The sequence below is a fragment of the Pelophylax lessonae genome, assembly GCF_965119305.1.
Source record: "Pelophylax lessonae genome assembly, chromosome: 4".
Classification (NCBI taxonomy): Eukaryota; Metazoa; Chordata; class Amphibia; order Anura; family Ranidae; genus Pelophylax; species Pelophylax lessonae.
In genome coordinates this window covers 512,112,632-512,400,989 of record NC_138771.1, presented here as the reverse complement: position 1 = coordinate 512,400,989, position 288,358 = coordinate 512,112,632, and the positions used below count along the sequence as shown (strand labels likewise).

The 288,358-nt window shown below is 43.1% G+C and overlaps 1 protein-coding gene across 1 annotated transcript; it reads right to left on the bottom strand.

The window, feature by feature from the left end:
* Positions 1–57,386: 57,386 nt before the first annotated feature.
* Positions 57,387–257,327, bottom strand: AGBL3 (AGBL carboxypeptidase 3). Its single transcript, XM_082252932.1, has 21 exons — positions 257,240–257,327; positions 232,462–232,510; positions 187,508–187,693; positions 184,708–184,815; positions 153,210–153,360; positions 137,753–138,535; positions 125,621–125,786; positions 117,068–117,194; positions 114,908–115,008; positions 106,732–106,841; positions 105,942–106,008; positions 105,540–105,629; positions 95,052–95,120; positions 73,599–73,715; positions 69,079–69,132; positions 66,509–66,563; positions 66,128–66,304; positions 64,747–64,792; positions 64,466–64,638; positions 60,486–60,711; positions 57,387–57,894 (listed from the first exon to the last, which is right to left on the bottom strand). The coding sequence occupies exons 1-21, from the start codon at positions 257,303–257,305 to the stop codon at positions 57,453–57,455; spliced, it is 3,363 nt and encodes a 1,120-aa protein (XP_082109058.1). The 5' UTR covers positions 257,306–257,327; the 3' UTR covers positions 57,387–57,452.
* Positions 257,328–288,358: the final 31,031 nt, after the last annotated feature.

The window sequence follows — 288,358 nt, the reverse complement described above, 5'->3', positions numbered from 1 at the left end:
CCATAACATAGGAGAAGGTGCTCTGCAGTCCAGCATGGGAGAACTGGGCAGGGCAGATGACAGCACTTAATGTGTTACTAAATCCAGGACCCTGTATTCACTATGGTTTATGAAACAGAAGTTTTTTCTCAGAGGAAAATTTTCTCCTCTGTCACCCTGTTTATGAAGCGGAGAACTTCACTTCTCACAGGGAGATCAGAGGAGAAGTTTTTCCTCTGAAAATGGCCAAGATTAGTGTAAAAAAAGAGTAGGCTGCCTGTAACCTCGTGGGACATTACAGTATGGGAAAAATCACTAAAACACTTTGGTGCCTGTTTATTAAGCAGTGGTAAATTACCATTGCTGAGTACACGGGCATTATGAGAGGAGACCCCCACCTAATGTTACTAAAATAATTAGTCCCCCTACACTATATATATATATATATCTATATATATCTATATACACACACACACACACACATATATATATATATATATACACACACACACACATATATATATATATATATATATATATATATATACACACACACACATATATATATATATATATATATATACACACACACACATTTTATAAATATATATATATATATATATATATACATATACACACACACACACACATAATAGTGCTGTATAGCTCACAGTGATTCCAGAGTTGGAATACTTTTACTTTAAAGTAAGTCCAAAGCCAAAACTTACTATTTTTTTTTGAAAGAGCGAGGGTTCATTTACTGCAATTGACACCCCCTTTGCAATATTTTCCCTCTATTCCTGTAACACGGGGGCGTCCAAACTTTTTTCAAAGAAGGCAGAGAAGATAAAGTGAAAATGCGTGAGGGCCAACCGTTTTGCCTTACATTTAAACCATTAAAATATATTACACACATTTTATATATATACAGTATATAAATATGGCAGGGAGACATGTTTACTGTCTTGGGGAGTCTGATCAAGGAAGAAGGAAGTCAATCTTCCTTCTTCCCCCTCAGTTCTTCTCGGAATCTGTCTTTTCTCCCCCTCTGGGCTTGTGAATCTGGGAGTGTGAATTTTGGCACAGAGTGAAGTGAAGTGCCAGTGAAGTGCGGAGATCGCAGCTTCATAAACTGTCCGTATCTGTGTCAGTCAATGACAGATTCTCCATGTGCGTGGAGATGGTCCGCGGAGAACATGTTCTCCCCTGATCATCTCTGTTTCATAAACTGATATTTATCCGAGATGAGCTGCAAACATCAGGATCGCTGCTCATCTCGGTTTCATAAACAGACACCTATGTCTGGTCTCCCACAGTACACAGAACATGGAAATGCAATAGTTTTAGTAAATATAAACGGATAAATACATTTCCTCATCAGCAGTATATAGCAGTTTTATGACTTCTACCAGTGTCCAGCAGAACACTGGTTAAAGCTTGTAGGAGGAATTTTCATTCTCCTATGATTGTCCTATGAGGCTGCGGGACTCCTGACCCTCTGTCTGCACAGTGCTGATTGGTCCTGTGCTGATCACATGCACTCGACTAAGAAAAAAAAAAACTCTCTAGCAATACGCACCAAACTGAGCATGTGCAAGCAAAGTGCCTCCAAGGCTCTGTTCTACCAGGAGATGGTTTGGGGGACTGTGGAAGAAGGGAAGGTTTAGAGAAGACAGGAACAAACAGCTTTTTTGCACAATGCAGAGGATTAACCCCTTAGGTTCCACAGTGAGTATAACAAGCATGCTTTACTGCATATACACACTGATTTTACTGATGTGGGTTTAGTAACACTAGTAAGTAGCTCAGTGGCTTTCTGTCAGAATCAATAGATGTTTTTGTCTTATTATCATACATAAACAACAAAATACTTTCTATGGTATATATAAAGGAAAAGTCTAGCTTATGCATAAAAAATAATAAATGCATCCTTTTTGGAAAAAGCTAAATTGTCAATTTGTAATTTTTATGCCTTTGAGGCTGCAAAGCATTTGGCCTGGTCCTGTGGAGTCTTTATGCAGCTCTTGGTCTGTACGGAGATACAGAGCCGGAGGAAGTGTCAACGAAGTACAAGTGTGGTGATGTCATCATACTTGTGCTATATTAAGAACTACAGTCCCTCTGATGCGGTGGAAGATGGGACTTGTAGTATTTTCATTCAGCAACTTGTAAATGAATGAAAACAGGATGCTGTAGGTAGAACACTATGATGTAAAATAAGGATGCTGTAGGTAGAACACTATGATGTAAAATGAGGATGCTGTAGGTAGAACACTATGATGTAAAATGAGGATGCTGTAGGTAGAACACTATGATGTAAAATGAGGATGCTGTAGGTAGAACACTATGATGTAAAATGAGGATGCTGTAGGTAGAACACTATGATGTAAAATGAGGAGGGGAGAAGGGGTTGCAATTTGACCGTACTTTATGTTGTACCCTAAATATGGGTGTAACATGAAACATGGTTGGAAAAGGCAGAAAATAGTAGAAGTTCATTGTTACCGTTTACATACATTAAAAAAAAAAAAAACTTAACAGAGGTTCCAACCTTTCCCATCATAAAAAAAGTTTTTACCTACATGAGATTTCCCCTCACTAAGGCTCATTCACACTAGCGACTGAGGTACGACCCTGCAGTTGAGCTGTGCTTTTACCGCTCCCCAACCACTACCACCTTGAGCTGCTGAGGCAGCAGTCAGGGGTGTACACATGCCACAGCTGCAGCAAGAATTATAGACAGGAACAAAAGGACTGACCGCACTCCAATGATGTGATGGATAAAAGATCTTTATAAGTCTTCTGCATGCTCAAATATCTTTATATTAGCTCCATTTCTTACATTACAGTTATTTCATAGTGCGATTGTATGCGATCTAAATAGATATACACTGTATACTGTTTGTTCACATATGTTTTTATCTTTTTTCATTTGTTTTTGTATGTATGCTGACAATTACCTTGTAATTGCATTTTAGGCCCCTTTAACACTGAGGGACCGATCGGGTCCGCCTGTCAGTTTTTCAGGCGGACCCGATTGGATCATCTATTGCTCTGCATGGAGAGGCGGATGTCAACAGACATGTGTCCGTTGACACCCGCCGACATCTGACCTGCTAAAAACAGGCAGATGGGGATCATCCATTCCCCATCCCTCGTGCAGATTGGATGAAAGTCAGATGGAAACAGACAGGCAATCCGTTTCCATCTGACAGACACTTAGAGAACAGCGGGCTGTGTCCGTGTCTGCTCTGCATCAGCGGAGTGGACACAGACCTGTCATCAGCCAGCTCAGTGGGGATCAGTGGACAGATTCCCCACTGAGCAGGCGGATCCGCTGTCTGAGTGTTCCCTGTGTGAAAGGGACCTTAACTCAATGTTCTCAGAGATTTGGAGCCACTAATCAGGGTAGGTTGACAGGTGAGCTTCAGTTATGAGTAAGCACATCTTGTGTGAAACGCGTTAATTGTTCTCTAGTCTGGAGCTGTGATGTTTGTACATTTCATATATTGAAGACTTCAATAAAAATCTTTTATCCTTCACATTGTGGAGTATAGTCAGCCCTTTTGTTCCTGTCTACTGTCTGCCGTAATCACAGAATGGATTGGCACCCACTGGTGTGTGGAGGGGCTGTTTGTCTGAGTGCTCACCTGGAGTGTTTCTTTTTATCTGCAGCAATAATTATACCCCCTGTTGCCTTGTGATCTATTAAAATGAACCTGTTGCTCTGCAAGCACCCCGGAACCATGCGGTTTTGGCGTTCTAGTGCATCCATCAAGGGTTTAAAAGCAGACATTGAGGAGGCAATATAACGCTTTCTCACCTCCTGTCAAATGCTCTTTGAAGAGCAATCCAAATGCAGATCACTCTTCAGACACCAAACTAAATGTGAACGAGCCTTTACTGTTCTTTTGACATTTGTTTTTTAGATATAAAGGGAGGGAATATCTCCACAGCAGGGACAGAGTAATCAAAACATGGCAGAGATTCTAACCCTCACTCACTTTATCCAGAACAAAAGCAAAAGGCTTTGGCTGGAGTTGGGCTTCAAGTTCTTTGTGCAAATTAGTGGCAAGTTTTGTGCAGAAAGGCCTTGCATATAGAATACATCCAAATACTGCGCCTTAAATACATATAAAGTCATTGAAAAAAAGAATGGGAAGTCACAACTTAACAAGAGGCAAAGATATGTCTGTCTCAACCCTTAAAATCTCACTGACGAGTTTGGTGTTGTGCCTTATGATACAGCAGAGTAGAGACATGCCACCCAATGCCACCAGCACAGCCACGAAGCCAGGGGTCACTTGGGAAATATCGAAAAGGTCCCAAGTTAGGAAGACAAAAGTGATCATTCCAAGGCTTAGTGCAGTCAGGCTTAAACCATTTAGTCCCAGAGCAAATTTCCAGAGGATCCTTTCGTAGGAACACTGAGCGAACATCATTGGTATGATTCCCATGATGACAAGAACCAATGAAGAGTAGGTCAAGATGATGGCCATGACAAGTCCAGGTTGATGGGTTCTTCTGACCAAACTCAGATCCTTCAGTTGGGTAATACATTGACAGTCCTCAATAGTTATGTTGTACAAGCAGTAATTATAGAAGCCAATTTTCTGGCAACCACTGACAACAATGTCACCACCTTCAATGATCAGAGCATAAATGAGAAGGGAACAGACCAGACTCTGCAGAAGGATAATCAAGAAACCCAACCAACGGTGGCTCCAAAACATCTTCCTTCCAAAGAAAGACCAATCTAGGAAAGTAAGAAAAATGGAGTTAATATTATTCCACTGAAAAGGGTATTATATGTTTAAAGATTCCGGGCACAGAGCTTTTAATGATTCTGTTTACTAGCCTATCCTCTTATTATGTTGATATGTTTAAAAAGTTCATGTTACCAATGTTAACTCGTTCACGTCAAAAGGCAGTTGCAAGATGATTTTGCGTTTAGGTCCCAGACCTACGACCCTTCAGTTCTGACTCCCTCGTGCAGTGAATTCTCCCCCTCTGGCCAGGAGATGTACAGGCACACAGCACTCAAGCTTGGTGGAAATACATCTGATTTGTTTATTTACAGCTCACACATTTATAGGTCATCTCGAGGGAAAAAAACTGTTTAAACTGGTGTACAATCCATGGGTCAGTTTAACAATAGAATATATCTACTAAGAAAATACATGAAAGGTTTTGTTGTCCCTAACACATTGATGTAAATGTGAGATGTCTTGTGTCTGAAGTTTCTTATTTGTGGAAGGGCCTTCCTGTCTATGCTCAGCTGTCTGATGTGTTAATATGTAAGTAGCTTATCAATATATTCAGGTGTCTTCTGTAATCTATATGTAAATTCTAATTGTTAAGTGTCCAGTAGGTATGGCTGAGATGTGTTGATACTGTCTGAGATGGTAATGAATGACTTGTTAATGTAATTTCCAGAGACCACATTCCATTGTGAGTTGGGCACTAGCTGAAATGTATGTCTCTGGTATCGGGGGATATCAATATTTTATTAAGGAACATTGATACACTCTTTCAACCAATCATAAAATTGCAAAGAAAAGTACAGAAATTCCTTGACGTTCCCTACATAATATTTTATGTAGCTGCCGGGAGTGGAGTGAAGGAGAATACTGTAAAGTTTGAATCTGAGTGACAGCTCAGTCTGCTAACACCACATCCAAGATGTAGGGCTTAGCGGCAGTCTCGGGGCTTTTGGACGTCTACACAAGGGAGGCTTTAACAGGTACAGTAAAAAAAAAAAAAGTTAAATGGACATACTGTATATTTCCTATAATACCACTACCTCTAATGATAGTGAAAAGATATTGCCACATAAGGACACGATTCAAGAGAGACAGCTATGAATTTTAAATGATTGTGATGATGACCTTAAAAGTAAACCTCTGTTTTACCCATGCAGGTATGGGGGTGACCCCCTTCTGCACTGGTGAGTGGCTGCTCAGGCACCCAGGGCTGTAACATAGGTCCAGTGCTGGGACAAGGGCATCTAGAGCCCAGGGCGAACAATGCCAAACTGTGCCCCCCCCCAAGACGTTTGAGCAAAAATCCCCCCACAAAAACACACTGCTCTAATCTGCATGCTTACCCCATAAGCATAAATTCCCCCTCCTCCCAGTACAAATCCACCCCCCTGCTGAAATCCCCCATCCTAGCAAAAATCTTTGTCCCCTTCATCTGACAAATCCCCACCAAAAAATTCACCACTCCCAGCACAAATCCTCTACCCCTAAAATTTCCCCTCCTAGTACACATCTTCCACGACCACCCACCCACTTCAAATCCCCTTTCCAGCAAAAATTCCCCCCAAATCCCCTCTCCTAGCATAAATCTTCTCCCCATCACCCCTCCCAACACAAATCCCTCTAAATCACCAATCTTAGCACCCCCCTCCCCCAAATTTTCCCTCCTAGAACAATACTTACTCTCTGTCGCCCCCCTAAATCCCCCTTCCAAAACTAATCCCCTTCCCCCAATCCCTTTGTGGTGCACCCACCTCACACAATACCACAGTGCCCAGGACAGCCGGCCCTCTTGCCCACCCCTTATCCTGCCCTACATGGGTCAGGCACAGAGTTCTCAGCCCTGTGTAACAAGTCATGACTTGAATCTTATGCAGAACTTACTTGCTTAGCTACTTGTGGCCAAATTAAGAAAAGGGGAAGAGAAATGCTTAGTGAAACTGATTATTTCAGTGGAAAGCACCTAAATAGGAACATGTCAAAGGGGTAAGCGTGTGCTCAAAGTACAAGTGTGTGCTCTGAGAATGCTTTTACCATGGTTCGATAAATCCTACAGAAGGTGGTTGGAAGGCCTTATTTGCTCCAATGTGGGGCTACACCAAGCTCATGCATGACACTCCTCAAAGGCTGCCCACTGGCAGAGTGATGGAGCGCACACGACAGTCTGACAGTGCTTTGGCTGACTGAGAGGCAACTGCTTAAGGCCCTCAGTTCTTCAGGAAAAACCAGTTGGACCCTCTGGTCTCCTCTATGGAGCTGCAGGTGTCAGTGGACGTGTGTCCGTTGGTACCTGCCGACATCCAATCTGATCATGTCCGCTAAAACTAGACAGATGAGGATCTGTTCCCTATCCTTATGAGTGATCAGATGGCAGGTCCTCCCATAGAGGGCTGTGTCATAAGCATAAGCAGAGGGGACATGGACCAGTCATATGCCTGCTCAGCAGGGATGAGCAGACAGATACCACACTGAGCAGGTGGATTCCAACGGGTCCCGCCCTATGTGTAAGGGGCCTTAGTGTTGTCATCTTGCAACAGGAAGTACTGATAATGGCAGGATCTCCAATGAAGAAAATTTGCAACAGATTCATAAAAAATGATGTGCCTAGAAAAACTACATGCAGTGTGACATGATGACAAACATACTGAAAATTGAATTTTGGGTCTACAAACCCTTTACGCTGACCATATTTACATACAGTATCCCACAAAAGTGAGTACACCCCTCACATTTTTGTACATTTTTTATTATATCTTTTCATGTGACAACACTGAATAAATGACACTTTGCTACAATGTAAAGTAGTGAGTGTACAGCTTGTATAACAGTGTAAATTTGCTGTCCCCTCAAAATAACTCAACACACAACCATTAATGTCTAAACCGCTGGCAACAAAAGTGATTACACCCCTAAGTGAAAATGTCCAAATTGGGCCCAATTAGCCATTTTCCCTCCCTGGTGTCATGTGACTCATTAGTGTTACAAGGTCTCAGGTGTGAATGGGGAGCAGGTGTATTAAATTTTTATCGCTCTCACTCTCTCATACTGGTCACTGGAAGATCAACATGACACCTCATGGCGATGAACTCTTTGAGGATCTGAAAAAAAGAATTGTTGTTCTACATAAAGGTGGCCTAGGCTTTAAGAAGATTGCCAAGACCCTGAAACCGAGCTACAGCATCGTGGCCAAGAGCATGCAGCAATTTAAAAGGACAGGTACCACTCAGAACAGGGCTCGCCATGGTCGACCAAAGAAGTTCAGTGCATGTGCTCAGCGTCATATCCAGAGGTTGTCTATGGGAAATAGACATATGAGTGCTGCCAGCATTGCTGCAGAGGTTGAAGGAGTGGGGCGGTCAGCCTCTCAGTGCTCAGACCATACGCGGCACACTGCATTAAATTGCTGTCGTCCCAGAAGGAAGCCTCTTCTAAAGATGATGCACGAGAAAGCCTGCAAACAGTTTGCTGAAGACAAGCAGACCAAGGACATGGATTACTGGAACCATGTCCTGTGGTCTGATGAGACCAAGATAAACTTATTTGGTTCAGATGGTGTCAAGCATGTGTGGCGCCCCCCAGGTGAGGAGTACAAAGACAAGTGTTTATTGCCTACAGTCAAGCATGGTGGTGGGAGTGTCATGGTCTGGGGCTGCATGAGTTCTGCCGGCACTGGGGATGTACAGTTAATTGAGGGAACCATGAATGCCAACATGTACTGTGACATACTGAAGCAGAGCATGATCCCCTCCCTTCGGAGACTGGGTCGCAGGGCAGTATTCCAACATGAGAATGACCCCAAACACACTTCCAAGACGACCACTGCCTTGCTTAAGAAGCTGAGGGTAAAGATGATGGACTGGCCAAGCATGTCTCCAGACCTAAACCCTATTGAGCATTTGTGGGGCATCCTCAAATGGAAGGTGGAGGAGCGCGAGGCCTCTAACATCCACCAGCTCCGTGATGTCATCATGGAGGAGTGGAAGAGGAATCCAGTGGCAACCTGTGAAGCTCTGGTGAACTCCATGCCCAAAAGGGTTAAGGCAGTGCTGGAAAATAATTGTGGTCACACGAAATATTGACACTTTGGTCCCAATTTTGGATATTAAGAGCGATAACACCAAATTTAACACACCTGCTCCAAATTCACACCTGAGACCTTGATACACTAATGAGTCACATGACACCGGGGTGGGAAAATGGCAAATTGGGCTCAGTTTGGACATTTTCACTTAGGGGTGTGCTCACTTTTGTTGCCAGCAGTTTAGACATTAATGGCTGTGCGTTGAATTATTTTAAGGGGACAGCAAATTGACACTGTTATACAGGCTGTACACTCACTACTTTATATTGTAGCAAAGTGTCATTTCTTCAGTGTTGTCACATGAAAAGATATAATAAAATATTTACAAAAATGTGAGGGGTGTACTCACTTTTGTGGGATACTTTATGTATAACAAAAAACAAAATACAATACACAACTTTAGAAAGTCAAAAGATTATATACAAAGGCTTGCCAAGACTACTTGTTTGTCAGCACCTAACAGACTCAAGCTCATGGAGGAGAGCCAAAACTAAAAGTGTTCATGATGTGGATTCGGGACAACAGAGCTAAAAAGAATTATAATCCCTTCTTTCTGCAACTCCGTCCACACAAAATTGCTTGGCGTAGTTTACCTTCCAAACGCCTCTGTTTACATGAATCATTCTGAAAGTTTAGTGGATGGTCACTTAGTAGTCAGGATCATGAACAGTGGTGTCTGGCTAAGCACCAGTTATGAAGTTACTCACTGCTTCATTGCTAAATTTCCCTTATCGAAAACACCAGCTGACATGGAGCTACTCATCAGGAGATCCGAGAAACACACAAATTACCTTTGGAAGCGATAGTCATGTGTTCTGTTATGATCTTTCTTCAAGGTCTACAGTCACTTTCGTGCCATGTTCTGCTGGACAAGGGAGAAAAAAAATAAAAAACACACATTAATTTAAAAGCTGAATGTTTTCCATAGATACTCCTTATCACCCCTCAGAATCAGAGATCAGAATCTGCTCGATGTTCAATACATCTCAAAATAGAGAGCATCGGTGTGGATCATGTGGTTACTTTCAATGAGCAGTATTCAGGCAGAACCAGTCCATCAATTCAATTGAAACACAGAAACAGTTTAAAAAGTGCCCTTTCATAGTGCCTATATAGTGTACACCAAAGAAAATGATAGACCAGCATGACAAAGGTAAAGGCTATAAAGCACCCAGTACCTTGATGTTCTTGTGACTACAGTTGCAAATATTTAAGTAGTTCTAAAGGCTGAAGGATTTTTTACCTACATGCTTTCTATGCATGAATGTAAAAAACTTTCTGTGTTCAGCTCCTTCCCAGCCCCACCCCCCCCCCCCCCCCACAGCCCCATTTACACCGGAGCAATTTTCTGCTTGAAGCTTCAAAGCACTTAACAAGCCAAATCCTATTCGTTTTATTGGTCTCTGTAGGCAGATTGGGCTATAAAGACTTCAATGGGAACGCCTGAAAATGTGCGACATAAGCATTTTTCAAACGCTTTGTCGCACGTTTTCTGCTTAAACAGCAGCTCTCCACCCCTAATCTCCTCCCCCTAGTGCTTTCTATTGGCTAAACAAAAATGCCTAAAGCTGTAAAATGCTTCTAATACACTTCTAATAATGCTCAAAAACTCTCAAATAAAAATGCTTGAAAATCATCCTGCTCAGGTGTGAATGCATCCTAATACTTACCTAAGCCGGATCTTGATCCAGCATTGTGCACGAGAGCAGCTGTTCTCCTGTATCTCTACCTCCTCATTGGCTCAGAGGCAATCACAGCCAGTGAGGAGGGAGTGAAGGGCAGGGCTAAGCTCCATTCTGTGTGTCAATGGACACACGGTGCATGGTTCAGAAGCGAGCAAGCACAAGTGCCCCATAGCAAACAGCTTGCTATGGGGACACTCAGCAGGATGAAGGGGCCCAGAGTGCTAGGTGACCTGAGAAGAGGAGGATTGGGGCTGCTCTGTGTAAAACCATTGCACAGAGCAGGTACGTATAACATGTTTTTGTTTTTTGTTTTTTTTCTTCAGTATCACTTTAAGGTCCATGAGAGTGTAGCCAAGCTCTCTAGGTGTGGCAAGAGGAAAATGTACTCCAGATTAAACAGAAGGATAGTGTGTAAGCTAGACAAAGAGCCAAGGAAAACTTCCAAAGAAATACAAGCTGAACTCCAAGGTGAAGGTACATCCGTGTCTAATCATCCTACATATTTTGAAGTAGTGATCGACCGATATCGTTTTTTTTATTCCCGATACCGATACTGATATTTTGGTCATCGCATATCGGTATTGGCCGATATTGGCCGATATTTTCGTACATTTACATTTTTTTTTTTGACAGGTACTCTTGTGGAGGGAACTGGGGATCTAAAAGACCCCAAACCCCTCCTCTACACCTAAAAGCATTGCTGTTTTGAATGCTGTAATTGTTTTTAATTTGGTGCAGAGTACCCGGAAGTGATGTCATGACATCACTTCTGGGTTTTTACATGGAGACCTGATCAGAGCCAAATGCGGCTTTGATCTGGTCTTCTCTTCGGCGGCTGTGCAGGCTGGATGCTTGGATCTCCTGGTGGGATGGGAGACCCGGTCGAGCCGTGGAAGGTAGCGGGAGGGGGGGGTACATCTCCTCTCGCTCCTTGTAATGACAGCCGAGTGGCTTCTCAGCCGCATCGGTTGTCATTACAAGACAGTCGACCGTTGGCTTTGGATGCCGGTACCGAGGTGATGCCTCTAACTGCAGGCACCACTCCGATACAAGCACTTTCCCGAAATATCGGCAATATCGGTAACCTAAGGGGCTGATTCCAATATATCGGGGGGAAAATGCATATCGGCCCCCGATATATCGGCTTTGCAGATAATCGGTCGATCCCTATTTTGAAGGAGAGTGGGCTCAAAGGAAGAAGACCCAGAGGGCTCCCCTGTTGTAAGGAAAACATAAAAAAGCCATACTTTAATTGCTGAAATTGAAATTGACAAGCCACAATACTTCAGGCAGAATGTCCTTTGGACGGATGAGAATAAACTGGAACTCTTTTTGGCAAACCACCTCAGCTTTATCTTCTCAGCTTTCATAGAAAAGAACACTGTACCTACTGTGAAACATAGAGGAGGCAGCTTGGTTATGTTACTTGGGTTGCATTGCTGCTCCTGGCACGGGGTTCATTGAATCTGTGCCGGGCACAATAAAATCTAAAGACTGAAGTGCCCTGATCTGAATCCCATTGAGCACCTATGGAAAGAGCTGAAACATTCAGTCTGGAGAAGGCACTCCTAAATCTGAGACAGCTGGAGCAGTTTTTTTAAATCGGATAAAAGATAAAGAGTTTTACATGGTTGAAAGAAAGCAACACTTTTTTATACCCCTTGAAACTAGTATATAGTGGAGTCACCTATATATAAAAAAACAAAAAAAGTAACATTTACTAACAGATGCTGGTAGAACTTGAATGGTAAGACATAGTGCATTGCAGCTTATGACTGTTGATGAAGAAAGGAGCAATAATAATAAAGACATATTTCAATGTATACAACTTGTATCGTCTTCGTAATATCTAAGAAGTCTACAACCAATACATCCTTTGTTTTTTTTTTTTTGCAGAATATCTCAACAGTATATCATGCATTGAACAGCTGGAGCAGTTTGGTAAAGAAAAGTTGGCCAAACTACCTGTTGGCAGGTGGAGAATTCTCATTGGGATCTACAGAAATCACTTGTTTTGATTTGTTTTAATTCAAATATTCTGTTAAACCAAAAATAAAAAGTAAAGTGTAATTTTTAATAAACATGGAACAAATAACTATAGATGCCAATTACCTTGGTCAGTTCTTTTAATAAGGAAGGGTGCCAACAAATTGGTCCACATTGTATTTACACATATGTATAGAAACTAGTCTGTCGTTTACCTTTAAATGGAACCTTGTTAACTGCTAACTAGCTGAGCTTGTAGTTACAAAACAACTGAAACGTTCGGCTGCCCTCACCTTACTCGGGATGCCTTCAACAGCCTCGGGCTCTGTTGGGATGTCGTTCTTGGCTGAGTTTATCTGACTTGTTTTTCTGCCGACTGACTTCTATTCATAGGTCAGGGCTGTCAGTGGAAAATTGCTGTGACTGCAACTTTATACTTCATCACCAATATGAATGTGCACGATCCAGCTGGGACTGACAGACAAGAATCTCTCTGTCATTTAACATACAGCCCCACCACTCTGCACAACCGGCATGAAAGGCTGGCACAAGTATTTTTTTTGTTCTTTTTTAATAGCAATGTATAATCTTTTTTAATGTGTTTTAGATCAACATGTGAAATAAACCAAATTGATTTATATTTTCTTATTGGTATCTATTCATTGTATTTCATACCTTGTTTCTGTGTATTATTTGTAGATCTATTTGTACATGGGGCAGCCATATCTGCTCATTACATATGCAGGCCCTGCTTCCAGCTTTCCAGGACTTTTATCTTTGTCCTTTCCTCATTACTTCACAGGTCATTTACCTGGAATAAGTCTGTGTGTATTACGCGTTACGACACCCGATATGCACATGCTTCCTCCAGGTCAAATACTCACTAGTTAGTGAAGGATAGAAATGACAGTCCTGGAATGCTTCCTTAATACTTACTAAAAGTTCCTTTTAAGAAGGGCGCCACATTTTCTGATATACAGGTGAGCACTACAGGGAGCACTTGCAAATAGGTGTAAAATAAATAAATAAAAAAATAAATATATATATATATATATATATATATATATATATATATATATACACACACACACACACACACACAGTATCTCACAAAAGTGAGTACACCCCTCACATTTTTGTAAATATTTTATTATATCTTTTCATGAGACGACATTGAAGAAATGACACTTTGCTACAATGTAAAGTAGTGAGTGTACAGCTTGTATAACAGTGTTAATTTGCTGTCCCCTCAAAATAACTCAACACACAGCCATTCATGTCTAAACTAATGGCAACAAAAGTGAGCACATATCGCTAAGTTAAAATGTCCAAAATGGGCCCAAAATGTCAATATTTTGTGTGGCCACCATTATTTTCCAGCACTGCCTTAACCCTCTTGGGCATGGAGTTCACCAGAGCTTCACAGGTTGCCATTGGAGTCCTTTTCCACTCCTCCAAGACGACATCACGGAGTTGGTGGATGTTAGAGACCTTGCGCTCTTCCACCTTCCGCTTGAGGATGCCCCACAGATGCTCGATAGGGTTTAGGTCTGGAGACATGCTTGGTCAGTCCATCACCTTTACCCTCAGCTTCTTTAGCAAGGTAGTGGTGTTTAGGGTAGTTATCATGTTGGAATACTGCCCTGCGACCCAGTCTTCGAGGGGAGGGGATCATGCCATGACACAGTATGACACAGTACATGTTGGCATTCATGGTTCCCTCAATGAACTGTAGCTCCCCAGTGCTGGCAGAACTCATGTAGCCCCAGACCATGACACTCCCACCACCATTTATGACTGTAGGCAAGATACACTTGTCTTTGTACTCCTCACCTGGTTGCCGCCACACACGTTTGACACATCTGAACCAAATAAGTTTATCTTGGTCTCATCAGACCACAGGACATGGTTCCGGTAATCCATGTCCTTAGTCTGCTTGTCTTCAGGAAACTGTTTGTGCGCTTTCTTGTGCATCATCTTTAGAAGAGGCTTCCTTCTGGGAAGACAGCCATGCAGACCAATTTGATGCAGTGTGTTGCGTATGGTCTGATCACTGAGAGGCTGACCCCCCACCCCTTCAACCTCTGCAGCAATGCTGTCACCATTCATACATCCATCTGGATATGATGCTGAGTATGTGCACTCAACCTCTTTGGTCGACCATGGCGAGCCTGTTCTGAGTGGAACCTGTCCTGTTAAACTGCTGTATGGTCTTGGCCACTGTGCTGCAGCTCAGTTGCAGGGTCTTGACAATCTTCTTATAGCCTAGGCCATCTTTATGTAGAGCAACATTTCTTTTTTTCAAATCCTCAAAGAGTTTTTTTGCCATGAGGTGCCATGTTGAACTTCCAGTGACCAGTATGAGAGAGTAAGAGCGATAACACCAAATTTAACACACCTGCTCCCCATTCACACCTGAGACCTTGTAACACTAATAAGTCACATGACACCGGGGTGGGAAAATGGCAAATTGGGCTCAGTTTGGACATTTTCACTTAGGGGTGTACTCACTTTTGTTGCCAGTGGTTTAAACATTAATGGCTGTGTTTAGTTATTTTGAGGGGACAGCAAATTTACACTGTTATATAAGCTGTACACTCACTACTTTATGTTGTAGAAAAGTGTAATTTCTTCAGTGTTGTCACATGAAAAGATATAATAAAATATTTCCAAAAATGTGAGGGGTGTACTCACTTTTGTGAGATATATACTGTATATAAAGTATTACCCTGGTTCAAGCTGTAGGGTGTTACAGAAATAAAATGATAACAAATAATTCAATTAAAGTACCAAAAAATAAAAATTACTGACACCAGTGGGTGAACTTCCAGGATCGCAAAGGTCACACTTGCGACCGGGCCTTGGCATTCCACCACCGTGGGGAGGCCCCAAGATGGCAGGAAGGGGGCCACTGCGGGATCGTAATAATGGGTGTAAAGTGCCCAAGGCTCAGTGGGAAGGGCCCCGGTCAGGGGTGCGGGGGGCCCTTCATGGTTTCTTGCACCGGGGCCCTGAAGGTTTTAGTTACGCCTCTGGCCAAAAGTGTCAATATTTTGTGTGGCCACCATTGTTTTCCAGCACTGTCTTAACCCTCTTGGGCATGGAGTTCACCAGAGCTTCACAGGTTGCCCCTGGAGTCCTCTTCTACTCCTCCATGATGACATCACGGAGCTGGTGGATGTTAGAGACCTTTTGCTCCTCCACCTTCCATTTGAGGATGCCCTACATATGTTCAATAGGGTTTAGGTCTGGAGACATGCTTGGCCAGTCCACAACCTTTACCCTCAGCTTCTTTAGCAAGGCAGTGATTGTCTCTGAAGTGGATTTGGGGTCGTTATCGTGTTGCAATGCTGCACTGCGTCCCAGTCTCCAAAGGAAGGGGATCATGCTCTGCTTCAGTATGTCACAGTACATGTTGGCATTTATGGTTCCCTCAATTAACTGTAGCTCCCCAGAGCTGGCAGCACTCATGCAGCCCCAGACTATGACACTCCCACCACCATGCTTGACTGTAGGCAAGACACACTTGTCTTTATACTCCTCACCTGGTTGCTGACACACGCTTGACATCATCTGAACCAAATAAGTTTATCTTGGTCTCATCAGCCCATAGGACATGGTTCCAGTAATCCATGTACTTAGTCTGCTTGGCTTTCTTGTGCATCATCTTTAGAAGTGGTTTCCTTCTGGGATGACAGCCATGCAGACCAATGTGATGCAGTGTGCGGTGTATGGTCTGAGCACTTACAGGTGGACCCCCCACCCCTTCAACCTCTGCAGCAATGCTGGCAGCGCTCATACATCCATTTCCCAAAGACAACCTCTGGATATGATGCTGAGCACATGCACTCAACTTCTTTGGTCGACCATGGCGAGGCCTGTTCTGAGTGGAACCTGTCCTGTTAAACTGCTGTATGGTCTTGGCCACTGTGCTGCAGCTCAGTTGCAGGGTCTTGACAATCTTCTTATAGCCTAGGCCATCTTTATGTAGAGCAACAGTTCTTTTTTTCAAATCCTCAAAGAGTTTTTTTGCCATGAGGTGCCATGTTGAACTTCCAGTGACCAGTATGAGAGAGTAAGAGCGATAACACCAAATTTAACACACCTGCTCCCCATTCACACCTGAGACCTTGTAACACTAATAAGTCACATGACACCGGGTTGGGAAAATGGCAAATTGGGCTCAGTTTGGACATTTTCACTTAGGGGTGTACTCACTTTTGTTGCCAGTGGTTTAAACATTAATGGCTGTGTTTAGTTATTTTGAGGGGACAGCAAATTTACACTGTTATATAAGCTGTACACTCACTACTTTATGTTGTAGAAAAGTGTAATTTCTTCAGTGTTGTCACATGAAAAGATATAATAAAATATTTCCAAAAATGTGAGGGGTGTACTCACTTTTGTGAGATATATACTGTATATAAAGTATTACCCTGGTTCAAGCATAATTCATTCCAGTAGCATGCTTGTAATCCAAAGCACTCGTATATCAAAGCGAATTTCAAAATAGGAAAAAATGGAAAATGAAATGATTTGTTCACTACCATTTATTCATATACAAATGATTACGGCAATACAAAATGCACTATAAAGTGTACTGTAAACATAAAACAAATTAACCTGCACTTTGCCGGACCCCTCCATATACCATTATGACCAGGCTCCCAATCCACAGTTCCTTTTATATAAAAAAAAAAATACAACACACTCACAATGTAAAGGAGTCTGGTGCAATTCCGAAGCCGCTGCTGTATATGTACTGTACAGTAAAGACGCTGGTGTACAGTATACAGTTCTGTATATGGCCAGAGGTCCGGGGGCACTGGTGGCTCCCAGCGCTTCCTGCAGATATCGGAGACACTTGGGAATTGTTGACGTTACGTTCGCCCCACCCAGCTGGGAGTGTCTTTGAGTGTCTCAGAGTTCTCCATGAAGCGCTGGGAGCCACCAGCGCCCCCGGACCTCGGCCATATACAGAACTGTATACTGTATACCAGCGACTTTGGAAATGCACTAGACTCCTTAGATTGTGAGTGTAATTCTTTTTTTATTTTTAACATTAAATCTACTGCTTGTATATTGCTCGCAACACAGGGCAACATTTTAAAACTTTGTTCGTTTTTCAAAACGCTTGTAGGCTGCGTTACTTTTACTGTGTGTATATATATATATATATATATATATATATATATATATGTGTGTATATATACACAATGATATAATATTATTTAAATACAATATGATAGAAATATTGTCAGCTAAACTGACTTTTAAGTGAGGGTTATAACAGCAAAATGTACGTATGTATATGTCTTCTTTTAAAGTAGACCTTGCACCAAAATGCAAAGTCCACTTATATGGCTGCCCCACCCCCTACTGACAAAGTACTGCAAATATAAAAAAAAAAAAGAAAAACTCTCCTTGGCTTCTGGTGGGCTTCCTATTTGAGGTGATGTCTGTGGGTCTTGTAAAATTCTGGGAAAGTTGAGGATCCCAAATTCCTGCAAAGTGCAGTCAGATAACTGCAATCCGAGATCCCTTTGTAGGACCCAGTGACGTCAGGGGCAGGAAGTGGCTGAAACCTTGGCCTGGTAATGTATTTTAATTTAATTTTCTTTAATTTTTTCTTTTTGTAATACAATGTTTTGTGACACAGTAGTGATGTTAGGGACGGTGGAAGGAGTTGCAATGGGGTTTAGGTATCTGACACTCCTGGAAGCTTGGGATGCAAAAGATTCTTTGGCAGGAGAGCAAAGATCGGCAGCCACTGAACTGTGTCACCTCTCTCCATTGATTCAGTGTAGTTTTAATTTGCACTGTCAGCTATTACTGATACACTGAGATATATTCTGCATACATACCATATCTGTAACTAGATAAGGTTCCCGCCTGTGTAAAGTCCTCTATGCTTTATACACAGTCCATATATCCTGAAAGATTTCACAAGGGACAGATGGGCGACCCAAATCTTAGAACATATTGTTCTTGTATATACAAGGTAGAATTTCTTTTTTTTTTTTGGAAGATTTGCTTTAAGGTTTTATCTTTTTGGGGATCATACAAGATACAAGAAATACATGGTAAACGATGAAGGCAGCTCAGCTGTCCTTTTCTGGGGAACTTTTGCAGATACAGTATCTCAGAAAAGTGAGTACACCCCTCACATGTTTGTAAATATTTTATTATATCTTTTCATGTGACAACACTGAAGAAATTACACTTTGCTACAATGTAAAGTAGTGAGTGTACAGCTTGTATAACAGTGTATATTTGCTGTCCCCTCAAAATAACTCAACACACAGCCATTAATGTCTAAACCGCTGGCAACAAAAGTGAGTACACTCCTAAGTTCCTAAGTGAAAATGTCCAATTGGGCCCAAAGTGTCAATATTTCGTGTTGCCACCATTATTTCCAGCATTCCCTTAACGCTCTTGGGCATGGAGTTCACCAAAGCTTCACAGGTTGCCACTGAAGTCCACTTTCACTCCTCCATGATGACATCACGGAGCTGGTGGATGTTAGAAACCTTGCACTCCTCCACCTTCAGTTTCAGGATGCCCCACAGATGCTCCATAGGGTTTAAGTCTGGAGACATGCTTGGCCAGTCCATCACTTTTACCCTCCAAATCTTTAGGAAGGCAGTGGTCATCTTGGAGGTGTGCTTGGGGTTGTTATGTTGGAATACTGCCTTGCAGCCCAGTCTCTGAAGGGAGGGGGTCATGCTCTGCTTCAGTATGTCACAGTACATGTTGGCATTCATGGTTCCCTCAATGAACTGTAGCTCCCCAGTACTGGCAGCACTCATGCAGCCCCAGACCATGACACTCCCACCACCATGCTTGACTGTAGGCAAGACACACTTGTCTTTATACTCCTCACCTGGTTGCCGCCACACACACTTGACACCATCTGAACCAAATAAGTTTATCTTGGTCTCATCAGACCACAGGACATGGTTCCAGTAATCCATGTCCTTAGTCTGCTTGTCTTCAGCAAACTGTTTGCGGGCTTTTTTGTGCATCGTCTTAAGAAGAAGCTTCTTTCTGGGACGACAGCCATGCAGACCATTTGATGCAGTGTGCAGCGTATGGTCTGAGCATTGACAGGCTGACCCCCCACCCCTTCAACCTCTGCAGCAATGCAATATGTCTATTTCCCAAAGACAACCTCTGGATATGATGCTGAGTACATGCACTTTGGTTGACCATAGCGATGCCTGTTCTGAGTGGAACCTATCCTGTTAAACCGCTGTATGGTCTTGGTCTTGCTGCAGCTCAGCTTTAGGTTCTTGGCAATCTTTTTATAGCCTAAACGACAATTCTTTTTTTCAGACCCTCAGAGTGTTCTTTGCAACAGGGTCATTGGAAGTAAAAGTGAAGTAAAATCTCCTCAACAGGATTACGGAGGAAAAATGATGTGAAATCTACCAAATGGGGGTCACAGACAGGAATAAGGAGATGACATCTCCCCAACAGGGGACATGGACAGCAATAAAAACAGAACCCCCCTCCCTCCAAGTCTAATCAAAACTAAAAAAAAAAAAAACAATGATTGGAGTTGGCCGTAAGTTTTACCAACATTTAAAATATGCCATTTAAAAGGACAATAGACACCAAAATGAATCATATTAATAGTAACTGAGAAAACTGTCAAAAACGGGTCATCTTGTTCTACAAACAGATTCAAAATCTTAGAGGTAGCTGTACCCATTGGATTGATTTACTCAAAAGCAGAGGCTTTGTATTTGTTAAATGTTAGAAAATAAGAGGAAGCCGAACTATCACTTTGAATATGCAATCATGTACTAGCATTAATCCTGTTTTTTTATGATTCCTCTTCTTATTCCTCTTCCAGATGGTTGAGTATTTAATATCTTTCTACTGATGTAACAAATACATGCGGCATCACAAAGGTGGTCTTTCTTCGGTGGCACTACATATGTGGCATGTTTTTGTGGTGGGAGCCCGCTCAATCTTGCATCCCCGCATGGAAACTGAGCTATCAATGACAGCTGTTGGTCTCAGACTAAAGCCTTGTACACACGCAACGATTATTGGCCGACCGATCGTCCGACTTTTGTCCAGAGTGGTGTTTTGTTGGTTGGAATGTGCCTAGACTACGCACCCCTGACTGCCCAGCTGCAAAATAACAAGGCTGGCAGGCATGCCAATACACTCCAATTGCAGCATTACAAGATTTATTAACCTGCTGCATTGGCAGGTGGTACTACCACCAAACGCAGCCCATTCAAGTGCCCATGTCCGCTTCACAAATGCAGTGCCCATGCTGCCTACCAAATGCCTCTGAAAAATGATCCACCCTGTTACAGATTACAGCCACATGTGTAAATGAGGCCTTGGTGTCAGTATTGGTGCTAGGGCCAGGGTAATTGTCAAAGTTACACCTCCTTTACATGGCTGTTTAGCTGCATACACTGGATTCTAGTGGGAAGAATCAGCGGATTCTTGCGGCTGGAACTACAGTAGCATGCGAATAGCGTCAGCTGCTCAGCCCATATAAACTAATTACAGGAAGATAGCGGTTGACTTGGACATCTGTCCCTAACAGCAGGTAACCGTTGGTGTGCAGCTACATGTGAACAGCCTGTAAGCCTGTACATAGTTTATATAGGCTGAGCAGCCACTGTTAGGGCTCTTTCACACGGCCGCTCCGTGTGTCCGCAAATCATCCTATTTTTTTTGCGGATGATTTGCGGACATAATGTAAGTCAATGGCATTGCGGATGTCAGCGGAATACCATCCGCTGACATCCGATTTTCCTCCTTTCAGTTCTGTTCCGTTTTTTGGAATGGAACAGAACCCTATTTTTCCTCCGTTCAAAAAACGGAAAGGAAGGAAAATCGGATGTCAGCGGTGTCATCCGCTGACATCCGCAATCCCCATAGACTTACATTATGTCCGCATATCATCCGCAAACGGATGGGAAGATATGCGGACTTACGGAGCGGATGACACAAATGTCATCCGCTCCGTGAAAAAAAAAAAAGTCCCGCAGCGGAGCTTTCACACGGAGCGGCCGTCTGAAAGAGCCCTTATTTGCATGCACTTTTTATTCCAGCTGCTGTAAATCTGCTGACTCTTGCCACTGCAAATCTGATGTATGTGGCTAAACAGCCATGAAGGAGACCTTAGTGCGAATTTGTTTTAGGTAGGAAAAAAAGAAAAAAGGCACACTATTGTTTCTGAATACTACTATGGGTAAAACCAACAACAAATAGTGCATACATTTATGGTATCCCCATGCACATCAGGGGTAGAGAATTTATTTTGGATTGTTTTTTTTATGATAGCTCTTTTTTTTTTTTTTACCATTTTGGGGCAGTTTTTTTGTTTGATAATGAAATCAAATCAAGAGTAATCCACAACAAAACAAATTATAATTCACCTGTATACACAAAGCAATGACATGTATGGTTTTACTAACACATGCCAAAGTTGCAAACCTACACTATATTACCAAAAGTATTGGGACAGCTGCCTTTACACGCACATGAACTTTAATGGCATCCCAGTCGCAGTCCGTAGGGTTTAATATTGAAAGGGTGGGCCTACCCTTTGCGGCTATAACAGCTTCAACTCTTCTGGGAAGGCTGTCCACAAGATTTAGGAATGTATCTATGGGAATGTTTGACCATTCTTCCAGTAGTGCATTTGTGAGGCCAGACACTGATGTTGGACGAGAAGGCCTGGCTCGCAGTCTCCGCTCTAATTCATCCAAAGGTGTTCTATCGGGCTCAGGACTCTGTGCGGGCCAGTCAAGTTCCTCCACCTCAAAATTCAGTCAACAATGTCTTTATGGACCTTGCTTTGTGCACTTGTGTGCAGTCATGTTGGAACAGGAAGGGACCACCCCCAAACTGTTCCCACAAGTTGGGAGCATGAAATTGTCCAAAATATCTTGGTATGCTGACACCTTAAGTTCCCTTCACTGGAACTAAGGGACCAGGCCAAACCCCTGAAGAACAACCCCACACCATAATCCCCCCTCCACCAAATGATTTGGATCAATGCACAAAGCAAGGTCCATAAAGACATGAATGAGCAAGTTTGGGGCAGAGGAACTTGACTGGCCTGCACAGAGTCCTGACCTCAACCCGAAAGAACACCTTTGGGATAATTAAGAAAGGAGACTGCAAGCCAGGCCTTCTCGTCCAACATCAGTGCCTGACCTCACAAATGCGCTTCTGGAACAATGGTCAAACATTCCCATAGACACACTCCTAAACCTTGTTGAAGCTGTTATAACTACAGAGAGTGGGCCAACTCAATATTAAACCCTACGGAGTAAGACTGGGATGCCATTAAAGTTCATGTGCGTGTAAAAGCAGGCGTCCTTTTTATCATTAGGGTTGAACTAAAAGCAAAACTTTTGTTTTTCCTCTTACTTTCACTTTCGATAATGTTAAACAGGACAAATAGAGAGGGTGAATTTCCCCAACGGGGGGAAACAGACGGCAATAAAAAACTGACAAGCGTTCTAATTCCTATCCACTCTATCCAAAACTAAAAAAAAAAAACTAAAAACAAAAAACTAAAAAAAAAAACTAAAAAAAAACCTTTAGTTATACGAGGGGTTAAAAAAAAATAATGTCACCTTATTTACTAACATTTGTTTTTAAAAGTAAAAGCCTCTGCTATCTTAGTAAATAAACTAGCTTTGTGTTAACCGAGTCACTCTGGGAAGGCAGTAATAAAAGGGTTAACATCTATTACAAGCTTTCAGTTCGCAACATTACATAAATATAACATGCAAATAATATTAAAGTAACTATGCATAAGAAAACATTTGATACATTACATTTTCATAGAGGTTTGAGAGCACTCACCGCCTGTATGAACACTTGCAGCTTCTCTAACCGATTTGCAGGCTGTTAATAAACTTTTCCTCTAAGTCACATGGCCTGGTCAGCTGACCATGTTTACATCGTCTGGTGTACATGTTGGTAAGCAAGTTAGTCATATGAGGTAATGAGGCAGATTGCAGTATATAGATAAGACTTTGAATTTTCCCTAAGGGCACACAGACAAATCAAAAAAACAAAACTGACAAAAGTATTTACCCTTCCCTACTCTAAAAAAAAAAAAAGTTTTGGCTTTAGTTATTCTTTAACAGATAAGTGTACTTTAATGGGAGATTTCTGGCACTCCGCTCCTACATGTAAAAATCATCCTTTTTTTGCTAGAAAATTACTCGGAACCCCCAAACATTATATATATATATATATATATATATATATATATATATATTTTTAGCAGAGACCCTAGGGAATAAAATGGCGGTCATTGCAACTTTTTATGTCACACAGAATTTTTTTTTCTTTATTAACCACTTGCCGACCAGTCACTAGGACTGTACTGTGGCAAAGTGGCTCGATTCCGTCCAGCGACATAGACCTACATCGCCGGACTCCTCCCCTTCTGGGCGGCGCTCGCGCGCCGCCGGAGGCTTGCTCCCGCGCCGCCGGAGGCTTGCTCCCACTGTGTTCAGTCACAGCGGGAGTCGGGCCAGGGGAGGAGCTGCGGTGATCATTGCCGCTCTTCCCCGATCGTCGGGGAATCGAGTCTGGAGATCCGCCCGCTTGTGTAAACAGAGCGGGCAGATCTCCTAAGTGACAAACAGTGACAGATTGTAGGGTTCAGCATAGCTGCTATCTGTCCCTGTGTCACTCAGTCACCTCCCCCCACACATGTTAGTAAGCACCAGGCATACATTAACCCCTCCCTCTCCAATAAAATTAACCCCTTCCCTGTCAGTGTCATTATTACAGTAACAGTGCATATGTATAGCACTGATTACTATAGAAATGTCACTGGTACTCCCAAAAGTGTCAAAAATGTCAGTCAAGGGTCCGATCTGTCCGCCGCAATATCGCAGTCCTGCAAAAAAAATCGCAGATCGCCGCCATTACTCGTTAAAAAAAAAAACACCAAAAATGACAGAAATCTTTCCCTTAGTTATTAAACGCAATAACTTTTGCGCAAACCAATCAAAATACGCTTATTGTGATTTTTTTTACCAAACATAGGTAGCAGAAAACAAATTGGCCAAAAATTTAAAAAAAATTAGATTTTTACATATTTTTTGGGAGGAATTTCATATAAAAAAATGTTAAAAATATTGTTATTTTTTCAAAATAAATGATCTTTTTTTGTTTATAGTGCAAAAAGTAAAAATCGCACAGGTGATCAAATACCACCAAAAAAAAGCTCTATTTGTGGGAAAAAAAGGACGTAAATTTCGTTTGGGTACGGCGTCGCACGACCGCACAATTGTCAGTTAAATTCGCACAGTGCCGAATCGCAAAAAGTGGCCTGGACGTAAGACAGCAAAATCCTCCGGTGGTAAAGTGGTTAAAGGTTTTCGACATACAAAATGTATTAACCTCCCTGGCGGTATGATTCTGTCAGGAATTCTGTTCCAAAAGCGGTACAATTCTTTTCATGGAAATTTGGCGTTATGTATTATAGGCCTACAATTCTTAGTAATTACTGACTTAAACCTGACCAAAACAAGTCTCTAGTAGACATCCCAGATGTGATAAATTTGAAACACAAACAAGTGAATTATAATCGAATCAATAATATTATTTTATTATTTAATATATAATATATATAATAAAATTATATTATTGATTAGATTATAATTCATGCGTTATATATTATATATATATGTGTGTTTATATATATATATATATATGTATATGTGTGTGTGTATATATATATATATATATGTGTGTGTGTATATATATAACGCATTAATTATAATCGAATCAATAATATAATTTTATATATATATATATGTGTGTGTGTATATAGGTATATATATATATATATATATATATATATATATATATATATATGCATATATATATATGCATATATATATATATATATATGCATATATATATATATATATACATATATATATATATATGCATATATATAATATAAAATGTGTTATGTGTTTTGTGCAACGTTTTTTTTTTTAATTTCCCTCCCTAGTTCCGGTCCCATGCAGGTAGGAAGTCCTCCTACCGACAGACGAGCGGCGGAGATCTCACTGGCGGTCACAGCAATGAGAGCTCATCGCTGGATCGCCAGGATTAGGTATGAGAAGCTCCGCTGCGCTGTCTGCACGCTCTGCCCATTCACCCCGAGCGTGACTCGGGGATACCGCTAATAGCAGAAAATTCCTACCCCGAGTCACGCTCGGGGATACCGCTAAGGCGGTTAATACAATCCCTCCGTTTAAGAAGGAGGATATAACTATATGCCTATAACAACCTCGATTTTTTCCCCATCTGCCCCCCCATTTCAGAAGTCAATATATGATCCCTTGGTTTTCCTTTTTATAATCTTGCCATACCTCCCAAATCTCAACTCTATTTTCATACTCTTGTTCTCCCCAGGGTCTTAGTAGTTCTAGTTTTCATGTTTTCTCCACCCGTAGAACCCATTTTTTATATGAAGGAGCTTCTATTTTCTTCCAGTTTATTGGTATTAAGCTTTTTGCTGAGTTTAGTAAGTGGGGAATTATTTTTATAATGTTTAATCGACATTTTCGTCCCATGAAAGAGATATGTCCATGGATCTTCTTCAACCTCTATGTTGGTAATTCTTTTAATAAGTGATAGCACCTCCTTTCAATATTTCTTAATTTTTGGACAATCCCACCATATGTGTGTCATTGTGCCCGTTACTCTACATCCTCTCCAGCAGAATCTTGAAGTCTCCAGATGGTATCTCCCCACTTTATCTGGGGTTTTATACCATCTGGAGATCAATTTTTAATTCATTTCCGCCACTGATATCTATCGCGGAATTGTGTGCAAGCCTTATGCATTTATCCCACTGGAGTCCCTCCCTTCGAGCACCCAGTTCCCTCTCCCATTTCTCCACTATTGGGAAAGCTCCCTGCTGCTCAACCGCATTCAGAATTTTATATATGTTTGAGATATTATTCTTATTTTTTTCCGATGTACATATTTGTTCGTAAGGGTTGAGATCATTTATTTCTCTTATTGGATGGGGCAGAGATGCTACAAAATGTCTAAGTTGGCGATATCTCCACTCATTTAGATTCCAATTAACTTTCTTTTTTTAAGCTCAGATAGAGTAAGTATTTTTCCCTTCTCCATTATGTCTTTTAATCTTATGTCCCCTTCTCCTAACCAATTTCCATGTTCTTTTCCTTCACCTGGTGCAAAAAATGTTGTATCCTGTAGTGGTATTAGTGGTGAATTATACTCCCATTTTCCTCTATTATATATTAAATCCCAAATTTTTAATGCTTGTCGTGTAATAGTGTGTGTATCATTTTTCAATTCTCTATATTTTGGTGGAATCCAAATGATTTTACCTAATTGTATACCACTTATTGTATTTTCAATTTTAGCCCAATTTTTCCTACTCTCTTTTTTTCCCCATTCCATCAAACGTGTAAGAATTGAAGCTTGGTAATATTTTTTAATATCCGGTAGTGCAAGTCCCCCCTCACTTTTACTTCTACTTAATATTGTGTATTTTATCCTTGGTTTTTTATTTTTCCAAACAAACTTAGTTATTAGTGCCTTTAGTGTCTTGAAAAATGCATCTGGAATGTGTATTGGTATCATTTGGAACTTGTATGAAATTTTTGGGAGGATCACCATTTTTATTACATTAATTCTACCCATCCATGATATAGCTCTTGGGATTAATCTATTTATTTTTGCTTTTATTTTTATTCAATAATGGAATGAAGTTCCTTATGTATAATTTTTCTGGGGTAGGTGTTAATTTAATTCCTAGGTATTTTAACTACTCGCTTCTCCAGACAAAAGGAAATTCAGCTTTTAGCCCAATTCTCTCTTGAGTGCTCATTTTAACACTTAACATTTCAGACTTTGTTTGGTTAATTTTTAAATTTGAGAGCTCTCCATATTGCTTAAAAATTTTAATTATATTTGGCAGGGAGATCCTTGGATTGGAGACGTAAAGCAACAGGTCATCGGCAAACGCCGCCACCTTATGCTCTACTCCCCCAGCAACCACCCCCTTAATATCCGGGCATTCTCTTATTGTTGCCAGCAGGGGTTCCAGAGAAATCACAAACAACATTGGAGACAGGGGGCAACCCTGTCCCGTCCTGTTGTACATGTCAAACGATTCGGACATTGTCCCGTTTATTTTTATTTTTGCCGATGGTTGGCTGTACAATGTACCGATCCATGCCATCATTCTAGGTCCAATACCCATTTCCTCTAAGGTTCTCAACATGAACTCCCAGTTGACCCTGTCGAAAGCTTTTTCAGCATCTATCGACAGTATCAGACTTGAGTCCCTGTTTTTTAACATTTGGTCTATCAATAAGATCGTTCTAATCCCGTTATCTTTCCCCTCTCTGCCAGGTATAAAGCCAGCCTGATGGTCATGGATCCAATCCTCCATCAGCCCTTTCATCCTTGTTGCTAGTATTTTCGTATACAACTTAGTATCGGCATTCAAAAGAGAAATGGGTCTATAACTTGAGCATAATGTTGGGTCTTTCTCTTCTTTTAAAATGACTGTAATCGAAGCTAGAAGTGCCTCTCTACTCATATCGAATTGGGAACCCGGACCATTCATATACCCCCTTAACCTTGGGATTAAAAGATCTTTATATTGTTTATAATAACTGATGGTAAAACCCAGTGGCGGCTGGTGAAGTTTTAAGATGGGGGGGAGCAAGACCCCGCCTTTCCATTTTGACCCCTCCCATTTCTCAGAAGCCACACCCCTTATAGACTCCACCCATTTTGTCCCCTTTTTTTTGCTTGCGTGAACCAATTCTCCCAATATATCACATATTAAGGGGTCCATCAGTACTAGTATATCCCATAATAGGGAACAGGGGCCCTATTATGGGATATACTGTGAGAGACATCCTATTATGGGATACATGGACTGAGAGTGGCACAAACCCCTCAAGCACAAACCCCGCACAAACAACTCAAGCACAAACCCCACAGTACAGGCCCTCTAGCATAAACCCCACAGTACAGGCCCCTAGCACAAACCCCACAGTACATTCCCCCTTCAATATAGTGACCAGTATAAATGCCCCCTTTCAATGTAGTGACCAGCATACATGTCCCCAATGCAGTGTCCAGTATACATGTCCCCAATGCAGAGCTATGCGCGCGTGCCTCCAATGCAGTGACCACCAGTGTACATGTCCCCAATGCAGAGCTATGCATGCGTGCCTCCAGTGCAGCCAGTGACCACCAGTATACATGTCCCCAATGCAGAGCTATGCGTGCGTGCCTCCAGTGACCACCAGTATACATGTCCCCCAATGCAGAGCTATGCGCGAGTGCCTCCAATGCAGTGACCACCAGTGTACATGTCCCCAATGCAGAGCTATGCATGCGTGCCTCCAGTGCAGCCAGTGACCACCAGTATACATGTCCCCAATGCAGAGCTATGCGTGCGTGCCTCCAGTGACCACCAGTATACATGTCCCCCAATGCAGAGCTATGCGTGCGTGCCTCCAGTGCAGCCAGCGACCACCAGTATACATGTCCCCAATGCAGAGCTATGCGTGCGTGCCTCCAGTGACCACCAGTATACATGTCCCCCAATGCAGAGCTATGCGTGTGTGCCTCCAGTGCAGCCAGTGACCACCAGTATACATGTCCCCAATGCAGAGCTATGCGTGTGTGCCTCCAGTGACCACCAGTATACATGTCCCCCAATGCAGAGCTATGCGTGCGTGCCTCCAGTGACCACCAGTATACATGTCCCCCAATGCAGAGCTATGCGTGCGTGCCTCCAGTGCAGCCAGTGACCACCAGTATACATGTCCCCAATGCAGAGCTAAGCGTGCGTGCCTCCAGTGACCACCAGTATACATGTCCCCCAATGCAGAGCTATGCGTGCGTGCCTCCAGTGCAGCCAGTGACCACCAGTATACATGTCCCCCAATGCAGAGCTATGCGTGCATGCCTGCAGTTCAGCCAGTGACCACCAGTATACATGTCCCCAATGCAGAGCTATGCGTGCGTGCCTCCAGTGACCACCAGTATACATGTCCCCCAATGCAGAGCTATGCATGCGTGCCTCCAGTGTAGCCAGTGACCACCAGTATACATGTCCCCCAATGCAGAGCTATGCGTGCGTGCCTCCAGTGCAGCCAGTAACCACCAGTATACATGTCCCCCAATGCAGAGCTATGCGTGCCTCCAGTGACCACCAGTATACATGTCCCCCAATGCAGAGCTATGCGTGCATGCCCGACTGAGAGCAGTGCACTTACCTGTGAGTCACGGCGGCTTCTCCCTCTCCTCTTCTTTGTTCGGCGGCGGGAAGGTGAGTGGCGCTTCTCCCTCTCAGCCTCTTCTGCGGCAGGTGACGGGCGGCGGGAAGGTGACCGGCGCCGGCTTCCTCTCCGGACTAGACTCCTCTTCAGCGGCGGGAAGCTGACCGGGTGGTGACGGTGAGTGACTGATGTACGCACCAGCACCGCCCTCATTGCGACATCAGCGGCGTCACAATCGGATGTCCTGGATGATGATTGGTCCAGGCTGGAGACTGGACCAATCACAGCCAGGATATCACGAAAGGGGGGGTGTCCTAGCGCAATGACCTACGCCCAGGTTACGCCCCCAGAAGGCAGCCAATCGGCGCCTCTTCTGGGTCGTAAACCCCACCCCCCCCCATAGCCACCACAGGCCGGCGAACGCAATTTTTTTTTTGAAAACTTTATTTGTTCTTTTTGTAATTTTCTTTCCCTTTTTTTTAGGGGGGCGGCGCCCTGGCACCCCCTATGCACCAGCCGCCACTGGTAAAACCATCAGGTCCTGGGCTTTTTCCTGCAGCAGTATATTTTATAGCCTTTTCTATTTCTTGTTCCGTGATTGATGCCTCAAGGAGTGTTATTTTTTCCTTCTCTATTTTTTTCATTCTTGCCTTTTCCAAATAGTTTTTGATCTTCTCCTCTCTGTCGGGGTTATCTTCTTGTTTACCCACCCCCCTACCGCATATTAATTACCATAATATTTTTGGAACTCCCCTGCTATCTCAGTGGAAGAGTGGACTAATTCCCCACCTCTATTTCTAATTTTATCTATAAAATTAATTGATTTTTTTTTTAAGAATTCTTGCCAGATTTTTTCCAATCTTATTACCCTCCACATATTTCTCTCTTGCTACTTTATTAAATTCTTGTCTAATTTCTTGTTCTAATAGTTCTTTTAGGTCCTCTTTTTTCCTTTCTAACAAAGGAGATAGATCTTTTTTATTTATTATTGTTATTATTTTTTTTGTTTTTGTTCTAATTCATATATATCTCTCATTAGTCTGTCTTTTTTTCCCCGATCTTTCTTTTTTCCTTTGTGCTCCTTTAGAAATTAAGATACCCCGCATGTAGGCTTTTTGAGCTTCCCATATGATGTTTTTAGGTGTTTCTTCAATATCGTTATTTTGAAAATAAAATTCCAGTTCTTTTTCTATTTCCTTTCCCCATTTTTTATCTCTAATCAGTTCCTCATTGATTTTCCAGGTAGACATTCTAGATAATTCTTTACCCATTTTTATTTTTACTGAAATGGGGGAGTGATCTGACCAGGTCCTAATCCCAACCCTTGCCTCTGATACTTTCTCGATCCATCAGTGTTCTATTAAGAAATAATCAATTCTTGAATATGTCCTATGTATATTTGAATAATAAGTGTAATCTCTCTCTTTTGGGTTAAGTATTCTCCAAATATCTGCTAGTTGGTTTTGATATAATTTTGTCCTTAGTTCCTTAATCTGATGATTCGAGCACCTTTGGTATCGTGAAGTGTTATCCATTTTTGGATCGAGGCTCAGGTTGAGGTCCCTGGCTAAGATCACCCCTCCTTTCTTAAAGTTTGTTAGCTTCTCCAGGATCTTCCCTAAGAAAGCTATTTGTCCTTCATTGGGGCTGTAGATGTTTACTAATGTAACCTCTTCTTCATTTAACGTCCCCTTCAGAAAGAGAAATCTACCCTCCGGGTCAACTAACCTGTCTTCTAAGACAAATCTAGTCCCTCTGGCTAAACCAATAGCTACACCACTTGATTTTTTTTAAATGAGTCTGCATAAAACCAAGTAGGATGGTTATGGGAGTACAATCTGATATCTGATTCATGCGTGATATGGGTCTCCTGTAAAAATATTACATCCGCTTTTAGGTACTTAATTTCCCCTAAGATTTTTTGTCTTTTTACGGGTGAATTCATTCCTCATACATTATATGATAAATAATTTACTACACTCATCTTTTATTAAATTTACCTGGGGTTATATCTCCAAGAGTATGTTCCCATGGCAAGAAATATTTGATTTTGTGAGCAGGGTACTTTCGTATTATCGTTTTTCCTACTTCCACCCTCCCCCCCTCCACCTTACCCTCCCCCATTCGCCATCCTTGTGGGACCCTAGTTCTCTCTTTCCCCTTTACTAAGGTAGTCGATTTACCTCCCCTCCATTTCAATCAACATTCTCCCAGGTTTGAGCTATGCCCTTGCTCGCCCTTCCCTTCCTTCCTTCCCATATTTGGGGATAAAGATTTCTGCCTGCTATCCCGCCATGGGGCCGTCCTTTTACATTTCTAACTACTTGCCCCTCTTACCTCCTCCCCCTCCCTCCCCATCTCCCCCCCCTCGCTCGCAACTTAATTTTTTTCTTTCGTTTTCTTGTCCTTTTTCTTCTCCTGCCACTGAATTTCTTCCTCTGATTCTTCCTCGGAGTTCCCTTGGTCTGTCCATCCTGGGACATCTATTTCTGGTATCTTTAAAGTCTGACAGAAAGTTGGAATATCTTCAGGAAACCTCAGTAGAACTGTCTTTCCTTCTCTTCGTACTCCCAGTCCCAGCGGATGGCTCCAGAAGTACTGTATATTTTGCCTCTTTAACTCTTCCACGACTGTTTTTAGGATACGTTTTCTATTAATTGTTTCCTGTGAGAGGTCTGGGAAAATTTGTAAATCTTCTCCTTCATATCTCATTATTGGTCTGTCTCTCATTTTCTCCCAGATTTGGGCTCTCACTTCATATTTATGAAATCTCGCTATCACGTCTCTTGGTTTTTCTCTCGGAGCATTTAGAGGTTTCCGTATTCTGTGAACTCTTTTGAATTCTATTTTATCTGTAATTGGATTCCCAAGAATCATATTAAATATGCTTTCGAGCATTTGTTGTAATTTTTCTTCTTTATCTTTTTCCGGTAGTCCTCTAATCCGCAAGTTCTTCCTTCTATTTCTATTCTCTTGATCCTCTATCTTGTACAACATATTCCTCTGTTCCAATTGCATTTTCTTCATCTGTTCTTTTAATTTTGATAACTTTTTCTCATGGGTATTTATCTTCGTTTCAGTTTCCTCCACTCTTGTCAGTGTATGACCCAAATATCTGTATAAAGTGGCCATTTCGGTTTTGATTGATCTATCCAGATTCAAGAACATTTCCATAATTTCTGATTTTGTCGGGGGTTGATCCTTCATCCTTAGGTCTTCTTCCTTCCCTGGATCATTGTCCCCTATTGTTTGTGTACTCTCTCTGGATAGATCTAGGCTCTCCTCTCCTGTTGCACCTGATACCTTTGTTCCTTTTATCTTTTTGTTTCCTTCACTAGTTTGTTTTGATCTTACCGCTGGTTGATTTTCAGATGTTCCATTTTGTCATTTTCCTTCCAGAGTCATGTACATTTTGATAGTCCCAGGACTAGCCGTAATTTTTGCGGGTTTCCCCGTCGCCTCCTTTGTCTGTTTATTCTTAATTTTGGACATCTTTTGTATATGGCTAGTATTTATGTCTGTGCTCTTACTTTTTCACTCAGGACTAACTTGACCCAATAGAGTCCAATGGGTTAACTCCCTTGAATTTTCTTCAAAGGGGTTAGGTCATATACCCCTCTTAACTGACAAGGGTCGTATAACTCCAGATTACTTCTTATTTTTTTTTTTTATTTATCTCTTTATTTTGTTTTCAAGGGAAATCATTACATGCACATTATATTACACAGGACAAGGTTGGTTATCTAACAAATCATAATATACTTTAGGCTTTTCTTGTCTCAGAGGACTATTCTACTCCTCTGTAAATTTCAATCTAGACATTTACTATCACTTAACCAATATTATCCCTGGGGCAAGGCAATATCAAGTTAGCAAGTCTCCTTTTTACTCCTATCCATTTTATCCTTACCTTCCTTCTTTATATTCTTATCTCAATTGTTACTTAGATCCTAAATTCATCTATAATCCCCTTATCTTCTTCACCATATCTTCCCTTTCCCTCCTTTTCCCCTAGTTCCCCTTCCCCCCTCCCCCCACCACCCACTCCTCCCCCCCTCCCACCCCTCTCATTCCTACCACTCCACACTCAACCCCATTCTTCCCCTCCAACATACTCTACTATCGTTCCCAATCAACACAGAAAGGAAAAAAAAAAAGGGGGGGGGAAAGGGGAACTCCCCCCTTTCTTTCTACCCCCTCTCCTCCAAGTCTAACATATAATTTCCTCATTCTGAGGTGGAGACCTTAACATTTGCCTCCCCTCCTCTGAGCTCACAAAAAAGTTCCAATTTCTCCATATCATTTTATATTGATCCTGTTTATGTTGTGCCGAAAGCACTAGATCTTCCATTTTATTGATATATTCTAGCTTTCTAACCCAATCAGATGCCGACGGGGCTTGTCTTTTCCTCCATAATAGTGGTATACACGCTCTTGCAGCGTTCATCATGTGAGGCAATACTGTTTTTTCATATTTCCTTACTGGCCACTCAGATATCTGCAATAGACAGAAAGCCGCATCTTCCTCAATTTTATACCCTGTTACTTTGTGAACTGTTTGTCCTGTCTCTATCCAATATTTTTTTATCTCTGGGCAGGTCCAAAATATGTGAAATAATGTGCCTTCTCCCTCTTCACACCTCCAACACCTGTCCGATTCCTGCGTGTACCATTTATGTAACTTGTCTGGTGTATTGTACCACCTAGTTAGGATCTTGTAATTTATTTCTTGAATTTTAGTACATTTTGTTGGTCTAAATATTGCCCTAAACATTCTCTGTCTTTGGATCTCTGTTATTTCTATGTTTAGTTCTTGTTTCCACTTTTCCAGCCATCCTAATCTTGGTTGATTTACAGGTGTATTCAGCATTTTATCTAGGATAGATAGAGGTCTTTCTATTCCTCCTGTTTTCTCACATAACTTTTCAAAAAATGTTAAGGGCCTCTCAAATTTTTGCGGGGCTGGTAGAGATTCAAAAAAATGTCGGAGTTGAAAAGCTTCCCATAGGCAAAGACCATATGGTCCTTCCTCCTCTATTAACTTAGATATTGGGGGCCACCTCCGCTGATTTATGTATGATTTGACACCATCCTGTCCTGTTTCCCTTATTTTTTTAAAATGTTGAATGTTTAGTCCGGGTACAAACTCCGGGTTCCTCAAAAACGGATACAGTGGGGATTCTGCTGTGGTAAGACATTGTCTCAGGGACTGTTGGTGTAACGCTCCTGCGTTTTTATTATAGGCTGGATTTGCAGCTGCAAAATCTACACTCAGTAGTCATGTAGAGATGTGTTGAATACCAGATCCAACTCTCCAGGACTCATCACCGTGGGCCTGTCAGCTTCAACATACAGATATATACACACTCAATGAGATGTTCCTGGAGTGATAGGATGTATATGATAGTATGAAGGTGATGTGCTGAAGGGACAGGTGTGAACAGTGTCAAGGATGGTAATCACTTGATAGGTTTTGTATAGGAGAGTTCAAGATGGTATTTAGGAATGCAGATAGGTTAGTATCGAGTATGCTAACAGGTGGTGAGGACAGCAGATGACAAATACAGGATAGACTAACCCAGTGCAAGGATAGATAGTAGTAGACAGGAGAGCCAGCAATCTATGCAGCAGTGCAGATGATAGATGGTAGTAGGCTGAAGAGCTAGCAATCTATGTAACAGTGCAGATGATAGGATAGTATAGATAGGTAGTAACAGTCCTTAATGTGCATAGGTAGATAGTGCAATAAGGTTATGGAGGGTTCCCCTGCGGGGTACTTATCACTTGTAATGTTAGTAGTTTAGAGAGGTCCAGTAGATGAGGAATGATCCGGTAGCGAGATACAGGGATCCGTAGCGAGGTTCCGGTCTGCTCCAGGTAAAGGGAATGGCTGGAGGTTCCGATCGAGAGACAGGCTTGAAAGCATGTGGGTAACAAGGCAGGTTGAACGAACAATGTGAGTGAGACCGCCGGCGGTTGAAATAGCCGCTCTGCGGCGCTCAGCAGTGACATCATTGTTCTTAAAGGTATATGCGTACCACCTGAAGAGAAAGGTGGGACGCATTACAGAGGAAAGTGGTGATTAAGGGTACCGGAGGTACCAGAATCTTACAGTACCCCCCCCTTAAGGCCGGCTCCGGAAGGCCTATAGGACAGGTTTCTCTGGGTGTTTCGAGTGAAAGTTCCGTATAAGTCTAGGCGCATGAATATCAGAGGTATCTAGCCAGGTCTCGTCTTGGGGTCCATAGTTCTTCCATCTTATGAGATACTGGAGTCTTCCTCTATGGATGCGAGAATCCAAAATTTCCTTGATCTCACACTCTTCTCCGCCTTCAACTTGTATTGGAGGTGGAGGCAAGATGGTAGGCCTTATTCCTTGGTTAGGAACATGGGGCTTCAGTAGCGACACATGGAAGATGGGATGGATCTTGAGATCTGCTGGTAGGGTGAGCTGTATTGCAGCTTTTCCGATAAGTTTTTTAATTGGGAAGGGTCCCAAAAATAAAAGGTCCAAGCTTCTTGCTAGGGATTTTTAATCTTAAGTTCTTTGTCGATAGCCAAACAAGGTCCCCAATAGCATACTGAGGAGAAGGTCTTCTACGAAGGTCGTAGTACTTATTTTGTTGACTGTGAGAGTGTGATATAGTGGTATTGAGTAAGCCCAAAGAGTCTTTTATTTGGGTAAGGTAATCCGAGGCTACTGGGTTACTCGATGGCAGGATGCGTGGTGGAAGAAGAGTGGGATGAAACCCATAGTTCAAGTAGAACGGACTTTGCTTCGTGGTACTGTGGGTTGCGTTGTTGTAAGCAAATTCTGCTAGAGGAAGGAGATCCACCCAATCATCCTGCAAGTATGATGTGTAGCAACGTAGATATTGCTCAATGCACTGGTTGACTCTTTCAGTCTGTCCGTTGGTCTGAGGATGGTAGGGAGAAGTAAGCTTTCGCTCAATGCGTAAAATTTGACAAAGTGCTTGCCAAAATTTAGAGATGAATTGTGAACCACTGTCGGACAAAAGAGTTTTTGGAATTACATGCAACTTAAACACATGTTTCATCAGTAGTTCTGCTGTTTGTTTAGATGAAGGTAGTCTACGGATAGCAATGAAATGTGCCATCTTTGTCAAGTGGTCCACTGACACTAGGATGGTATTAAATCCTTTAGAGGGTGGTAGTTCTACTATGAAATCTAAGGATACAACTTCCCATGGAACCTGGGGTATTGGTAGACTACAAAGTAGTCCAGATGGTTTTGTAGTGTCAATTTTGGACCTTGCACAGATGTCACATGAAGAAACAAATTTTTGTACAGACGTCTTCATATCAGGCCACCAAAACTGCCTGGTGAGCAAATTAAAGGTTTTCGTTATACCCATATGTTCTGCCATGGGCACATCATGCGATAACTCCAAAATCTTGGTGCGCATAGTAGGGGGTATGTAGAGTTTGTCATTGTAATAGAGGAAGCCTTTTGCGTCAGTACTTAGTTGTGGTGGAGGTGAATCCATTCTTATACTGTGCAAAATCTCTTCCTTCAAGGAACGGACAACACCAATAATGCGTTCATAGGGTATTATGGGAATGGAAGGGATTTTGGCGCAGTTATCTTCGGTTAATCGTGATAGCGCATCCGCTTTTTTATTTTTGTCTGCAGGCGTGTAGGTCACTAGGAAATTAAATCTTAAAAAGAATAATGACCATCGTACCTGCCGGTGGGAGAGAGTCTTGTTAGTCTGGAGGTATTGAAGGTTTTTATGATCTGTATATATGAGTATTGGTAACTGGGTACCTTCGAGCAGATGTCGCCAATTCTCCAGTGCCAGTTTTATGGCAAGCAACTCCTTTTCACCCACTGGGTAATTCACCTCTGGGCTCCTTAGTGATTTTGAAAAGAAAGCAACTGGGTGCAGTGATGAAGTGTTTGTTGGTCGTTGGGAGAGAACTGCTCCTACTGCCATATTTGACGCATCTACCTCTAGAATATATTGGAGGGATGGGTCTGGATGGCGTTGTATGGGAGCAGAAGTAAAGCTTGATTTTAACAAGCAGAAAGCTTGATTTGCTTCTTCTGACCATTTGAATGTTTTTTTTTTATACTTGTCAGTTGTGTGAGAGGTCTAACAATAGCGGAAAAGTTCTTGATGAACTTCCTATAGAAGTTCGAGAATCCAAGGAATCGCTGTAGGGCCTTATGAGTTGTTTGTATAGGCCAGTCTTGAATACAGGATATCTTACTCATATCCATCTTAATTCCAGTTTTGGATATGAAGTATCCTAGAAATAATATTTCTTCTTTATGAAATAGACATTTTTTTAATTTCACATATAGTCTGTGTGAGAGCAGTCTGGACAACACAAGTCTTACATGTTTTATGTGTTCAGGCATAGATCGAGAATAAATAAGTATATCGTCTAGGTATACTACAACACAGACATCAAGTAAGTCTCTAAAGATGTCGTTTATGAATCTTTGGAAAGCTGCGGGAGCATTACATAGCCCGAATGGCATCACAAGGTATTCAAATAGTCCGTATCTGGTTCTGAATGCTGTTTTCCACTCATCCCCGTCACGGATTCGGATTAGGTTGTATGCCCCTTTCAGGTCTAATTTGGTGAAATAAGTAGCCCCACGCACCTGTTCAATAAGTTCAGGGATGAGCGGCAAAGGATAGCGATCCTTTATTGTAATCGTGTTTAATTGCCTATAATCGATAATAGGTTGTTGTAAAAGATTCAGCGCTGAATAAATTATCAAGGACCAGCAGCTAACACTAAAAGGGTAATCCAACACCTTCACAGTAATATAGTATAAAATAGTGTAGCGCAGTCCATATATAAATAAACTCAATTGGTAATAAATAAATTAAAACCAAACAATTAAAGCGGAGTTCCACCCTAGTTATACATTTTTTTATAAAAATACCCCCGGGACAGTCAGGGCTAGCACATTCCACAATGGCTAGCCTCTGATCTGTCCCGGGTTGCACTTACCTTTCAGGAGAAAAACTTACCTTGAAATTGTCTTCTCCAGCGCTGCCATCTCGGGTGTGGGCAGCTTGAAGCCAGCGCGATCCTCTTCCGCGTCCTCTTCGGTCCTCTTCCTCCTTCTTCGGTCCCACGATGCACTGCAGCGGCCCCGACGTCACTTCCGGGTCGCGCGCGTCATCCCTCCACAGCTTCTGGGCATGCCCAGAAGCTGTTTAGAAGGGAATGACGCGCGCGCCCCGGAACTGACGTCGGGGCCGGTGCAGGCGCAATGATTCCTGGGAGCGATGACGTTCAGCTCCCAGGAATCATTGCAAAAGCCAGGAAGTGACGAATCGCCGTGGCCGCCGAGGGGAGGAAGAAGGAAGTAAGGTAAGTATATTTTCTCTAAAAGGTAAGTGAAAAAAAAAAAAAAATTGCGATTATCCATTTGTTTTTCAGGTGACCGGGAGCGAGAAGATGGAGGTAAGTATAAATTTCGGGTGGAACTCCGCTTTAATAAAAAAGGCATAATGATGAATAAAGGAGAAAGTTCATATTGGTGATATAAAAGATGATAAGATGATAAAAGAGACACAGTCCACTGGTGATCCGGTGAAAAAAATAGCAGCAAGTGTGACTTCAGTGCTCATAAAATTCCCATCACCTGGCACTATCTGCCTCTCACCTCCACAACTCGACCCCAGAGGGTCAAACAGCATGAACAATCACCACGATATTCAGCCAATGATAATCCAAAGGAAAACAGGACCACAGCCTCCAGCATAAAACCGCCTAGAAATCGATTATGGCAGAGGATACAGCTTCCCAGATCGTGCTCAAACATAAGGAAGAAAGGAACAGATCTAGTGCTCTCTGTTGCGGTTTAAACGATTTATTGCTCAAATAAAAGTATTGTACTTACATTATATTGCACATAAACGAGCATGTATTGCAGAGCCTGCAGCGTCTGCCATAATCGATTTCTAGGCGGTTTTATGCTGGAGGCTGTGGTCCTGTTTTCCTTTGGATTATCATTGGCTGAATATCGTGGTGATTGTTCATGCTGTTTGACCCTCTGGGGTCGAGTTGTGGAGGTGAGAGGCAGATAGTGCCAGGTGATGGGAATTTTATGAGCACTGAAGTCACACTTGCTGCTATTTTTTTCACCGGATCACCAGTGGACTGTGTCTCTTTTATCATCTTATCATCTTTTATATCACCAATATGAACTTTCTCCTTTATTCATCATTATGCCTTTTTTATTAATTGTTTGGTTTTAATTTATTTATTACCAATTGAGTTTATTTATATATGGACTGCGCTACACTATTTTATACTATATAATCGATAATAGGCCTGAGACTGGAATCCTTATTGCGGACAAAGAAAAGTCCTGCAGCAGTGGAAGAAGTAGAGGGTCTAATGAACCCTTTTGTCAAATTCTCATCCAAGTATTCCTTGAGATGAGAAAGTTCATCCTGTGAAAGGGGATAAACATGACCGAAAGGCAATTTGCTGTTAGGGAGTAGATCGATAGTGCAATCGTAATCCCTATGGGGAGGCAACACTTGAGAATTTTTCTCAAGGAACACTTCGGACAGATCCTGATAGCATAGTGGTGCAATTTCATCAGACACCACAGACAGAATCTTCCCATAAGATGGGAGGTTACACGTATTCTCACAATAGTGAGAAGGGAAAACCAAAGTCCGTTTTTTCCAATCTATGATTGGTTGGTGTGTGTGTAACCAGGGAAGTCCCAAAATAATAGGAAAATGTGGTGAGGATAGTATGTCAAAGGTGATGGTCTCCACATGTGATTCGTTGGTAGTGGCAAGGAGTGCCTGAGTCTGGTTGGTGATTGGACCAGAAGACAGTGGAATACCATTAATGAAACTAACAGAAACAGGCTTAGATTTTGAAATAATAGGTATTTTATTTAAAGTAACAAAGCGTGTATCAATATAGTTGATAGGAATAAGGAATAGGTGTTGAGAATCTGATCATTACTCTCAAAGAGAGAGTCTGCCCAGGCCCGTGGATCACCCGTCAGGTATGAAATAACGGTACAGACTTTTATTTGATCAGTGGGGTATGTACGAGGTTTTAACAAAAAAAGCAATTGACATGCGTTTTTGAATTCACAAAATTTTTTCCGATCACCTGTAAACACTAGAGGAGGGTTTATTTTAGGTTCAGGAGGCTGAATAGCAGTAAGCCGTGAGAGCTGGGTTACCTGCTGTGTCAGAGTCTGATTCTTTTCTTGTACGTCAGTCAGAGCAAGTATTAACGCTTTTACTTATTGTGTTAATTGTGTCACTTGAGTGGGTAATTCTGCTGAATCCATTTTTAAGGTTCGTTCAATCTGCAACGCTCCTGCGTTTTTATTATAGGCTGGATTTGCAGCTGCAAAATCTCCACTCAGTAGTCATGTAGAGATGTGTTGAATACCAGATCCAACTCTCCAGGACTCATCACCGTGGGCCTGTCAGCTTCAACATACAGATATATACACACTCAATGAGATGTTCCTGGAGTGATAGGATGTATATGATAGTATGAAGGTGATGTGCTGAAGGGACAGGTGTGAACAGTGACAAGGATGGTAATCACTTGATAGGTTTTGTATAGGAGAGTTCAAGATGGTATTTAGGAATGCAGATAGGTTAGTATCGAGTATGCTAACAGGTGGTGAGGACAGCAGATGACAAATACAGGATAGACTAACCCAGTGCAAGGATAGATAGTAGTAGACAGGAGAGCCAGCAATCTATGCAGCAGTGCAGATGATAGATGGTAGTAGGCTGAAGAGCTAGCAATCTATGTAACAGTGCAGATGATAGGATAGTATAGATAGGTAGTAACAGTCCTTAATGTGCATAGGTAGATAGTGCAATAAGGTTATGGAGGGTTCCCCTGCGGGGTACTTATCACTTGTAATGTTAGTAGTTTAGAGAGGTCCAGTAGATGAGGAATGATCCGGTAGCGAGATACAGGGATCCGTAGCGAGGTTCCGGTCTGCTCCAGGTAAAGGGAATGGCTGGAGGTTCCGATCGAGAGACAGGCTTGAAAGCATGTGGGTAACAAGGCAGGTTGAACGAACAATGTGAGTGAGACCGCCGGCGGTTGAAATAGCCGCTCTGCAGCGCTCAGCAGTGACATCATCGTTCTTAAAGGTATATGCGTACCACCTGAAGAGAAAGGTGGGACGCATTACAGAGGAAAGTGGTGATTAAGGGTACCGGAGGTACCAGAATCTTACAGTTGGTAACCTATTTTTAGCGTATTTCCTATTAAAGGATGTGTCCTCAGGGTTTTAGGAAGTGTCTTATAACACCAAATCGCCCTTTTTAATGCTACCGATGTCTGCGCTTGCTCTATTTGGACCCATCTCTTTGAGTCTACCTGATGCCACCAATCTAATATATTCGATTCAAATGAATAGCGTGGTAATATCTGCGAAGGTCAGGCACTGCTAACCCCCCCATATTTTTTGGTAATGACAGACTGTTACGGGCTATACGCGGTTTTTTACTGGCCCAAATATATCTACCAAACAATCCATTTATTATTTTGAAGAAACTATTCGGTATTTTAATTGGAAGAGCCCTCATTATATATAGGTATTTTGGTAGGATGTTCATTTTTATTAAATTTGCTCTACCAAACCAAGATTGAAGGCCCCCTCTCCATTGCTCCAATATTCATTTTGTTTCTTCCATCAGGGGGATTAAGTTTAGTTCATATAACTGGGCCAGATCTGCAGTTATATGAGTTCCTAGATATTTTATGGCCTTATCTACCCATGCAAATTTAAAATTGCTCTTTAATCTAGCTTTTTTTATGTCTGCTATTCCTATACCTAGCGCTTCAGACTTCCCATAGTTTATTTTGAAATTTGATAATTCACCATACTGTTTGAATTCTTTCAAAAGTACCGGAGTAGAAGTTTCTGGTTCTGTTAATGTGAACAATAAATCGTCCGCATATGCTGCAGTCTTGTATTGTTCTTTCCCTACCTTGATGCCTTTTATATCTGGGTTTAGTCGAATCTTATTCAGGAATGGTTCTCATATGGTTCTAATATTAATGCAAAGAGCAGGGGTGATAATGGGCACCCCTGCCTTGTACCATTTTTAATACTGAAAGGTTCTGATAATGTCCCATTTGCCTTTACCCTTGCTGTTGGATTAGAGTATACTCTAGCTATCCTTTCCCGCATCACTTCCCCTACTCCTATGTACCTGAGCACCGACTGCATAAAGGTCCACTCGACTCTGTCAAAAGCCTTTTCTGCGTCGGTGCTCAGTATAACACACGGGGTACCTGATTTAGTATCTATATGTATCAGATTTAGAACTCTAGTGGTACTATCTCTGGCTTCTCTCGATGCCATGAATCCCACCTGGTCAAGATGTATTATTTTTGCCATTACCTTTGCCAATCTGGTTGCTAGGATTTTTGTATAAATTTTTAAATCCGTATTTAGGAGTGAGATAGGCCTATAGCTGCCGCAATTCGCTGGGTCTTTTCCCTCTTTTAGTATTAATGTTAGATATGCCGTTAACGTGTCTCTTGATAGTGCCCCCTCCACTCCTATCTGGTTGAACAGTCTTTCCATGTATGGTCCCAATATGGGGGCCAATACATGGAAGTACTGTGGTGTCAGTCAATCTGGGCCTGGAGCCTTACCCTTTTTCATCTTCTTTATAGTCTGTTCTATTTCCTCCCTCGAAATATGACTCTCTAAATCTTCTCTCTCTTCTTCTGTAAGTTTTGGTATCCCGGATTGAGCTAAGTACTCTTCCCTTTCCTTTTGCGTTTTGCCTATTTCTGGTAGATTATAGAGCCTTGCATAAAAGTTCTTAAATTCTTCCGTTATTTGTTCTGGTATTACCTTTTTAATTCCTTCTGGCGACACGATCTGTGGGATATATGATCTTATTTTTTGGATAGATCTTGCCAAGGTCTTCCCACACTTGTTCCCTGATTCATAAGCTGTCTTCCTTGATATTTGTATCGCGGCCTTCGCTCTGTATTGTAATATATCTAGTATTTGTTTTCTTACTATGCTCAGCTCCCCTAGTGTTGCGTTTGCCTTTTTTTTTATGTTCTGTTTCTAATACTTTAAGTTTGTCCAATAGTATTTGCAGTTGTTTATTCCTTTCCCTATTTATTCTCGCACCATGCTTAATTAATATTCCTCTTATTACTGTCTTGTGTGCTTCCCACAGTAAGCCAATGGTGCACCCTGGTTGGTCATTTTTTTTAAAATAGTCCTTAAGCTCCCTCTGCACTTCCGTTTTTACTTCCTCTATCTGAAGCAGGCTTTCATTAAGTTTCCAGAATCTTTGTTTTCTGGACTCGGCTGAGGAGGCACTATATATCATAGTAATCATTGCGTGGTCTGACCATGAAATGCTATCTATGCCTGTATATCTGACCGCCTGCAGAGGATTACTTCTTATTAACCCCAGCCGTTCACTAGTATTGTTCCGTGGCAGAGACAAAGGGAGGTGTTATATCATATACACTTTTTATTTCTATTCTCCAGAGATAGATTATAATCGTCACTTCTTTTTTTAAGTAGATGTGGGGTAAAAAAAAAAAAAAAAAGGGGGAGAAGAGAGGCACAAAAACAAAACCAAAAAGAAGAAAAAACCATAGATATCCAAAGGGAGTTATGTTGGTAGTCCTCTTTTCTCTTCCCTTTCTCTCCCCTTCCTCCCTCCTAAAAGCAGGAAAGAAGTGGTAGTGTCATAGACTTCCCTTTGAAAGTTATGTCTGAGTATCCTCCTCCAGTCTTTAGGGAACAGCCTATGAGAGAAATCAGTCTTATAATGCAAAGGAGAGTGTACCAAGTTTATAGAGTTTATGTGGTACCAACCTCTAGGGGGTCAATCTTTAGGGGAATGTCCCGTAAGATCTTTTGTGAGGGTCTCTCCTATTTTTCTTGCAATATTTTTTCGAAGTGATCAATGTCCCAGTCCCCAAGGGGTCTATTGATCCTAGGTAAGAATCCTAGGCAGCAGCGTTTTTAGAGATCACTTTCCCTCCTAGTAGCAATAATTTGCCCCTCAGCAGTCAGCCGGTACTAGGGAAAGAATGGTTCCATCATGATACGCTTCAATCTTTCATTACTTCCCCACTTATGGCCACCTTAGCAACAGTCTCCCCCGTATAAATTTAAAAAAAAAAAAAAAAGAGGAGAAAAAGAAATAATAAACAATGATAGGGAGATTCCCTTGTTCAGTCCTCTCTTCTAGTAGTAGATTATGGCATCTCTCTCTAAGAAGAGGGGGTATTATACCCATCAGAGTGGTTCTTCAATCAGTCAGTATCTCTCTTAAAGGGTTTGATGAAGTTTTCTTTAGGCAAAATATACATTTTATACAGCTTAGAGGATAAGCAAGAAAATAACTTAGGGGGGGCTTTCGCCCTCTCACCAGACCCTTGCGACTTATGTATGGTTAATCACTCTGTTCCAATGAGGTCGGTCAGATGTCCGAGCGCTGCTGCGTTTCTCGACTGAGGGGCCGCCTAGCGCTGCTCGCTACTCTCTGATGGCAGGCGAAGCTTCTGCCTTCTCTGTCTTTGTAACGGGTATCCCCAAATCAGTGTTGCAATCGGCCGCTGCTTCCCCGGTGTTCAGCGCTGTTTGGCTGGGACCAGCGTATCCGCTGGAGTCCTCCTGGGGTCTGGCCAGTGCGAGCGAGGAGGGGTGGCGAGGCTAAGTTAGCCGATCATAGAGGCTGGAGGGACGGGAATTTCCAAACTCATTCCTCTTTCAGTTCAGCGGATGTAGCGTGGCCGCGGGAGCTCTCCGAAGGTCAGGCTGGGGCGAGTGAGGAGGGATGGTGAGGAGGCGAGGTCTCGAGCTATACGTTTGTGGGAGCCAGAGGATCAGGGTTCTCCATCGGCATTTCTCTGGACGGCGTTCCCCGGCGTTCTAGCGTGCACTCAGCTCCGGCGCCATTGACAGGCTCCTCCCCCTCCGTCGGCCATGTCACACAGTATTTGCGCAGAAGTTTTTCAAACACGTTTAAAAAAAACACTAATGTTAGCCCAATTTTTTTTACATAATGTGAAAGATGATGTTACGATGAGTAAAAAGATACCTAACATGTCACGCTTTGGAGTTGCGCACATTCGTGGAATGATACCAAACTTCAATTTAAGAAACTATATAGGCAACAATATTTGCTGGTGCCTCCATGGCAGCATACTAGTGATAGAGCTCCGCCTCAACTCTTCCCTCAGGACCAGTGAGTAGCATAAAAGAAAGGCCCAGCCCCCTGTCCAATCATTCTCTTTTTTTTCCTCATACCTTCCTGACTGGTGAAGAATAAGCAGTATGTCCATACCTCTGCCTGTTGGCAGCATTCCGCCGGGTTCAGCCTCTCCCATGTGCAGTCCCTACTCTTGGGTCGCTCAAAGCACTAATAAGGCCGGAACCCCTTCTGTGGATCTTTGGGGTATCATGTGCAGTGTTTCCTCATAGGAACGCATACTGCCACTATCTCTTTAAATCTCAGATGTTTGGATTTGCAGGATTTTGCATGAGGACCGTCTTTTTTTTTTTTTCTTTTTTCCTCTCTTTTTGCAGTTTGGGTTCCCCTTTATGTTTCCCAATACTTTTTTTTTTTCCTCCTGTCTCTTTTGGTTTTTGTTTGTTTGTTTTGTTGTTCCTTCTCCCCTCCTTTCTTCTTTGCTCCATCTTTCCCCTTCTCTTTCCCCTTCACTTCCTTCTTACCTCCTCTGTATCTGTCTCTTTAATTCGAGCCAAGCATCCAATCCTTTTTGGGTGTCTTCCAGGCCTGATATTCCCCCTGCAGCACTATTCAGCTCGAGGCCGCCCCTCTCCTGTGCTGTGTAGTGGCGTCTCTGCGGGCCTCCTCGCTAGGGCGGAGGGTAGAGCCGTCCTCGAAGAGCGTTCTGCGCATGCGCAGTTCGGTTGAGGCCATCTTGGATGTGGGAACCAGGTAGCAATTTGCCCTGAATTCCCACAGGAGGAGTTTTCCTTACTCCCTTTACTATTAAAGGGCCATTCCTCCTTCTGCCTGCACAGCATCTCTTCCCTGCTCCCTCTGACTTCCTAAAGCCCTTGGTAGGAAGCACTTTTAAAACTTTTTTTTCTTCTTCTCTCCCATTTAAACAGGTTCTGGATTTAATTTTAAAATAAAACTTTTTTTTTCCTTCCTTTTTCTCTCTTTCCCTCCTCTTTCTCCTTCCTTCCCTTCTTTCCACAGCCGGTCCTCCTGCAATGCCCTGCAATGAGCCACTAGTCACGCAACCAAGATCCTCACAATAGGTATGGGACCACCTTTCGTAAGTATTAAAGAAAGAAGAAAAAGAGTGCCGTTATGGACTAACAAATGTCCTTTATTCCAGCCCGGCTCACTCCAAGAGATCCGGAAAATCTTCAAGGCATCGCGACCATGATAGTCCAGACCGCAGATCAAGATCATCCCACTATAGATCCTCAGAGAGATCGAGGTCAAGACACCATCACTCTCCTTCTCCACCATCCAACTCCTCCAGGAAGAAGTGCTGGGGTTGTGGCGCAGTGCCTTTACCTAGAAAATTAGTCTGCCAGGACTGTTTTCGGGACTACGCGTCCAACCGCGAGCTGGAAAACCAACAAGTGGTAGATCTGCTCAAGCAGACTATGAAGGATTCCCTCTCAGAATTGACAACTCTGGTCCCTGCACAGACGGCTCCTTCTATAGCTCAGGTTCCGGACAGGGATGCTAGTGCTCCAGGCCCCTCAGGCCTAAACCCTTCTCGCTCTTCGGCTCTATTACATGGGGAGGCATCTTCAGGGCACCTCTCGGAGGAATCCTCAGAGGAGTCGGACCCTTCAGGCTTTAATTATGCCTTAATCCCACCCTTTATTCAGGCAGTCATGACGGCGATTGCCTGGGAGGATCCCGAAGAACCCATTCCAAAATCGAGGACATATTTTCCATTCCTTAAAAAGAAGCAGGTATTCTTTCCTCTAATGGGCGAGATAAGAGAGATCATTGAAGAGGAATGGAAGAAGACGGATAAAAAGTTCTCCTTAGGCCGCCTTAATAAGCTCTACCCTCTAGCCGAGGCTGAGGCGCAGTCGTTCAATTTCATGCCGGTGGTAGATGCTGCAGCCATTCGACTCGCCAAAAATGTCACACTGCCTATGGAGGATTCAGCTTCTGTTAAGGACCCGCTAGATCGAAGAATTGACCTAGACCTAAAAAGGAGCTACTTGGCTTCGGGCACAGCCTGTAAACCAGCTATTGCCCTCACATCTGTCTCCAATGCCATAAGGGCACGGACTGAAAATGTCGAGACAGCTCTACGCCAAAATGTCCCCAGAGAAGACATCATTAAGGCACTGGAGGAGCTGAAGACTTCATTGGGGAGGCCGCCATTGATACCATCCGCTGTTCTGCGCAGTCAATGCTCCACACAGTAATGGCCAAAAGGGCTCTCTGGCTAAAACCTTGGACAGCTGATCTTGCGTCCAAACAAAGTTGGTGTAGGATCCCGTTTGATGGTAAATCCCTCTTCGGAGGAACAATGAACAGACAATTTCCAGGGTAACTGGAGGCAAGTCTGGTCTCCTTCCTCAAGACAAAAAAGTCAGAAGGACAAGAGTCTATTCATCTAGATTCCGACCCTCAAATTCCAGGGATTATAGGCAATCCAGGCAGAGCAGGGATAACAGAAGACCCTGGAGAGGCACCCAGGCCTCCTTTCTGAACACGAGCAAAACCAAGGCTTTCACCGCCCCCCAAGAGGCAACGAAGCCTTTTTGACGCCAGAAGATTCCAATCCCTCCCGGCTGGAGCCAGGCTGCAGGCCTTTCTCCCAGTTTGGACTTCTCTTTGCCAGGACCCTTGGGTTCTGTCAACAATCCGTCTGGGTCACCGGTGGGTATTCTCCCATCCTCCTCCTCACGCCTCGTTTCAGGAGTCAAAATTACCAGCCTCTCCATCAAAAATTTTGGCATTATCCCAATTCCTGTCAGACCTTCAGCTTTAAGGTGCAGCCATGCCAGTTCCATTTGTGGAGTGTTACACAGGTTTCTTTTCCCCACTCTTTCTAGTTTAAAAGAAGACGGGAGGTTGGAAGCCGGTGATAGACCTCAAGAGGCTCAACCGATATATAGAGCTCGAGAGCTTCAAGATCAAGTCTTTGCAAACTATCATCCAGGTCATCCAACCTGGAGATTGGTTGATATCTCTCGATCTACAGGACGCATATCTACATATCCCAATCTTTCCAGCTTATCAGAGATTTCTGAGATTCGCTGTAGGCAAGACACACCTTCAGTTCAAGGCTCTTCCATTTGGGCTCTGCACATCTCCGCGAGTATTCACCAAAATCCTGATAACTGTTCTTGCCCCCCTCAGGGAGAGGGGGCTGAGAGTGTATCATTATCTGGACGACATTCTGCTGTTAGCAAGAAATCTGGATCAGCTCAGATCCCACAGGGAGATTCTTCTTCAAACCTTACAGGAGTTTGGTTGGCTCATAAATTTCTAAAAGAGCAACCTATCACTGACAACAGATGATTTACCTGGGGGGGGGGGGGGCATGTTCAATACCCAGGTGGGGACAGTGTCCTTACCCCTCCAAAAGATGGCTATGATCATACAGAGGATGTTCACTGTAATTCGGAGTACTCATCTGACGGCCTCTCAGTGTCTGAGTTTAGTGGGCACAATGTCCTCATGTATTCCCATGGTGCTGTGGTCCCACTGGCACTTGAGGCTCTTCCAAACAGGCTTTCTGTCACAATGGAGAAAACAACATCTTTCCCAGAAGATCCAAGTGACCACCTTAATGCGCAGAAGCCTGTTTTGGCGGACGAAGAGGGAGGATCTTGCCAACCCCCGTCACCTAGGCTCGTTCAACTGGACCATCCTTACGTCCGATGCAAGTGGACACGGATGGGGGGCCCATTGCGGGGATGTCAAGCTGCAGGGAAGATGGTCTCACTCAACCAAAGGAGTGGTAGCCAACGTGCTAGAACTAAGAGCGGCATTCATGGCTCTGATTTCCTTGGCCCCCCCCTCCTCCAGGGCCACAGAGTTCCCCTAAGATTTGACAACAAGGCGGCAGTGGCATACCTGCTAAGACAGGGAGGTACTCGCAGCAGGACCCTCCTACGAGAGGTCGAACCCATAATGCTGTGGGCAGAAAGGAACCTGCGAGATCTCAGGGCAGTTTACATTCCAGGCCAGCTAAACACAGTAGCAGACTCTCTATCCAGAAGGTTTGCAGACAACGAGTGGTCTCTACATCCCCACGTTTTTCTCCAAATCTCCAACCTCTGGTACCCTCCTCAAGTGGACATGTTTGCCACTCCGGACAAATCAAAACTCCCAAGATTCTACTCTCGCCTTCCCTACACTCAGTCGGAAGCAGTCGATGCCCTGACATGTCCATGGAATTTCTCCACGGCATATGCCTTTCCTCCTCGTCCGCTGATTCCGAAGTTTCTCCAGAGACTCCTCACAGAGTCAGTACAAATCCTAGCGATACTCTCTTTTTGGCTGAAGAGACCATGGTTCCCTCTAGCCATCCATCTCAGTGTGGAATCCCCCATCAGGATTCCTCCTTTTCCCGACCTACTATCCCAGCAGGGACTATGTCATCCGAACCCTCAGTGGTTGGATCTTCGGGTTTGGAAACTGAGAGGCGAAGGTTTCAGTCCTTAGGATGTACCCCTGGAGTCATCTCGACACTGTTGAAGGCCAGAAAACCCTCCACCAACGCGGTTTATTCAAAGATCTGGAATAAGTTCCTAGCATTTGCCGCAGGGCAGGACTTCAACCCCATCCTTCCCTCTACCTCTCAAGTTTTGGCCTTCCTGCAGACAGGATTGGATTAAGGATTGGGTCTAAACTCCCTTAAGGTGCAGGTGGAAGCGATCTCGGCTGCAACCAAGAAAAGATGGGCTGAAGATCCTCTGTAGTTACCTTTTTAAGGGGAGTGTTAAAGATCCGTCCTCCCATTGGGCTCCCTTTTCAACAGTGGGATCTTACCCTAGTCTTGGAGGCTCTATCTAACCCCCCATTTTCTCCAGTGGAACAGGCTTCTCTCTGGAATTTGTCATTACAAACCGCCTTCCTCTTAGCCATCACCTCTGGCAGATGAGTCTCCGAACTGCATCCCCTAGGAATAAGTGAAGATCACATTACCTTCTTCCCGGACAGAGTGGAACTTCGCTATATGCATGGTTTCATCCCTAAGGTCTCCTCTTCTTCTCGAACCTTGGGCTCTTCCGGTCTTCCAGAACGCAGACTCAACTCATCACGACCTAGACATCTCTAGAGTTCTTCGGGCCTATCTAGAGGCCACAAGCTCATTCAGACAGTCTGACAGTCTGTTCATCATCCCCTTCGGGAAAAACAGGGGTAAGGAGGCCACCATCTTCATGGATCATCAAGCTCATCCAGAAAACCTATAAGGTCAAGGGGCTACCTCCACCTTCCCAACTAAAAGCTCATTCAACCAGGGCAGTCTCAGCTTCCTGGGCGGCAAGGGCCAATGTTTCCTTAGAGACGGTTTGCAGGGCCGCCTCATGGTCATCACGTCATACGTTCTTCAAGCATTATCGTATCGACCCAGGGTCTCTCACAACTGTGGAGTTTGGCAGAAGGACTATCCAGTTGGCCATGTCTTTGTCCAATTAAAGAGTCACACATTCAGCATTACCCACCCATTTGTCTTTGCTAGTTATTTATCACTAGTATGCTGCCATGGAGGCACCAGGAAAACTGTATCATACTTACCGTAATTTTCCTTTCCTGGTGCCTATCCATGGCAGCATATGCTCCCACCCCTGGTATTCTATATGACAGAGAATGATGGGACAGGGAGCGGAGCTCTATCACTAGTATGCTGCCATGGATAGGCACCAAGAAAGGAAAATTATGGTAAATATGATACAATTTTCCGTTTTTACAGGTTACCAGTTTAGAGTTGGGCCCCTTTCACACATACAGTCCGTTTTTCACCCATCCGTTGACGGATGAAAAACAGACATCAATGCATCTTTATGTAAAAACTGATGACAACAGATGATCATCCGTTAACATCTGTTTTCATCTGCTTCCGTCAATGCCCTTTTTTTTGAACGGATGAATGTCCTGCTTTTCATCCATCAAAAAAAACGAATCGGACGAAAAACGGATGTAAACGGACAAACGGTCCGTTTTTTATCCGTTTTTGCATGGGTAGTTGATGTAAAAAAAACGAATGAAAAATGGATGAAAAAACGGACGAAAACTGATAAAAAAACGGATGAAAAACTGATACATTTTGACGTGACTGAACTGATGAACTGAACGGACCGTATGTGTGAAAGGGGCCTTACAGAGGCGGTCTTGGGCTAGAATTGTTGCTCTCGCTCTAACGTTCGTGGTGATACCTCACATGTATGAATTGAATGCTGTTTACATATGTGGCCGCGACTAAAGCATGTGTTTGCGTCCGCATGCAAACACACGCGCAGACGGGGCACTCTAAATTTTTATTGTTTATTTTATTTTTACACTTTCCCTTTAATTATTTTTTTTGATCACTTTTTTTCCTATTACAAGGAATGTAAAAATCCCTTTTAATAGGAAGTGAATGACAGGTCCTCCTTATGGGGAGAACTGGGGTCAATCAGACCTCAGATCCCTCCTACAGGCTGGAAAACTTCAGCCGAGATTAGTGCAAGATTGAAAACTGCCAGGCCAGGTGTGACATCATCACGTCGCACCCGGGCCTCCGAGAGTCATATAGACAGCCGGGGACCATCTGGTCCTTGCAGTCTCTATGATGTACTTCCACCAGCTGCCGATTCCTTCTCCAGCCGGGAGAAGCACCGGAGAGCGGCGGCATGTCCCCTCCTGCAGCCTGTAAGAACGATCAAGCGGCTGAACAGCCGCTATGATTGTTCTTATGGTGAAGGGAATTTACGGCTAAAAAAATGATATCTGAATGATGCCTGCAGCTTTAAGCGCTGGATGTCATACGACGCCTGGTGGTAAGAAAGTGGTTAATCACAGCACGGCCGGGTCACCGGTGGTGCACCCGTGTGCTCCCTACCTGGAAGTGCCGGATTATGTACCTAGTACATGATCTGGCACAGCAGAGCCGCCTTGGCTCTGTTGATACGTTCGGCAAGTAGTTAAAGCGTATTAAACACAATAAATTTGCCTCCTCTAGGGCAGATTTTATACATATATTTAGGGACTGTACAGCCATGCAACAGTATTAGTCAGAGGTTAAGCGATGTATTCTATCAGTTACGACAATATTTGTCTGTCCATCTATAGAAATATGTCTCTTGGGATTGGTGGACTTCTTAGCTGCTCTATTATTCTAGGAAGCATATTATTATTTTGTGGAAAAAAAACACAGTCCCTTTTGTTCCCAACTGGAAAGCACTCATTAACAGAACTTTACTATTTCATAAGGCCACATATGCTAGCAGAGGAGTGCCCACTAAGTTCCATAGGGTGTGGGGTGGATGGCTAAACAATATGTTTACAGTTTTGGACACTACTCTACAATACTCTGTTCTGATGCTCTTCAAGCCTGCAGTGCAATACAAAACAGTACCTTGACATGTGATCTGGGACAGTTCAATGAGACATTGTTAATGGGACTGCTGTTGCTCTGTTTAGGTTGGGGAGCAGATATTTCATACTATATATGTCATTTCCTTTATAAGGAGAACGGCAATAGGAAATTTTAAGACTTTTTTCACACAATCAATGATCTATAATTCTATGTTGGATATGTTCTGTATAAGCCATGGCGTTTTACTGGCTACTTAGTGCTGATGTTTTGTTCTGTTTGATTTGTGTGGCCTGGTTGTCAGGCTGTCATTGCATTTTTTAATACTCATTTTTAAAAGCAATAAAAAAAAAATTAATGTCCTAAATGCTTCCGTCCTGCCTGTCAGCAGTAATGTACACAGAGAAGTGCATTCACAGTTTAGAGTACATTTACGGCACCCGCTCTGCATTGAAGGGGGCATGTACGCTGGTCACTGCATTGAAGGGGGCATGTACGCTGGTCACTGCATTGAAGGGGGCATGCACGCTGGTCTCTGCATTGAAGGGGGCATGTACGCTGGTCACTGCATTGAAGGGGGCACGCACGCTGGTCTCTGCATTGAAGGGGGCATGTATGCTGGTCTCTGCATTGAAGAGGGCATGTATGCTGCACACTGCATTGAAGGGGGCATGTACGCTGGTCACTGCATTGAAGGGGGCATGTACGCTGGTCTCTGCATTGAAGGGGGCATGTATGCTGGTCACTGCATTGAAGGGGCATGTACGCTGGTCTCTGCATTGAAAGGGGGCATGTATGCTGGTCACTGCATTGAAAGGGGGCATGTACGCTGGTCACTGCATTGAAGGGGGCACGCACGCTGGTCTCTGCATTTAAGGGGGCACGTACGCTGGTCTCTGCATTGAAGGGGGCATGTACGCTGGTCACTGCATTGAAGGGGGCATGTACGCTGATCTCTGCATTGAAGGGGGCATGTATGCTGGTCACTGCATTGAAGGGGGCAGGTACGCTGGTCACTGTGCATTGAAGGGGGCACGCACGCTGGTCACTGTGCATTGAAAGGGGGCACGCTGGTCACTGTGCATTGAAAGGGGGCACGCTGGTCTCTCTGCATTGAAAGGGGGCACGCTGGTCCCTCTGCATTGAAAGGGGGCACGCTGGTCCCTCTGCATTGAAAGGGGGCACACTATACCTTAATTACTGAAGGCCCCTTTCACACTTTTGCGACCTCAAAGTCATGCAATTCTTTACAGCGTTTTTTGCCGCAAAGCAATGCTTATTACATTTTTCTGTTTGGGCCCCCCCCCCCCAAATTTTGAGCACCAGCCGCCACTGATTTTTAGTCTGCTCCGGTCCAGGCACTTGGACCCCTGTGTTGGCAACGGCTGTTGGAGAGACAAAGGAGCACACAACAGTGGCTGGAAATTCTGGCAATAGTGATGTCACCTATAGGCTCCCATGTTCCAGATGTTGTCAGTGCTACCTCCCCTGCAGCTGCTGCTGTCTGCCAACCAGGACAGCCGGAGCTGCAGATCACGTGACTGAATGGGAGCAGACACAAATAGTCATTATACAGATCTTTTCTACACAGGTTAGGCAGCATAGGTAGCCGAAGGGGAAAGGGAACATGTTTAAGAATAAGTAGTGTTAAGCTGGCCATAACAATACAAAAGATGGTTTTTTTTTATGTGTAAGAAAGAAAACAAACAAAGTCTCCCATCCACACATTCAAAGTGGATAGGAGAATCCTGCCCGCTACGCTACTGTATTCTGACAGCGGGAACTCCTCCGGTCAAAATACACTGAACAGCACTGCAGCCGATTGGCTGCAGTGCTTATCTAACAAAAAGTTAACGTTTCTAAACGTTTCTGTTAGTAAGAAGTCAATAAGTAGGTCAACATCTCATGAACAGGAATGACCGTAAATGGATCAAAATTTGGCCAGACCTTCGCTGAAGTAGACTAATTTTAATCCAGCTATGGCCAGGTTTAGATTGGAATTCTACTTTACACTGCAGAAATCAGTAATTTAGTGATATTCTGTAACTGCCTAAAGCAAAGCATTAAGCTTCACATCTTCAAATATGCATAGTGTAGCTTGCTGAATGCTTGTTTAAAGCTACAGTCATCCTTTGTTGCATCTCAGTGCTGTTGATCCCCGCTGTCTTTTTTGAAGAAACTTCCTGTCTACATGCACTCCATCAATGGCCACATGACATATCCCAAGATGTGTTTCCTCATGGTGACAACCGTGGACCATGCCTTTGTAGGATTTCTTAAAATATGTTTGTTAGGCCACTTGCAGTCTCTACCAGATGCTCATGTGACAGGATGACAAGAAGACAGGAGCACGATTGGGAGACAGGTACTGAGCATTGTCACTCTGTAACAGGAAGTGGCTGAACATCAGGGTCACCAGAGATTGTAATGAAAACTATTTCTGAAATTATATTAATGATAAAGACTATATGAGAACCTCACTTTGTTCCCCACCATGCCATTTACCTGTATGGGCTGAGGACTCTCTCCCTTTCTGGATGTGACAGTGCTGGGTGCCTGAACAGCCATTCACAAAGCACCAACAATGCCTGGGGGGCGTGTAAGTCACATGTTTCCATGTTTCTCTATACCCAAAGTACTTGTTGTACCAGTTCAAAGGCTCAGGCCACGAAAAGCCAAATGATCAAAATGATGATCAACTTGAGAACCAGGGAATTTGCATTTTCTGAAAGAGGTTAGCATTGGCAGCCTTACTTACAGACAGGTTTTCTTTTAGATCCAAAGCCCATATTCATATAGTTATCTAAAGCCCCAATAAAAATGATGAGTAGGATAAAGTATCCTCTTCTCTTGACAATTTGCTGATGTCCATTTGTGTTTGTCTCAGTGAGACAATCAGCCATATTCAAAACTCTACTGCAATGTTTGTTGTATAAAGGACAAGGCGGGAAGTGCTCTGAGTTATGGACAGTATAGGAATGTATATAGGGTGTCTGTAGGACACCCTCTGAAAATGTGTTATCAGCCAGTAAATCTAAAAAAAAAAAATCCCTTCCTCTCTCCCTGATGCCTTTCACACTTGCTGGTAGCTATTTTTAATGCTGGGAACTGAATGTCGTTCAATGAGTGCTGCACAGTGCAGTAATGCTCCGAGTGCAGGCTGTGTGATGTCACCAGTCTAAGGTGAAGAGGGGGTGGGTTGAATGATGCTGGCTGTCATTTTCACCTGGAAGACAGAGGGCATCTAGTGGTGAAAAGATGTAGTGCATGAAACTACTCCAGACTGAAGGTAAATGTTTTAGCAAAAGCTGTTTTTTTTTATTTTTATGATTACAGCGCTATTCATTCAAATTTGTTTAAGCTTGAGTTTAGTTTCTTTATCGTACATTTTTTTAAATAAATCCAAGTTCACTGCTGCATTGTTCAATTATCCACATCACTCAGAAGTACCACAGAAATACTGTATGTATGTATCAGCGACATATGACAAGTGGTGAATCTCTGCAGAGAGACCACAGCTTCAGCACATAGAGCAAGGGTCCTTCTCTGCAGCATGCTGGAAGGGGACAGCTTTATTACTCTGGCTGTGGCTGGTCTCTAAAGAAAACATATTAAGAATTTGCACACTTTTTGTATTGATGCACCTGGAATATATTTATTTGGTTCCAAAGGAATGTTCAATTAGGTTTTAATACTGACTACAACAAAAAATAATGTGATACTTGATATAATTTTTTACTTAACTTTTGTAAAAACAGTGGTGACAAATTACATATCTTTGTACTATATTTAGAATTTAGAGCCGGTCCACACTAGCGTGACTTGTCAGGCGACTTGTCAGCCTGACAAGTCGCGCTCCCTCGCGGTCCATTGACCGCTACAGGACCCGTTCTAATAGGAGCGACACAAGTCGCTCCGACTTAGAAAAAGGGTCCTGTACTACTTCGGGGCGACCTCGGAGCGACTTGCATAGACTTCCATTATGTGAAGTCCCTGCAAGTCGCTCCGAAGTCGTGTCGCCCCAGTGTGAACTGACTATTAAGGGTAAGTTTGTAAGTGTTTATAAACACTGTAGGAAACTTCTGAAACGACAATGGCAATGGTGCCCCATTATCTGCCTCAGGAGGCAAAACTAACTATAATTCAAGCACCATTTGGAGTCAGGGAAATTTTGGGATTGTTTTGGAAGTGGCGCTAGGCTGACCCGCTGTCCTGGTTTCCTGGACGTGTTCCCTGAATTGTCAGTCCTGTGTTTTGAGATGTCCTCTTTTGGTGGGGTAGCAACAAGTTGGTTCCTGAAGTGCAAGGAAGTACCATCTACAGGTGCCCCACCTCCACTTTGCTGTAGTCCAAATAGGACATCTTTCCAGGTGCTTTCTGGGAGCATAGGACACTGCCTTTCAGCTTGGTCCTCCTGTGAGCAGGGGCTAAACGGTCTTCTCAGCTTCTTTTTTTGTAGCAGCCCATTGGCAGATTGACCTTTTCCTTTTCTGGCGGGTGTAACACTGGTGCTGCTAAAAGACTTTGATTTTTGAGAGCGGGCTGCCATTTTTGGTAATGTATTCCGAACGTGCCTGCAGAAGACATGAAGATACAATGTAAAAGTGAAAATCTAGTGGACATCTAGTAGTAGAAAGAAACGAGTGTATGCTCTTAAGGGGAGGCAGTATTGCGGCCAGCTGCATTATTTATTTTCAGGGGCGGTACTTCCAGCATCATCCAGCAATTTCTAGTTATCTAGCCATTTCCTCCCCAGCCCTACTGTCCCTGGCCTGCCCCTTTCATTCCCTGGATTTTTAATCATGGAGGCTCAGTATTACATGTATATGTTACCACAGCTTTCTGTTTTCAGGAAGCTATGTACAGCCTCCCGTTAGCCTCTCACAGTATTTATGGTCTGATTGCATTGCATAGAGAATCACAGAAAACTATTGATATTGTCACTGGGTCTAATATTAGGTATGTAGAAAGGCAACATATAAGCATAAGGTTGGCAAAATATGAGCAGATCATACTTGAGCTTTAATACAGTTACACAAATAAAAAGTAGGCAATTAAAGTGCGGACATCAAAAATAATAATCTAAAATAAGCCAACACTAAGGCCATATTCATACGGCAGGTTACATCAGCGGATTCTTGCGGCTGGAATGACTAGGGCATGCGATTAGTAGCTGCCATTCAGCCTATTGAACTAGTTGCAGACTTTGGGCATGCTACATACTCCCAAAAAACATCATCATTATACACAGGGTATGGGTCCAGTCTCTCTGCTCTGCTTCTGGGACTCCCCCCTCCCAGTATACCATAATTTTCTGCTTTCATCAATCATAGCCAGCATTACAGTATACTCAGAGAAGAGGTCGACAGCTCTAGCTGTCAAAAAATAAATTGAAATCAGTGTTTATAAAACAACTTCTCCAGACCACAATAATACAAAAATACAACGTAACATGTTGTTACATTTTATCTTTCTGTTCATTCATCTGGGATTAACTTAGATCTGCAGATGATGTCAGTTAAAGCGGAGTTCCGGCCACGAAAATGTATTTTCAATAAAAATACCCCGGGACAGTCAGGGCTAGTACATTCCACAATGGATAGCCTCTGTACTGTCCCGGGTCGCACTTACCTTTTAGAAGAAATACTTACCATGAAAATTTCTTCTCCAGCGCTGCCATCTCGGATGTGGGCAGCTGAAGCCAGTGCGTCCTCTTCTGCATCCTCTTCCGTGTCCTCTTCTCCCAGAATGCGCCTGCACCGGCCCCGCTCGTCACTTCCGGTGCGAGCGCGTCATCCCTCCACAGCTTCTGGGCATGCCCTGAAGCTTTTTAGCAGGGAATGAGGGATCAATGCAAAGAGGAAGTGAGAGCGCGGGCCGCGGCCGCAGAGGGAGGAAGTGGAAGAAAGGTGAGTATATTTTTCTTCAATAACAAGGTAAGTAACCAAAAAAAAAAAAAATCTTAACTATCCATTTGTTTTTCTGGTGACCAAAAGCAAGCGGATGGCCCAAAATCGATTATGTCGATTTTGTGGCTGTAACTCTGCTTTAAAGCAAATTGACAAGTAAAAAATATGTTTTTTTTTAAATAAAATGTTCCTCTGTTTAACCCCTTCTTAACCCTTAGTTTACTCTAATCAGCCCTAATTAACTTCTTGGTCTCCTCTCTTCAACTATGATTTTTCTGCTGATTTTATTTTTGTTTCTATTTTATTAACTATCAATATTAAACCTTTTTTTGTTTTGTTATTATTTTTAAGTAATAACTTTGCAATGATTTGCACCAGAATCATAATTTTAGTGTCATTCTAAACAGGACAAAATACAGAAAAAAATGTGCACTTTTTATATGCAGTACCATATTTATTTTTAAACTAACACTTCTAAAAAAAAAATAAGAAAAAGTGTGTTTGGTTTAGCTGCTGTTATGAATAGATGTCCAAGCCAGGACTCAGCTGTGTCAAGGCTCAGACATCTGTTCCTAATCACATCTAGTCGCATGACCTGGTCATTCCTGCTGCAAGAATCCGCTGGTTCTTATATACCGCCATGTGAAAGAGACCTTAAAAAAATAGTTTACCTTTTGAACATGGTACAGAATCTGCATCTGTGACAGTGGGTGGGGTATCTTCTCCCTGTACCCACTGTCACAATTTAAAAACAGCGTGGTCGTGCGGGTCTCCGCCCACATGGCCACATCATTCATTCAGTGTCCTGTTAATGCATGCCTACAAGTACTGTCAGCCATTGCGGCTAACAGCTTGTAGTTCTCAATGAGCTGCAGGGTCGCTGGTGAGTGCTCTCATAGTCCATTGATCTTTCTGCTCTCCGGTTACTGCCTGCCCGTACACGGTACGAGCAGAGAGCTATGCTAAAAGTCTGCATGAGCCTGAGATTGCACCCATGATCTGCTGATGGTGGGTGCAATGTTCTACAGACTACTCAGTTAAAAATGAAATGCACATTTTTTTACCTGCAAAAGAATGTGTATTTATTATTTTTTTTTAAGGTGAATTTATCCTTTAAATAATTTAGACTTTATCTTTAAAAGCCGTTCAGCTTCATACTTTTTCAGATCAGGGTGCTAGAACTGTACCTCTTTGTATAACCATAATGTGATTCTGCTCAATATTTTATTAATAAATGATTAAAAGAAACAAGTTACCGAATCTTTGTGGCAGTGGTGGATTGGAGAAATATTTCTTCATCTGTTCCAATGACCTTGGCTTCTGAGGAGTTTGTCACAGCTGGGAGAGCGATTTCCCCTTTCATGTTTCTCATACTCGCTGTCCCTTCCTTGTCTCTTCGGCTCCCTGCACAATCTTCTCTGTCCAAATGTGCTGAAGATGTGTCCTTCTGTCTCCACTGCACATAATTCCCTTGAGTTGTTACTGAAGCAATCACATTAGTTGTAATTATGAAAAGAAAATGCAAAGAAATTGGATATATAAATCTCATTTCATATTATAGCTGTCAACAGTTCTTAATAAAGACAATTTAAAGGTTTGCTAAAGTCAAAATATTGTATTCCGGTAACTGTATGTGGTGTGCAGTACAGCAAAGCACGCTTTTACAGGCAGGGTATATGTATGGGTTTTACTTTACTTTAGGAGAGCATTATCCCCCTTTCAGCCTTACATTGCAATGAACGCAGAGGGGAAAAACTGTTCACCTATACTGCGAGAATACCAATAAGATACGTTGGGTTGATGAGGACACAACTTTGAATGATGGCGACTTTTTCACAGGTCTGTAATCACTAAAAAAATTGACTGAAATTGCTTTTAATTATGTCAGCATTTGCTGCTAGTGCATTTAGCGCAAATATCATCCAGATGATTGTACAAAGTCATTGAAGGGAAGTCATTGTTGTGGCCTGGGAATTCATTTGGGTAAGAAAAAAAAAAGGAATTTTGACCTGTAAAATGAGTTACAGTACAGTACAGGACACAGACATATCCTTAGGCAGGCCATACACGGTTTGAATCTCGGCAGGTTGTGCACGAACCGACCGAGATTCGAAACGTATATGGGCAAGTTGAATAGACCAAGTTGATTGATCGACCTGAGTACAACCAGAATGGCAGGTTTTACCTGCTGCTATAGCCCCTAGCAAAACCTAACAGGCTTCTCCTGGCGGGGATGGCTTCCCTGCCCCGCCGGGAGAAGACAATGGCCTGGCAGGAGGGATTCCCGCATCAACACTGTCTGTGTTGATGGGGGAATCAGAAAAGAAAATTTGCTCTGTGTATGGCCTGCCTTAGAATACTGGGTTATGTGTTGCTACCACTTACCTAAATGAAGCAACATAACCCAGTTGTCCAAGGGGTCCAGGGGTAGAGAATTTATTTTGGATTGTTATTTTGATGGTAGGTCATTTTTTTTTTTACTATTTTACTATTTTGGGGAAGTTTTCGTTCGATAATTAAATCAAATCAAGAGTAATCCACAACAAAACAAATTATAATTCACCTGTATACACGAAGCAATGACATGTACGATTTTACTAACACATGCCAAAGTTGCAAACCTACACTATATTATCAAAAGTATTGGTACGCCTGCCTTTACACACACATGAACTTTAATGGCATTCCAGTCTTAGTCCTTAGGGTTCAATATTGAAAGGGTGGGCCTACCCTTTGCAGCTATAGCAGCTATAACAGCTATAACTCTTCTGGGAAGGCTGCCCACAAGGTTTAGAAGTGTGTCTATGGGAATGTTTGATTATTCTTCCACAAGCGCATTTGTAAGGTCAGGCACTGATGTGGACGATAGGAAGGGCTGGTTCGCTGTCTCCGCTCTAATTCATCTCAAAGGTGTTCTATCGCGTTGAGGTCAGGACTATGTGCAGGCCAGTCAATTTCCTTCACCCCAAACTCGCTCATCCATGTCCAGACAAATCTGTTGGGGTGTAATCGTTTATGCTGAGCACTGTATATTCACTGAACAAAATTATCAACGCAACACTTTTATTTTTGCCCCCATTTTTTCATGCGCTGAACTCAAAGATCTAAGACTTTTTCTTTGTACATCAAAGGCCTATTTCTCGCAAATATTGTTCACAAATCTGTCTAAATCTGTGTTAGGGAGTACTTCTCCTTTGCCCAGATAATCCATCCACCTCACAGATGTGGCATATCAAGATGCTGACAGCATGATTATTGCACAGGTGTGTCTTAGGCTGGCCACAATAAAAGTCGGTTCACATTGATCCGACTCGAAGTCGCCCCGACTTCAGGCGACTAATGAAGTCGCCCGTGCAGCGCGACTTCGGCGCAGCTTGCAACGACTTCACATAATGGAAGTCAATGCAAGTAGCCCTGACTTTGCAAAAAAATAGTGCAGGAACCTTTTTCTAAGTCGGATCGACTTGAGTCGCTCTGATTAGAACGGTTCCATTGCACAGAATGGAACGCTACTTGTCAGGCGACCAAGTCGCCTGACAAGTCGGATCAGTGTGAACTGGCACTCTACAATGTGCAGTTTTATCACACAGCACAATGCCACAGATGTTGCAAGTTTTGAGGGAGCGTGCAATTGGCATGCTGACTGCAGGAATGTCCACCAGAGCTGTTGCCCGTGAATTGAATGTTCATTTCTCTACCATAAACCGTCTCCAAAGGCGTTTCAGAGAATTTGGCATTTCATCACAACCGCAGACCACGTGTAACCACACCAGCCTAGGACCTCCACACCCAGCATCTTCACCTCCAAGATCATCTGAGAACAGCCACCCAGACAGCTGCTGCAACAATCGGCTTGCATAACCAAGGAATTTCTGCACAAACTGTCAGAAACTGTCTCAGGGAAACTCATCTGCATGCTCGTCATCCTTATCGGGGTCTCGACCTGACTGCAGTTCGTCGTCGTAACCGACTTGAGTGGGCAAATGCTCAAATTCAATGGCATCTGGCACTTTGGAGAGGTGTTCTCTTCATGGATGAATCTCAGTTTTCACTGTACAGGGCACATGGCAGACAGTGTGTATGGTGTTGTGTTGGTGAGCGGTTTGCTGATGTCAACGTTGTGGATCAAGTGTCCCATGGTGGCGCTGGGGTTATGGTATGGGCAGGCGTATGTTATGGACAACGAACACAGGTGCATTTTATTGATAGCATTTTGAATGCACAGAGATACCGTGACGAGATCCTGAGGCCCATTGTTGTGCCATTCATCCACGACCATCACCTCATTTTGCAGCATGATAATGCACGGCCCCATGTTGAAAGGATCTGTACACAATTATTGGAAGCTGAAAACATTACAGTTCTTGCATAGCCAGCAAACTCACCAGACATGTCACCCATTGAGCATGTTTGGGTATATTCTGGATCGGCGTATATGACAGCGTGTTCCAGGTCCTGTCAATATCCAGCAACTTCGCACAGCCATTGAAGAGGAGTGGACCAACATTCCACAGGCCACAATCAACAACCTGATCAACTCTATGCGAAGGAGATGTGTTGCACTGCGTGAGGCAAATGTTGGTCACACCAGATACTGGGTGGTTTTCGGACACCCCCCCCCCATACAGAAAAACTGCACATTTTAAAGTGGCCTTTATGGTGGCCAGCCTAAGGAACAACTGTGCAATAATCAAGCTGTCTAATCAGCATCTTGATATGCCACACCTGTGAGGTTGATGGATTATCTCAGCAAAAGAGAAGTGCTCACTAACACAGATTTAGACAGAATTGTGAACAATATTTGAGAGAAATAGGCCTTTTGTGCACATAGAAAAAGCCTTAGATCCTTGAGTTCAGCTCATGAAAAATAGGGGCAAAAAAAAAAAGTGTTGCGTTCATAATTTTGGTCAGTGTATGTGTATTATATATATAATTGATTTTCTTTTTCTTACACTTTTTTATGTCCCCACTGACTCAAACCAGACCCCCCCCCCCCCCCGGAGCCTCTGTACTGACAGGAAGTGGGGTGATGCTAAGTCTGGGTGCCATTTTTAAGCAGCACTAGGGGCAATTAAAGTCCCGTCCCTTTGCTGTTTACAAATAGGGCCTGGGACTCAATCTGTAAAGTTGTATTAACAAAACACAGATCTGAATTAATTTGTGTCTTTTAAAACTGCAGTTCAACTTTAGGGAGGCTCTACTGTGTTTTGACTTGTAGTAATGATAGTTTTCTTACCAGATCCATACATATTGCTCAGATTGTCCATATTGTTGGGAGCTATAGGTGGAGCAGATCCGCTTATTCTCACAGATAGGGGAGATAGATCATGCCTTACAACTGCCCCTGCAGGCAGAGAGCTGGAAGTATCCCTTTCCAGGGGTGAGTCTCTGGCCCACAAGCTTCCTGAACTAAATAAGAGATTGTAAATCAATATATTTTTATCAAGAAAACATGTGTGTTTGTTCCACGTTCGTAGAAATTCACTAAGAAATAAGTGTATTGAATCTGTCTCTTACCTGGAAAACTTTCCATCACTGTACAAAGCTGTAAAAGGGCCTTTCACTAAAAATTCAATAAAAGTACAATGTCATCAAAAGTATCTAAATCCAGTACACAGAACAAATGGCCAATTCTGGAGAAAAGACATGTGGAAATTAAAGGGTACATGTTCAAAGTAACCAACCAGATTATCATTATCAACTGTTAAGTGCAAGTTCAAGAATGGATCCATGTATCTGACTGGTTGCTTTGATCAACCAATGTCTTTCCTGCTCCAGATTTTTGGAGTAAAATTTAGAGGGTTTAAGTTTATGTACAAGTCAAAACTCTATTTGTTTTTAGTTTTGGATGGTGTGTGGAAGGATGTCAGGTTTTACTGCTGTCTAGGGTTTCAATAGAGAGATTTCACTCCAATCCCTGTCCTACTGATAACGGTTTCACCAGACAGGATATGAGCAAAAAATCTGCAACAGAGACATAGATAAATAAAAACTTTAATAAAAAGTAATATATCTGCGCTCAGAACAAACAATAGAAGCTAAAAGCAAAGGCAGCCAGCACAAAAAGGCAAGATTACACACCAATAATAATAAATGAAAAAAAGTCCAGTTAAAAGTACAAAGTGAAAGTGAAGGTGAAGATGAAACTGCTCCGACCACCCGTGAAAGATGAGGATATAACACCAAAACACACCACGTAGAAATAAGGTAGACTCTTACCGGACAGTATTGACCCTCTGTGTTAAGAAAGGTCAATACTTGCAAGGATCCCAAATAAGGATAGACACCAGAGATGACGATGCTAGGTCTGGTTCATTTCGATGAGAGGCAATGGCTCAGACACACTGATATCCAGATATTCAATTTTATTAAAAGTATTGCACTTACAGAAGGTTAGATTTCAAACAACATATAAACATCCCAGGAATCAAAAACAGTGGTCCAATAGCGTGCTTACGTCATGCGTTCTGTCCCGCTTTATGCGTTTCGTCATTAATTGACGTGATTTAATTTGTTATTGATTCATTATTTATTTATATGCTTGCATTGGTGCTGCCCTCCTGTTTTTACATAATTAAAAACTTGACATGGGTTCTTGGCTCTCGCCTTCCCCACTTTAGTGAAGAAAGCAGTTTTTTTTTTTTACTACAAATATATAGCCGCATTGCTATTGGAGAGTTCCCCTCACTTTCTGCCTGCTAAACTGTTGTCAGTAGTACAGGAAGTAAAGGGGAAATCTAATGGAACCCTGGATAGCAGTAAACACCTAACCTTTCCCTACTTCATTCAAAGTTAAAGAAAACAATAGAGAAACGCTAACTTTATAGCAAAAGCCAAAACCTGAAATTGCCTGGTGCTTCAGGATTCTTCTTCCCATACCACAGACTCTCATACCCACCTGACTTGTGTACTCCGTCTCCAGACTCATAGCCATGCAATGAAATATTAGATGCAGGGGTGTCACTGACATCTTGCGGGATGAAGTAGTAACAGCTTGGCTCCAGGGTGCCATTTAAAGGAAATCTTTGGGGAACAAGGCTTTTAAATAATGGGAGAGGTCTATTCCAGTGGAATCCTGACAACACAAACCATATAATTAGGAGAGAACAAGCCAAAAACATCAGAATTAGCACAATATGTTCCCTCTGCACAGGGCATCAGTGACACAGAAGGCATTGAAATGCAAGGACAGCATAATAACCAAGCAACCAGCATTCAAAAAGATCTTAGCATTGTCAATCCTCTTTATTTCCCTTTTTTTTTTTATATTGCTACTCACCTTTTAAACGGCTTGTAAATTCGATTCCATTCTGTTCACTGGCATAAGGATGAGACTGGATGCATTTAAAAGAACAAATAGGATTATATAATACAAGGCTATACATAGGAGAGCACACATAATGTAAATAATACAAGCGTACAGTGTATCCTAGGTAAAACCTTGTTTTTAAGGTTTGGAGAGTGTAAGAAAGAGTTAGACCCCGGGCCAGATTTCCCAATAGACACATGCCTACAAGCGTCCTTCCTAGAGGGGTGCCTGTCTGTACATGGCCGGATCTAGGGGGGTACTGGGGCAACAGCATGTTCACATTTGGTTTTTAAAGGGATAGCACACAAGAATTCACACTTAATTATTGCATATATATAAGGCAGTGCCACCCTTACCGCCCCCATTCCATTTTTGTTCTGATCTCCCACCCAGGTGGGATTTCTGAAGGAGGCAGCAGCCCTTCACTCATTACCATAGCGCGGAATCCTTGATGGATCTATTTCACAGAAGTGCCTAGGCACCTTTACATACAAGGAAGTGCACCATTTTCTAGGGGGAATTCTCTACAAAAGAAATATTTTTTCAGGGTACTACTTAGGCACAATTAACATTTTTTAAATGTTTCCTATAACAACACACTTTTTTTTTTTTTTTAAATTCAGATCCACTTTAAGGATTTGTTCAGGGTGCTAATTTATTAAAAGGTCACAGCGCCATCTATCTTACTGCATCTTCATTTCTGATCTTAGGTCACTTGGTGTACAGTTTGGACTTCCATTTTTCACCTGGGGGCACCTCCAGCACTTGGGAACAAACATTCTGCTCCACCCATTATCTCACAGATCACCTGTCTCTTCCCTTGTATGAAGTTTCTTCTGAGCTTGATATAAGGTTAACTTTTATATTTTTATTATTTCATTGAAAGTGTCAGTTTTGGCAGTTCCATCCAATTAAGAAACTTCTTTGACCGATTTCTCTGTTCCTTTTAACAAATTTTGACAAGGTGAGAAGAACAAGTTGAATCTACAGTAAATCTAAAATCTGTTTAATAGAGAGAGTCTGCCTATCCAGAAAGACTTTCTGCACATCCTGATACTGTAAAATTCAGATACAGTATCTCACAAAAGTGAGTACAACCCTCAACATTTTTGTAAATATTTTATTATATCTTTTCATGTGACAACACTGAAGAGATGACACTTTGCTACAATGTAAAGTAGTGAGTGTACAGCTTGTATAACAGTGTACATTTGCTGTCCCCTCAAAATAACTCAGCTATTGATAACACACAGCTATTGATGTCTAAACCGCTGGCAACAAAAGTGAGTACACCCCTTTATGACAATGTCCAAACTGGGCCCGAAGTGTCAATATTTTGTGTGGCCACCATTATTTTCCAGCATTGTCTTAACCCTCCTGGGCATGGAGTTCTTGGAGATGTGTTTTTGGGTCGTTATTATGTTGGAATACTGCCCAGATCTTCCTCAGCTTCAGTATGTCACAGTACATGTTGGCATTCATGGTTCCCTCAATGAACTGTAGGTCCACAGTGCCGGCAGCACTCATGCAGTCCAAGACCATGACACTCTCACCACCATGCTTGACTGTAGAGTCACACTTGTCTTTGTTCACCTCATCTGGTTGCTGCCACACACGCTTGACACCATCTGAACCAAAAAAGTTTATCTTGGTCTCATCAGACCACAGGACATGGTTCCATTAATCCATGTCCTTAGTCTGCTTGTCTTCAGCAAACTGTTTGCGGGCTTTCTTGTGCATCATCTTTAGAAGAGGCTTCCTTCTGGGATGACAGCCATGCAGACCAATTTGATGCAGTGTGCGGTGTATGGTCTGAGCACTGACAGGCTGACCCCCACCCATTCAAACTCTGCAGCAATGTTGGCAGCACTCATACGTCTATTTCCCAAACACAACCTCTGGATCTTACGCTGATCATGTGCACTCAACTTCTTTGGTCGACCATGGCAAGGCCTGTTCTAAATGGAACATGTCCTGTTAAACCTCTGTATGGTCTTGGACACTGTGCTGCAGCTCAGTTTCAGGGTCTTGGCAATCTTCCTGTAGCCTAAGCCATCTTTATGTAGACCAACAGTTCTTTTTTCCATATCCTCAGAGAGTTCTTTGCCATGAGGTGCCATGTTGAACTTCCAGTTACCAGTATGAAAGAGTGAGAGTGATAACACCAAATTTACCACGCCTGCTCCCCATTCACACCTGAGACCTTGTAACACTAAGGAGTCACATGACACCGGGGAGGGAATATGGCCAATTTGGACAACTTCACTTAGGGGTGTACTCACTTTTGTTGCCAGTGGTTTAGACATTAATGGCTGTGTGTTGAGTTATTTTGAGGGGACAGCAAATTGACACTGTTATACAAGCTGTACATTCACTACTTTATATTGTAGCAAAGTTTCATTTCTTCAGTGTTGTCACATGAAAAATAGAATAAAATATTTATGTGAGGGGTGTACTATTTTTTTGTGAGATACTGTACATTTATGCAGGCTAATCTGTTATATGGCATTTTAGGATTTAAAACTCTTGAAATAACTTACCTTGGTGCTGATGACTTCTCCATTGGAACTGAACACCAGGTAGATAACAGACACCTTTATAGAGACACAAATAAAATACATTCTGATGAGCTGTCTATATGCACACATTTAGGGGTTGATTTTACTAAAGGCAAATAGACTGTGCATTTTGCAAAGTGCAGTTGCACTCTGCAAGAGCAGTTGCGCCAGAGCTTAGTAAATGAGCAGAAGCTCTGCTGACTTCCATCATGTGCAAGCAAAAATACATTTTTTTTTTATCTTCCTTGCACGTAATTGGGCATTCTTTGCAAAGGGGATCTTTACCTAATTTACTAAGCTTTGGATCAACTGCAGTTGCAAAGTGCACAGGCTATTTGCCTTTAGTAAATCAACCCCTTAGGGTCCATGCACACTGGGCTTAAATAAATGCTGCTTATACAATAGTTTTGCATTGTTTTTCTCCTGCCTATAAAAGCAGCTCAATGTTATCTTATGTGTCCATGCAAATTAGAGCTTTTAGAGGCATATTTCAAGAAAAGAATATAGAGGCGAAAAAAAAAAAAAAACGTTCACAAGTGTGTTTTTGAGAGGAGATTTCAAGCAGAAAAAACGCTAAACGACTAAAAATGCGCTTACACACGTTTAGGAGCGTTCAGCATTTTCAAGTGTACATCAATTATAGTGACAAATGAGCAGTGGGGAATGTTTTAGAAAAAATGCTTATAAAAGCAAATGCCCATAAACTCTCCTAAACTTTTGTGCAATACAAGCTACAAGGAGTGTGTGTGTGTGTGTGTGTGTGTGTGTGGGGGGGGGGGGGGGGAGAGGTTGTGGCTGAATTCCTGTTTTCTGAGGAAAAAAAGCGCTGCTCCCTTGTATTGAGAGTACCTATCTGATTACAAAAATTTCACAGACCAGGCAAACTGTCTGAAAATAGGGTTTGTGGTTTTGAGGTGGAGATTTAAACTGCACCTGTGCCCAGACATGTACAAAATTCTTAACAAGCAGCTTTAAGTAAATCATCCCTAACTTAGGCCCCTTTCACACGGCGACGGAGTCCATTCTGCTCAGCGGGGGATCGCTCCGCCGATCCTCACTGAGCAGGCGGATGACAGCTCCGTCTCCCCTCTGTGTGTGGAGGCGGAGCTGTCAGATCCCTGCTGTCCTCTACAGGGAGATCGGATGAGAAAGGACCGCCTGTCCATTCTCATCCGATCCTCCAGACGGATGGAAAACTGGGTTTCCATCCGTCTGGATTTCACAGACAGGATCGGAATCGGATAGCAGCGGGTGTCAGCGGAGATGTCTCTGCTGACATCCGCTGCCCCATAGAGATGCATAGAGCACCCGATCCGGTCCGTTTGAAAAACTGACAGGCGGATCGGATCGGCTGTGTGAAAGGGGCCTTATCTTGCTGTTTGTACTCTGAAATCATTTTTTGTTAAAGATCTTCAAAGATCAGTACACAGATCATAAAGTTCTGTTGGTTTCTAACAGTTTAGAAACACCCTCTGCATTTTTACATTACAGGGCTGGTAGGCTGCCAAGATTCTGCTATCATAGCAAGTAAAAGGAAAAGAGTTAGGAATTCAGTGTTTGTTGTAAACCTTAAAAATGGATTTTGTTAGTCTTTTAATACGCTTTCACTGCTTGTTCAGAATATGTAAACATTGCATAGAACACAGGTTCACTTTAAAGATAGAGCAATCACATGTTTATGTAATTATGTACTGTAAGTGGATCTTTCCCATGACATTCTTTTTATTAGGTAAACAGGAAATCTGGAAGTTCCAGATAAGGAAGCTATCTCAGCAAGCGGAGCTTCTGAGGACAGAAAAATTAAAATCTTATAAAGACAGAATATTTTAAAAAAAGAAAAGAAAAGTGAAAATCACTTTAAGGAAGCCTGTTCACTTTGAATAGGCCCTCAATGCATAAAGTTATCACATGCACTAGTTTTGGAAATACACCATGGTGCTTTCAGCATACATATGGATCTGTGTGTTGTGTTGCTCTGTGTTGCCAATGCATTGGTTTATACTATATACAGGTGCATCTCAAAAAATTAGAATATCATCAAAAAGTTAATTTATTTCAGTAATTAAATTAGAAAAAAGAGAAACTCATATATTTTATATAAATTATATTGTAGTAATAGAGTAATATATTACAAGCATTTTTTTCTTCACTGGCTTACAGCTAGTGAAAACCCAAAATTCAGTATCTCAGAAAATTAGAATATTACATAAGACCAATAAAAAAGGGCTGCGCTGACTTAGGACTTGATAAAACACAGTGGAACAACACCAGCAGGTGGCATGGCTCCTCAAATCATCACTGACTCTGGAAGATTTTGCATTTTATTTAGAAATCAAGGTCCCAGAGTGTGGAGGAAGAATGTAGAGGCATGAGGTCCAGTATGAAGTTTCCACAGTCAGTGATGATTTGGGGAGCCATGTCATCTGCTGGTGTTGGTCCACTGTGTTTTATCAAGTTCAAAGACAGCACAGCCCTCTACCAGGAAATTCTAGAGCACTTAAAGGAGTTGTAAAGTCAGAAGGTTTTTTTATCTTAATGCAATCTATGCATTAAGATAAAAAGCCTTCTGTGTACAGCAGCCTCCCCCGCACCCCCTAAAACTTACCTGAGCCCCATCTCTGTCCAGCAATGTCCAAGAGTCTTTTGGCTGTCCAGGACTCTCCCTCCTAATTGGCTGAGACACAGCAGTGGCGCCATTGGCCCCCACGGCTGTCAAAGTCAGTTAGCCAATCAGGAAAGAGAGGGGGCGGGGCCGAATGGCAGCTCAGTGTCTGAATGAACACATGGAGGTGCAGCTCGGCTCAGGTGCCCCTATAGCAAGCTGCTTGCTGTGGGGGCTCTCGACAGGAGGCAGCGGCCAGGAGCAGCAATGAGGGACCCGAGGATCCAGTGCAAAACCACTTCACAGGGCAGGTAAGTATAACATGTTTGCAACTTTAAAAAAACAAGACTTTACAGTCACTTTAAAGCTTCCCTCTGCTGACCAGCTTTATGGAGATACTGATTTCAGGACTAGCCGCGATGTGATTCTGCTGCAATTCTACTGTGATTTTACACAGTTGCCATTTCTGTTCTGATTAATTTTGTGACATAAGAAATAGGTGTATCTCGCACTGAAATTACATTGCATATTAACACCTATACGTTTTCAATGCTGTTTCTGTTAGGCCTATGGAGCTCCAAGACGCACAGCATCATATCAAAAATGCACAGGACTCTTTTGGAAATCACATCGCGTTTTGAGCGCATAGGTATGAACGACCTCCATAGAAAGTCATGCTATCTCCCTTGACATGTGAACCTTTGTATTCTGGAACACATCAGAACCGCATCTGATTTGCAACAGTGTGAACCAGGACTAAGAGGGGAATTCCTCTTTCTTTGGGAGATTTCCTCTAAGTTTCTGGGACAGGACAAAAGGAGAAATTTCCCAAGAAAGAAGAAAAAACTGGTAGGGGTTTATTCCTTCCCTACTTTTTCCAAAACGAAACAAAAAAATTGGCTAGAAGTATATTTTAAGCATGTGATTTATCATGACTTGCCTATCACGAGGCAAAGTGCGATGAGTAAATAAAAAAATCAACACTTGTCATGAGTCGCCATCTAGTGTCCAAATTCAAGACTTTTTATTTCAGGAACCAGGAACTAGGCAATAAGATGATCCCAAGCATAAAAAAAAAGTCTCAGACTGTGATGACAGGTTCTCGATAATCTGAATATCATTTGCAGTTGATTATTAAAGTGTATTTAAACCCTAAAAATTCAAGTTTTCTTATTTGCTTCTTTTTGTTCTGGTAAATAAATACATTGTTTTGTTATATCTGTTTGAAAAGTATAGAGAAAATACATATTGATCCCTCCAGAAATCCAGTGAGTAAGTTCCTTTAGTGAGCTGACAATCCTCCAGTAGTATAGTTTGAAAAAATAACTCATAATCTTTGTTGCATACTTTTCATTGCACCTTAGAAACTGATGGTGATTTCCAGTTGAACATTTATCTTGCTGATGGACGCTGATTTGATGTATTGCACATGGACTAAGATATATTTTTTATGTTACTTAAATTTCACACAGTTGCATTTTTTTTTTTTTTTTTTTAGTGCTGTATTTATATATTTATTGAATGCTCCAGTGTAATCCTAAAATCCTAATATTGACCCTGCCCAGATCACCTCTGTGGATTAGAGAACACCTCCCCCATGTCTCATGGAGATCAGATGAGGGGGGTGTTCTGTAGTCCCAACACACTTCCTTTCCTAGGGTAACAATGCTCCTCCTCCATAGATATAGCCCAGTGAATAAAGCTCAACCTATGATAGGAAGTGTGCTACAGGAGGGCACATTAGATGAAAAAAACAAAAAACGAAAACAAATGCAGCCACCCCATCTAAGGACTGATAAGCTGCATTTTATTACATTTTTTGTTCTTGGGTTTAGATACATTTTAACACTGTAATTAGTGACCCACAGGAACGCATAAACCATATGACATTGACACATACCTTCTTTGCATTCAGATCTTGCAGCAGCGGCTCACTTTGCTTTTTAGACAAGGTAGCTTTATTTTGTTTAGATCCTTTTCGAGTTTTCTTTGGCTTCTCTATAGAACTTTGTTTCATCTGGCAAAACAAAAATATATAAGCGATCAGCATATATATACACTGTGTCCCCCTGCCAGGCACATAAACAGTTCAATTAAAGCTGAACTTCAGACACAAGAACTCTTATTTCGGCTAGGTTCACACATGTCAGGCTGCGGTTTTCAGTCCAGTGCAGTTTCGTTCACCGGTTCAGGTGCAAATTTTTACTTGAACTCGCAGCTGAACCAGACCCAAAATCGCACAGGACAAAAACAGAAAACTGCCACCCCGGGGATGTGTGAACCAGCTCTATTAAAAAGCCGGTCCCGTTTACACGTTATGTGTATCGGATGCGGTTAAAAAAAACACATCCGATTTGCATATATGCGAACCGAGCCTTAAGTATATTCCTCTATAGCCAAAATGGATCTAAATGCCCTTTGTGTGCACCATATCCTTGGTAGACAAGTTATTACTATGTAAAAGTAGCAGTGCCCTCATCAATGTGCTGTACATAACGTGTGCAGACAGTGGAGCTGTGGGAGGCCAGCAGGTTCACCCACTCAAGGCTGCCTGCAGAGAACTACAGGAGGGGGCGGATACAAGACCAGTCATTCTGCAAAAAGAAAGAGAGAGGCAGTGACCGGTCTTTATTACAGGCATAGGCGTGTGCCAGGTGTGCCTCGGCACACCCTAATCACCCCATGTACATTAACATTATCACTTTTTGTGCTGGCAGGAAGATGGGAAAAAATCTCACTCTTACTGGCTCTGCCATAAGAGAAGCCTTGCCTTTCAATGTGCTGGCAGGGAGATAAATGTGCTGGGGTCATATATATATGTAGACACACACAAACATGTGTGTTTGAGCTTTGGGGTGCACACCCTAATTTAATAGGCTGTGCACACTTATGATTACAGGAAGCGTCTACAGGAGTTTTTTTATGCTGAACTACTGCACAGATCTAAATGCACAAAGGAAAGCAGGATTTAGGTAAGAATACATAAACCGATTGTATTTAGAAACATTTTTTTAGTCCGGAGTTCAGCTTTAAATCACTGCCACAATGTCCTGTTTCTTTCCCATCTATCTTCCAGCATATGTTTTAAATGTATTTTGAATTTCCCATCATTTTTTGCCCCATTGAGACAAATGGTGAGATTAAATCCACCTAGTCCAGACAAAGATGGCAACAGGAATCCAACAGAGGTCCTAGCCCTTCCCTACTCTATACTAAACTAGAAGTCTTTAACTTGCAAGCTTCAGATAAATCTAAAGACTGCTATCATAGTGTAAAAAAACATCTGAGCCCTGGTTCACACTGATGCAGTGCGAAAAACGCAGTGATTCCTGCACCACGTAGCAATCGTGTTCATGTGATTTGCTGCGGGTGTCAATTAAATGTTAATGACAACCCAAATGCAGGTCACAAAACACAGCACATTTGCCTGAACCGGATCGTGTTTAAAACCAGTGCGAACCAAAAAAGCAGCCCGCACCTTTTTCATATGGATATTGAGCCATTCAAAAATAAACAATTGCACAAAGAATCGCATGTGATTTGAAAAGGAATGCAATGTGATTCCTGTGTGAATTAAATGCAGTGTGAAGCAGGGCTGAATGTTTGCAGCAGAATAGTCAAAGAATGTATTCTGATCAGTTTGGCCCCTTTCACACTTGTGCGGCTTGTCCTGTGACTTGGGACTGCAAAGTCACATGACAAGTCGTACCCCATGATTTTCAATGAGTACCGTTTATATCTGTGTGACTTCAAGTCTCAGCAACTTCAAAGTAGTCCCTGCACTACTCTGGTCTGACTTTGATGTGACTTGAGGTCCATAGACCTCAAGATTACACAGGCATTGCTTCAAGTCCAGTCAAAGTCACGTCAAAAAATAGCGGCAAAGTCATGCAACTTTCAGGTCGCACAAGTGTGAAAGGAGCCTTAAACCCTTGTTTTTTTTTATAAAAATAATATACATGCTTATACTTAAAGTGATTGTAAACTCTCACTTTTTTTTTTATTTTTTAAAATAACAAACATGTTATACTTACCTCCTCTGTGCAGTTTATTTTGGGCATCCCAGATCCTCCTCTTCCCGGTTCCTCATTGCTGTTCCTGGCTCCTCCCTCCTATTCAGTGCCCCCATAGCAAGCAGCTTGCTATGGGGACATCTTAACTGAACTGCAGCTCCATGTGTCCAGTCAGGCATGGAGCTGCCTTTCGGCCCCACCCCCTCTCTCTCCTGACTGGCTAACTTACTTTGATTGAATGCCGCGGGAGCCAATGGCACTGCGGCTGTGTCTCAGCGAAATCAGTTTCATTTAAAGAAGTCAGCAATGGCAGCATCTAAATTTGTCTCTTTTAATAAAGGCTTTCAACTCTATTTTGCAGTCTATAACATACCACCTAAGTGACTACTAGGTGATATTTTTTATGAATTCTCAAATCAAAGACAACACTGCAAAGAAAAGGAGTAATCCCACCTGGGCCACCAACCTTCATTGTCTTAAGGAGCCATGCATTTAGCACATCTTCAGGTGTGTTGGATGTATGGTTACCCACGGGGGTCTGTGGTTCCATCCTCCGGCCCCTACCTCACTACTGTGTCTTGTAGTAACATAGGAAGAAACCACAGTATGCAGAGAGGGACAAGGTATCTGACACTCCCAAAGGTGTCCAATGCTGGAGATTTTTCAGCCAGTGTAGATCATGGAAACAACGGAGATCAAGTATTAACCCTTTTTCCTTTGGGGTGCTTTTGATTTGGGTATTTAAAAAAAGTAACAGTTATTTTTATGCCTATATTGTCTTGTTTTAAAATCTTCCATCAGTAGCACAAAGGATTCCATATATCGCACTGCAGAGAGTGTGTTGGAAAGAGCTTTATACATACTGAACAAAAGCTTTACATGCTACAATGTACTTGAGCTGCAATCCAGTGGTTCTAAGTATAGAGGCTTAAAGGAATGATTTTCATAACGCCACCTATTATCTATTCAATGGCGAATGATTTCCTTGCTCTTCGAAGCATAAGTAGCAATATGTAAATAGCCTGGGTTTCATAATGTAATCTTTGCACTAAACTTTTTCGAAATTGCTTTGCAACAGCATCAAGAAAAGGAGTTTCATTGTATATTTGAGTTGTTTGAAAAGGCATTATTAAGCTGCAAGAATAATGCAATCTATAACAAATGAATTTAAACATGACTAACGTGTATTTTTTACCCACCTGCCATGTATTATCCTCCTTACCTGGCTAGCAAGCATTAAAATAAAAAAATAAAATCAGATTCCATACTTGGCTGCCTTAAACAATTCTTAAAAGAAGGTAAAAAATTCTTACAGTACTTTACATAATACAGCAAAAACAGCCGTTGTTATTACATAGAGGAGGTGTAAATAAATATGGAGATCAATAAACAAAGCCTCTGGAAGTCAAATCAATTTCTCTGCTTTCTAAAAGAGATTTGACATCCCCCAGTTATTCTGATTTAACAGCTCCTCGCTGAAGAAGAATTTGGACAATCCAAGAAACAGGAATGACAGCACTCAGGCCATTCATCTGGTCAAGTGGAGATTATTCATTCATGTCTGAGCATTATGCGATTTGTAATATTCATAACATTATATTGTGTGACCAGCAGGTGGGGCTCTTGCAACGGATTATTTGCTATTGGGTGCTTTCATGTATCTGCTTTCATGTATCTGATCTATAGGTATACTGTTCAAAAGTACACCTGTCATTGCATAACAGTGGCCCTTGAAGGCCTGTTTTATGATAGTTGACTAGCTTCAATATTTAAGTCACTGTCACAGACCTGGAGCAAGCATGCAGCAAACAAAAAGCTCTTTTGGCCATACTTCTCATGTGGGTCACAGAAGCGCACTTACTTGTGCTCTCCTGGTATCTAGAATCAGCTGACAAAGGGCTAAAGCTTTGTTAATTAGGAGCAGCTTCTGCTCTATGTTCTAAACCCAGAAGAGTTGTGCAAGCTTCTTCTTGCACAACTCTTTGTTAAAGTGGTAGCAAACTCATTCTTACCACTTGTGCCTACATGTAACCCTACACTAAGGTTTACCTGCAGGTACTGTGAATATCTCCTTAACCTTCACTGTTTAGGAGATATTCACAGTACATGCAGCCGTAAATGCATGGAAGCCGTGCCGTAAATGGTGGCTTCCACGCGCATGCGCAAGAGTCCCCCAGCCACTAATGTAGCTGGAGCCTGTGAACCAGGAATGAAGACTGGGTGAAGATGGAAGCCCTGTCAGAATTGACAGCTTGATGCTGGAGGGCTTCGTTTTAAGGTACCTGTCCTAAAATGTGCTAGTATGTGATACATACTAGCACATTATGACATTGGCTTGCAGGGGACGTTTTTTTTTTTTTTTTTTAATTACGGTTTATTACCGCTTTAATTCCCTCCAAGGTGCGTAAATCACAAGATAGGCTGTGCAGAATTACACATCTTTAGGCATGTAAACATGTACTCATTTTAGCAGTGTGTTTGGCTGCTTGCCTAGAGATTCCCTTTAAACATATAATGAAAAACTTCACAACACAACAGCACAAGAGGCAAGTAATAATGCGTAAGAAAAAAAAATCAGCATGCTTTTTACTAGAGTGTTTACAGTATAAACATTTCATAGCATTAAATTAAAACAAAGACAGAACACGCAATGTAACAAATAATAAGAAACAAAGATGACAAAGAATAACAAGTAATAATGTAATACATAGTTGTAGTTAGCTCGTCAAAATTCCTTACAACACACATATATATATATATATATATATATATATATATATATATATATACATACACTATATATATATATATTAGGGCTGCAGAATATAATCGAAAGATCGATGCATCGCGATTCGACCCTTCGCGATTCTGCATCGATGCGGGAACCCTGAATAATCGATTTCTGACCCCTCCCCCCTCCCTCCCTCCACAGAAGTGTCATTGCTGGATTAATATGCAGCGGTGGCCTGGCTGCATTCGGCGCTGTTGCCCTCTCATTGGATGGTGTGTAGCCTCAGGAGGCGGGCGCTGCAGCACACAACGGGCCGCCCCCACCACGCTCTCCTCCTTCCTCGGGATTTGTAGCTCTCACCTCCCCCATGGACGGGTGTAGTCCTGCTCAAAGCCAACACAGACATGGCTGCAGCTATCATCACATCCCTCGGAAGAAACAGTCTGCTTCAGTAAATGAGCTGCGAGGGGAGGAGGAGGAGGGGTGCACTGCTAGGAGTGCTCGGAAGATGAGAGACCAGCCTGTCATGCTAAAAGTAAGTGAGGAGTGAGTGCAGCATAGAAGTGGCCCATCCCCCACCTCTGCTGTACCTCCAGTCCGTGTACTACTGTGCCTATCACATTGGGGCTTTTTTCTGTCTAGTTCTTCCTAAGATTTCACTATAAACTTTCCCACCTGGAAACATCCACTTATCTACAAGTAGTATACTTGTAGATAGAATGTCTTCCTTTTTTTTTTTTTCTTTCATTGATGTTGTTGACCTGCATTCTAGCTAAGTTGTTACCAAAAGACTCAGCAATGATTTGTTAAAGTGATACTAAAGGGTATTATTATTTTTTTTCTATAAAATAAAAAAGCTATCATACTTACCTGCTGGCCGTCTCTTGTACCATGTCTGCAGTCTCTGCCCCTCTCCTGTAGTGTATCTGTAGTCTGTGACCCTCTCCTGTAGTGCGTCTGCAGTCTCTGACCCTCTCCTGTAGTGCGTCTGCAGTCTCTGACCCTCTCCTGTAGTGTATCTGCAGTCTCTGACCCTCTCCTGTAGTGTATCTGCAGTCTCTTACCCTCTCCTGTAGTGTGTCTGCAGTCTGTGACCCTCTCCTGTAGTGTATCTGCAGTCTCTGACCCTCTCCTATAGTGTATCTGCAGTCTCTGACCCTCTCCTGTAGTGTGTCTGTAGTCTGTGACCCTCTCCTGTAGTGTGTCTGCAGTCTCTGACCCTCTCCTGTAGTGTATCTGTAGTCTCTGACCCTCTCCTGTAGTGCGTCTGAAGTCTCTGACCCTCTCCTGTAGTGTATCTGCAGTCTCTGACCCTCTCCTGTAGTGTGTCTGCAGTCTGTGACCCTCTCCTGTAGTGTGTCTGCAGTCTCTGACCCTCTCCTGTAGTGTATCTGCAGTCTCTGACCCTCTCCTGTAGTGTGTCTGCAGTCTCTGACCCTCTCCTGTAGTGTGTCTGCAGTCTGTGACCCTCTCCTGTAGTGTATCTGCAGTCTCTGACCCTCTCCTATAGTGTATCTGCAGTCTCTGACCCTCTCCTGTAGTGTGTCTGTAGTCTGTGACCCTCTCCTGTAGTGTGTCTGCAGTCTCTGACCCTCTCCTGTAGTGTATCTGTAGTCTCTGACCCTCTCCTGTAGTGCGTCTGAAGTCTCTGACCCTCTCCTGTAGTGTATCTGCAGTCTCTGACCCTCTCCTGTAGTGTGTCTGCAGTCTGTGACCCTCTCCTGTAGTGTGTCTGCAGTCTCTGACCCTCTCCTGTAGTGTATCTGCAGTCTCTGACCCTCTCCTGTAGTGTGTCTGCAGTCTGTGACCCTCTCCTGTAGTGTGTCTGCAGTCTGTGACCCTCTCCTGTAGTGTATCTGCAGTCTCTGACCCTCTCCTGTAGTGTATCTGCAGTCTCTGACCCTCTCCTGTAGTATGTCTGCAGTCTGTGACCCTCTCCTGTAGTGTGTCTGCAGTCTGTGACCCTCTCCTGTAGTGTGTTTGCAGTCTGTGACCCTCTCCTGTAGTGTGTCTGCAGTCTCTAACCCTCTCCTGTAGTGTGACATCTCTGACCCTCTCCTGTAGTGTGACAAGAGTGTCCTTTAAAAGCAAATGAAAATAAAAATGATTCTTTAATGCTTGATTGTTTTTTTGTTTTTTTATTTTTTTATAACGTTTTGAAAACCGTTGGGCAGTGGGCTGGGCATGGGCAGTGGGCTGGACATGGGCAGTAATCGTGATGCATCGTGATGCATCGCGGAATCGAATCGTATCGAATTGTGACCCTAATAATCGTAATCGCATCGAATCGTGAGGTAAGTAAAGATGCGCAGCCCAAATATATATAGATAGATAGATAGATAGATAGATAGATAGATAGATAGATAGATAGATAGATAGATAGATAGATAGATAGATAGATAGATAGATCTATATATATATATATATATATATATATCTCACAGTGATTCCAGAGTTGGAATACTTTTACTTTAAAGTAAATCCAAAGCCAAAACTTGTTATTTTTTGAAAGAGCAAGGGTTAATTTACTGGAACCGGCACCCCCATTGGAAGATTTTCCCTCTATTCCTGCAACATTTTGGATTTCCCATCACTTTCTAGCTCAGTGACAATAGTCACAAGAAATCAGAATAATCCTGCAGAGCAGCAAAAAAATCCTTATATCATGTGTCTCACCCTTGACAGGGGCTTTAACCCTTCTATATTATATTTATAATATATATATAATATTTGGATATTATCCAAACAAATGGCTTAGAAACACTATACTGCGTGTATACTATATACCGGCAAAATAAGACTGTTTTGGTGGCGAAATACCTAATCAATTTTACGTGGGTGGTCATAAAGTTATGGCTGATCTGTGTATACCATTCTATATATATATATATATATATATATATATATATATATATACTATACTATGGTGAAGCTCTAGTGTACAGGGTGCTTGGAGGATTTGAAGAGCTTTGGGTTGGATAAGGCCTCTATTTCCAGGTCCACAGCTTACATAGTAGGCTAGACCTTATCTTTAGTCTCAGCTGTCCCAAGGCCTTTATACAGTGCCTAGAGAAAGTATTCATACCTCTTCAAATTTTCCACATTTTGTCATGTTGCAACCAAAAACGTAATTGTAATTTATTAGGATTTTATGTGGAAGACCAACACAAAGTGGCACATAACTGTGAAGTGAAAGGAAAATGATAAAAAGTTTAACATTTTTTTTTACAAATAAATATCTGAAAAGTGTGGCGTGCATTTGTATTCAGCCCCCTTTACTCTGATACCCCTAACTAAAATCTAGTGGAACCAATTGCATTCAGACGTCACCTAATTAATAAATAGAGTCCACCTGTGTGTAATTCAATCTCAGTATAAATACAGCTGTTCTGTGAAGCCCTCAAAGGTTTGTTAGTAAACCTTAGTGAACAAACAGCATCATGAATGTTAGGGAACCCACCAGACAGGTCAGGGATAAAGTTGTGGAGAAGTTTAAAGCAGGGTTAGGTTGTAAAAAAATATACCATTTACGTTTACATTTTTTTGGTTGTAATACGACAAAATGAGAAAAGTTTCAAGGCACTGTATATGTGAGCTTACTGATGCTCAGAGCTTTCTCTCTCTCCTGTGGGAGCCTGCTGCTGGGTAAAAAGGTTGACTGCTGGTAGAAAACTAAAAAGGTAAATGTGCTGCTTGTTTGGGGATCCTGCTGGGGGACAACTTGTTAGTTAGGAACGGACACGAGTTTAGTGGCTTGGACAAGGAGATGTTTTATGTTGTGGAATTGCTGTACAAAACCCTCCTGCACTGTAATAGTATTTTTTTTTGCTGCCTTGATGAATAAAATTGCAGGACAAACCTGTTTGGATTGTCCAGAATGTCCCTTTCTAGTGCAAAGTTCACAGTTGCCAATACTAGTTGACCCCCCAACCCTGTCCCCTACAATCTATCTGTGATGGACAGCCTGGCACCCCTCTTGGGTGCTTCTGCCAACCAGTGCCTCCTGCCCTCCAAACCCTTCCAGCAGACTGAGAGCTAATACCAGCCTTTTACCCCAAGCATTGTTCATAGATAAGATGTTGAGGTAAAAGCAAAGGAATTACTTTTTATTAAAACTCAGACAATACTTTATACCCCCCCAGGAGGAAATTCCCCTCTTGGGGATATTAGCATGGCAATGCAAACTCACACTAGTAGAAAATCTGCCGGAAATTCCCGTCCGAGGTAAAATCGTATGATTTTCGGCTAGTGTGTACACAACTTTCAGCAGCCGATGCCGACATTTTCAACGAAAAAAAAAACGGAGGGACAAACACCAAAATTTTTATCGTCCGTCCCCAGCACGACCAATTTTCATTTAATGTGTATGCGGTACGTCCGCGAAAAATCGGATATGAAAGACCGCGCATGATCTGAAGTTGCTGACGACCCGGAAGTCTAGGTACAAACGTCCAAAAAAAAAAAAAAAAAAAAAAAAACGGTTGAGAAATTTCGTGAACATTATGCACTAAACTCAACTAAAAACGGTTATGACTGCTGAGCACGAGAGAGAAAAATCGGAGGATATTTCGTCCGATATTCGTCAAGTGTGTACGAGCCTTAACAGTGTTCTTAATTAAACAGTAAGCTAATCAACTAGTCACCTAGACACCCTAGATCAGTGGTCCTCAACCCTGGTCCTCAGGGCCCACTAACAGGCCAGGTTTGCAAGATAACTGAAATACATCACAGGTGATATCATTTGCTGCTCAGTGATTGCAGTACTCTAGTCTGCATCTCCCCAAGGTAATACTTAAAATCTGGCCTGTTAGTGGGCCCCGAGGACCGGAGTTGAGGACCACTGCCCTAGATAACTCAGGTCAGTGCTCACCAAGACAGTTTGGCACCAATTCCCCAGAAAGAAGACCCAGGACTATCAAAATCTCATTAACCAGCTTTCACTTGTGTAATCTGTCCACTCAGAAGGGAAGCTTTATTGTCTTTATTCAGAGAATTAATCCAAGCCTCGCTCTCAGCGTTCATCATGCTGTAGTTCATCATTAGAGAATGATCTGCTCTCTCCTTGGGATCAGAGGCTGAACTGAGCCCTTTACCATGCTCTGGGCAGGAGAAGCAGACACAATCCCCAGTCTCCTCCTTGGGCAATAACTAGTGGGTAGGTGGCTAATCCCTAGTCCCCTTCAAAAGTCTTTGTCCCAGTTGGGTCTGTCACACTATCTATCCTGGTTAGCAGTCCGGCCTTTCAGCACTGGCGTAGTAATCCCAGTAAGCACACTATTTGCATGGAGTTTGCTTTTGGCATTTTTTTGCCATGGCCCCGGACGCACCTCAATAAAAGCCTATGGGTTCATTCACAGGTAGGCTTTTAGAGGTGTTCGGGAGCAGCAGAGTTTAGAGGCAGTCAAAGCTCCTTCTGAATGAAGAATAATCATGTTCAGGAGAGGAGCTTTTGAGCTTAAAAACCACTGAACGCAGCTAAACACACCTGAGATTAATTTTGGTACTTCCTGCCAAATTTTGAAGATACTTTACTCAAACAAGTAGAACCTGAACATATGATCTCTTTAACACTTCTTCTAACCTGCTGGTGATGTTCAGTGTAAAAAGTTTGCTAGTTCGGGACCTAGTTACATGACATTTTGAACCGAGACTTCTGTATTCCAGGCACTCAGTTACAAGCAGAAGATGCACAGCAGTTCAAATCTATTATTTGAAACTAGACCTCAGAGGTTGCAATGTGAACCATCCCCAAAGAGACAGAGGTTAGAAGCAGACTCTCTGTTTCCTTAGGCAAGGCACATTTGGATTAATTATATGTCTTACTTTTCTGTCTCATTAAGTATTCCACAGCAAGTGTTCTACAACCACAATCCTTGGAGGAATTGTATTAGAGAAAGTTATGAATTTTGCACAAGATGCTCAGAATGGCTGTTTATAGACCTAGTGAGCTGCATAATGATTCATGTCTCTGCACTTCCAAGAGGCTTGTAAGCTTTGTTGAACAAAACCTTTTTAACCTTCCTTCTCTTTTTTATTTGGTCTTTGTAATAGCTGAAGTGGACATGTCAGAGAAACTAACGTTTTATATCTGCTATGGTGGTCAGCTGCTTTCATTGGAAAGAGAGAGAAAGACAAATCACTGCTCAAAGGCTATCAGCTGAACAAAGGATCCAGGCGGGCTATAGTAATCCTAGATGCTGGGTGCTCGCCAAAGGTCCGTAACCCGAATGTCCATGCAAATGTAGAAAAGAAGCGGCACTTCCAGCAGTAGGAAAAACTTGATTTTATTGCCGGAGGCGCGCTCCTGCTCGCTCATGGACCGTTGTCCGTTACAGCGGGAGAAAGGCAGGCGGCTAATGTAAACCAAGCCGTCTGTCATTCTCCCCTGTGTAAGAATTGAGATCATACGGTTCTGCTATGTAGGACCGTTGATCTCTGTTCTTACACCTCCAGCCACATCCAATCACAGTTAGAAGAACGACCCTAGGGACACACTTAACCCCTCCCTCTCAAAAAAAGTTAACCCCTTCACTGACACTTTTACAGTAATAGTGCATATGTATAGCACTGATTACTGTAGTAATGTCACTGGTAACCCCAAAAGTGTCAAAAATGTCAGTCAAGGGTCCGATCTGTCCGCCGCAATGTCGCAGTCCCGCAAAAAAAAAAATCGCAGATCGCCGCCATTACTCGTTAACAAAAAAAACAACAAAAATGACAAGTAGTAAACGTAGTAAACGCAATACCTTTTGCGCAAACCAATCAAAATGCGCTTTTTTTTTTACCAAACAAATTAGTCTAAAATGTTAAAAAATTTTGATTTTTACATTTTTTTGGGGGGATTTCATATACAAAAATGTGAAAAATATTGTTATTTTTGCAAAATTGACGCTCTTTTTTTGTTTATAGCACATGATCAAAAAATCGCACAGGTGATCAAATACCACCAAAGGAAAGCTCTGTTTGTGGGGAAAAAAGGACGTCAAATTCGTTTAGGTACAGCGTCGCACAACCGCGCAATTGTCCGTTAAAGTCACGTAGTGCAGAATCGCAAAATAGGCCCTGGTCAGGAAGGGGGTAAAATCTTCCGGGGCTTAAGTGGTTAAGCACATGGTGTGAAACGCGTCTGCTGATCCAGTTTGTCCTGTGTGTACTATGTTGGATGTTGGACCTTTGATCCTACGATAAAATCAAGTTTTTCCTACTGCTGGAAGTGCCGCTTCTTTTCTACATTTGCACAGCTGCTTTCATTGCCACAATCTCGAGGTGGAAGCAGAAGCTTTAAGTGCCAATATTTTAGAAGATAAAGTAAGAACACTAAGAAGGTTTACTTTAATGCACACCTTCACAGATGCAAATATTGATATTCATTTTGCTTCCAGAAAACCTGTTGCTTTGGTTTGAATAATGCACACATTTGCTTCAAGGGGAACTCCAGGAAAAAATATATTCCGTCCAATACAAATAGATTACCACCAATGATGAATCCCCTAGTTATGGATGGCTGATGTAGATGGTAATAATGATAGTTCATTGATAACGCATACTACTGTCAGCTCCTCCGGCACTGCAGTTTTCAAACTGTGAAGCGATCCTGTTGTTTGCCCTTACTTTTCCTCTCCACTTGTCCAGTCACAAAACATTCTGTGAAGGGACAAGGGGAGAGGAGGGGTGAATAAACAACAGAATCTCCCCTTGTTGGATACATGACAGAATGTCCCCTTGTCCATTTACAGGAGAGAGAAGAGGTAGATAGATCAATGTCATAAATGTTCCTCTTGTTACTTCACAGGAAAGAGGAAGGATCTCCCTTTATCCATTCAGAGAACACCTTGTAATCTCCTAAACATAATTCAAGGCTTGTTGTTACTGGAGGAGGGAAGAAGAAAGGGAGGGTAAATGACTGGGTCCTTTCAGTGTACAAGAGCTGCGGTACTGAAAATTAGGTGCAGGCAGTAGCATCCGGCAAGAATAATACATCAGCCATCTGGACCTAGAAGAAATATCATTGGAGGTAAATTATTTGTGCACAGAAACATTAGAAAAAAAGCTATTTTTTCCTGGAGTTCAGCCTTAGGCTGGCCATAGATGGAACAAACTGAAATTTGCTTGATTCCCCCATCAACACAGACTGTGTTGACAGGGCAATCCCTCCTGCCGAGCCATTGTCTTCTCCCGGGGAAAATTATTATTGCTAGTGGCTATAACAGCTGTTAGCAAAAATCGCATTTCAAATCTGCTAGGCTGGTTCTACCGAGGTGGATAGGTCAATCAACTTAGGTACATTCAGCCTGCCCATACATGGTTTGAATTTCGGCCAGTTAAACAGGAATTCCAACCATCTATGGCTGCTTCTGGGACCCATGTCAACTGGCATTTTGGAATGTAAGTCCAACACTTCTGACCCATGTCCACAAAATCTTATTGACTTTAAAGCTGAAGCATGGTCAAAACCTTTATTGGGGCATTAGCTGGGTACCAATAAAGCAACTCTAATGATGTGTGCCCACACTGGGGGGCATTCTGTGATTGGACAAGGGGAGACTGTGACGGTAATATGCCGTTTGTCCAATTACAGAAAGTCAGACAATTTCTGAATGGCGAAGATGCACAGTGAGTGTCCTCTGTGATTTCTGTGCTTCAGCCCTGAATGCCAGTGTCACCACTGAACATTCAGCAGTGACGTCACTGTCAGAGGCTGCATGTAAGTGACATTAAAGTGATTGTAAAGACTTGTTTTTTTTTTCAATAAAAATAACAAACATGTTATACTTACCTGCTCTGTGCAGTTAGTTTTGAACAGAGAAGCCCCGATCCTCCTCTTCGCGGGTCCCTCTTTGGCTCTCCTGGCCCCTCCCTCCCTTTGAGTGCCCCCACAGCAAGCAGCTTGCTATGGGGGTACCCGAGCCAAGGCTTAGCTCCAGGTATTCAGACACACAGCTTCAGTTAGGCCCCTCTCTCTTCTCATTGGCTAACTAACTTTGATTGACAGCAGCGGGAGCCAATGGCACTGCTGCTCTTCTCTTAGCCAATGAGGAGGGGTGTCCCGGACAGCTGAGACAGTCTTGGACATCGCTGGATCGAGAAGGGGCTCAGATAAGCCTTAGGGGGGCTGCTGCACACAGAGGGTTTTTTTTTTTATCTTAATGCATAAATTGCATTAAGATAAAAAACCTTCTGACTTTAAATCCCCTTTAAGGAAGAGGCAGAAGCCACTGGGGAGGCAAACATTTCTAGAGGTACCTTACTAGTACATAGTTAATGTCCCAATAAAATCTTTGCCCATGATTTTTCTTGTCATACATATTCATTTGCAGAATTTTAAAAGAAAGACTGTCAAAACAGCCCTAAAGTTGGCCATAGAGGAATCTTTTTTTTTTTTGGTTCAACCAGCGAGCTGAACAAAAAAATGAACCCAATTCTCCCATCCACACATTTGAGGTGAATGAGGGAATCTTCCTCACTGTTTCGTTGTATTCTGGTAGCGGGGAAACTTACCTGCCATCAGAAAACAGTGATCAGCTCCACAATCTATAGCCCGCAGTGCTGATTGAGAGGAAATTTTCCAGCAGGGTGGTTGTACAGAGGTCGATCAATAGATTAACTTCTGTACAACCACAGTGCCCATACATGTATTGAAAGTCAGCCAGTTCCTGGTGAACCGGCCAAATTTCAGTCCATGTATGGGCATCTTATAGGTGCCTGCTACACAGCCTACAGATACTGAGATCAGGTTTACCTTAAGTGGTAAGTTAAGTGGGGTTCAAGAGAGGGAAGATTTAAGAAAGCAATGAACAAATATTGCGCTCGTGTTAAAAACAAAATCCATAGAAATAAGCTGCACCACTAACGTGAGATATTTTTCACAAAAATAAAATGTACATAAATGTGTTGTGCTATGAATCAAATAACCAAAATTAGCGAGTGTCAAAACACATAAAAAACAAAAAGTCCCAGAATGAGTGATGAAGTGTAAACTGTCTTGTATCCCAAGATCAAAGAAAGATAGGAGTCACAATCCCTCCACCGTAGAGATTCACCGCCTCTTACCAGAGTATGGACCCCCTATTACGGGCGGTCTAACGTGCTAAGGGACCTCATCTGGCACTATTCCATCATGGAAAACTGGGGTTAGACCGCTCCAGACAAGCCACGGAGGTAACGTCAGTCCTCTAGCCTCTAGTGAGAACGAGCCTGCAACGAGTCCTGCAGGCCCGTTCTCTGCTTGTACAGGCTACCGCCATCAAGTGGGCCACTCATTGTGTATCTCCTGACCCTTGACTATAAACTGCAATCATGCAGCAATCACAGCCATTAAATAGGTGGGCGGAGCTTCATGTCCACGTCATTGCGTTACCCGGATGTACAATCGATCACCATCTTACTTGCTGGAAAATACTGATTTTATGCTCATGCTCGTCTTGAACCATGTAAGTGCAATTTAATAAACATAGTTTTGTAAAGAGGTTTTACACTATCAGCATTTATCTGTTTATTGGGATCTATGCCACCACTATGGATGGCTTGAGGCTAGAGGACTGACGTTACCTCCGTGGCTTATCTGGAGTGGCCTTTCCCCAGTTTTCCATGCTGGAATAGTGCCAGATGAGATACCTTAGCCCGTTAGACCTCCTGTAATAAAGGGTCCATACTCTTTGGCAAGAGTACATCTTTACTTGTGGTGGCAGTGAATTTGTACGGTGGAGGGATTGTGACTGCTTTTTCCCTTTGATCTTGGGATACAAGACAGTTTACGCTTCATCATCACTCATTCTAGGATTTTTTGTTTTATATTTGTTTTGACATTTGGACTCACTAATTGTGGTTATTTGATTCATAGTGCAACACATTTATGTACACAGGGAAGGTTTAAGTCCTGGGGACAGGTTTTAGCTGGAAATATTAGGATAGAGATCAGACGCATCTAGAAGCACTGTTTTATTTTGCCATTACCATTCTGCCAAGTGTGAGCACTTTGAAGTGCCTGCAAATCCCATTATTAATCTTCAAATCCTCCTCTGTGCACACAGACAACCTTCTGATAAGGGCCAGGCTGAAACATGACCTTAATTTAGCGCTAATGAGAACATTGCTGACACTTTTCTAGCATTGGATAACAGTAATAAACCTCACATTGGAGTTTCAAAAATTGTATAAAAAATACGAATTTAAAGTTCTCAAGCCAAACTGAATCTCATTTTTTAAAAGTAACTCGCAGAACTGTCTGTGTTGCACATAACACCATGGGTCCTATGTAAAAAAAAAGTTACTGTATGAATGTCTTAAATATTCACATAGGTGAAACAAATATTTGCCATATTACATAGTTTTATAAAGTTGAAAAAAAGCTCCAGCCAGTTTAACCTTAGTGTGTGATTTTTATTCTCTAACAATTCCCGCAGCCCTGTAAATTCTGCTTCCTGAGGAAATCATCTAACAGTTTTTTGCAGTTGTGAACACTCCGAGCTAGTATTATTTCCTGGGGTAAGGGGTTTAGCATTTTTAATGCTCTAACAGTAAAGAACCCTTTCCGCAATCTAAGGTCAAGCCTCCTTTCTTCTAACACCAAATTGTGGTTATGGGAATCATATCCCCTCTTATACTCCTCTTCTCCAGATTGAATAACTGGTCTGTGTAATTGATCCAGGAAAATACCAGGGGATAATCATTTTTTTGGAGAAAATTATTTACAAATAAGAATCTTCTATGTGAACGTTCTAATTTTTCCCCCTGATACATAGCATTATTTTTTGCACCGGCCGGTTTTTGTTATTTATGTTTCATGTTTGTTTGTCTTGTTTTCTGCACATATCGCTGGAATCACACTATTTGTATACTGCACGGTAGTGAAATTTCACTCAATACCATAATAAATGTTCATCTATGATTATACTTTCAAATTGCTCCCTGCCTCATACTTACCAACTGCTTAACCTACCTTTTTTCTGCGCTCTATGCAGAACACTTTTTCTGATACGCATTTGGGTTATGTTGATACTAGACACAGGACTATTTTCTATTCCTAAGAGCCAGTCTACTGTTTGGATTAGGGCTGAGGGGTCTTGAGAGGAATACTGGGGCAGGGTGTTGTGATTTTTTCAGGAAGCTATGTACAGCACCCTTCCACCAGCCATGACCTGCCTGCATTGCATGAATAAGATCATATCACTGGGTATAAAATAAGGTACACAATGAAACTGGAAAAAGTTTTATTTAAAAAAATGTAATTAGCATGACTGATGAAGGGGGAAAAAGGATCCAGGGAAGGCAAAATATAAGCTGATTAGACAATGGTTTTAATTCAGAGGTGGAATTCTGTCCGTTTTCTGCTTCCTTTGGCAGGGTTGTCTTAGACAGGAATAAATATGCAATTTCTCGTGTGCTTTTCTATAGAACATAGATCAGGTCCACAGAACAGCTGGCTAGAATTATCAGGGCAGGAGAGCCTTTTTAAAAAATCTTCATACCTGTCTAGGACCACCCATATTTCAACACAGACCGACTTTATGTTAGACATTTTGACAAATGAGGACCACCAGTGAGGGTCAATGACAGATATTGCCAAACCTGGAAACAATGGGAATATCCTTGTCAACCACCACACAATCCATGCATTTCACACCATACATTTACATTTGGGTAGCTGTGAATCCTCTGTTGTTCTGAGTCGGAATATGCAGAGCTTGTTTCCGGAAAAAGTTTGAAAGATGATGCTTTTCCTGCCTTAATGGTAGCAAAAACACGTTTGTTACAAACAAGTGAGATAATGCCTAACAGAACATGTCCTAATAAAAGGTCTTGACAAGAGATTGCAAAGCCAAAGGTTTCTGTAATAAAAGCATAAGGCAGAACCCTGTCCCGTTTGAGTACTATAAGCCAGATGCTGGTCCAGGCCAGACTGGATGAAGGCCAGAATGCAAGGATTTGAATATTCCCCTGGGGCTTAGGTGACTGCTTTTGCACCAGCCAATGTGATGTAAATAGTAGCCAAATGATCTACAATGGCACCTCTAGGTCCTACGAGAGGTAGATTTTCTTGCCTTGAGCAAGATGGGAATGACAGTCAGCAATGCCCCTATCCTTCATTCTCCAGAAGTCCAGGGTGGGAGAAGAACAATTTCCCGGATTCTAGAGCAGAGTTGGAAATCCACCATGCAAGGAGGATTTTTAACTAGCTGGACAGCAGTAGTGGGTGATCCAGAGAGGGGATCTGCTTGTCCCATATCATAAGAATGTTTAGCTGCAAAGTTCTTGAGTGAAACTTAGCAAAGGGAACCCCCTCGGAAGCCATCATGAGGCCCAGAACCCTCATGCTGAGGGATGCCTAGTTGAGAGTTTGACAGTTGAACCTCAGAGAAGCAGTCTTTTCCTATAAAAGGGAAATTTTTGCCTGGGATGGGTCCAAGATCAGGTCGAAATACTCCAGACAAGGGGAGGGCTGGAGGACAGACTTTTTAAAGTTGAATAACTATCTATTTTAAGGAACCGTCGCCTCTTTTGGATGTTAGAAGACAGGACTATGGCTGAGGAATCTTTCCGAAAAAGGTCTTTCAGGTATCCCCTGACCTGGATGCCAAGAGATCTGAGCAGGGCCATGAGCAGAGCAAGAACTATTGTGAGGACTATAGGCAAAGAGGAGAGCCTGAATGGCAGGGCAACAAGTTTTGATCTCCAAGAGCAAAGCATAGAAAGCATTAAGGTGCAGAAAATATAGTAATGTGAAAGTAAGCATCTTGGATGTCCACTGATGCCAGAAATTCCCTTGATTGGTCAGATCTTGTGGACTCCATACAAAATTTGGGGACATTCAGATATCCGTTTAGGATTTTGGGTCCAAAATGGTGCAAATGCTTTTATTCAGTTTTGGGAGTGTGAATATGCTTGCGTAAAACCCTTTAGGACTCTCCACTGCAGGAACTGGGATACCGTTCCCTGTTAACTCAGGTCAACAAACAAATCTGCCTGTTTTTGAGGTGAAGCTGACAACCCCACCAGTAACCGCGTTAATAAGGAGTTTACTATTGAAAGGTTTGCATAAAAAACACAAGCAGGCACAACAGACCAAACCTTTAAACACAAAATTCTGTGTATATGCACAGAAGAGTAGTGTCATCCTAGGGACCTGGTGAATTACATTCTCTGGGGCATCAATACAAAATAGCAGCCCTTAAGGCATGACCTGCAAATGATCCAGGGAATATGGGGTAATCAAAGACAGGTTTGTGCTCTCTATTCCTTTGCCCAAGTCTGGTACACACAGTAAGTTCAACCAGCTAGGTTGAATAAAAAAAATGGATTTTTGGCTTACCGTAAAATCCATTAATCTGATGTTCATTGTCGGGCACAGCTCCTGATATTCATAACCATTGGGTTATACTGCCCCCTACAGGAGTAGGACACAGGCAGAAAATAATTCTGGCTACACCCATGGGCAATCCCAGGGGGTATACTTCCTATCTCTGCTATAGCCACTCAGTTTTGTTACAAGCAGTGTCAGGAGAATTATAACTCCACAGAGGGGTGGGTGCTGTGTTGGTCAATGATCAGAGAAATGGATTTTATGGTAAGTAAAACGTCCCATTTTCTCTTTCGTTCATTGACGGACACAGCTCCTACTATTCATAACCATTGGGACGTCCCAAAGCAGTATTAAACATGAGGGGTGGGAACAGCAAAAATATTCCCAAGGCTAACCAGCCAACCAGGCAACAGGAGCTCAACCAAACACTGGAGCCCATCTGAAAAAAAAAACACACACCCTCTAAGAGCATCATGTCCTCTTAAACAGCAGTCTGCAAAACTTTGCGGACAAAAGAAGCATCCGCAGATGGCAACACATCCACTTTATAATTATAAACGTTATAAAAGTTTGCACCGACAACCAGGTGGCTGCCTTGCAAACCTGCGTCACTGACGCCTGATGACAGAAAGCCCAGGAGGCACTAAGCGTCACAGTAGAGTGCGCATTGACAGGGAAAGGAGGAACCTGACCCCTGATGGAATAGGCCTGAACCACCGTCTGTCTGATCCATCTGGAAATCGTTGCAGAGGAGGCGGACAACCCTTTTCAAGGTCCATCCGTGAGCACAAAGGGAGAGTCTGAGATCCTGATAGACTCTGTAGCTGCCAGATACACCCTTATTGCCCGGACCACATCCAAGGCATGCAAGGCATTTTCCTTCAGGTGTTTAGGCCTGGTACACAGGGAAGGCTTTGGCCAGTGTCCCTGTCCCTTCACCTGAAGGTAGCAGCATATAACCCAAGGTCAATACATTTCTGCCTGTACTGTACAATTAGGAGATTTGTAAAGGTTGAACTTCAGCCTTCCCTTCAGTCTTGCACAGTTGTACAGCCTCCTCCCCTGTTCTGAACTGCTTATTCCAATTTAACTGTACACTGAGATTCTCACAATGTGCATTAGAAGCTGCAGTAAGACAGGTAGAGCTCACCTCTGGTTTGAGGACATCTGGCATCATCCAGCCTGATTATCTCTCTGTTGCCCCTTTCATCCATTGTATTTCTTTCTTTCTACAATGGAGGGTCAGCTTCCCTTGTGGGTGTTACATATTGGGCAGTCTTTATGCAAATGCCACCTGCCTAGTAACATCCATGCCTCCAGACTGACATCCATCAATTGAGGCATTTTGATATTTGCATAATCCCTTCCAACAGCCAGCTCACTACTTGCATCAGGTGCTGGAAGCTTGTGAGAGAAATACGGGGGTATGGTGCAGTGGTAGTTTCAGGAAATTGTGTACAGCACACTGCTGACCAGTTATGATCTGCCTACATTACATAGAGAAGCACAAAGACACAGGGATGACATCAAGTCTTTAGATACAGTACACTTTAATCACATGCAATACTTAAAGCTATTGTAAAGCTTTGTTTTTTCATATTTTAATAACAAACACGTCATACTTACCTGCTCTATGCCATGGTTTTGCACAGAAGAACTCCAATCCTCCTCTTCTTGGGTCCCCCCGCCAGCGCTCCTGGTTCCTCTTTGCCGCCAAGTGCCCCCATAGGAAGTCGCTTCCTATTGGGGCACCCGTGTGTGCTTGCTCCTGAGCCCCAAGCTCTGTGTGTCCATAAGCTCAGCCCCGACCTCTACACCCTCCTCAATGGCTGTTACTGACAGCAGCAGGAGCAGATTTTCCCTCATTTCCTGTGTGGCGGCTTCCAGTCTGCAGTTCCCAGAACATGAGTGGGGGTAAATTTTTCTAATAGAGCCCCAGATAGCAGGTAAACCTGCTGAGGGGGTTTTAATTTAATTGCTAGTAATTTTAGTTCTGTGACTATTGAAGAGCTACTGAAAATAGCCTGTGTAGCTCTGTCCTTACTCTCCATGTTATTATGTATTATACATCTTTGAAAGAGCAAATGCTTTATGTTTGTGCTGTGTTATTCATGTAATAAATGTACAAAAAAAAAAGTAAATTGTTTTAGAAAAGAAAACAACATCCACAAAGATTTTCATAAGTGACCATAACTGGCCATAATGAGTACAACCTGTATCCAGAACATTTAATAAATGCCTATTAGGAGCGATAATCTTGTATAAGAGCAATCAGTTCTATAATAGATTTGAGACACAATTAATCCTTACAGTGGTAGATAACGCTGGTTGATCCTCAACATCCGTCCTTTCCTTGTCCTTTGTGCTTTCATTGTTATCCTGGACAAAACAAACATCATCCACTCATTATTGAATTGCTTTAAAAGCAACCTTCCTGCGCAATCATTACAGTCAAGTAGCCCTTAGCATTCAGTATTGGAACAGAAAGTATTTATTTCTTCTGAAAATGAAGCTCTGTCTATTCACTCTTGTGGTTTGTTCTAGAAAAGAATACACATACACACATATATATATATATATATATATATATACACACACACACATTTATACACAAAAGCACATTGTCAAGGTGGCAAGTGTGCCAACATGGATGGTCCAGTGTCACTATATGGAGTAGCCAAGAAGAGGCAGTAAGTATGTCCAAGATGTTTAGGCTTAGCCAGCTTTAAATGGGGCAAAGCACCACAAAACAAGTTAGACCTAGGAGCTGGATCTGCAAAATAGGAAAAATGATGGATCACACTGGAAGAGGTAAGACGTGGGAGCTTGAGCTGGATCACACTGGAATGGATAAGACCTAGGACAAGAATCAGAACTTGCCAAACTATAAAGATGGTCCTAAGTGAGAGCAGGCGATGTGTGATTCCTCAGGATGCAGAGTCTAAGGGACAACCAGTATTCATGAGGGACTCCCTCATGGGTGTCTGCACCTTCGTTCAAAACTAATCAGGTTACAGACCCCGGGTATACCCTGCTCGAAGCACCACAGAAAATACAAGTCTGGAAGACACCAGGAAGTGGGTCTGGAGAAGGTGAATGAACTTTGGGGTAAAGCGAAATAGAAACAGACCAAAGGTCAGGGCTGACTTTGGACATAAATAACTACCGTATATACTCGAGTATAAGCCGAGTTTTTCAGCACATTTTTTTGTGCTGAAAACGTCCCCCTCGGCTTATACTCAAGTCAAAAAAAAAAAAAAAAGTTCCCGGCCGTTCCGACGTGTTTAAGATTTAAAAATGGCGCCGCCCGGAGTATACATGTCACCGCGCATGCGCCACCACCGCTCGGGACAGGCCGGGAATAGCCGAACGTATACCAGCTTTCCAGAGCGGCGGCGGCGCGTGCGCAATGACGTGTCGGCGCCGGGCCGTGCCATTTTTAAAATGAAGGCGCCTCTGGAACAGGTAAGTGAAACACAGCCGCACTAGTATGCCCGCAACCCCGCATCCTCTTGTACCATGCTTGCCACCCTGAATTCTCCTGTACATGCCACCTCACTGCATTCTCCTGTACCATGCTTGCCACCCTGAATTCTCCTGCACCATGCCAGCCACACTGCATTCTCCTGTACCATGCAAGCCACACTGCATTCTCCTGTACCATGCCAGCCACACTGCATTCTCCTGTACCATGCCAGCCATCCTGCATTCTCCTGTACCATGCCAGCCACCCTGCATTCTCCTGTACCATGCCTGCCACCCTGCATTCTCCTGTACCATGCCAGCCACCCTGCATTCTCCTGTACCATGCCTGCCACCCTGCATTCTCCTGTACCATGCCTGCCACCCTGCATTCTCCTGTACCATGCCAGCCATCCTGCATTCTCCTGTACCATGCCCGCCACCCTGCATTCTCACCCTAGGCTTATACTCGAGTCAATCATTTTTCCCATCTTTTTGTGGTAAAAGTAGGGGCCTCGGCTTATACTCGGGTCGGATTATACTCGAGTATATACGGGTAGTATACAAAAAACAAGGGCAGGCAGCTGACACAGATAACCAAGATCCAAGGAGGTCAGGGCAGGCAGAAGACACAGATAGCCAGGACACAAATCAAAGGTCAGGGTAGGCAATGGACACAGATAACCTGGATACAAGTCAGGAGCCAGAGCATGTAGCAGATATGGGTAACCAGGATACATGCCAGAGATCAGGGCAGACAGTGGACATGGATAACCAGGATAAAAGCCAGAGGATAGGTAAATAACAATAAAATAGATAAAGATGCAGACAGGATAGCAGAAAGGCTCACCAGGGGCATGACAGCTAGCTCTGGAAGCTGTGCTAAGTTTAAATAAGCTGGGCAGAAGAAGACATTAACTCTGTTTTTGCTACAGCCATGACAGTACAGACAGAAGGCGGAAGCTGCGCCACTCTGACTGAATGTGGCGGTGACAATGCAGTTAGAAGACAAAAGTTTCGCCACTCAGAGAATGTGGTGGTTACAATGTAGAAAGAAGGCAGAGGCTTCACTGATTGGATGTGGCCGGAACACTCTGGGTAAAACCCAAAATTGTGCACGTCCGTGTGCCATAGAAGCAGATGTGGGGCTGCATCGAGGAAGGAGAGTAGCGCTAGTTGTTAACTACGGGTTACATGCTGCTACCTGCAGGTGATTGGACACAGGTAAAAAATGAAAGTTGCAGAAACATCCCCTACATAACCCCTTCCCCTTCCAGCTATCTTCAATTTGTAGAAAGCAATAGGAAAATCATAAGACAGCAGTCCAACCGAGGGGTGGGCAACACATCAAACATACATCAACAAACAGGTCAAGAAAAGCTCCACTGGCTCAGAGACCAACTTGTAGCATCTTATGCCCAAAACTGGCATCAGTGGAGGCCTAAATAGCCACCTAGTAAAACCTAACACATCTATAAACAGGAGACCAGGTGGCAGCCCAGATGCTTGATGCTAAAAAAAGCTTATGAATCACTAACCAATCTGATAGTGTACCTAAACAGAGAAGGGAGATAGCCCATTCTTTAGATCAAGGGTCTCTAAACCTTGGCCTGCAGGCCACATTCGGCCCACTAAAAATTTTTACCATACAGTATGATGTGTATTCTGTGTTTCCATGGTGCTGGTGTGCCAACCACCAGCACCATAACAACCAATGATGCTGTTCAACCTGGACACACAGCACAATATGGAAGCACAGGGTGCTGATCTACAGAGATGGCATACAGAGCCACCCCATCATTCAGAAAAGGACCTGCTTTGCATACTGCCCTGCTTCCAGACTTGCTAAAACTGTGGTGAGGATTGTAAGGTAGGACAGGAGGACTGAAGACTCTCTTGTAAAGAGGGAACTTTGATGAAATGTGGACTCTGATGTAATTTGGGGGAGGGGGGGGGGTGCCTGATGTGAAGGAGGGACTCTGATGTGAATGGGAGCTCTGATGTGAATGGCTGGATCAACAGGTGAAGATGAAGACAAGAAAATAGAAACCTAATGCATCCAGTACATCTAACAAAATGGAAAACTGTAATATTTTACATTTATATTTTTGGTTTTAAAGTAGAATTAAATGCTAACAGGTAGTTTTTTTATAACAGATGAGACCCTATTGCTTTTTTTTCTGTTATAAACGCTTCTCCCTGTCAGTATTTGCATGCACTGAACCACGCATGTGCAGGTTAGTGTACATTTACAGCTTAGCTCTGTGCCATGACAATGTGACTCCCATACATATGTGTAGGAGTGATGTCATCACAACCAAAGAGTCCCAACCTGGACGGAAGACCAGGTAAATGGAAGTGCCTGTAACAGATGGGAGCACTGACACAGCAGTGATGGAGAGGATCATTTGCCAGGTAAGTCTGCCAAAATGTGCTAATATGTTTTGCATACTAGTACATTATGAATCGGGCCTATTTATTATTATTATTTTTTATAATTTAATACTGCTTTAATACTGCTTGATGGTAGCTGCATATAAACTATGGTTAAAAACTAAAGATCCTGTGCCTCTACTGTGTAAAGAAATACACTTTATTTCCTATGATGTACAGTTATTAAAAAACAAATGATTAAAAACTAAAGCCCAATTATTAAAAACAATTAAAAACGTTTCACATTCTAAAAACTCCACTAATATAAGCACAAAAAAGACTAATAATCCACTTGACATTCACAATTTTTCTACATATGCAGGTACTTGAATATTAGTAAAGGCAAGAAATCAGTATATCAATTAACACCAATCTGGGCACATCAGGAATTGTCACATACAGTTGTGTTCAAAATTATTCAACCCCCAATGCTGTAAAGGGTTTTAGGGAATTTAGTGTACATTTGTAATTGTATTCAGAATGAAATCCTAAAAGGACTTCTTAAAGAACCATATGCAACTAAAATGACATCAATTGGTTTTGTAATACAGTAGTAAATGTTTCTTTTGTGAATTCTTCATTGACACAATTATTCAACCCCTTAAAGACTACCACTCTGAAGAACAGAGGTTCATTGAAGTGTTTTCAATCAGGTATTGAAAACACCTGTGGATGTCAGGGAGCAGCAATAAAGCCTAATAAGCACCAATTAGGCAGCTTTAAAATGACTGTGATACTCAGCTCCTTCTAGACATTTACTGGTGTGGTTACAAACATGGTGAAGTAAAGAGAATGGTCCAGGAAGACAAGAGAAGAGGTGATTACTCTTCACAGGAAGGGCAATGGCTATAAGAAGATTGCAAAGATGTTAAACATACCAAGAGACACCATAGGAAGCATCATTCGCAAATTCAAGGCAAAGGGCACTGTTGAAACGCTACCTGGTCGTGGCAGAAAGAAGATGCTGACTTCGACTGCTGTGCGCTACCTGAAGCGTAGAGTGGACAAAAGTCCCCGTGTGATTGCTGAGGAACTGAGAAATGATTTGTCAGATGTGGGTACTGAAGTTTCTGCTCAGACAATACGGCGCACACTGCGTAATGAAGGCCTCCATGCCAGAACTCCCAGGCGCAGCCCCTTGCTGTCTCCAAAGAATAAGAAGAGTCGACTGCAGTATGCCAAAAGTCATGTGGACAAACCACAGAAGTTTTGGGATAGTGTTCTGTGGACTGATGAAACAAAATTAGAACTGTTTGGGCCCATGGATCAACGCTATGTTTGGAGGAGGAAGAACAAGGCCTATGAAGAAAAGAACACCTTGCCTACTGTGAAGCATGGCGGGGGGTCAATCATGCTTTAGGGCTGTTTTGCTTCTGCAGGTACAGGGAAGCTTCAGCGTGTGTAAGGTACCATGAATTCTCTTCAGTACCAGGAGATATTGGATGACAATGTGATGCAGTCCGTCACAAACCTGAGGCTTGGGAGACATTGGACCTTTCAACAGGACAATGATCCCAAGCATACCTCCAAGTCCACTAGAGCATGGTTGCAGATTAAAGGCTGGAACATTTTGGAGTGGCCATCACAGTCACCAGACTTAAATCCGATTGAGAACTTCTGGTGGGACTTAAAGAAAGCAGTTGCAGTGCACAAGCCTAAGAATGTGACTGAACTGGAGGCTTTTGCCCATGACGAATGGGCGAAGATACCTGTAGATCGCTGCAAGACACTTGTGTCAAGCTATGCTTCACGTTTAAAAGCTGTTATAACTGTAAAAGGATGTTGTACTAAGTACTAAGATTGAATGTCACTTGGGGGTTGAATAAAACTGATAATGATGTGAGCACAGAAAAGACATTTGTGGTTATTTCATTATAAATGTTATGTTATCCCAAAAAAAAAAAAAAAATGTTATGTCATATTTGTCTGCCCTACATGTGCCTCTTTGATTTAATTGTAAGCAGGATGACTGAATGATCAAAATCAATGTTAAACTGGCCAAAACAATCAATTTCAGTGGGGGTTGAATAATTTTGAACACAACTGTATGTTGATAAAATAAACAGGTCCACTTGTAATACACAGTATTCACAATCCTATTTTATCTCAATCTGGGCACTTGATTATTATTAAAAGCACATTAACAGGATATTGATGCACTAAGGGCCAGTTCAGCTGAATTTTGATCAGTCTATGGCTATCCCTGCTCAACAGAAGTCAATTCTTTGATCATCTGTTAAAGGGATGTAGCCGGGAGCTGACTACCATTAACTGACACTGTAGACTTATTCTCTGCTCTCTCAGACTGTCTCTATATGCTCCTCAAGTGTTGGTCTCGGATTTCATGCATAATACTTCTGAGACTGGAAGAAAAGCATTGTGGGAACTGTAGTCTTCTAAAAGGATATTACTGCACTGCTGAACTGTTTATGAACTACACCTCCCAGCAGGCTAGTTGCTCCAGGGGAGACTTTAAAGAGATCTGCTGAACAGGCCTACGCTCTCTTGCTTCCCGGGATCCATTGTGTGTGCATCGGTCTGCCGCAGAGAGAGAGGACTGCGGCCTACTGCATGCCACCCAGCAGACATCAGGATTGCTGAGAGAGCACCTGCTCAAACCCCAGTTACCAGTTGCTATACTTCTCTTAAACACTGAACACAGACATTTTACACTTGGATTAGTTAGTGGATCCTGATTAATCAGAACCAGCTATCCTGCATTGCCTGTTTCACACTGTGCTACACTGGGAAATCATTTGTCCTTTGACCTCCAACTGCTGGTGAAGATAATAGCAAGGCCTGGCATTCTGAACATTGTTATCTCATCTCATTATTTTAAAGGGAACACTTTACTGGTATCTAGATTACATCATCTCTCATTAGGATACAGGTACTATAGTCTGACTCAGGGTTCCCCTTTAGCGGGGGTGTTTCTCATTGCAATTTTTAGCTTTCTGACAGATTCATTCTGTACTGTAAGTTACTGTGTATATTGGTGTATTTACTTGTTACTATAACTGGTTGTTAACTTCTTTTTTGTTATTTCAACTGAGTCTTGGCTGTTTATCCAGGGCCTAGTTGATGAATACTAGTTGATAAATACTCTTTTCAAGCCTTCTTCTTGAGTAAAGCAAAGGTAGAGTTAAAACCTATCTGCATTGTGTCAGTGTGTGTCATTTAAAGATATACACAACATGTCTAAACCTAGAGTGCCAGGAGGGCTGGACAGTTCAAAGGGTCACAGCGGCACAGAAGAACATACAAATACAAGCAACCCCCAAGAGGGCAGTGCTACAGGGACATTCTGGAAATTTTCTGTTGATCAGCAGCTGCAACTGCTAGTCAGTGTTTTCTGACAGCAGCAGGTCTCGCAGTCAGAAGAGAATATATCCTGGCCAGGGTATTCCTACTTCCAACTCGTTTGTGTGGAATCTGAAGAAATAACTATCCTTCTGTGGCCAGCTTTAGTATTCACAATCTCATTTATTACCAATGTGGGCACATTAGGAGTTTCCATTTATGATGAAGAGAGAAACAAATCAAGTTGTGACACACAATAATCCTTAGAACAACTTGCAGTTTAAAGTTATTAAGGCACCCACTAAAAAGGTTTAATTTTTAATATCTATTTAAAGATTTATTTATTACAGACATTTATATGGCACGGACAATTTACACAGCACTTTGTATGCTGTACATTCAATCAGTCCCTGACTTTAAGGAGCCTAAAATCTAAGGTCCCTATCTTACATGCATACATACACACATACTGGGGCCAATTTATACAAGAGCCAATTAACCTGCCAGCATGTCTTTTGAGTGTGGGAGGAAACCAAAGTAACCATAAGAAATCTATGCATGCAGAGAGAAGAGGAGACACAAGGAGAGTGCAATATGAAACATCAAATCTGTGCAAGGTGCAATAGCAGGCTGACTGTTTAAGTCTTTATTCCAGTTAAGCTTTGGCCTCATGAACTAGTCACAAACACAGTTTGGTTCTAATTAAACACACACGAGCCTTATGCAATGTTAATCTGCTCACAGTAACCCCCTGTGAATGAGAAAAAGTAACTTTGTGTGCGAACCTGGCAATAGTCCATAACAAACACACTTTGGATTTACTCATTTGAGTGGACACCAGTTGCAAAAGACTTATTTAAGCCAGCAGCAAATTCCAAACAGACATCTTTCTATAGTTGGAACAATGTCTGAAAATATGAAGGATAAGCAATGTAATCACATGTGCAAGAGAAGGAACACCAACATAGAGTTCATCAGGCAGTATCCATTTTTGTACACACATATATATATATATGTGTATATATGCACATATAGAGCCAGTCTAATCTCTCCATCATAGAAATCATTGTATCAATCATCAACAAAGCAATGTTAGCACATGCATGCAGGTATCAGTTGTATCTCATGTGTATGTCATTTACAGCCTTCCATCCTGATAAAAAGTCACCAAATCATATGTCAACCAAGGGGTAGGTTGAAGTGCACCAGGTATGGCCCTGTAACAAAAGTCCCCGCTAAAGAATAAGGATAATCAGTGGCGACATCATTAAGTCCACCTATTCAGAAAAGGGTAGGACCTCTTTCTGCTTTCCTGGCGACATAGATTTAAAAAGTGCTGGAAATAGTCCTTGGGGAATTTGCCCCATGCTGATTTGTTGGGCTCAGTTTTTATGCTTCCAGTAGCAGTCCACCTCATTCCAAAGGTGGTCTACTGGAAGGGGATTTGAAAGGACAGGTCATCGCTATATTCTAAGATCACAGCCATGACTGTGAGACCAGCCTGAGATGATGCATGATATGTGGTACATCACATTATCCTGATGGAATGAATTATTGGAAAAGGGGGTGAGCTGTGACCATAAAAGAGGTGAACGTGGTAAGAAACATAATACATTAGCTGCCATTATTTGAACATGTTGGTTTTATTTCCTGCATCTCTATCAATTAACCTCACTGTAACCCTAACACTAACTGTTCCTCTAACCATAAAACTAACCTCCTCAGGAACCCCAGAGCTAACCCTTCCTGTAACCCCTAACTTTCACTGTAACTACATTACTAGTTCAAAACAAATATGCCGTAAAGGATGGGCCACACCCCTGTGTAATGTACAAAACTATAGACAGAAAAAAGTGGGGTTTTGAAGGCCCAAATGAGGTGGTCAAATTATCCAACGCCACACAATAATAAAGTTAAAATACATATTTATTAATAACTTGGTTTGCATAAAAAGCATGAAAAAACATGCCTTAAGGACACATATACATATAACAAATATAAAATTAAAATTGGAGAACACAAGGTAGGTAACAGGATAGTAGGATCTCAGTCAAAAAAAGATGGATATGGTCCCTGTACAGCCAACGGGTTTCGCTTGACTTCGCTTCTTCAGGGCTTAAGAGACCAGAGAACCAGCTAGTGTTCCCAAGTGGTGCGGGCCCGTAAGGCCAGCAAAAGTTCACGGATTGCAGTTGTATAGTGGACGTGGACCATATATCCAAGTTAGAGTAGCAATCACCTTATAAGGCGTGCTTGTGCGTGTACTGTGAGAGTATCTATACGCTCCTATATGATATATATATTTTTTGCTTTATTGTATCGTATAGATCCAAATGCACTAGTATGTGATTATTCAGACGCCACCATGGAGAGAGGATATATAATTTCCTTTTTGTTAGAGTGTGTACGATGGATTAGGCAGGTGATTATGTAGGTGATATTCCCAGGCACCCAGGTAATCTCATGGTCACATAAGCAAGGAGGAGTTATCAGAAAATATTATATTCAGTAGTCACAGGTGTTCTTCTTATAAGGGAAGCATAGCCTATTTATTTCTCTCCGGTCGCATATCCTGCCTAATCTCTCCATGGTGGCATCTGAATAATCACATACTAGTGCATTTGGATCTATACGATACAATAAAGCAAAAAATATATATATCATATAGGAGCGTATAGATACCCTCACAGTACACGCACAAGCACGCCTTATAAGGTGATTACTACTCTAACTTGGATATATGGTCCACGTCCACTATACAACTGCAATCCTTGAACTTTTGCTGCCCTTACGGGCCCGCACCACCTGGGTACTCTAGCTGGTTCTCTGGTCTCTTAAGCCCTGAAGAAGCGAAGTCAAGCGAAACGCGTTGGCTGTACAGGGACCATATCCATCTTTTTTTGACTGAGATCCTACTATCCGGTTACCTACCTTGTGTTCTCCAATTTTAATTTTATATTTGTTATATGTATATGTGTCCTTAAGGCATGTTTTTTCATGCTTTTTATGCAAACCAAGTTATTAATAAATATGTATTTTAACTTTATTATTGTGTGGCGTTGGATAATTTGACCACCTCATTTGGGCCTTCAAAACCCCACTTTTTTCTACATTACTAGTTCATTAATGTGGCGGCTTCATTCGTTTTCATTGTTCGGGCTAAGAACAATTTCAGCAGGTACAGAAAATACTAGTTGATTGTGCCAGAAATGCAGCAGCCTTGTCACTTCCTGTAAGGTGAACTTAAAGTACAAACAGTGTTATTTTCCTTTGGTAAACTACTTATTTTTCCACCCCCATGTAATGAAGAAGAAGTGAGGAAAACATGCTTGAAGTCTAGACTCAGAAAAAAACATTGATCCCTCCATAAACACAGTAAAGGAGTGGGTAAAGCCACACTAGGAATAGATGTGTATTATTCACAGGATTACCAGTGAAAATAAAGGAAGGAAAGCCTGGAAAAAAGAAAATGCAGCCAACACATCTAAGGACTGGTAAGCTGCAATATATACAATGTTTGGCCTATGGCCTTAGATATGATTTCATTATCACTTTTAACTGATGTGTAACTTGCTCAGTACTATCCCAACGCAATGAGTTTACCAGTTGTTCTTGGAAAGGGTTTAACTCAGGTTGCTTCCTTTGGGAATTTCTCTCCCTCTTTGATTTCAGCAGCTTCTTTCTTGGTCTCCCCTGCAGAAAGAGAAACAAATGAAAGAATGAAAGAAAGAAAGAAGGTGACAAGAAAGGAGATGAGAGGAGAAATAAGAGATAATGTGAAATTCAGTACAGATTTATACAATAGATCTTTATGAAACAGATTGCCTTTAAAAGAGAATTTGGAAATGTTGAGGCTCAGTGAGTGTCTGATAGTATGTGGAAGAGTGTTCAAGTAAGAGGGAGCAGCATGGGAGAAATATTGGAGGTCTATGCCTGAATTACTGACCATATCATAGACACATAGATGTTCACCAGAAGAGCAATGCTCATTTTTTAAAAACATACCTTACATGCCAATTCCATCAGATGGGCAGGAGGATCATTTGAGTCAGAGCTGTCCGAGCCTCCAGTGCTGAAACCCAGCAAAGAAAGATCAGTTAATATCCAGCACTAAACTAAGAAGCATAGTAATAAACAATGGGGAAGTAGGGATCTCGAACAATTGTATGTCTAGCTTTAACCACAGTCTTCAGCCTTTTCGCCATCATCATCCCTTGCTCTTTACTTAAGACAATTGGCCATGCCAGGTGCAGTTACTGCCTACATAAGTTAAGCCAAAATCCTCAGTTTCAGTTCATTGAAGGATGGTGCATCGATTAAGTACACTGTATCGCCAACAGTACTGAACTTTGAATAAAGTTTATGAATAGCCACTATTACGACAAGCCTTTGAAGCTGTTGTGCCTGCTAATATAACATTGGCTGTATTATAAATTCAGCCTATTTTATGGAGACCTGTTTTTTTTATTGAAGAATAAGAATTACAGATTTTGTGTGCTTTCGATCAGGTTAAGGGTGTATTTGAATTGAGAATGCTTTAAAATGAGGTGAATTAATAATTTTCTGACTAATAAACACAATCCTGTAAGCTTCTGATTAAAAAGCCTCTTTTTTTTAAAATTAGGGTCCTCCTGCTGCCACTTACTTCTGTCTCCAGATCTCCACCTCTAGCTCTGTAGATACCTTCAAACCCTCATTACTTTTTATTGGGTTCTAACCGCAACATGTTTCTTGTACATTCCTCATTTTATTGACTATTATAAAAGGCCTGTATTCCTGAGGAGGGAACACTCACCTGGAGTCCAGATCAGAAAGGATATCTAGAAAGGCTTCCGAATCTAAGCTTAGTTGGTGATTGACTTTCTGCTTCACCTCATCTTCCAGTTCTTTCAGACACACGGTGTACTACAAACAGATCAATCATTATTATTGGCAACTTTATAGATCGAGTTTGTCATTTACACGCTGCTCAATGAGAAACCTAACGATTTCAAATAAGAAATGCAGATCAATTTAGGAGTTGAGAGGAATTCTGAAAGGTTGGCTATATTTTATTGTACTTTGCACATTACTTTCTGGCTTTTTAAGGAGAGTCTATAAGTTTCTTGTGAACCTCTTCAGTAGTGTTTATTAATGTTATTAAAGTAAAAGCGCCCTTGTGAAAACCTTTGTTTACCACATATTTCCAGTTGTGAATCCAGTTGTGAATCCCATTCCATTAGCTATTGATGGACATTAATACATAAATTGAATGGACATAAATATATTCCTTTTCATTACCCCCATATGAGTAATATTTTACAAAATATTAAATAATTAATGCTTAAAAAAATTAAAAATACCCTGTTTCATATAGGGCATGGGTGTCCAACCTTTTGGCTTCTCTGGGCCACATTGAGTGTAGAGAAATTTTCTCGGGCCGCATATAAAATATAAACTATAGTTAAGGTATATAAGTAATAAAATGCTGCTGCGCCCTTCCCACGCCTCCACGCCCCCCGCACTAATTTAACACAACTAGAGGATGATCAAATGAAATGGAATCAGTATACAGAGGTTTACTTCTTCAGAGCGATAATAAAGGAACACTCTAATCACCATGACCACTTCAGTGATTTAAAGTGGTCATGGTGGTAGGAGTCAGAAACACTGCACATGCTCCCCCCCCCTCTCCCCTCTGAGGCAGCCTCTGCCTACCGTTAGTTGGCAGCTGCTGTGGCCGTGCCCCCAACCTGACTTCCTTCCTCCCCAGCAAAAAAAAAATTGTCAGGGGGCAGTGGGCCGCATTGTCTGCGGTTCTGGGCCGCAGGTTGGACATGCCTGATATAGGGGTTATTAATTGATTCCACTATAATTCCTTAAAGCTCAACTCTGGGCAAAAAAAAAAAAAATAGTCACCTTGCAGGGGTTTAAAAAAAAGCAGCTCAGGCTACAAAACGTGCCTCTTCTTTTGCACTGTCCTCTGTATACTTTGTCTTATAGTGGCTAGTAGGGCTGCACGATATTGGAAAAAAAGTACATTGCGATATTTTCTTTTCAACTATATATATTGCGATAATGAGAGGAAATCATGAAAGTATTGCAGGAGCACAGCCTTCTTCTGATTGTAATTGCAGATTGCACCATACAGCCAGGGCAGGCCAGGGTTAATGTTATTGTAGGGATTGACAGTGACAGTCAGTGTGGATTAGGCACAGTCGGGACTCACAGTGGTGGTAGGAGGTAGAAGAACACAGCCTGACATGAAATCCGTCCAGTCCCACACGTTCGACGGTGTACTGAACTACTCAATGAACTGACTCTTCACTCTGAACTGTTACAATACAAGCTTGTTTCCAGTTCTTCGGTGTCAGTGTGCTGGGAGCCGCTGATTGGTTACAGGGAGGAGCTGAGCTCCTCACTCCATAATCATATTACCATCAGCTGGAGAACTAGGCTAGCTGCAGGCAGGCAGACTGAACGTGTGGGACGGATGTCGGGCTGTGTTCTTCTACAACCACTGTGAGTCATCCAGAGTCCCGACTTCTCCCTGCCTAATGCCTATGCCTTACTATCGTATCTTCGGCGATGTGACTATCGCCCACAGCACGATAGTCGATATCACATTGTTCAGCAGAACCGCATCACTTGTGCTATATGTAATGTCCAGTATGTCGGGAGAACACGTGACTGCCTGAGAGACCATGTATAGTAGGGCTGCATGATATTGGGAAAAAAAGTTCATTGCGATATTTGTTTTTCAACTATATATATATTGCGATATTGAACTGGGTGGAATGCAGAAGACACTGACAGTGTGGATTAGGCAGAGTCGGGACTGACAGTGGTGGTAGGAGGTAGAAGAACATAGCCCGACATGACATCTGTCCCACACGTTCAGTCTGCCGCCCTGGAGCTAGTTCTCTTGACCGAGCGGTGAGCGCGGCACAGCGAACCAATCACGTGAGTAGCGGCACAGGGAACCAATCAGGTGTGCAGGCACGCATGATTGGTTAGCTGTGCAGCTGCTCATGGCGCGCTGCTCACCGCTGAACGTGTGGGACGGATGTGTCGGCTGCAATCACTGTGAGTCCTCCTTCTCCTCCCCCCGAGTCCCGACTTCTCCCTGCCTAATGCTAAATATCGTGTCGAGATAAGTTTTTTGGATCTTACATTTGAAGATTGTAATCGTTTCTGCCACCATCCCGACGAAATTGTTTGTGGTTATTGGTGCCTCAGGTCAAGTATGGGATTTTATGGGCAGGAGTATAGGACAATAAGCAGAAATAGTATAATACACAAAATTTATTGCGTTGTGGCAATATATATACAACAATTAAATGGTGACTTTAATGGGTAAAGTCCCATTGTGCAGTGAAGAGGAAGAAATAAAGTGTGTTTGGCATGTGGCAATAGGTGACTTAAACGTGGTTTATATGTGGTCTTGCTCTGCTGTTCATCATGTCAAAGACTGGGATGAGTGCAGAGAAGGTGCCAGATCGGTGATCCGACATGTTTCGGCCAACTTAGGCCTTTATCAAGGATATTTCACCGATTCTACAGATAATCAAAAAAAGGGGGGTATCAGGTAGGGCAATATTGTACTGAAAACATACATAATTTAGACATCTGTGGGTTAACATACAATTGTATTGTCCACTTCCTAAGACCATGCCTTCCCAGGTTTTGTCCAGGTGCTGCAGGAACAAATATGCTGCATGAGTACATTGAAAAAGTATAAAAAGTATTTAAAGGGCTTCAAATCTGGTGGTATTTACTTTCTGAACCGAAGGACCCGATCCAGGATCCAATGTGGCTTTGACTGGCAGAATCCACATTGATTGAGATCGTCTAACAGTTTGGGAGATTTATATAAAAAATAATATATTAAGGTAAGTAGATTGTTATCTTCAATATAAACAAGGTTGAAAAAAAAAAAGGTAGAACCTTTTTTTTTTTTTCATGTCGGATCACCGATCTGGCACCTTCTCTGCACTCATCCCAGTCTTTGACATGATGAACAGCAGAGCAAGACCACATATAAACCACGTTTAAGTCACCTATTGCCACATGCCAAACACACTTTATTTCTTCCTCTTCACTGCACAATGGGACTTTACCCATTAAAGTCACCATTTAATTGTTGTATATATATTGCCACAACGCAATAAATTTTGTGTATTATACTATTTCTGCTTATTGTCCTATACTCCTGCCCATAAAATCCCATACTTGACCTGAGGCGCTAAATATCGTGTCTTCGGCGATATGAATATCGCCCACGCCCGCAGAACGATAGTCAATATCACATCGACTATCGTTCAGCCCTAGTGGCTAGCATCATTCAAATCCAAATAATGAGGACATCCTGTGAGTGTAGGAGGTCATGGCACCCTGCACTCATATCCAATGCTGCAAAGAGCAATGCTTACAAGCAGAAAGAGGACAGGCATCATATCATTGTGTTGCCATGTCTTCATTGTACACAGGCTGGTGTTGGGTCCTTAACTACAGTGGACACAAATATCTACCGGGAGGCCTGTTGGTGGTGATGTGGACACTCGTTCACCCTGACCATACAAAAAGTGCCACTTGCCAATTTTAACTCAATACTAGCAAACAGAAATTCTGTTTGGGACCGACTCAGTTTTAGACTTTATGGGCCCCACACCACTCTCTTATTAATAAAAAATTATTTTTTTAGTAATGCAGAGCTAAAATCATAAAATCGATTAAAATACAAAACAAAACGAAGTAGCATTTTGAACCATTATGTTGATTAGGATGGTAGCCCCAATCAAATATCAAGGTATCATTGCCAAAGACAGACAATTAGAACCCTGTAGAATATTGATAGTTGAGAATGTCACCACCCATTCACATAGGGCTTGACATGTTTCCCGTAGTTCTGCTTCTTCAGGAGCGCAAAGGGTGCAAAAATTAAAATGCTACAGAACAGCGTTAGGTTGGGAGTTAACCCAAAGATGATGTGTCACCAGAAAAGTAGAAAGCAAGCGTTAGGGCCCCAAATAGCTTCAAAGGTTAGGCAGGTATGTCCTGTAAGTACAGTGGGGGAAATAATTATTTGATCCCCTGCATATTTTGTACATTTGCCCACCCACAAAGAAATGAAGAGTCAATAATTTTTATCATAGGTGTATTTAAATGATAGAGACAGAATATCAACCAAAAATCCTCCCCCCCCCAAAAAAAAAAACACATGAAACAAATGTTATCAGTTGAGTTGCAGTTCAGTGAGTAAAATAAGTATTTGATCCCCAAGCAAAACATGACTTAGTACATGGTGGAGAAACCAGTGTGGGCAAGCACAGAGGTAAATCATTTCTTGCAGTTGGTGACCAGGTTTGCACACATCTTTACAGATCTTCTCTAAATCTTAGGGTTTCTTGCTGGTCTCTTGGCAACTCAAAGGATTAAGGTCTGGAGACTGACTAGGCCACTCCATGACCTTAATGTGCTTATTCTTGAACCACTCCTTTGTTGCCTTGGCCGTATGTTTTGGGCCATTGTTTTGCTGGAAGACCCATCCATGACCCATTTGCAGTATTCTGGCAGAGGGAAGAAGGTTCTCATCCAAGATTTTACAATACATGGACGTCTATTGGCCCCTCAATGTGGCAAAGTCAGCCTGTACCTTTAGCAGAGAAACAGCCCCAAGCATCATGTTTTCACCTCTGTAGGGATGGTGGGTCATAGCATTTTTCTTCCTCCGAACAGAGCAAGCTGAGTAAAATGTCAAAGAGCTACATTTTGGTCTCATCTGACCACAGCACTTTCTCCTAATCCTTCTCTGAGTCATTTAGATGTTCATTAGCATTAATGTACACACGCCTTCTTGAGGAAGGGGACTCGTCGTGTTTGGAGGAAGAAAAATGCTGACTATGACCCTAAGAACACCATCTTCACAGTCAAGCACAGAGGTGGAAACAATTTTATTAGGGGCTGTTTCTCTGCTGAAGGTACAGACTGACTTGAGTGGCCAATGGATGGGGCAATGTATTGTAAAATCTTGGCTTAGAACCTTCTTCCCTTAGCTAGAACACTGAAGATGGGTCATGGATGGGTCTTTCAGAATGACAATGACCCAAAACATCCCGCCAAGGCCACAAAGGTGTGGCTCAAGAAGAAGCACATTAAGGTGATGGAGTGGCCTAGCCAGTCTCCAGACCTTAATCCTATAAATGTATGGATGGAGCTGAAACTTTGAGTTGCCAAGAGACAGGCAAGAAACCTTAAGGATTTAGAGAAGATCTATAAAGAAAAGTGGACCAAAATCCCACCAGAGATGTGTGCAAACCTGGTCACCAACTACAAGAAACATCTTACCTCTGAGCTTATAGGCAATGCAGATCTCCCTTGTATAATGCAAACTATTTGGTCCAATCCAAACCACCATCAAAGGCATCCTATATCCAGTGCTTATCAATAATGCACATGAACTAGACAGTTCACAGGGGCCTACAACCAATGCCAATGTGGGAGTCCAGAGAACCAGAAAAAATAAAAATAAAAAACCTGACTGAGCTCAACCTCAAATGTGCACACTGTATACTGCATCCATAAATAAATATAATGTAAGAGGACCTAGTGAAGTGATCTGTCACATATAGTAATATAGAAATTATCTTTATTAAAGCGGAGTTCCGGCCTCAAAAACGATTTTGGGCCATCCGCTTGCTGACAATCACCTGAAAAATAAATGGAAAGCCACGATTTTTTTTTCTTTACTTACCTTGTTATTGAAGAAAATATACTCACCTTTCTTCCACTTCCTCCTTCTGCGGCCCGTGCCGTCTCTTCCTGCTTGCATTGACTCCTGGGAGCTGAACGTCATCGCTCCCAGGAATCAATGCGCCTGCTCCAGCATGCCCAGAAGCTGTGCAGGGATGACGCGCCTGCACCGGAAGTGACGAGCGGGGCCGGTGTAGGGCATTCTGGGACGGAAGAGGACACTTAAGAGGACACTCTGGCTTCAGCTGCCCACACCTGAGATGGCAGCGCTGAACAAGACATTTTCAAGGTAAGTATTTCTTCTAAAAGGTAAGTGCAACCTGGGACAGTTCAGAGGCTATCTATTATGAAATGTACGAGTCCTGACTGTCCCGGGGGTATTTTTATCTAAAAACAGTTTCAGAGGCCGGAATTCTGCTTTAAACACACATTATCAAAACAATACAAAATCCACTATCCAACTAATAAAACCATAATTGGCCAATTATTTAAAAATAAAAAAACACAACCATGGCAGCTGCAGGGAAGTTGTATACACAACCCACTCTACCCGAAAAAGGGGGGAAAAAAAGAGTGTATCGTGTATTCATAAATATATGTGCCCTATTAAGGGGGCATTATATATCAAAAAACATAGAAGGTTTTCTCCTCCATATTGTAAAGTGGTAATGTAAAGCTCAAAGCTTGATATTACTGAGGAATCCTTGAAGGGGATCCTTTGGTAAGATATGTTCCAGGACTGGTGTAAAGTTAGGTGTTATTCAAATTCAAAGTCCATCAAGAAATCTTCTCATGGATATGCAGGGATCCAGACCACATGTGGACAATATTGCCCCTGTGTGGCCAACAATGTTAAAGATTCTTTGGGCTGTAATATGAGATCACCCCTCCTACGTATGATGTAATGGGCCACATAATGTGGTTAATAACTTTTAACCTCTTGCTTACTGGGCACTTATACCCCCTTCCTGACCAGGCCAATTCTCTCGCTGTCACACTTTGAATGACAATTGCGCAGACATACAACACTGTACCCATATGCAATTTTTATAATTTTTTTACACAAATAGAGCTTTCTTTTAGTGGTATTTAATCACCACTGGGTTTTTATTTTTGGCTAACCAAACAAAAAAAAAAGAGACATTTTTGAAAAAACAAAAGTTTTTTTATATTTTGTTTTAAAATTTTGCAAACAGGTAATTTTTCTCCTTCACTGATGTGCGTTGATGAGGCTACACTGATGGGCACTGATAAGGTGGCACTGATAGGCACTAATGAGGAGGCACTGATGAGGCTGAGTCCGCTGACACCCGCCTGGCATCCAATCCAACAAGATCTGCTGAAAACAGACGGATGTCGATACATTTGCCATCCATCCAGCAGGTCGGATGGGATAGATGAAAACAAGCAGGCTGTCCGTTTTCACTCGATCTCCCCATAGAGGACTCTAACATGTCTGTCTTTGCACTGTGAGTGCAGAAGGACCTGTCTACACCTGCTCAGCGGGGATCAACTGAGTGATCCCCGCTAAGCAAGCAGAGTCCGTCCAAACAGATCTGCCCCATGTGAAAGGGGCCTTAAAGATGTTTTTTTTTTCAAGTTTAAATATTACTATGTTTAGTTTGATTTAGTTTATCGCAATTTTTGTTTGTGTTAGAGTGCAGCTCTATCAACCAACGTAACCTTTAAATGTTAGGGTTTACACGCCCTTTAAATGCTTCTTGCACATTGCTGGACATGAGAAGATTTGAGACACATGGCTATCTGCAGCCCTAACTGTCCTGGGAGCTTCCTTAAAATGACATACAGTATTCACAAGTTTACTTTAAGCCATACTTTGTCACTGTACACTGCACAGCAGAATATATAGCAGGAATAAGCTGTACGTACAACACATGAACAGAAGTCAGATGGCGCCACGCACTATAATTTCATATATGATTAAATGTGATGTAGGTCTGCTGAACCAGTAACACCTGCACATCCCCCTGGGCTGGCTCAGTTACTGGCAATCACAGCATGATTTCCTCTGGAAAGTGGAGCCACTAACCTCCAGACACCAGAACCGCTCAAGAAACCTCTGGGCACAGACAGAGGGAAACACTGTAATTCTTTCTGATGTCAGGCCGTGTCAGTGCATTAATTTGACTCGGGAAACCAATATATCAACGTATTCTCTACGACAAGTACTGCTGACCCGCTTCCACATCCTGCGGGTAGCCATGTGACGAAGGACTTACCTTTGCGCGGTCTGGGTCGCAGTAATCTAATAAAGCATTGCAGAAGTGCTGGCCCAAAGACTCCAGGTCCTTTGTGCTGAAATGAGTTCCACGTCTGTTGCCTGAAAATAGGAGGAAGAAAGTAAATGTATTAGGATATGAAACCTACATTTCTATTTAAAGAGGCAAGCAGCTTTGTTAAAGAAAAATCCTTGTATTGCTCTAAACTGGCTAATTTGGTGTTATAAATGGAAGGCAGACATTAAGACACATCTGCAGAATTACTCCAGAGTGTCTGCCCACTCCTATATCGTGAGCCTTTCTATTGATTCATTACCGTATAAACCTTTAGTTTTCTCTCCTGCATCTTGACAGGGTCACATCTTATTTGTCCACTAACTTACAAGCCTTCCATTCTCTCTCCTGCATCCTGAGCGCAGCTCTTCCTGTTGGTCCACCAACTTTCATACCTTCAGTTTTATCCCCTGCATCCTGAGAGCGCCTCTTCCTATTGGTCCACCAACTTAAAAGCCTTAATTTCTCTCCCCTGCATCCTGAAAGCATCTTATCCTATCGGTCCACCAATTTATAAGCATTCATTTCTTTCTCCTGTATCCTGACAGTACCTCATCCTGTAGGTCCACCAACCGATAAGCCTTTCGTTTTTTTCTCCTGAATCCTGCCAGCACCTCATCTTATTGGCCCACTAACTTATCACCTCATCCGATTTGTTCACCAACTTATAAGCCTTTCGTTTTTTTCTCCTGCATACTGCCAGCACCTAATCCTATTGGTCCACTAACTTATGCCTTGAGTTCTTTCTCCTGCATCCTGACAGGAGCTCGTCATAATGCAACACTAACTTGTAAACCTTTAATTTTTACTACTGTATCCAGACAACACCTTTTCCTATTGATCTACCAACTAATATGCCTTTGGTTTTCTCTTTGAACCCTGACATCACCTTGTCCTATTGATCTACCAATTTTTAAGCCTTTTCGTTTTCTCTTGCGCATCATCACAGGACCTAATCGAATTTGTCCTCAAATTTATAAGCATTTGTCACTCATGTATCCTCACAGCACCTCTTCCTATAGGTTCATTAACTTATAAGCCTCTCATTTTCTCTCTGCATGCTGACAGTAACTTGTCCTATTGGTTCACCAACTTAAAAGCCTTTGGTTTTCTCTCTGCATTCTGATAGCACCTCTCCCTATTACACCAATTTATAAGTCTTTCAGTTTTCTCTCCATGATCTCGACAGCGCCTCATACTGTACCAAATTTCTTCTCAAGTGATCTAGAAGACACAATTCCAAAGTATCCGCAAATGCAAATTTCAAACTGAGCAAACAGATTGGACCTTTTGGTCTGTCACTCTTGCCCAACCAGACTAGGTAACAACCCTAAGTCAGCAGGAGGTCAGTAACAGTTAAAGAACTTAGCTATGGTTCAACTATGAGCTAAGTGGTACTACTCTCATCATCATAGCAACAAACATAAAAACATAACACTCAGCTGAGCTGAGCCATCATGTTTGTGTTCTCACTGGCAGAACCTGCCGCCTTAGGTTACGTGCACAATCCAACCACTCTCTGGGTATATGAATGTGTTTGTAGCTGACTTTGAGAACAGAAATGTCACCCACACATGGAAGAAATAAAGATAATGACAAAGATTCTATCCCTGCCCGGTAAGACTGTTGCAATATTTTAGGAGTGATTAACATTCCTACAGCTGTCCTTTCTTGACTGGTTCTCTTGAAAAGTTGTATTTTCATATGACAGACAAGTATTCTTAGAAAGGAAATGTACACTGCTCCAGGTGAGGACAATCCAACCCTCAAGCAACTAGGTGCAAGTCCAGTCCGAGGTCTGGATCCACTCAATGTAAAAGAAAAGAGGTTTGAGTGCACTCCAGTGGATGAAGATAAAATGATCCTTTATTAAGATTGTAAATCCAACAAAACAAGACAATCGAGCCACAGACAGTTGATGCGTTTCACGATTCAAGATCACTTAATCATAACTGGCCAGCTATGATTAAGCGATCTTGAATCGTGAAACGCGTCAACTGTCTGTGGCTCGATTGTCTTGTTTTGTTGGATTTACAATCTTAATAAAGGATAATTTTATCTTCATCCACTGGAGTGCTTTTCGTTTACATAGACAAGTGTTCTTACCCATTGTTGATCCACAAAAAGTAGCCTCCAGGGTGTAACTGTTCTGGATGCCCATCTTCCACATCACCACCCGTCCTGTTCCCTCCTTGTTCCTCTGCACTTTAAACTTACAGCCTGAAAAAGAGAACTGAATGGGGTATTGTAGGGACCCGTGCCATTCCAGGTTACAGGACAGAGTACAGCAGAAGGAGGAAATTAGAAACATGGGAAGTGGTTTTTGTCTCCCAAATGATCCCACGATGAACAGCAAAAAAATTGTGCATAGAAAAATACATCACATACTTAAACACAGGTTGCAAGCTGACATCAACACATAAACATTATTATAATGTTTTTTTTTTTTCTTTAATGGGAGAATCATCTGGTAAGCAAAAAGGTAGACGTCAACTAAACCTGGTATTTCAATTTTGGGTAGACACACATAAGTTGAATTACTGATCAAGGGTATTGATTCTCCCTGTACTAGGGATCAACCGATTATCGGCAATGCCGATATATCAGGGGCCGATATGCACTTTTCCCGATATATCGGAATCGGCCCCTGAGGTTACCGATATTACCGATATTTCGGGAAAGTGTTTGTACCGGAGTGATGCCTGCAGTTAGAGGCATCACCCCACTACCGGCATCCACAGCCGACGGTCGGCTATCTTGTAATGACAACCGATGGGGTTGAGAAGCCGCTCGGCTGTCATTACAAGGAGCAGGACGGAACGCCTCCCCCCTCCTGCCACCTTCCACGGCTCGCCCGGGTCTCCCGTCCCACCGGGAGACCCGGGCATCCTACCTGCACGGCCGCCGAAGAGAAGACCAGATCAAAGCCACATTAGTCTCTGATCGGGTCTCCATGTAAACACCTGGAAGTGATGTCATGACATCACTTCCGGGTACTTGGCGGCAAATTAAAAAAAATGTGAGCATTCAAAACATGCCAAACTTGGCGTTTTGAATGCTTTTAAGTGAAGAGGAGGGGTTTGGGGTCTTTTAGACCCCCAGATCCCTCCACCAGAGTACCTTTAAAAAAAAAAAAAAAAATTAAATGTCCGAAAATATCGGCCAATAACGGCTGATACCGACATCCAATGACCAAAATATCGGTATTGGCACTAAAAAAAACGTTTTCGGTTGATCACTATTTTGTACTTACTGTAAAATCCATTTCTCTGAGTAAATTGATGGACACAGCACCCACCCTTCTAAGAAGTTCTGATACTTCTAATACCTCTTGCTACTAAACTGATTACCTAGAGCAGTCGATGAACTCAGAGAAATGGATTTGATGATAAGTACAAAAATCTAATTTTTCTTTGTGGGGAGGACACAGCATCAAACACATTAGTTATGTGTAATGGCATGTATCCCATTATGTACAGGCACCTGTTTGTGGTAAAAATCTTTCCTGCTGTGCCTCCTCAGAGCTGTTGGATACTGTCCTCCTCTGGCACTGAAAAGTTTCACAACAGCAACTGCTACTGAGAAAAGTTGCACCATTCACCTTCCCCTTTTGCCCTCTCTGCAATTCAAAGAACTCCTACTATTTTTGTCCCAAAATGCATCTTGTTCTGGGAATGGTGCAGTTAAATGACCGGGTCTCCCCTGCCCATTCACAGGACATGATACATAATGGGACACTAATATCAGGAGTTCTGTGAATATTGGAGAGGGGAGAAAGGGGCAGGTGAATGATGCTACTTTTCTCAGTAACAGCCTTACAGTACCAGGAGACAGCTGATCAGGACAGTATCCCACAGCTCCAAGGAGGCACAGCAGGGAAGATTTTTACTAGAAGCAGCTGTCTGCAGGTAATGGGATACACACCATGGCACATATTGCTATTTTGTGTTGTAGCCCCCAAAAATATACCTAACTTCAGCTTAAAGGACATATAAGGATTTTATTTGATAGATTATTTTAATAAATATCATTTTTACTATAAACTGTCAAAAAATCAAATATTTAAAATCTATTTTCTGGAGCATAAAACAGGACTCAGGCTTCTTTAAATCATTATGACTGGCTTATATGCAGCTACCTTTGAGTGACTGGACACTGACAAAAAATAAATTTGCAGAGACATCCCCCTATATAATTCCTCTCTGCTAGCCTCCATTTTGTAGCAAGCAAAAGGGGAATCATAAGAACAGAGGTGAGGTTCCTTTACTATAACCCAATAAACACAACAGGCCCACATAAAAACAACAGGTCAGGAAAGGCTCAATGGAATCAGAGAGCAGCTTAAAGCTCCTTCCACTCATAATTGGAAACAGATGTCCATACTAAAGTAGCTGCCACTGGGGATGGTCTGTCGATGGTCCTTGTTTATTGCTGTTCCTGTTCCACTAAGGTGTGGAAAAGAGTCCCCCTCGTTTCTCAGCTGGTAAAGGTCCACTCTTATAGGGTTGGTTCCTCCATTTGTATGGTGGGTGCAAAATGTAACCCAGAGGTTGTGGGATTCCTGATGTATTTCCAGCTTAAAGTGGTTGTAAAAGCACAAGTTTTTTTGCCTTCATGCACTTTATGCATGAAGTTAAAAATCTTCTGTGTGCAGCAGCCCCCTCTAATACTTACCTGAGCCCACTCTCCATCCTGCGATGTCCACGAGAGTCTTGGCTCTCCGAGGACTCGTATTCCTGATTGGCTTTTCGACCAGTGAGCCTACCAGGAGACTGAGGGTGTGGAGCCGAGCTGCAGCTCTGTGTGTGAATGGGAGCATGTTTGCTTGGGTGCCCCCAGAGCAATCTGATTGCTGTAGGGGCCCCCAGAGCAATCTGATTGCTGTAGGGGCACCCAGCAGGAAGGAGGAGCCAGGAGCACCTGTGTAGGACCCGAGAAGAGGAGGATCCGGGCTGCTCTGTGCAAAACCACTGGTAAGTATAACATGTTTATTATTTAAAAAAAAAAAAAAAAACAAGGCTTTAATATCACTTTAAGAGCTGGTTCACACTACCACTACCAGAAAGTTGCCCCGTGACTTGGAGACTTGGAAGAGACTTGGAAGAGACTTGGAAGAGACTTGTGCACTACTTTGAAGAGACAGGCGACTTTGTCTGTGGGGAATGCCTGGCTAATCTCTTTCTTCTTCCTGGAAAGTCTGATAACAAGTCGTGTCAATTAAGATAAGGAGGCAACTCCCATTGAAGTATATGGGACAGTCGGATCACAGGTCGCTTCAAAGTAGTACAGGACCCTTTTCTGAAGTCGGAGCAACTTCAGTAGTGCCAATTAAGACGGCACTGATTGATTAACATTGCTTTTGTTATGTCAAGCTACCTGGGGCAACACAAGTTGCCTCACAAGTCGCGCTAGTGTGAATGGGCTCTAAGAAGGATATTATGTGGGTTTTGTCCCTCCTATGGTTACTGGTGTCCCCTGGGGAGATCCTATTTGTGCTTGAGTCCATCTTTTAGTTACTCAGTGCTTCGGAGCACCCCTGTGGCATCTTATGCAGTACTCATAAGTCTCTTGAGGAAGCCAAAATTTTGGCTAAACATGTAGAGCTGAAGTTACTGCACAACATTCAAACCACATGGATATTCTGTGATGGTTTTATGATCAATACTGTAAAAATGTTGTTTTTAACCATGTTTTTATTGCAATAAAATTGTTGATATTTTATCATACTTTTTGTCTGACTTTGGCACCTTGAATATCCCTTTTGTTATATTTATCTCAAATGGCCTAAATATCCATCTGGTAGAACTCAACAAATGTGTAATCAGAAGCCCAGGTGACCACCTTTCAAACCTGGGAAACCGATGCCTGACGCTGAAAAACTCCTATAGTGCTAGCAGGTCTAGTAGAGTGTGCCTTAACTGGGAAGGTAGGAACCATATCCTTCTTTTTTTAGGCTCTAAACATAACTTGTCTGATCCACCTAACATTGGTGGAATGAGGCAGAGGAACCCTTGTGAGAAACTTCATGGCCTACAAAAAGGGAATCTGGTTTTCTAAAAACAACAACAGCTGAGAGGAAATCTCTTTCAGAGTGCATAACATCCAGTGGAGAGAACTTCCCTAGGACATTTCAGAGCAGGGCATAAGATAGGAAGGACAATGTCCCGAATAAGGTGGAAGACAAAGAATATATTTAAGAAGGAGTATGTGGGTCTCAAGACAATTTTGGCCTTGTACAACACTAAGAAAGACTCCTTACAGGAAATTAACTCAGAGACTCTCTTAGAAGAGGTGATAGCCACAAGAAAGGCCACCTTACAGGTAAAGTTAGACAAGGGAATATCCCTAGAAGGGTCAAAAGTGGCTTCTGACGAGCTTAGAGAACCAGACTGAGATCCCAAGGGGATAGTGGGGAAAGAACGAGGGGAGAGATGTGAGCAAAACATAAGCAGATTACTACATCCACACAAATGAGGCAGACAGAGGACTTTTCCCTGCCAGAACATTGTATTCTGACAGCTGCACCCGCCTCTGGCAGAATACATTGATTAGTATAGCTGCAGTCAGGTGCCAGCTCCTGATCAGGAAAGAAATTTTCAACATGTCCCTTCAATATAAGTTAATTAAACAAATTACTTCTGTTAAGTGGGAACAACCCCACACTGATTGAAATTCCATGCTGAACTGCCAACATTATAATCAGTATGTGGCCAGTTTGAGAGGGCAAAGGTCTCTGAAACAGAATGGCCAAGGTCAAGATTTGTCCCTTACTGGTACTCCAGGCCAAATGTTGATCCAGACCAGTCCGGAGGAGGGAGGACAGAATCTGTCCCACAGGCTACTTACTAGGATGAAAGTTCTTCAACCTATAAAGTGGGCCCTTTCAAGGTGGTAGACTTGACAGGTGGGTAGGGTTGACAGTTTCCGAAAGGCCCTTGTTTCTCCAGACTGGCGCTTCAACAGTTATGCCCTTAAAGCCAACGACTGAGAAGCAGGGTGGAACAATGACCCTTGGAAAGTCTACCAAGAATTCTAGTACAGTATGTCTGAAAATCACATCTTCCTTAGCCAATTCGGTGTGATAGGGATCACTGCAATTCCCTTCATCTCCATCCTGAGGAGTAGGCAAACCAGAATCTGGAGGGGCAGAAAGGTGTAGACCAAGCTGAACTGACTCCACAGCATCACCAGAACTTCCACTGCAAATGCTTGCGGGTCCCCAGAAATGGAGACAAACTTGTCTTGTTTGTTGTTGAATCTGGATGCCATTAGGGTCCACATCTGGTGTCTGCCACCTGTGGCAAAGGGCTTGAAAAACTTCAGAATGGAGAGCCCATTCCCTATGTATCCAGCCATTGACAACTAAGAAAATCCCCTTGCCAATTTTCCACACCAGGGAAGTGGATGGTGGACAGACCGAAAGGAAGAGGTACTGCCTCGAAACGCGTCAGTAGATATCCTTGACTAAGACAGTGGAATCCAACACTATGGACGTTGTTAGTCAGATCTGATATGGTGTACATCACTTGTTTGTGAGTAGACATTTTTTAATAATTTATTAATAAAAGCCTCCTGAGGATAATGCGCTAGGCTGGTGCGCCCTTCTTTTGTGTTTATGTTTAGAGTGTTATGTCGACCGACCCGGTCGTAAAGGGCAGCAAGGTCTAGCCATTTGGGGATGCCAAGTGCGAGTCCCGAGACAGAGGTAGTCTGAGAACCAGTTTCTGAGCGCAGGAGCAAGTTGCCAAGCATCGCAATTTTCTTCAGGTTTGACCAGTGCATTGACAAGAAAGGTCTTAGCTGTTGAAGCGAATTTCATAGATCCCATACTAGATATTTTGTGGACCTGAATCAGGCTAATTCAATGCTAAAAAAGAGAGCACCGCTTCAATGAGCATAGCAATAGTCACCTTTAGCTTTGAAAAAATGTCAGTAGCAGGTGTATCAGCCTGATATAGTGCCTCGGAAGACCATGGGTGTACACTGCTATTAAAGGAACCAGGAGATGTTGACCATCCAGAGTCCAAAATCCAAACACAAAGAGGCAGGGCATGCAAGCACAGTAACCTTTGTGGGAGTGAGGCGGTGCAGGTGTAGAAGGCCTTTCATGGTCATATATGTAACATAGCTCATGTTTGTGCAAACTAATGTGCCAGTCGTGGGTGTGCGCGGGTGCAATAGCGGCACATCAGGCATTAAACCAAGGGTCAAAATGGAGCCCATTTTAAAATATTAACCTCTGTCATCCTGGATCCTTTACTGCACCACTGTAAGGGTTGATAGCTGCACCCATACCCCAAAGCGGAGCTTCAATGGGCACCCTGGTCTGCATGTTTAAAGGGCTTCCATTCGGTACTCACAATTCAATGGCAGGAACATGGGGGTTAACCGCCCTCCACAATGGGTATACCCCTGCAGGGGTCTTCAGAGACTGGGCTCTGCATCAGGCAGACCAAAGCTCTGGACCTGTAATGCACCCTGTAGCTAACCTAACACACTGCATTATTTGCCAAGGGGATGCTCACAGTAGGATCCAAAGCAAAGCAACATTATAGGCAAGCCCCTATGTCTTCAGGTGGGATCTGGGTATGGTATGCCAAAAATCTGGAAGAGATTCAACTTATTTGGAAGCTGAATGAAAAACTGCAATGGCTATGGAGCAGACAGTTGATAGAAGAACTATCTTGAAAATAAACACATCCAGAGAGAGAAAACCTCCACAAAAGAAGATAAGTAGAAAGAAGACATCCATCACCTAGGACACTAGCAAAATACAGAGACTAGCTGATAGTGGAAGGGGTTATATGGGAAGATGTCCCAACAGCTATCCATTTTTAATTGAAAAGACAAGGACTCACTGCTCAAGGTGGTGTAATCGCCTGATGACTCACACAGGTGCATGCCCCGGCTCGCCTCCGTGAAAACTTGATAAAAGAAAAGGAATTGGCAGCACTCCAGGTTGAGTCAAAATCCAGATTTATTGACTGGACATCCAAATATGACAATCGTGACAAGGTAGACGCGTTTCACACACTGACTGTGTGCTTAATCATTACCATTTTAAGCACACAGTCAACCTGGATTTTGACTCAACCTGGAGTGCTGCCAATTCCTTTTCTTTTATCAAGCTATCCATTTTTGCCAGTGTCAAATCACCTGAAGGTAACTGCGTATAACCCAGCCATAGTGACTTAAAGAAGCCCGTGTCCTGTACTGTGAGATCAGGAAAAATGCATTTTTTTGGTTATTTTACAGATATTAAGCACTTATTGTGCACACAAACAGACACACACACGCTAGGAGGCACGGTGCCATATGCAGCATGGAGATGTTTGTTGCCTTTAAACAAACTTACAGTGACCACCAGAGTTGCCAACTTTCAGTAAATTTACAAACAGTTTGTAAAATTCATAATTTTTGCATCTGTCCATGGATGTCTGTTAGGGACATTTACAGACAGATGCAAAAATTACAGATTTTTCAAACTTCGTAAATGTACTGACAGTTGGTAAAAACATCATTAGGAGTCACGCAAACTTGTTCCCAATCTTTAGTCATAAAACTTGCAGTTGTCAGTGACAGTGCAGTCACCATCTAGGAATGTGCACAGCTGCATACTGCTAGTTCACTGTTGCAATGTAGATTGATGTTTTCACAGCACAGAGATCTGTATCTGAGAGCACTGATCTACAGATTGCCAATTGCAACCAAGTGCCAGGCTGGAAGCTGTATTTCATCCAATGGTTTATTACAGTCTCCTTCCTTGCTTTGCTGCTTGATTCCACATCAGAATCAACACAGCCTGTAGCATTCATTGCTCCTCCCCACCCAAGGCAGGGCCACTCTCCAACCAGGTAGCTAGGGGATGAATGAGCCTGGGATGGTAATAGATCTGTTTCAGTATTTCTGTATCTAGCACCATGCATATTAAGCCTAAAAAGAGAGATTACAAAACTTTAAAAGGAAAATGTATTAAAACTGAAAAAGCCCGAAACTGGAGAAGCTGTGCTTTGCATACAATCAGCTTCTATCTTTAATTTTAAAGCTTACGGGCCATTTCACAGGGGCTTTCCGATCAGGTCCGCCTGTCAGTTTTTCAGGCTGACCTGATCGGACGCTCCATGCACCTCTATGGTGCGTTGTGACATGTCCGCTGACACCCGCTGCTATCCGATCCGATCCTGTCCATGAAATCCAGATGGATGGAAACCCTATTTTTAATCCGTCTGGAGAATCGGATAGGATGGGATGATGGGATGAAAAAGAACAGGCGGTCTGTTTTCATCTGATCTCCCATAGAGGAGAGCAAGGATCTGACAGGTCCGTCTCAGCACAGAGAGCGGAGACGAAGCTGTCATCCGCCTGCTCAGCAGGGATCGGCAGATCGATCCCCGCTGAGCAAAACAGAGTCCGCCGGGTGGAAAGCCCATATGAAAGGACCTCAAATCAACAAGCTTAATCTAGAAGCTGATTGGTTGCCATGCACAGATGCTCCAAATTCTGGGGGCAGCTGTGCATAGTAACCAATCAGCTTCTAGGTTTTGTTGTCAAATCGAATCAGGTGAAATTATAAACTGATTGGTTACTGTGCACAAACGCACCAGATTCTGTTGCAGTTCACCCTCTGAGCACCATTAGGGGATTTAATTTAGGAGTTACCATGTCAGGAGAATTCTTGCTGAGGATAAAGGGAAACAAGCGCTCACAAAGACGTCTGCTGCCATTTTGGACTCCTCTGCCTTTACACCCGTACATGAAAACGTTCTGCTTCCTGCTGTGTCCATGCAGGTCGCAGTACAGCAGTACCTCCCGCTCCTCCATCACTCTATAGAAAGAATAGAACAAAGTAGATCAGACATATTACAGAGGCGGTAACATTACAAATACTATTGAAACTGCTTCTGGCTAACACTATTTTCACTACATTTGTTCACATTTTGATCATTCTGCATATTCTGTTGAAACAACCACTTGTAGTCTCCACCAGAGGTCCATGTTATAGCGTGACAACAAAGGGACACAACTGAGAGACAGGGACAGTGTTGTCGCCATTAATATTAATAAACCCTTAATAAGCACTTTCATAGCAGGGTTTTTCCTAATGAAAGATGAAGATCGAAATATATTAAAAATGACTTTGGAAAGAATGGTAACATTTTAAAACTTAAAGAGGATTTTAGAACATAGGTTTGCATGTCTGGTAATGTATTGCAATGGGTCACAAAGGTCTGAAGGGGCCTTTTATAGTCTGTTCAGTTAGTCTTGTGATCCATGAAGCAGTGCTGGGGTGAAATGTAGAGGCACTGGGACAACAGCCTGCGTCTTTATAATCATTTTTACAAGATTGCACCTTTCAAGCCAGTCAAGCAAGAAGCTTCACTACCAGGGGTCCTACATTGTACCTGAGGCTGTTGATGATGAGGAAAGTGCTGGCAGCCAGGAAGGCAGTGAATGAAGCAAGGAGTCAGCTATGTGAAACCTCATCTAGACTAAACGAGCATTTAAAGCGGAGTTCCGGCCTCAGAAACGTTTTTTTTTAATAAAAATACTGCCCAAATAGTGATCCTTAGCCCTTAATATATCCGCTAATCCCGTAATTAATAGTTTTATATGTTTTGATTTATCAGAAATTCTTACTTTTAAAATCCTTTGCTGAGCGCGGCCATCTTTGCTGGGGTTATACGAAGCCGCAGTGTATAGATGTCTTCCCTTCTTCCTGGTTTGAGCTCATTGTGTATGCAGAATGCGGCGCGAAATCTCGCGCATGCGCAGTACTATGCGATTGGTTTCCATATCATCGCATCATTTCCTTTTTGCAAATAATTTGATGAGAGGAGCGGCCGGCCGCCTACGTCACTGCCCATTGCCTTCTGGGAGTGATGAGTAAGAGCTCCCAGGATGCATTGCAGGACAGGAAGTGACAGCGCGGGCCACAGCCGCAGAGGGAGGAAGTGGAAGAAAGGTGAGTATATTTTCTTCTGAATCAAGGTAAGTAAAAAAAAAAAAAAAAAATCGGGACTATCCAATTGTTTTTCAGGTTACACTCAGCAAGCGGATGGCACAAAATCGATTGTGTCGATTTTGAGGCCGGAACTTCGCTTTAAAGATACATTTCAGACATGGTATATTTTTACATAGTTACATTGGTCTAGCTTGGACCAATGTAACTATCAATATACCATACCTGGACAATACCCCTGGAAGCTAGAAAACTAGTAGACTACTTCAGTGATTTCCAGCTTCCAGGAGCATCAGCCCTTATGGTAAACACAGTAAATAGATACATTGGTCCAAACTGGACCAATGTAACCGTTAAAACATACTATTCCTGGAATTCATCCTTGAAATTCTCATTTAATCTTGGGGCCAGCCGCTCAGCACTAGACCTGAAGCAAGTGGGGATCACTGGATTAGTTGTGTCTACGGTGATTTCCAGCTTCCAGGGGCATCAGCCAGGTATAGTATATGCATAGTTGCATTGATCCAAGCTGGACCAAGGTAACAATGGAAAAATATACTGTACCACTGCTTGGAATTCATAACCCTTGCTAGCTGGGGAAGGTGGTTGCCGAAAATAATGACATCATTATAGCGGACTGGAGTTCAGCTTTAAAGGCATAGTTCACCTTCACCAAAAAAAACTGCCTATGCGGGTAATATCTTTGGCCCGCAAGCTTTCTCTCCGAATCAAACCTCCACGCATATGCTTTTTTTCCCCGGATGCAGTAGCTCCGAACTCAGTGTTTAAGAACTCACTCTTGTGATAATGGGGGTGAACAGTAAGGGCTCTTTCACACGGGCGTTCTGTATGTCCGTAAATCACCCCATCCGTATGTGGACATAGAATGAATGTCTATGGGATTGCGGATGTCAGCGGATGACCATCCGCTGACATCCGATTTTCGCCCTATTTTTGTTCCATTTAAAAAACGGAACGGATGCAAAATCGGATGTCAGCGGTGTCATCCCTTGACATCTGCAATCCCATAGACCTACACTATGTCCGTATATAATCCGCAAACGGATGGGATGATATGCGCACATACGGAGCGGATGACACAAATGTCATCCGTGTCCGTGAAAAAAAAAAAGTGCCGCAGCGGATCGCAATACGGTCCTGAAAGAGCCCTAACAGCTGGGAATGTCTTAGCAACATTCTAGAAACAAGGAAGGATGACATGATGCTCTCTCTGGGAGTTTTTCAATCAGGCTTCAGGAGGTACATAAATTGCCTACACTTACAACAAGGACATCATTCAACTTTAGTCAAAGCTGTAAGAGATTCAACTTATTTGGAAGCTGCATGAAAAGCTGCAATGGCTACGGAGCAGACAGTTGATAGAAGAACCATCTTGAAAATAAACACATCCAGAGAGAGAAAACCTCCACAAAAGAAGATAAGTAGAAAGAAGACATCCATCACCTAGGACACTAGCAAAATACCAAGACTAGCTGATAGTGGAAGGGGTTATATGGGAAGATGTCCCAACAGCTATCCATTTTTGCCAGTGCATAGTTTGATTTTTCCTAGAGACGCCCCTTACCTGCATGAGCAGTTTTTTGGTAAAGGTGAGCTTTTCCTTTAAGGTAACAAAACTTTTATAATATTGAAAGAAAAGCGCTGCTGTAGGCTTCTTTCTCATGTACAAGTTAATTATATCATTTCCGGCTAAGTCTCACTTTACGCACATTACATTTCAGAAATGGTTAGCCAACAGTAATATTTAGCTTTCCCCGAGTCAGCACTAAATGCATTAAGCATAATATCTTCGATATAGATCTGCCGGCCAAAGATATTTTTACCAGATGATAACTGCGCAAGTTGTAATGCAAAGCTGGGAAAATGACTGCGCTTCTTATTACAATCAATTCTGTCTGTTATATCAGACTAAATAGGGCCATTATCTGCCCGTGGACTTCTCATTTCCCCAATGCCTGCACAAGCTGCTCTAGCTTTAAAGGCGGCTTGTGTGGATTCTCACTGACAGCACTGTCAGTTGTAACGTTCACCCAAATGTCTTTTACACAGCAAGAAAAATAAATAAAAACCCAATGTTCGGCTTTTTATAAAAAAAATATACTTACCTTTTTCTGAAATCTTCAGAATGATCATGTGATGAGTCCTTTTCCCTTTTTTTAGTTTTCTCTCAGCAGTGGATGTTCCTTCAGAAGATGTGATGACATCCACACTGCTTTCTGCATCAATATACTGTAAGGCCCCTTTCACATGGGCTTTCCGATCGGGTACGCCTGTCTGTTTTTCAGGCGGACCTGGTCGGATTCTCCATTCCCCCCTATGGAGCGGCGGATGACATGTTCGCTGACACTCACTGCTATCCGATTCGATCCTGTCCGTGAAATCCAGACAGATGGTATCCCTATTTTATATCTGTCTGGAGGATCGGATTAGATGAAAACGGACAGACGGTTAAAGTAGTGCTATAGGGAATTTTTTTTTTTTCATTTTGGATAGAGTAAGGGAGGGTTATGAACCCTGTACAGTTTATTTTTGCCATCTTTGTCCCATTAGGGAGAATTCCCTCCACTTCCTGTCCCATAGCAAAAACAGGAAGTGAGAGAAAAGCTGCAAATTAAGGGAATCTCTTGGGGACCCCCAGATCTACAAGAACTAGTTTCTCAATTGGAAGATCCCCCCCCCCCCCCTCCTATTAAAACCAAAAATTTGGAATTTTCTTTTACTTACGCTTTTAATGATAATAGTAAACAGGAGAGGGTGTATCTAACAGAGAGGGTGTATCTCCTTAACGGGGGAACAGACAGCAAATAAAAACCTGACAGGTGTTTCAATCTCTCTCCACTCTATCCACAACAACAAAAAAAAGTGTTGCCTTTAGTTATATTTTAAATATTTATAAGAAATAACGCTAAGGGCCCTTTCACACGGGTTTTCTGATCAGGTCCGCCTGTCAGTTTTGCAGGAGGACCTGATCGGATGCTCTATTTATCCCTATGGGGCAGTGGATGTCAGCGGTGACATGTCTGCTGACACCCGCTGCTATCTGATCCGATGTGGTCCGTGAAATCCAGATTGATGGAAACCCTATTTTCCATCCGTCTGGAAGATCGGATTGGATAGGATCAGATGAAAACGGACAGGCGGTCCATTTTCATCCGATCTCCAAAAGAGGGGAGCGGGGATCTGACGGGTCTGTCTCTGCAAAGTATGCGGAGACGGATCTGTCATCCGCCTGCTCAGCGGGGATTGGCGGATCGATCCCCGCTGAGCAAAACGGAGTCCGCCAGGTGGAACACCCGTGTGGAGGGACCCTAAAATGTTGAGCCAGAGAATATTCATTTGCCTTTCTTGACCAAAGTGGATTTTTTCCGTGTTGGAGAAAATTGGATCATGCTTTCTAGAGGATTTTTTTTCCTTCTTCTGGATCAACTTCAGGTTTAGGGTTTTGTGGATGCAAGTTTTTTTTAAGAATTTATTTTTGCCTATTGTTGAACTTGATGAAAATGGGTCTTTTTCCAACCTACGTAACTGTTTTTGTCAGACTCTCCTACCTAGCATTCTTACTCTTAGAAAATTCACTGGTATGGCTCATCTCAGTATTTAAACAATAGCAGCAGGTACAGCAATCAAAAGAAATTTTGCAATTTTACAACCAAATCAGAGTGGATTCATTTTATTCCACAAAAGTGAAGTTCACACCCTAAGAATAAAAAAGGAGCTGGAGCTAGTGCCACTAGAGGGCGCCAAAAATCAAGACACGGTATTAAGCATGCACAGCATTTTGGCACTGCAGCTATCAAGAAAAAAAAATATACTTTTTTTTGCCAGACCTTATCAGATAATATAAGCTACGCTGCGATAAATGCCATTCGACTTCAAAATGACTGACAGCGGCAGACAGACCATTAAAGCTAATCAGCCTGGCGCAGGGAGATGTAAGCAGTTCGAGTGGAAGGTACATGGGCAGAGATGTGATCTCTCGGGTGCCAGCAGCTAATAACAAAATAATAATGATTATTATCTATGATTTCATGCATAAAGGGTTGCAAAAGTCTCTTATATTGCCCAACAATGGTGAGGACTGTGAGCGAGAAGGCTCCGGCTGCTAGAGAGGCTCAGAGTTTGAATGAATGAAGTTTTCCTGTTGCTATAAAGCAGAGCTGGCTGTAGGTATAGAATGTATGAATAGAATTAAGGAGTACCATGGGACACCAAGCTTTTAATAATATATTAAAGCTGAACTCCAGGAAAAAACACTGCAAGAGTTATCCACTTGTTTAGTCTAGTGGAGGTAAAATCGATTTTACTTACCCGATCCTCTGCTTTCCCGGGAGAAAGCGCTCTCTCATGCTCTGGCAGTGGACTGTTTTTCTGAGTCCGCGTGTCCAGTGCAGGGCTATGGACTCTGCATTTGGTCTTGTTGATGTCAGGACTTTAGCCTGTCAGAGCATAGGATGAAGAAGCTGGATGGATCAGTCTAGCAGAGGAGGATAAGGTAAGTAAATTTACTTTTCCATGTCCTCTAGACCTAAATGAGCAGTCCTCCCTTGCAGTGGGGGTCTGTGCCCGCACTACAAGTGCTAATGTTTAGGCTTTCTAAAGGCTCCACTTACGACTCCAAAGTTGCGCTGACTTTGCAATGCAACTTTGGTGTAAACTTTGCATTTTTTGAATGCAAATCGTTCTCTGATTGGACAAGGTGGAGAGGCAGGGCTGTGACGTCACGCTCTCCACCCTGTTCATTCAGAGAATACTTTGCACTGATTCAGAAAATGCAAAGCATTCTCTGAATGGCGCCTGTGCTGAGCGGCCTGTGTTCACAGCATTAGGCCAGCCACTCAGCATTAGACCCGGAATCAAGTGGGGATCACTGGAGTAGTGGTGTCTACTGAGATTTCCAGCTTTCAGGGGCATCGGCCAGGTATAGTATATGCATAGTTACATTGATCCAAGCTGGACGGCTTGGATCAGGATGACATGATACCATCTCCAGGAATTTTTAAATCAGACTTCAGGAAGTACAAAAATGGCCTACACCTATAGCAAGAGCATTATTCACTTTAGCCTGCCAGAGTATAGGGGTCAAGAAGCTGGATGGATCAGTCTAGCAGCACAGTAGAGCCTTCAGGAGGAGGATCAGGTAAGTAAGTAAATCTACGTTTCCATGTCACCTAGACCTAAAAGAGCAGTTCTCCCTTACAATGGGTCTGTGCCCGCACTACAAGGGTTCCTTTTTAGGCTTTCTGAAGGCTCCATTCACACTGGTATGAATCCAAAGTTGCGCCGACTTTGAAATGCAACTTTGGTGCATGTTTAATTAAACTTTGATGCAACTCTGGGTGGGTGCAACTTGGATACAACTTTGGCTTTGACCAGTGATAATGGACAACTGTTGCACACAAGTTGCATTGAATACCATTCAGGTACTTTCGTGCAACTTCTGTGGGTAAAAAATGGAAGTCTATATGGCCCTCAAGTTGCATTAAAGTCAGACCAATGTAGTGCATGAACTACTTCTTAGTTGCTGCAACTTTAAGTTGGGCATATATGAATGGGTATCATTGGAAAATGTGGGGTACGACTCGTCATGCAACTTTGGTGTCCATAGTTGCATGACAATTCGCACAAGTGTGTCGACTATTGTCAGTTTTTAACCAATGCATGAAGTGAACCCCGTTTTTCCAGATGTACCTCTGGACCCCCTCTGCAAAATAGGGGGTGTTGTAAAGTCCTAGCCAGGTCTACACAAACTCTGCCTGCTTTGGAATCTTGAAGCTAAATCCATGCTGCTCCTCTGCCGGTGACATCACCACCTTGGAACCAGCACATTAAAAATGGCTGAATTTGTATGAAGCTTAGCGGGGACTTTACAGTGTCCCTCAAAAGGAAAAAGGAATGCTTTGAATTCAAATGCAAAGCACACTGGATGTTGAATGCTCCAAAGGTTTAATGCTTTATTCACATGTCAGCGTATCGATCGCGGGCAGAATCACCGCGATTCTGCCCGCGATCCGGAAATTATTGCAAATCGCGGGACGCCTGTGCATTGCCCGTGATTTGCAATAGCACCCCAAATGCTGTGCGATGTTGCCGCGATTTGCGCCTGCTGAATCGCGGTAACATCGCGCAAAAGAAATTGCGGGACGCCTGACGCTCAAAAAAGGTACAAGAGCTTCTTTGGGGCGTCATGTGTCCCGCAATTTTTTTTGTGCGATGTTACCGCGATTCGGCAGGCGCATATCGCGGCTACATTGCACAGCGTTTGGGGTGCTATTGCAAATCACGGGCAATGCACAGGCATCCCGCGATTTGCAATGATTTCCGGATCGCGGGCAGAATCGCGGTGATTCTGCCCGCGATCGATACGCTGACATGTGAATGTAGCCTAAAGATGACAAATTCTCTTTAAAGTTCGCCTAGCATCAGATTTTTTTTCATGTGTAATTTCAGTATGTTAAATAATGTGTAAGTGTAATACTTCCAGTTATTTATTACCTCTCACAAAGATCACAGTACTCCTTCTGACAATGCCTTCACCTGCTTGTGTCTACAGATGGCATCTACTTCCTAGACAGAGATATGGTGGCTCAGAGATGACACAGTCATGTACATTCTGGATGGTGCCTTTGTAGTTCTTGGTTGTGTTCACCAATGTCTGACACAGATGAGCAACTGCTGCAGCTTCTTACCATATGACTTGCTGCAAAGGCAAGCTGGCCATACATGGATCGAAATTCGGCCGGTTCAGCAGGGATTGGCCAAACGTCAATCCATGTATGGGCAGGCAAATTGTACCCAAATTGATCCATCAAGTGACTTGGGTACAACCAGCCAGTTGGACATTTTACATTTACTGCGGGCGGCTATAGCCACTAGCAATACTCAATGCTTTTTGCCAGCCAGCAAGGCTCCCAACAAGTCCCACTGATGGCAGAAATCAATAGCGCTGTCGTAGACATTTAAGCAAATCAAGCAATTTTCTTCTCTTCTACCCATGGTGGAAGGAAAGAAAATCGAGTAATTTATGGGCTGCTTTACAGTGTTGTAACCCGATTACTAGGAGAGAGAAGACTGGGGATATGCTTCTCCTGCCTGTAGCAGACTAAGAATTTAATTGCAGCCTAGGCAAAGTCACCTGAACTGATCTCAAGGATGGCTTATAAATGATAAAAGGTAGAGTTTATTTTAATATTCATAATATTCCGAGTAATGCGACTTGTCACAAATTTACTCATGCAGACATGTAAAGTTACTGCAAATAGAATTACAGGCACAAAGCTAAATGAGGAGATGAAATATACAGTATCTCACAAAAGTGAGTACACCCCTCACATTTTTGTAAATATTTTATTATATCTTTTCATGTGACAACACTGAAGAAATGACACTTTGCTACAATGTAAAGTAGTGAGTGTACAGCTTGTATAACAGTGTAAATTTGCTGCCCCCTCAAAATAAATCAACACACAGCCATTAATATCTAAACCGCTGGCAACAAAAGTGAGTACACCCATAAGTAAAAATGTCGAAATTGGGCCCAATTAGCTATTTTCCCTCCCCGGTGTCATGTCACTCGTTAGTGTTACAAGGTCTCAGGTGTGAATGGGCAGCAGGGGTGTTAAATTTGGTGTTATCGCTCTCATTCTCTCATACTGGTCACTGGAAGATCAACATGGCACCTCATGGCAAATGACTCTCTGAGGATCTGAAAAAAAAGAATTGTTAGTCTACATAAAGATGGCCTAGGCTATAAGAAGATTGCCAAGACCCTGAAACTGTGCTGCAGCATGGTGGCCAACAGGGGCAGACTGGCAACTTTCAGCCCAGGGGGTAAGTACAAACCAGAGGCCCATGGTTCAGCGACTCGGCCCTCCCACTCTCCCTCTTCCCATCCTCCTCCTGACCCCCATTCCAGCCTGAAGCCCTACTCCAGGTACTCTCTACTCACCGGCTGAATCCAGGTTCCCAACCTGGCCAGCAGGGGGCGGTTGGGGGGGAGCTGGGACAGCTCAGTTGGGGCCTGGCCAGGGGAGGAATCCTTGAGGCATTTCTGTGGCAGAAGCGGTGCAGCCTTTTTACAGAATATCAGAGAGGCCCAGGGGGCAACTGCCCCCCTGCCCCAGTCCTCCCCTGGTGGCCAAGACCATACAGCGGTTTAACAGGACAGGTTCCACTCAGAACAAGCCTCGCCATGGTCGACCAAAGAAGTTGAGTGCATGTGCTCAGTGTCATATCCAGAGATTATCTTTGGGAAATAGACGTATGAGTGCTGCCAGCATTGAGGGGTGGGGGGGTCAGCCTGTCAGTGCTCAGACCATACGCTGCACACTGCATCAAATTGGTCTGCATGGCTGTCATTCCAGAAAGAAGCCTCTTCTAAAGATGATGCACAAGAAAGCCCACAAACAGTTTGCTGAAGACAAGCAGACTAAGGACATGGATTACTGGAACCATGTTCTGTGGTCTGATGGGATCAAGATAAACTTATTTGGATTCAGATGGTGTCAAGCGTGTGTGGCGGCAACCAGGTGAGGAATACAAAGACAAGTGTGTCTTGCCTACAATCAAGCATGGTGGTGGGAGTGTTATGGTCTGGGGCTGCAAAAGTGCTGCCGGCACTGGAGAGCTACAGTTCATTGAGGGAACCATGAATGCCAACATGTACTGTGACATACTAAACAGAGCATGATCCCCTACCTTCAGAGACTTGGCTGTGACATAATAATGACCCTAAACACACCTCCAAGATGACCACTGCCTTGCTAAAGAAGCTGAAGGTAAAGGTGATGGACTGGCCAAGCATGTCTCCAGACCTAAACCATCTGTGGGGCATCCTCAAACGGAAGGCAGGGAGGAGCGCAAGGTCTCTAACATTCACCAGCTGGAACTGGAGAGAGTCCAAAGAAGGGCAACTAAGCTAATTAGGGGATTGGAGGGCCTTAATTATGAGGAGCGATTAGAAGCACTTAATTTACTCTCCTTAAAGAGAAGATGCCTGAGAGGGGACATGATAGCGATTTACAAATACCTCAATGGTGATCCTAGCATAGGAAAAAACCTATTTTGTCTCAAGGAGTGTAAGAGGACACGTGGCCTCACAATAAGATTAGAGGAGAGGCTAACCTTAAGCCTTAAGCTGTGTAACGGGTTTTTTACTGTAAGGGCGGTGAGAATGTGAAACTCTCTTCCACAATTGTTGGTAGCTGCGCAGAGTATGGTTACTTTTAAAAGACTCTTGGACGTGCATCTCACAGATCACAACATTCAGGGTTATGGGAAATAATCACGTCACTGACACACACACACCTGCACAGGTTGAACTGGATGGACTGTTGTCTTTATTCAACCTCAACTATTGTGTACCTCAACTATTGTGTAACTATGTCAACATGGAAGAGTAGAAGAGGACTCCAGTGGCAACCGGTGAAGCTCTGGCAAACTCCATGCCCAAGAGGGTTAAGGCAGTGATGGAAAATAACGGTGGCCACACAAAATGTTGACACGTTGGGTCCAATTTCAACATTTTCACTTAGGGGTGCACTCACTTTTGTTACTAGCGGTTCAAACATTATTGGATGTGTGTTGAGTTATTTTGAGGGGACAGAAAATGTACACTGTTATACAAGCAGTACACTCACTACTTTACATTGTAGCAAAGTGTAATTTCTTCAGTGTTGTCACATGAAAAGATATAATAAAATATTTACATAAATGAGGGGGGTGTACTCACTTTTGTGAGATACTGTATATACACTGCTCCAAAAAAATAAAGGAACACTTTCAAAACACATCTCAATGGGGAAAAATATCATGCTGGATATTTATATGGATATCTGTCATAAGTGCTCAGGGTGAACCTGATGTCATCTGTGAAAAGCACAGGGCGCCAGTGGCGGACCTGCCTAGTCTGGTGTTCAATAGCAAATGTCAATCGAGCTCCACGCTGCTGCCTAGGGCCCCCTAGAGGACATTGGGTCCTCAGGCTGACCTCATGAAGTCTGTTTCTGGTTGTTTGGTCAGAGACATTCACACCAGTGGTCTGCTGGAGGTAACTTTGTAGGGCTCTGGCAGTACTCACCCTGTTTCTCCTTGCACAAAGGAGCAGATACCGGTCCAGCTGATGGGTTAAGGACCTTCTATGGCCCTGTCCAGCTCTCCTAGAGTAACTGCCTGTCTACTGGAATCTCCTCCATGCTCCTGAGACTGTGCTGGGAGACACAGCAAACCTTCTGGCAATAGCACGTATTGATGTGCCATCCTAGAGGAGTTGGACTGCCTGTGCAACCTCTATAGGGTCTAGGTATTACCTCATGCTACCAGTAGTGATACCGACCCTAGCCAAATGCATAACTAGTGAAAAACAGTCAGAAAAGATGAGTAGGGAAACAAATTTAAGTGGTCTCCACCTGTAAAACCATTCCTGTTTCGGAGGTTGTCTCGTTGTTGCCCATCTAGTGCACCTGTTGTTTCAGGTTTCATTAACACCAAAGCAGATGAAACTCATTAACAACCCCTTCTGCTACTTAACTGACCAGATCAATATCCCAAGAGTTTCATTGACTTGATACTATACTCTGATTAAAAAAAGTGTTCCTTTAACTTTTTTGAGCAGTGTATATACGCACACCCACATAAATGTTTTGTCTTTCATTTCTCTTTTAAACTGGTTGTTTTACAAGGTGATGGTTTACATTTAATTTAACATACTTAGGAGGTGAGACAGCCATCTTGGACACACTTAATTGAGCCAATCAACCGTTGAGCAATAAAGCTGTCTTAGCAATCACATATTTGTGAAGGAATTTGTCTCTTACCGTTTTATCATGTTACGAGTAAACCATATAGATGGGAAAGAGTCTTTCAACCTGGACTTGTAGTTCCGATTGAGGTCTCGACCAGTAAGGGAGCAACGGTAGTTGCCAACAATCACTCCATCTGGATTTAACATGGGCACCACTTTAAAGACAAAGGTGTCCCTTAGCAGCTGAGCATCAATTTGGGAGCTTAGGATATAGTCCAGGAAGCCTTTCATCACCCAAGAACTGTTAGTCTCACCTGGGTGAACTCTGGCTGTCAAAATCACAGCCTTTTTCTTCTTGTATCCCTTGGAAGCTGGGGAAGGGCTTGTGATAGTTAACACATAGACAATGTTTCCAGCCAACGAATGACACAAGACCCGGATTTTGCAGTACTTGGAGCGTTCTGGGTCACTAGCAATTCCGGCCAGGTAATCCTGAAGGTTAGAATAGGTGTATGGGTAACAATGGGCAAAATAACAAACATCTCTATTGTGTGGGAACCTGAAAGTCCAGGACAAAGAGTAATAGGATTGTCCATCCTGACCAAGGTTGTTCTTGTAGTACTTGATTTGATCCCCGGTTCTGTGCCATCCTATCTGTCTTGTAGTTGCATCTTTTTCAGAATACATAAGAGGTCTCATGCCATGGTTGTAGAGGCTGGTTGGTTTCATGAAGTTGATGATAGTAAAGCGGTACAGAATTCCAGCTCTCATGTTTGTCACTCGGAAATAAAACCACTGGGTGTGCCGGTCCGTGTAGAGGTCAGTACGAAGGGTCAGCTCATACTCATGTTTACCCCTGTAAGAAAACACAAACAAAAAGTACAGACAACTCTAAGTGCCGGTTCACACTGATCCGACTTGTCAGGCGACTTGGTCGCCTGACAAGTAGCGCTCCATGCTGTGCAATGGAACCGTTCTAATCAGAGCGACTCAAGTCGCCCCGACTTAGAAAAAGGTTCCTGCACCTTTTTTTTGCAAAGTCGGAGCGACTTGCATTGACTTCCATTATGTGAAGTCGTTGCAAGCCGCGCCGAAAGTCGCACTGCACGGGCGACTTCATTCGTCGCCCGAAGTCGGGGCGACTTTGAGTCGGATCAGTGTGAACCGACACTAAGGGTCAGTGAATATGTCTTTCATCAAACATTTACTAGTGTGAATCAATCAATATCTGTAATTTAAAACACATGCATCTAAAAGATTCAAGTGCAGTGAATGTTTGGTGTATATCAGATTCACAGTTTTATAAATATGTGTGATTTAAAAAAATAAACCTGATCTCCTTCTGAATGTTACTTATCATTGTAAGCCTGTTGCTGCCCGACCTCAGACAACAAGAAAAGTGGAAAAAATAGCACTAAAACCGTAAGGGTATCTCATTAGTAAGACTATCTTAAAGTATTGATGTTGATGTAAGTAATCAGGTTACACCCCAGAGGACCTCCATGGTCTCCTTATAGTGTAATGTAATCAAAATTTAAAAGTCGGGGGGGGGGGGGGGGCAATGTAAAAAGTAGCCAATGTGTCTCAGGGGTCCAAAAACTCCCCCTTCATCAGGGCCTGATTGAAAACAATGTGAATAGACTAGAAGTGAACTGGACCTTCAGTGGCATTCCCTCCAGTGTGATTACAAGCACAGACCCTGTCAGCAGCTGGTTTGGACCTAGTAAAGGGTACTTGGTTGGACCCCTGATGCACGTTGCCTTCTTTTAGGATTGTCCCCTTGACTTTTATTGGAGTGGAGTTGTGTGTCTGGGCCTTTTAGCAGTGGTGTGTTCAGATAACATTTTTGACACCCAATACACTGCCCCCCCAATGTGTATAATGGCTTTGAATGAAAGGGCTGTTGTTCACTCTACACCTAACCTGGGACTCTGTAATTTTATGCTGTAAAATGAAAAAAACAAACTAAAAGGTAAAAAGCAAACAGTTAAAAGGCTAGTCAGGAAGGAACAGGGCTGCAACTGTCAGATTTCAATTTAACCCTAAACGCTGACTCTCAATCAGAGAATCAAAGCCCATGTAAAGAAGGCTTAACAAATACACTGCTCAAAAAAATGATAGGAACACTTTGAAAACACATCAGATCTATACTGACATGGACTGGGTAATGTGTTAGGGACTAAAGGATGCCACATCGTTAGATGGAAATGAAAATTATCAACCTACAGAGGGCTGAATTTAAAGACACCCCAAAACTCAAAGTGAAAAAATAATGAAGCAGGCTAGTCCATTTTGCTGAAATTTCATTGCAGTAACTCAAAATGGTACTCAGTAGTTTGCATGGCCCCCACGTGCTTGTATGCATGCCTGACAACATTGGGGCATGCTCCTAATGAGACGACGGATGGTGTCCTGGGGTATTTCCTCCCAGATCTGGAACAGGGCATCACTGAGCTCCTGAACAGACTGAGGTGCAACCTGGCGTCAACCAAGTCCCAGAGGTGTTCTATTGCATTTAGGTAAGGAGAGCATGGGGGTCATTTAATGGTATCAATTCCTTCAACTGGCTGCATACTCTCGCCACATGAGGCCGGGCATTGTCGTGCACCAGGAAAAACCCAGGACCCACTGCACCAGCGTAGGGTCTGACAATGGGTCCAAGGATTTCATCCTGATACCTAATGGCAGTCAGAGTGCCATTGTCTAGCCTGTAGAGGTCTGTGCGTCCCTCCAGACCATCACTGACCCTCCCACCAAACCGGTCATGCTGAATGATGTTACAGGCAGCATAACTGTCATGGTCTTACCTTCTTGCTGTTCTCCTTCGTTTGACATGTGCTGGCGGCCATCTTGGTTTCTGGGTTTCTTGTAGCCTCCCACCCTGCGGCTCCTCCTTCCCACTGGGAGGAGCTGGATGCCTAGCTCATATATATAGGAGGTCTGTGGCTTCAGTTCCCTGCTTGGTCCTCCTGTGTTCACATGCTACTAAGACTGCTGCTACTTCTGGTTCCTGTTCCTGGCTTCGTCTGACTACCCTGTTGGTTCCTGATCCTGGCTTCGTCTGACTACCCTGTTGGTTCCTGATCCTGGCTTCGTCTAACTACCCTGCTGGTTCCTGACCCCTGGCTTCGCAAGACTCTGCATCGGTTTCGCCATCCGTTTGGACTTTTGCTTTATAGCTTGTTTTTCAATAAAGCTGTCTTATTTTCACTTATCTGTTGTTGTACGTCTGGTTCATGGTTCCGTGACATTAGGACCAAGCCATGAATTCTGACGGTACAGGGCCATCCTCGCTACCCACGCTGGTTGCCAGACTTGATCAGCAGGATCACCTGTTGGGTCGGTTCGCCGTGGCGTTGCAAACCCTGCTTGAACGCACGGTACCACAGGCCACGAATTCTGACGGTACAGGGCCATCCTCACTACCCACGCTGGTTGCCAGACTTGATCAGCAGGATCACCTGTTGGGTCAGTTCGCCGTGGCGTTGCAAACCCTGCTTGAGCGCACGGTTCATTTCGCTCCCGTTGCCGATGGGTCGGTTGTCGCTCCTGGGCCCGCTCCTACTGCCGCTCCGGTTGTTGCGCCAGAGTCTACCCCGACACCTGTTGTTGCGCCCGCGGTGTTTCGGGGTATGTCCGGTTCTGCCCCCCTTCCACAGCGCTTTGGGGGAGAGCCAACTCAGTGCCGAGGTTTCCTTAACCAGGTGGGCATTTATTTCGAGTTGCTGCCTCATGCCTTTCCTACTGAGAGATCAAAGGTGGGCTTCTTAATCTCGCTGCTCTCGGACAAGGCCTTGGCCTGGGCCAGCCCTTTATGGGAGAACAACAATCCGGTGGTTGCCGAGTTTTCCGGTTTTGTTGCTTCTCTTCGGAAGGTATTCGATGTGCCGGCTCGTGCTGCCTCTGCTGCGAAGCTCCTTATGTCCATCAGACAGGGTTCACGATCCGTAGCTGAATACGCCATTGAGTTTCGTACCCTGGCAGCAGAGGTGGGCTGGAATAATGAGGCTCTGGTCGCTGCTTTCTCTCATGGTCTCTCGGATGCCTTGAAGGATGAGGTTGCAGCTAAGGACCTACCAGTGGAGCTCGAGTCTCTTATTTCTTTCCTGATTTTGATTGACACCAGACTCAGGGAGAGACCTTCCTTTAAGGAGAGTCTGCGGAGGCCTCCTAACAGATTGGCGCCTACCTTTGTTGTCCCACCCGTGCCTCCCTCTCCTCCCACGCCTCCTGGGGATGACTTGTCTGGGGGTGAACCCATGCAGCTGGGGTTTGCTCGCCTGTCCGAGGGGGAGAGGGTACTCCGGAGACGCGAGGGCCGATGCATGTACTGTGGTCTCGGTGGGCATTTTCGGTTGGCATGTCCGAACCGTCCAGGGAAACGCTCGCACCTGAGATCCTGTCGGGGGCAGATCTTGGGTGGAGTCTCCTCGTCCCCGGTTTCCCGTGTTGACAAACCACTGATCACTGTTGTCCTTTCCTGGGTCGGGGGCTCGGTGACGACCCAGGCGTTGGTGGACTCTGGTGCTGGTGGTTTGTTCATTGATAGTGTGTTCGCTGCCGCCAATTCCATTCCTCTGCAGGCTCGAGGTTCTCCTCTGGCTCTTGAGGCGATAGACGGCAGACCCCTTCTGCCGCCACACGTGACTCATGAGACCCTTCCAGTGGGGTTAGCCATTGGTGCCGTCCACAGAGAGTCGGTCTGCTTCCAGGTTATTTCGTCTCCACACTACTCGGTGATCTTGGGGTACCCCTGGCTCCAGAAGCATAATCCGATTTTCGATTGGAGATCGGCCGAGATCCTCTCGTGGTCACCGCAGTGTGGGACTAGTTGCATCCATGGGCCTGTCAAGTTGCTGTGTACTTCCTCGGACTCTCTGTTGCCCCCTGAATACGAGGAGTACCGGGATGTATTCGATAAGGTGCGCGCGGTTGCCCTACCTCCGCACCGCCCATACGATTGTGCCATCGAGTTACAATCTGGTGCCGTTCCTCCTCGTGGCAAAGTCTATCCACTGTCGGTAGCGGAGAATGAGGCCATGGAGGAGTACGTGAGGGAGGCGCTTTCACGTGGACACATTCGCAAATCCTCGTCCCCGGCAGGGGCTGGATTTTTCTTTGTGAAAAAGAAGGGCGGTGAGTTGAGGCCTTGCATCGATTACAGGGGTCTCAATCGCATCACGATCAAGAACGCTTACCCGATACCCTTGATTTCCGAGCTGTTCGATCGCCTTAAAGGGGCCACGGTCTTTACCAAACTCGACCTGAGGGCGGCATATAACCTCGTAAGGATCAAGGCGGGCGATGAGTGGAAGACCGCGTTTAACACCAGGACCGGTCATTATGAATCCTTGGTTATGCCCTTTGGGCTGTGCAATGCGCCCGCAGTCTTTCAGGAATTCATCAACGATGTTTTCCGTGACCTGTTGCAGCAGTGTGTGGTGGTCTACCTGGATGACATCTTGGTATATTCTGAGTCCATGGAGACCCACATTCTGGATGTCAAACGAGTGTTGCAACGGTTACGAGAGAACAAGCTGTTCGGTAAGCTTGAGAAATGCGAATTTCACCGATCCCAGGTAACCTTCTTAGGTTACATCATTTCCGCTGAGGGGTTCTCCATGGATCCTGAGAAGGTTTCGGCTGTCTTACAGTGGCCCCAGCCCAGTGGTCTTCGCTCCCTGCAGCGCTTTTTGGGCTTCGCCAATTATTATCGGAAGTTCATCAGGGACTTTTCCATGCTAGCCAAGCCTCTCACGGATCTGACCAGGAAGGGCAGTAATTCCCAGGTCTGGCCGCCCGAGGCCATCCGAGCTTTTGAGGCTCTAAAGTCCGCCTTTGTGTCGGCTCCGATTCTGTCGCATCCCAACCCTGGGTTGCCCTTTGTCCTCGAGGTGGACGCGTCTGAGACGGGAGTAGGCGCCCTTCTGTCTCAGCGTAGAACACCAGAGGGTCCTCTGCTCCCTTGTGGGTTTTACTCCCGGAAACTGTCTTCCGCGGAGTGCAACTACCAGATTGGTGACAGGGAGTTATTGGCCATCGTGCAGGCTCTTAAAGAATGGAGGCACTTGCTCGAGGGTTCGGTGGTTCCGGTCCTCATCCTGACGGACCACAAGAATCTGACCTACCTCTCTGAGGCCAAGAGATTGACACCACGTCAGGCCAGATGGGCTCTGTTCTTGTCACGTTTTAATTACGTGGTCTCCTACCTACCCGGTTCCAAGAACATCAGGGCTGATGCCTTATCACGGCAGTACTCCGACCTGTCCAGGGAGGAGTCGATTCCGACTTCGGTCATACCTCCGAATCAGATCCTGGCTGCCATGCGCACCAGCCTGACCTCTCCCCTGGGTGAGCAGATTTTGGCGGCTCAATCTGGTGCTCCCTCTGGGAGACCCAACGGCAGATGTTTTGTGCCTGAGGAGTTGCGCACTCGGTTGTTGCGAACCTACCATAACTCCAAGACCGCGGGGCATCCTGGAAAGAATCAGCTGTCCTGGTCTGTTTCACGTCTGTTCTGGTGGCCTTCCCTACGTTCCGACATCGCCGCATATGTAGCGGCATGCTCCGTTTGTGCCCAGAGTAAGTCCCCTCGGCACCTTCCGTTGGGCCTTCTGCAACCCTTAGCCACCGGGGAGCGCCCATGGTCACACCTGGGTATGGATTTCATTGTGGACCTCCCTGCATCCCGAGGCCATACGGTCATTCTCATGATTGTGGATCGATTTTCCAAAATGTGTCACTGTGTTCCTCTCAAGAAGTTACCCTCGGCACAGGAGTTGGCCACGATTTTTGCCAGGGAGGTCTTCCGGTTGCACGGTTTGCCCAAGGAGATTGTGTCGGATCGGGGGAGTCAGTTTGTGTCCAGGTTCTGGCGCGCCTTTTGCTCCCAGTTGGGGATTCATCTCTCCTTCTCCTCGGCCTACCACCCTCAGTCCAATGGGGCCGCAGAACGATCCAATCAGGCCTTGGGCAATTCCTTCGTTGCTATGTCTCCGATCACCAAGACAATTGGGTTGACCTCCTGCCTTGGGCTGAGTTTGCCAGGAACACGGCGGTGAACTCTTCCTCTGGGACGTCTCCCTTCATGGCCAACTATGGTTTCCAACCTGCCGTGTTACCGGAGGTATTCTCTCCCCAGGATATTCCGGCTGTGGAGGATCACCTTTCCGTCCTACGTGCTTCTTGGGTACAGATCCAGAAGTCCCTTGAGGTCTCTGCGCAGCGCCAGAGACTCCAGGCTGATCGCAGACGAGCGCCTGCTCCTTCCTACCAGGCCGGAGACCGTGTATGGTTGTCCACCCGCAACCTCAACCTTCGAGTGCCCACTCCCAAGCTGGCGCCTCGCTTTGTTGGTCCCTTCCGAGTGCTTCGCAGGGTAAACCCGGTAGCCTATGCCCTTGCGCTTCCTCCTGGCATGCGGATCTCCAACGTGTTTCATGTCTCCCTGTTGAAGCCTCTGGTGTGTAATCGTTTCACTTCCTCGGTTCCTCGGCCTCGTCCGGTCCGAGTGGGCAATCGTGAGGAGTATGAGGTGAGCAATATCCTGGACTCACGCCTGGTCCGCGGTCGGGTGCAGTTTGGTTCATTGGCGTGGTTATGGTCCAGAGGAGCGTTCCTGGGTTCCCTCCGCAGATGTCCATGCTCCTGCCTTGCTCCGAGCCTTCCACGCACGCTTCCCTCAGAAACCGTTCTTTACTCCGCGGAGGAGGGGTCCTTGAGGGGGAGGTACTGTCATGGTCTTACCTTCTTGCTGTTCTCCTTCGTTTGACATGTGCTGGCGGCCATCTTGGTTTCTGGGTTTCTTGTAGCCTCCCACCCTGCGGCTCCTCCTTCCCACTGGGAGGAGCTGGATGCCTATCTCATATATATAGGAGGTCTGTGGCTTCAGTTCCCTGCTTGGTCCTCCTGTGTTCACATGCTACTAAGACTGCTGCTACTTCTGGTTCCTGTTCCTGGCTTCGTCTGACTACCCTGTTGGTTCCTGATCCTGGCTTCGTCTGACTACCCTGTTGGTTCCTGATCCTGGCTTCGTCTGACTACCCTGCTGGTTCCTAAACCCCTGGCTTCGCAAGACTCTGCATCGGTTTCGCCATCCGTTTGGACTTTTGCTTTATAGCTTGTTTTTCAATAAAGCTGTCTTATTTTCACTTATCTGTTGTTGTACGTCTGGTTCATGGTTCCGTGACAATAACGTTCTCCACGGCTTCTCCAGACCCTTTCAATTCTGTCGCATGTGCTCAGGGTGAACCTGCTCTCATCTGTGAAAAGCATAGGGTGCTAGTGGTGGACCTGCCAATTCTGGTGTTCCATTGCAAATGCCAATTGAGCTCCACGGTGCCAGGCAGTGCGATCAGGGTCCACTAGAGGACATCGGGCCCTCAGGCCACTCTCATGAAGTCTGTTTCTGATTGCTTGGTCAGAGACATTTACACCAGTGGCCTGTTGGAGGTCATTTTGTAGGGCTCTGGCAGTGCTCATCCTGTTCCTCCTTGCACAAAGGAGCAGATACCGGTCCTGCTGATGGGTAAGGACCTTCTACAGCCCTGCCCAGTTCTCCTAGAGTAATTGCCTGTCTCCTGGAATCTCCTCCGTGCTCTTGAGACTGTGCTGGGAGACACCACAAACCTTCTGGCAACAACACGTATTAATGTGCCATCCTGGAGGAGTTGGACTGCCTGTGCAACCTCTATAGGGTCTAGGTATCGCCTCATGCTATCACTGACCCCAGCCAAATGCAAAACTAGTGAAAAAACAGTCAGAAAAGATGAGTAGGGAAAGAAATGTCAGTGGCCTCCACCTGTAAAACCATTCCTGTTTTGGATGTCTTCTCATTGTTGCCCATCTAGTACACCTGTTGTTAATTTCATTGACACCTAAGCAACTGAAACTGATTAACAACCCCCTTTGATACTTAACTGAACAGATCAGTATCCCAGGACTTTAATTGACTTGATGCTATACTCTGATTAAAAAGTGTTCCTTTAATTTTTTTGAGCAGTGTATAATTCTTTTAGCCAACACAATTAAAATAATTTAGGAATGTAGCACAGTACCTCCTTCCTAGAACAGAACAGAAGAAGAACATGTCTCATTCCATTGCGTTTGACAAAAATTAAATGATTATTCCTCATTTCAGGATAGTGGGTAAACCATGCAAATCATTCCTTTATACCCCAAAAACCAAATACACATCTAGAACCGCTGATGTATGGTGCAAATATGGTCTAATAATATAAAGCCATTTATTACAAACTGAAAACAATTGTTCAAGGCTTTCTGTCCATCATCAGTGCAGTGCATGGAAAACAAATCATTTGAATGGCTCTATTCACTGTTCTGAAATGAGGAATAATCCCCTTTTTTGGCGTAAATGATGGCATGGAACATGTGGCTACTTTCTGTTTTAAGAAAGCTTTGCACTGATTCTGTTGTAGGGCTTTTTTGACTTTTTTTTTTTTTTTTACTGCCCTCTCTTCATAATCTGTACTATATTTTCCTAATGATTTAGGACTAAACATTTTGATTGGCATAAGCCCAGTTAGTGGTAACTAAAATTATAAACGCAAATCTTTTGTTTTTGCCCCCATTTTTCATGAGCTGAACTCAAAGATCTAAGACTTTTTCTATGTACACCAAAGGCCTATTTCCCTCAAATATTGTTCACAAATCTGTCTAAATCTGTGTTAGTGAGCACTTCTCCTTTGCCGAGATAATCCATCCACCTCACAGGTGTCGAATATCAAGATGCTGTTTAGACAGCATGATTATTGCACAGGTGTGCCTTAGGCTGACCACAATAAAAGGCCACTCTAAAATGTGCAGTTTTACTGTATTGGAGGGGTCCGAAAACCAGTCAGTATCTGGTGTAACCACCATTTGCCTCACGTAGTGTAAAACATCTCCTTGGCATATAGTTCCTCAGGTTGTTGATTGTGGCCTGTGGAATGTTGGTCCACTCCTCTTCAATGGCTGTGCGAAGTTGTTGGATATTGGCAGAACCTGGAACACGCTGTCGTATAGAGCATCCCAAACATGGTCAATGGGTGACATATCTGGTGAGTATGCTGGCTATGCAAGAACTGGGATGTTTTCAGTTTCCTGGAATTGTGTACAGATCCTTGCAACATGGGGCCATGCATTATCATGCTGCAACATGAGGTGATGGTATGGATGAATGGCACAACAATGGGCCTCAGGATCTCATCACGGTATCTCTGTGCATTTAAAATGGCATCAATAAAATGCATCTGTGTTCGTTGTCCATAACATATGCCTACCCATACCATAACCCCACCGCCACCATGGGCCACTCGATCCACAACATTGACATCAGCAAACCGCTCACCCACAGAACGTCATACACGCTGTCTGCCATCTGCCCAGTACAGTGAAAACCGGAATTTATCCGTGAAGAGAATACCTCTCCAAAGTGCCAGACGCCATTGAATGTGAGCATTTGCCCACTCAAGTCAGTTACGATGACAAACTGCAGTCAGGTTAAGACACAGAGCATGCAGATGAGCTTTCTTGAGACGGTTTCTGACAGTTTGTGCAGAAATTCTTTGGTTATGTAAACCGATTGTTGCAGCAGCTGTCCGGGTGGCTGGTCTCAGACGATCTTGGAGGTGAAGATGCTGGATGTGGATGTCCTGAGCTGGTGTGGTTACATGTGGTCTGCAGTTGTGAGGCCATTTGGATGTACTGCCAAATTCTCAGAAACGCCTTTGGAGATGGTAGAGAAATGAACTTTTAATTCACGGGCAACAGCTCTGGTGGACATTCCTGCAGTCAGCATGCCAATTGCACGCTCCCTCAAAACTTGCGACATCTGTGGCATTGTGCTGTGTGATAAAACTGCACATTTTAGAGAGGCCTTTATTGTGGCCAGCCTAAGGCTGGCCATACACTATACAATTTTCTTGTTCAACTTTCCTTTAGATTTACCAAAACCATGTAATATAGGGTCAAACCTAAACACTTTCAATTTGTATGCAATCAGGCAGGCCCTTGCACTACATAGTTTAAGGTAAATCTAAAGGAAATTGAATAAGAAAATTGTATAGTGTATGGCCAGCCTAAGGCACTCCTGTGCAATAATCATGCTGTCGAATCAGCATCTTGATATGCCACACCTGTGAGGTGGATGGATTAATTTTGGCAAAGGAGAAGTGCTCCCTAACACAGATTTAGATAGATTTGTGAACAATATTTGAGAGAAATAGGCCTTTTGCGTACATAGAAAAAGTCTTAGATCTTTGAGTTCAGCTCATGAAAAATGGGGGCAAAAACAAAAGTGTTGCGTTTTTAATTTTGTTCAGTGGAATTCTCTTTAAATAATGCAGTTAGGACAGATTCTACAAGTTGCTTGGTTTTCGGTATGTCACCCAGCTGCATCAGATTGGCCCTTGATAGGGAGGTGGGAAAATTGGACACAGGAAAACCTCAGCTTATCAGCAACCAGCTGCTTGACCCACTTTGATTATGATGTCTCTAGAATCCTATGGAGATAAGACCCAGAATCCAAAACAATACTGTCCATGGGTTGATGCTCTGGATCAGCAAAGGTGGTGGCGGTCATATAATTACAGGCCTAGCTTGTACAAATGCCATTACTCAGAAGTTCTTTCTACTCTACAAGTGGCTGATTTGGTCCATTCTGTACTCATGCCTTTATACGAAAAGTTGAGCTTAGAAGCTTATTCTCTTTTCCTATTTCCATAATATCTTTTTAACTCAATCACTGATTGAACAAATTCTCATTGTTCTCCCCTATCGTGCAATGTTCTCAGCAGCTCACCTCCAGCAGGCAGTAAACACAATATGGATATCACAAAAGGCGTGAGTTCACACTGACATGCGGGAGTGCTGTCAGCCTCTGGAGTGGAGGGTGTGTGTTATCCTATTATTATGCACAGCTACTAACTGAATTTATGGCAATTTATTCTATAAAAAGCAGACAGCAACTCAATTGGCTTGGGAAAAAACGCTTTCCCGCTGAGAAAATAAAAATGCTAATGTGGATAATAGATTTCTGAAATGGACCTGACTGCATAAGATGTGAGTGTGTGGAATTAACAGCATTCTGAGAAGGAAAAAAAGTGTCCGTGATTGGCTCATCACCGTTCTGTATTCATGCCGGACAGAGGAAATCGGTTACAGATCACTCTGCACATCAGGGAGCCCATATATGTCTGCCAAAGGACTAACAGTACATTATTTTGCCATGGTCTCCTTCAGAAACTTATCAAAGAGCTGTCCGTGAAGGTTCTCACATTCAACTGGAGTTGTTCTGTAATAATAAAGACATTTGGTAGCTTATCCATGTCACGTCTTCAGTTCCAATGAGTGTCAAGAAAGCTACTCCAGCATTTATATGCACACAGGTAGCACAGATGCCGTTATCCAGCCATTCAATGTTAAAACTGCACAATGTGTGGAAGACAGATGGTGTTGAAGGCCCCTATTCCTGTTCAGGGGTAGTTATACCAATCTGATGTAGATGACCTCTTTTACAACTCCTGTGAACCATGTGTTCTCTATCCAAAATTTGGACAAAAAAAAAAAAGGCCACCTACATTAACCACTTTACCACCGGAGGATTTTGCTGTCTTACGTCCAGGCCACTTTTTGCGATTTGGCACTGTGCGACTTTAACTGACAATTGCGCGGTCGTGCGACGCCGTACCCAAACTAAATTTACGTCCTTTTTTCCCACAAACAGAGCTTTCTTTTGGTGGTATTTGATCACCTGTGCAATTTTTACTTTTTGCGCTATAAACAAAAAAAGAGCGTAAATTTTGAAAAAATAACAATATTTTTCACATTTTTTAATGTGAAATTCCCCCCCAAAAAAATGTAAAAATCAAAATTTTTTTACATTTTTGGCCAATTTGTTTTCTGCTACCTATGTTTGGTAAAAAAAATCACAATAAGCGTATTTTGATTTGTTTGCGCAAAAGTTATTGCGTTTACTAACTAAGGGAAAGATTTCTGTCATTTTTGGTGTTTTTTTTTAACACGTAATGGCGGCGATCTGCTATTTTTTTTGCGGGACTGCGACATTGCAGCGGACAGATCGGACCCTTGACTGACATTTTTGACACTTTTGGGGGTAGCAGTGACATTACTACAGTAATCAGTGCTATAAATTTGCACTGTTACTGTAAAAATGACACTGGCAGGGAAGGGGTTAATTTTATTGGAGAGGGAGGGGTTAATGTATGCCTGGTGCTTACTAACGTGTGTGCTACGCTGAACCCTGCAATCTGTCACTTAGGAGATCCGCCCGCTTTGTTTACACAAGCGGGCGGATCTCCAAACTCCATTCCCCGACGATCGGGGAAGAGCAGCGGCGATCACCGCTGCTCCTCCCCTGGCCCGACACCCGCTGTGACTGAATACAGCGGGAGCAAGCCTCCGGCAGCGCGCGAGCGCCGCCCATAAGGGGAGGAGTCCAGCGACGTAGGTCTTCGTCGCTGGACGGGAACGAGCCACTGTGCCGCAGTAGAGGCACAGTGAGCGGGGGTAAAGTGGTTAATCTAGAGTAAGCATTCCCCAACAAGGGTAGGGGCCTTTGACACCATCTGCTTCCCCATACAATGCTGTTTTAACATCTCTACTCCAAGTCACACCTTCAGAATTGAAGGATTCACACTTATGTGGGATGTAATCATGCAACTTTTATAGGGTGGTTTGACAATTTTCACAACTCCCATTCTGTTCTTGGACAATCAACATCTGCCTTGACACATTCTTTCGTAATTGGGTTAGGTGTCTATGCTCCGTATAAATGCTGCTTAATGAGAAATGAAGAAGTGGTTCGGAGAAGCTATGAAACTTCTTCAACAGAATTTTCAGTCATGTGAGTCAAATCTTTGAAACCTGTGCAGATTTCCTGGTACCAAGAATTAAATTATGAAAATAGAACAGGGTTGTTCCACAATTTTTACACCTCCCACCCTGATCTTAGACAATCAACATCTGCCTTGTCACATTCCTTGGTAATTAAACTAGGTGCTGGGGTATGTTCCAGACACTCATTAGAATGAAAGAAGTGACTTGGAGAAGCTACCAAATGTGTTCAGCGTTACAGAACAAGTACAGCTGAGTGTGACTAACTACTACTAGCTTAGTCAGAAAGTTAAAGCGGAGTTCCGGCCACAAAATCGACATAATCGATTTTGTGGCCATCCGCTTGCTTTTCTTCACCTAAAAAGGAAATGGATAGTTAGGATTTTTTTTTTTTTACTTACCTTGTTATTGTAGAAAGAAATACTCACCTTTCTTCCACTTCCTCCCTCTGTGCCGCGGCTCCTCCGTCACTTCCTCCTTCGCGATGATTCCTGGGAGCTGAACGTCATCGCTCCCAGGAATCAATGCGACGGCACCGGCCCCGCTTGTCACTTCCGGTGCGAAGCTGTGGAGGAATGCGGCGCCGCACCGGAAGTGACGAGAGGGGCCAGTGCAGGCACATTCTGGGAGAAGAAGACACGGAAGAGGACGCAGAAGAGGATCGCGCTGGCTTCAGCTGCCCACAACAGAGATGGCAACGCTGGAGAAGAAATTTTAAAAGTGAGTATTTCTTCTTGCAGGTAAGTGCGAACCGGAACAGATCAGAGGCTAGCCATTGTGGAATGTACTAGCCCTGACTGTCCTGGGGGTATGTTCATTGAAATTTTTTTTTGTGGCCGGAACTCCGCTTTAATCTGTCATATGACTTACCACTGGGGGGGGGGCAATTACACAATGAATGGTCAGAATTAAACAGCTCTACTGTGCTTTTAGTTAATATAGAATTTTAACTAAGAGTTTTAAGTGTATATAAACCCTAACAATGAATTTCACTTATTTGGACCCTTTTGGACTGGTAAATATACCATTGAATATTATTTGTTATATCTGTTTGATAAGCTGAAAAAATACCTGTTGAACCTGCCAGAAATCTTGTGAGATGGAAACGACTTGTGATGTTTTCAGTTACAACGTTCTTAACTCTCTCTGAGACCTACAGAACCATGCCACCTATGTTATGGACACCAGAAGAAGGGTGAGATTCCATAGTCCTATTTCACTTCTGTTGTCCTGATTCAAAAGGGTGAGTGAACATTTTGTACCCCTTGAACAGGAAGCGTGTTACTAGCAGGATCACTAGGTGAACATAAAGGTAAAAAGAAAACTAAAGAAGGCACCACATCTAAAGACATGTAAGCTTCAATATATTCCAATTGGGTTTAGCTAAACTTTAATTGTAACATATACGCAAAAATACTTGCTAAAATACACCTAAAGCCAATCACAAGGAAGCACTGCATAGTGTTACTGGAAGGAAGAGGAAGGTGCAGCAAGGGAGAGCAAGCAAGGTGAGTATAAAGGGGTCAGGGGGCCATTTTGCAGACACAGTCACTTTGACCAGCATGGGGAGGATGACAGGGTCTCTTTAAATGGAGTCATTTTGAATCCAGTAAAAGTAAACTGCATATCCCATCCCATACCAGAGTTAAATCAACAATCAAGCAAAATATGCTTACACCTGGACCGCTTTCTGTAGATTGCCACTCTCAAATCGAGACTCAAACACCAGAACGGAGTCCGAATCTTCACAGCCACATGGAGACACCGGCTTCAGGGGACTGCGATTCCCACCTACCCGGGAGCACATGAAACATGGCTCCTTCCATCCTGCCAAGAAAACAGAGATGATGAATTATATTAACGTTTCATACATGAGACAGCGAAGAGAAGAAACTGTGACAGGCAAAGTGTGCGAAAAGATAAAGAGGGCAAGATCATTCCAATACTCGTAGCTGGATAACAGAACATGATACATTACAAATACTACTAAAGGAACTGATTATTTCACTGGCCTGCCTAAGGAGGATCAGTCCAGCCAGAAGGATGGCTATGCACGTCAAGGGTAAATTTCAGTTTTATTAAAATTGTCATAACATTAATAACTGCTACACAAAGCATTTTAAATGTAAAGCAGTTTAAAGTGTATGTCCAGCCAAATTATAGGGCATTTTGGAGTGATTTGTGAAGGATTAGAAATGTTGTTAGGGTTTTATTGCTATCCAGAGCTCCATTAGAGAGATTTCCTCTCTCTTAGCTCTCATGCACACTTGAGCTCAAAAATGCTGCTTTTGCAGGCATTTGAGCCTCCATGTTAATCTATGTAGTTGATTTACTAAAGGCAAATAGACTGTGCACTTTGCAAAGCGCAATTGCCTCTGCAAGTGCAGCTGAATCAGAGCTTAGTAAATAAGCAGAAGCTCTGTTGACTTCCATCATCCAATCATGTGCAAGCACAAATGCTGTTTTTTTAATTTTCCTTGCATGTGATTGGGTATTCTTTGCAAAGTCAATCTTTACCTCATTTACTAAGCTCTGGAGCAACTGCACTTGCAGAGTACAACTGCACTCTGCAAAGTGCACAGTCTATTTGCCTTTAGTAAATCAATCCCTATGTGTCCATGCACACTACGGGCATTTACAGGCGTTTAGAAGCAGAAAAAACACCATCACTTGTGCGTACAGAAGAGGAGCTTTTGCGCATAAAAAAAGACGCCTTATGCGCCTAAACATGGGTAAACGTGTGTACACATGTCTAAACACGCAGTAACGCTATGCGCTTTTAGCGCTTCGGCATTTTTATTTTTTTTTTCATGGCAATGACAACAATAAGTTCATTTTTAGGCCAATCAAATGAACGCAGAAGCGCTTGAAGTGCCTACACGAGCTTGAAAAAACGTGACACTTAGCAGAGTTTTTGAAGCTGCTTTTCTCCTGCCCCAGTGTGCATGAGGCTTTCCTGTTATGGTGATAACTGAGTCATCAGATAGAAAGTGAGGGAAAATCTGCAAGGATCAAAATAAAAAGCCAACAGGGGTTCTAAAGTTTCCCTACTCTATACCGCGATTTTCAGGCGTTTTTGGAGGCAGGCATTGACATCTATCAAAAACGCTGGTAATCAGCCCAAAAAGAAGCTCATGTACTTTTTTCAGCTACAGGCGTTTTGCTTCAGGCGTTAAAACGCTCAAATGTGAACAGGGGCCATTTAAATGAATGGGGTTTTACTTGTTGGGCGTTTTGGAACATTTTTTTTTAGCGTTTTTGGAGCTAAAAATGCTCAAAAACGCCCAGGTGTGAATGGGGCCTAAAGTGTTACTAAGCCCACAACAGTCAAATCAGTCTGTATATGCAGTAAAGCATGCTTGTTATATATGTACAAAGCTCGGCCCACCATGGCCAATTATTTTCAAACTGTTGTTACGTAGTAATGGATAAGTGAGCCCCTGTACGTCAACGCTTTTCGCTGATTGGCTTCTTCAGGACATACAAAGGGATGACATGGGAGAAGATAGGCCTCCCTTGTCTGGATGTGAGCATGCATACATATAGAGTCTCTCCTGGGCGGGCACCGGGGCAAGAGGACAAATCAAGTAGTCTGACCCCCACGTGGTCTATTATACTCAAAAATTTGATAATAGTAAATCGTATATTGAGAAATTCCCATGAACTCAAATGGCCAAGAGCAGCGGGGGGATTAATGGCTGCACAAGAAAAGGTATGTGTATTTAGGACAGATAGTAATCAGTGAGACCACTGCTAGGTTAAAGTAACTTTGCACCGAATAGGGAACAGTTGACAATAAATCCCTGAGTGCAGGACTGAATATAGAAGGGATGAGGTAAAGCGGTTTTGCCAGACCAGCAAGGCAGATATGTGCAGCCTGAAGGTGACCCGGAGGGGCTCTCCGATTCTCCTATTCTTTTACTGATTCCAACCCATCTCAGGATAGAACAGAGCCTTTGGGGTCACTCTGCACATGCTCAGTTTGGTGTGTATTCCTATTTTCTTGGGAGAGTACATGTGATCAGCACAGGGCCACTCAGTACTTTCTAGAAAGAGAATCAGAGGAGAATGAAAACTCCTCCTACAAGCTTTACTAGGAACTGATAGAAGTCACAAGACTGCTATATACTGCTGATGAGAAAGGTTATTTAGCAGTTTATGTTTACTAAAATAATTGCATTTCCATGTTTGGAGTACTGTGGGAGACTAGATAGAGTGAATGCAGGTTCTGGATTTAGTAACACTTTAAAGAAAAATCCAGGATTAATCTCCCAAACCATCACCCTCTTAGGTAGAGTTTGTCTCATTTGCTAGGTCCAGCATCAACAAGAACTTTCCTCCCGAGCCTAACTGTCATTGGCCTAACCCTTTCATCATTTGGATTTCTGTTCTTTCAAACATGTAGATTTGGCATCATATGTGGGCATTACCTGGGGTGGTCTCCATGCAAATACAGCCTGTCTAGGAGTGCCCTTGACGGACATCCTCCCATTGAGGCATTTTGATATTTGCATAACTCCTCCCAAGATCTAGCCCACTGCTTGCAGGCTCCTCATAAAGTGATTGTAAACTATCACCTAGTAAATCAACCCATTCCGTTTAAAATAGAAATGAAAGGCAAACAATTTTTTTTATAGATATAAAAAAACATTATAAATACCTTTTTTTTAAAAATAAATGATCACATTTCCTCTGTTCTCAGTCGCATAAGAGCTGGGGGAGGAGAAGCAGCAGTGCACTGAGCTTGCCAGTGAATGGCTGTGCAGCAGGGGCATGTCAGGACAAGTCTGATCATTGGAAGAGAGCAGGCTGGGTTCCCAGAATAGCTAGAGAACTGACCACAGTGTTCTCTCCGGCTTATTGTCATCAGTTTTTAATGGGAAAGCAGAGGGACGAGCAGGAACACCAGGGATTTCACATAAAGGATGCAATACAAAGAGAACAGGATACTTTCTCTTACAAGTATATGGCACAACAGACACATATCAGGAATATGAAGTGTTGGGGTAAAAAATGCTTTATGAGGAGTACTGAAGTGAGGTGCTGTGATGTTTTCTAGAAGCGGTGTACAGCACCCTACCGGCTTCTCCCACCAGGCATAATCTGCCGGCATTGTAAAGACAAGCCCAGTGATGGCATCAATAGATCTAAACTAAGGTATGAAGAAAAAAAGCTGACTTTAATGGAAAAGCTTTGCAACCCGTAAAGGTAAGACATGGTTTGTCTCAGATTTATAAAATGCTAACTGACCTGATGAGTTTGAGGAAAAATACCTTTTAGAAAAATGGGAAAGAGAAATAGGAACGAGTTTAGAGGATCACGAGAAGAAAATTGTGCTGAGAGCTGCTCACTGCACCGCTAAAGACATAAATAGCAATTGAGATAAACCATAAGTGTCTAACATGATGGTATATCACACCTGTTATAGTACATCAATATCAACCAGAGAAGTCAAATACGTGCTGGAGGGGTTGCCAGGTAGAGGGCTCAATGCTTCATATTTGGTGAGATTGTCCGAAAATACGGGAGTATTGGTTAAAGATACAACAACTTATTATTTGGATGACCCTTGGACATGTATTTTTCATTAAACAAATAGATCTTTAACCACTTAAGCCCCGGAAGATTTTACCCCCTTCCTGACCAGGGTGTTTTTTGCGATTTTTTACTGCGTGACTTTAACGGACAATTGCGCGGTCGTGCGACGCTGTACCTAAACAAATTTCACGTCCTTTTTTCCCACAAACAGAGCTTTCTTTTGGTGATATTTGATCACCTGTGCAATTTTTTGATCATGCGCTATAAACAAAAAAAGAGCGTAAATTTTGCAAAAATAACAATATTTTTCACTTTTTTTATATGAAATTCCCCCCCAAAAAAATGTAAAAATCCAAATTTTTTAACATTTTCGGTCATTTTGTTTTATGCTACATATGTGTGGTAAAAAAAAAAAATCGCAAAAAGCGTATTTTGATTGGTTTGCGCAAAAGTTATCGCGTTTACTAACAAAGGGAAAGATTTTTGTCATTTTTGGTGTTTTTTTTTTTTAACGAGTAATGTCGGCGATCTGCGATTTTTTTTTGTGGTACTGCGACATTGCCGCGGACAGATCGGACCCTTGACTGACATTTTTGACACTTTTGGGGGTACCAGTGACATTACTACAGTAATCAGTGCTATACATATGCACTGTTACTGTAAAAATGACACTGGCAGGGAAGGGGTTAACTGTATTGGACAAGGAGGGGTTAAGTGTGTCCTAGGGGCGTGCTTCTAACTGTAGTGGGACAGGTCTCCTATTGTAAAAACAGAGATCAACGGTTCTACATAGTAGAACAATCTGATCTCCATTTTTACACCAGAGGAGAATGACAGGCGGCTTGTTTACATAAGCCACCCGCCTTTCTCCCGCTCTACCGACGATCGTAGTGTGACCGGCTGACATCGGGTCCGCCGGTCACACGCCGGGACTCCTCTGTGAACGAGCCTCAGCGGGCACGCGCCTCAGCGGGCGCGCGCTCGCCCGCTATTGGCTCAAAACCCGGTGACAGGCTAGTGACGTAGATCTACGTCACTCTGCCTGGCCGGGGCTGACTGCCGCAGTAAATATACTGTGCGCAGTCGGCAACCGGTTAAAATATTACAGAGATTCAATAGTTCCAAACCTGCTTAATGCTGCAAAGGAGATGATCGAAAAAAAATGGCATGAAATAGAAACACCCTTTGTTAGAGAATGGTGTGGGAGGGTCGAATATATATATAGAATATGGAGTATATGTGCAGTAGAGATGAAGAGCGAGTTGATACATTTTTAAAAAAATGGAAAAAGTGGTTGGATTTTAAGAAATCCACAGAGTCTGTACAGTTGTGGGGAAATTAGGAAAATAAGTGTGAATAGGGAATATTGGGGGCACACTGTGAACATGGACTGATATGGTGGACCGAGGTAAACATCATGTGTCGAAAATGAGAGGGGAGCATATGGGCATATGGGGGGGTGACTTGTTGGGAAACTGGGAAGGGGGTAATGCGGGGGGGGGGGGAGAAAAAGTTTGTATAAGGGATCTATCTGAAGGAACAATGTTTCTTGTTGGTGGTTTTGTAAAATTTGATTGAAATCAATACAAATTATAATAAAAAAAAACAAAAACAAACTAAGGTTTAATGCTCCATTCACACTGCCGCGACTTGTCAGGCGACTTGTCAGCCTGACAAGTCGCGGCCCATTGACTGCTACAGGACCCGTTCTAATAGGAGCGACACAAGTCGCTCCGACTTAGAAAAAGGGTCCTGTACTATTTCGGGGCGACCTCGGAGCGACTTCCATAGACATTCATTATATGAAGTCCGTGCAAGTTGCGCCGAAGTCGCGGTGCACGGGACTTCACAAGTCACCCCCGAAGTAGTACAGAGTCGTGCCGCTGCAGTGTGAATACGGGCTAAAAAGTGAAAAGGTCTTAATAAGAATGTAATTAGCTTGTTAAGGCCCGATCTCGATCCAGCAATGTGCACAAGAGCAGAGGCTCTCTCGTTTCTCTCCTTCCTCATTGGTACAGACACAGCAGACATAGTTGTTTGCTACAAAGGCACTCAGTGGGTGAGAGGAGCTCAAAGTGGCGGCAGGGGACCCAAGAAGAGGAGGATTGGGGTTGCTCTATGCAAAACCACTGCACAGAGCAGGTGAGTATAACATTTTTGTTAATAAAAAAAAAGTTTAAAATAACTTTAAAACTTGGCAAGTTAATTCATTCACTATCTATTCAACATTTCAAAAGCATTTTTTTGGAGCTGTCTTCGTGTCTATTTAAAAACTTTCCAGCTACTTGACAAGAAATGACTGCTACAATGGTGCTACAGACAACAAAAAGGTCTCGTGCACACAGGGCATTTTTACAGCTGCTTTTAGGAGCGTCGGATGTTTTTTTTTTTGCAGCTTAACCACTTTACCGCTGAGTACTGGAGTACTACTGTGGCAAAGTGGCACGATCCCGTCTGGTCACGTAGACCTACGTCGGCGCGTTCTCGGCTCCCAGAGCGCGCTCCCGCGCGCCGCGGGTGCCGATTCTGGTCGGATTCGGTAGGGAACCGATCAAACACCAGATACTGACCAATGATTTTTGGTCAGTGTCTGGTGATCGGTCCCAACCAATGGCAATCTGTCCCCTGTCTGTGTAATGTAAACACAGGCAGGGGAAGTGATGTCACTGTCCCTTCTGGAGCCCTTTCGGTTCCAGGAGAAGACAGAGACACAGCAAAAACGTGAGTTTCCACCAACACTACACTGACACACCTCACATAGGCACATTTAACCCCTTCATCAGCTCTGATCACCCCCTGTACACCCCCAAAACCCCTCACAGTGAACACTATATACAGTGGTATACAGATATTTTACTGATCACTGTATAAGTGTCACTTGTGAGCGTAGTTTGCGCCTGCGTTAGGCCCAAATAGGGTTAGGGCACCCGCCACCTATCCCCTAATAAAGTTTTAACCCCTTGATCACCCACAGTTAACCCCTTTACACCCTATTACTCTGTGCACTAAATACAGTATATAGGTAAATACTGATCACTGTATTTAGTGTCACTAGTGACCCTAATTTGCGCTTGCGCTAAGCCCAGATAGGGTTAGGGCACCCGCCACCTATCCCCTAAAAAACTTTTAACCCCTTGATCTTCCCCAGTTAACCCCTTCGCTCTCTATAACACAGTGCACTAATATATACAGTAAATCAGATAACTACTGATCACTGTATTTAGTGTCACTTGTGACCCTAATTTGCGCTTGCGCTAGGCCCGAATAGGTTTAGGCCACCCGCCATCTATCCTCTATAAAGGTTTAACCCCTTGATCTCCCCCAGTTTAACTCCTTCACTTCCCTGTCACAGTGTTCACTATATACAGTGATTACCGATCACTGTATTAGCGTCACGGGTGACACAACTTAGGCTAGCTAGTTAGCGTCAGGGTCCCACTACACCACCGTTACTTAGCGTCAGTTAGAGTCAAGTACACTAACACACATACACACACCTCCATTACCAGTATAGTGTTTGAACAGATCAATATCTGATCTGATCAGAACTATACTAGCGTCCCCATAATTTAGTGTTCCCCAAACACAGTGTTTGCACAATCAGCACTGATTCCTGCTAGCACCTGCGTTTAGCCCCCTTGCCCAGACCACCTTACCCAGGCAAGTGTAGTAATCAATAGATTACTGACACTTCCAAAAAACACAAATCACACAAAACCGCTGCGTTAGCAGAGTCAGGCCTGATCTCTGTTAGCACTAGCAGTTTTTTTTTGTAGCGACCAAATAGTCCTCGACAACCATGTGCTTTTATTACCTAGTAGTCGCACTACTGTACCGGTAAATTTAGTTACTAAAATGACAAAACGTTGGTACAGTGGTGAAGAGGTCTACGAAATGCTGACCACGGCACGTGAGAGCGATGGGGAAGCCTCACTGTCAGAATAAGGGTCAGTATACGAACCAGATGACAGCAGCGGCTCCCTGACAGATAGCTCCGACAGAGGGGTCCCTGCTAGGGTCAGGCGTACCCGACCCCATTCTGGAGTTGCTGACTTGCAAGAACCGGGGGTTTCTCGTATGCAGCAGAGTGCCAGTACTGGTGCTGCTCACACTTCTCATGAACTGGCAAGCACGAGCGGCCTAGTACATCCTGGACCTTCAACCAGCACTGCAGTATCACCTGGTGACGTGGCGAGTCACCTGAGTGCAGTTGAAGCTGGTGCGGTGGCTAGCACGAGTCGTGGCCCGCAGCCACCGCGTATCCGAAGACAGGCCCGTAGAGCCCATAGTGTCCTCCCTGAAGCGCTGGCATATCCTAATTGGCAGCCCACAGATTCCACAGCGCCAGTACTTCCCCCATTCACCGCCCAACCCGGAATCCAAGTGGAAACAGCTGGTTTTAATCCCATAAACTTTTTTGAGCTGTTTTTCACTAAAGATCTTTACAGATCTATTGTGGACCAATCAAATTTGTATGCTCAATAATTTATCGCCGCCAACCCAAATTCACCCCTTGCCAGACCATTTGCCTGGAATCCTATTACGATTCAGGAGTTTAAAACCTATCTGGGCCTTTCCTTCAACACGGGCATTACAAGAAAGAATGAATTGCGGTTATATTGGTCCACTGACCCAATTCATCAAATGCACGTGTTCTCTGCTGCTATGTCCAGGATTCAATATGAACAAAAATTTCGGTTCATGCATTTCAACGACAATGAACTCTGTCGTCCTCGGGGAGACCCTGAATATGATCGGCTCCACAAAATTCGGCCCCTCATAGACCACTTCAATCAGCGGTTCGCAGCCTTGTTTACCCCCCAACAAGATGTCTGCGTTGACGAGTCCCTGATTAAGTTTACTGGTCGCCTTGCTATCAAACAGTACCTCCCCAGCAAGCGTGCCAGATACGGGGTCAAGTTGTATAAGCTTTGTGACAGGGCCACAGGCTATACAGTTAATTTCCGTGTCTACGAGGGAAAAGATAGCACTGTGGAGCCCCCCGATTGCTCAGACTACATAGGGAGCAGCGGCAAGATAGTTTGGGACTTGGTGTCACCCTTATTCGGAAAGGGGTACCACTTGTACGTGGACAATTTCTATTCAAGTGTGCCACTTTTTAGACACCTCTTTCAATTGCAAATTGGCGCTTGTGGCACCGTGCGATCTAATCGCCGGGGCTTCCACCAACGGCTAGTGAATGCCCCACTGAGCTCGGGGGAGAGAGCCTGCTTGAGGTGCGAGGAATTGCTTGCAGTGAAGTGGAGGGACAAACGAAACGTTTACGTGCTGTCCTCCATTCACCCAGACACGGCAGTCCAAATTTCTACGGTCACTGGTGTTGGGAAGCCCCTCTGTGTCCACGACTATAACCGTAAAATGGGAGGGGTGGACTTCAACGACCAGATGATGGGACCGTACTTAATTGCCCGTAACGCCAGACGCTGGTACAAAAAAGTGTCTGTATACCTATTTCAGTTGGCTGTTTACAACGCTTTTGTCTTATACAAAGCGTCTGCCGGAATATTATCCTTCTTTCAATTCCAAGAAGAGATAATCAGAGCCCTCCTGTATCCAGCTGGTGCTCCTGCCCAACTTCCCCAACCAGATGCAGTGAGCCGGCTGCATGAGAGGCATTTTCCGCAATACCTCCCGAGTACCCCTAAACAAAGATACCCCCTGCCGTGTCTGCAGCAAGAGCGGATTTAGGCGTGATACCCGGAATTATTGTCCCGACTGTCCTGACCGACCTGGTCTTTGCCGCGGTGACTGTTTCCGTCGCTACCACACACTACTGGATTATTAGCGTAGGGTACAGCACGGCACAGTTTAGGGCACATTTACACAGGGTCTCAAAAGATGTTCGATGGCTATCGTCATTTTGAGAGACCCGAACCTGGAACCTGGAACTCGACGTTTGAAGAATAAAAATAAAATAATACATAAAAGCCAAAAATAGTTGTCGTCTCAGTCATTTTTTATGTTCTTCTACACTTCCTACTGTACTTTTAATGTCCTTTGTTTGTTTTTTCATTCTTTTGTGACCTGTTTCTCTTGCAGGTACTCGTCGGCTACCACGCATTGATTTTATATATTCTGACACAAACAGCGTTTGCGCTCAGCATATATGGATACCTTTGCTGATAGCAGCTGTGGTGATTTTCTAATTTCAGCACTGCAGTTAAAATCCTATTTTGGTATACGTGGATAGTGTCGTGTATACCCATCATTAAATTCAGTGGGTGGTTGTTTGGGCGGTTAATGATGAGTAATACTACGCATTATTCCTGTGCTGATTTCTGATAGGTTCTCTTTTTTTCCGTTCAGCCCACAGGCTGCATGAAAAAAAAAAAAAAAAAAACCTATATGCCAAACAAGGACCAGCAATGTACTGGTACGTTGCTGGATTTTGAGTGGTTATACCAGGATGATGCCTGCAGATTTAGGCATCATCTTGGTATCGTTTTTTACAGCCAGCGGTCGGCTTACATGTAAAAGCAATCCTAGCAGGTAATTGGCCGCTAGACTGCTTTTACATACAGTGGGAGGGGACTCCCCCCCCCCCAGGGGACTCCCCCCCCCCGGGGACTCCCCCCCCCCCGGGGACTCCCCCCCCCCACCGCCGCCTTCCGCAGCCTTCCCTGGTTTTTCTCAGGCTCTCCTGTCCCACCGGTTAACCCGAGAGTTCAGCTGGTGGTTCAATTATCTAACCATAGAGCTGATTGGAGACGAGAATGGCTCCAATCATCTCTATGGCCTAAGATATCGGAAGCTACGAGCAATTCATGACTTCTGTTTCGCCAGAAATAAACAGCGCCATTGGGAAACTGGGAAAGTATTTTATCACACCAATTTTGGTGTGGTCAGATGCGTTAAGGTCAGAGGAAAGATCTAGAGTCTAAAAGACCCCAATTTTTTTTAAAAAGAGTACCTGTCACTACAGATTGCTATCATAGGGGAAATTTAAATTCACCGTGATAACAATAAAAATGATAAAAAAAAAAAAAAAATGAAAGAAAAGGTGTCAAAATAACATAGAAAAGCAAATAAAAAAAAAATAAAAAAAAATCAAGCCCCCCTGTCCCCCTGTGCTTGCGCGCAAATGCGCACACAAGCGTTGGTCTAGTGTCATATGTAAACTGCAATTGCACCATGCATGTGAGGTATCGCCGCGAACGCCAGGTCGAGGGTAGTAATTCTTGCAGTAGACCTCCTCTGTAAGTCCAAAGTGGTAACCTGTAAAGACTTTTAAAGGCTTTTAAAACCGTACGTAGTTTGTTGCCGCGGCACGGGCGTGCGCAATTTTTAAAGCATGTCATGTTAGGTGTCTATGAACTCGGCATAAGATCATCTTTTAAATTTTACCAAACAATTTGGAATTATATAGTGTATTTCTGCATTAAATATAAAAAAAGTGTTTTTTTTTACGCAAAAATTGCGTTTGGAAAATGTGTGCGCAAATACCGTGTGACAAAAAAAATTGCAACATCCACCATTTTGTTCTGTAGGGCCTCTGCTTTAAAAAAATATATAATGTTTGGGGGTTCAAAGTAATTTTCTTGTAAAAAACAATATTTTTTCATGTAAACAAAAAGTCACAGAAAAGGCTTGGTTTTCAAGTGGTTAAAAGAGTGGGTGATGTGTTGCTAAAATTGAGCATAAAATGTCAGGACTGTTCAAACACCCCCCAAATGACCCCTTTTTGGAAAGTAGACACCCAAAGCTATTTGCTGAGAGGCATATTGAGTCCATGGAGTATTTTACATTTTGCCCTAAGTTTCAGGAAAATGACCATTTGTTTTTTTTTGTTTTTTTTTTTTACACAAAGTTGTCAGTAAATGATATAATGCTCACACATGCCATGGGTATATGTGAAATGACACCCCAAAATACCTTCTGGCTTTCTAAGGGCGTAAATTGTTGATCTCACTCCTTACTACCTATCACACTTTTGAAGGCCATGAAATGCCAAGATAGCACAAACCCCCCCCCCCCCCCCCAAATGACCCCATTTTGCAAAGTAGACACTCCAAGCTATTAGATGAGAGGCATGGTGAGTCCATGGAATAGTTTATATTTTGCCACAAGTTTCGGGAAAATTATTATTTTTTTTTTTGTTTTTTTTACACAAAGTTGTCGGTAAATGATATAATGCTCACACATGCCATGGGTATATGTGAAATGACACCCCAAAATACATTCTGCTGCTTCTCCTGAGTACAGGGATACCCCATGTGTGAGACTTTTTGGCAGTCTAGCCGCGTACAGGACCCGTAAAACCACTCCCCACCTTCAGGCTTTCTAAGGGCGTAAATTGTTGATCTCACTCCTTACTACCTATCACACTTTTGAAGGCCATGAAATGCCAAGATGGCACAAAACCCCCCCCCAAATGACCCCATTTTGCAAAGTAGACACTCCAATCTATTTGCTGAGAGGCATGGTGAATATTTTGCAGCTCTCATTTTTTTTGGAAAATGAAGAAAAAACAGGAAAATGCATTTTTTCCCCTCTTTTTTCAATTTCCAAAACTTTGTGACAAAAAGTGAGATCTGCAAAACACCCAACATGCCTCTCTGCAAATAGCTTAGGGTGTCTACTTTCGGAAAAGGGGTCATTTGGGGGGGGGGGGTTGTGCTGTCTTGGCATTTCATGGCCTCCGAAACTGTGATAGGTAGTCAGGAGTGAAATCAACAATTTACGCCCTTGGAAAGCCTGAAAGTGAGGGTTGGCTTTCGGGGACCTATACTCGGCTAGACTGCAAAAAAGACTCACACATGGGGTATCCCATGTACTCAGGAGAAGCAGCAGAATGTATTTTGGGGTGTCATTTCACATATACCCATGGCATGTGTGAGAAATATATAATTTAGTGACAACTTTGTGTAAAAAAATAAAAATAAAAATAATAATAATATATTTCCCGGAACTTGTGGCAAAATATAAAATATTCCATGGACTCACCATGCCTCTCAGCAAATAGCTTGGGGTGTCTACTTTGCAAAATGGGGTCATTTGGGGGGGGGGGGGTTTGTGCTATCTTGAAATTTCAGGGCCTCCGAAACTGTGATGGGTAGTGAGGAGTAAAATCAAAAATTTACGCCATTAGAAAACCTAAAGATGGGGATTGATTATCGGGGTCCCGTACACAGCTAGGCTCCCAAAAAGTCTCACACATGGGGTATCCCCATACTCAGGAGAAGCGGCAGAATGTATTTTGGGGTGTCATTCCACATATACCAATGTCATGTGTGAGAAATTTATCTTTTAGTGACAACTTTGTGTTAAAAAAAAAAATTAAAAAAAAATTGTAATTTTCCCAAAACTTGTGGCAAAATATAAAATATTCCATGGACTCACTATGCCTCTCAGCAAGCAGCTTGGGGTGTCTACTTTCTAAAATGGGGTAATTTGGGGGGGGTTTTGTGGTATCTTGACATTTCAGGGCCTCCTAAACCGTTATAGGTAGTGAGAAAATGCAATGAAAAATGTACGCCCTTTGAAATTCTGATGGTTGTGATTGGTTTTGAGGTCCCGTACACAGCTAGGCTCCCAAAAAGTCTCACATATGTGGTATCTCTGTACTCAGGAGAAGCAGCAGAATATATTTTGGGGTGTAATTACACATATACCCATGGCATGTGTGAGCAATATATCATTTCAATGACAACTTTGTGTAAAAAAAAATAATTTTTTTTTTAGTTATTTTTCAAACACCTGTGACAAAAAAATGAAATATTCAATGAGCTCAACATGCCTCTCAGAACATTCCTTAGGATGTCTACTTTCCAAAAAGTGGTAATTTGGGGGGGTCTTGTACTGCCCTGCCATTTTAGCACTTCATGAAATGAGATAGGCAGTCAGAAATTAAAGCTGCGTAAAATTTCAGTATTTACACCATAGTTTGTAGACGCTATAACTTTTGCGCAAACCAATAAAAATACGCTCATTTAATTTTTTTTTGTCAAAGACATGTAGCTAAATATATTTTGGCCAAAAAAAATGACATAAATTGAGTATATTGGATATTTTTTAAAAGACAAAGTTGAAAATGTCATTTTTTTGCAAAATTTTCGCTCTTTTTTTATTAATATCGCAAAAAATAAAAAATCGCACAGGTGATCAAATACCACCAAAAGAAAGCTCTGTTTGTGGGAAAAAAAGGACGTAAATTTTGTTTGGGTACCACATTGCATGACCGCACCATTGTCAGTTAAAGTCACACAGTGCCGAAGCACAAAAAGTGGCCCAGACGTAAGACAGCAAAATGCTCTAGTGGTAAAGTGGTTAAAAACGCCTCTGCATGTTATTCTATGGCCTCATGCACACACAGGCTTTTTAGGAGCTGCAAGTGGTATAGGTGTAAAAAAAAACCCCAAGGTCAGCGCGTTCTGGAGCAGCAGAGTTAGGCTGAAAAAACGCCTGACGCTGCTAAAGGCTGCATACAGCGTTAGGCCACGTCAGACGTTTTTAAGCTGTAGTAGTTGGATTTGAGGTTGGAAAATAGAAGAGGGCAGAGAAAGGCTGCTAAACACTAAAGCTGCTAAACGTGGCTAAAACATGCATTATCGCCAATACAAAACGCTTCTAAAAACACGTCTTTACAGCTGCTTTTTCCTGGCGTCAGAACTGGCTTTGCAGTTCATTTTTTTAAACACCCTGTGTGCATGAGGTCTACAATCGCCGTGGGATCACCCTTCCAGGGCGGCGGAAGAGGTGCCTCTCGCCGCGTCCCAGTACTTTTCCCTGCTTACCAGACCCGCCGGCAGCGGGGAAAATGATCTGGTCCCAGATCCTCACAGACAGGATGTCGAGTGAGGGCAAGCTTGCCCTCACTCGACTCTATGGTCTTGGAGGACCGGAGCGATAGCAACCGGTTCAAAGGTCCCTTTTTTTTTTTTTTCATTTTATTTATTTATTTTTTTCATCTTTTAGTGTACTTATGAGATCTGAGGACTTTTTGACCCCAGATCTCACAAAAAAGTGGTCCTGTCGTGCCTATTTCTATTACAAGGAATGTTTACATTCCTTGTAATAGGAATAAAAATGATCAAATTAATTTTTTTTTTAAATGGTGTAAAAATAAAAAATAATAAATAAAATAAATAGTAAATAAAAATAAAAAATTAAAGCGCCCTGTCCCCGTTTGCTCTTGCGCAGAAGCGAAAGCATACGGAAACCCCACCCACATATGTAAACAGTGTTCAAACCACACATGTGAGGTATCATCGCGATCGTTAGAGCGAGAGCAATAATTTGAGCCCTAGACCTCCTCTGTAACTCTAAGATGGCAACATGTAGAAATTTACAAAGTGTCGCCTATGGGGATTTTTAAGTACCAAAGTTTGTCGCCATTCCATGAGGGTGCGCAATTTTGAAGCATGACACGTTGGATATCTATTTACTCGGTGTAACATTATCTTTCACATTATAGAAAAAAATTGCGCTAACTTTACTGGTTTCTTATTTTTTAATTCCAAAAAGTGAATTTTTTCCAAAAAAATTGCATTTGGAAGACCGCTGCGCAAATACGGTGTGATAAAAAATATTGCAATAACCTCCATTTTATTCTCTAGGGTCTCTGCTAAAAAAATATATAATGTTTGGGGGTTCTAAGTAGTTTTCTAGCAAAAAAAAAAAACTGATTTTAACTTGTAAACACCGAGTGTGAAAAACAGGCCTGGGGCTTATGTGATTAAATATAACCTCCCTGAAGTTAAAAATGAATTACATTGTAAGAGAAAGGGGAAGATGAGGACATCGTCTGGTAGGAAGAACAGTAATGGGTTAAAAATGGTTGTCGCTGCTTTCAAGATAAACCAAACTAAAAGAGAAATGGGAAGATTCATTAATATTCTCATCACAGATTTATGTACACAGAGAATCAATAGGAATCACGGAAGCTCAAAATGGCTGACGCTGTCAGGTGACCTGCGTTGTGAAGGTTAGCAGACATTAGGCTTGACAAATGTTAGGCACAGAGGGGTATAGCACACCACAGGAAAAACACGCATCGCTAGCAATGTGGAACGGGCAGCGCGCTGTTAAATGATCAGGGCCGCAGGTTGGGTGCCAGCTAAGTCAGGATTGCAGCTATTTCTATTTAAAGCTGAACTTCAGGCAAATAACGAAATACACAGATGAAATACATATTATAGGAGCTGTTTTATTCTCTTCCAAAGGATTTGTATTCCTCTCCATCTAATCCTGAGATTTACACAGCGCATCCCCATCTAGCAGGACAGAACTGATTTCTCTCTACTGCACTTCAGTAATATAGGTCTTGTCCTTCCCCAACCACTGATTGGACAGTGAAAGGAGAAGCAGCAGACTGAGGAGCTCATCCCTCTGTCATCATATCAGCATTTCCCTTACATACATAGTAGTTAAGGTTGAATAAAGACAACAGTCCATCCAGTTCAACCTGTGTAGGTGTGTGTGTCAATGACGATATTCATTTCCCATATCCCTGAATATTGTGTTCTTTGAGATGCACGTCCAAAGTATTGATACTCCCCGCTGATATCACCAATTGTGTAAGAGAGTTCCACATTCTTACCGCCCTGACAGTAAAAACCCCCTACGTAGCATAAGGTTAAACCGCTTCTCATCTAATCTCATTGTGTGGCCACATTTCCTCTTACACTCTCTTAGACTAAATAGTTTATTTGGGATCGCCATTGAGGTATTTGTAAATTGCTATCATGTCCCCTCTCAGCGGGGGCTACATGAACACTGCAGTACAACTGATTAGGCCTTTGTGCTGCTTCTCCCTCTGCCAGTCTGAGCCTAGCTGTGTAGGAAATGGAAAGATGCTGATACCACATCAAATTCAGGTTCCTACGCTGGTGGCATTTAAAAAATACATTTATTGATGTATTAATATAGACAGAGCTGTGTTAATTTGTGTCTTATGTTTGCCTGAAGTACAGCTTTAACCACTTCCTACCCGTGGGACATACAGGTACCGCTTTAAGTTGATGTGGCTGTACCAGGATCATGGCTGCAGCTTCGATCCTGGTACTAAAATTTTCACCTGGCGATGGGCTCTAATGTAGAAGTGATTCAGTGGCTCTACAGCCGCTCGATCACTCCTACAGGGTGAGGAAATGCCCCCTACCGCCGCCACCTGCCTTTACAGAGCTGTCCTGTGCGATCGGGGAGCCTGGGACCACCACCGCTTTGTAGAATTGTGGGTGGAGTGTGGAGGAAGGTACATTAGTACCTACCTCCCCTCTGTGATCTAAAAAACCAGAAGCAACAACAAAGCGACAGTTTGATGTTTTTCAAGCCATGACTGGCTTGTAAAGCATTTGATCAAACCAATCTCGATTTAATTAGATGTTTTTGAGAGCAGAGAGATCTGGGGTCTAATAGACCCCAGATCTCTCAGTAAAGAGTTTTTGTCCCTGGCTGAGCTATCACAAGGGATGTTAATATATATCACAAGTTGACAATGTCCTAAACTGAATAAATATTAAATACATTTTTAAAGTGCCCCCGTCCCCCACACAAATGCGAAAGTACACGTAGGTCCTACACACATATGGAAATGTGATCAAACCCCACATGTAGGGGATCACCGTGAATGAGCGTCAGAGCAAGAGCAATAATTCTAGGGCCAGACCTCCTGTTTAACTGTAAACCTGTAAGCTGCTGTAAAGGCTTTTAGAGCACTGCCTATGGAAATGTAGCACATTTTGTCACCATTCCACGAGAATGCACAATTTTAAATTGTGACATGTTAGGTATCTATTTATTCAGCATATCATCATCTTTTATATTTTACCACAAATTGGGCATTAAATTGAGTTTGTATGCACCAAAATGTATTAAAGTGTATTTTTTTCCTGAAAATTTGTGTTTTGAAAAATGGCTGCGACCTTTCACTAGTGCTCCCTCCAACATACACACTTATTTTTATGATTCTTAGATTATTTGCTCACTCTTATAATTTACAATAATGCTCTGAGAGGGGATGATATCCACCGCAAGCTTCTGTCACGGGAGGTATGGTGGAATTTTAACCTCCAAACATGGATGCCTTTAGGAATGAATCAATCATTGTTATGATGTGGATCTTTTCCTTAAGTGAATTACTATATGACCTGCGTTTATGTATGTTTTATGTACTTCAATGTACTATATATCTTGTTATGGCATGGCTGTCATCTGTTTTAACTAACACACATTGGAGACCACTTCCCTCCTACAAATTTTGTAACAGCTGTTGAACTTTTTGGTCAGCACAGCACAATTTAATTACTAATTGATTGGTGTGGGGGTGGAGTCTCCTATTATGTGTGTGTGTATATATATATCCATATATATTATATATATATATATATATATATATATATATATATATATATAGATATAGATATGTAGCACCCTCCTAGGTAGGTGCTAGGAAACACATTTGGTGGCTCTGTTCTGCTTATCAGGAGAGTCAGATTTGTTAGTTTAGCTTGTCCCATGTTTCCAGGTGTGATTTATTGGGTCTAAGGGAGTCTCCCCACTGTATCCAATAAGGGAGCTTGTTGGACAGTGGAGGAAACCTAACCAATAGCGCACCAGGGTTTATGGCTGTCCCAGTGGGTGGGCATTGCAGCAATGCATTCTGGGATTGGTAATAAATCCTAAGGGAGCATGTGACAGGGCGTCTTTTGGTGGGAGCAAAGTCCCAGGAGGAGGTGGACTGCTGTCTCTCCTCCTGCTGATGTGAGAAAGGTGGTTCAGGCAGTCGGCCTGTTGAACCAGGTGTGGACCTGGGCTGCAGAGGATCATGTGTGTTGACTTGTGGAGCTGTTGGGCAGAAGACTTTGGGAAAAACAGTATCGTGAGTACTGAGGGATCTGCTCAAGGGTCTGCCTAGGAGAGGGGACCACTCCAGAGAAGTCAAGGGATCAAGGAGCCAGCTCACACAGATTGTTACAGGAAAGGGGGTGCCAAGTAGTTAACCCTGAAGATTAGGGACCAAGGGGGTGCCAGGAAGGGCCCTGAAGTTGTTCAGCAGTACAGTCTACCTCAGAGTACAGCTTACCTCAGGATACAGTTTACCTCAGGAAGCTTTATCACTTCATTCACAGCCAAGAGCAAAGTGAAGCAATGGCCTAGCCGTGACCAGCTATGTTCAGCATTACTCAGCGCTATTCAGCTCTATACAAGTTGTCCCAGCCTATTGTGCATTGTTCTTTAAGTTGGAGTATCCCACTCATTCCCTTCTCCTATCCAAGTTCCAAATAGAACCTAAAAACCAAAAGATACTGGACTGCTTCTTGTCTGAGGTAAAACACTTGGAAAAATGCCAGACTGTTCTGTTGTTGCTAATGGTAACCCAGGGGAACCCACACACAGCAGCTCCCATGGGAGTAGTGCTACATATATATAAATGTTTTTCATATGGTGTGTGTGCTGTGATCAAGGTTCATCGCCGAAACGAGTTAGCCATCTTTTTACTCACTGAGGCTTAACAATAAAGAATTGGAAGATTTACAGCGATGCCGGCTGTCCTTTTGCTTGATATTGTATCCCATGGTGTTTGGCGATATCACCGCAGCCTGTGCACCTGATGGACGTTTCCATTTACCTGAAGTTCCCACTGTTTTGAGCGATGTGATTTTTGTTTAATGATTCGAGATGCCCAAAAACAGCTGAGCCTATCAAACGTAACTGTCTGTAGCTTCAACACATACGCAGGTCAGCAAAATCAGAGATCAATAAAGTGATTTCAAACTCATTTCATTTTTTTTACCATAATGCATTCTCTGCATTAAAGTAAAAAAAAAAAAAAAAACACTATCTGTTCTACCCACACCTATCCCTAAAAAGCTACCTGACTCCTGTCGCCGTCAGATTTGTATTAGCTGCAGCACTCTCTTCCTGGTCTCACAGGAGACACAGAGAGCAGTGGGAGCGGTAGCCAAAGCTCCAGGGCTGGGACGAGGCACCAGGGCTGCCCTAGGTGTAGCATGTATTGTAGGGATTGGGGTGCCGCAATTTCCTTCTACTAGTAGGCTGACTAGACTAGTGGCAGTGGCATTACTACTTCCGTCAGCCCAACGCTGGAAGCGGCAAGGAGAGGAGGAGAGCCGGAAGGAGGTGCGGGCTGCGCTCTCTCTCCCGCTCCTCCTGATAAGCACGCACATAATGAAAAGGGGGGGGGGGGGCACAATTTGGCATTTTTTCCCTGGGAACTGAATGATCTTGTCCCTGCACCGCATAGCTTTTGCCACTGTCAATCTAGCCCCTGTGAGGAGGAAGCCTGTGCATGCCTTACTGTCATTGTGTGTGCCTACCGACACACACACAACCCGGCTTAGGACTGTGCCGGTGTGGGTGCCCCCATAGTACACAGCTTTCTAAGGGGGCATTTGGATGAAGAAGATGCTGACGGCGTCGACAGGGGATCGCCAAAGGAGGTAAGCGGCCACTCTGTGCAATATCATTGGTGAAAAAGAATATCCTTGGAGAAAAAAGATGCTGACAGCATCAGCAGGGAAAAGGAAGTAAGGGATCATTCTGTGGAATATCATTGGTAAAAAAAAATCCTTTAGTATCACTTTAATGTGCAAAGTCGGTGACTCAGAAAAAATTACAGCCACTGGATATGCATGACAGCCAGACAACTATCATTGTTATACTGTAAGTGGAGCCTGCATATTTAGTTCAGGTTTCCATAAAAATGAGACTCAGTGACTACCTCCCTTTCACTTCTTCTTCCCAACATTATGTTTATTGTACGCACTTTGTACTTTCTTTTTTTGGAGCTGCATAAATGATGGGTATTCATTTTTGTACCAAAAAAAAAGAAAAAGCCATGCACCGAGCTCAGCATGACAAGATGCTTTTTTTTTTTTCTTTTGCAGGAGGAGAAACGATGGCATATTTTAACAGAAAATGCATAGATTTTCAAAATATTAGCAATTAAGACGCAGTGGTGAAAGGGAGCCGATGTATTGCTCGTTCAGTGACATTTTCAAAGAGCGTTTAACAGAGCAATTATTCCCCTCCCCCCCCCCCCCCCCCAACAAAAAAAAAAACTGATTAGGGTAAAAAATAGCATCCGGTACAGGGAGCAAAGCAAAAATAGAGTGACAGCGAAACAATGGCAGAGCCGTGAGTCACACGTATCTTGCGGTAATAAGACACTGTATGGAATTTAATCAGCTCATGCTCTGAAAGCAGCCATTATGTCTCTATGGAGATGGAGACTTTTGGTATCTTCATATAATGAAGATGGAATTAAATGGAAATTAGGAAACATATTTTTGGGGAATTAGTTTCATATTGGGCTTGGCGGATTAAAAGGAAGAGATAAAGATATTAGATATGAGGTTATAAAAAAATCAAATAATAATTTCTGTGAACAGTTAAAAATGTAAACATTTAAAGCCCCACTTTGGGCAAACAATTATTTATTTTTACCAGCCCTCCTTTCCACCTGCCTCGATTAGTCCCCCCCCACCTTGTGAATATAATTTTCCCCATAAGTCCCTTATCCAGGTCCCACACAGCCATCAGGGGAACACTGAGGCCCCTCTGAGACCTCAGTTCCTCTCCACTCTGCTATGCTGGTGTCCGTCTTTTCCTCAAACCTGAGAGGACCTGCCACACAGTGGTGTATTTAGGTTTCGTGCTGCCCTAGGCCTGACTAAACTTGTGCACCCCCTAATTTAAATATGACCCACCCCTTCCTGTAAAGGCCACACCCCTTCCAGTTTATGACCTGTTCTGTCATCTGTATGTAAACCACAGACCACAACCACAGTGTAAAAGTGCCGATCAGCATATGCCTTATCAGTTCCAAAAAGTTCAGCCTCATCAGTGCCCATCAGTGCAGCATATCAGTGTAGCCTCATCAGTGGCCATCCGTGCAGCCTATCAGTGCCTATTAGTGCAGCCTAAGATATTTGGACTTGTGTTTGCTGCCACTGATTGTAATTATAGGAATATTTCACTTATTTGTATAACTAGGAAGTCCGGAGTCGTACAAATAAATGAAATAATCAGTGGCAGCAAACACAAGTCCAAATATCTTATAAGACAGGAGTAATTCTACTAATCCAGTGACATATTGCGATAGTACATATGAGGTGAGCAGCTCCAAAATATTATTGCCATCATATACAATTAAAAGTATTAATTGTATATGATGCAATTCAATATGCTCGCTCAAGGACAAGAATGTTTAAAGAAATTAAATTATATTATTGACATGATGGCTGCCATACCTGGGGGCGGAGGAGGGTAGGCGGAGCATTAGGCTGCAGTGCCACACTTATTAGCATTGGGGGCCATCAGGCCAGTTGTATTAAGTGTGGTTGGCGGCCTGTGGTCTGTCTGAATGTCCTTACGCGCCAGTATTATCATACCGGCAGGTAGCAGTGTGACCACTTTATGCGGGTGCCAGACTGATTTGCCTCCTGGACCTGCCCTCTTGCCCAATTTGCCCCATAAGACTGGCATTATATATACTAAAAGTGTAGCGCAAGCTGGCGGGGACCCGTTTTGTGCCATAGCCCGAGAGGAGGCTGTTTTTTTCGTGCGGGGTGCAGATTTTTTGCTGCCCCCCTGCAAAGTGCCGCCCTAGGCCTGTGCCTTGTTGGCCTAGGCCAAGATACAGCGCTGCTGCCACAGCCCGTCCAATAGGAAGTGTTCACATCAGGCAAGGACTGACATGGAGACTTGAAGAAGGACCCAAACCCGAAAGTAAAGTGCAGAGCAGAAGACTCACCACCAGAGTGTCACGTGACCACGGCTACAAGTAAAAAGGGTTTTTAGATATGGTTGTTGTTTATTTTATACCAAAGTGGGGCTTTAAATAACAAAAATAAAAAAAGTAAAAAGGTCCAGATAACAAAAAAAAAGATCACATTGCGCAATCAAAAAAAAAAAAAAAATACTCAATATGTACTGTTACATTGTGTAGTCATAGAGTTTGCAGGGAAGGCAAAGTGCATTTCTAGGGATTACACATGAGTAAGTAATGGCTGCTCCACTGGTTATTTAGAGGAATGGTGTCCATTACTTGCTCCACCGGGTGTGCAGGTAATCACAGTGATAATTGTGGTTAGCAGCTAAGTGCTTCAAATGAGTCGCATCAGAGGTAGTGGAAGCAATTTTTCTTTTGCTATCTTTTGACTGGATACAAGTGATTATAAGCACATAGTCACCAACGCATGCAGTCCCAAGAGGTTTTGAGTAGAGGAACATCTTTTAAAATAAATTTTTAAGGCTACACACTCCTTTACTGAAGTGACTGATCACCTGAATCAAAAATTGTATTAAAAAAAAAAAAAAAAGCACACAATTGTGGACACTTCGCTTGGCTCCTTTGTCCCTCTGCTCCACCCTACCTCTTATACCCCTTCAAAACCTTACCACACCCCATCCCCCAAGCTGTACAAACAAATGGCAACTGCCAAAACCTATAACTGGCATTTGCAGCAAGGAGCGCAAGTAGCATGTCCAAAAACAACAAAAAAAAATTCCCAGCTCACTTACTAGCCAGCCTTCAACAAACCAAATTGTCCTGTCTAACAGTTCACATTAAAACCAGGGGTTTACAGTGTCTTGAAAACGTTTTCCTACCCCTTGAAATGTTCCTCTTTTGTCATGTTACAACCAAAAATCCTAAATGTATTTTATTGGGATTTTATGTGATAGACCTGACCAACACAAAGTGGCACATAATTAAAGTGGAAGGAAAATGATAAGTGGTTTTCAAAATGTTTTACAAATAAATATCTGAAAAGTGTGGCGTGCATTTGTATTCAGCCCCCTTTGCTCTGACACCCCTAACTAAAATCTAGTGGAACCAATTGCTTTCAGAAGTCACCTATTTAGTAAATAGAGTCCGCCTGTGTGTAATTTATTCTCAGTATAATAACAGCTGTCCTGTGAAGCTCTCAGAGGTTTGTTGGAGAACCTTAGTGAACAAACAGCATTATGAAGGCCAAGGAACACACCAGACAGGTCAGGAAAAAAGTTGCTGAGAAGTTTAAAGCAGGGTTAGGCTATTAAAAAAATATCCCAAGCTTTGAACATCTCATGGATCACTATTCACTCCATCATCCAAAAATGGAAAGAGTATGACACAACTGCAAACCTACCAAGACATGGCCGTCCACCTAAACTGACAGGCCAGGCAAAAAGAGCATTAATCAGAGAAGCAGCCAAGAGGCCCATGGTAACTCTGAAGGAGCTGCAGAGATCCACAGCTCAGGTGGGAGAATATGTCTACAGGACAACTATTAGCCATGCACGCCACAAATCTGGCCTTTCATGGAAGAGTGGCAAGAAGAAATCTATTGTTAAAAGAAAGCAATAAGAAGTCTTGTTTGCAGTTTGTTAGAAGCCATGTGGGGGACACAGCAAACATGTGGAAGAAGGTGCTCTGGTCAGATGAGACCAAAATTGAATTTTTTGGCTTAAAAGCACAACGCTATGTGTGGTGGAAAACTAACACTGCACATCATCCAGAACACACCATCCCCACCGTGAAACAGGGTGGTGGCAGAATCATGTTGTGGGGATGCTTTTCTTCAGCAGGGACAGGGAAGCTGGTCAGAGTTGCTGGGAAGATGGATGGAGCCAAAAAGAGAAAAAAACATGTTAGAGTCTGCAAAAGACCTGAGACTGGAGCGGAGGTTCACTTTCCAGCAGGACAATGACCCTAAACATACAGCCAGAGCTACAATGGAATGGTTTAGAATTAGATCAAAGCATATTCATGCGTTAGAATGGCCCAGTCAAAGTTCAGGCCTAAATCCAATTGAGAATCTGTGACTAGACTTGAAAATTGCTGTTGATATACGCTCTCCATCCAATCTGACCAATTTAAGCTATTTTGCAAAGAATGGGCAAAAACTTCACTCTAGAGATGTGCAAAGCTTGTAGAGACATATCTAAAAAGACTTGCAGCTGTAATGGTAGTGAAAGGTGGTTCTACAAAGTATTGATTCAGGGGGGCTGAATACAAATGCATGCCACACCTTTCAGATATTTGTAAAAAAAAATTGAAAACCATTTATCATTTTCTTTCCACTTCGCAATTATGTGCCACTTTGTGTTGGTTTATCACATAAAATCCTAATAAAATCCATTCAAGTTTTTGGTTGTAACATGACAAAATGTGTACTTTGCACACATATGTAAATATAGGAGTAAGCTGCAGGGCCACTTCAAGGGACCCCAGTGTACTGCAGTCCTAACTCTATAAATTTCAAGAGTCTCCAAAGTTGGAGCACATATATAATAACGGATAGATTGAGGGCAGGTATGCCTAGAGGGAGTCCACCCCTTCTTAAAAGGTACAGGGACGCACTGGATGTCCAGCAATTGCACAATGGCAGCGAAGGTATCCAATGCATCCCCTCACCAATTAACCAACAGTACAAACAAATGGCAACCACCTCAACCTATAACTGCCCTTTGCAGCAAGGAGCACATGGAAGAGTGACGCGTGTCAAAAAACAACAAAGAAAAATTCCCAGCTCACTTACCAACCAGCCTGCAACAAACCAAATTGTCCTGTTTAAAGCCTCATACAGTACACACTACTATTTTTTTTCTGAACGAAAAAAAAAAAAGGACAGCGCAAGTTGGAGCCGTTGTACTAACAATTGTTAGTACAGCAATCTTTCCTACTGTGCTATTGTGTTCTGACAGGGGGGTGGCTCAGAGTGCTGATAGTGAACTGGTCAGCAGACCTTTTTCGGTCATGACTGTTCGACAGAAGCCAGCCGAATGCCCATATTCTGCCGGATCCGCTGCCGTACAGACGGGCTAAATGTCGGCCAGTTTCTATTGAACCGATCAATACCGCCAGACATTTGGCCCGTGTGTAGTAGGATTAACATTTCACGTTAAAACCATTTGCCTGACTATCATCCACACTACTTTTATACACATACCAATAAAGCAAAAAGGTAACATGGTGAAAAACCTGGGTCTACATCCTCATACAACTGTATTTTGTTTTATAGCACACTCTCATTTGTTGCCCCAATTGGACCTGTGAAAGGTGAAATCTACCTCCTGATAATATAATTGCCATTCTCATATATGGCTTCCTATAAAGTCTGTGCATTGTACAAGGACTTTACCATGCCTCATGCACACAGAACATTTTGCCAACTCTCCTAGAAGCCTTTCCTCCCTCCCGATCCTATCTATCCAGGAGGTTTGCAGGGATCCTGAAAATGTCCTTTATTTTACAACTAGGACCAAGATCTTCTGCTGAGGGGCCTAAATGTATGCCCAGGAGGCAGGCATGTATATCAACTGGGCCGGTCATAAACACCATAAAATCTAATTTAAAAAATAATTGTAGAAAGAAGGAAGAGAAAATAGATAGGAAAAGGTAAGAGGAACAGATCTTCACAACAGGTGCCATACAACAGAGCAGTGGTGGTCAACTTTATTTATATGGGTGGGCCTCAAGTAAATCACCAAAGGGCCGCACATAAAATTAGGTGAATATTCAGTCTCAGAGAAGGCAGGAACACAGCAGAATGCAGTCAGAGACTATGGGCATGATAAAAGAGATGGTCAGAGACTGTTGATATGAAACAAGAAATTGCCACGGACTGCTGATATGATACAAGAGATGGTGAGAGTCTTCAGACATGATACAGGAGATGGTCAGAGTCTGTGGACATGATACAAGATATGGTAAAAGACTGTAAACATGATACAAGAGATGGTCAGAGTCTGGGAACATGATACAAGAGATGGTCAGACTGTGGACACGATAGGTGAGATGGTCAGAGAAAATGGACAAGATACAAGAGTTGGTCAAAGTCTGTGGACATGATACAAGAGATGGTCATAGACTTTGGTCACAATACAAGCGATGGTCAGAAACTATGGGCATGCTGCAGGAGCTTGTCAGAGACTGTGAACATGATATAGGAGTTGTTAAATACTGGGAACATGCTTCAAGAGAATCATAGACTGGAAATGCACAAGAGACTGCTAGAGATTACTTCTATAAAGAGGGCAATAGTGAAATACAGATTAGTGCTGCTGAGACCCTGAGGGCCATACAAAAGGTGCTAGAAGGCCATGGGTTGATCGCCAGGGCAAAAAAAGGGTATGTGGAAGAGTTGTACTGGATCTGTGGATGCCAGGTTGATTCAAATCTGTTTTATGTATTGTTTAATATACTCATCCATTTATAATTGATCATGATTCCGTTAAGTCTGTGTTCAACCTGGTCAGGAAGGACCAAAGACTTTTGGCAACATCAATTAATTGCTAAGCTAGCTGCCACAAATTTGCAGGAGAGGAGTCTACCAGTCCCCATGGGGATACTTGGAAACAAGGTACTTAATAAAGCATCCATAGGCGACATTCCATGCATTTTAGCAATGCATGACCATTGATCTCCTTGAGCAGGAACATACTTTAATTGATGTGCTAAGCCAGGCATAGAATTTTATTGTTTTTTGTTTTCTGTGTACACTATGGGGAAAATGAGTGCAACTGCACTTACAGAGCACGCAGTCTATTTGCCTTTAGTAAATTTACCCCTATATATGTACATCTACAAATATGTATTCCTAAAATGTCTAAATAAACATTAAAAAAATAAAATAATCTTGGTTGGGCATTATGGTCAAGTCCTTTGTGTATCTCTAGCTTTACTAATCCAATGTGGAGAATTTGGCAGTATAATAACCTGTTTCCTTTAGTTTAAATACAACCTTCACTTTGGAAATGTTTACTGAACAACGGAAATTTAGAACAGTATTTATTTATGCAGAGAATAGAAGGTTTGAAAACAATTTTCCACTTGTATGAAAGAAAATGCAGCGGCTTCCCTACCCCGCATAGCTGTACAATGAAGAATACGGAATCTTTAACCATTTTAATTGAATCTTTAGTATTCAGGACGTGTCCACAACAATGATTAGACTGACCTTGTAAATTTTATTCTTGGGGTATGTGAAATGCCTGATTTTTTATTGCAGGAAATGTCTCCAAATGAAATTTAATGGGCAAAACTGAATTGAATTAAAGCCGTGTCCAATTCCATACCCTACATATATTTTGAGCGTTGAAGAGCTTATTAAACTGCACTAAAAAGTAAAGAAAGAAAGTTAAACAACTTTGGTCTAATTAAAAAGCAAGATCTTGCTGTAAAGAAAAAAAAAATGGTCTCTGCATATAGCCAATTAATATTTTTACCTTCTTTTTATGCAAAAGAAGGAGTATTCCTATTCATATATAGTAATCAACAAGTACCCCTATAAACTGGCAGTACGCCATGCTAAGTAACAGTAATGCTAATGCAGAAGCAAAGCAGGGAAAGCTCCTACTGAACCATATGGTCGCTAATTATGTTTATTTCATTTTTATTCTGAAGAGCAAAGAGAAAGAAACAGAGATTTAAAAAAATGTATTTTTTTTGGTAAATGTGACCAGCAGTAACAGGCTTTAAGTAACCACATAAAGTAAGTCTTGTATACTGGCAAAGTTGTCATTATTCTTAATGATAATTCAGCTATGTTTTGTAAAAATTTTAGATATAAATAGAGGATTTTTTAAGGCTGAACTTTGGGGAAAATGTAAAACTAACCTTGCAGTGGGGACTCTCCCTGTACTTCAAGGGTTGAATGGTCATTTTGTCTAGGGTACCAGTAAAAAGCATTAGGGCTCCCTGCACTCAAGGGTTTAAGCTTGTTTTTGTCTGCGGTACCTATTAATCCCTTGCTACTCTGGTAGCCAGTGCTCCTTTCTTTCCTTTAACGCTTTAGGTCTGTGGGTAGACCCTCAGCATCCTCACTTTAATGCAGGTCTGCTGGTCCTGCATTGTACCTGTTGTTGTCATGATGTCAGAATGTGACAGATGAGGCCCTAAAGAGAAGAGGATGTGACCTTTGACCAGAGGCACTGGTCACATGGAAAGTAGGAAGCCTGCAGGAGCCAGGGATAAGGTAAGCAAAACTGCATTTAAAGGTACCTAATGCCTCGTTTCCACTGAGTGGTACAGTACGGTTCGGTTCAGTACGGTACGGTTCAGAACGGTACACATTGTGTTTACACTGCCAATAGTACCCTTTCATGATAGGCGTGGTGTAGCAAGAAAGCTGTGATAGACGATTCTCTGTCAACCAATCAAAGTTCTGCAGAGTGTAGCTCCACCCTGTTGGTACAGTACCAATGTGCTTGGTACCCCAACGAAAGGGTACCAAAAAGTGGTACGGTACGGTTCGGAATTAGGGTACCATTCATAATGGAAACGGCATAAATAGCGTACCGTACCGTACCGAACCGTACCAGAAAGCTCAGTGGAAACGAGCCATTAGACAAAAGCAAGAATTTAACCCTTGCAGTAGGGCTCCCCAGCACTGCAAAGTTAGTTTTGAGTTTTCCCTGGAGTGCAGCTTTAACACATCTATAAGGTATATTTAATGCTAACCATTATACGAAGTTCACCTTTTGTACCATGTTTCATGTTACACCCGTATTCTGTAACACTTAACATGTTGCTGTTGCAGAAACCCCTGCACATAAGCCTCCCCCCCCCCCTCGCCGATTTCCCCGTTGTGACTGAGAGCAGAGGATCTTCTCCCTGCACTCACTGTCACAATTTCAAAAAAATCGCGTTCGTGCAGGGCTTCGCTCACTCAGCCACATCAATAATTCACAGAATTCTGTGAATGTGAAAACTACAAGTACCAACAGCCTTTGTGGCTGTCGGCTTCTAGTTCTCAATGAACTACCAGGGTGCTGTTGAGGGCTCTAGGTAGTTCATTGATGCTTCCTGTCAGTATGTAACTACCTGCCTGAACGAGGGATGAGCAGACAGCTTACACAGACAATCTGCTTTAGCCCTGCATTGCACCTCCAATCTGATAAATGCAGGCTCCTAGTAAAAAAATAATAAATGCACATTTTTTTTTTACCTGCAAAACAGATATGCATTTATTTATTTATTTTTACAAAGGTGAACTTATCATTTAAAGCCCAATGTATCCTTTGGTATTACTGTAATGTAGTCAGGTTACATATACAAAAAAATAAAAATATGTGGCACTTTTACTACTTGCCAGAAGCACATTTGAGAAGTGGACTAAAACTCTCTTATACAATACAGTGGTCTGGCTCTTTATCGGTCCGACGATGCTCTCTCTCGCTGAGCTGTGATATTGGTTGGAGCACTGATTGGGGTTGTGTTGTACCATTGGAGAGTTGATGCTTTATGTAAGTGAGCCAGTCCAACTCTTGCATGTATTTCAACCCTTGCTGCAGTGCATAGCAGTTAAAAAATTTTTTTTACTGTGTTTGCAGCCCCAAATGTATTACTGTGTATTTAGCCTGACTGTATTACATTAATAGTGAGGGTTCATTTGGGCTTTAAAGGTAATTTAGTCTTTGAAACTTTTTTTTTTTTATATTAATGTCAAATAAATTAGCTTGATAAAAAAAATCTTATCAATGTGTTTTAAAAACTCTGTTACTATGAATAATAAGTGATTATACTGCATATTGGGGCAGCTATAGTTGCTCAGCTTTCTGATTAAAGTGCTACAAAAAAAAAACAAAACATAAATTTATACAGATCTGTATTCATCATTAATGTATTTTTTTTGCAAATGTAATGGAGACAGTGCAGGTATCTAATTTTCACCTGGAATAAGCCACTTGCAATTTCTGTACAGCAGAGCTCAGAAGCAGCACAAGGAGTCAATCAGTTGTGTTGCAGTGCTCATCTGCTAATAAGGGGCACAAGGATGGGGGGAGAGCAAAGCCACAGGTAATTTGTCTCCTTCGTCTCCTACAGCCGTCCAATCACGGGCTGGGGGAGGGACAAAACCTGTAAGTGTTTCTCAACTACAGCAGAGAAAAATAGGGTCTCCTGCCCTGCCAGACAGGGCTGTACTGTGGCAGAGCTGTGTAAGCCTCAAAGCTGAATAAATAAAAATACACATACTTTGGTAGGTAAAACAGCTTCTCTATGTGTTTTATATGCGTGTCCAGCTGTTTGCCTGGAGAAAGCCATCATTTTCCATTTAGTCACAGACGATCGCCCTGCTGCAACTGGGAGATGTAGTGCACCAAGGGAGTTTTATCAACCCCGTACAAAGCTCATATTTCCTAGCCAATGAGGCATGCGACCTATCCATTGACAACATAGATGACTCACAAGAACTTTATAAATAATCAGACACTGACTGCAAGGACTGGCAGACGAGCTGCTAACATGATAGGAGCTTTAGGGAAAACCCATCAAATCTGCAGCATTTTCCATTTCCTCTAGCTGCTTGGCTGGACTCCTGAGAGGCACTTCTGAGCGTCAATCTTTCGGATATCATTTTCAAAAGCGTTCATCTGCAGAGAAGTTTTTATTCCGACGTCTGCAAGCTCAGCACTTTCATCTTGCCGCCAGTGTTCTAATTAAGAAAAATTAGCCTTTCTAAGATGCCGAGCGTCACAGTATACTGCAGCGTGCGCAGAATAATTGCCTGTTTGTTTATGCCGTGCTCTATTTAAACAATGATGGCTTTCATCTAAGTCAACCAACAATAGAAACAAAGAGTTTTACTTTTTTGGGAGAGAAGGCATAAAAGGTTTAGAGAAGACATTTAGTGCGTGAGACAAAGTGCACCGAGGATTGGCACAAACCTTCACTGACTTGGTAGACCACCTTACTCTCTAGGGGGCCTGCACACACAGGTTCTTCCTCCAGTCCCGTCAGTCTGTACATGGGTTCAGGAATAGGCGGCTCCCACTCTATAGGAAAACACATATCACATATCAGAGGATAACTTTACCTTTAATATTTACTTAATTAAAACTCAAACTCCATGCAAGATAATTGCACTTCAAGATTTGTGTATGCTCCTTTTATTTATATAGCTTTGTAGTAATATGGGTGCTGGATGTGTATGTCTTCCAACAGTTTTGAGAGTTTTTCTTAGTTCTCCCAGATATTACAACTCCCGATCTTGGACTCTGTGGAGATCAATGCTGCAGTTTCAATAGATGCTTGATGTCCAATCTGTGGCCTAGGGGCCTCATTTGGCCCTTTGGCACTTATTGTTGGACCATCGGGCCCATAGTTTACTCAGACCAGAAGGGAATTTTTCTTTAAAGTGGCTTCTAGTAGTTGGCGTGGCTTTTTCTTTTGTGCCACTTATTCCTAAATTGGAACTTGCTTCTTCCCCTTCATCTGATAATGCCATCATTAGGCTGCATGCACACATGCTGCTGTTAAGCTCACATTTTTGTGAGTTTGGGCGTTTTTTTAAACTCCCCTCTGTTATCCTATAGACATTTTTAGCAGTTTATTAGCAGAGGAGTTTATAGACTGTTTTCTCAACGCCCGAAAATCACGTTCAGGAGCAGGATTTCTAACCACAAAAAAAGCTGAACGCTGTTAAATGCACATAAATGCTCATTAACGCTCATAAACGTGCATAAACACTAGGCACATTTAGCAAAGTAGTAAAATTCTGCGTCTGACGTCATCAGGAGTGATGACGGCAGACACTGCTGACGAAACGCGTCGAGTCTGAGATACGCCGTTACGTCCCTTCCGGTACCTGGAACGCAGGTGGAACGCAGAACGGCGTTCCTGGTCTGTAACTGTTTCCTCCTTGGCTGGTACTTGTATTACTAAACTGTAAGTTACTATTTTATAAATAAATGGAATTATAATAATACTACACTATAAAGGCTTCCTATTTTCTTCCTCTACACCGGACTGGAATTCATAAAATTGCAGAGTGGTCTGTTGAACCACTTTAGCCCCAGCCGCCGCAGATGTACTGCGGCAGGCTGGCTCTCTCAGGCAAAGTCCCGTACATGTACGGTGCTCGCTTTGGAGGAGCTAGGGGCGATCGCGCGCCGCCGGCGCGCTCCTGCTCGTCAGTGGGGAAGCCAGTGCGGGTGCCAGGTGGCTCAGATGGCCGTCTCCCATCGCTGACGGAGAAGGACGGACGGCTGATGTAAACACAGCCGTCCGTACTTCTCCCGGAAGTAATCACAGATGTCATGTGAACCTGCTATATAGGATCACATGTCTCTGTGATGACTTCACAAGCCCAACCCCCCCACAGTTAGAATCACGCCCCTAGGGTCACATTTAACCCTTGATCACCAATACTGTTAACACCTTCCCTGCCAGTGTCATTATTACAGTAACAGTGCATATTTTTAGCACTGATTACTGTAGTAATGTCAATGGTCCCCCCCAAAAGTCTCAAAAATGTCAGTTAGGGGTCTGATCTGTCTGCCGCAATGTCGCAGTCGGGCAAAAAATCGCAGATCGCCGCCATTACTAGTAAAGGAAAAAAAACAATAAAAATGACATAAATCTTTCCCATAGTTAGAAAAAGCAATAACTTTTGCGCGAACCAATCAAAATGCGCTTATTGAGATTTTTTTTTAAAATTTATAATAATAATAATAATAATTAAAAATTTAAATTGTCGCTCTTTTTTGTTTTTAGCGCAAAAAAAAAAAAAAAAAAATCGCACAGGTGATCAAATACCACCAAAAGAAAGCTCTATTTGTGGGGGGAAAAAGGACGTCAATTTTGTTTGGGTACAGCGTCGCACGACTGCGCAATGGTCCATTAAATTCACGCAGTGCTGGTCATTGAGCAGCCAAATCCTCCGGTCTGAAAGTGGTTAAGGGATCTATGTGGGAAATACATCATTAATGGTTTTAAGCGGTTTTTGATCACCTGTAATAGGGGTCAACACTATCCGGTAAGTGGGCTGTGCATGAAGTGTTGGTGAAGAAGAGCTCTAACCCACGAACATGAGTGATGAGTGGTTTGGAGAAATAGGATTCCACCATACCCACTTATTGAACTTTGGCAACACTGTTTCTTAACACAGAATTCACCAATTTATATCTATTGGACTTTTTTGAGCGCGGTCTCTTTCTTTTTTTTTCCACATCATTTAAGCCAGGCTGCTTTTGGACAAATCGCTCAATACAGTCATTCACATTTTATGTATATAAATATGTTTATTTATATATAATTATATTTATATCATTGACACATTTATATGTATGTGTGTATTAAGAAAAATAGTGCAGCGCTAAAAGCGCTTTTAGCGCTGCACTATTTTTTCTTAATATTTTTCTTAATATTTTGATCACCATCACTGTCGGTTGGAGTGTTAGCAGCTTTGTCTTGTATTTTACTTTACAGATTAGTTTTAAGTTAGCGCAGTTCATTCACATATTTTCCATATGTATGTGTGTACATTAATTTATTTACTATAACCTCACCAATTCTATATTTATTTATTTAATCACATCATTCAATCCTGTGCGCAATTGCATTGGTGTTTTTTTGCACTACTTTTTTAACTAAAATTTATATGACTGTGTTTTCTCTGATTTCAAGCTCTGTCATCTCTAGATCTAATGCTAGGTCTATTCTAAAGTCTGTCTAGTGACTACTTACCGATATGCTCAATCTTCTCCCTTAGAACCTGACACTCATACGGCCAACGCGGGAGCTGATAGAAGCTGGCTAAAGATACGCCATACAGATCTCGTGGAGATTTCAGTCGTGCTACCCTCTTACCAGAATGGTATTCAAACACCACCTGGGTAGTGCGCGGAGGGCAGGGGTGAAAAAACGAGCCTGCTGAATAAAAAAAAAATATTTTTCAATGACATGTCAAGGGCATTTAATCATGTTTGATGTAACAAGAAGAACAAAAAAAAAGTATATGGAAAGTTGTGTGGGGTGGAGTGCTGCCTACTCCCAACCCTCAACAACAAACTCCCCTTCCCCTATGCCAGTTGACTAGATACACTTAAGCTGGGAACACATAGATTGAAGTTCCAGTGGTTCAGCAGGAACAGGATGAATTTCAATCTGTGTGTAGCCCTCTCTGTTCAAACAGAAGCCGTTTATTAGATTGCCTTCTGTTGAATGGTCCTTTTGGAAAACCCAACATTTGATCAGCTGCTGCAGTCAATAGCTGCAGCCCTAATCAGTGTATTCTGACAGTGAAGGAGTCTCTCCTGTCAGAATACAATAGCGCAGCGGGGGGGGGGGGGTACCTCCATCCACACTGCTTGTATGGATGCAGAAATCCGTTGCTTTTCTTTTTGTTCAGCCCGCTGGTTGAATAAAAAAGGAAAAAAAAAAAAAAAAGCCACTGTGTACCCAGCCTCAGTCTAGCTAAAGATGGACTAAGCTAGCCATTCATGGCTCATTTTTCTCTTGTTCAGCCCACTTAATGAACAGTAGAAACCAATTGATTCTCCCAATGACTCCCAGCCACAGTACCCAGGACTGCATAGATGCAGGGGTGCTGCCAAACAGCGACTGCATCAGCCATTGGTAGGCCATTCATTTTCCATCCATTTAAAACAAACTTTGTTCAGCCAGGTGGAACTTGCATGGTCACCATTGGCTCAAATGTTTGGCTGATTCAGGAATCAGTCAAAATTCAAGCTGCCTACAGCCAGCATAAGACAGATTGGGGTCCTATGCAAACATTGCTGGACAGAGAAGGACCTCAGGTAAGTATTAGGGGGTGTTGGGGAGGCTGCTACACCCAGAAGGTTTTTCTTTTTTATAATGCAAAGAATGCATTAAGATAAAAAAACCTTCTGACTTTACAACTCCTCTCACTTTGCAAAGAACACCCAATCACATGCAAGGAAAATTAAAAAAAAAAAAACATTTTTGCTTGCTCGTGATTGGATGATGGAAGTCAGCAGAGCTTCTGCTCATTTACGGAGCTCTGGAGCAACTGCTCTTGCAGTGTGCAACTGCACTTTACAAAGTGCACAGTCTATTTGCCTTTGGTAAATTAACCCCTAAATGCCTACAAATCCATCTACCTCTGTAAAGTAATAGGCAGGTGCACTAGTTGTGCTCCACCCTCGCTTACTGCAGGAGCAGGAAGATTGTAGATGGGCCCCCTGAGCATCCACTGGTCCTAAGCTTCTGTCTACGTTGCCTTGTGGATGATCTGGTTCTGAGAATCACACCAACAAAATGGGACATTGAGGCCACCAAATGCACACTGAGGATGTTGGAAAAAAAAATAAAAGTGGATGTAAACCCGATTCATGAAATTTGACCTGGTCACAAATATCTGTAGTGTTTACTTATCTCTCTCCAAAGCACTAAGTCTGATGATTTTCTGGTGCTCCGTTCTTCTGTTATCAGCATGATAACTTCTGACAAGTTCTCCAACAATGGAGATAAAAGCAACTGAAAAAATTTGTGTCGGGATGGGTGCTATAAATAGATTAGCAGAGAGCTGGTCTATTCACAGCAAAACGCTGCAACTATATTAATTCTTCTGCCTATGTGGAGGGGGGGGGGGGGGTGCCTTTTCTTCAATCAGCTGTCACACAGTGTATGCCAGGACTCCACTACCACAGCTGAAACATGAAACAGGAGAAACAAATTCTGACACGATGTTCATTTTCTAAAGAATATAGCAAGCTGAAGACAGTAGATATACAAGTAAAACTTATGTAGGGAGATTTGTCTTATCTCTGAGTATCATCTGAGGCTGTTCACTGCACTGGGCTTAAGAATTCAAGAATAGGGAAAACTGTAATCAGACTTAATTACATACAAGAATGCGTTACTGACAGTCAACAACATGATGATGCAGAGTGCCTGCGTGCCCGCTCTGCCTGCCCTGACATGCCAGGCTGCAGTCTGGGTTGGCTATGTTGAAATCAGGCCCTCCATGTGCCAAAACAAGGGTATCACAGGGCAGCAACACATTTTAGATGTCCAGGGTCAGCTTCTAATAGTGTGGAGAAAAAATGGGGCAGCAGTCGTTTACCAACCAAAGTCCTGGCAATTCTTTGCTCAATTGGTGCCTATAGTACCATTTGCATTTAAAGTCCTACATTGTGTTATGTATGACAGAGATGAAATACATGGATTTCCTATTATGTCCCCCCTCTTTGGCTCATAAGCATTACAAGCAAGTGATGAAATAGTCATACAATCACAATAATATGACACAACAAATAATGTTGCATTGCTATGATAATAAGGCAAAGTATGTTACATTGTGTTGCTCTGGTAACTAGGCACAGTAGGTACAATGGTATTGCTCTTATAACATTGTACTTTGAGTTCCATTGCATTGCACTGAAATCATGGCACACTAAGTATTATTGCAGTGATCTGAAAACATGGCAAAGCAGGTACCATTGCATTGCCTGACAGCATGGCCTGGTACCATTTAATTACTTTTATAACAAAACAGCTTTAATTGCACTACCCTGATAACATGACACAAGGAGTACCACTGCAATGCTCTAATAACATGGCACGATGGGTACCTTTGTATTTCTCTGATAGAACAGAATATTATGAAAAGATGGGTACAATTGCACTGCTCTGATAAAATAGCACCATAGGTATCATTGCATTGCTCTGATAACCTGACACATTGGTGGAGATTTACTAAAACTGGGGAGTGCAAAATCTTGTGCGGCTGTGCATGGTAGCCAATCAACTTCTAACTTTAGCTTGTTCAATTAAGCTTTGACAAAGAAACCTGGAAGCTGATTGGTTTCTATGCAGAAACCATATGCAAATCAACCCAGATGTTTACCACCGTACCTTTCTTTGTCCTGTACCATGGCATTGCTTTGCTTTAAGTATTGTGGCACCTCTCTGCCTTTAGAAGCATCCTGGCATTAGAACGTCATGTTAAAAGCTAAGTCCTTGAATGCTTGATGCAGTAAAATGAATATGCCGGTAATAGATCTTAACAGCACTGTGCATTGCATTTCCATTCATCGACTTGATAGGAGCTCATTGTATTGACCCTGCGCTCTCCTGTACCTCTACTGGCTCTGTGCCGGCTCTCTTGACCATCAATATGAAGCCTTCCCGGTACTGCAAAAAAACTCTTAGCTATATTGTCACTGAGCAATTTACATGAGCCCCTTTTCCATCTTGAAACGGCAAAGCATTACTTTGCGTCTCATCCAATTCTAAAGAGTCCGGGCTCTGGAGCCATTAACATGTCACTTTGTGATATTTCAAAGCGCCTATTTAGTGGCAGTAACAGGAAAAACGGCAGAAGTCGCTGAGGTACGGAATAAATTGGTCTTCTGACACTGGGGAAAACCAGCAGAGCACTGTCACAAGGTATACTGTGTCAGAAGCCGCTGTTATCGTGAATTACAGGGACTGTCTGAATTTTTTTTTTTTTTTTTTTTGCGCAGCAGTTGTAACTACAGGGGATTAATTATTTACAAAGCCAGAAATTGACTCAATTTAATTTAGAGGACCATTACAGTAAGAGAGATCCAGCCAGATGTGTGCTTTCACCCTAACAATGAACTTCTCTATTTTGCTTCCTTTTGGTTTGTTGAATATACAATATAAATTAAATCAATCATGAAAAACTTCTGTGCTGCACCAAACCTCCCTATGCCAGCCAACAAAGTATATATATATATATATATATATATATATATATATATATATATATATATATATATAATGATACATGATTAGTATGATAAACATACTAATGTAAAAAATAAAGAAATGTGTGTGTATATATATATATATATATATATATATATATATATATATATATATATACACACACACACACACACACACACATATACATATACACACACACACACATATACATACACATACACACATATATATATATATATACACACACACACATACACATACACTCACCGGCCACTTTATTATTAGGTACACCTTGCTAGTACTGTGTTGGACCCCTTTTTGCCTTCAGAACTGCCTTACTTCTTCATGGCATAGATTGTTGGAGGATGTTGGAAACATTCCTCAAAGATTGTGGTCCATATTAACATGATAGTATCATGCAGTTTTGTTGGCTGCACATCCATGATGAGAATCTACCATTCCCCCATATCCCAAAGGTGTTCTACTGGATTGAATCTGGTGATCGTGGAGGCCATTGGAGTACAGTGAACTCATTGTCAGCTATCTGCTGACGTCACAGAGCCGGTGCAGGCTCGGGCAAATTTACTAAAATGGAGCCAGGATCCACCCACATGTCTGGACTAGCACCCAGTTTAGCCTCTCAGCGAGCCACTCCCACCCCATCCACAGCCAAACCCTCCAAGGAGCACGGGGTGGGGGGGGGGGAGGCGGGAGGTAGTCCGAGCAGGGAGCTACGAGAACCGAGCAATCTGCGGTGTTAGAACTGGCAGGGGACGGATGCTGCATATCCACCTAGGTAAGTATGATTGGGGGGGGGGGGAATGTTCATGCTTCTCTTTAAATCCCCTTTCTTTGGGTTGCTGCCATGTAATTGGTTGATCAGTAATTTGTGTTACTAAGCAATTAATCAGGTTGTACCTAATAAAGTGGCCGGTAAGTGTATATATGTCTATCTATATACTGTGTGTATATATATATATCTATAATATATATACACACATATATATTAATAAATTATTTAATATACACAGTATGTATATACAGTATATATATATTATATATATATTTACATAATTGGTAAGGGTGAATAAAGATACCGGTCCATCTATTTCAGCCAGTGTGGGTGGGTCCAAAACTGGAGAGTGCAAAATCTGGTGCAGCGCTGCAGGAAATCAATCAGTTTCCAGATTTTTCTGTTGTCAAAGCTTAATTGAACAAGCTGAAATTAGAAGCTGATTGGATACCATGCACAGTTGCACTAGATTTGATTTTGTACTATCCAGTTTTAGTAAATTATTCCCTATGTCTTATTTCCCACCATGTCCCTGTATATTGTGTTTACTAAGATGCCCATCTAAAAGTTTTTTGAAATTATCAACACTCCCTGCTGAAATCACCAATTGTGGGAGGGGGTTCCACAGTAAAGAACTGCTTATGTGGTTTACTGTAAGGTTAGCTTCTCGTCCAGCTTTTATTGAGTTTTTGTATCTTGTTAAGCAGCCTGAGATTGAAAAATGTTCATCCCTATGCTAGAATCACATTTAGATATTTGTAAATTGTGATCATATCTCCTCTTAACTCAATCAATGGGGAGCGAGCACTATGAATAAACAAGCTGCTGGCACTAAAAGGTGAATATATACCGTCAAAATGGCAAAAAAAGTTAAAATCTTGAAAAGTCCATAAATCATGGTATCCAATAGAAAAAGAGCAGAGAACTCCACAGGTGTCCGGGAGTAGAGCACGATTCACACAAGAAATCCACAAAAAGGGTGACAGAGCTTCCTCAGCCTGTGCGTAACGTGACACACCCATCCTCCACCACATATATATATATATATATATATATATATATATATATATATATATATATATATATATATATACATACACACCAGAGTTCAAAGGGAGCCAAGCCTTAAATCATATCCCAATGGAGAAATTCCCTGAGGTTACAAGGTCATCCTTATTCTCACCGTGGGTGCACTAGATGAAAAATGCTCACCACATGGAGCCAGGGATATTTTATAGTGTAGTATATTTATTCCAAATGGTCATAAAACATGTACATGTACATTAAAAGTGATGAAGCAAAAACTCACATCAAATAGTCCGCTGTTCCACAGCAGGGATACAGCGGACGGACATCAGCGTGTAGGCCAGGTCCTGGACGCGTTTCGTGGGAAAACACGTTCTCAACAGGTGTTCGCCTATATTATCTCCTCTTAAAGTGGTTGTAAAGGCAGAAGGTTTTTAATCTTAATACATTCTATGCATTAGTATAAAAAAAACTTCTGTGTCCAGCAGCCCCTACCAGTCCCCCTACTAGCAGCCCCTCCCAGTCCCATCTAGATCCAGCAATGTTGCACGAGAGACTCGGCTGTATGGCATTTGCCTTCTCATTGGCTGCCATTGGCCATTGGTTCATGCTGCTGTCAAAGTCAGTGAGGAGAAAATTGGGCTGGGGCGGGGCCGTGGCTCCATGTCTGAATGGACACAGGGACCTGCGGGTCGGCTCGGGTGCCCCCATAGCAAGCTGCTTGCTGTGGGGGAACTCAACAGGAGGGAGGGGCCAGAAGCACCGGAGAGGGACCCGAGAAGAGGAGCATCTGGGCTGATCTGTGCAAAACCAACTGCACAGAGCAGGTAAGTATTAGATGTTTGTTAATTTTAACGGAAAAAAAAAAAAAAAAAACGAGGCTTTAGTATCACTTTAGGTGTCTTTTATCCAGGGAAAAAAAAGTTTAAATGTTTGTAATTGTTCCTCATAACTGAGGTTCTTCAGTCCCCTTATTCGCTCTGTTACCCTTCTCTGGACTATATCCAGTTATAGCACATCATTCTTGAGGATTGGTGACCAGAACTGGACAGCTAATTCAAGATGTGGCTGAACAAGAGTTTTGTAAAATGGTAAAACTATAGTCTTATCTCTTTAGTAGATACCCTTTATAATGCATGCTAATAGTCTACTAGCCTTGCTTGCTGCAGATTGACATTGCATGCTATTGCTGTGCCTGTGATCTACTAGGACCCCCAGATCCTTTTCCATCCTTGATTCTGCCAGAGGTTCTCCCCTTACTGAGTAACAGTAACAGCATTCATATTTTTTTTAAGCCCTTAATTGCTTTACACTTGTCAAAATTAAACCCCTCTATATTACCGAGGTCTTGATGTAAACGTGCTATGTGAAGTTATTACCCTGCTTAGCTTTGCATCATCAGCAAACACTAAGATTGAACTTTTTTTACTAACTTCTATATTATTTATGAACAGGTTTAGCAGAATTGGTCCCAGGATAGAGCACCTCGCTTACAACTCCAGACCATTCCAGAATATATGCTATTTATCACTACTCCCCGACGTGCTGCTGTAACCAGTTTTCTATCCAGATACATACACTGTCTTCAATACCAACTGACCTCAATTTGTAAATTAGGCGTTTATGGGGTACTGAATCAAATGCCTTGGCGAAAACCACATCCACAGGCCTTCCTTTATCCAGATTACAGTTCACTTCCTCATAGAATGTCAGTAGGTTGGTTTAGCACGAATGATCCGTCATAAATCCATGCTGGTTACTACTAAAGATACCATTTTCATCAACAAATTATTAAATATAGTCCCTTATCATCCCCTCCAATAGTTCACATACTATGTAATAGTTTACATACTATTGATCTTAGGCTCACTGGCCTGTAGTATCCAGGTATGTATCTCAGCCCCCTTTTGAATATTGGGACATTAGCTTTTTTGCCAATCAGCTAGTACTATTGTGGTCAGTATATTGTCCTTAAAGATTAGGATTAATAGTCTAGCTATGCCCTGACCAAGTTCTTTGAGGACTCTCGGGTTGGAGCCAGCTGGTCCTGGTGTTCATTCACATTTTTCAAGTCTTTGTTGAATGCTGATTTCTGTTAGTCATAAGGGTATATTTTGTGTTGTGTTACTGTCAAGGTCTTACCTTGCCCTCCTGTTGGCAGCCATCTTGGACATGTGCAGACTGCTGCCTCTTATAAACTCTGATTGCATCATCACTTGCCTGCTGCTTGGGTGTCGCACAGTGATGATGCTGCACATCTGACTATATCAATCATCTGATGGGTTGCAGTCCTTTACCTTGCGTTTGTGCTCCAAGATGCATCACTGCTAGCAGTCTTCTGTTCTCCTTGTTCCTCCGTGTCTGACCAGGCTTGGCTGACGACTCTCCTGGCTCTCGACCCCGCATCGGCAGACGACCTGGCATCGGCAGACTACCTGCTTCTGGACTCGACCCCAGCTTGGATGACTACTGGCTTCTGGACTTGACCCCGGCTTGGTGACTACCCGCTTCTGGACTTGACCCCGGCTTGTTCCTGATCTCTCTCCTCACACTTGCTGTGCGTTTATTGTTGTTTTCTCCAATAAACTTCTTTTTTTTTTCCCTGCATATCCGTGTGGTCTTGTTTCCTTGTACCCCTACAGTACGCAAGGGCCATGAATCTCGACGATGCAGGTACTCCCACGCTCCCCATGCTGGTTACCAGGCTTGATCAACAAGATCACCTTTTGGCTCAGTTCGCTCAGTTGCTTGCACACACATTTTGCTCCTGGTGCTGCTAGGCCGGTGGTTCCTCCTGTTGTTGCTTCTGCTCTTGTTGCCACATCCTGCTCTTTCAGTTGCAGCTGAAGTCACTATTACCAGAGGGTTGACTGATTCAGCCCCCCTTCCGCAGCGCTATGGGGGTGAACCGAGTCAGTGTCATGGCTTCCTAAACCAAGAGGGCATTTATTATGAGATGTTCCTCAGGCGTTTCCTTCTGATAGGTCCAAGGTGGGCTTGGCCTGGGCGAATCCCTTATGGGAGAATGATAATTCTGTGGTACTCGATTACCTGACTTTTGCTGCCTCCTTTTGTAGGGTAATTGATGTGCCTGCTCACTGTGCCTCTGCTGCAAAGCTGCTCCTGTCCATTCAATAGGGTATACGAACCGTTGCCAAGTATGCCATTGAAATAGGTTACTGGAGAGGCATGGACTTTGAAGGCACGGAGTAATTAAAATAACAATTTTTATTGGTACACAACTAAAACATATAAAAAATATGAACGTTTCGCCTCAACAAAGGCGTGAATATATATACAACCACTGTATTAAATTTGACAAAGTACAAATATATAAGCAAATATTGGCAACTGCGGTAATTAGTAAATACGTCACATCAAGAAGATCTCGTTAAGGGGGACTGGTGTGTGGTCTGCCGTCCAACGAGATCGATCGATGTGATGATACATGTACAGAAAATTCATAGAGCCAGATTGCTCGACATGTTTCGCTTGAATAGCTTCTTCTGGAGCTAGAAGTAAAGTGCTCTATATGAAAGCGTAGACATAGTATCAGGCACAAGGCCAAGGTATGGTAGTAACGAGGAGGGTGGAGTACAACGGCCAGGAGCAAATCAGAGGTAATTAGACAAAGATATCAATAATATCCATGTAAGAGTAGGCGTCCGAAGTGTGTTTGAAAAAAAAAACAAATTCAGTCTAACCATTATATTCATATGCAGGATAATAGGACAGACAAAGTCTGTCAAAAGGATCAGCAGAGATCGCCGTATCAGCTCCTAAACGATTCTCCACCCTCCCCGGATGGGGATATACCGCCATTGAATTTTGTACCCTGGCAGCAGAGGTGGGCTGGAATAATGAGGCTCTGGTGGCTGTCTTCTCTCATGGTCTCTCCAATGCATTGCAGGATGAGATTGCGGCCAAGGATCTCCTTCACAAGTTCAAGGCTCTTATTTCCATCCTGATTTTGATCAATACCAGGCTCAGGGAGAGACCATCATGACGGATGCAGGTATCAGTTCCCTGTCCTTCTCACTAACTCGTGACCGGCCAATCTCACACCCGCTGTCACTTACGTAACAATGCCACTCTCAGCTGCACCCTGCACAAAGAATTTCCAGCTTGCGGGACCACAATTTAGGTGCCAGCAGGCTGAGAGCAATTGTCACTTGGCTAATTAGGCAATAACCCTTTCAATGCCACCACCTCTGTTTTGTCCGAGGGGGAGGAAGCGCGTAATTCTAGTAATATCAATTATGATTTTAGAATAGTCGTCTGTAACACAGACTGCCAACACAGACAGGTATAATACGTTCAGAGGATTTATTCTATACAGTAGCACTCTTCAAGAGACAGGTTCTTTGTTAGCTTGCATTAAGAGCTTAGGGACAAGGTTAACACTTTTCAAAATAAGGTTTTAATAATGAAAAGGTCAAAGTTTGTGCAAATAAAATATTTACAGAAAAAAGGTGTTTCAAAGAAATAGAGACATAATTCAGCAATAGAAAAATAAGGTAGAATTGAGGAGGAAGAATACTTGCAGTCAAGGTCCTGGGTGTTATCAGAGTTCAGTCAATGAGCCAGGTGTGATCGGTTCTCAAACTTGATGGATGTTCCTGCTTTGATGTTTCCATGAGAACTGATCACTGGTTAGGGGTCTCCCTTTTTCTCTGGGATCAAAGGGGTGTTGAAAGATGCCCCTGAACAATAAAACGGAGTGTCCATGGGCTGTCCTGAGTTTATGCCAATATCAGGTTTCTCCTCTTTGGACAGTTTTATCGCACTATTCATATCCTCCAATATGTACCAGTTACATTCTTTAAACTGATAGTTTATCATTCAGCATGTAATTTTGCATCCAGGGATACTAGACAAGGAATATCTCAGATAAACTTGTCACCCAGGGAATATCTGACAGCTATCTTCCCTTCTATATATGCTAGTGTGGGCATGTATGACCTTAATTCGCTCATTATGACATTTCTCATCCAAATATATACTTATTATTAATGTGACATGTTCCTGTCTGAGTTTATGAATCATGTGTGTATTTGTTAGGTTTTGAATTGGGCAGGGCTCTATGATTGCTGTTTACGATCCCCATTAGTTCTGGTTATCCTTAATGGATTTGGTCACAGTTTTACGATAGGCCTGGACGGAAGAAACAGACATCCTGCCAGGACTCAATTAGCGGTTTACAGCTCTGCACAGGCCTAAGTGCTGGGTTTTGATGTCTCTGAGTTGAGATAACGGCTCTTTTGAAGTGTAAAACCTATGCATTCCATGAATTAAAGGAGGTGGCGAGGGGGATAATATCGCTGCATGTATAGCTGCTCTGTAAGACTGTCATGGCTGACCCATAATGGCTCAATAACATGGCCGCTTGCTACAGCTTTTCGCTTGTCCAGTATGGGATATCATTACACCTCGTACCAGATTGGCTCCTACGTTTTCTTTCCCACCCATTCCTCCCTCACCTCTTACACCTCTTGTGGATGGTGCCCCTGGCTGTGAACCCATGCAGCTGGGGTTCACTCGCCTTTCCAAGGCTGAGCGGGCCCTTAGGAGGAGGGAGGGCCGATGCCTGTATTGCAGTCTTGGTGGGCATTTCCTGAAATCTTGTCCGACCCAGCCCGGGAAACGCTGTCGGGGGCAGATCTTAGGTGGAATTTCCGCACCCCTGGTTTTCCATAAAGATAAACCGCTAATCACAGTTGTCCTCTCCTGGGCAGCGGGTTCAGTGGTTATTCAGGTGTCGGTAGACTCCGGTGCTGGCGGTTATTTTATTGACAGTATGTTTGCTGCTGCGAATTCCATACCCTTACAGTCTTGTGTTTCTCCACTGAATAGCGAGGCGATTGGCAGACCCCTGCAACCGACACAGGTTACCCACAAGACTGTTCCAGTTGATATGGCGATAGGGGCTGTTCACTGGGAGTCGACCTGTTTCCAGGTTGTTACGTCCCCGCACTACTCCATTGTTATGGAGTACCCTTGACTTCAGAGACACAATCTGACCTTTGATTGGGAGTCGGTCGAGATCCTCTCTTGGTCTCTACAGTGTCTCGCTGTTTGTATCTGTGGGCCTGCTAAGGTACTTTGTACCTCCTCTGATTTAGTGTTGCCTACTGAATATCGTGAGTATCAAAATGTATTTGACAAGGTGCACGCTGGTACTCTTCCTCCTCATCGTCCGTACGATTGTGCTATAGACTTGCAACCTGGTGCCATTCCCCCTCGTGACAGGGTTTAATCTCTGTGTTATCCTGGTTTTATTCTCTAGCGGAGAATAAGGCCATGGAGAAGTACGTTGCGGATGCGCTTGCCCAGGGGCACATTTGTAAGTCATGTTCTCCCGCAGGTGCCATTTTTTTCTTCGTAAAGAAAAAGGGGGAGATGAGACCTTGCATTGATTATAGGGGCTCAATTGCATCACGGTCAAGAATGCATACCTTATTCCGCTGATTACCGAGTTGTTCAACCGCCTCAAGGGAGCAACGGTCTTTACCAAGCTTGACGTAAGGGCCTCTTACAACCTCGTAAGGATCAAGAAGGGTGACGAGTGGAAGACCGTGTTTAATACCAGAACCGGTCATTAGGAATCTCTGGTTATGCCCTTTGGCTTGTGCAATGCGCCCGCTGTCTTCCAGGAGTTCATCAATGATGTCTTTCGTGATATGTTGCAGCAATGCGTAGTAGTCTATTTGAACGACATATTGATTTACTCGGACACCATTGAATCACACTACCTGGATGTGCTGCAACGGTTATGTGAAAATGGGCTTTTCTGTAAGCTTGAGAAATGTGAATTCCACCTATCTCAGGTTGCTTTTTTGGGCTACATCATTTCTGCTGAAGGGTTTTCCATAGACCCTCAGAAGGTTTCGGCTGTTCTACTATGGCCTCGCCCCGGTGGTCTCCGTTCCATTCAGCGTTTTTCTTGGGTTTGCCAACTACTAATGGAAATTTATTACATTTTTTATCAAAACTTTGGCCAAACCTATCTCTGATCTGACCATTGCCCTTTGTCCTAGAGGTGGATGCATCTGAGACCAGAGTAGGTGCCCTCCTGTCTCAGCGTCAGACACCTGATGGACCCTTACTTCCTTGTGGGTTCTACTCCAAGAAGCAGTCTCCAGCTGAATGCAATTACGAGATTGGAGAGAGAGAGCTCTTGACCATTATCCTGGCACTCAAAGAGTAGAGACACCTGCTTGAAGGTTCTGTGGTTCCAGTTCTCATTCTCATCGATCATAAGCATCTGACGCATCTCTCGGAGGCCAAGAGGCTCACACTCAGACGGCCTTATTCTTGTCTTGTTTTAACTATGTGTCTTCTATTTGCCCAGCTCCAAGAATGTTAAGGCTGATGCCTTGTCTCGCCAGTATTCCGAGTTGTCCAGGGAGGACTCCGTGCCGACACAGGTCATACCTTCAGATCATATCCCGGCTGCCATCCACACCAACTTAACCTCTCTTCTTGGGGAGCAGATCTTGGCTGCTCAACCTGATGCTTCCACAGAGAGACTTGCTGGCAAATGTTTTGAACCTGAGGGGTTGCGCATCAGACTGCTGCACACGTACCACAATTCCAAAACTGCCGGTCATTCTGTTAAGAACCAGATGTCCTGGGCCATTTCCCATCAGTTCTGGTGGCTGTCTCTCCACACTGATGTTGCTGTGTATGTGGCTGCTTGTCCGGTCTGTGCCCAGAACAAATCTCCTCAACACCTTCCCTTGGGACTACTGTATCCCATTCCCAATGAGGAGCGTCCCTGGTCTCACCTGGCCATGGAATTTATTGTGGAGCTTCCCACGTCTCAACGTTACACGGTTATCCTCATTGTGGTCGACCGGTTCTCAAAGATGTGCCACTGTGTTCCATTTAGGAGGCTGCCTACCACTCAGGAGCTTGCCACGGTGTTTGCCAGGGAGGTCTTCTGTTTACACGGGTTGCCTAAGGAGATTGTCTCAGGCCGTGGCAGCCAGTTTGTCTCTAGGTTCTGGCGCGCCTTTTGCTCCCAGTTGGGTATTCGACTCTCCTTCTCCTTGGCCTACCATCCCCAGTCCAATGGTGCCGCTGAGGGTTCCAACCAAGCTCTGGAGCAATTTCTCCGCTGCTATATCTTGGACCATGAGGACAATTGGGTTGATATTGTACCCTGGGTGTAGTTTGCCAGAAGCTCTGCCATCAACTCGTCTTCCGGAATGTCTCCATTCATTGCTAATTAAGGGTTCCAACCCACTGTGTTGCCTGAGTCGTTCTCGCCACAGGACATCCCAGCTGTTGAGGATCATCTTTGTGCCCTCAATTCCTCTTGGGTGCAGATTCAAGAGTTTTTAGAAGTCTCTGCACAGCGTCAGAAGCTCCAGGCAGACCGGAGACGTTTATCTGCTCCTTCATACCAGGTCGGGGAGAGGGTGTGGTTGTCGACCCGTAATCTCAACAGGGTGCCCACTCCAAAACTGGCAATTCGTTTTGTTGGGCCTTTTCACATCCTCCGTAAGGTGACCCCGGTGGCCTATGCCCTTGGTCTTCCCCCTGGCATGCATATCTCCAATGTCTTTCATGTGTCACTTTTGAAGCCACTGGTTTGCAATCGCTATACTTCCTCACTTCCTCGTTCTCGTCCCATTCCTGTGGGCAATCATGAGGAGTATGAGGTTAGCAGCATCTTGGATTTTCGTCTGAGGTCAGGTTCAATACCTGGGTGCACTGGAAGGGTTATGGTTCTGAGGAGCGCTCTTGGGTTCCCTTCGCTGATGTTCATGCTCCCGCCCTTCTCTGCACTTTACATGTTAGCTTTCCTCAGAAACCACTTTTGCTCTGTGGAAGAGTGGTCGTTGAGGGGAGGGTACTGTCAAGGTCTTACCTTGCCCGCCTGTTGGCAGCCATCTTGGACATGTGCAGACTGCTGCCTCTTATAAACTCTGATTGCATCATCACTTGCCTGCTGCTTGGGTGTCGCACAGTGATGATGCTGCACACCTGACAAAAAGCGCTCTAGACTTTGCAACACATGCAGGTCACCTTATTAAGATGGGAGTTCTGGGAACACTTTGGTGGCACACCGTTTGTTCATTTAGTGCACTTTAGGGTTTTATATTTTCGGTGAGGGGAGCAACAGTCGTTTTAAGAATCAAGTAAGAAAGAATATACTGGACGCTTATTGATTGTTTAATTTGACTTTATTTAAGTAGACATTGATTGTTTTTATATTGGTACAATCTATGCACTATTGTATATATTGGATTGCTATACACTGACACAGATTTAAAAAACCTGGGAAAAAAACCTGTAGTGTGTACCAAGCTTAATGATCAGCCTTGCACTTTCGCTTTCTGCTGGTTGTTATGCTGTAGTTCAGGGATCTACAAACTTTTTAAATAAAGGGCTAATTTGCTCTCCTTCAGACTTTAGGGGGCCGGACTGTGGCCAGCGAGAATAGAACATTTTCTAGGCATCAGTGGGAGTAAACAGTGCCCCATCTTTGGTATAAGAGGGAGGAATAGTGCCCCATTGTTGGTGCCAGTGGCAGGAAGTATGCCCCATTTTTAGTATCAGAGGGCAGAATAGTGCCCCATATCAGTGGGATAAATAGTGCCCCAAGGGCCAGATAAAGGCAAGCAAAGGGCTGTATCTGGCCCCGGGGCCGCAGATTGGAGACCCCTGCTGTAGTTCATCATTCAGCTTTGCACACCTGCCCTCATTTGGTGGTCTTTAAAACAAGGCAAGAACTTCAAGCCTCCATCTGACCAACAAGTTTCTCTGTTCCTCGTGCCCTGGATAGGGGTCTGTCTCTGGGCTTCTGTCTGACTTATAGATGATTCCTATATAATCTTTGGACTGTGTTTGTGCTCATCTTGTCTGTGCTTATCCTGATCTTCAGTGAAAAACATAAACTGTACCCACATTCCAAAAAAAGAAAAAAAAAGAAGACGGTGTGACATTAAACTTAGAGATAAAATGAAATAAAACTCAGAAACTAAAGATCCATGAAAAGTCTTCCGTTGACTGCCGAAACCATGTGAACAGGACATGCAAGGGGATGCCATCAATCCTGGATCTCACTGTGCACTAACCTAAGCATCATGGTCACAGATCTTGGGAGATGATCCAGCTTATACAGATAATAGAAACACAAACACAGAGCGCAGAGAGGTGTCCATGATAAAGAAATGTTTTAACAAAGATAAAAGCAATATCCACTTACAATGTGGTCTGGTGACATTTTTGTCTGGGGTGTGCTGATGTCACTAGGCCACAGTGTAAGTGGATATTGCTTTAATCTTTATTATCCTGATGTTCAGCCTGTTATCTTTGCTTTTACGCTTCTGTGTTTTGTCTAGGGCCTGATTTACATAGGCAGCCAAGGAGACAGGTAAGCAAAACTGGCAGTTGAGGTACAGTTTTGTCGCCCCCCCCCCCCCCCCCAACCACAAATTAACATGGTCATTGGTAGCATCACCATGGTAGCGTTGCAGTGAAAATTATACCACTTGTCCTATTTGGCAGGCGGTGCCACTGTCAAAACAACATATTCAAGTGCATGAGAATTCGAAATGGAAACACCATGTTGCAACAGTGAACCAACTGCTTGCCTAGCTATAGCGGCATGGTGCTTCCATTCAAAAGCCCACTTCAGCTAAAAAAAAAAAAAAAACAATCAGAAGGTGTCAGTATTGCCATCTAAATACCTGCCAGCCACTGCTCTACCAACCTCTGAAAAATTATCCACTGCAGATCCTTTTTTACAGGGGTAGTAGAGACTGCTGTTCATCTTAACAAGCCCTAACTGTCTTGAACTGGGACAGGCGAATTAGGCAAATTAGGCGGTCGCCTAAGGCCTCGCGCTCACAGGGGCCTCGTGGCCGCCTATTTTGCCTAGTTAAAGAGCCGCCTCTGATGGTGGTAGCAGGGATGTCCCTGCCATCAGCACAGTCCCAAGTTCCAGCAGGTCTGTAAGCGGTACAATCCGCTACGAGCAGCTCACTGGGGGAGTGGAGCTCACTGACAACTCCAGATCACAGCCAGATCCTAGAGCTGTTGCGCTGACAGTTCCCCCTCCCCCACTGACCACAGATGGGAGAGGAGAGAGAGCTGCTTCTGCTTCTGCTCCTCCTCCTCCCACCCTCTCCTCCTGTGCTTGCCCCACCCACACTCCCCGGCAGATTTTTCTCTAGAGATGATGTGTGGGCGAGAAGATTGGAGACCAGCAACCAGAAGAGGAAAGATAGCGCCTGATCCATCCATCCCATCCATCCATTCCCCCCCATTTCTTTTCTGCCTCCCAGTGAGTAATCTGATGTAAGGGGCACCCTTCCTTCCTCCCGTCTCTCTCCATTTCTTTCTTTCTTTCTTTCTCCCCTCCTTCTTTCGTTCTCTTTCTTTCTTTCTTTCTTCCTCCCCCCCCCTTTCTTTTTCTCCCTCCCTTCTTTCTTCCCCCCCCCTTTCTTTTTTCTTTCTCCCTCCCTCTCTTCTTTCTTTTTTCTCCCCCCCCTCTTTCTTTCTTTCTTTCTCTCTCCCCTCTTTCTTTCTCTCTCCCTTCTTTCTTTCTCTGTCCCTTCTTTCTTTCTCTGTCCCTTCTTTCTTTCTCTCTCCCTTCTTTCTTTCTCTCTCCCTTCTTTCTTTTTTCCTTTCTTTCTCCATTCCTTTTCTTTTCCTTTTCCATTCTTTTTGGCTCCCCCCCCCCTTCTTTCCCTCATGCCAGCACAAATCCTTCTCCTTTTTTTATTGCTATACAGACCAGGATCCTCCAGTTCTCCTCTACCCGTCCATCATCTACCCACTGCTCCCTTTTTACCCCCCCTCCTTCTCTCCTAGCCCAAGGTTCCCAGTCCCATCCCTCTGCTATTCATCCCATGTGATTGCCACAGTACACATCCGGCCCACACAAGCAGCAGCAGTAATAAGATGCTCAGCCTCGGGGTCCTTCCTTAACCCCTGAAAAGGGGGTGAGTGGGGCCTCATGTCTACATTTTGCCTAAGGCCTCACAAAGCCTAGAGTGGCCTCTGCTGTTTGGAATCGGCTTGTCTGCACCAACCATCAGCTTGCTTTCTCTGCCACTGTCTGTTGGCTGCACAGACAATGTGTCTAAGGACTTACACTGCTCTGGATCTGTATTGCTTGTTGCTCCTGCCAACACAAAGGATCTACTGAACTTTGTGATGGAAAGATTCTTTCTATAGGTTTACCAGGTAAACCGTAACTGCTTTGCTAAGAAAAAAAAACTCTTGTTTACAGGGCGCAATAGCTGAAGCTTGAATTTACACATGCTGCTAAATAACCTAATACATAACATAACATAGAATACCAACTCGTTCTTCCCCTTGTTTGACCATTTTAGACTGCTGGTTGTGTGAGTTTAAATGAGCGAAAAACCGAAGGAAAAAAATGCTGCCCATGTGACCTTTTTTATAAAGCTCACATTGCTCTGTGACATCAATGTAATAGATGCACCACTTATTAAATAGTAATTTGCAAAATAAAGATTTATACATAATATAAACAGTATCTCACAAAAGTGAGTACACCCCTCACATTTCTTGTAAACTTTTTATTCTATCTTTTCATGTGATAACACTGAGGAAATGACAATTTGCTACAATGTAAAGTAGTGAGTGTACAGCATGTATAACAGTGTAAATTTGCTGCCCCTCAAAATAACTCAACACACAGCCATTAATGTCTAAGCCACTGGCAACAAAAGTGGGTACACCCCTAAGTGAAAATGTCCAAATTGGGCCAAATTAGCCATTTTCCCTCCCTGGTGTCATGTGACTCGTTAGTGTAACAAGGTCCCAGGTGTGAATGGGGAGCAGGTGTGTTAAATTTGGTGCTATCGCTATCACTCTCTCACACTGGTCACTGGAAGTTCAACATGGCACCTCATGGTAAAGAACTGAAATGGCCAAGACCCTGAAACTGAGCTGCAGCACGGTGGACAAGACCATACAGCGGTTTAACAGGACAGGTTCCACTCAAAACAGGTCTCACCATGGTCGACCAAAGAAGTTGAGTGCACGTGCTCAGCGTCATATCCCGAGGTTGTCTTTGGCTAATAGACGTATGAGTGCTGCCAGCATTGCTGCAGAGGTTAAAGAGCTGGGGGGTCAGCCTGTCAGTGCTCAGACCATACGCCGCACACTGCATCAAATTGGTCTGCATGGCTGTCGTCCCAGAAGGAAGCCTCTTCTAAAGATGATGCACAAGAAAGCCCGCAAACAGTTTGCTGAAGATAAACGGACTAAGGACATGGATTACTGGAACCATGTCCTGTGGTCTGATGTGACCAAGTAAAACTTATTTGGTTCAGATTGTGTCAAGCGTGTGTGGCGACAACCAGGTGAAGAGTACAAAGACAAGTGTGACTTGCCTACAGTCAAGTGTCATGGTGGGAGTGTCATGGTCTGGGGCTGCATGAGTGCTGCCGGCACTGGGGAGCTACAGTTCATTGAGGGAACCATGAATGCCAACATGTACTGTGACATACTGATGCAGAACACGATCCCCTCCCTTCGGACATTGGGCTGCAGGGCAGTATTCCAACATAATAACGACCCCAAAAACACCTCCAAGACGACCACTGCCTTGCTAAAGAAGCTGAGGGTAAAGGTGATGGACTGACCAAGCATGTCTCCAGACCTAAACCCTATTGAGCATCTGTGGGGCATCCTCAAACGGAAGGTGGAGCAGCGCAAGCTCTCTAATATCCACCAGCTCCGTGATGTCGTCATTGAGGAGTGGAAGAGGACTCCAGTGGCAACCTGTGTAGCTCTGGTGAACTCCATGCCCAAGAGGGTTAAGGCAGTGCTGGAAAATACTGTTGGCAACACAAGATATTGACACTTTGGGCCCAAATTGGACATTTCCACTTAGGGGTGTACTCAGTTTTGTTGCCAGCGGTTTAGACATTATTGGCTGTGTGTTGAGTTATTTTGAGGGGACAGAAAATTTACACTGTTCTACAAGCTGTACACTCACTACTTTACATTGTAGCAACATGTCATTTCTTCAGTGTTGTCACATGAAAAGATATAATAAAATATTTATAAAAATGTGAGGGGTGTACTCACTTTTGTGAGATACTGTATATAAACAGTTATAGAAACAGTAGTAAAAAAAAGCTTACAAGAACTTATGAGCTGTTTTTTTTTTTGTCTCCTAAAAATGTGGAAATCCTAATTATCAAATCACACATACAGTGACTTATTAGCATGAGACGCTATGCAGGAGCCATAGTATTATTTGACATCTTTTCAACTCTTAATTTCACAATGTGTTGCCTAACAAAGAGATTATAGAAACAAAGAGATTAGAGATGGTAATTAGACTTGTGAGATGTTTTTATCTGCTCTATCCATGGCACAATGGAATAATTCTGCAATGTAAACACTTAACAGGTACAGTGTACTGTATAACGGTGACCAATATCACATTCCATGGGTATTGCATTACCAGATAATGCAGCAAATGAAGGAAGTACAAGTTAATTATGCCATTGTTCTTGTGAACAAAATATGTGTAAAGCTGTTTATTATCTACCTGATCAAGTTACTTTGGTTTTATGGGCAAGATCGCAAGACGTAAACCAGGGGTACAATCCCTGATTTTTACCCCCAAAATATCTTAAAGAGTACGTGAACCCTAAATCATTTTTCAGTATGACTGCCATCATTTACAGTATACACTTTTCTTAACCATGTTTTAAAATGGCAGCTGGTCTCAGTGGTTCCTGCGGGTCCCAGGAGCTTTATGCTTGAACCCTCAGCTGTCTGCCACAGCCCGGACCCAGCAAAAAAACCCAGGAACTGAAATGATCAGCTTTGGTTTTCCAATCCTGCTACATAGTGCTTCATAGGAGCGCCTGTAGTAGATTGTCATTTGCACAATGCTTCCAAATATACTGTATAAATATATATATACATACACACACACGGGAATGGAGGGGAGTCAAATCCATACATTTTGCCTTAGGAAGCATTATATGCCAGCTTGAATCATACTGTTGGTGAGTGGGGATTTCAGGAGGAGAGTACAGAGTGGCACTCTGAATTCACCAGAAGAACTCATCAAGTACTGGCACTTTTATGGCACTTATGGACTTTATTTATTGCACTGGCACTTTTTATTCAGCACTGTTTATGCAATACTTACTATATGTTATTTATATGTGGAAGCAGTGTTGCCAGCTGTCAGTATTTTTACTTGTAGCCAGTAAAAAAAAAAAAAAAAAAAAAAAAAGCAGGCACTTTTCTCCTGCCAGTAAATGCCAGTGATAGGAAAAGGTTGCCAGTAAAAAAATATGGCTGTGGCAATCGGAACTTTGCCTGCGCTGTTCCAGTCCAGAGCCGGCGAAGACCATCTGAGTGCCCGCTACAGTGTGTTCGGGCGGCACCAACGCAAAGCAGATCTGGTGGAGGTGGTTCCTGAGCGTGTCGTGTTATGCTATGGTGCAAGGGAGCCGAGCAGAGCAGCCAGAGCCTTGTGTGCGGGTTTGTGGGATGGGAGCAAGGCAAGTCGTGAGTGGGACTGTCAGTGCTGTTTGGATTGGAGTGGACTGACGGGACCCCCTGGCGTGGAGAGACCATCACTGTGATTCAGGAGGGGAGGTGTCATGTCGGATAGCTGTCATTATCATCTGTGCTGCTGGCCACTGCTGTCAGTGTCACCGTGAGAGTCAATTTCATGTGTGTGTGCCTGCCCATTTTAATTTCTTACCCTCCCGAGTCCTGAGTTACTTACTATATTGAAAATGAAATACCAAATATGTTTTTTTCCTTAACAACTTGCTGACCAGCCGCCGCTTATATACGGCAGCAGGTTCCTGCAAATCGCCGTACCTGTACAGTGGTTCGTGGGAGCAATCCTGGGGGCGTGTGCGCCTACTTGCAAGCAGGGAAGCCGCTGGGCACCTGCGATCGCTCCCCCGTCAAGAGCAAACAGCAGTAAGTTGTAAACACAGCAGAGCGTTGTTCTCTCAGTAATCGATACAGAGCTCCTGGGATCCTCCTATTTAGGAACACAAGTCTCTGTGTTGATTTCACAAGCTCATCCTCCACAGTTCGAAAACATCCTAGGCTCACATTTAACCCTTTGATCGCCCCTGGGTTAACCCCTTCCCGGCCAGTGTCATTATTACAGTAACAGCACATATGTTTAGCACTGATTACTGTAGTAATGTCACTGGTCCCCCCCAAAAGTGTCAAAAATGTCAGTTAGGGGTCTGATCTGTCCGCCACAATGTGGCAGTCCTGCTAAAAGTCGTTAAACGCTAGTAAAAAAATAAATAAATGAATAAAAATGACATAAATTTTAAATCTTTACCCTAGTTTGTAGATACGATAACTTTTGCGCAAACCAATCAAAATACCCTTATTGGAATTTTTTTTACCAAAAATATGTAGCAGAATACAAATTGGCCTAAAATGATGAAAACAATTGATTTTTACTTTTTCTTTGGAAAAGTTATATAGCAGAATGTGCAAAAAAATCACAAAAAATGACCTGGTCATTAACCACTTCCGCCTTGCCCACCGTACATTTACTGCCGCACTTTGCCACTTACAGGCAAAGCGATGTAGTACTACATCGCTCGCCCACGAGACTGTAGGGGGGCTAGCCCATCGGGGCGCGCTCCCACCCCCGGGGAGCCAGAGCGTGTGACCGGTGGATCCGATAGCCGCCGGTCACTCGCGATCTCCCGCAGCAGAGGGAGAAAGACAGACGGCTGATGTAAACACAGCCATCTGTCATTCTCCCTGAAGTAAGCACGGAGGCTATGCGATCCTGCTATATAGGGTCGCATGTCTCTGTAGTTACTTCACTAGCCACGCCCCTTGACAGTTAGAATCACGCCCCTAGGGACACACTTAACCCAATGATCACCAGTACAGTTAATCCCCTTCCCTGTCAGTGTCATTTTTACAGTAACAGTGCATATTTATAGCACTGATTATTGTAGTAATGTCACTGGTACCCCCAAAAGTGTCTAAAATGTCAGTCAGGGGTCCGATCTGTTCGCCGCAATGTCGCAGTGCCGCAAAAAAATAAAAAATAAATCGCAGATCGCTGCCATTACTAGTTTAAAAAAAATACAATAAAAATTACATAAATCTTTCCCGTAGTTAGTAAACGCAATAACTTTTGCGCAAACCAATCAAAATACGCTTATTGCGATTTTTTTTACCAAAAATATGTAGCAAAAAACAAAATTGGCCTAAAATGTTAAAACATTTTGATTTTTACATTTTTTTTGAGAATTTCATATAAAAAAAAAAAAGTGAAAAATATTGTAATTTGTTCAAAATTGTCTCTCTTTTTTTGTTTATAGTGCAAAAAATAAAAAATCGCACAGATGATCAAAATACCACCAAAAGAAAGCTCTGTTTGTGGGAAAAAAAGGACGTCAATTTCATTTGGGTACACTGCACAATTGTCAGTTAAAGTAACGCATTCCCGAATCGCAAAATAGTGCCTGGTCATTGAGCAGCCAAATCCTCCGGGGCTAAAGTGGTTAAGTGGGAAAATCTTCCGGTCCAGAAGTGGTTAATCTTCACTTTAAATCACATTGCTAATTGCATATTGTACTTTTTTGTAGCCTACATACTGAAATTTGCACTTAAAACTGTAATTTTGTGCCTTTTGTAAATGCCAGTAAAAACTTGGCTGTGCCAGTAAATTTTGGGTGTTTTGTCAGTAAATTTCAACCCGGTAGGTTGGCAACACTGGGTAACGCCCACATGTGATTCTAAAGCTCCATAAATGAAATAACTGAAATTCAATGAATGGAAATGGTGGGCCAGGGAGAGTCGGACTGGGGGGGGGAGAGAGCAAGATGATGCCGGATGCCTTTAAGCCCAGAAATGAGATGGACACAGTGTGCAGTAAAATCAAAGTAAGGTTCTTTAGTACTGGAGAATGAAAGTCTGTGTACAAGACTGAAGGGAAGGTTGGAGTTCTTTAATGTTTTCATTCTTTCATGAGCACAGTTGATTCTTCATGGAGAGGTCTAGATCTGTAAATCTTAAGAGTAAAGTTTTCCTAGACCCCGAAGAATGGGGAAATATTGCAGATAGCATTAAAATCAAGTTTCAGGATTGATTTAGTACAATATACAACATTCACAAGGGTTCCGCGAACGAGAAAGTGAGCTCCATGAAACAATTGGCACAGCTCTCCCGCGGGAAGCGTCATTTAATAACAGCTGCAGTATGGAAGGTCGCCATACGCTCCTCCAGATCTACGGGGAAAATGAGATCATTTTACGGCACTTATTCACAGACACACTTCTTGAAAATCCATAATAAGACGCACCAGCCCACTTCTAATTAACAAAACTGCCTTTTTAATTAAATGCGTTTTCATTCCTTTTTGTTTTTCAGATTCTGGATGTTTTTAATTAGATGGCTTTTATATTCGCTTTTATATCCTACAGATTTAGCGGCCATAAGGAAACGGTTTTATGTGTGGATGCAAATAGTGCTTATCGGCATCTGCCTATAGTTTCTCTGTCTTCATTTTTCTATGAGAATGGTGATAGATCACAGTGTGCTGTGTATTTAAATGCCTTCCAATGCCTAAAATTTATATTTCCAAATATGAATCAGGATGTTGACATGACTCACAACTGTCCTCTTCTACAAAACTGTCTCTCTTACCTCTGCAATTGGTCTCCTTTATTATTGGACGTATATGTAAAGAAATGTGCTATATACAAATCAAATCTGTATACAGTACATTGCTTCAAATTTTATGTTAAAGTAGAGCTATAGGCAAAACTGTTTTTTTTTTCCCATTTTGGATAGAGAATGGGAGGGTTTTAAAGTGATTGTAAGTGCCGGTTCACATTTGTGTGATGCGGGAATGCAGCGTGATCCCGCAACGCATCCGCACCTCTGGCAGTTCACACTGCCATATGCGATACCCAGGGGGTGTCAATTAAAAGTTAACGGCACCCCCAGTTGTGATCCCATATCGCAGTGCGATCTGCAATTTCGCACAGAATCGGATAGCACTAGTGTGAACCACTATGTGATCCAATTCTGCTGCGGATAAAAAAAAGCCTCATGTGCGGATGCGGTGCAAATTCAGCCATACAAAGTGTATGGCTGAAATTCGCACCACACATGAGATCACATGTAATTTAGGAGCAGTGCGCTCCGAATTACATGCGATCTCCGCAATCGCACAAATGTGAATCGGGGTTAAAAGGTTCAGAATGTGTATAGAACGCCCCCTTGAAACATAATTTCCTGCTTGTTTGATTGGCTCATTAATTCTCCCAGATAACAGGGATCCCCTGCAACAAAAATGTCATTTTTGGTGAGATACTCCCAATAGGAAATCACAGCTAAAGGGATGCAGACCCTGCAATTTTCCTCATTAGAGCCCTGCAGGTAGGTACAGCAGCTGATTGATAATTATGAAACCACTCCCATTAGACCCACTTACCACATGGACACAGACAAACACACAGCGATTTCTTCAGAACAACAATAGGTAGGACTCTGCAACAGGTTGGTTAAAATCCTTGTAGTGTACATAGATCACCCAGAGGGGAATGTTTTTTTCTCAACAAAATGGGAGATAACATTTAAGTTTATCTAACACAACACTTTCATGTAAAACAAGCCTGTCTGCAGGGTGACAACACTTCAACAAGATCACTGCAGAACAAACAGTGCTGTCACCCTGCTAAAAGTAAAGTAAGGAATCTACTTGCAACAGGTAAAAAAAAAATGGTAGGGGGGGATCTCTGGTAATGCTACTTGCAGACTGCATCATGTATGTAATAACTTATTTTGCCCAGAGTTCCACTTTAAAGTACACCTGTTACTTTGCCCTGCAAGAGTTCCACCTCTTGCAGCCCACAGAAAGGGTGGACTTTAACATCCATGCGCCACACATATGCCACCATGGGCAGCAGAGCTGTCTGTGCTGTTAAAGCACTCACTGCACACTCCAAGCTGTTAAAGACAGCTCTCACACTCCTTCTCTGCTAATGATCGGTAGCCACCGGGACCAGCTTCCAATCATGTTACCACTGTGACAGCCAATCACGGTAGTCATGTGATCAGCCAGTCCCTCCCACCCTCCAATGCCAAAGACCCTGTTAAAGGCATGGCATGGAAGGGGTTAAGGAAACTGGAATTTAAAAGAAATATGGCAAAAATAATTAAATAAATAAAAATGGAGCATATAGTACATCACAGAACTGTTGCTTTTCATGATGGATAATTACCATTTTAAGTCAGTATTTCTGTATTTTCGTGCTCTTTAGAACCTTTATTTCCGACGCCCACCCAGCACACTCCACACAGAAAAAGGTAATTATGAAAAAATCATAGTGATTTTCTTTCTCTTTTGTGAAAATCCATTTTAATTACCTGCACATAATGTTTAATAGTTTTTGCAGACGCACACCTTGAAGTCTCCAGCACGTACGGTCGTGTGCAGGTGTTTGCTCGCCCTTTGCTCCGTCATAAATAATGAAAGTGCGCGTTTAATCAGGCACGCACGCAGAGGATCGCTTTAAACGCTGCCCGCTCTACCCTAAATCTTGCATTCAGGCCGACGATTCCGCTGGAGTACGCCGCTCGCTTGTATCTGTGCCTAATTGATAGTCCATGTGGATATAATGTTATCACTGTCAGGCTATTGAAATGCAACACCTACGCCACTGCAAATAAATCACCCGCTCCTTTAACGCACAGGCAAATGAGTACTACATTACTGAGCAGAGGAGACCATTAATCACGCCGTTATAAACAATAAATAAGGACGGTGGACCCATCAATCTCCGATGCCGTCTCCTGACTCCTATTACGTATACGAGTTTGCTGTGGGCTTCAAATTAATGTTCAAACCAGTGTGAAAAAATAATGACAAAAAAAAAAGTGCTGTTCGTGCGTGCAATAAAGATTATTCAAATTTTTGTATTAAAAGGCATACACTTCCCAATATTAAAAAAAAAAAAAAAACCCCTGTGATCCAACCGATAAAAACAGGCTAAACCATATTGCCAAAAGTTTGTGGTTTTCTGGCCATCACACCTATATGAGCTTATTGGAAATCCCATTCCAAAACCATAGGCATCAATACAGAGTTGGCCTTCATTTTGCAGCATGCCTTCATTTTGCAGCATTAACAGCCTTCACTCTTCTGGGAAAGCTTTTCACAATGTTTGGGACGGTGTCTGTAGGGATTTATGTCCAGTCACCTAAAAGGGCTTTTGTGAGACCAAATACTAATGATGGGTGAGAAGACCCAGCTCACAAATGGCATTCCATTTCACCAGTAAGGTCTGGACATAGACACCCCAGTCAGAGCAAATAGCAGGAAAGTATACATCCACCTTTAGCAGACCCCTTTAAGGCAAACAGCCCTACCGTTACTAGGTTGCCCCTAGGACTTAACACATAATTTGCAAACATCTGGCCCTTTGGCTGTCCCTATCCAGCCCTAGATGCTACACTGAGGAGATCGACAAGCTCATAGAGGCTCAGGCACGCTGACATATGTCCATGTGGAGAGCTGCAAGAACTGGAAGGAGAGAGCCTGAGGTACAGTACAGCGGGAAGGCATGGTTCTGGCGGGACAGTATTGTCTCTAGAAGATGTCCCGATGCTATCCCTGAGCTCTGCAATCCAGCTTAGTTCTTCCTGTGTTAATACCTGCATGCTGCAAACCCCAGGAGCTGTGCATCTGTTCTTCACTACAGGTCAGGATTTACAGAATTCCCAGCTGTATCTCAGGCTTTCTCCTTCTAACCTCAGTGGTTTTCAGTGGGCATTTGACAGGCAGTGAGGAGTTGTTATATTGCCTCTTCACTGCCGGTGTTCCGTGAGAATTACCTACCCCGTGGAACAGGAACAGCTGAGCAGCGCAGCAGTGCGCATGCTCACAGCCCCGGATACCTAATGGAAGAGCTGAGGAGCTGACTAGTGCGCATGCGCACTAGTATAAAATGATCACGGTGTACCGTGAAAAAAACCTACCCACGCGGCGGTTACATTAAAACAGCTGTGCTGCAATACGAGTCATCTCCGCTCCTGTCCCTTTCACTTCCCTGATCTTGGCTAGTAAATATAAAAGCGGCTCTCGGCTCCGTGATTTATCTTTCCATACACCTGCCACCGCTTTTATATTTACTAGCCGAGATCAGGGATGTGACAGGGACAGGAGCGGAGATGACTCATATTGCAGCACAGCTGTTTTAATGTAACTGTTGCGTTACACACACTGCCGTGCACCGGAAGTGACGAGGGTAGGTTTTTACTCACGGGGTAGGTAATTCTCACGGAACACCGGATTTACTGTAACCCTTTATTACTGTGCCGCGATCACATGCATTGCACGTTTCTCAATTTGGGTTCCTTCAGAGGTTGCTACAGGAGACAGGAGAAGTTCCTTGAGTAATGAGCAATTTCTGCTTCTCAGATAAGCTCCCACTGACACCGTTGATCTTTTTATCTATCTGTAAAGGGGTAATTCTTCCCAATGATTGCAAGTGTAAGGAGCATTCTTCCCACTTACCATCCCAGTAATGTATTATGAGTTGTATATACAGTAATTTTTAGCAGGGGTTCTCAAAGACTGGAAAGTTATTTCAAGGATTTCTCTGTGTTGAAAAGGTTGAGAAAGGCTGCTGTAGAATGCTGCTAACTAGCCAAAGGTAGAAAACAGTGGATGTACCATATATCGATAGGAGAAACAATGTAAGCTACTCAGACATCAGATGAATGTACCGTGTTTCCCCAAAAATAAGACAGGGTCTTATATTAATTTTGGCTACAAAAATCACACTAGGGCTTATTTTCAGGGGATGTCTTATTTATTTACGGTATGTACAATGACGATCTTAAAGTGATTGTAACCCTAAAATAAATAAATAAATAAATATTCTGATCCTTTAAAGCAGGGATATGCAAACTGTGGCCCTCCAGCTGCTGCAAAACTACAAGTCCCATCATGCCTCTGCCTCTGGGTGTCATGCTTGCAGCTGTCAGAGTCTTGCTATGCCTCATGGGACTTGTAGTTCTGCAACATCTGGAGGGTCACAGTTTGCATATCCCTGCTTTAAAGCATGATAGACAGCACAGTGCGTGTGCTGTGTCATTTAGCCCTCTCTATGTTCTAAAAACCTGTAATAAAAAAATAAAATGTTAAAAAAAAAAGTTCTCTCCCCCTCTCAGCTCAGAAGTCAGCAATTATGACATTCTGTAATCCCAAAAATAAACCTTGGATAAAGTCAATGTAAAATTATGTAATCTATTTTGTAAAAAGATTATGTAATGTGCAGTGCGTCTCCTTTTGTAATTTTATTGTGGAAAATACCTTATTTACAGCACTGCTGGGCACTCATGTGACCCTCCGGAGCTCTACTTTCCGTTGTTCCGTGAAAAAACCATACCCGTGAGAAAACCATACCCTCGTCACTTCCGGTGCAGCTACGGAGGGTATGGATTTCTCACGGTACTTCCATTTGCGGCGGTTCGATTGAAACAGCTCCTCTGCAACATAATTCATCTCCGCTTCTTCCCCTGTCACTTCCCTCATCTCCGGTAATAATTATAAAAGCGGATCACGGAGCCGCGATCGCCGTCATTTACCTCTCATACATCCGCCGCCGCTTTTATATTTATTACCGGAGATGAGGGAAGTGACAGCGATAGGAGAGGAGATCTTTGATGTTGCAGCCGAAGTGTTTTAATATACCCGCCGCAAGCATTAAATTACACAGTCCCGTGATTATTTCATGCCCTCCGAGCATGCGCACTTGTCACATTCTTTGATTGTCAATTAGGTATCCGGGGCTCTGAGCATGCGCACTGCTGCGCTGCTCAGTTGTTTCCCACAGGAAGTGACGACGGTATGGTTTCTTCACGGGGTATGGTTTTTTAACGTTACACCGTCTCCGAATACTGCAGACGGAGGGGCTGAGATCAAGGATTTTAATAGGGCTTATTTTCAGGGTAGGGCTTATATTGCAGGCATCTCTGAAAATCATGCTAGGTCTTATTTTCGGGGTAGGGCTTATTTTCAGGGAAACAGGGTAGCAAAGGCCAGGGCAGGCAACAGACAATAGAGGTATTCTGTAACATTGCAAAGGTCAGAAGGGGAGGAAGACAGGAGAAGTATCTGTTAACCACTTTTCTACCAGGGCAATTTTTGCACACTTGTTAAAATCTGCATTTTTTGCTAGAAATCGTTTTTAAGTATAACTAAGGCCAACCTTTTATGTTTTAGTTTGTATTGCTGTCTGTGCCCCCGTTAAGGAGATTCACCCTTTCCATTTGTCCTGTTTATCATTATCATTGAAAGTTAAAGTAAAATCAAAATTTTGGGTAGTCACCAGGAAAGTAATAGAGGGAAAATCTTCCAATGGGACACTAATTCTGGTGACCTGGGGGCCCCCAAGGAATTCCCTTAAAGCGGAGTTCCACCCAGGGGATACTTTTTTTTAAAAAAATACCTCCGGGACAGTCAGGGCTAGTACATTCCACAATGGCTAGCCTCTGATCTGTCCCGGGTTGCACTTACCTTTTAGGAGAAATACTTACCTTGAAGCCGAGACCCAGTCGTATGCGACCTCACGAGGCATTTAAACTCGCAGACCAGCCTCCGTCCAGTGGGGCTAGGTTGTGGCCCACCTAGCATGGAGCAGAGGTCTGCCTGTGCTCACTGGCCAGACTGGGGTAACCACTGGATCTAGATTATCCAGCCCATCGCCCAGTATGGCAGTTGATTGTAGATAGCACATGAAAAAAACCAGGAGAAAAAAAAAAATCTAAAAACGAAAAAATTGCCAGGACCAGAGATCCTAGCAAGGAACTAGGTCCTTACTCAGTCTTGACTAGGCAGAAAAAAATCTGGAGTATCTATAACAGAGAGAGGGAGTATACCCCCTGGGACTGCCCCTATGCGTAGCCAGACTTTGTTTTCCGCCTATGGTCCTACTCCTGTAGGGGCAGTATAACCCAATGGTTAAGAAGATCAAGAACTGCGTCTGTCAATGAACGAAAGAGAAAAAAGGTTTTGCCTATAGTTCTACTTTAAATCCACAAACAATTATATATTTTTTTTAAATTAGAGGCCAAGTAGGAAAAAAGGGTAGCAGTTGCAATTTTTCTGCTGCACAATTTGCGATTTTTAAAAAAAAAAATGCATTTTAGTGCAAACAACCATAATATAAAACCCATTTTTGGTAAACTTTTAAAGATGGGATTGCATCAAGCAAATAGATACGAAATATTGGATAGAGATGATTACTGCGCTAGCAAAATTAAGAAAAACTGCTAGCACCACAATTGACAAATATTGTGTCAAACCTTAGAAATCAAAAGTGCTGCGCTAAACAATCTTTACATTAAGTGATCATACATAAATGCATATGCCACAACCAAGTAGAAAAGAAATACAAAAGTCACAAGAACTTACTGTAAATAAAAGTTAATGACCTGAATGCCACAGAGAGCCACCAATAATGTACTAATGCAGAATCAAAGTTCACAAAACTGCTTGAAGTGATGATTCTTAGATAATGACAGCCACCAGCGTGACAATCCCACCACCATAGATAATGAGGGTATGCTTACCAGAGAGTGTGGACCCAAATATTTTACGGTAGTGAGTCACACAGGCAGGGGTAAGTAGACATCACATAGGGAAGCCCAATCGCTCAGGTGTCTCATATGGATGGATTTCACGAGTCTCCATAGTTCTGAAAGGAATGGACTTCTACTTGGGTCCAGCCCCTGCCGAGGTCATTGCATGCTATTATAAAAAGCGATGTATACATCATTTTCCTTTAAGTATTCTGTACTTTTAAATAAATCTGTTTTTGATGGTTTTATACTATGTGCAATTGATTGGTGTGTTTCCACATACTGTATGTGTCTGATCTGAGAGAGATGGTGTGTCCAAGTAGAAGTCCATTCCTACCAGTCATTGGGAGAAGGGCCTTACTACACACGTGGTCGATGGGAAGAAGACTCTTATGTTGGTGGTCAGTGGTAAAAATGCATCATAAGCTGGTGATACACTGTGTGGATTTTGCTTTTCTGTAACCCAACCCCCAGCTCGACTTTCTTTGATTTCAAAAATCGAAGGACCTAATGCCCAGTACACACGATCCGAAAATCGGATGACGTTCCGTCCGTTTTTTTTTGGTTGCTAGGAACTCTCAATTATATTCGCAAACGGGAGAGGTTACTTACGATACGAATTTTCTCGGACGATGATTCAAAAGCTTCCGGTATGCGTAACCACGCTGTACCGTGTGAGGGGGAAATGATGTCTACTGCTCATGCGCTGTCTACTGCATTTTTTTCGGACGAACGACATACTGATAATACGATTATCGTACGATGTGTTATAATACGATCAAAATTTTTATGCTTGCACGACTGGATAATATCGGGCGAACTGTCGTGATCGCCTCTCGTAAGCTGTGTACTAACGATCAGATTATCGTCCGATCTTTTCACAAGCGTTATTTTTCGCCTGATTTTCGGATCGTGTGTACGGGCCATAAGTAAAAAACTGACGGCCAAGCAGCAGCTGCATGCAATCAGATGCAGCTGCTGGTATTCATCAGCTATCAGAATACAATAACCTGGCTAAGTGGATTTGTCCATCCACACTGTTCGCCAATCACTACTGCTTTCCGTCAAGATAAGCTGACTGTTCTATAGACACAATTATGCCATTTATTTATTTTGCAGAAATATCTTTTGAAAAAAAGCTAATTCAGGAAGCAGGATTGTACATATCTAGCCAGTCACTGCCTTAAAACAATTGAAAACAATTTTTAAAAAAATTAAACATGTTATACTTATCTACTTTGTGCAATAGTATCACACAGAGTGGCCCCAAACCTCCTCTTCTGTGGTACATTGCTACTTCTTTTCTCTGTGCACAACCATAGGAAGCTGCTTCCTATGGGGGACACACTCTGGGCTGTGTGTGTCCATAGTCACACATAGTGTGGCTTGGCTTCGCCCCGACTCCTTCCTCACAGGATTTGATTGACAGAACCAGGAGCCAATGGCTCCCACTCCTGTCTCCATGTCCTGTGAGGAGAAAGAGAGAGAGAAGAGTGCTCCTGCAGACAGGCACAGCGCTGGATCGAAGTATGTGTTTTAGGTAAGTATTTGGGGAAGGGGGGGGGGGGGTAAATTTTTACCTTAATGCAGGAAATGAATAAGGGTAAAAAATGAATTGACTTTACAACCACTTTAGGTCTGTGGGCACCTTTACGGTCAGGGACATTTTCAATCTTCCTGAAACTTTTCTGCAACTTTTCAAACTCATCTGAGAATTTTCCCAAGTACAGACTATCTCTGCCTGTCAAGAAATAGATAATTGCCTAAATTGCCCTGTGGGTTTTATATGTCTGAAAACCAGCGATCTTTAGGCTTCGAGATTTCAGGTCTCCATGTAGGCACTTTGTTCAAGTTACGGATGAACACAATACAGAGGAAAGCAAAGGAAAGCCGTGGCATCTAGTCATTAAAATGTGGCTTCAAAGCCTGGTGTGGTGCAAAGCAGCAAAAAGGAAGGAGGATTGTGCAGGGCGTCCCCGCAGTGTTGTGATTAGTGTGAACAGCGAGTGGCTTAAAAAGTCGCTGACCACTGTGAACCGCACCGCAAGATTTTTTGCAGCTGGGCTGGATAACAAATGTTCAGTCAAACAGCACTGCGGAATCTGATGAGTTGAAAGCCGACAAAAGAGTCCTCGGCCTACGAATATGTAAAATGCGTTAGAACAAAAAGGCTTGCATGTGAAGTTAAGGTTTAATGCACAAATGTAAAACTTTTTTTTTCTTGCTTCTTTAAGCTGAACAAGTTGCTCAAAATCACCATGATCACATGAAGTAAGGGACAATTAATGATACCATAAAATTAATGATACCAAAAAAAAAAAATGCCTGCTGCAAAAAAGATGGTGAATACCTTCCTCTCCTGCTTACTCCTATTAAAGTGAATCTACCACCTGTAGAATCTTTAGAATCCAACTCTTCTGGAAGTGTCAGTTTCTTGGTCCCCCACTGGGCTTTGAGGACAGAAGTGACATAGCGGCTGGAGGATCAATCCACTGAGCGCAGCAGGGAGCCAGCAAACGGACACTATCTGAGCATGTATAGTGTTTACCCCCACAGGAGATGATGGTGATGATGGGTTCACTGTTCCACCAAGACTCTTAAAGCTGCTTGGTCCCCAATGACACATCTGATTGTAGGTTGGAGCTGCTCACACCTACTAGCCATTGATGACAGTACACATAAATTAGGCCAAGCAAAAGGTGGTAGGTTAAATGAATAACAGTTTTTGATGTGTTCCCCTGCATTTATTCCCCACTTTTTTTCATCATCTCAATTTAGGACATGTGCATTCTGTGCATTTTTTATGCATTCTGGTGTATTTTGTATGTGTTTTGCCATGTTCCAGATGCATTCCATACTGACAAAAATGCAGAATGTTCTACATTACTCAGGTAGAGTGACCTTCATTATTGAATTATAAGTTTGGCAACTATGGCGATGAATCTTTCACTGCCGGTGGCCCCCATCTGGGTCCTATTCTACTGTCTACTGGCTATCTTTTCTTTCTCTGTCATGGCATGTGGTGGGTGGCTGAGTCCTCGGGTACTCCATATTTATGACACCTGTATATATGTATACCATTTCTTCTTTAGATCAGTTTTGATACAATACTAGACTGGCGGTTCCTGAAGAAGTAGAGTATTCCATTAAACGCATCGACCAGCATATACAGTATCTCACAAAAGTGAGCACACCCCTCACAATTTTGTAACTATTTTGTACATTTTTTTATGTGACAACACTAAATAAATTACACTTTGCTACAATGTAATGTAGTGAGTGTACAGCTTGTATAAACAGTGTAAATTTGCTGCCCCCTCAAAATAAATCAACACACACCCATTAATGTCTAAACTGGTGGCAACAAAGGTTAGTACACCCCTAAATAAAAAATGTCCAAATTGGGCCCAATTAGCAAATTTCCCTCCCCGGTGTCATGTGACTTGTTAGTGTTACAAGGTCTCAGGTGGGAATGGGGAGCAGGTGTGTTAAATTTGGTGTTATTCCTCTCACTCTTTCATACTGGTCACTGGAAGTTCAACATGGCACCTCATGACAAAGAACTCTCTGGGGATCTGAAAAAAAGAATTGCTGCTCTACATAAAGATGGCTTAGGCTATAAGAAGGTTGCCAAGACCCTGAAACTGAGCTGCAGCACAGTGGCCAAGACCATATAGCGGTTTAATAGGACAGGTTCCACTCAGAACAGGCCTCACCATGGTTGACCAAAGAAGTTGAGTGCACATGCTCAGCGTCATATCCAGAGGTTGACTTTGGGAAATAGACGAAATGAGTGCTGCCATAATTGCTGCAGTGGTCTAAGGGGCGGGGGGTCAGCCTGTCAGGGCTCAGACCATACGCCGCATACTGCATCAAATTGGTCTGCATGGCTGTCATCCCAGAAGGAAGCCTCTTCTAAAGATGATGCACAAGAAAGCCCGCAAACAGTTTGCTGAAGACAAGCAGACTAATGATATGGATTACTGGAACCATGTCCTTTGGTCTGATGAGAGCAAGATAAACTTATTTGGTTCAGATGGTGGCAAGCGTGTGTGGCAGCAACCAGGTGAGGCGTAGAAAGACAAGTGTGTCTTGCCTACAGTCAAGCATGGTGGTGGGAGTATCATGGTTTGGAGCTGCATGAGTGCTGCCGGCACTGGGGAGCAACAATTCCTTAAGGGAACCATGAATGCCAACTTGTACTGTGATATACTGAAGCAGAGCATGATCCCCTCCCTTTGGAGACTGGGCCGCAGGGCAGTATTTCAACATAACGATCCAAAACACACCTCCAAGACAACCACTGCCTTGCTAAAGAAGCTGAGGGTAAAGGTGATGGACTGGCCAAGCATATCTCCTGACCTAAACCGTATTGAGCATCTGTGGGGCATCCTCAAACGGAAGGTGGAGGAGCGCAAGGTCTCTAACATCCACCAGCTCGGTGATGTTATCATGGAGGAGTGGAAGAGGGCTCCAGTGGCTACCTGTGAAGCTTTGAAGAACTCCATGCTTAAGAGGGTTACGGCAGTGCTAGAAAATAATGGTGGCCACACAAAATATTGACACTTGGGCCCAATTTAGAATTTTCACTCAGGGGAGTATTCACTTTTGTTGCCAGCGGTTTAGACATGAATGGCTGTGTGTTGAGTTATTTTGAGGGGACAGCAAATGTACACTGTTATACAAGTTGTATATTCACTACTTTACACTGTAGCAAAGTGTCATTTCTTCAGTGTTGTCACATGAAAAGATATAATAAGACCCCTTTCACACATACGGATCTGAACGGATGCCCCATGCATCTCTATGGGGCAGCGGATGTCAGTGGAGACATGTCCGCTGACATCTGATCCGATCCTGTCCATCAAATCCGGACGGATGGAAACCCTATTTTCCATCCATCTGGCGGATCGGATGAGAACGGACAGGCGGTCCCCCATAGGGGATAGCGGGGATCTGACACCTCCGTCTCCGCACAGAGAGCGGAGACGGAGCTGTCATCCGCCTGCTCATCGGGGATCAATCCGCTGAGCAGAACGGCTCAGTCGACGGAACAAAACCGTGTGAAAGGGGCCTTAAATATTTACAAAAATGTGAGGTGTGTACTCACTTTTGTTTGATACTGTATGTATATCACTTTTTAAAATGTTTTGGTGAAAACGATGAATAAGATTGTATCATGGATCTATTTTATGAAATATTTTATGGTATTTGAAGAGCATAGGATGTCCCTGGGTTCCCCACAAGGGGAGACACAGGAGTAAAAGGGGATTTTTTTAATTATGTGCCACTGCCTATAGTAAACCAGAAAATATGTTTAAAAACAAAATGTATTAATACAAAGAAAAATACATTCTAAACACATGTATACAGTGCTGTCAATTTTGCCATACAATCAACAGAACCCAGGGTGAAGGTGGGATCAAAGTTGGGCTTCTTCAGGATCCACTTGAACATCACATAATATATTAACTGGTAAAAAAACATAATACAGTGTATCTACAGAAAATTTGTCATACATTTTAAACATTAAAAAAAAAAAAACATCTACATCAAAAGATCAGCATCCAAAAGCAGGAATGGCACAAAAAAAAAGGGGGGGGGGAAGCATGAATGACTCTGTGGGTAGCAGGAAAGACAGAAAACTGGGGGGACAAAGACTAAAGCATAAGGAGCACACAAACTACCTGGTTACTCACCCCATAAATGTATACAAATATATGTAAAAGGGTATATTCAATGTGTGTAGGTACAAAAAAAAAAGGAGAGGGGGAAAGAAGGGGAGAGAAATAAAGACTTTAACAAAACCGCGACCCCAAACTATGCTTGTGGGCTTCCGTCAGAATACTGCTTCCCCCAGTCTGAACATAGGTATCAGATGATATAGCGCCCCCATACAAAATTAGCCTGAACTTAGCTTGTATAGATCTGGAAACATCAACAACCTTTATTGAACAAGAAACAGACTTTTCATACACTTGAGAAGTATGTCAGTCACTATATGAACAATGACCCAAATATTTACCCAAAACATCACACAATGGTTAGATAACGAGGTATGGCTAATCCCATCTAGACAATGTTATCATTAACATGCTAATTAACTCAGCGCACGTAATCCAACCTGGATGACCAGACTCCCGGAATCAAGGCTAAAACAAGATACAATACACATTAGTGTGAAACACAGAACCCACAGTAAACATTAGGTGAGTAAATCAGCATTATTAACAATGTGTGGAAGCCAGGTGGTTGAGCTGATGAAATTACCATCTGCTAGGAGTCTGACTGTGTGAAGCAGTCTCTTAATGGCAATAGGCAGCTAGGCTTAGAGTCCCAGAGTTTTCATATATTCCTTGGGATATATTGTTGACAAATGATACTGTCCCATTTAAGTAATCCAAACCATATTCTCAGTGTCCATTAAGTCCATCATTGTCTTTGCCACCCTGTGCCCCTAATAGACATAGGGTGACTTACACATAAAAGGGGCCTAGGGAACTGAGAGAGGGATTTCTCAACCTCTCAAAGGTAAGCTGGGATCCACGGGCCCCCCAACCAAAGTGACCCCCATCACAAAGACTAAAAATGAAAACCGCTGACTTACCAAAAACGTGTTATTTTGATGGTGAATATGACTAGCTATAAAAATGAGCTTGCATTGAGGGCCAGTAGAACAGAGCAGAGTGATAAAAGGAGAACATGGTTAAAGTCTTAGATGGAAAAAGTTGACTGATGGTATTCCATCTAAGACTTTGACCATGTTCTCCTTTTATCACTCTGCTCTGTTCCACTGGCCCTCAATACAGGCTCCTTTTATAGCTAGTCATAATCATCATCAAAATAACACTTTTTTGGAAAGTCGCCGTTTAGTCTTTTTCCTCTCCCCTTCTTTCCTCCTCTCCTTTCTGGACAGACACACATTGAATATACCTTTTACATAATTTTATTGTTTTTTGTTTTTTTGAACAGATATTATTCCTAAAATATGATAAACCAGCCTCTGTATCCATCTTTTGCTAAAATCTGCATTTCTGGGATGAGTGTCCAGGTAGTTTGTGTGCTCCTTATGCTTTAGTCTTTGTCCCCCCAGTCCGTTCATCTTTCCTGTCACCCCTAGAGTCATTCATGCCCCCCCCCTCCTTTTTTTTTTGTGTGCCATTCCTGCTCGTGGGTGCTGATCTTTTGATGTTGATTTGTATTTTTGCTTTTTTTTTTAATGTTGTTTATTTTATATGACAAATTTTCTGTGGATATACTGTGCCATAATTATGTATCGCTTATTTACCAGTTAATATATTATGTGAACCTCAAGTGGATCTTAAAGAAGCCCAGCTTGGATGAAACGAGTCGATCCCACCATCCCCCTGGGTTCTGTTGATAGTATGGCAAATTTGGCAGTACTGTATACATGTTTTTATAATGCCTTTCTATGGATTAATACATTTTGTTTTTAACCACCTAGGCGGTAATCCCGAGCGTGACTCGGGGTGGATTTTTCATTGCAGGAGCGGTAACCCCGAGTCACGCTCGGGGTGGATTGCAGAGAGCGCAGCGGTGTTCTCTTACCTTATACTGGCGATCCAGCGATGATCTTTCATTGCTGAGATCGCCAGCCGAGAGTCCCGCCGTTCCTCCGTCCACCGTCGGTCTGATCACTTCCTAGTTCCGTTCCCTGCAGCAGCAATGCTGCATGGGAGCGGAACTAGGGAGGGAAATTAAAAAAAAAAAAAAAAAAACGTTACACAAAACACATTTTATATTATATATATATATACATATATGCATATATATATATATATATATATATATATATATATATATGCATATATATATATATATATACACACACACACACCGGTATATATATATATATATGCACACACACACATATATATATATATATATAAAATTATATTATTGATTCAATTATAATTCATGCGTTATATATTTTATATATATATGTGTGTGTGTGTGTGTGTGTGTGTGTGTGTGTGTGTGTGTATATATATATATATATATATATATATATATATATATATATATATACACACACACACACACACACACATATATCTATATATAATATATAATGCATGAATTATAATCTAATCAATAATATAATTTTATTATATATATTATATATTAAATAATAAAATAATATTATTGATTCGATTATAATTCACGCGTTTGTGTTTCAAATTTATCACATCTGGGATGTCTACTAGACTCTTGTTTTGGTCAGGTTTAAGTCAGTAATTACTAAGAATTTTAGGCCTATAATACATAACGCCAAATTTCCATGAAAACAATTGTACCGCTTTTGGTATGTAATTCCTGACATAATCATACCGCCAGGGAGGTTAAACATATTATTATCTAGTTTATTATAGGCTGTGGCATGTAATAAAAGAAATCCCCTTTACTCCTGTATCTCCCCTTGTGGGAAAACCAGGGACATCCTATGCTCTTCAAATATTGATCTTAGGGATTGTGCCGCCCTGTTCTAGTTGTACAAGCTCCCCCACCCAACTTTTTTAAATATTGTATGGTATATTTGTATATTTTATAATTAACTGAATAGGTGCCTTAAAAAGCCCATCTTTCACAATAGATTACATGTTCTGCTTTAGTTGACTGCACTGGAACGCACAGCGCTGGTGTGAACTAGGATCATTGGAATACATGGAAAACGCTGTGCATGCATTTTTGATGCAGATTAAAAATGCACTGGATTGCATCTGGTGTGAACCAGTTCCTAAGGTATTTACAGTTAGTGGTGTCTGCAATTGTCTCAATAATGCAAAAAAATCTTTTTCTAAACAGCTTTTCACTCCTGCCATCCAACATTTAAAAAAAACAGCAGCGAACAGATATATTGCTATTGGATTGCTGGTAAGGGGCACGGCAAAACTCTGAGATTAAGGAAGTAAACCAAGAATGGAAAGGACACACAATGATTTTGGGGATAACAGATGTTCGTTTATGAATCACAAGATACACACACTAACCCTACATTCACACCTACATTCACACGGACCCTAGCTATATAAGAACTGTTAGACACCGGAGCTGATAGAACAGAGGAGGCCAGCGCCAGAGGAGGAGCTTTTTGTTTATTTTTAGCGGGTCGGCGGCGAAGGAAGCAGAGAAAAAAGACATCAGTGCAGGAAGTGGAGAAAGAAGACATCAGCGGAGGAAGAAGACATCGGCGGAGGAAGTGGAGAAAGAAGACATCGGCATTGACATTGGAGCTACAACGGTGGACAATCTTAATTTTAAATAAAGGACGTCTTAAAGGGGGCTTCTAGGTTCTTAAAAAGCCCCCCACAACTACTGGCCAGGGTTGTGGGGAAGAGGCCCTCAACCCCATCAACATGGGGACAAGGTGGCCTGGTATGGTTCGGGGCTGGGGGGGGGGGGGGTGCTCGCTCATCCCCTTCCTTTCCTGACCTGCCGAGCTGCATGCTCAGATAAGGGTATGGTATGGATTTGGGGGGCACCATGCCATTTTTATTTTTATTTTGGCATGGGAGGCCCCAACAAACCCATACCAGACCCAAAGGGCCTGGTATGCATTGGGGGGGGGGGGGAACCCCACGCAATTTTTCTCAAATTCCTTAGCCGGCAATTTTTTTTTTTAGATTCAGCTGTCATAGGGGAACCCCACTGACAGCTGATGACTCATCCGTTGTTTAGGACGCGACAGCCAGCTTCCTAGACTGCGCTTTAGCCACCAGCTATATATAGTGCTTTTAAAAAGGACAAAAAACACGCAAAATATGCAAAATGCATGAAAAATACATATAAAACGCATACAAAAAGGGTGTAAAAAACGCAAACCGCACCGCATAACGTGCCTGAAAGACACATTAACGACAACTGCATAGATATGAACCTAGACTAAACCTGAGTATACAATAGTATAATTACAAACGAAAATTTGCATGAAAATTCTTATGAAAATTCTCAGTACATTTGAATGTCATTCAAAAGAAGTTCAAGATTTTGTTTAATTTTAACATTCAATATTGGAATAAATGGACTTTGCGGAGCACTGCTAGAAATTTTTATGTAAAAAAACATTTTCCATCCTTCTCCTTCAAATTTTGACGACACTGCGGTCAAAAACGAATGTCCATTTAACCCCCACTAATAATTAGAAAAACAAATAAATGTTCTTACAATGAAAAAATTGTCAAACAAAACTCTACTAGTGTATACCCTGCTTTAGGAAGTGATCCTTAGTTTCTTCTTTTTTAACTACTTCAGTACTAGGCACTTTCACCCCCTTCCTGCCCAGGCCAATTTTCAGCTTTCAGTGCTATCGCACTTTGAATGACAATTGCTTGGTTATGCAACCCTGTACCCATATGAAATTTTATATAATTTTTTTTTTTACACAAATAGAGCTTTCCTTTTGTTAGTATTTAATCACCACTGGGTTTTTAATTTTTTGCTAAACAAATAAAAAAAGACCGAAATTTTTGAGAGAAAAAACGTTTCTTTTAGTTTCTGTTCTAAAATTTTGCAAATAAGTAATTTTTCTTCCTCACTGATGTGCGCTGATGAGACTGCACTGAAGGGCACTGATGAAGTTGCACTGATATTAACTGATGAGGCTGCACTGATTGGCACTGTTGGCCTGCATTGATAATCAGGGCACTGATGATGAGTGTAAATCTCCCTATCACAATTGCCATTACCGGCTCTCCTTTCCTCACGCTGTGATAGCGGGTGAGGAAAGGAGAGCAGATAACTGACAAGTTTTTTTACATGTGATTAGCTGTGATTGGACACAGCTGATCACATGGTAAAGGGCCACTATCATTGGCCTGTTACCTCGATCTTTGATCAGCTGTGTCCACAGGACACATCAATCACAGAGCGTTCTCAATGCAACGTGCATCGATGCCCTCGAAGAAAAGAGGAGCCAAGCTGTTGCTGTCTTCCGGCAATGGAGCTGTAATGAAGTGGTTAGGGAAATGGGTTCATTTCACAGGACAAATATACAACACTGTTTACAACAATGCATATCCTCTCCTCTATCTGTCGTGCATTACCTGATGAGCCGAACCGTTGGTTTAAAGGATAGGTTCATCTTTTGGAACATGTAACATGTTCCACCTGTATTTAAGATGGAACACGTTCTAACTCCTGCAGCTTCCCCCCCTGATTCCAATCTCAGTGTGACAGCAGTCGGGGGATCCCAAGGAATCAAAACCCGCGCAGCGGCACAGGACTCCGCCCACATGGCCCTGTTATATAGTCACAGTTTCCTGTAAATAGACGACAACTACTGTCAGCCACCGTGGCTGACAACTTGTAGTTCTCAATGAACAGCAAGGGCACTGATGAGCACTCTCTTAGTTCATTCACAAGTCCTGAAGCTTGTAAACAGTCAGACCGTATGGAAAGTATGGGCTGAAAGCTGCAGGGCTTTCCTGCAGAAGCCTGATATTGCAACGCTAATCCACTGATCATGGGTGCAATGGTTTCCAGGCTCCTGCAGGAAAAAAATAATACATTACATTTTTTTTTTTCTGCAAAAATATGTGCATTTATTATTTCTCTTAAAAGGTGAACTTATTCTTTAACCTGTTGCCCTTAACATTTCCATAGACAGACCTGCTAGTGCAGCCATGGTAACACAAGACAGGGGTTGCTCTTACAACTGAACTCAGGGATAAGCAAATATTGTCTAAATACCATGTGTATTCTTACTTGAATCTCGGATGAGCTTTGTGTATTTCTTCCAGATCTGTTTAGTAATTGAATGTGCAGGAGCTTCCTATAATAAAAACCAGTCACTGCTGCTCTTTTTTTTATATGAGTAGGGTGATTGCTCTTGTCTCTGTCCCTTCCTGTAGTTTTCTGCAGGTGGCCTGTAGTGGGCGGAGCCTACTGGGTCCCTCCCACAGCTCTGCTTTCTGCACAGGCTATGTACAGCATAGTGATGATGTCACTGCTACTTAATTTATATAATATATGGGTTTGCAAGGGCATTTGACACACACAAACTGCATTTAAATAATTTGTGCCTTTTGTGGAAGATGTTGTTGGTTCTTCAACTTGATGGCCAGCTTGAGTGTTCAGTAAAGAGCTGGTGTTCCACCAAAAAGAGCAGTAAAGAGCTTCTGCTTACGGTCTAATTTTTAGTAAAAGCACACATTTTGGATGAAATTCTATTCCTCAGGGATTTTGAATGAAGAATGAAATTAGATTTCACAAAGGCTTTCTGGAACTGACGACATGAATTATTATGGACATTTGACTTTATTTCACATACAAATGTTATCTGTTTATTGCATTGTTCCTATGTATATTTCTTTATTCTCCATTTCACACTGACTGTCATTTAAAGAGTCCTTGTCAAAGAAGTAAAACATTTAAGCACACCTACCACCTGTAAAGAAGAGAGAATACTTACCTTTCCTGCAGCTGAACATCAGTCCATTCCTAAAAAATCATTCCCTGGGAATTCAACACTTCTGGAGTGTCAATCTCCAGGGTCCTCTGCGGCTCTCACTGGGTTCTTCTGCTGACCTCCATGTTACTACTCCTGCAATGACATAGAGGCAGGGCCGGGACAAGGGTGGCTGCCCTGGGCACTGTGGTATCATGTGAGATGACGGGGCACCGCAAGGAGATTGGAGGGAGGGGATTTATGTTGGAAGCAGGAATTTGGGGGCAGCAGGAGGTAAACTTTGGGGGAGGGGGTGATTTAGGGGCCTTTGTGTCAGAAAAGGGGGATGGGGAAGAAGGTTTGTGCTAGAAGGGGGGATTTGGGGGGAATTTGTGCTGGGAGGGGGGAATTTGAAGTTGGGGAGAGAAGATGTTTACCAGGATGGCACATTTTAGGGGTAGAGGATTTGTGCTAGGAGGGGTACATTTTTTTTGGGGGGGAGGGCATTTGAGCTAAGGAGATTTGGGGGATGGGGGGGCAAAGATTTGTGCTTGGGGGGGGGGGGGCATTTCAGCAGGGGGGCGGATTTGTACCTGGAGGGGGGAATTTATGCTAAGGGAGTAATCATGCAGATTAGTGCTCAGTGTTTTTGTGGGGGGATTTTTGCTGACACATAATGCTCATACATCTTGGGGGGGGGGGGGTAGTTTGGCATGTTCGTCCTGGGCTCTAGATGACCTTGTCCCGGCACTGCATAGAGGTTAGCAGGACCAGTGAGAGCTGCAAGACCCTGGAGGTTGACATTCCCAGAAGTCTGGGCTTTCCAGCAGACTGTAGGGAAGTATTTCTCAGTATCAGAGCACCACTCAGCGGCATGGGTGGAAGGAGAGGCATTCTATTTCCACTTTAGATGTTTTACTTATATGACACGGTCTCTTTAATGGCTACTTAACAACAGAAAGACTTTCTTTAAAGGAAACATATTCTGAGAGAAATTCAATGCTGCAGCAGAAGGACTCCCCTTCTAAAAAATGTTAGTTGTCTGAATGACATGTTGATGCAATACTCAATGTACTCAATCTTCGTTACACTTGCTGGATAAATAAAACATGCACATGATGTTACCTGAGAATTCATAAGGCTGGACATCTTCAGATTCATAAGGGTCCTCTTCCTATAGAGCAAAGGAATTGTAATACAGTGAGTAAACCATTCACTTTAACACTGGACAACATCATTTAAAAGGTAAGCTTTACATTCAAGGTGAATATTTTCTTTCATGAAAAAAATTTAAAATCTCTAAGTTAGCTGTAAACATTGAAAAAAGAAGAAAATGTGATGAGCTGCGCTAACCTATAAAGGTGCAAACATATAATGTTTATACAATTAAACAATATACTATATCCCCAATATTAACTCAGATCATGCTCTTATGTGAATGACAAAAAGCAAAAAACAAACAGTTATTTCAAATATCCAAATGCCCAATAATTCCAACTCATGCCAAAATAATATATTTTTCTCATGCAGTGCTTCACCCGATGTTGTGCATATCCACCACCAGCTGTATTGCACACTCACCAGCAGATAGTATAATTTAAAGGCTTTATAAAAACTCCTCTGTGGGTCCTTATGGTCTTTCCGATTTCTGTAATAGTCCCTCTCATGCATTGGTAGAAAAAAGAATGGCCATCATTGAGCAACCCCTAAATCTGTTTATTGCTGTAATTTTGGTGGTGGATATGCACAACATCGGGTGAAGCACTGCATGAGAAAAAGATATTATTTTGGCACGAGTTGGAATTAATGGACACTTGGATATTTGAAAAAACTGTTGTTTTTTGTCATTCACATTAGAGCATGGGTGTCCAACCTTTTGGCTTCTCTGGGCCACATTGAGTGTAGAGAAATTTTCTCGGGCCGCATATAAAATATATACTATAGTTAAGGTATATAAGTAATAAAACGCTGCCGTACCCTTCCCGCGCCACCACCCCCCCCCCCCCCCCCCGCACTTATTTAACACAACTAGAGGATGACCAATGAAATGGAATTAGTATACAGAGGTTTACTTCTTCTGAAAGATATTAAAGAAACACTCTAACCACCATGAACACTTCAGTGATTTGAAGTAGTCTTGGTGGTAGGAGTCAGAAACACTGCACATGCTGGGATATTTACAGTTATTGCTGGGGGGTAGTTGCACCCCTAGCATATATGACTTAGGCAGCCAGAAAATGTCATGTCCTTATTCATACATGTATAAACAAGGACATGACATAATATGAAAAACATAACTAGTTATTAAAAGACATATTGCAACAATTTACACACGCTAATGCACATATTTCTTATACTACTTATTTTGCAGACTGCTGGCGGTTACTGCTGGTGCGGTTACAGCTGGCAGGTACTGCTGGCAGTTACTGCTAGTGGGTAATGCTGGCGGTTACTGCTGGTCATGCGAGTACTGCTGGAGGTAGCAGCGGCTGCAGTAGAGAGCAGAGCCGCTGCTTCCTGTATGGCTCCTGTCACAGGCGGAGTGCATTTCATATCACTCCGCCTGTGACAGAGCTGGAACTATACAGGAAGCAGCGGCTGATCAGTGCCCATCCAATGCAGCCTCACCAGTGCGTGCCCATCCAATGCAGTTGCAGCCTCTGCCTACAGTTGGTTGGAAGCTGCTATGGCCTTGCCCCCAACTTGACTTCCTTCCTCCCCAGAAAAAAATAAAAAAATTGTCAGGGGGCAGTGGGCCGCATTGGCTGCAGTTCCGGGCCGCATGCGGCCCCCGGGCCGCAGGTTGGACATGCCTGCATTAGAGCATGATCTGAGATAGTATTGGGGATATATTGTTTAATTGTATAAACATTATCTGTTTGCACCTTTATAGGTAAGCAAAGCTAATCACATTTTATTCTTTTTTCCATTTTATATTACAACACTTGGAGTCACTTTTAGCTGCAGCAAACTAGAATGTTTGTAATTTTATTTTTTGCGCCGGTGACATTCACACAATATAGCTTTGGACATGGTAGGGATTTCACCAAACTTTACTGCATACCCTAACCTATTTCTGTTCTGTAAATTTTGAGATGGCATAGCATAGCATAAAATAATATCAAACGCTGGGCATATCAAGAGGTCAAAGTATATAACGGCAACCTAACAACAAGGCTCCTAATAAGTGACAGCATCAACACCATGATCTATAGTAATAGTTTTTTTATACATGTATTAGTTAACCTTTGGATTCTTGCATTTGTAGTCTTTACCATTGGATTTTTGTATTAATATGGCATTTTTGGGGATTTTTTTTGTTAAATATTTTGATAAAAACATTCACCACGAGTGCTAACTAGTAGCCTCTGCTACACTATAAAACTATATATTTGTGAACCCCTGGCCATTACACTTAACTATATGGCCAACAGTATGTAAACCCCCTTCCAAAAGACCGTTTTGAGGTTTATTGCAGAAGCTACGGCATAAAAAGCCAATTCCAACCTGCTTCATAAACACATGCTTTAAAGAATTTGGTATGGAGGAACTAGAGTGGCCTGAACAGAGCCCGGGCCTCAACTCTACTGAACACCATTGGCAAGAAACTCTGACTGCGAGCCAAGTCTTCTTGTCCAACATTAGTACCTATTCTCAGCAGTGCTCTTTTTGGTGAATAGGCACAAAATCCTACTGGCACACTCCAAAATCTCAAGGAAAGCCTTCCTAGCAGAGAGAAGCCTGGTATAGCCACAAAGAAGGGGACCAAATACATGACTGGCCATGGTTTTGGAACATGATATCCAACAAGCTCATACAGATGCAAAGGTCAGCAGTCTACACTTGCCAACGTAGTGTATAATCACAAAAAACACAATCGGACCTGATGCTGTAATTAGAAACTGCATACTTCCCAAAATTAGGAAACCATAATACTGGTGAAGGTGTTGATTTTACTAAGTGACCAGGAGCTTACAGCAAAGTAATTTAGGATAGCGCAGGAACGGTATTATAAAAATAGGGATGAACATGATGTAGCTTTCCTTTAATTTTCTATCTCTTATCAAAGCAAGACACCTAAACTGTTGCTGAACATCTAAAAGAATCATGTCTAGCATTTTGTAAGTAGCTCACATGAATGATTTAGACATCTGCAGTCAGAATACACATGTGTCTTCGGTAGATATGGCACTCTGCAGCTTCGATAAAAAACATGGATAAGGCCTTAGTCATTTCTTTGATGTCAGCATATGTGTAATCCCACATTGCAGAGATTTCCGCTGTATTGCAAGATGTATATTAACATTTCGACCTTAAAGCCAACAGGGATAAAAGCGGATGAGGCTGTTATCTCTGGTAGTCTCCTCCGCCCCTTGGACCACATTAGAAATTCATGAAGAGAAGGCAATGATGTTGTTTCCAGTGTCCCTGTGAAGATCTAGGAAAGTACAGGTATCATATTCCAAAGCTGATCATCTGCTCTGGAAGACAAGGCCTTTGTTTGTTCAACATACGGCGTCAAGAATCAATTTACATCTGCTAAATTCGTAAGCACACATCAGCACGACAATTAGATGTAGAAGGGCTGGACATAATACTCAGTGTATCATGCTGTATATCATTCAGTAGTGCTGCAGAAGATTGTTAGAATCTGCAAATTTGCTACAGGAACAGAAGATATACACTACAGTGCAAAGGTTTTAGGCAGGTGTGATAAAATACTGTAAATTAAGAATCCATTCAGAAATAGAAGTGTTGATTTTTTTTTTTTTAAGAATGAACAAAATGGAAAGTAAATGAACAGAAGAGTAATCTAAACCAAATATTTGGTGTGACCATCCTTTGCCTTCAAAACCACATCAATTCTTGTACACTTGCACACAGTTTTTATTTTTTGAATAATATTTTTTATTGAAATTTTTGCAAAAGTTGTACAAACATGCAAAAAGGAACAAACAATAATAACATGTCATTGTAGAAAAAGGAGAGGGGACAATGGAGAGGGGGAGTCAGGAGGGTGAGGAGGGGGGGGGGAGAGGGGGGGGGGAGAGACATTACTCCAGACTAGGTATCTTCAGTATGGTAGCAGTCCAAGTATTAAACATCAACAAATAAACCAAAAAGATGAGTGAATGCAACTTTCAATAACCAGCTTAACGAGTGAATGAAACTAGGAGGGGTCTTTGACGTTGACTACTTAGTAAGACTGAAAGGACGTGGGAGGAGAGAGAGACAGCCCCCTCCCCCCCCCCCGGCATCCCAGTGGGAACATAAGCGCCGGGGGAGAGGCTTAAACCACCACACCCACCAAGCCTCGAGGTCACTATTGGGAGTACTTCCAGTATTGCCATGCCTTGTCAAATCTAGCAAGCGAAATAGCATTGATTGCCAGAGCTTTCTCCAGATGATAATTGTCATTAACTGTCTTAACCACCTCTGAAAAACCAGGAATCTCCAGTGACTTCCACCTACAGAGGATTAGCGTTCTGGCGGCCAGGAGAATGTGCAAGATCACCCATTGAAAGCCCGCTGGATACTCGTCAATACCTAAGTTCAGCAGAGCTAACTCTTTCTTGGGGGGACTAAGAATACCTGTAAAGTCAGCTATGCAACTGAAAGTTTTATTCCAATACCTCGTGAGCGAAGGGCATTCCCATAGGACGTGCGCCAATGTTCCTGTTCCGCCGCACTAACGCCAACAGTGGGCCGAGGTTGAGGGGAACAATTTAGATAACCTGAAAGGTGTGTAGTACCACCGGTTCGTAATTTTTAGCATGAGCTCCCAGTGGGAGGTACAATGTGAGTATTAGTAAGTGGACATCATGGCCCATGACCATTGAGCCGTGGTGAAGGTGCATGATAGGTCCTTTTCCCACCTAAGCATAGGCATAGATTTAGGGGAGTCCGATTGATGGAGAAGACAGCCATAGAAAAGGGAGATGCCCTTGGTCGATCTTGCAGTGGAACGCCCAGGGTTTTTGAGGTAGGCGAACAGTCAGTGGAGGGTGCTTAGTGAGGAAGCTATGTATACGGCAGATCGTGAAAGTCAGGGTGGGAGGGACACCATAGACCTGTATCAGTGTACCAGGGGAACGAAGGATACCCTGGCTGTAGAAGTGTGAGAGTTCCGACAGACCCAATGATGCCAGTTGAGGCAACTGCAGGGAGGGCAAGTGAGCAGCAAGAATGGTTAGAGGGAGAGATAAGGAGTCATGGGGGACCCCGTCCGCCTGTCTCCCACCGGTGAGAGCCAGTCAGCGCCATGCCAACAGAGATGTCTGAGTTGTAGGGGGAAGCTGGGGGAGCCTCCAGGGGATCCAGAGGTTGCCGAGGAGAGACAGGTGGAGATCCCCGGTCGGGGAAAGGTGACGTTCAATTTGAGTCCAGGGATGGTCAGTGGAGTCAGAGAACCAAGCTTTCAGCTGGACCAATCTAGTGGACCAGTGGTACAAAGTGAGGTCAGGGAGTTTAGCGCCACCCATGCACTTGGGTAGAGATAAAGTGGAGGTAGCTACTCGGGCCCTCGCACCTCCCCAAATGAAATCACGCATGCCCCTAGAAAAGGCATCTAGATATTTCTTCGGGAAGGTGAGAGGGAGCGCTCGGAAAAGATATAAAAGTTGGGGCAAGATCGACATTTTGTAGGCGGCCATTCGGCCACCCCAAGAAAGTTCCGCCTTGGACATAGATGTCATCTCTTTAGCAGTCTTTTTCAGTAGGGTGTCTAGGTTTGCAGGGAGTAGGCGTTTAGTGTTGGAAGTAATGTGCATGCCTAAATAGGGAATAAAGTCATCGGTTCATGGGTAAGGATAGTCTTGTTGAAGACGGGTAACGTCACGTTTACTGACTCCTAAATGTAACACCAATGATTTGGACGTGTTAACTTTATGATAGGAAATCGCACTGAAGTTCGAGAGAATACAATGGACTGCTGGAAGGGACTGTAATGGATTAGTGAGGACGACCACAATATCGTCTGCAAAAAGGTTGACCGTATGGGACGTTGCACCTACCGGGAAACCCATCACATCACCATCCAACCTAATGGCCTCCGCCAGGGGCTCAATCATCAGGTTGAAGATCTTAGGGGAAAGGGGGCACCCCTGACGGGTGCCATTCGTGATTCTGAACGGAGTGGAGGTTGTACCAGATGTAAGGACCTGAGCTGAGGGGCAGGAATAGAAGGCTAAAATCGCGGAAAGTATGTCCCCCGAGAAGCCAAATTTTTCCAGTGTTAGGCGCATGAATAGCCAATTCACCCTATCGAACGCCTTCTCTGCATCCAGGGTATCTCTGCATCCAGGGTAAGGAGCAGAGAAGGCGTTCGGGTTACCTCCGCCAGGTGAACCAAGTTTATGATCCGTCTGGTGGCGTCCGACGTCTGCCGGCCCGGCATGAAACCCATTTGGTCGTTCTTAACGAGATGGGGAAGAAGGGGCTGAAGGCGGGACGCCAGGATTTTGGCATAGATCTTGAGGTCTATTTAATAGGGAAATGGGCCAGTAGTTAGCCGGGAGACTGGCGTCCTTACCAGGTTTGGGGATAGTGGTAATGTAGGCACTCAACATTTTCAGCCCTCCGAGCAGCCTGGTTGAAAACATCAGCTAAATATGGACTCAGGGTGGTATCGTGGATCTTGTAATACTCATTACAGAGACCGTCTGGTCCTGGGGACTTCCCAGTGGCGAGTGCACTAATGGCCCTGGACACCTCGCTCGCAGTAAATGGGGAGGATAGGGACCTAAGGTGTTCGTCGGTCAGAGTAGGCAGGCGCAATCTGTCCAAGAATTGGTTTTTGAGGTCAGGGGTCGGGTGAGCAGTCTCGGGGTCTTGGGCAAGATTATACAGGGAACTGTAAAAGTCAGCGAACTCATTCGCAATGTCGCGGGGGTGAGTCAGCCTAGAACCGGTAGAGCGTTGGGAGAGGTGAGAAATGCGCGTGGAAACCCTCCGCTGCTTAATCCTAGCCGCTAAAATCTTACCCGCTCTATTTGCATGGGCATAGTACTTAAGCTTGAGTACCCTAAGATGGCGGTCATAGCGATCCATGAGGTGAGACTTCAAGGAGTCCCTCGCCTGGGAAAGCTGCGAAGCCAGGTTGAGCGTAGGAGAGGCTTTGTGTGCAGTCTCAAGGTCACGTATCTCGGACAGGAGAGTAGTGAGCTTGCGATTGTATGCCTTCCATTGTCTAGCAGTCTGTTGGATACATACACCCCGATTGAACGCCTTGTGTGCTCCCCAGGGCACCCAAGGGTCCGACACCGAAGAGGCATTAAGGCGGAAGTATTCAGAAAGTTGGTCTCTGATAGTCTTACAGACATGGGGTCTTGGAGAATTTTAATGTCACAACAACCGACGTCCGTTCCCTGGGCCCGGCCTCCTCCAGAACCATTTCCACAGCAGCCTGGTCAGACCACGTGATGTTTCTGATGGCCGAGGAGGAGACCTTACCCAGTAAAGGGAGGTCAGCCAGGAACATGTCAATACGTGAATACGATTGGAGTCTGGGTTAATAAAATGAATAGTCTCTTTCCGAGCCATGTTGACACCTCCAAACATCATAAAGCTGTTCTGCAACCAAAAGGGAGTGTAATGACAGTTGTCGACCCCTGGCGGGCACCGAAGTGTCAAGCCCTGGGTCAACCACAGAGTTCATGTCCCCACAAACCACCAGGTTACCATAGACATCAGAGGAGACCTTTTTCATCAGTCTGTAGAGGAAGCATTTCTGATGTGTATTCTGGGCGTACACCGCCACCAGGGTCAGTGGGACAGCATTAAAGTCACCTTGGAGGATAAGGTATCTGCCATCAGGATCTTGGGTCAGGCTGCGGAGTGTAAAGGCAATAGAGTCTCTCAGCGCAATCATCACCCCTCGCTTCTTCTCGGAGGCGCTGGCAAAAAACAAAGTCAGGAAATTCCTGTGCGAAAATTTCGGCTGGTGGTTGAGCTTGAAATGAGTCTCCTGGATACAGACCACGTCAGCTCCACTGTTGCATAGCTCAGTCCACAGAGAGAACCGATTGGCCGGTTCAGGCCATTCACATTCAAAGATAAAAATTTAATGGTCATGGAACCTTAGGAGAGGTGAAACGGGTCATCTGGACGAGGGTTGTAGGCAATACAGTTACATAGACGGAGCGGCAAGCAGCATTCAGTGGCACAATGCAGATAGTCTTGCTGGAGTAGCAGGGAAAAAGGGGAAGGGGAGCAAAACAGGCGTGGAGCGCCTTACAGGAGATAAAAAAAGAGTTCAGGGGCAGGTAGAACCTGCAACAAGGAAAGAGGGGCCATAAGGTCAACATTACCTAGGCCAGGGACTAACGTAGAGCAGGCATGGGTGGATGCTCACCTCCAGGTGAGAGATGTTTGGAGCTGGACCGTTTAAACGACACAACATGCCAGTCATCAGAGATGGTCTGCGGTGAGGGAGATCTGGAAGACTGAGATGAAGAGGACGGATTGTCCGGAATGATTCCCCATCGGTGAAGAAGAGCCATACCTTCCTCCAAAGAAGATATCGTGACCGTGCTTCCTTGGTGCGTGATGGTTAGAAGAGCCGGGTGCTTCCAGTAATGCATGATGCTGCAGTCTCTAAGGGCTTTGGTAACGGTAGCCAGATACCTACGCTTCTGAAGCGTGTGCCTGGAGAGATCTGGCAGGATTTGTACTTGAGGAAAGTCCCCAGGAAGAGATTGGAGCTGCCTGGAAGCCATGAGTACTCTGTCCTTCGTCTGAAAAAATGCACACGAAGAAGAACATCACGGGGCAGGTTTGTGCTATGAAGCCTGGCTTGGGAATCCTGTGGATCCTATCTATTTCCAATTCAGTCACTGACAGGGAAGGGACCAGTGCAGAAAAGAGATCAGTAGCCATTTTACGCAGGTGCTGAGGATGGACTGATTCAGGGACCCCTCTCAGTTTTAAATTGTTTCTCCGTGACCTGTCTTCGAGGTCTGCCAGTTTGTCCTTGATCCAGACAATGTCATCAGAGTGACCGTTGTGGGCAGTGATGAGGGTATTGAAGGAGAGGGTGCATTTAGACATGGAGGATTCAACTTTGTCAACCCTCTCTTCTAGCTGCTGCACATCATGTTTGGTTTGGGCCAAACCCTGCACCACATCAGCGTGTAAGGAGGACCAGAGGGAATGGAGCATGTCCTTCAGGAGTGTTGCAGAGATAGGGTGGTCCCCCACAGGGAAAGCTGCAAAGGGGTCTGCAGGCGGTGTGATCGGGGCCCTGTGGTCAGGGGAAGGGACCACAGTCTGATCCATCCCGCATGGCTGAGTGGGATCAGGAGGAGAGGATCCCCAGCGTGGCCGCTGCTTCAATGGACTCCGTGAGGAAGATGAGAGTGGGGTGGAGGAGCCTGAAGAGTTCCCGCTGTCCAGGTTGGCTACTTGCCTGTGCGGCTTTGATTGTCCATCCCGGTCACCTTCCCGGCTGGATGAACGTGGTGGAGGCCTGCCGGCGCCATCTTGCCGGAGCCCGGCCAAGTTAGAAAGGAGAAATCCGTCCAGCTTGTAGGACTGCGAGGGTCCCTTTTTGTTCCGCATAATGCCCAGAGGTGATGGGGGTCTCGGAGAGGTGTTTGTGCCCGCTGTGGTGGCTGTTGTCAGCAGATGTCCCAGGTGGCCGAGCGGAGCTGAGGATCTATGCGGCCATCTTCAGCGCCGGTCACTACACCCCCACTTGCACACAGTTTTTGAAGGAACTCGGCAAGTAGGTTGTTCCAAACACCTTGGAGAACTAACCACAGATCTCTGAAGGTATTAGAAGTTACCATGCTACAGATAACATAACTAATCAGTTTAAAAACCAGTTCCAGGATATTAGCAACCCCCCACTCCCCACTAACTAACTGCTGGTATGACAAGAAAAAATCCAAAAGCCCATTTTACTTACCTGAAGCCATGGTCACGTGACGAACCCTCTCTCTTTTTCTGTTTACTTCCTGAGGTCCCGCTTCCAGTGTCCTCATTGCTTGCAAAATGTGGACTTCTCCTATTGGTGGACTGCAAAACTTGCAGAAGCAGGGTCCTCTCTCATAGGCTCTAGAAGCAGGAGAACATATGTGGGGGGACCAGTGCCCAAAAAGATAATGAGCAGGGAAAAACGCCTGGTCTCGAGCAGGAAATTAGCTTAAGTTATAGAGGAAACGCTGACTTTGATTCATTACATTGCAGGATATCTTGGGAAGAGTTTTTTAGAATGAAGACTGAGTAAGGTAATTGATGCACAATGCGCTATTCAAGTTTCATTTTTGCCTGAAATTTTGCTTTAAAATAGAACCACACTCTTTTTTGTTTAACTGCCTATTAACCTGTTCAGGTCCTCCCCATAGCAGTTTTACTGCTACAGGGCGGCACCTGTGCACCGGATCACGTGTATATATACATCTCCTCCAGGAAGGGGGCACGCCCACACCGTCATCAGCTCACTTCCCCTGTGATCACACAAAGCGGGAGCCCAGCAGCGGATACCTTAGGCTTGATCTTCTCCAGCACCCGCCGATGATCCAGCAGAGACACAGAACGGTGGTCTGCCTACGTCCACAAGGCAGATTGCCTTTCTGACAGGAGGGAAGGGATGGATTCTGTGTCTCTGCAAAGCAGGGACCAGGATCCATGTCTTCCCCTAATAAAAGCACCTTCCACACTGTAATAAAACACAGGCTAGGCACACAGTTAACCCTTTGATCGCCCCTGATGTTAACCCCTTCCTAGCCAGTGTCATTAGTACAGTGTCAGTGTATAGTTTTAGTACTGATCACTGAATTAGTGTCACTGGTCCCCCAAAAATTGTAAAAAGTGTCAGTTATTGTGTGAATATTTCCACCGCAAAATCGCAGTCCCACTATAAGTTGCTGATCGCCACCATTATTAGTGAAAAAAAAATATCCCATAGTTTGTAGATGCTTTAAGTTTTGCGCAAAATTTACCAAAAATATGTAGCAGAATACATATTGTCCTAAAGTAATGAAGAAAATTGTTTTTTAAAAAAATTTTTATTGGATATGTTTTATAGCAGAAAGTAAAAAATATATTTTTTTTTTCAAAACTGTCGGCCTTTGTTTATAGCGCAAAAAATGTAAAAAAAAGTGGCCAAATACCACCAACAGAAAGCTCTATTTGTGGGAAAAAAGGACATCAATTTTATTTGGATACAGCGTTGCATGACCGTGCAATTGTCAGTTAAAGTCACGCCATATCGCAAAAAATGGCATTGTCATGAAGGGGGGTAAATTTTCCGGAGGTCAAGTGGTTAATATTTATAAGAAACAACAATGTTAATCCAGGGTGTATCTAGTTACCTTTGGAGATCAGGAAAGGTTTTTTTTTTTTTTTTTTTTCTGTTAGAGCACATTGGATTACACATTATAAGGGTATTTTGCCCTCCTCTGGATCAACTGTGAGTTTGGGATTCTGAGGATGCAGATATTTATTTTCCAGACAACTTTATGAAGAGGTGTCTTTTTTGACTTAACTATGTAATTATGTAACCTTTGAGCAAAATTATAGAAAGTTAATTTACCACCAGGTCTTTACTGTTCTTTTTAGGTTCTTCTTGGCTTCCGTGCAAAAGCTATGAAGATTCCACTAGATCGGGTGTCTCCAAACTTTCTAAACAAAGGGCCAGTTTACTGTCTTTCAGATTTTAAGGGGGCCAGAGTTGCCAGTGGAAGTAGAAAATGCCCCAGCATCAGTGGGAGTAAAAAGATTACATAATGCCTGTAGTCAGTAGAAGAAGGAATAATGCCCCATCATTGATATTAGTGGGAGGAATAATGACCCATTGCTGGTGTCAGTGGGAGGAATAGTGTCCCATTACTGGTGTCACTGCGAGGAATAGTGTCCCAAACCTGGTGTCAGTGGGAGGAATAGTGTCCCATCACTGGTGTCAGTGGGAGGAAAAATACCCCATTGTTGGTGTCAGTGAAAGGAATGGTGCCCCCTTGTTGGTGTCAGTGGGAGGAATATTGGGCACAATGGTTAAAGGCAATCAAAGGGCCGCATTCTGCCCACAGGCCACAGTCTGAAGACCACTGCACTAGATCAAGGGTGACATGGAAATCTTGTAATCATAAATCAGCACACTCAGCTTAAGTCCTCAAGCTTCACCAACTGTAGCATTGTTGGAGCTGGAGAAGCAGCATTAAGTATTACTATACATGTGTGGTGATGCTTTTATGTAACTGTAGCACCCTCCTAGATATGTGCTAGTGTGGATGTATATTGTTTTTGGTTTCTCTACTAACAGGGAGACGACCAGGTAAATCTAGGAGCTGTCTGTCTAACAGAGAGTTGTGAGTGTTAGATAGAAACTGCCCAGAGTGCTCTGATGCTGCCCAGACCGGCTTAATGTTTCACACTGATCCAACAGTGATAGAGTGTTTGGGACAGTGGGAGGAAATCATGCAGATGAAAGCAGGGGATATCTGTACAGCCCCTGGCCAATAGGCATGGGAGGTGACCCGGTGCATGCTGGGTAACTGTACTTATATCTGGGGGCACATGGGGTTCCTGTTTTTTGGCTGAAGAGCGGGATCCAGGTGGGGTGGGGGCTGCTGCCTCTCCCCAGCAAAGGCTGCCATGCGGCCTCAGGTGGTTGACCTGAGGGCCAGAAACAGAGAGGCCGAAACCCAGGGATTCTTTTGAGAGTTGACTGAGGAAGGATGTCCATGGATCTTGTCTGGTTTTACAGAGGAAGGTGACCTGCGACCAGGGCCTTGTGAGTATAGACTCCCCTCTCAAGGGATCCTAGAGACGGTTGCTGTTAAAATACCCCTCTTGGTATTAGAAAGTCAGCGTGCTGGGTGTAAACTAAAAGGAATACTTAATAGTGTCCTGAAGATACAGAGTTCACTGAGTCTGTTAACACAGGCAAAGGACTTAGAATTCCTATACAAGTGCTGTATGATTCAGCATAAGATCCCCTATTCAGTTTTACTAAGTGAGGGCAAGTGAGAGTTGTCCTTACCTGTACAAAGTTGAATTTGGAGTACTTCACTAATCCCTTTCAAGGAGAAGAGTGTGTGTGAGTGTGTGTGTGTGTGCGTGCACCTGGCTGTGTGTGAAAATGCCTGGTATCTGACAACAGGATAATCAGAGGGAGACCCAAGATAGATCTATACTTAGTGACCCCCTACGGGGGCAGAGCTACATAACTTTTGAGCGACATGAAACAAAGTTAATTTCCCATCAGGTCTTCGCTGTTCTTTTTAGATTCTTCTTGGCTTCCGTGCAAAAGCTATGAAGATTCCACTAGATCAGGGGTCTCCAAACTTTCTAAACAAAGGACCGGTTTTCTTTCTTTCAGACTTTAGGGGGACCTGGAGTGGCCAGTGGAAGTAGAAAATGCCCCAGCATCAGTGGGAGTAAAAAAATTACATAGTGCCTGTAGTCAGTAGAAAGAGGAATAATACCCCAACGTTGATATTAGTGGGGGGAATAATGACCCATTGCTGGTGTCAGTGGGAGGAATAGTTTCCCATCACTTGTGTCAGTGGAAGGAAAAATACCCCATTGTTGGTGTCAGTGAAAGGAATGGTTCCCCAGTGTTGGTGTCAATGGAAGGAATGGTGCCCCCTTGTTGATGTCAAAGGGAGGAATATTGGGCAAAATGGATAAAGGCAATCAAAGGGCCGCATTCGGCCCACAGGCCGCAGTTTGGAGACCACTGCACTAGATCATGGGTGACACTGAAATCTTGTAATCATAAATCAGCACACTCAGCTTAAGTCCTCAAGCTTCACCAACAGTAGCATTGTGGGAGCTGAAGAAGCAGCATTTAGCATCACTATATACGTGTGGTGATGCATGGCGAATGCATTTATGTGGTAATCCAGACAGCATTGCTATCAACAGTTGTCAAGGTAACGATAAGGAATAAGAATAGATTTCATAGCAGGTACTCTACCTATCCCTACCCAAAAATGTAAAGGAAGTTGTTTGGTGAAGGATCATTTTAGGATAGTACAGGTCCTGAAAACTACAGAAGAAGTGCAATGGTGTCAAGAAGAGGGAAGGAGACAAGATTGGTTGGCAGCAGGCCTGGACAATACTTCACTGCTCATTACTTATGAAAAAAGTGCTGTGGAGGGTGAGATGATGGTGGAATCAGGTATATGAAACAGGTTGTTATGGGGGTTTTGTTTGTTTTTTTGAATAGTGGAATGAGTGGTTATCGTTACCCATCTTTAAATGAATACAATTGCGCAGGCGAACTTACTAAAAGATTTATTTTTGTCCTTCTACCCCTATGTAATTTTGATTATAGTTAAACTAAAAATATGATATACCTTGTGTTAGTTTTTATATTGTGAGAGCTACGGATCATTTTCCACATTAAAAGAATGGAGTGCATCTATTCCCGAGACAGACTAGTCCCAAAGGTCATTGACTTTGTTATTTAATACTCTCTATGCTCGTTGTACAATACCCACAAACATGGCTACCAATGACTTTCACACTCTGCTGACTTATGGCTGATCTCATAAAGGGGTTACACACAGTTCAGTTTTTATTCATTCACAGCTTGTTAAGCTGCCCTGTATCTACTGCTATTGTGAGGTGTGACAAGCAACACACGTCTTTGTGTGTGTTACGTCTGACAGAAGAGGAAACCGCAGATATAAACACTGCCAACCAATACATATACTTGTAAAATGCTAATGCAGAATCCCTTAATAATTCGAACCCGGTGATTGTAAAAAAGGCTATACAATACAGAAGCTTATATGTTTATTTTTAATTGCATTCAATCGCATTAGTCATACAGTGGTGTTAATACCATGTATGAGAACGGTAGAGACACAAAGGTTTCCATTGGGGCCACAATGGCATTTGGATTGAAAGCTGGACTCCAAGCAGATCCTAAAATAAAGGGCAACTGTACCTTTGGTACAAGTTGTTCTTTTATGAATGCGGCCTCCCCACTGAGTGCAGCCCACCCAGATCATTACTCGCCTTCTTCCTTAATCCATCGATCGTCAATGTGTTACCCCACTAGGTGCTACACAGCCTTACTTCCACAAACGTCCTTGCCGGGTCATCTTTACCCTGCATATGCACCCTATCACCTTATTCATTTCTAAGGGATAGCCATACTCATGGTGGCCTTCAGAGCATGCTCTCCCTGTAGAAATGAACCTTTTCAAAAACAAGGCTGTCTAGAACCTGGCAGGGCTTGCAGTAAGAATTGCTGGCTCCACAACAGGAGGGGGGCTGCATTCATTTAAAGTGGGGGGCTGCATTTAAGGATTACAGGTTGTTGTAAAAACTGAATTTTTGTAAAATCTTACCTGTAAAATTCCTTTCTCTGAGTCCTCCGACAGTCGCCGCCGCCTCTAAGTCATCACTGTTGGGTATTGACTTCCGCTCCGCAGGAGTAGCTAGGCATATAGACTTAGTCAAAAGACAAAAGGCATTAGCATATACACACCCATGGGGGCTGTCCCATCTGGTCAATACCCCCCTGCATAACCACTCCCAACTCAGTTTGGTAGCATAGCAGTAGGTAATAAGAACCTCAAAGAGGGGCGGGGACTGTCGGAGGACTCAGAGAAAGGAATTTTACAGGTAAGATTTTACAAAAATTCCGTTTTCTCTTACGTCCTCCGACAGTCGCCGCCGCCTCTAAGTCATTACTGTTGGGATGTCCCAAAGCAGTATAGACATGAGGGGTGGGAGACGCAACCGTAGAAAAGGCAACGCAGTACCCACATCAGAGAAAGGAATCTTACATGCAACGTAAGAGAACCAACTGGGCAACAGAAAAAACAATGCTCAACAGGAGCAACAGCCCAGGAAAGCAAATGCCAAAAGCCAGGGACCCAGAAAAAAACACAAGGGTCCATCATGGCACTGCCGCACTTAGAACCTTGCGGCCAAAGAGGCATCAGCTGATGCCAGAACGTCTACTTTGTAGAATTTTGAGAAAGTGTGCACCGACGACCAAGTCGCAGCCTTGCACACCTGGGCCACTGAGGCCCTATGCCAATAGGCCCAGGACGCACTCACAGATCTGGTAGAGTGCGCCTTAACAGTGAAGCCTGACTACTCCTGACGCTAGGCAGATTAAAACTGAGTTGGGAGTGGTTATGCAGGGGGGTATTGACCAGATGGGACAGCCCCCATGGGTGTGTATATGCTAATGCCTTTTGTCTTTTGACTAAGTCTATATGCCTAGCTACTCCTGCGGAGCAGAAGTCAATACCCAACAGTGATGACTTAGAGGTGGCGGCGACTGTCGGAGGACGTAAGAGAAATACCTGTTTTTTCAGACCTCAATAGCTCAAGGAGAAATGTTCACACATAAGTACCATTTTAAAACATACTGTAGATCAGAGACAGAGAGCAGGGAAATTAACAATCCAAAAAACGTCGGAAGTATCAGACTTAGCCATTCCAAGACATTAACATTAACTGTAAAGGTTTACCTTTAAACCCAGTGAAGCTTTAGCAGTATGTTTAGGGTCCTTGTCCTGCTGGAAGGCTAAACCCTGTCCCAGTCTCAAAGCTCTGGCCGATTGAAAATGGTTTTCTTAAGAATTTCTCTGTATTTAGTGCCATCCATCTTTTTTTCTATCCTGACCATTTTTTTAGTCTCTGCCGATATAAAAGATCCCCACAGCGTGATGCTGCAACCACCATGCTTCACTGTGGGGATGTTGTTCTTAGGGTGATAGGAATTATCAGGTTTAGGCCACACATACGTTTTCTTAGATGGCCAAAAAGTTCGACTTTAGTCTCGTCTGAAAAGAGGAGCTTCCTCCATGTGTTTTGAGGATGCTCCCACATGCTGTTTGAAGAATGCCAAATGCGTATTCTTATTTTTTTTTTCTTTAAGCAATGGCTATTTGCCCACTTTTCCATTAAGCTTTGCTCATAGGGGTTTATAGCTTCAAATGGTCCTATGGACAGATACTCCCTCCTCCAATGTGGGTCTTTGCAACTTTGCAGTTCTGATTAATGACCTTCTTACCTGGTCTGAGTTTTGTGGGCAACCTTCCCTTGTCAGGTTTGTAGTAGTGCCATATTCTTTCCATTTTGTTATAATGGATTTAATGGTGCTTTGTTGGATATTCAAAGCTTAGGATTTTTTTTTATAACCAAAACTTGATCTAGATTGTGCAACTTTGTCTCTGATCTGTTTGTAGAGCTCCTTGGTCTTCCTGTTTCTTGTTTAGTGGCGTTGCAGACTTTGGGCTCTTTCACACGGTCCGTCTCCATCAGCGGACTTCGTGCTGTTCAACGGGGGATTGATCCGCCAAGCCCTGCTGTGCAGGCAGGTGACAGCTCTCTCTCCGCTCTGTGTGCGAAGAGGGAGGTGTCAGAGCCCCGCTGCTCTCTTTGGGGGAATCAGATGAGAGCGGACCACCTGTCCGCTCTCATCTGATCCCATCCGATCCAATCCCCTGGACGGATGGAAAATAGGGTTTCCATCCATCCATATTTCAGGGACAGGATCGGATGCGGGTGGCAGTGGGTATCAGGGGACATGTCACCTCTGACATCCGCTGCCCCATAGGGATGCATGGAGGATACGATCAGGTCCGCCTAAAAAACTGACAGGCAGATCTGATTGGATCATTCGTGTGAAAGGGGCCTTAGGGGCCTTGCAGAACAGGTGTATTGAATTTATACTGACAACATGTGATATCATTTGCTGCTTTGATTGTACGCAGGAGGACTTTATGTAATCATGTAAGTATGAGACTTCTGAAATGAATTGGTTTGATCACATCTTATGCTCGGCTTACACTAATACTATACAGGTGTCTGTGGGTACGGGAATCGCAGCGATTCTCACACCCGCAACCACCCACAGTGAAAACATGCTGCTGTGAGAAAACGTGGGGATTCCATTAATTCTGAATGGCATCCTCACATAAGTAAAAAGCGCGTTCGTGGGTGCAGGAACCGCAGGGAAATCGCATGGTCAAAATGAAAATGTAATTTCCATGCGAGCCGCATTTTGAAAAAGGTGCATGCACCTTTTTCTGCAGGAAATGCAGTCACAGCAGGCCATCGAATGAATGCCATGCCCGAACACACATGGCCCCACATACACGCATAGGGGTGAACCGATCCTTCGAGATTACATAGCAAACAGGGAGAATATATATGCACACTCAAAAATTTCTATCAAAAAATAAATATTGTTTATGTCACAAATAAATATTTTTCATCATCTTCAAACTTGCTGGCATGTTGTGTGCATCACATGGTACAACGCCCCAAAAAATCAATTTTGATTCCGGGAAACAAAACAGGAAAATACAGTTATCTTTTACAGATAACAGGGCATTTATTATATATTTTTCCTGACACAGAAAATGTAAAGCCACAATGCAATTTTTGTTCAGTTTATGCATAGAAGCGAGCTGGAGACACCTCTAATGCTGGCTTTTGAAGAGGAAAATAAAAGTGATCAGAAAAGGTTTTCCTACAGGCCCCACAACTTTCCCCCCACAAGCCTCTGGTAGCGGTGTCCAGGGGTTCCCCATAGACATCGGATCACCTCCTGTTCTGGCACCCTTTGTCCAATGAGTTAAAGACAACATTCTCAATTCACTAAGCTAAAGTATGTACAGTTGTGTTCAAAAGTTTGCATACCTTTGGAGAATTGGTAATATATGTACCAATTTAAAAAAACCAGGAGTGAGCAGGCAAAACACATTTCATTTATTTCTTATGGGATTTCTATTCAACTGTAGGTCATAACAGAATGGCACAACCATAAAACAAAATGTAGCAACAAGTAAACAAATGAAATGATCCCTGTTAAAAATTCGGTATACAATTAGTTCTTAATACCGTGTATTGCCCCCATTGGTATCAATGACAGTGTGCAGTCTTTTGTAATAGTTGTCTATGAGGCCCAGATTCTTGCAGGTGGTCATGCAAATTCTTTGGAAATCTTCCATGAACTGCACATTTGCTATCTCCCCAGAGTGGCTTGTTGATATTAAGGTCAGGAGACTGTGATGGTGACTCCAGAACCTTCATCTTTTTCTTGCTGTAACCACTGGAGGGTCTACTTGGCCTTGTGCTTAGGGTCATTCTTGTGCTGGAAAATCCAAGAGCATCCCACGCTTTTGTGCAGAAGAATGCAAATTGTCTGCCAGTATTTTCTGATAACATTCTGCATTCATCTTGCCATCAATTTTCACAAGATTCCCAGTGCCTTTAGAGCTCACACACCCCTAAAACATCAGTGAGCCACCACCATGCTTCACAGTGGGAATGGTATTCTTGTTGCTATAGGCCTTGTTGACCTCTCTCCAAACGTAGCACTTATGGGTGTGACCACAAAGGTATATTTTGGTCTTGTTCTCCAGTGTGCCAGAAGCTGTGAGGGGTGTCAAGGTGTTTTCGACCATATTGTAACAGCGCATTTTTGTGGCACTTGCGCAGTAAAGGCTTCTTTATGGCATGGGCGAGTTCGCCCATGCAGCTCATTTTTGTTTAAAGAGAAACTGCAGTCTGCTCACATAAATTGTAATAAAAACATCCTTGCCATGCTGAAGCTTCTCTCCACCCAGTTTGCATATTATTTTATGTATACTGTAATTCTGAATATGCCAAATATGCTGCAGAAATCTCTCTCTTCTAAGTCTGACTGCAGCCATTTTCACTGTGGGCAGCTGAAGCAGCTGCCTTTCGCTTCCTGGATTTACACAGACACACACACATATATATATATATGGTGTATAAAAATTGGGGTATTGGCGCTGCCAATCTATAAAGTGCAAACAGTTAAATAAATAAGTGTAAAACCTGTAGTGTGATGTTTACACAAAAATAGTGATATGTAAAATAAATCAATAATAAATAAATAGTGTACAAATTCAATTAATATACAATGGACAATAAATATAGTGCAATAATAGTGAATAGCCAACGAGAGGCGTGAGAAAAGTGCAAAGTGCATATCAAAAACAATCAAAACTTAATAAAATAAAGGAATTCCGCTGCAGAAGACGTCGGATGACGAAACGCGTACAGCGCCGTCACATCACTTCCGGTTCCGGTATCCTGGTGGAACACATTGCGTTCCAGGACGCCATTATCTCGCTCTGAACTGACTTTTTAAATGTGAGTACCCATCTTCTATGTACTGATCTGAATAAAGGTGTTAAAGCGATATCACACTATCGAGCCTTTCTTTGCCCTATGTGACCCTCCCACCCATATACCTCTGTGTGACCTGACCTCACCCACGGACCGCTGAACCCCATACCACTAGGAGAAGACCCATAATACACGTTCTCCTTTGGGACATCTGGGATCATCATTGGCTGTCCATTACATCTCCCCCTACACAGAAGGGAATTAAGAAGCCAGAGGAAGGATTATCCAGCTGTATCCAAAAATACCTGCTCTATACCCCTGTGTGGGGTGGGTATATCTGGTTAGTAGGTCTTTTTACTATGGGTCACCCCGCACCTCGCCAGTCACCCACCTTGGGGTCACCGTAAGGTCTTTTTTCACTTTTTTTGGCACACCCACCAAGATATGGACTCATTTCTTTTTCTTTTTTATAAATATTGGCTTATTGGACTTTTTCTCCAGCCACACTCTTCTAATTAATTCTTTGTGCATTAGTTTGCACCGATTTTATATAGTCCTTGGACTATAGTCTAGGGTAGGCTGCAGCTGATCTGTACATATATCCTTTTAATCCTTTGATAACCTTAGCGCGGATTTTACTTTTACACATATATATATATATATATATATATATATATATATATATATATATATATATATATATATACACACATACATACACACACTCTATCTATACACACATACATACAGTACATACACAAACTTACATACATACACACACAAAAACATATATACAGACACACTCACACCACTACTTGCCTGCGCATTTCTCTTCTCTGGATGAATACTCATGGATCTCTGCAGTCTACTGTTATCTCTGCCCTCATCCAGCCCCCTCCAGCTCTGCAGCTTTTCATATCACTCATCCCTCCCTTACTGAAAAAACTCTAACTAGAGAGAGAGCTGTGCATGATGTCATTAGCCTAGGCCAGGGGACTCCAAACTATGGTCCTCCAGTTGTTCAAAAACTACAATTCCCATCATGCCTTGTCATGTCTGGTAATGTCAGAGTTTTACAATTCCTCATGGGACATACAGTGGGTACGGAAAGTATTCAGACCCCCTTAAATTTTTCACTCTTTGTTATATTGCAGCCATTTGCTAAAATCTTTTAAGTTCATTCTTCTTCCTCATGAATGTACACATAGCACCCCATACTGACAGAAAAACACAGAATTTTTGACATTGTTGCAGATTTATTAAAAAAGAAAAACTGAAATATCACATGGTCCTAAGTATTCAGACCCTTTGCTGTGACACTCATGTATTTAACTCAGGTGCTTTCCATTTCTTCTGATCATCCTTGAGATGGTTCTACACCTTCATTTGAGTCCAGCTGTGTTTGATTATACTGATTGGACTTGATTAGGAAAGCCACACACCTGTCTATATAAGACCTTCCAGATCACAATGCATGTCAGAGCAAATGAGAATCATGAGGTCAAAGGAACTGCCTGAAGAGCTCAGAGACAGAATTGTGGCAAGGCACAGATCTGGCCAAGGTTACAAAAGGATTTCTGCTGCACTTAAGGTTCCTAAGAGCACAGTGGCCTCCATAATCCTCAAATGGAAGACGTTTGGGACGACCAGAACCCTTCCTAGAGCTGGCCGTCCGGCCAAACTGAGCTATCGGGGGAGAAGAGCCTTGGTGAGAGAGGTAAAGAAGAACCTAAAGATCACTGTGGCTGAGCTCCAGAGATGCAGTCAGGAGATGGGAGAAAGTTGTAGAAAGTCAACCATCACTGCAGCCCTCCACCAGTCGGGGCTTTATGGCAGAGTGGCCTGACGGAAGCCTCTCCTCAGTGTAAGACACATGAAAGCCCGCATGGAGTTTGCTAAAAAAAACACCTGAAGGACTCCAAGATGGTGAGAAATAAGATTCTCTGGTCTGATGAGACCAAAATAGAACTTTTTGGCCTTAATTCTAAGCGGTATGTGTGGAGAAAACCAGGCACTGCTCATCACCTGTCCAATACAGTCCCAACAGTGAAGCATGGTGGTGGCAGCATCATGCTGTGGGGGTGTTTTTCAGCTGCAGGGACAGGACGACCTCTTTGCAATCGAGGGAAAGATGAATGAGGCCAAGTACAGGGATATCCTGGACAAAAACCTTCTCCAGAGTGCTCTGGACCTCAGACTGGGCCGAAGGTTTACCTTCCAACAAGACAATGACCCTAAGCACACAGCTAAAATAACGAAGGAGTGGCTTCACAACAACTCCGTGACTGTTCTTGAATGGCCCAGCCAGAGCCCTGACTTAAACCCAATTGAGCATCTCTGGAGAGACCTAAAAATGGCTGTCCACCAACGTTTACCATCCAACCTGACAGAACTGGAGAGGATCTGCAAGGAGGAATGGCAGAGGATCCCCAAATCCAGGTGTGAAAGACTTGTTGCATCTTTCCCAAAAAGACTCCTGGCTGTATTAGATCAAAAGGGGGCTTCTACTAAATACTGAGCAAAGGGTCTGAATACTTAGGACCATGTGATATTTCAGTTTTTCTTTTTTAATAAATCTGCAACAATGTCAACAATTCTGTGTTTTTCTGTCAGTATGGGGTGCTATGTGTACATTCATGAGGAAGAAGAATGAACTTAAATGATTTTAGCAAATGGCTGCAATATAACAAAGAGTGAAAAATTTAAGGGGGTCTGAATACTTTCCGTTCCCACTGTATAGTTCTGCAAAAGCTGGAGGGCTATAGTTTGGAGATCCCTAGCCTAGGCTAATGATCAGACAAGAAAGAAGTGGGCTGTATAAGGTATTTACTGGCAGGAAAAAAATGTTTTACTATCTAAAGTTAAAACAACAAGGGCAGAAGATTTAATACATGGAAAGATGAAAAAAATTACTTAAGAGCCGCTTTAAGTATTGGCATATTTTGCTCCTTGAAACAAATACACTTTTTCCAAAACAGCCTGTATTTCTCCTGTTACCTGTAGGTTTTTCTTTGTGTCCGGAAAAATTCTTCAGGCACTTTGGCTGCAATCTTTCATGGTCTACCTGACCTTGGTATCAAGAGAGCCCTAATTTTTCCATGTCTTAATAAGTGATTGAACAGTACTGACCGGCATATTCAATGATTTGGACATTTTTTTTATTTCCTTTTCCAACTTTATAAAGTTCCATTATCCTGTTACCCAGGTCTTTTGACAGTTCTTTTTCACTCCCCATGGCTCAAAATCTAGCCTGCTCAGTGCATCCATATGATAATTCATTGACTATTTATACACAGATTCTAGCAACTTAAAAAGCCACAGATATGGGAAATGATCCTTTAACTGCCATTTTAACCTGTGTGTGTCACCTCGTGTGTCTGTACCAAACATTCCAGGGTATGTAAACCTTTGATCAGAGCCATTTAGTTGATTTCTGTTATCATTATGCAGTGAAGTGGAGCCAAACAACTATATGATAATAAATGGCTTTATATGATCACTATCCTTAACCACATAACGACCAGCCGACGCAGATGTACTGAGGTAGGCTGGCTCTCCCAGGCAAAGTCCCATAAATGTATGGCGCTCACTTGGGAGGAGCTAGGGGGCGAGCGCGTGACGCCAGTGGTGCGCTTCCGCACCCGATCTTCAGCGGGAAGCTGGCACTAGTGTCAGGCAGCTCCGATGGCCGCTGGCCACTCACGATCTCCCCCCGCTGACAGAGAAGGATGGACGGCTGATGTAAACACAGCTGTCTGTCATTCTCCCTGAGATGATCACAGAGACCATGCGATCCTGCTATATAGGATCGCATGTCTCTATGGTCATCTCACAAGCCCAACCCCCCACAGTTAGAATCACTCCCCTAGGCTTACATTTAACCCCTTGATCACCCATAGTATTAACCCCTTCCCTGCCAATGGGATTATTACAGTAATAGTGCATATTTTAGCACTGATTACTGTAGTAATGTCACTGGTACTCCCTCCCAAAAGCGTCAAAAATGTCAGTTAGGGTCCGATCTGTCCACCGCAATGTCGCAGCCCTGAAAAAAATCACAGATCGCCACCATTACTAGTAAAAAAAAAAAAACAATAAAAATGACATAAATCTTTCCCGTAGTTAGTAAACGCAATAACTTTTGCGCAAACCAATCAAAATACGCTTATTGCGATTTTTTTTACCAAAAATATGTAGCAGAAAACAAATTGACCTAAAATGTTAAAAAATTTAGATTTTTACATTTTTTTTTGGGAATGTTATATGGCAGAATGTGAAAAATATTGTTTTTTTTTTTTTTTTTTTTTCAAAATTGTTGCTCTTTTTTTGTTTATAGAGCAAAAAATAAAAATTGTACAGGTGATCAAATACCACCAAAAGAAAGCTCTATTTGTGGGGAAAAAAAGACATCAATTACGATTGGGTACAGCGTCGCATGACCGCGCAATTGTTTGTTAAAGTCACGCAGTGCCGAATCGCAAAATAGGGCCTGGTCATTAAGCAGCAAAATCTTCCGGTCTTAAAGTGGTTAAATAAACGTCAGTTTTTTGGCATGATCAGTCATATTTTCAATATTAATGTCAAAATGTCATGATTTCTGCCAGGGTATGCAAACTTTGGAACACAACTGTATTTGCCATAATAATCATTATTTTAGGCCATATGATTATTTTTAGGTTTCAGGGACTTTGAACCCTCACACAAATAAGTATTTTATCAGTGGAACATGCTAAGTAAAACTTCTGAAGGTCTTTCCTTTCAATTTCGATATTCACTGCACGTTTCTTAGGAAAAATACAAAATGTATGTATAAAAGAATACCTACTGATTCTGATTGGCTGCTGCTGCTATGTTCTGAAGGAACCTCTTGGTTTTCTGCCTCATCACACATGATACGTCAGTTGGAGCTTATAACCGAAGGTTCTCTGTACAAAGAGAGAAAATATTGTATCACTTGTCCGAAAGCAGCAAAAAAAATAACAATTATAGAAGTCGTTGTGTCATTTACCTTTTTCAAATCATAAATAGCAAGACATGAAAAGCCAGATATAAGAGCTGACATATAGAATTGTAGGGAAGAGAAGAGTCTGTGTTAGCAATAGAAAAAGTTTTGCATTCCTTTTGGGCTGCTCACTATTTAAATGCCACAGAATGCTTTTTTTTTAAATTACTAAAAGTTTTTGCCTAAAGTGGAACTGAATAAAAAAAAGTAAAGCTTTGCTGTGTTAAACAGGACATTTAAAAGTGTTCATTGTGTTTAACCAGTTCTGGAAGGATTTGCCCCCTTAACCTCCCTGGTTGTATGATTGTTTCCGATTTAGGTGCTGAAAGCGGTACAATTATTTTGCATGCAATTCTTAAAGCGGAGCTCCAGCCTCAAAATCGACTTTACACGATCCGCTTGCTGTACTGTCGCTAAAAAAGAATTGGATAATTTACATTTTTTTTTTTATTTACTTACCTTGTTATTAAAGAAAATATACTTACCTTTCTTCCACTTCCTCCCTCTTCAGCCGCGGCCCACGCCGTCTCTTCCTGCTTGCATTGACTCCTGGGAGCCGAACGTCATCGCTCCCAAGAGTCAATGTTCCTGCACCGGCCCTGCTCGTCACTTCCGGTTCAGGTGCGTTATTCCCTGCTGAACAGCTTCTGGGCATGCCCAGAAATGTACCCCTTGATTAACTTGCGTACAACCAGCATGCCTGTTTTTTGCATGTGACTATTACTAGCAGATATAGTCACTAGCAATAATAATAACGGTGTTCTCCGGGCAGGAATGGCTCACTACGTTGCCCGCCAGCCCGCCAGGAGAACACCATAGCTCCACTGGAGGCATTCCCATATCAACACTGACTGTGTTTATGGGGAAATCTTATTGTATTATTGTATTATATTTTATTATTATAACGCTCATGTACATATATTGTATTATTATGACGTTCATGTACATATATTGTATTATTATAACGCTCATGTACATATATTGTATTATTATAACTCTCATGTACATATATTGTATTATTATGACGCTCATGTACATACATTGTATTATTATAACGCTCATGTACATATATTGTATTATTATGACGTTCATGTACATATATTGTATTATAACGCTCATGTACATATATTGTATTATTATGACGTTCATGTACATATATTGTATTATAACGCTCATGTACATATATTGTATTATTATAACGCTCATGTACATATATTGTATTATTATGACGTTCATGTACATATATTGTATTATAACGCTCATGTACATATATTGTATTATTATAACGCTCATGTACATATATTGTATTATTATGACGTTCATGTACATATATTGTATTATTATAACTCTCATGTACATATATTGTATTATTATAACGCTCATGTACATATATTGTATTATTATAACGTTCATGTACATATATTGTATTATAACGCTCATGTACATATATTGTATTATTATGACGTTCATGTACATATATTGTATTATTATGATGCTCATGTACATATATTGTATTATTATGATGTTCATGTACATATATTGTATTATTATAACGCTCATGTACATATATTGTATTATTATGACGTTCCTGTACATATATTGTATTATTATGACGTTCATGTACATATATTGTATTATTATAACGCTCATGTACATATATTGTATTATTATGACGCTCATGTACATATATTGTATTATTATGACGTTCATGTACATATATTGTATTATAACGCTCATGTACATATATTGTATTATTAGGACGTTCATGTACATATATTGTATTATTATGATGCTCATGTACATATATTGTATTATTATGATGTTCATGTACATATATTGTATTATTATAACGCTCATGTACATATATTGTATTATTATGATGTTCATGTACATATATTGTATTATTATGATGCTCATGTACATATATTGTATTATTATGACGTTCATGTACATATATTGTATTATTATGACGCTCATGTACATATATTGTATTATTATGACGTTCATGTACATTTATTGTATTATTATGAAAAGAAACCCTTTCTTAAAGGTGTAGGGTCTATTTACGCTCCTGCAGTGCGTTAATTTTCTTTATGTTGCATTTTATCACTTTTACTTTTATTCAGCCCACACTCCCCTGTTAGAGCAGAGACATGCCGTAACGGCTGTAGTACAAATATCACAGGAAGTCGCTCACTTAGCACCTCCTGCACCCATAAAAAAAAAAAATTTCACTTGTTCAACTTTTCAATTGATTTCACTGTATCTAATGCATTATATGATTCTGCACTTCTGCTATTCAAAATAGGCCTTGCATTTAGAAAAAAGAATGGAAGGCTTTTTGTGACTATAGGTGTTGCAGAGAAAACGACCCTTGTGATATCGCTACTGCAGCAGGAACTACAAGTCTCAGCAGGGATTCAAATGTGTGCCCAACGCTCAAGTTTCTTTTCCAGCTTGGAGAGTACATGCGCAGGGCTGGTCAAAAGGGGAAAGTCATCTGGAAAGCGCAGATTCCTGTGCCTGCAAGGGGGAAGCAGGAGGAAGGAGCAGAGGAATGGCTTGACACTGATGTCTGTGCTATGTGTATTCGTGGACATATGCAGCAGTGGGGATACTCAGTTGCATTCCCAGGCGGGGGAGCATGCATGCAGAGGTGGCTCCTTGGGGCTCAGCAAGTGCAGGAAGCCACCTTAACAAAAGAAATGAGCAAACAGCATTTCTACCTATGCAAAACTCAACAAATACAGGCTTTGAAAGGAAGAAAAATAAAATAGCAAACCTGGTAAGTGCTGCTTTTTTCCCCACTTTTTTTAGGGTTTATTAACACTTTCTTACAGTACCCTTCATTGAAAACACCCAAACTCAACCATTTGCAGGAGTGGCCACATACTTTTGGCAATAAAGGTAGGTGTAATAGTCAGGTGTCCACATACCTTTTGCCATATACGGTGGATATAAAAAGTCTACACACCCCTGTTGAAATGTCAAGTTTCTGTGATGAGAAATGAGACAAAGATAAATCATTTCAGAACTTATCCCACCTTTAATGTGACCTATAAAATATACAATTCAGTTAAACAGCAAACTGAAATCTTTTTGGTGAAATAAAAATAAAAATACTAAAATAATATGGCGGCATAAGTGTGCACAACCTTAATTTTATTACACCTTTTGATTTTATTACAGCGCTCAGTCTTTTTGGGTATGAGTCTATCAGCATGACACAGCTTGACTTGGCAATATTTTCCCACTCTTCTTTTCAAAAACACTCCAAATCTGTCAGATTTTGAGGGCATCTCCTGTGCACAGCCCTCTTCAGATCACCACACAGATTTTCATTCGGATTCAGGTCTGGGCTCTTGCTGGGTCATTCCACAACTTGAATCTTCTTCTGGTGAAGCCATTCCTTTGTTGATTTGGATGTATGCTTTGGGTGGTTGTCATGCTGAAAGATGGAATTCCTCTTTATGTTCAGCTTTCTAGCAGAAGCCTGTAATTTTGTGCCAATATTGACTGGTATTTTGAACTATTCGTAATTCCCTTTACCTTGACTAAGGCCCATGCTCCAGCTGAAGAAAAACTGCCCCAAAGCATGATGCTGCCACCACCATGCTTCACTGTGGATATGGTGATCTTTTGGCGATGTGCAGTGTTGTTTTTGCGCCAAACATATCTTTTGGAATTATGGGCAAAAAGTTCAACGTCGGTTGCATCAGACCATAACACATTTTCCCACATGCATTTTGGGAGACTTCAGATTTCGCGGGGCTTGGATTTTTTTTTTTTTTCGTAATAAAAGGCTTCCATCTTGTCACTCTACCCCATAGCCCAGACATTTGAAGAATACGGGAGATTGTTGTCACATCTACCACACAGCCAGTACTTGCCAGATATTCCTGCAGATCCTTTTAATGTTGCTGTAGGCCTCTTGGCAGCCTCCCTGACCAGTTTTCTTCTTGTCTTTTCATCAATTTTGGAGGGGCGTCCAGTTCTTGGTAATGTCATTGTTGTGCCATATTTTCTCCACTTGATGATGACGGTCTTCCCTGTGTTCCATGGTATATCTAATGCCTTGGATATTCTTTTGTACCCTTGACCTGACTCATACCTTTTAACAATGAGGTCCTTCTGATGCTTTGTAAGCTCTCTGTGGACCATTGCAGTTGCTGTAGGATGCGACTAAGAAAACATCAGGAAAGACCTACTAGAACAGCTGAACTTGTTTTGGGGTTAATCAGAGGCACTTTAAATGACAGCATGTGTATACTGACTCCTCTTTAACATGAGTTTGAATGTGATTGCTTAAGGGCTCTTTCACACGGGCGTTCCGATCAGATCCGCCTGTCAGTTTTTTAGGCGGATCTGATCGGATGCCCCATTCAGCCCTATGGAGCAGCGGATGTCAGCGGTGACATGTCCGCTGACACCCGCTGCCATTCGCATCCGATCCTGTCCGTGAAATCCGGACAGATGGAAACCCTATTTTCCATCCGTCCAGGGGATCGGATCGGATGAGAGCGGACAAGCGGTCCACTCTCATCCGATTCCCCATAGAGAGCAGCGGGAGCTGTGACACCTCCCTCTCCGCACTGCAAGCGGAGACGGAGCTGTCATCCGCCGGCTCAGCGGGGATCGGCGGATCGATCCCCGCTAAGCAGCACGGATCCGCCTACGGAGGCGGACCGTGTGAAAGAGCCCTAAATCTGAAAGCAGCTACATCTCCAGTTATAAGAGGGTGTGCACACTTATGCAACCACATTATTTTAGTTTTTGATTTTTACTTACCCCCCTAAAAGATTTCAATTTGTTTTCAGTTGAGTTTTATAGTTTATAGGTCACAGGAGGAAAAAGTTCTGAAACTATTTATCTTTGTCTCATTTTTTTACATCACAGAAACCTGACATTTTAACAGGGGTGTGTAGACTTTTTATATCCACTGTAGTTTATCTTACAGATGCAAACACTGACAAGTCCTCATAACAAAGGAAAATTATTCACAGAAACCAAGGGGACTTCCAGCAGAGATCATGAGATGCATTTCCTGATTCTTTGCTGTTAAGTAAATACTAGTAACTAAGCAATTATAATAATTACTGGAGGACATGCTTATTTCAAACTGTACACAGAGATGGTCTGATGGGCATGCAAAATGCAGGGTGTCGGTGTTAAATTAGCAACAGGCTAACATCCGATGGTACAAAAGAGATCACACCAAAATTATAACAATCTATGCAAATCTAACAAGAGGGGTGCAATTTATAAATTAGTAAATGTGACACTCACCAAATATTTACTGCAGGTGAATCTTCATGGTGCATGCGTTTTAAAGTACAGGTAATGATGTGTTGTATGGCTTTATTACAACACACACAAACCACTTGTGACTAGCGATGGGCTTAGGTGTGTTCAGATCAAGCCTGTCTATGATTGGCACTGCACACTGCCAATCATAGGCAGCCTGTGTATGTGCAGCTGCCAGTCAGGAAATGCCTCGCTGCCTATGATTGGCGGTGTGCAGTGACGGCTTCCTGGGGGACTTGATCCGAACACACCTGAGCCCATTGCTACTTGTAAGGGCTCTTTCACACGGGCGATCCGATCAGATCCGCCTGTCAGTTTTTTAGGCGGATCTGATCGGATCCTCCATGCAGCTCTATGGGGCAGCGGGTGTCAGCGGAGACACCTCCGCTGACACCCGCTGCCATCCGTATCCGATCCCGTCTGTGAAATCTGGACGGATGGAAACCCTATTTTTCCATCCGTTCAGTAATCGGATCGGATCTGATGAGAGCGGACAGGCGGTCCACTCTCATCCGATCCCCCATAGAGGGCAGCGGGGGCTGAGACACCTCCCTCTAAGGTCTGCAAGCGGAGACGGAGCTGTCATCCGCCGGCTCAGCGGGGATCGCGGATCGATCCCCGCTGAGCAACACGGATCCGCCTACGGAGGCGGACCGTGTGAAAGAGGCCTAACTGTGCACTTGCAGGATTAAAACTGATGTTTAATCTGCTTATATTGTGTCTTCCCTGGTCCCTCAATAATATGCTAAGGATATAATTTAACCGCTTCAGTCCCAGAAGATTTTACCCCCTTAATGACCAGGCCATTTTTTTGCGATTCGACACTGCGTTTGCTTTAACTAACAAATGCTTGGTCGTGCAACGTTGTACCCAAACACAATTGATGTCCGTTTTTCCCCCACAAATAGAGCTTTCTTTTGGTGGTATTTGATCACCTCTGCGGTTTTTAGATTTTGCGCTATAAACAAAAAAAGAACAACAATTTTGAAAAAAAAAATAATATTTTTTACTTTCTTCTATAAAATATTCCCAATAAAAATTTTTTTAAAAAAAATCATAATTTTTTTGTTAGTTTAGGCCAATTCGTTTTCTGCTACATATTTTTGGTAAAAAAAAAATCCCAAAAAGCATATATTAATTGGTTTGCGCAAAAGTTATAGCGTTTTCAAACTACGGGATAGATTTTTGGACTTTTTATTTATTTTTTGTTGTTTTTATTAGTAATGGCGGCGATCAGCGATTTTTAGTGGGACGGGGACACTTTTTGGAGACCAGTGACACCGATACAGTGATCAGTACTAAATAATATGCAGCGGAGGGGTTAATACTGGGGGTGATCAAGGGGTTAAGTGTGCTCCTAAATTGTGCTTACTAAATGTGGGGGGGGGGGGGGGTGGACTCTGTGACAGGCAGACAGAGATCGGTGTTTCAGCTTAGCTGAGACACACAATCTCAGTATGCCTGTCTGACAGGAGAGCCGCCTGCTTTGTTTACATACGTGATGTTACTTGTGTGTCAAATTCAGGTAGCTCTAAAATGCGCCACTTTTACATTGTGGTGCAATTCCTGCAAATTAAAAAAAAATACGGACAGTTCATATCCTACAAAACTGGATTTTATTAAGACCAGAGAAAGACCCCGGCACAGACAAATTTTGTGAAAGTGTGTCGTGTGACTTTCTAAAAGTGACGCAGCCTGCACCAAATTCAAGTACAAATTCTAGACAGGTGCATGATATAGGCAGATATTGCACCAGTTTTAGAAAGCACGCCAAACACTTTCCCAAAATCTGTCTGTATGATTTCCAGGGATTGTATGGAACTTTTTGACTCCCGCACTCTGCCTTACATACTGTTCTGACCTGTGAACTCTGTGTAACTTACTACTCTGCACACTGAACTCTGCATTATGTTCTACCTGGCCTCTGAACTCTGCGTTACTTATCAAATACTACTTAAAGCGGAGTTTCGGCCAAATTTTTTTTTTTTTAGCAAAAAATACCCCTAGAATAGTCAGGTCTAGTGCATTTAAACAACTATATCCTCTAAACTGTCCCCTGTTTAGTGTACATGCAGCATGAATTACTTACCTTGTGAAGTTCTTGTCCAGCGCGGCCATCTGAGGTGTGGGCATCTGAAGCCGCAGTGTCTCTCTTCCTGGATTTCCCGAGTCCCAGAATGCTATACCCTCGTCACTTCCGGGGCAGGCGCGTCATCCCACAGCTGGTTCCGCATCATTTCGCATGCCCAGAAGCTGTTCTCCATCCATCGGCAGAGAATGACGCGCCTGCACCGGAAGTGACGAGGGACTTCGGTGCAGGCGCATTGACTTCTGGGATTGACACTCACCTCCCAGGAGTCAATGCAAAGCAGGAAATGACGACAGCGGCCACAGCCGCATAAAGAAGAAGTGCATTGATTTTTCATTAGAAATAAAGTAAGCGAACCAAAAAAAAAAAAAATCTAATTCGTTTTTAGAATTTGATAATCTAATGTATGATGGGAAGCTGAAAATGTGGCCGGAACTCCGCTTTAAAGGAGTTGTAAAGGCAGAAGGTTTTTTATCTTAATAAATTTCATGCATTAAGATAAAAGCCTTCTGTGTGTAGCAGCCCCCCCTTAGCACCCCCTAATACTTACTTGAGCCCCCTCTCTATCCAGCAATGTCCACAAGTCCGTTGGCCATCTGGGACTCTCCCTCCCGCGAAACAGCAGCGGCGCCATTGGCTTCCGCTGCTATTGATCAAAGTCAGTTAGCCAATCAGGAGAGAAAAGGGGTGGAGCCGAATGGCAGCTCCGGCTCGGGTGCCCCCATAGCAAGCTGCTTGCTGTGGGGGCACTCTACAGCAGGGAGGGGCCAGGAGCAGCGAAGAGGGACCCGAGAAGAGGAGGATATGGGCTGCCCTGTGCAAAACTAATTGCATAGAGGAGGTAAATATAACATGTTTGTTATTTCAAAAAAAATAAACACGAGATTTACAATCACTTTAATTTACTGACTCTTGGGTTTATTACCACAGACCTTAAATTCTGTGGTACTTACTATTGACTCCTGCACACTGCATTACTTACTAGTCTGAACTCTGCAATAATTACTGCTGACCTCTGCACTCTGTTACTCCTGACCCCTAAACTCTGCATTGTCTACTCCTGACCCCTAAACTCTGCATTGTCTACTCCTGACCCCTAAACTCTGCATTGTCTTCTCCTGGCCCCTAAACTCTGCATTGTCTTCTCCTGGCCCCTAAACTCTGCATTGTCTTCTCCTGGCCCCTGAACTCTGCATTGTCTACTCCTGGCCCCTGAACTCTGCATTGTCTACTCCTGACCCCTAAACTCTGCATTGTCTACTCCTGGCCCCTAAACTCTGCATTGTCTACTCCTGGCCCCTAAACTCTGCATTGTCTACTCCTGGCCCCTAAACTCTGCATTGTCTACTCCTGACCCCTGAACTCTGCATTGTCTACTCCTGACCCCTGAACTCTGCATTGTCTACTCCTGACCCCTGAACTCTGCATTGTCTACTCCTGACCCCTGAACTCTGCATTGTCTACTCCTGACCCCTGAACTCTGCGTTGTCTACTCCTGACCCCTGAACTCTGCGTTGTCTACTCCTGACCCCTGAAGTCTGCGTTGTCTACTCCTGGCCCCTGAAGTCTGCGTTGTCTACTCCTGGCCCCTGAACTCTGCATTGTCTACTCCTGGCCCCTGAACTCTGCATTGTCTACTCCTGGCCCCTGAACTCTGCATTGTCTACTCCTGGCCCCTGAACTCTGCATTGTCTACTCCTGGCCCCTGAACTCTGCATTGTCTACTCCTGGCCCCTGAACTCTGTGTTGTCTACTTCTGGCCCCTGAACTCTGCATTGTCTACTCCTGGCCCCTGAACTCTGCATTGTCTACTCCTGGCCCCTGAACTCTGCATTGTCTACTCCTGGCCCCTGAACTCTGTGTTGTCTACTTCTGGCCCCTGAACTCTGCATTGTCTACTCCTGGCCCCTGAACTCTGCATTGTCTACTCCTGGCCCCTGAAGTCTGTGTTGTCTACTCCTGGCCCCTGAACTCTGTGTTGCATGATCCTGATCCCTGAACTATGAGTTAGAAACGACTGATCTCTGAACTCTGCATTACTTATTCCTGACTCCTGAACCCTGCAGTACTTAGGCTGGCCATATATCATACATTTTTTCTTTAGATTTACCAAAACCATATAATATGAGGTCAAACAAACACTTTCAATTTGTATGTAATCAAGGAGGCCCTTGCACTACATAGTTGAAGGGAAATCTAAAGGCAATCGAATAAGAACATTGTATAATGTATGGCCAGCTTTACACTTGACTTCTGAACTCTGCACTGTTACATACTACTGACCTCTGAACTTTGTTTTACATACTACTGACTCTTGCACTGCGCATTACATACCAGTGACCTCTAAACTCTTTTTTACTCACTCCTGATCTCCGAGTTCTTTGTTACATTTTATTGACCTCTCACATGTGCATTACTTACTACTGACCTCTGAACTCTGCATTACCAACTACTCTGACCTCTGAGTTATTTACTACTGATACCTGAACTCTGTATTACTTATTCCTGACCCCTTTACCTAATCTTGACCCCATAAACTACGTGATATATACTACTGATCTCTGAACTTTGCGTTACCCAATCCTGACCCCCGAATGCCGTGATACATACCACCGATTTCTGTACTCTGCATTACTTATTCCTGACCCCCCCACTCCCCATTACTTACCTCTGATCTCTGCATTACATACTACTGAACACTCTGTGTAATACTCTGTTATACACTACTGACCTTAGAATTCTGAGTTTACTCCTGATCTCCTACTGACTTTGGATTTTTTTACTACTGATCTCTTAACTCTGTGTTAGATGCTCCTGATCTCTGAACACTGCATTACATACTACTGACCCTGCTGTTGAATCAGTAGGTAGTGCCACCCACTGAATATGACCCATTCAACTGCATGTGGCATGCTAGTGCAGGGTTCAAGGTATTAAGGCAGGCAATGGGGAGGTGATAAAATGCCTCCTTGCTGCCTGTCAAATGCTCTCTAAAGAGCGATCTCAAAGTGGATCACTCTTCAGAGATCAATGCTATGGTAAATTAGAACTAACTATGCCTCTTGCTTCAAAAGTCTTTGGCCAACTATTTGAGGGTGTGTTAAAAAAAGGGGTGTGAAAAAAAAAAGGGGTGTGATTTTGTGAATTTTACAGGGGAGGGATTCTGTAGTCCTCAGAGAATGAAAAAAGTGTAGAGTACAAGCACAGAAAGTTATCAACATAAGGTTTCTGGAAGGATCAACATTTACTTTTTTAAACTTTATGGCCCCTTTCACACTTGTGCGACCTAAAAGTTGCGCGATTTTGCTGCAATGTTTTTGCCGCGGTTTTGTCTGGCCTTGAAGCAATGCCTATGTCTATGGACCTCAAAACGCATCAGTCGGACCAAAGTAGTACATGGACTACTTTGAAGTCATTACAACTTGAACTCGCACAGATATGAACGTTACTCATTGGAAATCATGGAGTACGACTTGTCATGCGACTTTGAGGTCCCAAATCGGAGGACAAGTCGCACAAGTGTGAAAGGGGCCTTAATGAGGCATACAGCGTCATGTCCAACCTTGAAATCAATACATATACATTATGTGTACATAACTCCACATATGTGAAATAATACAATAATAAATACATTACTGGGCTACTGAGTCCCCGTTCACACTGGGGCGACCTGTGAGGCGACCTGGTCGCCTCACAGGTCGCCGTAGGTCGCCTTCCATAGGGAAGCTGCGGACCCGTTCTAATAGGAGCGACACAAGTCGCGCTGACTTAGAAAAAGGGTCCGGAGCTTCTTTGGGGCGACCCGGAGCGACCGTCATAGAATTCAATGTTATGAAGTCCGTGCCGGCCGCTCCGAGGTCGCGGCGCGCTGCTCGCACCGCGACCTCGGAGGTCGCCCCGGGAAGTCGGATCGCCCCAGTGTGAATGGGGCCTTATAGTATTACAAATCAATGTATTTTTTTAATAGTGCTCAATGCGTGTACTCAGACACCCCACAAGGGAGTCACAAAAAAGAGTGACATTTACAGTATAAGTCAATCACTATTATAGATGAAGAGAGACAACTAATATATGCATGCAGGATGTCACTTTAATCAGAATATTAAACTTTGCACTGCAGTAATTGTGAAGAGAAGGGAAGGTGCACTATAGTGCTAGAATTGGTATTCAATGTACAAATACTGTACTGGCGACCCTAGCATAAAGAACAAACTTTTCAGAGAAAGGGAATACAATAAGACACGTGGCCACTCACTAAAACTTGAGGAAAACCAGTTTAAGCTTAAAATACGTAGGGGGTTCTTTACTGTAAGAGCAGTGGGGGGATGTGGAATTCTCTTCCACAAGCAGTCGTATCAGCAGGGAGCATTGATAGTTTCAAAAAACTATTAGATGGGCACCTTAGAGACCACAACATAAAGGGGTATACAATGTACGGTTAACAGCAAACACACACACATCATAGCTTGAACTGGATGAACTGATGTCTTTTTTCAACCTCACAAACTATGTAAGTGTCGTGATTGGCTTAATATTTTGGACCTTTTTCACAGCTTGAGAAAGAAGAGGGAAGTGTATAAAAGAGGCGATAGAGAGAAATACTAATTGCATATAAATATTACAGTACTGTTGTTTGTGAATCACTTGTTGTGGAGTGTCCAAGTACATGCACTGGGCACTAGTTTAAACCAGGGTTTATCAACCTTTTTCAGTCAAGGCACCCTCCAAAATTATGGACTGTCTTCTAAAATGTACAAACTATTCTAATAGTTTTACTTAAAATGGTTGTAAACCCACTTTAAAGACTTTTACCTATAGGTAAGCCTATAATAAGGCTTACCTATAGGTGCTATAAATATCTCCTAAACTTGCACTGTTTTGGAGATATTTACAGTGAATGCAGCCGATAACGTCATCGGCGCACACGCTCTGAAAGAACTGCCGCCCATGCCGTTTCTTCAGAGCCCTGTGCTGTCACTGGCAGCTCCTGCACGCATGCGTGGGAGTGACATCACGCAGCTCCGGCCAGTAATACTGCCAGAGTCCACAGACCCGGAAGAAGACGGGTGAACATGGATGCGGCCAGCAGCGGGGACAACGCGGGCTTCGTTGGAGGTAAGTGTTACACTATGTGCTAGGATGTGATGCATACTAGCACAATATGCATTTACTTTCCAGGGAAGAAAAAAAGAAAAGTTTTTTGAGGAGTTTACTTCCTCTTTAATGCAGCAACATCAATACATGTAGGACATCCAACGTTAGAGGGGATTCATTCTTCCAAAGCAAATACACTTGTGCAAACAGGTACCGACTAGTATTCCAATGTTTCTCTTCTCCCTAAGTTTTTCTCCATCACTTAGCTAATAGGACCCCAAAGCTGATAGACAGGGGCAGGAGAGGGTCAAGCAAGGATGCTATGTAGGCAACTGACATCCTCTGTATTAACTGATGATGCCATTGGTAGTTAGGATCCTGGCAGCTAGAAGGTTGTAATGGTGCACAATGAAAACCTGTGGCTTTGTGTTACTAAAAAGGCGGGTTTCATTCATTCACCCACCAGCTTGTATACAATTTTTAGGCACTTTGCCAAGGCACCCTTGAAGAATCCTCAAGGCACCCTGGTTGAAAAAGGCTGTTTTAAACGAATACACTGATTTGGATTGCTATAAATAAGCATAGTAATTTATTCATTATTGTATTATTTCAAATATGTGGAGCTCTTTACACATAATGCATATGTATTGATTTGAAGGGTGGATATAGCGCTGCATGCCTCATTTATTATTATCAATCAATATTCAAGAGTGATATTGTGTGTCCAGCTGCTCCTGGGGATTACTGTTTAATCCTAAACTCAGGAAGATTAGTAATATTGTTACATTTTTTTTTACAATTTACATACTTGATACAACAAACCCTTTCAATGGTATATTGAACGAAGAGGGACCAAATAAAGCTGTCCATAAATGAGTCATTTTTATTTATTCCACCAGCTGGGTAAATGAAAAAAAAAAAAAAAGACCCAATTCACCTATCCGCACATTCGAGGTGGATGGGGGGATTTCTCCCGCTGTGTCTTTGTATTCTGACAGTGGGAGGCTTCCTTGCCATCAGAATACACTGATCAGTGCTGCCGGCTATAGCCTGCAATGCAGATCTAGCGAGGAAAACCCGACAGGATGGTTAAATAGATAGGTCAACTTCTCTACAACTTCTCTGCCTATACATGGATCAAGCCAGTCTCTGCTGAACCAGCAGGAGTTTGTGCCGTGTATGGCGAGCTTAACTGCTTACCGACCGTAGGTCATAAATATAAGGCCTCAGCTTGGAATGCTTATACCAGGATTATGATTGCAGCTACAGTCATGATTCTGGTGTTTTCTCAGCCGGTGATTCTCTTTCTAGTAAAACTGGACTGAGCGGCTATACAGCTGCTGGATCACTTTTACAGGCAGTGGAAGGGGGGCGCCCCCCTGCCACTGCATTTACTAGGCTCTCCCGTCCCATTGGGGTAACCAGGTAAAGATGCAACTGGCAACATCTAATGCTGTACACAGACTGAAAGGAACTGACGTTTTTTCTTTCCCTCTGTGATGTCAGTAACCAAAAGCAACAAGGTTAACGTCACTTACAGTTTCGGCTTGTTGTTTGCAAGCCATTACCAGCTTCTGAAAGCATCAAAACTGATCTCAGTTTGATCAGATGCTTTGGAGGAGAGATGAGAGATCTTGGGTCTAATAAACCCTAGATCTCTCAAACAGGACCAGTCAAGGCCCATGCTATCACAAGGGATGTTGTTCATCCATCCCTGGTGATAGCATTGAAGTCGATCCAAAAAAATAAAATAAAAAAAAAATGTAAAGATACAGGGTAAAAAGGAAAAAAAACTGAAATAAAAAAAATAAATAAATAAAAAGTTGACATTTTTTTAAAATTGCCTATGCGAAAATGAGAACGCGCATGTAAGTTCCGCACAAATATGTAAATGTCGACCACAATACATATATAAGGTATCACTGCAAACATTAGAGTGAGAGCAATAATTCTAGCACCAGACCTCCTGTGCAACTCTAAGCTGGTAACCCATACAAGTTTAAAGCATTGCCTATGGATAATTTAATGTACGGTAGTTTGTTGCCATTCCACGGGAGTGCGCAATTTTTACAGCATGACATGTATGGTATCTCTTTACTCAGTGTAACATCACCTTATATATTTTTTTAAAAAATGGTTATTACATTGTGTTTGTATTCAATAAAATTCATTAAAGTGTATTTTGTTCTGAAAAATGTGCGTTGAAAAAAAAAAAAAACCTCTGCAAAAATCATGTCACGTAAAAAAATTACAACATCCACCATTTTATTCTCTAGGGACTCTGCTTAATATATATATATTTATATTTGGGGGTTCTAAGTACTTTTCTAGAAAAAAAATGCAGATTTTTACATGTATGACAGAAATGGCAGAATTTGCCTGGGCTCAAGTAGTTAACCTCTTGGCGGCGGTTGCACACAAATTTGCGGGCTCTGGCGCCGCATGCCTGCTTGTTTAATGCGTTAGTGCAAATACAGCTGTGCAGAGAGCGCACGGCCTGCGGGCTCCCGCCACAGTTACTGGCGGCTAACAGAAGCAGCAATCGGGCGCTGTCCAATCATGTGACCACCGTGGCAGCCAATCACGGTGGTCACATATTCATAAACCCCACCCTGCCTTCCTACATCCTAAACCCCTTAAAGGGCCAAGAGACGCCGGCTCCAAGTAGTTTAGAGAAGTTCATTGTTGGGGTTTACAACCTCTTTAGGAGGGATCCTGAGCTCCCTACTGGATTCTCAGTTTCATTTGTTGTCTAAGGTAACAGGAGTAATGACAACAGCCCTTTAGTAGCAGGAGGAGTGAGACACCATGCATGGTGGAACAGAGCCCTTATTATGGTCACCAAGAAACATAAGAGGCCAGCAGGTGACTCAGCCAAGCTGACTACACCCATAACTAAAAGTTGAAGTGGGCTGGTGAAGGAATAGCATAAGTAGTACATAGTTTTAACCTGTCTGGGATGATTGATGAGTTTCAACAGCTGCCAAAAACAGACTTTGGATGAACTAACGCACCCAGTAGACATGTAAGTGGAAATCTCTGTATGCTTTACTATTAGCAGCATAATACCAAAGTGGCGTACCACAATCTCTTTCATTACTATGTAATCACAGCCTCTCCCTTCCATTCACTGCTGCCAGATTATTAGTGAACACTCGAGAATACCCTGTGGCTGGCCAGGCTCTGTAATAAGTAATCCTGTACAGTACTTAATACAGCACAGGAATTACAGAAGTAAACAGCCCCGAAACCAAGGAGGCGGGAGGCAGACGTAGTACATGGATCCTCCAGTCATAAAGCTTTTATAGAGTATTTTGAGAGTAGCAGTATTAAACCCCAAACTAAAACTGTAATATATTGCAGCTTACCAATCACACTTACCGTATATACTCGAGTATAAGCCGACCCGAGTATAAGCCGAGGCCCCTAATTTTACCGCAAAAAAATGGGAAAAATGATTGACTCGAGTATAAGCCTAGGGTGAGAATGCAGGGCTGCAGGCATGGTACAGGACAATGCAGGGCTGCAGGCATGGTACAGGACAATGCAGGGCTGCGGGCATGGTACAGGACAATGCAGGGCTGCAGGCAAGGTACAGGACAATGCAGGGCTGCGGGCATGGTACAGGACAATGCAGGGCTGCAGGCATGGTACAGGACAATGCAGGGCTGCAGACATGGTACAGGACAATGCAGGGCTGCGGGCATGGTACAGGACAATGCAGGGCTGCGGGCATGGTACAGGACAATGCAGGGCTGCGGGCATGGTACAGGACAATGCTGTGGGCATGGTACAGGACAATGCAGTGCTGTGGGCATAGTACAAGAGAATGCGGGGCTCCGGGCATACTACAGGAGATGCAGTGCTGCGGGCATGGTACAGGTGTACCATGCCCGCAGCACTGCATCCCTTATAGTATGCCCGCAGCCCCGCATAATGGCAGGTAGTGCATCTATGTTTCACTTACCTGTTCTAGAAGCGCTTTAAATTTAAAAATGGCGCCGCCCCGTGCCGACGAATCATTGAGCATGCGTCGCCGGCGTTCGGGAAAGCTCCTATACGTTTGGCTATTCCCGGGAATAGCAGAACGTGTACGGCCTGTCTCGAGCGGCGGCGGCACATGCGCTGTGACACGTTGGCGCCGCCTGGCGTCATTTTTAAATGTAAAGCACGTCGGGCCGGCCGGGGACATTTTTTTTTTTTTGTTGACTCGAGTATAAGCCGAGGGGGACGTTTTCAGCACAAAAAAATGTGCTAAAAAACTCAGCTTATACTCGAGTATATACGGTATTAGATGATGTGGTGGCTGCATTCGTTTTCTTTATTTAGGCTTTTTTCTCTCTTTTTTTTTTTACCTGGTGATCTGTCCGGTAACAGACCCCCTGTATTGGAGTCAACCCCCCCCCTCCCCTCTGGAAGGAGCACAGAGGGTAAAGCAGACAGCAGCAATGTCATTCTTAGGGGAGGAGAGTGCTAGATGTACTAGCAGATTTAGATACACTAACAAATTAAAGCCAGACATCAGCTCACACTTTTTAAGCAGTTACAGTAACTTTTTCTTTCCTTTTTGGATAAAAGTTTTACATAAATAAATAAAAGCATACCAAAGTAAGCACCGCTATCACTGTAAAAGTGATTCTAAAGTCTCATTTTTTTGGTTTTTTTTTGTCAAAAATAACAAACATGTTATACTTACCTCCTCTGTGCAGTCGGTTTTGCACAGAGCAGCCCAGATCCTCCTCTTCTCGGGTCCCTCTTCAGTGCTCCTGGCCCCTCCCTCCTGTCGAGTGCCCCCACAGCCTTCAGCTTGCTATGGGGGCACCGGAGCCGATTCACTGCTCCCTATGTTAAATCACACATAGAGCTGTGGCGTGGCCCCGTCCCCTTTCTCTCCTCATTGGCTTACTGACTTTGATAGTAGCTGGAGCCAATGGCGCTGCACTGCTGTCTCTGCCAATGAGGAGGTAGTACTGGACAGGCGAAACACCCCTGCAACATCACTGGATCCAGATGAACCTCAGGTAAGTATTGGGAGAGCTAAGGGGGGATTCCTGCACACAGAAGGCTTTTTATCTTAATGCATAGAATGCATTAAGAAGAAAAAACCTTCTACCTTTACAACCACTTTAAAGCCCATCTCCAGGCAAAAAAAAAAAAAGCTTTCCCATGTAGTGTATCTGTGCTAACACTACACGGTCTAACTGCTTGTTTTTTGTCCAGGGGAGGGAAGAAATAATATTTACTCACCTAATCCACCCAGCACAAGACTGCCCTGGCACCCCCACGCTCCAGCAGTCTAGAACTGTGGACTATCCGTGACGTCGCCAAGTCCAGAGCAAGCTCCATAAAAGAGGAACAGTCCACCACTGGACTGTGGGGGAGCCCCATTTTCTGGTGGAACGAAGGATATGGGCAGTATAAGCTTTTGCCCCCTAGGCAAAACTAGCAATTGTCCCGTGCAGTGCTGGCACAGCCCCACTGCATGGAAAAACCTATATTTTGCCCGAAGTTGGGCTTCAAACTAATTGTCTCTACATTTGCAGGAAAGCTTGTTCTATTCAAAAACAGATTTGATACTAGCTGGATCGCCAGGTGAAAATAAAGGAAAGCCTAAGAAAGAAAATGAATGCAGCCGTCTAAGAATAGGTAATCTGCAATATAATAAATGTTTGATTTTGGGTTTAATACCAGTTTAAAACTGCAATCTGTTAAACGCGCAATACACTGAGCTAAATACACAGTACACAGATGAAATAAATAGATGGGTGCTGTCTTACCTGACAAGGGATTTGTATTTTTGTCCGTCCTGTCTTTTATGTATACTGCCTTTCTGAGAACAGCTCAGGGATAAACTCTCTCCCCCTATCAGCATGTCCTTTGCACTGCAGCACACCTGATTGTCTTCTTGTGCTGTTTCTCCCTCCCCATTTCTGAGTTCTGCTGTGCAAGGACTAGAAGTCCTGATTCACACCAGTGCGGCTTTAAAATCATGCTACTTTAGTGTGATTTTAAAGCCGCAGATCAGTGCGATTTGCACCTCCGATTTCATTTAACAGAAGTCTATGCAAGTCGCAATGAAATCCCAAAAAAGTAGTGCAGAACCCTTTTTTCAAAGACGCTGCTACATGAGTCACAATGATTTGAACAGTTCTGGCAATGGGGGTGCAACTTGTCATGCGATTCTGAACTGTCAAATAGCATGACAAATCACACTAGTGCTAGGAGGCTGATACCAAGTTAAATGCCAATAGCTGCAACTGCAGGTATGCAAAGGAGCAAGATATAGGCTGAAGAAAGCAGAATGGCAAACAGTAAAGTGGGGTACACACTATAAGAAAATCAGCTGCACGATCCTCCCATTTTCCTCGTTGTTTCACAGCAAGTCGGAACAAGAGAAGGAAAAAATATAAGAAAATTATCGTATGACAAAGTTTTATTTTTGCTGTTTATTGTTTCTGATCATACGCAGTCTTTCTTTTCTTATTTCTCTTATATGAAAATCGTACAAAAACGGTACACAAACAAATATCATTTGTTTTGTTGCCATACGAGAAAAATTTTGGAGTTTCAGGAATTTTCGTTCGGAAGGTCGGATTCGGCTGTCGAAAGTAACGCATACACTATCATCAAATCGTACGATCATTCCTCTGACGAAAACGTTCGCCTGATTTTCTTATACGGCCTTAAGTCCCCTTTCACAGGGACGTTCAGTCCGGATCGGTCTGTCAGTTTTTCAGATGGATGCGGACTGACCCAAAATGTAAGTCTATGGGTGGGTGGATATAAATGGATGATCGTCTGTATACATCAGCCTACATCTGTGTCCGTTCAGGCTGTTTTTTTATGCGTTGGGGTGCAATTACCAATTAGGCTCTGTTCACATCTTGGCATTCCGAATGCTGGGCAGAATTGCTGCGATTCTGCCCGTGATCCTGTATCACAGAAAATCTTGGGAGGCCTGTGCAATCCCCATCACTTCCATTGGTACCCTGATCTTGTTGCGATTTTGCTGCGATTGTCTTGTAAAAGTTCTTGCGCTTCCTTTGGCCAATAAGCGTCCCACGATTCTGTTTGTGCGATTTTACCCAGATTCGTCGGGTGACAATTGTGGCTGTGATCGGGGTGCCATTGGAAGTGACTGGGTTTGCAATGGAGTCCCACAAATTGCTGGGATTCAGGATCGTGGGCAGAATTGAGATGCCAAGATGTGAATGGAGCCTAAAGCTGGATACACACTATACAATCCTCTTTAGATTTTTTTTCCTTTAGATTTACCAAAACCAGATAATATGAGGTCAAATCTAAACACTTTCAATTTGTATGGAATCAGGCTGGCACTTGCACTACATAGAAAAGGTAAATCTAAAGGAAATCCAACAACAAAAGTTGTATAGTGTGTATCCAGCTTAAGGGTCCATGTACACGGGACGCTGGAAATGGCCGTTTAGGAGCAGTTGGGCGTTTTTTTCAGAAGCCACTGAACGCAGCTCCATGTTATCTTATCTGTCCATGTACACATGGTCGTTTACAGTCATTTGCAGGCAGTTGCGTTCAGGGACTTTTTTTAGAACGCAATTATTTGCGTTCGAACGTGTGTTTGCCGGCGTTTCAAACGCAGAAACGTGGCCGAACGTGACTAAACGTGACTGAACGTGATGAACCTACGTTCAGCCACGTTATAAGTTTTTTTTCTTCCATTCAAAATCAATGGTTCCCTATGGGAGCCTATTGATTTGAATGGAAGACGCACCGCAAGTGGGATCCGACTTGCGGCGCGACCTGCACTGTGAGAATCTTGAGGGGGAACTCCACGCCAAAAATGGGAAAAAAACTGCGTGGGGGCCCCCCCCCCAGGTTCCAAACCAGGCCCTTCGGGTCCGGTATGGAATTTGAGGGTAGCCCTACGCCGAAAAAAAGGCGTGGGGTTCCCCCCAAAATCCATACCAATCCCTTATCCGAGCATGCAGCCCGGCAGGCCAGGAAAGGGGACGAGCGAGCGGCCCCACCCCCCCCCCCTGGACCACAGCAGGCCACATGCCCTCAACATGGGGAGGTGTTGGTGCTTTGGGGCAGGGGGAGCTCTGCACCCCCCACCTCAAAGCACCTTGCCCCCATGTTGATGAGGACAAGGGCCTCATCCCCACAACCCTGGCCGGTGGTTGTGGGGGTCTGCGGGCAGGGGGCTCATCGGAATCTGGAAGCCCTCTTTAACAAGGAGGCCCCCCAGATCCCGGACCCCCTCCCTATGTGAATGGGTATGGGGTACACTGTACCCCTACTCATTCACCACATAAAAGGCAGTGTATGGAAATAACAACAGGAGACCTTTTGGAAAGTTTATTAAAAATCTTCATCCGGCTCTTCTTGTCTTCTGGGGTCTTCTGCTCTTTTGCTGTCCGCTCTTCTTGTGTTCTCCTCTCCGGGGTCTTCTGCTCTTTTGCTGTCCGCCCTTCTTGCGTTCTCCTCTCCGGGGTCTTCTGCTCTTTTGCTGTCCGCTATTCTGCTATCCGCTCCTCTCTTCTTTTCTTCTCCTCTCTGGTCTTCTGCTCTTTTGCTGTCGGCTCTTCTTCTTCCTCTGGTCCTCCTCCTCCGACGTCTCTGGTGATTATGCCGGTCTCCGGTCTCTGCAGCTTATTATATAGCCATTAGGGGCGTGGTCCCCGATGACGTCATCGGGAGGCCCGCCCCCTCGTGTCACAGATGACGTCATCTGTGACATGAGGGGGCGGGGCCTCCCGATTACGTCATCGGGGGCCACGCCCCTAATGGCTATATAATAAGCTGCAGAGACCGGCATAATCACCGGAGACGTCATCGGAGGAGGACCGGAGGAAGAAGAAGAGCCGACAGCAAAAGAGCAGAAGACCGGAGAGGAGAAGAAAAGAAGAGAGGAGCGGACAGCAGAATAGCAGACAGCAAAAGAGCAGAAGACCCCGGAGAGGAGAACGCAAGAAGGGTGGACAGCAAAAGAGCAGAAGACCCCGGAGAGGAGAACACAAGAAGAGCGGACAGCAAAAGAGCAGAAGACAAGAAGAGCCGGATGAAGATTTTTATTAAACTTTCCAAAGCGTCTCCTGTCGTTATTTCCATACACTGCCTTTTATGTGGTGAATGAGTAGGGTTACAGTGTGCCCCATACCCATTCACATAGGGAGGGGGTCCGGGATCTGGGGGGCCCCCTTGTTAAAGGAGGCTTCCAGATTCTGATGAGCCCCCTGCCCGCAGACCCCCACAACCACCGGCCAGGGTTGTGGGGATGAGGCCCTTGTCCTCATCAACATGGGGGCAAGGTGCTTTGAGGTGGGGGGTGCAGAGCTCCCCCTGCCCCAAAGCACCAACACCCCCCCATGTTGAGGGCATGTGGCCTGGTGTGGTCCAGGGGGGGTGGGGCCGCTTGCTCGTCCCCTCCCCTTTCCTGGCCTGCCAGGCTGCATGCTCGGATAAGGGTCTGGTATGGATTTTGGGGGGGACCCGACGCCGTTTTTTCGGCGTGGGGCTACCCTCAAATTCCATACCGGACCTGAAGGGCCTGGTTTGGAACCTGGGGGGGACCCCCACGCAGTTTTTATTCCCATTTTTGGCGTGGAGTTCCCCCTCAAGATTCTCACAGTGCAGGTCGCGCCGCAAGTCGGATCCGACTTGCGGTGCGACTTCCATTCGAATCAATAGGCTCCCATAGGGAACCATTGATTTTGAATGGAGGCAGAAAAACGTTGCTAAAAGCAACGTGGCCAAACGTGCAATAACGCAAATGAAAAAAGCTACTGAAAGCACGTTTAACACCTGCTTTTTCCCGGCGTCAGAAATAGCTTTGAGGACGTTTTTTTCTAACGTCCCGTGTACATGGAGCCTAATGCCCCGTACACACGTTCAGATTATCGTACGACAAAACTCGCTTTCGACCTAGTCTCACGATAATCGGATCGTTAGTACACAGCTTTCGACAGCCGATCACGACAGTTGGTCCAACAAAATCCGAAGGGACAAACCTGAAAACTTCTGTCGTACGACATCTTCTCGAGCGATAATCGTTTAGTCAGTACAGTATTCCTACGCTAAAAGTCGATCAACAAATACCACGCATGATCGGAAACAGTAAGATATTCCACAGTGGTCAGACGTATATACATCACTTCCGTTACGTAGCTATGAAAAATACACTTGGTCAGTGAATCGTACGAAGAAAGTCGGATGGTGTTTAGGCAGAGTTGCTTTCGATTTTAGTAACATACAACAATTGCGAAACTTTAGTCGTACGATTATCGTACGATAATCGGAACGTGTGTACGGGGCATGAGGCTGGCCATACACGATACAATTTTCTTACAATCATCTGAACAATTTTCTTGAAATTTACCTTCAACTATGTAGTACAAAGGCCTGCCTAATTAGATACAAGTGAAAGTGTCGTTTAGCTTTGACCTCACATTATGTGGTTTGTGGTAAATCTTAACAGAAAATTGTACAACAAAAGTTGAACATGCATGGCCAGCCTAATGCGCCATACACACTATAAGATTTTCTGAAGACTTTTTCCTTTAGATTTACCAAAACCATATAATATGAGGTCAAACCTAAATACTTTCAATTTGTATGCAATCTGGCAGGCCCTTGCACTACATAGAAAAGGTAAATCTGAAGGAAAAAGTCTTCAGAAAATCTTATAGTGTGTATGGTCCTTTAGGCTCCGGTCACATCTAGGCGTTTTGGGCGATTTTCTGCTCTAAGGCTCCGTTCACATGTAGGCATTTTGGGGCGTTTTTGGGGAGTTTTTCTGCTCTAGGATCAGCTCTCAAAACGCCAAACAAGACAAATCCTATTCATTTCAATGGCCCCTGTTCACATCTGAGCGTTTTGACGCTGTGAGCAAAACGCCCAACGCTCAAAAAAGTACATGAGCTTCTTTTTGGGCAGATTATAGGCGTTTTCCATTGGGCTTCAATCTAAAAATGCCTGTACAAAAAACGCTTGTAAATCGCGGTAAAAAACGCGCGAAACCGCTACGCTCAGGTGTGAATGCAGCCTAAGCCTCAGCTCTAAAAACGCTCAACAAGACAAATTCCATTCATTTCAATGGCCCCTGTTCAACATCTGAGCGTTCTGTCGCCTTATGCCAAAACGCCGGTCGCTCAAAAAAAGTACATGATCTTCTTTTTGGCTGATTACAAATGTTTTACTGCTTTTCTTTGGTCACTTGTCAACTCAAAACGCCTATATAGAAACGCTGCAAAAACATCTGTAAAAATAGCAACACCTAGATATGAACGGAGCCTCAATGGCTCTTTTGCACTTCTGCTAAAGGCAGCGTGTTTCTGTGCATGTCAGGAAATCGCATGATTTTGCACAAGTTCCCGACACGGATAGATGTGAACAGAGCCTAGGTGTTCTATTAATGATTACATTTACCATCTGCTACTCTAAAACTTACAAAAATAAAGGTTTGAAGAAGTTTTTGTGGCAAACATGTAAAGTAGTCTGCTCATCAAGGAACCATCTCAGATTACATGCTGCAATTCCCCACCTGCACCACACTGGCTCTTCAAAAGTTTCCTAAAGTACCACACAGGACAATAAGGACCACTCTGCACACAATGCCATGGAGGGGTGCATTGTGCCACTTCCAGGGACAATATTTTAAGGCAGAAACTGCCCTGCAAGTCAGGGAAGAATCTTTACCCTCAAAATACCCCCCACACTCCCCCCCCCCCATCAAACTCCCTCCAGAGTTCCTCTCACCTTGTCCACTCTGCAGAGCTGTGCATCCTCTCTATGATATGCTCTACTCATCAGTCACTGGAGCTCCCCAGGGACACGCCCCCTCTCCTCCACCTGCATGGCCCAGTGCCAGCTCCAGGGAGTCTGTGTGTACCCGTCTCCATGGTAACCCCCGCACAAAGACCTGCGTTCCAAGCCTCTCTCTAAAGCGCAGCCGGGATTGGATAACGGAGAACACGCCCACTCCAGCTGCTGCAGGGCTCCACGTGCGCAGTGCTGTGAGGCTGGAGATGCGAGCTGACTCTCAATGTACAGATCATATAACATCCGTTCATCTCTCCAAGTTTGTCACTTTTTTTTAAATTAAGTAATAAAGCAAACCTGTTCTTTACCAATAAAGGAAATGTAAGATATGCACTTGACAGCAAGATTGACCATTTACCTGGGAAAAACAGGATTTTTCTACTTCCCCTTTGGCATAGTTCCCAAATGTCCCTGATTCCTTGGGACAGTCCCTGAAAGTCCCTCTTCCCTTCTCATGTGTCCCTCAATTTGGTCTGATCTTTATAGTTGTATATAAAATGCACTACTTTATCTATCAAAATGTGTTTTACAGTGTTAAAACTTTCATCTCATTTCTAAATTGCTGCATTTGTGAATTCCAAAAGCCAAAATAAAGGAATAGTAGTGGTAAAAAAGCACTTGTGGGTTTAAACAATACATTTTTTTTTTTGTACGATTCTCCTTTAGGCCCCTTTCACACTTGTGCGACTTGTCATGCGATTTGGGACTTAAAAATCGCATGACAAGTCGTTCTTCATTATTTCCAATGATCCGCATTCACATCTGTGCGACTTGAAGTCGCACCAACTTTAAAGTAGTCCCTGCACTACTTTTGGCATGATTTTGATGCGTTTTGAGGAAAAGACATTATAAGCCCAGTCAAACTCGCATCAAAATCGCGGCAACAAAGTCGCGGTAAAATCATGCGACTGAAGTGTGAAAGGGGCCTTAAGGGGGGTGTGGCAGGGTGTGTGTCCTATGCCTTCATACTTTTTCGAGGTGTCCCTTGTTTCAGAAAGTTGGGAGGTATGTCTTTGGGCTGGCCATACATTATACAATTTCCTTATTCAATTTCCTTTAGATTTACCTTCAACTATGTAGTGCAAGGGCCTGCCTGATTGCATACAAATTGAAAGTGTTTAGGTTTGTCCTCATATTATATGGTTTTGGTAAATCGAATTCTGGCCATACACTATATGAAAAATCAATCAAACTCGTTTTTGAAAAACGATCACTCGGCCGTGAGAGCAGACCATCATGTAATGACCGATAAATCATTCAATGGACATGAATCAATCAGTTTTTTGTTAATTTTTTCACATATACCTAGTGTAGTTTGGACGAGAAACACATTAACCTCTCAATTTATCGTTCATTCGGCAGAAAATTTCCAAACCTGTCCTTCGTTTTTTTTTTTTTGCTCAAAAACGTCCCAACCGTTTACTGATTTGTGCCCATTAACTGGCTGAAAAGTGAACAAACTGTCCAAATGACCGAATTTCGGCCAACTTTTTGTATAGTGTATGCCACCATTAGGCTGGGTTCACAGCAGGGGTCCAGTGCATCCCTGTTCTCCATTTCAGGGATGAATCAGGCCCAAATTGTTGGCTGGATTTGGACCGGAACGGACTAGAAGACGCACAGGACTCTTCTGCAAACTGTTCCGCAGCCATCCTGGAGCTGTGTGATCTGGTCACAGTCTCCTGACATGCGAACTGGATGTGGAGAAATCCGCATCCAATTCGCACTAGTGTGAACCCAGCCTAAAGGAAAATTGTACAAGAAAATTGTATAATGTATGGCCAGCCTTAAGCCAGGTACACACGGGCCAAATTTCGGGAGACAACAGCAGTTTAAAAAGAAGGGCCCGTGTGTATGTCGGTCTGTCCGTCAGAAGCCAGCTGTTTGGACTGCATGCTGGAAAACCAGCATTCGACTGACTCTCGATCAGCACTCTCACTCAGCCAATGGCGGAGAGCGCTGATCGGAGTGTTCTGGTGGGGGGGGGGGGGGGGGCGTCCCTCTGTCAGAACACAACAGCTCAGCAGGGGAGATCACTGTACTAACCCTGCATGGTTACTAAGGTTGATGTTTGTTACAAATTTATAAAGTGTACCAACATCCCAAATGATACTGATAACCAGAGAGGATAGTCTAAGTAGGATCTGGGTGAAAAGATCCTCAATACTAGGACTAAATTCTCAATTGTGAAAGAAAAAGGAAAAGATAGGAAGCAAAAAATCAGATAGGTATAGAGAGAGAGGGGGGAGAGGGAAAGAAAAAAAGGAGAAGGAAAAAAGAAAAACAAAAAAGAACGAAGAGAAAGAAAGTAGGGTAAGAGAGTGAAAAAAAGGGGAAAAAAAGAAAACAAGAAAACGAAAAAGGGGGGAAATAAAGTAAAAAGGAAAGAAAGGAGAGAAATACAGAATGTGAGGATAGCTGGAAAAAAGGGGGGAAAAATGGAGGGCTGGTGGGATTTTGACGGTACTATATATCTAGAAAGTAGATGACATATTTATAAAAAATACATGTTTATTATTCAACAAAATTTAAAAACACACAAAAAAAAAAAAAACATACAATAATACATACAATGGGAATGTAAAAACATTATTGTATCCAAATTTGACATACACGTAAAGGAGCAGGCAATAGATATAAACACATGAGACGATAGCCGGTGGTCAAATGAGCACCTGGCATCTACCCAACATGTTTCGCGGACAAGTGGGTCCGCTTCTTCAGGGGTTTAATACCAAATAGTGGTCTTTTTGCCTTGTCAAATCCTGTGTAATAGAAGATATATATTAGAATACAACATATGAATGAATTGATGCGTCTCAAAGCCACTGCATATGCATGCACACCAGGGTCCCATGTCTATCTCACCCCATGCAGATGCGGGTCACCACCCAGTGAACGCCTCACCAACGGATGTGGAGGGGGTATTGGCATGCAAAAGTTTGTGAAGTAAAAAGTTTTTTGAAAAAAGAGATTTTTATATATCAAAGGAAAAAAGGCAGGGGAGAACCTTCTTGCTATAAGCATAAATACCTGTATGTAGACAATAATGGATATAGTTGTCTCAAATGCTTAACAGAGTAGTGTATGTCACTTTCTGTAGAAATCAAAAAAGATTTTTTTTTTTCTAAATTAGTGTTCTTGGATAGCAGACAGACCTTTAAGGTTAGAGGTAGGGGTGGAGCAAAGTGAAAATTCAACTTACCAAGCCTAAGACAGTGTATCATCTGTTAGGCCACACTGAAAGGACACTTGTAACCTGTGATGCTGTTTTGGAGTGCCGGGAGTCTTAATTCTGATTACAACAGTATGATACTGAGGTAACTTGCTCAGCCAGCATGGAGAGAAAGAGGGGGGTGGTGGGGGGGAGGGGGTAAAAAAAGAAAAAAAGGAAGGGGAGGAGAGGACTGGAAAAGGAAAACAAAAGAGGGGAAAAATGTCTCCCTGGCGTCACCAGCAGCGTGTAGTCTGGATGGATATACAGAGAAAGCAACATCAGGGACAGATTTGTAAATAAAATCCGTATTGGAGTCAAACATAATGGCTCAGCACTCCTTACCTCTAGGTCATCTGTCTGCATAGACAGCGGCATCTGAAATGATGATGCCGCTGTACTGGTTTTTAAGCCAACCCTCAACTCGGCGCAGTGACACACCTCCGGACGGAAGTGACGTCAGTACGTCGAGTCAGGTCCCTAACGGCGTAGTCCAGGTGATGGAGCATGCGCCGTGCTGTGCACCAAAACGCCGCGATAGCGGCAATGCACAGCCACCAGACCGGATATGAAGGGAATCAAGCCCCACAGTCTCGGCCGGCCCAGAGACCACACATCCGTTGGGGGTGCTGGGTCATGGCGACCCCTGCAGGGGGAGAAGGAGATAGCATGGGATTGCACGTACGCAGTGGCTAGAAAGCAACCTTAAAGACACATTTGTGTCAATATTCCAGCAATTGTATAATTAATGAAACAATAAACAATACATAGATTATATAGAACACCCATTTAAGTGTTTACATATACAATGCATACTAACAGCCATGTGGGCAAGAATTGTCCATCTATGGCTGCTAGAAAAAATATATTAACAACATTTAAATAATTATCTGTGTAAAAAATAGACACACAGAAAGCATAATTGACACATAGAAAATTAATGTCACTGGTATGGAATAAACAACTATTAGTTAGCATTCATGGGAAACCACAAAAGAATGAATTAGAAAGAGTGAGACAAAAGTAAAACACACTACCAAAGTCAATAGATTTGGCCTTCACCTCTCATAACTAAACCCATAGGAACGCAGGCCATAAAGAGGCCTGCTATTCCATCCTTCCGCACAATGTGGGAAACAGCACGGTCATTGGCAATTTAGGACGTATCCGGGAAGCAAAACTCCGTTAAATGTTTTTGACAAGGCAGCATATATGTAACTAGAATGATGGGTCCAAAGGATTGGACCGTGGAGACCGTCGGTCACATATAGGAAATGTATTGCAAGGTCTCAACTAAGATATGTGGTGACAGGATCAAAAAGAAGAACAATCAGTGATATATACAAAGTATATTGGTTATAAACTATAGATGATTAAATTATCCCAAAAAGGGTTTATAAGTCACCATTTCGTTGATTCCTGGGGGTCTGGTGGCATCTAGTGCTTCGATCCAATAGGACTCCTTTTGGAGTATGCGTCTGTCCCAATTTCCGCCTCGGGGGTCTGGGGGGACGACCTCCAGGACGAAAAAGGATACAACTTAATTGTTAAACTTATGATGGAGATTTATGTGTCGACTGACACTTGTCTGATACGTGCCTCCCTCAGAATGGTATAAGTGGTCCCCTATCCTTTGTCCCAGTGTGCGTATTGTTTTACCGATGTAGTACGAGCCACACTGGCAGGTCATTAAGTAGACCACTCCTTGTGTACTACAATCAGCGTAATGTTTGGATTTTAGCCAGCGGCCGTTGGGTAAGCGAATGCCCTTGCCAGTGTGGATCCAGGGGCACCTGTTGCATGAGCCACAGGGGTATGTGCCCTTTTTAGTGTGATGATGGGGAGCCTCAGTGGTGTAATGGCTTTTTGTGAGGCTATCCCTAAGTGAGACAGCCCTCCTAAAAACCAAATTTGGTTTGGGTCCCAAGTATTTATTGAGGGTATAGTCCTGTGTCAAAATAGGCCAATGTTTAAGGAGCACATTACGAAGTATCCCTTCATGCACCGAGAACCTCGTAATGAACCTAACGTTCTGTTGATCTTTTTTAATAGTTTGTGTGTATAGTAATTCAGATCTGGAGCGTGCTTGGGCCCGGTTGAAGGCTTTTCTAAGGAGGCTTCTAGAGTAGCCCCTAGCCATCAAACGCTTTTGCAACTGGTTGGCCCGGATATGAAAGGTCTCATCGGAAGAGCAATTTTTTCGAAGCCTTAGGTACTGGGCATAGGGAATACTCTTTATCAGGGGGGTGGGATGGGCACTCGCTGCGCACAAGATGGTATTGCCGGCGTTTGGCTTTCGAAAGAGATCAGTGGAGACATGACCATCAGGCTGTAAGGAGATGTTGAGGTCCAGGAATGAAATTTCTGATGAACTGATTGTATATGTAAATCTTTAATTTAAAGTTTAAATTATTATCGTCAAGAGCTAACAAAAATTCCCGGAGCTCATCCTCATTGCCTGTCCAGATAACAAATAAATCATCGATAAATCTATACCATATAAGAATATATGATGACCATCTCTCCATGCTCTCACTAGAAAAAACCAAACGCTCCCACCCGCCAAGATAGAGGTTGGCATAGGATGGTGCGCAGCAAGTGCCCATCGCAACCCCCTGAGTTTGTAAGTAAATTTGTTCGAGAAAAGTAAAATAATTGCGAGTAAGTATAAATCGCAACAACTTTAGGACAAATTCCATAAGGGGCCAAGTATTACGGTCCTGTTCTTTGAGGAAAGATTCAGCCATCCGGATGCCCTGCTCATGCGGGATACTCGAGTAAAGTGCCTCGATATCAATAGCAATGAGCAGGGCATCCGGAGGGACTTGAATCTCCTCAAGATGTTTCAGGAGGTCAGTGGTATCCCGTATATAGGAGGGCAGACTTGTCACGTGAGGAATGAGGAACGAATCAACGAACTTGCTGGCATTTTCAGTCAGCGATTCGTTGCCCGATATAATTGGTCTACCAGGAGGGCATGCTAGGTCCTTATGCACCTTTGGTAGCGTATAAAAGGTGGCGATTTTTGGATGTTTAACATTCAAAAAATTGTAAATGTCTTTATCAATGAGGCCTTCCAATAGGGCATCGGTGCATAAAGACTTATATTCTTCAATGAATCCTTGGATACAATTTGAAGAAATAGGACAGTTCCAGTCCTGGTTTTCCAATACTTTAAGACACATATTCTCATATTGAGAGGGCGTCATTAACACGAGGTTACCACCCTTATCTGAGGGTTTAATTATGATGTTTCTATTGGATCGAAGTTGTTTTAGCGCTAGTGTTTGCTGTCGTGTCAAATTTTCTGGTGGGGAGGGCCAAGATGTTGTTTTGAGATCCTGTGAGACTCTTTGAACAAATGTCCAGATATTGGGATTCGTAGTTAAATCAGGGAATTTTTCAGATTTGGGTTTAAATTTCTTTGAAGGGATAATGGTCA

What these genes read in the sequence shown, in the direction of transcription:
- AGBL3 (XM_082252932.1), bottom strand. Translation starts at nt 257,305, where the DNA reads ATGTGTGATGAGGCAGAAAACCAAGAGGTTCCTTCAGAACATAGCAGC. An exon ending in CCAGCCTTATGAATTCTCAG is followed by an intron (nt 187,694 to 232,461) that starts GTAACATCATGT and finishes TTTTTTATTCAG; the next exon opens with CAGGCTCGTTTTTTCACCCC. An exon ending in GAGAAGTCATCAGCACCAAG is followed by an intron (nt 66,564 to 69,078) that starts GTAAGTTATTTC and finishes AAATGCATCCAG; the next exon opens with TCTCATCCTTATGCCAGTGA.